Source organism: Anabrus simplex, chromosome 1 (genome assembly GCF_040414725.1).
Source record: "Anabrus simplex isolate iqAnaSimp1 chromosome 1, ASM4041472v1, whole genome shotgun sequence".
Lineage (NCBI taxonomy): Eukaryota > Metazoa > Arthropoda > Insecta > Orthoptera > Tettigoniidae > Anabrus > Anabrus simplex.
In genome coordinates, this window is record NC_090265.1 from 979,897,487 (window position 1) to 980,185,844 (window position 288,358).

At 38.8% G+C, this 288,358-nt stretch overlaps 2 protein-coding genes across 2 annotated transcripts; one reads left to right on the forward strand and one right to left on the reverse strand.

Annotated features, from left to right (window-relative positions):
* Window positions 1-50,836: 50,836 nt before the first annotated feature.
* On the reverse strand, window positions 50,837-173,037 carry sip1 (septin interacting protein 1). Its single transcript, XM_067148890.2, has 13 exons — window positions 172,824-173,037; window positions 163,083-163,356; window positions 139,410-139,605; window positions 118,222-118,315; window positions 108,674-108,878; window positions 107,960-108,149; window positions 106,255-106,476; window positions 74,967-75,220; window positions 72,836-73,032; window positions 64,679-64,900; window positions 61,839-62,045; window positions 59,404-59,564; window positions 50,837-51,471 (listed from the first exon to the last, which is right to left on the reverse strand). The coding sequence occupies exons 1-13, from the start codon at window positions 172,930-172,932 to the stop codon at window positions 51,226-51,228; spliced, it is 2,577 nt and encodes an 858-aa protein (XP_067004991.2). The 5' UTR covers window positions 172,933-173,037; the 3' UTR covers window positions 50,837-51,225.
* Window positions 173,038-173,318: 281 nt separating this feature from the next.
* On the forward strand, window positions 173,319-241,947 carry mRpL21 (mitochondrial ribosomal protein L21). The gene is made up of 5 exons (XM_067136509.2): window positions 173,319-173,474; window positions 196,336-196,488; window positions 221,215-221,378; window positions 229,407-229,563; window positions 241,754-241,947. Exons 1-5 carry the CDS (start codon window positions 173,372-173,374, stop codon window positions 241,855-241,857), a joined length of 681 nt encoding a protein of 226 aa, XP_066992610.2. The 5' UTR covers window positions 173,319-173,371; the 3' UTR covers window positions 241,858-241,947.
* Window positions 241,948-288,358: the final 46,411 nt, after the last annotated feature.

Genomic DNA, 288,358 nt, shown 5'->3' on the forward strand with positions numbered 1-288,358 from the left:
AATCCTTGAGAGAAAAAAATTATAAATGATTTATTATTGAATGTTTCAAACGCAGTCACATTGCATACTGTAGCGTTGATTGATTTCTCACAATATCGAAGAGTTGCTTCGGAGAAATTAGTACATTAGTGGACAGCGAAACTGAAAAACTGAAAAAGGAAAGACCTGAAAACCGGGCACCTATTACTCCAAACGAGAACTGAGAATTAATCCACACGATCCGCGGAAAATCTGACTTTCAACAAGTAGAACGCCTGATTTCCTCTCAATTAAGGTTATCCACCAGTCGAATACCCTTTACGGATACGGAACACCCGCCGAATGGACCCTTAATCGAACCAAATTGACTATCACTTGCTTTGGATAGGTTGCGAAATATTATGGGAAAGCATGGTGTTCACTACAAGTTAACAGCATCATTCACAATTGAAATAAAATTCCACCATGTATTTGTCATTCATGACACCCTTAAGTGATAAGGTAATCCCGATGCTAAATGTGCATCACCCAAACAGCTGTTCGGAAGGAACCAACAACAACATGATCCGCGAGGATCTTACGTTACGTCGTTCTAAAGGAACGAAACTGCGAAATGCAGGAAACACTTATTCATCAAGCATTTAGAAGAAATGCCAAACACTGAAGTTAATTAAAAAGTGGTAAATCACTTGAAAAGTATTATTACCAAACCGATTTTCAGGTTAGAAATGGTTATGTTACGCTTAATGAAATTACCAGTCCACATTGAAAAAATATTACAACTTTAAGGAATTCTTTCCTTAAAAAAAAAGACTACCTTTACAGATCCGTCTACTTATTGTCTGTCCCAACACACTACCTATAAATGATTACTTAATCGAATTCAACTACGAATAAAATGAAAGTACGACAAAGATTGAAAATAAAATTACTGGCTGACGAATCGAAACCGCATTCGCAACTCAAGTCTCACGCTAATACACTGAGTGTCAATATGCACACTATCAAAACGAAACGGACGTCAGAACGACAAAACAATTAAGTCCGTAAAATAAAATAACATATCGAAATCATTAAAACTCAACACGCATGGAGAATTACAGTAAAAATATTTAATCTCCATCAGGTCGATATCCAATATTTGGGCAACCCTCATTCACCGATAGCGGAACCGTTATCTCAAGGAACACCCTTCAAGTGTTGGAGCTACGCACTAGTTGGCCTCATTATCGTCGATCTAACCCTCTTCATATTTCATATTTTACTGTAGAGGCTACCTTCGCCCAAGTCACTTCGCAAAACAAAAGAAACATCTAATCTGAGACTTGAGTATGTACAGCTGACATCCCAGACCTATCGTCGGGCTCACTTAAAATCTTTACATCCTAACACTAATCTCTATGTACACGATACCTTCCAAATTCTATCGTCGGGTATGAACTAGGACATCTCATCATCAGTAACTCCAAGGAAAACATGTGACGTCTTAAATCTATGGTCGACCGTCAAAATGGATCGTACTACGTATCCCCTAGCATATCAGGCGAACTAACAATTTCAAACCAACTCTGACATTTCAATACACATGGGATCACGTCTCTTACTATTAAACGAATGCAAGTCGAAAAATGCAGTAAGTCTCCATCTCGTGACAATACGTGAACTCGAAAATAAATATACGTGACGAACAATTCTCCAACTCAAACACAATCTCAGCCTGTGCAATGAAGTTTTTAGGGAAGCAATGATAACTCCCAACACACGTCTACCATTTAGTGGATGTATTCAAAATAATAATCATCACTACCGCATTAGAAACTCTCAAATCGCCTACCGTCAATTCCAAATATTTATATCAATGACATATCCAGTGAAACGAAATTCAATACAACACCAACCATGTATTCGAAATGCTCTTTTATCCTTGAGGTCGCATTATCTTAATATTCATACGGACTTTACGTAACTAGTCACTTTACTTTTACTACCAAGATTTTTAACCTTTTACTAGAGTCGTTTTCACTTGGGATCTTACTAGAAATCTACGATGCCTCACACAGTAGTCGTCTCAAATTTCGGATTGGTAGCGGAATACTCTACAGCCTGTCACAATACAGTCTGTTTCACAAATACTTCCTCGGCAAACATAGCCTGTCTCAAACTCATTCTCCTCGCCTTATCCCAGCGGTATCACTTAAAATCCAGGCTTCATTTCATCTTCAATATTCCTATCCCTCTCATCTCCACATACATATAAATTCTTCGCTCTCAACCCATTTTTCTTATATTTCCACGACCCCTTTCATTTTTCAATACTCTAGTAAAAACAATAACCATTATGAAATACACCTCTTTATTTTACTATTACTACGACTTTCGGACCTCGAGAATCCAAGAACACACCGCGACTTTCCGTATCACTGATATACACGATGTCCCAAAATTTTTACTTCCCATGAATAAATATAACTCTATCGAATTTCACTGAAATATTCTAAGTGCCTGTGATCCTTGTAAAATATACAGGTTAAATGCACTTTTAACATAGACAAATTTCTTTATCCCGCGGTAGACATTATTATTATTATTATTATTATTATTATTATTATTATTATTATTATTATTATTATTATTATCGACAAACATTTCTGAATTCAACTGATATTTGAAATTAAGACACTCGCTACGACTATTTTACAATTATAGATTTCCTAAATTTTCTCGCTTTGGACAATATCTCATAGAACATTAACACCAGATTTAAACGTCGCATTTTTACAGTTTCTTGACGTGAAATTTTCAAACTAAAATTTTCACACGCTGACCAAAATTATAACACTTTTCGCCTGATAATTACAAATATCAACCCGACAATCATCTTGAAAAGTATGTTGGGACAGAACAAAAAATCTAACTACAACATAATACAAATATAGACAGACCTGCACATGGCGCCATTCCCAGTATTCTGGTTACATCGTCGCCAGCTGACCTCGTGCCTTCAGCCGTACATTTGCACAAATAACATCATCATTTCCAACATATCACTCTTACAAACACTGCCTTTTGGACACGATATAAAATTACAACATAAATCACGCACTTTCCCCGTTATAATGTGTACCACGAACCTCCCGTGTTCTGCAGTCAACCGCTACTGTCTGCTTTCGTCCCAGAGTTGTCTCTCTCTGTCACCCACAAACACACCAGGTGTTCAACAGATAACGAAATCAAAACTACTCTGACTAGCTTCCCAATTCTCTTGCCACTTTCAAACGCACATAAGGTGATACAGTAACATTTGCTGTGTACTTTAACAGACGCCTATACTTTCACAATTTGTCGGCAATAGTTCAGAAATTTTCTGTCACCTTCCCTTTCTAACCGACTGGGTGGACCTCAGCCACGAACATGTACTAAGTCGTTTGTAGATCAATCTGGTACAATTTTCGGCTGACGACGGGCGTAAGCTACCGCCGCTTCAAAAACCAGATCGACACTGAAAAATATGCAATGGGGGGTTCCTCTTATAGTCTATAGGAGGGACGCTACACACACTACTAAGCTTGATTGCGTAATCTGCTAATTTCGCGTCCAATAGACCGATTTTTATGAGACTTGTCCCAGACTTCCGGACAGACTTGTAATTATTTTAGATGTTAACCTCATAATTTTACCACACTCACAACAGGTGAAATAAATTATTTCTGCCCGGACGTTTCGCGCGTTTTCATCATCCCTTGACCTTGGCACGTGGAGCTAGTTCACTGATCTGACGCTGACTTGTACTTAGGCTTAACTGCATTTATCATTTACCCTGGGGCTCTGTCTTCACGTAGGGTATAAGAATAATTTAGATTATTTATTTCTTTATTTACTGTATTGCCAAAATCCCTCGTTACGCAGAATTCCGTGAATTTAAAGAATTATCGGGCACTCGAAGTCCACCGAGGTGTCACGGTATTTCACGAGCCTGCCGCGGGTGAGATCCTTCCCACGCGACATCGAGGCTCTTAGGAGCGCAACATGGCTGCCCTCAAAAATAAAAGTAGCTTGTTGATTTGAAATAAATATTGAGAAAATAAAAAAAATTCTCATCGTGGAATTATGGGTTCAACCTCTCGATGCTATTCGACAGGAGAAGGTTATGTGCAACCACCGGGTTTTACCATCTCCCTTCCTACTATCATATATCATGTCATTCATTTCATCTTATTATCTTCCCTGATGAGGCTGACGTCAGGAAGGGCATCTTAACAGATTCATCTCACCACAAACCCAACACCGTAGAGAAACGGGACACGGAATAGACACAGGTTAGGTTATAACGTCATGCACCCTTAACCAGCAGCCCGCATTTCAAATCACCCACGCTATGACGCCACAGCTCAGTCAGGAGAAGGCCTGTGCGTTCGTTTATATAAATATAAGCATGTATTTTAGATCACCCGCGCTTATTACGTCACAGCTCCATCACTACTCCAAGGAGGAGACAACAAAGAGCCTGTGTGTGAGGTTAGGTTACCGTTCGTGGCTAAGGATGGGATAACACACGTGTTAACCACATATACAAGCCACCTCACAAGTTCGGCTCCTCCAAAGGGAACCCGTCTGAGGTTAGGTTAACACGTCATAACTACTGAACTCCTCCAAGGGGAGTTAGGTTATCGTTCGTGTTCGCAAGGTTAGGTTAACACGTCATAATGACGCCTTAACCTCATTTGCAGGCCACCTAACCGATTTGTGGCTCATCCATGGGCCCCCGATCGATTCGGCTCCTCCTAAGGGGTCCGTGATCTTTCCGACTCGGCTATTCCAAGGGGGGGGCCGTCCGATTTGGCTCCTCCAAAGTGGTCCGTGAGGTTAGCATTGCCATCGTATGTAAGGGTATGACGTCAGAACCGCGCCTAGCGGTCAAAAACACTCATGGTTGGCCAGTGAGACCTTTCCGACTCGGCTCCTCCAAGGGGCGCCGTCCGATTCGGCTCCTTCAAAGTGGTCCGTGAGGTTAGCATTGCCTTCGTACGCAAGAGAATGACGTCATATCCTCACCTGGCGGTCAAAAACACTCCAAATTGGCCAGTGAGGTTAGCATTGCCCTCGTACGTACGCGTATGACATCATAACCTCACCTAGGTGTCAAAAACACTCCAGATCATTCCCTGACGAATTAGGTCCCTCCAATGGAGTCTGTGAGGCTAGGCTTGCTCTTGTACGCAAGGCTATGACGTTATTCCGTCTTTAATGGTCTAGAACCTACATAGCATTACTACTCAACGAGGGGTCAATGACATCGTGGGGAAATGCTGACTCAGCACCCATTGTTTTAGAACATACCTTGCCCTACTACTAACAATCCCGTTCCCGTTTTCCCCTGATCAGTTACCTTCAATTATTTGAATGGCCATAAATTATTATTGTTGTGGAAAACTAGTGCGTTGTTCAGAATTATGCTCTACTTTTCATTTTATAGGGGCTGCCTGGCCGAGGCGGTAAAGACGTCCTCGGTTCGCCCGGAAGGACGTGGGTTCGAATCCCCGTCGGGAAGTCATAAAATTTAAGAAACGAGATATCCACTTCCGAACGTGTATATGGCCCTGAGGTTCACTCAGCCTACACTAAAAATGAGTACCAGTTCATTCCTGGGGGCAAAGGCAGCTGGGCGTAGAGCTAACCACTACACTCCATCACGTGCCGAGGTTACGAATGGTGGAAGCCTTTACCTTTCACCCCTCCAAGGGCCTTCTGGCCTGTACGGAGATGACTTTGTTTTGCTTTGCTTTTCATTTTATACAAATACAATTATTTTCGAGTGCAAGAAGCGTCCGTTTTATTTATTTACTTTTTTCTTATAAAATACACTCCTTTGTTCTTTTAAGACATTTTACTATGATTTTATGAGAATATATATACTTTTTGTTTATTACAACTCACCTGTTATTATATTTAATTTTTGGGATTGTGAATAATATTCTGCATTTTATCAATTTGATTTATCTCCTATTTCTCATCGTTATAGGCCCTATGAAGAAAAAGCACTGTATGATATTTCAGTAAAAGAGTATGCCATTACCTGAAACACGAATCGCCTTGCTAAGTTCTTAGTGAAGGTATCCTTCCATTCATCTTAATTTCTTGCGCTCAAATTTGATAGCCGTGCATATCTTACTGCAGAAAATATCAATTCTTTTCACAGTGCTTGCAAAGTTATTAATGTAGAGTAATTTAATAGGCCCTATATTGACTAAAATAAGGGTCACCGGGTGAGTTGGCCGTGCGGTTAGGGGCGCGCGGCTGTGAGCTTGCATCCGGGAGATAGTGGGTTCGAATCCCACTGTCGGCTGCCCTGAAGATGGCTTTCCGTTGTTTCTCATTTTCACACCAGGCAAATGCTGGGGCTATACCTTAATTAAGGCTAAGGCCGCTTCCTTCCAACTCCTAGGTCTTTCCTATCCTATCGTCGCCAAAAGAGCTATCTGTGTCGGTGCGACGTAAAGCCATTAGCAAAAAAAGAAAGGTCATTCTTTCTTTCAATGGTCGGGTGCGATGCCAATTGACAATAAGGTCATGGTCGAGATTACTAACAATTCAGCCAGAATTACAAATAAATAGGAATAAGAAATGAATTGAGATACGAGTCCGTGTGGTTCCTCTCTTCATTCTCCTCTCTACCGCATAATCAAGGTCGAAATAGGGGGCGTGTGGGCAGGCGGGGAATAAGTACCTTCCCCTCTGCGGGTGTTCGGTTCATGTTAGATCTTCCGTCATTCACTCTTTCCATCTCCTCTCGCTCTTCAGGTGTGTCCATGTGTTATGCTTCCGCATAAATCTGACGAATGAAAGAGTGAATGTAAGCTGGTACTGGGAGGTTCTGAGGGCTGTACTGATTTCCTTGCCTGAAATGAATATTTCTGGCCCGTGATGTAAATGATCACCAGTGTACCTGGCCACAGAGGCAGATAGACAGAGCACCGGACGTAAACAAGCAGTTCATGTCATGACCGAGTGTAAGGGTATTTCAAACACCTAATATGAAAATACTTCAGTCATATTGTTAAAGCGAAAGCCTGGACTGAGACACGTGAAAGTAAGAACATATGCGTTACCACAAATGGATCTATCGAGCGAACTACCATGTGGTTAGGTTCACGCAGCCGTCAGTTTGTATCGGGAGATAGTGGGTCCGAACTCCATTATCCGCAGCCCTGATGTTAGCTTTCCATGATTTGCCATTTTTACACTAGGAAAATGCTGGGGCTGTACCGCAACTGAGGCTATGGTCACTTCCTTCCCACTCCTAGCCCTTTCCTAACCCATCGTCGCCATAGGATCTAACTGTGTCGGTGCGATGTAAAGAAAATTGTTAAAAAGAAATGAATCTGCTATTCTCACTTCTACTTATGTAGCGGTAAGAACGCACACGTGAACTATGTGTATGGTAATTAATCACGGCATGTATGCACGTTGCAGCGACAAGGCAGTTCACTTTACATTGACTTATTCTTCTTATTCTTCTTGGACTTTTCTCCAATTTATAGGCGTCGACACTTATGTGGACTAGGACCATATTTACATCCGGATGCTCTTCCTTACGTCAAACCTATGTGGAGGGATGTATTCACTATTGCGTGTTTCTGTATTGTGATGTGTTACACGTAGATGAAGAGAAATGTATTAAGACGAACAGAAACACGCAGACCGCCTCTGTGGTGTAGTCGTTAGTGTGATTAGGTGCCACCCACGGTGGCCCGGGTTCGATTCCGGGCTCGGCCACGAATTTCGAAAAGTGGTACGAGGGCTGGAACGAGGTCCACTCAGCCTCGGGAAGTCAACTGAGTAGAGATGGGAGAACCTTTTTATTACAATTGGCTTTACGTCGCACTGACACAGATAGGTCTTATGGTATCAATGGGATAGAAAAGGACTAAGAGTAGGAAAGATGCGGCCGTGGCTTTAATTAAGTTTTAGCCCCAATATTTGCCTGCTGTGAAAATAAATAAAAAACACGGAGAACCATTTTCAGGTCTACCGACGGTGGGGTTCGAACCCACTATCTCCCGAATGCAAGGTCACAGTTGCGCGCACCTAATCACACGGCCAGCTCACTCGATATAACAATTAAAAGTAAATCATCAATGTATGGTGTTAACAGCATGTAAATTAAATATTAGATATCCTAAATGTCACTCCATTCTGTAATTTTACCGAACATTGAACCCTTTGACCGACCATTCAAATGGGCTGTCAAAATGAAGTCATTTACAGTTGAGCTTTCTCAGGACTCGATTAAAGAAATGCAAACAAATTGGAGGTCCATAAGATTCTCTTTCACTACGTAAAGTTACGTCGATGTAGGATCAAATATTCAAACATTATTAACGATTCAGTAGCCCGATTGGTGTCAGCTAACCCATATAATGGAATACTGTACTTATAAGAGAGTCACTTACTAAGTCATGGCAACCACGTCTTATTGTATACAAATGTGTGTTACTCCGGAAGTAGGCCTATATCTAATTCTCTTCTAAAAATGAACGAAAAAGTATACTTTGTCGCAAGGCAGCCTTTGCACGAGAGGAAGTATTTAATAAAATACGAATAAGTAAGTCTGCCTCTATGGTGTAGTGGTTAGCACGATTAGATGCCAACCCCGGAGGTCCGGGTTCGATTCCCGGCTCTGCCACGAAGTTTGAAACGTGATACGAAGGCTGGAACTGGGTCCACTCAGCCTTGGGAGGTCAACTAATTAGAGGGGGGTTCGATTCCCACCTCAGCCATCCTGGAAATGGTTTTCCGTGGTTTCCCACTTCTCCTCCAGGCAAATACCGGGATGGTACCTAACTTAAGGCCACGGCCGCTTCTTTACCTCTTCTTTGTTCATTCCTTTCCAGTCTTCTAATCCCCCTACAAGCTCCCTGTTCAGCATAGCAGGTGAGGCTGCTTGGGCGAGGTACTGGTACTCTTCCCCAGTTGTATCCCCGACCAAAGTCTCACGCTCCTGGACACTGCCCTTGAGGTGGTATCCCTCGCTGAGTCCGAGGGAAAAACCGGCCCTGGATGGTAAACAGATCAAGAAAGGCCTTTCTTCATGACGGTCAAGGAAGAGAGCAAACCAAGGCTACTCGAACTTGTTGGTGGATAATTAATAGTAATAATGTTGACTACAATTGAATAACGTTACGTGTTGTGAACACAGTAGTCTTCTGTCCTCCCATGAACACTCACTATCACATTAGCAACCCTCAGAGTAATCATCCAGACAGTCCGCAATCAACGATGACGAAGGCGAAGAATATTACATGCTCAACCATTTCTCGTAAGTGTTGCAATATTGGTACTCACTGCATTGGCAATGTCTTCAAGTGTTCGTAAGCGTTTCCCACACAATGGAACTTTCAATTCGAGGATCGAATCATAATCACAAGAAGAACGATCCGATGAGTACGATATATGCTTGAGTACTTCCTACTTCCAGCATCATAAGTGGCCATTTGCTGTACGAGCCGTAGCGTGATCGTGCCGGGTCACCCCATTATGAAGCAATTCGTATTCCTTATCCCTCGAAGAAGTGGCCTATCAAGGCACGAGCTACACTAATGCGAACGGTCACCGAGCGTCTACGTGATATTCTCTCGCATTTCCGCCGTGGAGTACTGCTGCCATAGAGTTAGTAAGTGTATCATTTACTAACTCTATGACTGCTGCTTTTAAGTGTGAAGCTTGGAACGCTATTCTGGCTGACATCTATATTGTTACGAAGGCTGCAAACGTACTCACTATGCGTTCACCACTAGTCTATTTCTTGAGTGCCATTACCACCAAGAGGTCAAGAGGTACCAGGTACTGGGCTGAGTGACTCAAACGGTAGACCGCTGGCTTTCTGAATCAAAATTGGCGGGTTCGATCCCGGTTCAGTTCAGTAGTATTTGAAGGTGATCAAATACTCGTATGGTAGCTTCACTTGCACGTAAAAAACTCCCGCAGGACAAAATTTCGGTACCTTGACGTTTTTTTTTTGCTAGTGGCTTTACGTCGCACAGACACAGATAGGTCTTATAGCGACGATGGGATAGGAAAGGCCTAGGAGTTGGAAGGAAGCGGCCGTGGCCTTAATTTAGGTACAGCCCCCTTGACGTCTTCAGAAACTGCGAAAGTAGCTAGCAGAATATCAAATTATTATTATTATTATTATTATTATTATTATTATTATTATTATTATGTCGGCTCCATGACTAAATGGTTAGAGTGCTGGCCTTTGGTCACAGGAGTCCCGGGTTCGATTCCCGACTGGGTTAGGAATTTTAACCATAATTGTTTAATTTCGCTGGCACGGGGGCTGGGTGTATGTGTCGTCTTCATCATCATTTCTTCCTCATCACGACGCGCAGGTCGCGTATGGGCCTCATATCAAAAGACCTGCATCTGGCAAGCCGAACTTGTCCTCGGGCACTCCCGGCACTAAAAGCCATACGATATTTTATTATTATTATTATTATTATTATTATTATTATTATTATTATTATTATTATTATTATTATTATTATTATTATTATTATTACGTTCTAGAGGTTCCTCTGTCTCATCGACATGTCTTTAAATTCCAACAGGGTCTTGGTATTCGGCAGAAGATAAATATTACTAAGACTTAGAAAGTGACCCCTGTAGAATCGGATGTTCGGAGGAAGTGTTTCCATTATCCAAGTCTTGACTTTTTGTTTTGTTTTGAAGCGCCTTAATACACACTCGTCGCCGGGTCAAACTGCGCCTTAGTTGATACAGAGGCAACCGTTCATGTGTTAAGAGAGAACTCGGTAGAAATGTTATCAAAATATACTGTACTTTTTGGGTTTTCGCCTTTAGTTGTAAGTATAGTTTTCTTCACCATGGGAGAGGAAGAGCTTTCTTTCTTACTTGACGGTGAATATTTTTCACGGAGAATAAGGAAGAAATTATCTCTCTCTCTTTGTGAATTCGTAAATTTCGCTTCTTGGCGGATCTCTACGAAGTGTAAAATCTTCGTTCCAAGTATATGTATTTTCAACTTATAGAATGTGACAGTGATGTCAATATAAGATGCTTAAGCGATTAAATCTGAAAACTTAATCGAATTGTGAAGTAGCGTGAGGAAACTGTGCCAGAACTGGTAACTTATGTGGAGTAATTAAAAGGTACTCCAGTTGACTTGAGGCATAGGCTATTCGTGTTAGCAAAGACTAATTTTCATTCATTATACACCTACACGTCTATGACAAGCTACAAGTGAGTAATTTGATTTTTTGTAATAAATAAATTATTACCACTTATTCCTTTAAGTAGTCGGTTTCGCAACGATCTCGCTATGGGCAAAAGTAGCCAGTTGAAGAAGAAAGAAGCTGTGCGTGTCCTTGACCGAACTAGCCCACACACTGGGAGAGACCCGCAACTTTCTTTACGGCCGTTCAAATTACCATGGCAGTCCAGGTGGGGCATGTTCAGTTATCCACCTTATTTCTTTTTGTCAAACGATTATCTTGATCTGCAACTTATCAGTTCCTCTGACCGTTTACATTGAATCGGTCTGTACAGAAGGAATTAAGTCACCTTTTCTAACTTTTTAGGGTAAGAAAAATACATATTTCTGCGAAAGCACATCCCTCGTGTCTTATTTTTTCCACGTCAAATCAAGACGACCATCAGTTTTGCATGAAATATGGTGGAACTTCTGTTTACAAACAGCATTTTGGACTTTAAAAAAGACTTAATTCCTTTCTCCAGTCACGAAACGTTTTCAAGTAACAGTTCGTTGCCGTTACTTCTTAATTATAACTAGCAGTTTCCCGCTGGCTCCGCCCGCAATGTACAAAGTATGGTGTTGTTTGTTACTATCCTCACGGATGTATTTGCAAAAATTTCGAGATACTGAAATAAAGCACATGATCTGCTGTGGTAATAGAATGTAATATTATGTCAACAAAACACTTGAAAATACATCACACAAAGAAATTGAATTAAACGTTCCGTGGAACAACACTACGCGCCGAACTGTTAAAAATTCCTTCAAAGATCTTCGACATGGAGACAAATGTACTCATAACTTTTCTCAGAATCTACCAATTCAAGTAGTTATTACCTCAAAAGAAAGCGCTTGATCCACTGAGTGTTTTAAGACAAAAACGAACTGCATACCTCAATTAGAACGAAAGATATGATTGCTTGCATGAGAAAAAATTTGAAGAAACGAGACCTCAAATTGAATGTGCACTCATAACTTTCCTCAGAGTCAACCAATTTGAATAGTTAAGAGCTGAAATGAAAGAGCTTGATCCACTGAGTGTTCTTAGGCCAAAACGAACTCCGTACCTCAGTTAGAACCAAAGATATGATTGCTTCAAAATGACAAAAAATTGAAAAAATAAAATAATTTGAGGAAGGCGGAAGTTAAGTGATTTATAGTACCTGATGAGGGCTGATGACAGATCTGTGCATGAATACCTTTCAATTTAAAAAATGAAGGAAATCGACCGGATAGAATGGCCGGATTGACTGACTTTAGTTTTAATTTTTTTAAATATATTGATAATCATGTGTAAGCACGTTATTAGTTTTTAAAAGGATATTTTACTAATCAATTACTTAATCAAATAGGACGTAAATCACAAAGGTATTCTGTTTACTGAAGAAATGTTTCTTGAACTGCACATCTTAGCACATTAATAGCTCCACATCAATTAGCCAGAGGTGCAAAGTTCACTTTAGTAATCTATACCTGCAAGTACTAGAGTTCTCTGTCCACTTTGGTCCTTTCTCCTCAGTATGTAGTTATGTTACCTTATTAGCGGCGACCGGTGCAAGTGCGCGAATATATAAACATAATATTAATACGTAGACTTTCACGACCACTAAATGACATTATGATAATTATTTGGGGATATTAGGTCGTGTAATAATAAATAAATACCAGCTGACGCGTTTCAATCCTGCGACCAGGATCGTCTTCAGAGCAACAACAAAGCAAAATGGCTACGGTCAATCCACAGTAACCAGACTCAAGATAGAGAGACCCTGTTAGAAATATAGTTCATTCCAGGGCCTCCAGAGTCACGGAGAAAGATGTTGACGAGTTAACTATGGAGGGTAGCCATAATCTACTCAGTATATAGCCGTCACCTTTGTTGAAATTATTCGGGCGTTTAGCAATTTCTATCGCCTCACGAATGATTCTGGGAATAAAATGTTTCTCTTTACAAATGACAGAAGTTGCAGCAAACATTATTTGATGGTCATTATGTATGGCATGTTCTGCCTCAGCAGACTTCTCTGGCTGGCAAAGACGTAAGTGCCTGCGATGTTCTTTAACCCTTGTTGCTACTTTCCTACATGTTTGGCCAACATAAACCGATCCACAGGAGCAAGGAATCATATATATTCCAGCGCAGTTTAAACCAATAGGATCTTTGACAGATCGCAAACACTTGCCTATGGTGATATTAGGCTTAAAAATGGTCTTGATATTGTGCTTTCTGAGAATATTGCCAATCCTATCCGTGACAGATTGCACGTATGGCAAGAAGGCCAGACTCAAAGGGCTGCGTTCACAAAATACGACTCTGAGTAGAGTTGGAGTAGAGTATCGCGGAGTAACTGGTAAGGTTAACTCTGAGTAACGGTATTTTGTGAACGCTTGGAGTGAATACAGAGTAACAGAATATGGATAATCAATTAAGGAAGGTTACCGGTATTTGTTTTACCATAACCTCATTTGCGAGAAATAATGTCTTAATTTCCAGGCGAGTTTCTTCATAGCAGCGTGCTATATGAGTTATTACTACTTGCCTCACCAAGTTGTGCCTTAAAACAGTATCCGTTATTCTTTACCTCGTAGGAACAATCTGATTACATTGATGATGAATACCAATACATCGGCTCCGCACTGGTGCACGATAAGCCATTTAGGACAACTAACTGTAAAGATTATTTGTTAACAACTATGACGAAACTGAATTTAAACAACATTTCCGATTGCCGGATCAACATTCGAACATCTACTCAGAGTCATTGGCCCTAAACTTTCTAAATCCAAAATCGGGGAACGAGGAAGTCCATTACAAGACCCACGAAAAAACTTTCTGGTTGTAATTTGGCTCTTGGCACCTGATTCGTACAGATCCGTTTCGTGAGAGTTATAAATGCACTGTGTGGTATTTCTGATCATGTAATTAAATGGTCTTATTCAGAAGGTCATCTAAAATATTTTAAAAAGTTACGTATTATACATTTACAAAGGAAATCTCATAAAGTTGAGTTTAATAAATCAGCTGATCATTCATAACATGAGTATTCCTATAAAAATTCAATCATGTTATTTCCGCCGATTATTAACATTGGTACGGTACCTATTTTTCCTGTTTTAAACGAATATATCCCCTTCTTTATTCGATACATAACGCCCTTCTTTGTCAACAAATAGAAAATAATTTGAATGCATTGCCATGTCAATATACTCGCAGTTAATATTTTTCACCGCCACCAATGAATGCATTACTGCACATGTCGAGTTAAATCTACCCACCTATTTACGCAGAGTAAAAAGAGTATACTCTGAGTTAACTCGAATGCATTTTCTGAACGCCTTGTAGAGTTAACTCGTTACTTTTGTGAACGGATCGAGTTAATTCCGAGTTTACTCGGAGTTGGAGAGTAGTATTTTGTGAACGCAACCAAGGACGAAAATCACGTGACAGTCTGTTTTTTGTCTTAGGATGTAGCACTTTGTCAATCTGTTTCCTTGAATAGCCATTGCTCAGAAATGTTCTGGTTAGGAACTCAAGTTCACCGTTTAATTTATCCTCCTCACAAACCTCCCTTGCTCGGCTGATAAGAGTGTTAAGCATAGCACGCTTTTGGCAAGGATGGTGATGAGAGGACCCATGAAGGTATCTATTAGTATGGGTAGGTTTACGGTAAACCGAATGACCTAAAGTTCCATCTGATTTCTTAGAAACCAAAACGTCCAAAAACGGCAAACATCCTCCACGTTCAGTCTCCATGGTAAGTTTAATGTTTGGCTGTATGCTGTTCAAGTGATCCAAAAATATGGATAATTCGTGTTCACCATGGGGCCAGATAACAAATGTGTCATCGACATATCTCAACCAGATGGACGGCTTGAGCGTGCAAAATTGAAGACAACGCTCTTCAAAATCTTGCATATAGAAATTAGCGATGACTGGTGCCAATGGCGATCCCATGGTAACACCATCCATTTGTTCGTATATTGTACCATGAAAACTGAAATATGTGGTAGTGAGGACAAGGTGAAACAGATTAACAATGTCACCAGGAAAGATTTTATCCAAGAGAGACAAGGTGTCTATGATTGGAACCCTAGTGAACAGAGACACAACATCAAAACTGACTTGAATATCACCAGGAGAAACACGCAGATTGGATACAATGCCAATAAAATGCGATGAATTCCTGATGGATGCCTCATTACCTATGTACGGCTTGAGAACATTTCTGAGCAATGGCTATTCAAGGAAACAGATTGACAAAGTGCTACATCCTAAGACAAAAGACAGACTGTCACGTGATTCTCGTCCTTTGAGTCTGGCCTTCTTACCATACGTGCAATCTGTCACGGATAGGATTGGCAATATTCTCAGAAAGTACAATATCAAGACCATTTTTAAGCCTAATATCACCATAGGCAAGTGTTTGCGATCTATCAAAGATCCTATTGGTTTAAACTGCGCTGGAATATATATGATTTCTTGCTCCTGTGGATCGGTTTATGTTGGCCAAACATGTAGGAAAGTAGAAACAAGGATTAAAGAACATCGCAGGCACTTACGTCTTTGCCAGCCAGAGAAGTCTGCTGAGGCAGAACATGCCATACATAATGACCATCAAATAATGTTTGCTGCAACTTCTGTCATTTGTAAAGAGAAACATTTTATTCCCAGAATCATTCGTGAGGCGACAGAAATTGCTAAACGCCCGAATAATTTCAACAAAGGTGACGGCTATATACTGAGTAGATTATGGCTACCCTCCATAGTTAACTCGTCAACATCTTTCTCCGTGACTCTGGAGGCCCTGGAATGAATTATATTTCTAACAGGGTCTCTCTATCTTGAGTCTGGTTACTGTGGAGTGACCGTAGCCATTTTGCTTTGTTGTTGCTCTGAAGACGATCCTGGTCGCAGGATTGAAACGCGTCAGCTGGTATTTATTTATTATTACACGACCTAATATCCCCAAATAATTATCATAATGTTATAAACATAATACAGTAATGTTCATAAAAAAAAGAGAACACCCTTGAAAGTCTAGAAACAGGAAGTTCATATTCACAGGATATGTTCATTAGTATGTTCTGCAGAAACGATTAGCATTTCAGTCACCTAGGTTCAGCATGTATCCTGTTGACTAGTAGGCACTGTGTCCTCCACGGGCACTGATAACTTGTTCCATGTGTGATGGCATCGACGTGTACAAGGCGCGAATGACGTCCTGGGGTATAGCCATCCATACTGCATTCACCCGGTTCCACAGTTATTCTTAGGTGGTTGGCATTGGGTCACAGCGCCGCACCCACCGTTTCACCATACCCCACACATTTTCGATTGGCGACAAGTCTGGTGATTGGGCGGGCCAGTTCTGAAGTTTGTTGATGGCAGTCTGGGGAGATCGAAATTCAGGTGATGGGTTTAATAGGAGGAAGGAGTGTGTTCCAGTGGGAGTCGATTGTAGAGAACGGGGGTTATTGATTGAACGACGTGCACCTGAGATTGGTAGGGGTTCGCTGGTGGAGGTAGCGCTAACAGGGGGATTAAGAGACATTTCAGTTTCTACTACTTCTTCTTCTACCGGGCGAGTTGGCCGTGCGGTCAGTTCCATGGTTTCCATTTTCACACCATGCAAATGCTGGGGCTGTACCTTAATTAAGGCCACGGCCGCTTCTTTTCAACTCCTTTTCTATCTCATCGTAGCTATAAATCCTATCTGTGTCGGTGTGACGTAAAGCTACTAGCAAAAACACGTCTTATTCTTCTTATTCTAATTCTTCTTCTTCTTCTTCTTCTTCTTCTCCTTCTTCTTCTTCTAATGTTACTTGAGAAGAATTTGTTCTGAGGTGAGACCTTACTCGTCCACCAGTCTGTCCACCTGACCAAACACTTTTCAAGCGGCACTAAACCGACGTGTCAGATTGCGGTGTAAGGGTGACGATGTACTGCTGCGTAGACGGAGGTAGTACCTGATAAAGCCACAGGTAGCATACTGATCTTCGAAGAAGGATGAAGTTTTCCAAGAAAAAAAGGCTATTTGTTTCAAGGTGTGATGCATTTCAGTAGCAAGTGCTACAGACCTAAAATGATACAAATCTCTTACTTACTTCACTAAGCTTGACGTCACCGACTTAATTCACTGCATTTCGTTCACTACTTAAAATCATATTTTTGTTGTATTCAATAATTAGTATACAGTATGTGCCACACCTAGTTATATTGATTGATTGATTAATTGATTGATTGATTGATTGATTGATTGATTGATTGATTGATTGCGTGTGACCTCCGGTGAGGGTTGTTGTAGGTTTTTCTATGTGATTCCCATGGGCGACTTGCGCGTCTGGGTTTGTGATGATGATGATGATGATGATGATGATGATGATGATGATGAAGTGGGGGGAGGGTGTCGGCACATAGGCATTGTAATACACCACCTCTTCTACCCTGCCGACCAACATGCTGATGGTGATTTTTTTTTTAACCAACGGTACTCGAACCAGTTAACTCGGTGTCAGACCAAGGATTTGACGGCTTGTCGATTATGGGCAGTAAGCGAGCTGGGAATCCTACTGATTTTGAATAATAAAAATATTCCAGTCCGCCTCTGTGGTGTAGTGGTTAGTATGATTACCTGCCGCCCCCGGAGACCCGGGTTCGATTCCCGGCTCTGCCACGAAATTTGAAAAGTGGTACGAGAGCTGGAACGGGGTCCTCTCAGCCTCGGGAGGTCAACTGAGTAGTTGTGGGTTCGATTCCCACCACAGCCATCCTGGAAGTGGTTTTTTCCATGGTTTCCCACTTCTCCTCCAGGCAAATGGCGGGATGGTACCTAACTTAAGGCCACGGCCGCTTCCTTCCCTCTTCCTTGTCTATTCCTTCCAATCTTTCCATCCCCCAACAAGGTCCCTGTTCAGCATAGCAGGTGAGGCAGTCTGGGCGAGGTATTGGTCCTCCACCCCAGTTTTATCCCCCGACCCAAAGTGAAGCTCCAGGACACTACCCTTGAGGGGGTAGATGTGGATCCCTCGCTGAATTCGAGGGAAAAACCAACCCTGGAGAGTAAGCAGCAGAAGAAGAAGAAGACAAAAATATTCCAAATAGCCAAATCCTACCGTACAAACTTACGTACCGTGAGAATTGCAATCCCTTTGCTTCAAGAAATTCGACAAAATTGATAATTTTCTTGTGCACAGTATGAAGTCTGATATCAATTAAATATAGCTTCGGAGCCAAGCGATTAAATGGCGAGGTTCGATCGTTCGAGTCCGGCTGTGACCAGTAGCGGCGAAGTCGCAGAGAAAACATTACATTTTTATTACATTTTAGCCGCCTGAAATTAGGAACTATTGGAGTTATTAAAACAAGCGATTTGTACAAACCCTGTTGTCTTATCAGCTAATTCTTTCCTTTTAATTATTTTCTCTCCTTCTTTTTAATCTGTTTACCCTCAATAGTCGGTTTTTCCCTCGGACTCAGCGAGAGATCCCACCTCTACCGCCCCAAGAGCAGTGTCCTGGAGCGCGAGAATCTGGGTCGAGGATACAACTGGGGAGAAGGACCAGTACCTCGCCCAAGCTGCTTCATCTGCTATGCTGAACAGGGGCCTTGTAGAGGGATGGGAAGATTAAAAGGGATAGACAAGGAAGGGGGAAGGAAGCGGCCGTGGCCTGAAATTAGGTACCATCCCGGCATTTGCCTGGAGGAGAAGTGGGAAACCACGGAAAACCACTTCGAGGATGGCTGTGGTAGGAATCGAACCCACCTCTACTCAGTTGACCTCCCGAGGCTGAGTGGACCCATTCCAGCCCTCGTATCACTTTTTCAAATTTCGTGGCAGAGCCGGGAATCAAACCCGGGCCTCCGGGGGTGGCAGCTAATCACGCTAACCACTACACCACAGAGGTGGACTTTATTATATTATTTTAAAAAATATTTAGCGAAAATACGTTTTAAAATGTCGTACGTGGCGGTTAACCGATTTGTATAGCATCACAGCAAGTAGTGGAGATTTTGGATGTGCTGTAAGGAAGGGTAACAGTGGTAGATTTGTTTGCCAATGTCATGGAGACTGAGGTATGATTCACCCGCTTGCCGCGCGCATTCTTCAGTCTGGCAGTCTCTTTAACGTCTGTTAGTTTAATTGTATAATGGCTAAATGGTTAGCGTGTAGGACTTTGATCACAAGGGCCCCGGGTTCGATTCCCGGCAGGGTCAGGAATTGTAACCATAATTGGTTAATTTCGTCTTCATCATCATTTCATCCGCATCAGGACGCGCAGGTCCCCTGCAGCTGGTGAGCCGAACTTGCCCTCGGACACTCCCGGCACTAACAGCCATCACGCTGTACAGCTACTTAATATTGTAATACATGTGTCATGTTGTTCCTTTAGTGAAAGTTTTATTGTGTAATATTGAATCAGAATCTCAAACAGCTATTATTACCGCACTTAAGTTGATAAACTGTCAACCTTTACCTCTCTGTCGAAATGTTCTCCGAGAGCTTAAAAAATCTTACCATATTGGAGAGTTTTTCAGTTTTTTTTTTTTTTCTGTACATTTTGCCCCCCTCCACGCCTCTCACTTCTAATTCCCATTCGCCGCTACTTGCTCTGACAGTAGCTATTAGGCCTAAACTTAGCGAGTGTTCTTCATACATACTCTAGCACAAATACCAGGACAGAACCATATAAAGTCCCAAGTCCCCATCATTAGGCTACAATCGCCTATGCCTTCACTAACACAGCATAAATCCCATAACAAAATACGTTACGAGCTATGAGCTCACCCACACTCTCATGACCAAAGGTTATCCTAAGCCCCGTAATATGAATCGAAGTCAACAACAATAACCAGAGGAATTAAAATTAGTAACAAAAGTAGGCGCTTCCCAAAACGCATTCTCGTTATATGGATTGTGAGCTGGCACACTATCGCTCAGTCCGCTGTTATTCTGGGATATACGTTGAATATAAACAGAAATATGTGGGTCTAAATTTATACCATTTTCCGAGGTACACTCCACACTCTCATCTCAAATGAAATTGCCGTTCGGTATCGCGGGTGAGTGAAGAACATGTTGAATCTCAACAAGGACGGGAATATCTTTGGCTTTGGGCGGGCGAAACGCTGAACTTGCAAACTTGAAAACCACGATTTGCAATCTTCTACCCTTAACAGTATTCGTGAATTAAAGGCACAAGGTGTCTTTCATATTCCTACCATGGCCATTCTTTCTACACCAACAGTATTTGACGAGGAACTAGTGCTTTTCTTTTAATCTTCAATATGATATCTGGTTTCCATGTGAAGCCCTCGGAACTCTTTCTTTGAAGTTTATAGCCATTTTATTTTCTGAGTGTATCAGGAATTGTAGCATGGAAAGAACTAAATCCCTCTGTCTGTAGCTGATGAAGATAACACGTCCTCAGTATTCGACTATAAGCTTAAAGAGAAGCGCCTACCTATGGACATGGCAGAGAAAAAGTTTTTTTTCTGACCGAGACACAAAAGATTGGTAACTTTTTCCATCCTGATTCGTATGAATCAGATGGATAACTATAACTACCTACAGTGAGAAGAAACAGATTCCACTTCAATAAACCGCTACCAATATGTGCGTCTTTGGAGTACAAGGAGGCGAAATCAAATTGCAGAACATACCTAATTCACCCTTGACATTCTAATAATCCTGTAGTCTTGTTCCTGGCTTTAATGACAATGTACTGGGGTCGACAATTGATATGAATAAGTTCGACGGATGTTTCTACTATGTGGAGGAACGTATTCGCTATTGCATTTTTCTGTAGTGGTTAGTGGTATAATATGTTGTGTATATTTGAAGAAAAGTGTATTGAGACGAACACAAACACTCAGTCCTCCAACCAGAGGAATTAACCACACGCAGTTAAAATCCTTGGCCCAGCCGGAAATCAAACCCGACGCCGCCTGAACCGAAGAACATTCGTCTAAGGTCTGTAGTATATGTCAATACATTAACTTGCGGTTTATTTGTAATATGATAACTGATTTCTTGCCGCACTTCAACTAATCAGAAGTTCGTGGTCGTCCAACCATTCACTCTCCTCAGCCGATATACTCTTACGCTCCACGACAGCTGGGCCGTTTATATATCTTCCCATTCTTGCAAAACTGTTGCTTTTGCTAAAGGTTACCATATAACACGAATCCAGTCCGTTCTTATCCAGCGACTGACATCAGCATAGTTTCCTGAATAGGCCTACATCAGAGGTGGTTTCTCAAGTAACGTTTCCTACAGAAGGATCAAACAGTTTCTGTTCGACGGCCATATAGTCCCGAATCGGGATGCCCATCAGGCAAAATCACCGTAAGCATTGAGACACTCATCCCATCGACGCACCAGGTTGAAGATCCCAGTGTGGTAAAACACCGTGTCCTTCTGCGTGAAGAAGTCCATAACCGCCTGCTGCCCATCCTCGTCCGACAGCAAGCGTCGACAATTCAAGGCCTTTTTGAGGGAACCGAAGGCGTGATAATCGCATGCGGAAAAATCAGGGCTATAGGGCGGGTGCTCGACTGTCTCCCACTTGGACACTCCCAGATCGATCGGCGTCTTGTGTCGAAACGCGACCCGCACGCAACTTGGTGCACTATTCCACAACGGTGGTTTTCGACAGACATGCTGCGCCATACACAGCCTTTATTTCTCCTATATATGTCCACCAGTATTTGACCTTCGGCAGCCTGCAGCACATTGGTCCTGTTTGGACCCATTTGGTAATAACGTCGCCATAGTTCACGTGGCCGCATTTAACACACGCACCTCGGCACGACACGACTACCACACTAATCCCTTTGCCTATCTATCTATCTATCTATCTATCTATCTATCTATCTATCTATCTATCTATCTATCTATCTATAAATACTTTCATTCCCCACCCTGAAGGGGTTGGGCGGGCCACCTAGAGGGTTACGCCCTCCAGTAGCGTAGCCAGGATTTCAGTTTGGGGGGGCATTCATCCAGAATTTTATTTTGATAAGTGTCCAAACTTCCACAGTTTAGGTGGTGTAGAATACCGAAAAAGGAAATGAGTATCCTTGGATCCAAGTAAGAGTGGTGGATCGTGCGGATTACGGAAGCTAATAGTAATTTTCATAATCTTCTTCTTCTTCTTCTTCTTCTTCTTCTTCTACTTCCCCGCTTTTCCCACATCTGTGGGGTCGCGGGTGTGAACTGTGTCGCACATGTGGATTTGGCCCTGTTTTACGGCCGGATGTCCTTCCCGACGCCAACCCTATATAGAGGGATGTAATCAGTGTTGTGTGTTTCTTTGGTGGTTGGTAGGGTAGTATGTTGTCTGAATATGAATATGTTGGGATCGAACCCGGGATCGTCTGAACCGATGGCCTCAACACTGATCATTCAGCCAATGAGTCGGACTCCGAAAGCTAGTATTAATGTACATTATGTATAAAATGCTCAATAAAAGGACATTCGTTAAAACTCCTGAGGTGTCTGGACTCCTTGGGCGACAACCCCCCCCCCCCCCCCATTCCCCGGCTACCTCTGTTACTCCCATCCCAACATAACTGCAGCATTTCATATATTCCGAGTACAAATGAAATGAATGCAAGAATAAACAGTATGAGTAAGTATGCAATATTCTGGTTTAGAATAAATACGGTAATGTTATTATAATTGTTACCGTGGTTTGGTCGATTAGCAGAGCGGAAAGAAGGTGCCGGGGTGAATGGGTCTAACTACAAGGCCGAGATATGAATTAAAATTGCATTAAAGGTTATATTTTCGAAAATAGCAAAACTTAACAATTTTCACATAGAATTTCAAAATTTAACAAATTCTCACTTAGTGAGATAACAATAACATAGCAATTTAAAAAAAATACAAGATTCGGCAAAGAAAGGAATTCAAGATTTTAAATCTTTAACATATTTCGGTTACAAGACCTTAGTTTTACAATTTAGGGGTAGCTCAAAAACCAAAATTTGTTTCAAGAGCAGAAATACCATAATGGGCGGAGCCCTTGCTCCTCATTACACTATCCGGCCTCCCAGAGGCACGTTTACAATACATTAAAGAGCTGACCCGCTCTCACTTTTCTGAGCCTATTAAAGGCCATAAGAGACCTTAGCATTAATTGCCTTCAAGGCACAACTTACAAGGAAATGGGGGTATCTTGTACCCAACCTACTGGGCCTTAGCACAAAAAAAAAAGAACAGGTTAAGTAAATGGCCCGCAACACCAAGTAGAATGGAGCCCTGTACTTGCACTCCTACATGAAACTTTTTAAAACCTACGAGGCACTAGGTCGATGAAACAGGGGCTATTCCCAAACTATGGAGGTGACTCGTATAAGAAAATTTTAAGACATTACAGAAAGGAAGAAAACCAGTTACAAAACGTAGTCACCTCCAATCAATATGAAGGGGAGCTCGAGAGGGTAAAGCACTCTCTATCCCCGAATTGCAGTTTCAGATTTTAATGAAGTTTTTACATCAAACAGCAAAGAAAAATTACATGTCGGAAAGATAGTTTACATTGTAAAGGGGATTCGGACCTTTCCCGAGGGTTAAACTGCTGAGCTAGCAAGAAATAAAGATGTTAAATGGCCATTACCTTATTGAAGAGCTGCTGCCTGATGAAAGAGGCGCTTCCCACCTCCTGTTACATGTCCATACACTAGGTTATAAGTTGATGAAGTGGCCGAGAGACAAGAAAATCAGCAGTTTTTATACCCTCGGGGAAAATTCGAGACCTTTCATGAATAAAAGAGCCATACCCACTCAATTTTATTGGTCAGTGTAGACAGTACACTCAAAATCGAAGAAGAAAGACATGATTGGTCAAAAATTAATTATAGGAAATCTGGATTGGCTCAATTCAAAACTGGCTGAAAGAAAATATTAATATTGCCAACCCACAAATGAATGAACGAAATTTAGTAAAGAGCAAACTTATGAATACAAAATTTCTTCAAAAAGTTCCTTCACTTCGTACCAGGGTGCAAAATCATAGTTTTTTAGTAGAGACATCTATAAGAGAACGTCCACACTTCTTGATCAATGGAAAACAAAACAAGTTGAAGTCCACACAGTATTGACAACTTCGTAATCACAAAATTTACGGTAGTGACATCTTCTGAGAAATTTATGAGTTGATCCAGTTTTTAAAGTTCAGAGTTTCTCCTGTAGAGGAGGATTTATTGCCGCAAGATTTAAAACTGCGGCGTAGGGGTGTACCGCCCGGTACAATAATAATGGTCATGTGAAAAGCAATAAAGAAATGACATTTTATACAAATAATGCGGGGAAGATATATACACACACGCGTCGAATACAGGTTTCTCGTCCTTCTTGTCTATGGCTAGATGATGAAGGCAAGAGAATAATGGCCCACCGTGACTCGTTATTTCGACATTATAAACAAACCCTAGATGACACAGACTTCGAATCTAACCGCATCTTAAGAAATCGCACAAAGCAGTTAATCAAAAATTTTTTAAAAAAGTATACATTTTCTGAATTTAGCTTGAATACACGTTCTAGATTCATTCTTTCTATTCCACTGCACCGCACAAATAAAATTAATAGATCATTTGTGGTGACTGTCGCCAGATTATGGAATTCCCTGCCAGTTCAGGTCAGAGAAACTGGCTTTTTAAAATCACGATTTAAGGTCACCTGCCGAGACTACCTGGTGAGGACAGCTGACTAATTGGTTGAAGTATGAATGTGTGCGTTCCTGAGGATTAGCCATTGTTAAGAGTTTTTAATATTAATTAGTTCTAATATTAATTTAGTAAATAATTTATTTAAATTTATTTTCAATTATCTTAATTTATATAGTTTTAACTATTTTAAGTATCTCAGTATTTTATTTAAGATTCAGATTAGTATGTGGTAAAGTGTACGAGAGGGCCTGGAGCCCTAACTTCGCCACTGCACTGAAGGCACTAATAAATAAATAAATAAATAAATAAATAAATAAATAAATAAATAAATAAATAAATAAATAATATAAAGCGTATGGGTATAGATATTTTGAGTTACGTAACAGCCCCGAAGGGCCATCGCCTACCAAGCGACCGCTGTTCAGCCCGGAGGCCTGCAGGTTACGAGATGTGTAGTCAGCACAACGAATCCCCTCCGCCGTTTTTTCTGGCTTTCTAGACCGGGGCCGCCAACTCACCGTCAGATAGCTCCTCAATTATAAACACGTGGGCTGAGTGCACCTCGAACCAGCCCTCAGATCCAGGTAAAAGTCCCTTACCTGGCCGGGAATCGAACCCGGGGCCTCCGGTAAGAGGCAGGCACGCTAACCCTACACCGTGGGGCCGGCTGTATACTTTTAAGTATCCTTATTTTCGAATTTGACTTAAGGCATCCTGCATTCGATTCCCGGCACTGACAGAGTTAAGAAAGGCATGGGATGAGGAGGATACAGGCTTGTTTTTGGGTGCAGTAGAGTTTTCCTTGAGTCTCCCGTAATCGAAATATCTACGGGGTGTAGTACCAAAGTGGTTCCTTTTTTAAGACAAATTAAATGAAGATTCTACTTCCTCACAAACGAAGAACGATATTGTCAATTTTACGAACAGTTTCAATAATGCAGCAGGTTTATGTTAAGAGTACAGAAGCTATGATTGACAAGCGCCTAGTGACAGGATCGTACTATGAACCAAACACGAAACGCGCATGCGCGCTTCCATGCTGTACCTCTAGCTGAACGAGACCGCGCTAATGTAACTATTGGAGTTAACAAGTGCTATTATCGTAAGGTGGCTATCGTTATTCGGTGGTTTTATTTCGTTTTGATCTTTCCTTTTTCTTTTCCTTCGTTGTTCTGTTAATTTCTTTTTCTTTCCTTTCGTTGTTGTTATTGTTCTGTTTTCTTCATTTCGTGTGGTTTTGTGAATAAGCAGATAGGCAATACGCCTACTCCGCAAGTTCAGTATGTTTACTTGTTCTGAGTGGGTAGTGTGTACGAAGCAAGAACTACTTTGCAGAAGCATGTAAAACAGAAACATCCTCTGAAACTGGAAGAGATAGCGCCAAACTCACGGAAACCACAGAGTAGTGGAATTCATACGTGCAACGTATGTAATAAAACTTTTGCTCAGCAATCGTGTCTGAAGCGGCATCAGCGTAACCAGCACTCTGATACTGTTGGTGGCGAAAGTGAGAGGGGAAGATGTTAATTTAAGTGTACTATGTGTGATTATACTTCACCAGTAAGAAATGCTATACTTGATCATTTCCAATCGTTCCATGATATTCACATTCACCGTGAGAGGAAAGAATTTAATACATATTCTGACTTTGTGGCTTGGAAAGAAGAAAATGAACGAGGGACCAGTTCTTCTTACGTCAGAAATATGGGGGTTAAAAGATGCCGAGATGGAACGAAAATAATTAACTTCTCTTGTAACCACTCCGGTTATTATACCTACAAAGGGACTGGGCAGAGGCACTTGAAAACCCAAGGAACCTCAAAACTTAATGGCTTTTGTCCGGCCGGAATTAAGGTAGAGTTGTTCACGGATGGGAAGTGTCACGTTAGTTTTACATCTACGCACATTGGACACAAGTGTGAGCTGGGTCATTTTCGTATTCAACAGAAAGACAGAGAAATGTTAGCTTTCAAACTTGCTGCCAGCATACCGTCACACACTGTGCTTGATCAAATACGGTGTTCTATCAGCGAGGAAAAATTAGATCGAGTGCATCTTCTAACTCAGAAAGATATGCAGAACATTGGTCGGTCTTACAATTTATCCTCCGATATAATGAAGCATCAAGAGGACGGAACTAGCGTAAGCGCCTGGGTGAATGAAATGAAAGAAAGTGAAAATCCTTCTACCCTCTTCTCCAATCACTTATTTGTTTCGGTTACGGTAGGTTGTCTAGGCGTTTAGACCTCCAGTTTCATGTAATTGGTTGAAGAGGTTCGTAAGTAATTGTCGAGGTCGGTGACGTCTATTGGGATATCGTTCCGCGTGAACACATTCTTCCTACATTCTCCACACACCACTGACGTGTCTGCTTTTTCAGCATTGGTAAATACCACCTTCCACCATGTCCTCCTTGAACTATCACAGAGTAACTAACAAAGACGTCGCAATGCAATCAGTGTATGGTAGTGTAAAAGAACAAACACAAAAATATTATAGCTTCGTAACTAAGCAGTTGAGTGGGGCAGACTAATGTCCATATTTACGTACAATTTTCAAATTCAAACTACGATACTACTTCTATTTACCAGAATCGTTTTTAGAAAACAGCAACACCATTGATATTCTAATATAGGCTACTCTATTTTTATTTTGTTAATGTCAATATGCATTTTTCATTTGAAAAATGTAACTTTCTAAAATAAATAGGCCTACATATTCTAATTAAAATCTGTGTATGGGCTAATATTATGAGCCCTTGGTTACACTTCAGTTCTGTGAAAACAGCCCATCGAGATCACCTTTTAAGTTAATAATGTACCGGTATTCAAAATCTGTTTTTTGTTTCAAAACATCGTTATATGTGAAATAATAATGTTTAAATGGTTTAATGGTCAGCGTTGAGGCCTTTGGTTCAGAGGGCATCCGGGAGATAGTGGGTTCGATTCCCACTGTCGGCAGCCCTGAAGATGGTTTTCCGTGGTTTCCCATTTTTACACCAGGCAAATGCTGGGGCTGTACCTTGATTAAGGCCACGGCCGCTTCCTTCCAACTCCTAGGCCTTTCCTATCCCGTCGTCGCCATAAGACCTATCTGTGTCGGTGTGACGTAAAGCCACTAGCAAAAAAATGGTTCAGAGGGTCTCGGGTTCGATTACTGGCCGGGATTTTAATCGCGCTTGATTAATTCTCCTGGCTCGGGAACTGGGTGTTTGTGTTTGTCCCAACACTTTCGTCTTCATATTCAGATAACACACCTCACTACCAACCACCACAGAAGCATGCATTAGTGATTACATTCTTCTGTATAGGATTGGCGTCAGGAAGGCATCCGGCCAAAAACCAGGGTCAAATCAACTTGTGTTCGTACCCGCGACCCCACAGGTGTGGGAAAATCGGAAGAACGAGAAGAAGAAGAAGAAGACGACGAAGAAGAAGAGTCAAACATGAAATGTCACCGCCTCGAAAATGGGAAATCCCGTATAATATGAAACATCTGGTCAGTAGCGGCGATCAGGGGGAAGGGTCACCCCACCCCCCCCCCCCCCACATTGTGGAGAAAATATTACTTTTTTATTACTTTTTAGCCGGATGAAACTAGGAATTATTTTAAAAAAAGCAACTTGTACAAGCCATGTTGTCTTATCAGTTAATTCTGTCATTTTATTTTCTTTAATTATTATTAACAAAATGATTAGCGGAAAAACACACAAAATGTCGTTCGACCGGCTCACTGATTTGTATAGCGCCACAGCAAGTAGTGCAGACTTTGCATGTACTGTGATGAAGGGTAGCAGGGCTGTGTTTTTTTTTTTTTTGCCAAGGTCAGGGAATTGGAGGTATGATTCTCCCGCTTGCCGGGCGTATGCGTCGGTCTGGCAGTCCCTTTAGTGTCTGTTAGTTTCTTAGTCAAATGTTAAGTGATTTTAATTGTATAATCTCGCCATACGTCTTTTTAATTGTAATAAATGTGTAATATTGTTCCTTTGATGAGTTTTATTGTATAGCATTGAATCAAAATCTCAAAAAGCTATTATTACCGCACTTAAGTTGGTAAACTGTCAACCTTTACCTCTCTGTCAAAATTCACTCACAGCGCGTCAAATAAGTTACCATTTTGTAGCTGGTTTCTTTTAGGTGGGTATATAACCTTCTCCTCCCCGCCCCCCGACGTCCGCCCCCGGTACTGTTTGTTGTCTACATTCTTTTGCCCCCGCACTTTTTAATTCCCAATCCCCGCTACTGCGTTTGGTAAGTCTAATTATAACGCCCTTTGTTCAAAAATTGTAGACTCTAAAAACGCATACTGAACGATCACCCGAAAGTAGACTAATCAACATAAATCCTATATTATTGTAATGCCTGCACACTGGCATGTGTACGGGTACCTAAATAAAGGGTAAAAAGCAGACTTATCCCAAACTTTGGGTTATTATTCTCTCTTCCCCCAATAGTAATAATAATAATAATAATTTTTACAGGGAGTGTGATAAATCTTTCATGAGTCACTTGTGAAGGGTTCGCACTCCACAAGCGTGTGGGGTTCTTACCCACTAAAAACGACACACCCTTTTCCCACGATACGCATCTCCGCCCCGGAAACGCTCTCGCATTGCTTCGGGGCGGCATCGTGGTTTTACCCTACCAGGCTTATTCTTTCTTCGTTTCTCTTTTTTTTTTTTTTTTTTGCTTTACGTCGCACCGACACAGATATGTCTTATGGCGACGATGGGATAGGAAAGGCCTAGGAATGGGAAGGAAGCGGCCGTGGCCTTAATTAAGGTACAGCCCCAGCATTTTCCTGGTGTGAAAATGGGAAACCGCGGAAAACCATTTTCAGGGCTGCCAAATGTGGGATTCGAACCCACTATCTCCCGGATGCGAGCTCTCAGCTGCGCGCCCCTAACCGCACGGCCAACTCGCCCGGTCGTTTCTCCTTTACTGACGTTCGTGAGCATCCACATTTCTCTTTTTTCTGTTGTAGGATATTTTCTGCATACCGGTATGCAGTTATCTGATCCCAACATTCCTGGTTCCGTAACATCACTAGGACGATAGATTCTGGTGTCAGTTGTCCTTGTTCAACTTCTAAACATCTTGTTCGTGTTTGTAGACCAATGCTCACATACAAAAAAGGTGTGAAGAACATCGACAGTATCATTACAATAAATACTGGTTCACAATGGATCACTCGCTCTGCCTATTCTATGTACAACTTTTCTAAAGTATCCGTGGCCTGTCAAGAGCTGCGTAAGGTAATAATTAACTTCACCATGTGCCCGTGATACCCACTTCGTTAAACATGGTAAGTTTATCATCCGCTTAATTCATTTCCCTCGTGGATCTTTCTCCCATCTTTGCTGCCATTGTTCCATTCGTTTGCCGTAGGCCAGCTTCTTGGCGCATTTCTTTTCAAACTATCCTTGAGTACATCAGGCTTCCTGTCTCTCTATTACGCAGTGAAAGAATATGTTTCTGCCTTCGCGCCGTGTCTTCCTTCCGATAGGTGTGAGCGGGCCTTTTTTTTAGGCAAGTAAGTCAGTCGGTGGCACTGCTGCTACCGTAAGGATCGCAGGTTCGGACACCGTACGATATGCACTTGTAATTCTTAAAGCTGATCTCCGCTGTACTTCAGCTATCCTACGCCAGTATTTTTCATACTTCGAAGACTCAGCCCAAATTTCTGAGCTATATAGAAATATTGATTGAACTATCAACATCAAAAGTCGTCTCTTGTTGGATTTCGGACCTTAATAATAATAATAATAATAATAATAATAATAATAATAATAATAATAATAATAATTGAACATGTCTTGAAGTAGGACAATCTGAAAGGATTTCCTAAGATTTTCTTACACTAATTATAATTATTACAGTAATATTATAAATTCATCTATTGTTTATAGGAAACTGTGTGAATGTGATGGAGGCAGTTTTGTATGATTTGTGAGTTGCAGGAATGCTGTAGACAGCACAAACACCTAGTCCCCAAGCCAAGGGTACAGTATTACAGATCATGACTAAGATACCATGATCCAGTCAGGATCAAACCCAGGATCCCAAATTCTGAAGGTTAACATGCAGACCAGTTAGCTGCTGAGCCAGACTCCCTACAATAGTAGAAGTAGTAAGAAAAATGCTAGAATAGTCTGGTACCGTACCTTAGTTGTTAAGCAACTCCAAATTCTCAAAATCTATTTTTTGAGGGTATAATTAAGATAAACCCAATCATCTGAATGAATAAACAATAGCTATGGCATTTATTGGACATGTCTTGAAGTAGGACAATCTGAAAGGATTTCCTAAGACTTTCTTACACTAATTATAATGACTAGTCAAGTTGTTTCCAAGTCCAGTGTTTCAATATGACTGGTTGCTAAATTGATTGATTTTATTTTGGAGCAAGATACTTGTTTCTACTAGTGTGTGGGATTTACCTGTGAGTTGTAAGTTAACAGACTTGCCCATTTACAGTTTATCTTGTCCAGCCGACAGTTTAGGTAGGTAGTGAACTGACTGAGTGCTCCTTACAACTTTCCTTATGAAGCTGTTAAGGTGACTCCACCTTAATCTCAAAACCATTATGGGATGCTCTGCTTTTTACATCCACGCCCTGAAAACTCCTACCTTCACAGAGACATTACACACACTTGAGAAGGCAGTTAATCATTTTCAAATAACTATATTACATAGCTGAAGTAGGTACTAATAAAACTAGAAACTTAGTAATCGAGTTCCTATAAAATAGCAAATGACATCAAATTCTACTTCCAAGAACACTTTTCAAGAGAGTATTTTTTTAAAATTAATTTTTCACATATGTAATTCAATCATATGACTATGAAGGCACCCATAATAAACTGTTAAAATAAAATTGAATCTACCCTGAATAAGAAGGAAATTCATTTAAAAAATTCAAAGAAATCTAGTCTATTTTATAGTGAATTGCAAGAAATCATCAATGATCATTTCATGCTATGGAGGAAAGTTCTTCCACATCTAACTAGGATGCAATAAGTGACATTATAACTTTTATGTGTACAATTACATTGATTCCAGTCTTGTTTGGAATTGGCATTCTTCCATGTCCACGTTCTTATCCAGTCACTTAAACCAGTTTTATTATGCTAGGTTCATTATGTGAGCTTAGGAATTTAGGATTATTATTTGAAATATCAAGAAGTATAAATCTAATTTCTCAAGATATCATCTTTGTCTCTAATGCTATATATTAAATTGAAAAATAATTTCACTGATTTTTGAGGATGATTATATTATTATTCACCTTGAGACAGAGCAATACATTCAACTGAGAAGTACATAACATCTCTCATAGCAATACTTATTTGTATGTGTAGTTCTCAAAGAACTAGAGAGAGAGAGGGAGAATGGAGAGGAGGGAAGGGCAAAAGGAACCAGGCTTACTTGATCAACTCTCCTTTCTTTTCCAACCACTATGGTATTAGCTTTGCATAGCTAAGAAGTGTTTTCTTCCACCTTTGAAGAAACTTCACTTTCTCTAGCCAATATTTACAATCGTTCCTCTTTTGATAACTGTTACAAGGAGCTGATAATAGGGTTCCCCCCAAAACAATCATCTCCACACTCCAATTTATTCTGATGTGATATGGAAAATAATCTAGAAAATAACCTCATAACAATACTCATTCCAACATCAAAAAACATTTTACCAGTGGTTTTGAACTTTTCTAGTACAAATTTGAAACTTAATTTCAGGGTATCTATTAAAGAAAATTGTGAAAGACCAAGCGAGTGACTGCGTGGTTTGGGTCATGTAGCTGTCAGCTTGCATTCGGGTAATGGTGAGTTAAAACCTCTTTCAGTGGTTTCTCATTCTCACACCAGGCAAATCCTATCCCATCATCACCATAAGACCTATCTACGTCAGTAAAAAAATGAAACAAAAATTTTTCTAAAAAAATTGAAAGCAGCACAAGACAGCATACAAAGAGTGATTTGTACAAAGCCATGTTGGAATTTGGAATACTACTTGTTAATATTCACAAGCCGACAGACAATACTTCAGGTGCCAATCTGAAAACATTAAGGATATCAGCCCTGCCCTATGCAACTCAGCTTCAGAATATACAGCACCAGTCTAGGATGCATCTGCCCACACCAAGTTAGTCGACATTGCAGCAAATGATATGAGCCTAATCATAACTTGTTGACTAAAGACAACACATATCCAGAAGCTATATCCACTCATTGGTATAGCTCCACCATACAACCGGAGGGATGTAGCCACAGATGCAGACTGGACAAAGTAGCAGACTGATCCCGTCATCCCCTATTTAGTTATCACCCAGCTAGCCAGACAAAAGATTCAAGTCAAGGAAGAGCTTCCACTCAAGAACCAAAATCATGAAAGAGATGCCAACAGAAAACCACCTTGTATATAGAGGAATTTGCTGGACGATCCTTTCCTGAAAGTCAAGGAAGAATTGGCCCCTGGTGGAGAGCTTTCTTATCAAGAACGGAGAACTATGAATCGCCTGAGAGTGGGAGTATCAAAATGTAAGGAAAACGTAAGGTAATGACCTTGCACTCATATGGTTCTATTAAAGATCCAATCCATCTTCTAGTTATTTCCTTGCTCCATGGGCAATTTTTTCCAAACAAAAATGATAAGGCAGTATCAGCTGCTTGCTACCGGACACTTCAAGTTTGAGCCAGATACGAAAAGAAGAACTTATTAAAGCTACAGTGACAAACATGAAATGCAGATTTACAGTTCAAACGGCTAGTTCTCCTCATTCTGGACTTATCACGGCCTGCAAGGAGATGGGCTGGCATGTGTACTTTCAGTCTTGCATTGATGAGGTAATGAGAGAAACATCCTTGGAGATCAAAGGAACCATTCTAATTGAGAGAGTGCAGATTCAGGTCTATGCAAAATATGATAAAGATGACAACAAATACAGTAAAGAAAGCATTCATAGCTTTGCAGATAGCAGCACATAGAATAGATTATGTATACAGAAGGAAAAACCTAAATATATAGAAGCTGTGTACTGGTCTATAAATCAATCAAAAACTGATCCAATAATGTTATAAAAGCCATTCCAATCAAAACACAACCAGAAAATGGAAGTGATGAAAACATTTTAGTACTATGTTTCCCACATAAGTAATTAAAGAAAGGATTTGTGTGACTAACACTTGTTATTATGGACTCCAACAGCAATTACAAGCTCAAATAAAACCAAATGTAATCTATAAGATATTGTTGAGACCAGAACAATTTATGGGTCTAAGACATGGACGTTAACAAAGGGGTATGAAAAAACCTATGGATATTTGAGAGGAAATATAAAGGAAGATCTTTGGACCTTAAATTTGGAAGCCCCTACCTAACTGTAAATTGGAATAATTATTTCAAGTGCCTGATATGGTTTCTTTTATAAATATCCATGGGCTATGTTGGGCTGCACATGTTGTTAGAATGTAAATTGGAACAATAATTTTTTAAATATATATATATTTTTAAAATAAAAAATCCATGGGCTATGTTGGAGTGTGCATGTTGTTAGAATGCAAGAAAGCAATTATGTGAAGAAACTAACCTTCTAGAAAACTGAAGAATGTAAAGAAAAGAGAAGAACTTAACTATGCTAGTTAGATGATCAGCAGGCAGATATGAAATCTGTGTTTTTCCTTGGTTTTCTGAGCTAAATGATGTGGTTTTTAGTTAAAGTTCTGGAGGTGAAAGAGATGAAACAGAGAGGTATTCAGGAGGGATGAGTGGAAGAAGATCTTTGAGAAGTGCCACAGAAGATGTTTTAGAAAATATTTTACTTTTAATACCTATTATTGTACTTACAGCTCAGGGAAAGAAAATATGTTGCATTGTACAAATAAATTAAAAAGTAAAATACAACAAAAAAAAAAGGAGAGGAGAAAAGTGAACTTAAAAAATTGCTGAAGAGGCAGAAGATAAAACACAATACATAGATCTCTTCAGTACAAACTATAAACGAAAGATTCAATAGCCGAAGGCAAGAATAAATTTTATTGATAGACAACAAGGAAGTATCACTTGTACATACAAGGGCTATATAGTGGTAAGGATTTAGAATGAGAACGATTTTATTGAAAAACCTACTGCATGAGAGCCAGAAGAGTGAGGCTCTCCAAGCACAAAGTATCAATTTTGACATGTCCACAAAACTGTTGAACATGACATCCTTGTATAACTGCTAAAGTATTTATGAGAAGAAGAGAAAAATGTCTTCAACCAATATTATTCAAGATAATATGAGATTGTTATGAAAATTGAGGCATACCAGCTAATTTCATGAAAAGTTAGAAATGTCTAATAAAATCAATCCATCTTACAATGTTATTCAGGGTTGGAAAGAACCATCAGAATATACAGTATTTATATATAGTTTTATTTTGCCCACCCGGTGCTCAGTGAATTAATGTATGGTAGGCCATTAATTAAGTTAATTTTGCAATCTTGGCTAAGTTAATTAATAGGGGATCAAAGACAGATAGAAGATAGAAAACAATACATAGATCTCTTCAGCACAAACTATAAACAAAATCTCCAATAACCAAAGGCAAGATTAAATTTTATTGATAGACAACAAGGAAGTATCACTTGTACAATGAATTTTGAAAGTGAGCATCTGTTCACTATTACTAAGAGACAGTTGATGTTCACTGGGACGGGTACTGAAAGGTACAATACAATCATAATTTTCTAGTGAATGACAACCTTCATTAACATGCCCCAGTGAAGGCTGAATATTGTTATGTACATTCAAGTTGTTGAACCCTTCCTCTCCTTATACAAATTTTGCAACCAACAAATTCACCTAATGTTTTTGTTAGTTGTTTGAGACCTTCTTTGTGTCCGTTTGTGTGAGTTTACAAGTTGGCAGACTGAAAAATTTAATGAAAAGCTTAGAGATGGTTGTGGATCTTGCAATGTAAATAGTGTTAGTATGGGCAAATAAATATATATGAGGACAATAAACAAATAGTCTGTATCATCATTAATTAAAATATTTTGTTATATCTGGTTTTCAGAAACTTCATCAGCAGAATGTTTACATTTAAAATGTCTAAAATATCCGCACAGAATATATTATTGAATAAAACCACACTGGTGACTAGTTTGGTATCGTCTGGTAAAAAATAAAAGGGAAGAATGAATGAACGTTCCCTGTTACTGTAATGTCCTAGAATGTATTTTCTGGAACATGTTTCTGCCTTTTAGTAACCTTCTAATTTTTACTAAAATTCATGATTGCCAATTTTGCCATCGTGTTATCCTTAGCTGACTTTTTGCTAAATTCAATTTTCTGGGAAGTTCCTTCAGTTTCTCCTCACTTTTAACACCATTCCTGACTTTATTCTTTCCAACCTGAACCTCCTCCTTAATCTCTTTCTCTCTTATAATATAGTGGGTCTTTACCGTTCCTTACTACCTTTGAACATACATACCTATTTGTACACTCCTAAACAATTGCTCTGAACCCATCCCATAGACTGTTCACATTTTTATTTACCATTTTCCACCGATCACTATTACATTTTAAAAACTACCTCATGTCTGTCTTATCAACTGCAAACTTCCTTTCCATGGAATTCATTTTTAGTTGCAGAAAAAAACAGCTTCATGGTCACCTAAATCTCATCTGGTTTCATTAGCACCATGTCCAGAATATTCTTCCCTCTAGTTAGTTTCATTGCTTTCAGATTTAGCTGTCCTTCCCAGATTACCTTATTTACCATTTGTTGGTCATGCTTTCTGTAATTCACATTATCTTCCTATTTGGTAAATTAAGATCACCCTCTAGAACAGAGGTGCTCACGTTGGGCATTCCATCCTGCGGGCTGGCAGACGACAAGCGTATGCTATTCAACCACAGTGATGTTGTGGCTATGTCACAGGCCATGAAGGTTTGGTGAAGTTCTCCCACTCTCGATCACTTCTGCAATACCCGAGTTTGATATGGAGGCAGAAAATAATGAAAGAATGAGGGCAGAATACCACATCATTTTCAATTTATGTTGTAAGAAATAAGTTATTTATGTTCATTGCAGTTCATGTATTTTGACCGGATACAATAGTTAAGACTAAAACCTCAAATATTTTTATAATGTATGTAATGAATTACAATTTTCACTATTACATTTTAAGAGGTGCTTTAGAAAGAGTTCTAATATAATACAGAGTTAAGGTTGATAAGCTATGGCTTGTGGTTGTTTGGGTTTAAATTATCTGATAAACTGTCCGACTCGCTGGCTGAATGGTCAGCGTACTGGCCTTCGGGTCAGAGGGTCCCGGGTTCGATTCCCGGCCGGGTTGGGGATTTTAACCTTCATTGGTTATTTCCAATGGCTCGGGGGCTGGGTGTTTGTGCTGTCCCCAACATCCCTGTAACTCACACACCACACATAACACTGCCCTCCACCACAATAACACGCAGTTACTTACACATGGCAGATGCCGCCCACCCTCACCAGAGGGTCTGCCTTACAAGGGCTGCATTCGGCTAGAAATAATCACACGAAATTATTATCTGGTAAACTCACCAACAGTCCAATCATGCTTATCAGGAATAAAATCAGTGAGGTTATTTATTTGAAGGCATATTGTACCTGGTAAATACATTTATACATTGTTGTGCTTTAATATTGGATAGTAAATACTGATGTCCTCACTCATATGAAACTTCCTCTCGTCATTTAGAGGCTAGCTATTATCACCGTATGCCAGTTAAATTTTAAATACTATTTTCAGAAATTCAGTGAACAGGGAAAGTCACACAACACTACAACACTGTGCAAAATCATTGTTGCATTATGCAATTATATTACTTTTTGCTTAATGAATAACAGTAATTTTACTTTTTTAAATGGAAATACTGTCATTCCCATACAAAGAATTGTAAATTGTAGCTTGTACGCTTAAAACCTGTACCTTTGTAGATTGTAACACAAAAATTATAACGTATCCGTTTTCTTTGAACGAATAAATATAAGAAAACAAAACTGACTGTTTACATCGAGCGCAGTATAAATCAAACCGGAATATCCTGAAAAGTTCAGTTTTTTGTTGTTATTATAGAGTTATATTTTAAGTAATGTACCCTAATCAGCACTTCACTGAGTAGTGGAGAAGAACTTCGTAATCACAATCGAACGTCCGTCTTCCCTCGTTTCCCTGCAAAATGTGTTTGCTCTCTCGCGTCACTGTAATGTACTGTACGCTCATTACACAAGCTGCCCGCATTTATGTCAGGCCAGCCCGGCCGCACTGGGCTAGCCTCAACAGGCACCCAGTTCAGCACCTCTGCTCTAGAATCATGTTCCAAGTTGGCCTTGAAAGGCCAGTGCTCTACCGCCTGAGCTACTCAGCTTGACTATAACTGAATATATCTGCACATAGGTGATATTTGCAATTTGTTAGTATCTCGGATAAATCATTCATATATAATGAGAACAGAAGCAATAACAAAATACCACCATGAGCCACACGCATCTCAGTGGTTTGCCAAGAATATGTATTGTTGCCTACTGATTAACACTGCTGACATCCACTAAGACTCCATCTAGTTAATGTGCTGTCAGAAAATTTAATAATTTCAAGTGTACCGAATAATCTCTCTCTGTCTATGCAGTCGATGGCTTTACTTACAAGGGAAGTAACAGGTAGGACAGGTCAAAACCAACCCTGACTTTTTAAATATGTACCGCAAGAGGATAGCATGCGGAGAATTGGCTTCCAGATTTAACTGCATGGCTCCAAAATTGTATACCTGGAATCCTAGTACGCAAGCATGACGGGTGACGCAGCTGGAAATCCCTGAGCCAACACTGAGTTGTGGTGTGGCCAAGAATGTATATGACCGAGCTCGATAGCTGCAGTAGCTTAAGTGCGGCCAGTATCCAGTATTCGGGAGATAGTAGGTTCGAACCCCACTGTCGGCAGCCCTGAAAATTGTTTTCCGTGGTTTCCCATTTTCACACCAGGCAAATGCTGGGGCTGTACCTAAATTAAGGCCACGCCCGCTTCCTTCCTACTCCTAGCCCATCTCTGTCCCATCGTCGCCATAAGACCTATCTGTGTCGGTGCAACGTAAAGCAACTAGCAAAAAAAGAATGTATATGCATGCAGTCTCTCAACTCTCTCTGAAGCTGTATTGTTTCACTCACTTGTCAGTCACTCATAAATTTATAGCAGAAATGACTGGTATAAATTTTATGATGATAACAAAGGATTTTTACACCAAGCACAATGAATTAGAATTTCATTGTCGCTGTTCTTCACACGTTTCTTTCTTCTCCTCCAAACAATATTTAGCGGATACTACAAACTTGGGAGGGCGCTCTCTTGTGTAATTCATTTCAAACCATGAATATTTTATCATATCCTGAAATCGTGGAGATGAAAACTGGAAGGACTGCAGTTTAAGGATTGTGTCTCTGTGGTGAACCTCAATTTTAACATAATTGCGAGAAGTTATAATTTCTGTTAATCAGTGGTAAAAAGCTTTCCACTGCGTCAGTGGTAAAAAGCTTTCCACTGCCAGAAGGACAATTTGTCTAATGGTTGAATTATGCTTGTGGTACCTAGAGGAATCTGAAGCAGATCTATTGTTTTGTGTGGAGGGATGTCTTCAAGACAAGTTGTATCCCTGTCTGTGGTCCACAAATCAAAAAGCAGGGCACAGTTGTCTTCAGAGAATCATATTTTCAGTTCTATTTTCTCCATTTTTCCTGATTTTGTGGCAGTGACAATGATGTTACCTGTTTTAAACATATTTTTTGAAACCAGAGGACCAAAGGTTCCTGTTGTCTCCTGCACTACAATAAATAATTTAGGGAAAAAAAGAACCATCCATACTGATTGTTAGCATTATGGTGTATGAATGTGTGAGTGACTTAACAGATTGGGCTATCGTGTGTGTGTTTCTCACCTACACAATCACATTTCACGCTTGAGCCCGCTTTGATCAGTGTTGTAAATAGAGGACGGGGCACAATGGAGAAACTGCACTCGAGCCTTCTCCAGGAATTCTTCTGCAGACTTATTCTTTTGCTTTTTGTCCTGAATATATGAACCGGATACAAATTTTGCAATTTTCCTCCTCCCAATTTTATGTTGTTTCTTGAAACATCTGATCGAGGCATGAGAGGCGGAGAAATTACTTTTATCGATAGATAGTTCATATGCAATTTCCAAAGCCCACTGAAATCTTCATTACTTACAGTTTGCTATCCCCTTCTTGCCTCCTGGAAACGGGAATAGTTTTCATACATCACTTTTTTATGCTCAATTGGACTTGCCAACATGTCCATATTTGATTGAAATAATAACAGTAAGTTATTTATTAGACCACCTAATCAATAATAATCAATAATAACTTACTGTTATTATTTCAATCAAATATCATCAATACGGACCAAAAATGATATTTATTACATGTCCATATTTTCCAACTGCTTCTTCCACAAGTAAAGATATGGCTCCGACTTCACTAAAATAAAGTATTTGCAGACATGTAAAAGTGATCATCGCTTTTTACCACTTTCGTTAAGCCAGAATTTTACAGCCCTAATAATAAATTATAGAACAGATTAACTTACCGGTACTCTACTCATTTCTGACTCCTATCTCAAGCTGGATATTAGCGGATACTCTGCAATACAACAAAGTGGTTTTGTGCAGGAGAGCTGGTCATAGTAATAATATGACGTGTCTCATAAAGTGCCATGACAAATATTTTGGTATAGCTTGAATTATATTGTACTAGACATGTATAATTAGTAGAGCTGGGATTTCAAGTGGTAAAATATGTACATAAATATGTAATAAAGAACACCAAAATATGTAGTAAAATATATAGAATGGGTAAAATATGCAATATCACATATTTAATATAAACCTACCTTTCTGTCAGTTACAACACATAAACTTATATTTTATGTATATTTTAATGCTCTCTGGAATCATATTATATCAATTAATGGCATGTGGCCTCTGGAGACACCTGCACATCTGTGAGGATGGGCCCTATCTAAGATGAAACCTACTGTTGAAGAAGTCACAAACACCCGGACCCTGAGCCATAAGAATTAGGAAAAATTAAAATCCCCAACCCAATCAGGAATCAAAGTCGGAACCCCTTGGACCAAACGCCAGCACGCTAACCACTTAGCCACAGAACCGGACATATCAATATATCAGACACGAATATAAACTTGTCATTTTCTTAGTTACAACATCCAAAGCATGTTTATACATTAAATTTTGTAGCAAAGTGAACAATTAGTATTTTTCAATGTTCTCTGGCATCATTGAAAGATGTTTGTCACTCATGATGTTCTTATATGCATAGAAAGACCTTTCAACACCACATGATGTAAGTGGGGCAAATTTTAGGAGAGGAATTTATGCTGGAGAAATGTCCTTGGGTGGATCAACATCATCTCCATTTAGAATTCAGCACATGCTGTCAAATGCTGAATGACCAGGATTTCTCTCCAACTATTTTTGCAATGTACTCAATACTTTTGCACCAGTTTCCTCATGCACAGCACTTAGTTTTTAATAGCATCCTCTACAACAGCTATAGAATCTTGCAGTAGTGGTCCTGATGTTTCTAGATGTCTGATGCTCTCAGGAAGTCAGCTGAAGTTGCCGCTGATGTAGTCAATTGAGGAGACCACTTTGGAGTCACTAAAGGCAGTTAGTGATTCACAAATAGATACAGCACTTTCAGGATCAAAAGTATCTACAACAATCTTTATAGCATCTATATGCTCACTATAAAGTTGACTCCTTCTATCCATGTTCCCCACCTTGTTAACACTGGTTCCGGGGGCAATGGTATCTCTGACAATTGCTGTTTATAAGATAGCACTCTTGCCTGCTGCCATTTCTTGATGGATACAGTACTTTTGTATCCATCTCTTAGCACAGGCCAGAGTAAAGTGTAGCTTCCACCAAAGTCCCAGTCTCATCCATGGCTGTGACAATATGGAAGCTGCTGGGGTATGGGTGGTGCTGAGTAATGACATTCAGAGCACGTCTAGTGCATCTGAGTGTTATGAAAGGTGTTGCTCATAGGGTCAGTCGTGCTGCAATAGCACTTTCTGACCCAGTGAGGAAAGCAATGGCAAACTACCTCACTCCTCGTCTTGCCTAGTATGCCTCATTTTGGTGCTGCCATTGGTTTTTGCGGTTTCCTTATAACCTCATAACTTTTGGTGGTGCTATTTGAGGATCCAACCAGCCTCTGGGCTGATGACCTAACAGACACAGAAGATAGCACTCATTGTGGGGCTTTTAGAAAAAAAAGACAGAACAAAACGATTCACTTGTGGAAACTTAGCTCTTATACCTTCTCCTTTTACATCTCGGTTGGTCACAGAGCTTTTAACCCAACATTTTCAAATCTCGTAGCAGTTGAGTGATTTGTATGAGGGCAAGTCAATAAGTATCTGAAATCGATTTTTATAATTTATTACTAGGGCCTGGATTCATATGCACTAAAAACTCCAAAAATATGCATGCACATATGCACTAAAAATGTTGAAAATATGCACTAAAAATAAAACAAAATATACTTACCAAACACATTATTTAATTTTAACTCAGTGTTAAATTGACAAACATGTTTCATTCCTTGAAAAATGATGCATGGCAGTAGGTTATCAACAGTTTTTTAATGTTCTTAGGGGTCAATGACTTTCTGTTGTCGGATATAATTAATTTATACTCTGAAACTGATCGTTCTACGTCAATGGACGTAACTGGGCAATACTTGTACACTGGCACTGACTGCTTGGAACATTCTTCTGGCAAAGACTGCCTGATTCCACTTATGTAGTTGCTTATGGATTTAATCTTCTTCAGTCCTGGGTTTGAGTCCTACACCACAATGAGTTTCCTTTTTTAACTTTTTCTCCAGTGTCACCATGGACACCATTTAAAGAACTGATCAAGTGTTTTGAATTAACTGGAGGGATTTGTATAGGAGTACACCATGAGTTTCCAGGCCCTTAATCGCTTCGAAATTGATGAATAATGCACATGGATGAAACCGATATCTTTATATGCAGTTTCAGATTCAAATGCGCACTTTGCTTCACAAACACACGCAGTATAACTATCATCAAGACTTGTAACTACAGTACATCTTTCACTTGATTAAAGTTCTCCTGGGAGAACAATACAGCGGATAACCAAGTTCCCCTTCTTGTGAGAACAGGTTCCGGCGGAAGAGAAAACTGAGACAGACGAGTGCTGTACAATTGTACACAAGACGGTGCTCTTAGGAACAGTTGTTTTGCACTTGAAATTACTTTGTTGACAGATGGAAATAGGGTACGTATTTCTTCTGCAATATGATGCAATCCATGTGCCAAACATGTGACATGGATGAGATTTGGAAAAAAAAATACTTGGAAGAGACTGACCAGCTTTCAACATATACGAAGCTGCGTCTGTGACTAAAAGGTGCATTTTGTAACAATCACTCTCCAATTCACTAGGCCACAGAAGTTGCAGGGAATCGTTAACAAATCTTACAACTGTAGCGTGGTTGGTTTTTCTAACACTTTGCACGAAAGTAAATGAGGTTTGCCGGGTTCTTCCGGACATAATTTACCCACTGTGAAGTTCACAATGTATCGACCACACAAATTGATTGTTTCATCTACCGATATCCATACACAGTTCCCTCCTATATCAGATCGTATCGAATCAACGACAGAAGCGTGCAGTGACAGTAAAAAGTAGTTCTTCCTGAGGGTAGGTTCACCCGGTATGCTTTGATTAGCATAACACTTTTCAAGAAACGAGCGCAGATGTGGATTATTCAATTTATGTAGTGGAATGTTGCTGAATACAAAAGCTTTACAAATATCAGCGGAAAATGTATTAACTTCACACCGTGTTTTCATGTCAGTTAAAAGTAGCTGTTGCGTATTCTTACTCTGTTCTTTTAATCTGAGATGTGAAGTTGTTTTCGAATGCTGTTCAATTTGAAATTTTTTATTGCATTTTATACTCTAATAGGGATAAAAGATGTAAGGACCAGCACACGGTGCATAGTATTAAAGTAATTAATTGGCTAATTGGAACTTTTACCTGTACTTGTCATCCTTTCAAATATCTGTCACTCATAATTATCTTAATCCCCCCTGTTGTGGCAACTGACAACAGCCTTACATTAAGTGTAAAACTTCAACACAGCAATTTATATAATTTGAGAAAACAAAATCGCTAAAATATTTAATGTTATGTAAGAGGGAAAATTAAATGAAAACCACAAAAGTGCCATTAAAAATCTTTTTTCCCTTCAAGGCATTTGGAAATTTTCAGACACAGTCCTTTATGTCTTTCCGAGCTGGCAGTACGAAGCAGTGCTGGTAGGTGGGATTGGAGGTGGGTAACAGGTGATTCAAGGTGGTGACACCACTACACTGTTGCACCAAGCAGGAACAGCATGGGCTTATTTGATTTTTATGCAGTGAAGGTCTGAAACTGGTTGATATTCAATGGGGATTGCTGAGTACAGTGTTTTGCTTCAACATGATAACACCTGTCCTCATTCTGCTCGTGCAGCCACAAAAACCATCAATGACGTATGCTTCAAGTGCCTCCCACATCTGCCTACTCGCCAGATTTGGCACCATCTCATTTCCACATCTTTGGTCCATTAAAGGAGCACCTTGGAGGGAAGAAGTTCAAGTCTGATGAAGACATCCTATCGGCAGTGCACGAGTGGCTACAGAGTCAACCAAAATATTTTTTCTCACGCAGTATCAAACCACTACCTATCCGATGGCGTAAGTGCATTGAACTGGGAGGGGACTATGTAGAAATACAATGTACAATCAAACATCTCTGCATTAAAATAGTGAAAAAGAATAAATTGCTGTTTTCATTTGATTCTCCCTCGTAATATCACTAAAAATATGTAGAATACCTACAAATATTTTTAAAAATATGTAAAATGAAATTCAGTTATAATAACCCTAACATAGTGGTTTGTGAACATCATAACTTTTCCCAGCATCTAGATAGCAAGGAACAAAACATGTAATTGCAGTACATAGAAATCTCAGTTCTAATAATTATTAGTCACAGGGTAATTTCTTATTACCTTTTCAGTAAAAGCATGAACCAGATATCTTCAAATATTTTGAACATGCATGACATTCAAGTAGTGTTTCCTTCCGTGTAATCTTTAAAATTCATGTTGCCCAGTCGTTCTTAAACTGGAGTGTAGGTGTAAAGGCCAGTCTCCACTGATTAACATTTAACCACAACATGTTAAATATTAAAACTGTTAAATGTTAACACCATCAACATGTTAACTGTTAAATACAGTTTCATTTAATATTGTGTCCACATTTATAAACATGTTAAACTTGACTACGCCAGGCTGAGTGGCTCAGACGGTTGAGGCGCTGGCCTTCTGACCCCAACTGGCTCAGTCCGGTGGTATTTAAAGGTGCTCATATAGGCCTATGTCAGCCTCATGTCGGTAGATTTACTGACACATAAAAGAACTCCTGTGGGACAAAATTCTGGCATCTTGGTGTCTCCGAAAACTGTAATAGCAGTTGGTGGGACGTAAAGCAAATAACATTATTATTAAACTTGACTTCCTTTGTTTATATACAGGTGGTTCAGCATATCAGTTTCTGGCAATACATGCAGGTGGTGTCTTGTATTTTCAAACAAGGACAATGGACTCAGGTGAAGAGGATTTGGCATTTGTTATTGTTACTGTTGCTTCTTACAAGATCTTGAGAAAGAAGGAAAGGAAAATGTGGGTACGACAATATTTCAATAAAAGGCACAATGTGGATGACATTCTGAATGAGCTAAAAGTAGAAGACAGGTTTGAATTTAAAACCTTTCTGAGAATGAAATGGCGTATGGCTTTTAGTGCCGGGAGTGTCCGAGGACAAGTTTGGCTTGCGAGGTGCAGGTCTTTTGAATTGATGCCCCGTAGGCGACCTGTGCGTTGTGATGAGGATGAAATGATGATGAAGACGACACATACACCCAGCCCCCGTGCCAGTGAAATTAACCAATTATGGTTCAAATTCCCAAACCTGCCGGGAATCAAACCTGGGACTCCTGTGACCAAAGGCCAGCACGTAAACCATTTAGCTATGGAGCCGGACTTCTGAGAATGTCTGAGCATGATTTTAATGTAGTTTTGGAAAAAATACTTCCCACCATAAGAAAGGAGGACACACAGTTACGAGCAGCTATTCCACCTCACCTGCATCTTGGGATAACTCTGTGTTTCCACACAGTATAAACTTTGTCCGCTCCCGTCCCCGATTTCTGACTTTTCTGAACTTTTTGCATCTCGACTGTACTGGGAGCGGAGGGAGGCTAGTTATTTCTTTCATAAACTCCCGAGAGCAATTATAGATAATTTTGAGTTCATGGAAACTGTTGGCGTTCCTCGCTCTATCTCGGTATTCCTTTGATGAGACATCCCACAAAGAAGGCCATTCTATTATATCATTTAAGTCTAGAGTGATCTCCTTGCTCCACTCCATTTTTGACTATTAATTTTAGTATAGAGCAGAGAGAACGGCATATGTGCGCGTACTGTATTTGTAGCTTGTAACTATAATCCTAATTTTTCCATGGGAAGATGTCGTTTAAGGTATCCGTTGGTATGGAAACAGCATGGAAGTAGCTGAAGCTGTGCCAACATCTCACAAACAATGAAGTGACTTGACAAGTTTTCCACTTGGAGCAGAAAACACGCCAACATGTTAAAAATGTTAACCTCAACATTCTGACTTAATATGCAAAGTCAATTGGAAGATGCAATTACAACATACATGTCAATTCTAACATGTTCAATTTAACATGTTGGATGTTAAATGTTAATCAGTGGAGACCCGCCTTAAGATGGTTTCTGCTTCAACAGGTTTTTCCCCACGATGTATATTCAAACCCAAGTTTGAAATGTCTACTTAAATTATAGAATACTTTTTAAAGTATTTTATGTCTAATATACACAATTTACACTACTTTTTCAGGTGTTTTTTCACCATTATTAAAATGCCATAACTAGTTTTCATAACCCTGTCTTGCAGAAGGATGCCATCTGTAATGAAAATCATGCTTTAGGGCTTCTTTGGCTTTCTGTGGTAGAACACATTAAATTATTTGATATGTTCTCTGTCATTAGGGTGATGATCAATTCCTAACCAAATGACTAGATGACGTCTCGAGTTGTAGCAATGTGCAGTTTGACACTACCATTAAGAAACTAAATATTTGACATCAGCAATGTGTAAGAGAACACCCAAGTAAGCAAATTAGATCAAGACATTTTCAGTGAAACAAGTTCTTACCATGAGTTTCAATTATTCTGACATAGAACCACAAACCTTATACTATGTTCTACACAGTTACATAGTATACGTAATATTAATCCAAAAAAGTAACCAAGATGCAAAAGGAACTTTCCTCACAACCATTATTGAGATAATGCAATATATACCAGTAAAATTTAATTATCTTTTGAGAGGTTTTAAGAATGCGTAAGGCAGAATTCCCTCCCCTGTGACCTTCCTACGATGGGGAGGTTTGCGCGCCCCAATGAAGCAGACAGCCGAACCATAGGTGCAACCATACTGGAGCGGTATCTGTCGAGAGATCAGATTAACGAATGTTTCATCGAAAGGGTGACAGTCTGGATGATTGACTGATATGGCCTTGATACGGCCATACTGATATGGCTTAGCTGTGTTGATGGATGAAAGCAATGGGAAACTACAAATGTAACCAACTCTCTAGGACATGCAGCTCTCTTTGCATGAAAAAATTATGTACTGATGATGGCTTCCTCCCCAGTAAAATATTCCAGAGGTAAAAAAGTCCCCCATTCAGATCTCCGGGTGGGCACTACACAGAAGGGAGCGAACATCAGAAAGATGAATACTGACATTCTGCAAGTCGGAGCATGGAATGTTACGAGTTTGAATCGTTGTGGTAAGTTAGAGAATCTGAAGAGAGAACTGCATAGACTAAAATTAGATGTAGTTGGTATAAGTGAAGTACGTTGGTAGGAAGAGCAGGATTTTTGGCCAGGGAACTATACAATTATCAGAACAAAATTAAACCTGGAAAATGCAACAGTTGGTTTAATAAATGAATAAGAAAATGGGGCAGTGGTTAAGCTACTATGATCAGCATAGTGAACGAATTTTTGTTGTCAAGATAGACACCAAACCAATGCCCACCACAATAGTGAAGGTCTATATTCCTACTAGTTCAGCAGATGATGAAGAAATCAAAAGTATATATGAAGAGATACAAGACTTTAATATAATATGTAAAAGGAGACGAGAATCTAATTGTGATGGGAGACTGGAATTCAGTGGTAAGCCAAAGAAGAGAAGATATTGCCGTAGGAGAATTCGGACTGGGATGAAGGAATGAAAGAGGAAGTCGGCTGGTTGAATTCTGCACCAATAATAATTTAATCCTTGCTAATACTTGGTTCAAATACCACAAACAAAGGCTGTAAACGTGAACAAGACTGGAGACACAGGAAGGTATCAAATAGACTTAATTATGATTAGGCAGAGATTCAGAAACCAGTTGTTGGATTGCAAGACGTTCCCAGGAGCAGACATGGACTCTGACCACAACGTGGTGGTCATGAAATGTCATCTGAAGTTGAAGAAATTGAAGAAAGGATAGAATGCAAAAAGATGGGACCTGGATAAGTTGAAAGAAAAGAGTGTGGGGGTTTGTTTCAAGGAACATGTTGCACAAAGACTAAATGAAAAGCCTGAACGAAACATAATAGATGAAGAGTGGACAGTCGTAAAGAATGAGATCAGTATGGCTGCTGAAGAAAGTTAGAAAGAAAGGTAAGATCAAGTAAGAATCAGTGGATAATTCGGGAGATATTAGACCTAATTGATGAACAGCAAAAATACAAGAATTTAAAAAATGAGAAGGGGAGACAAGAATACAAGCTATTAGAGAATGAAGTAGATAGGAAAACCATCTTCAGGGCTGCCGACAGTGGGGTTCGATAGAAAGTGCAGGTCAGCTAAAGAAGAATAGCTAAAAGAGATGTGCAAGATGTTGAAGGTTGTATGACTGCATACAGGAAAAGAAGGAAACCTTTGGAGAAAGGAAAACTAGGTGTATAAGTATTAAGAGCTCAGATGGAAAACCACTTCTACAGAAAAAAGACAAGGCAGAACGATGGCAGGAACATATTCAACAATTGTATCAAGGAAAAGAACTAGATGATAACACTCTGGAACAAGAAGAATCTGTTCATGCTGATGAAATGGGAGACCTAATTTTGAGGTCAGAATTCGACAGAGCCTTGAGAGACCTAAATAGGAACAAGGCACATGGAATTGATGACATATCCTCAGAATTACTGACTGCCTTAGGAGACACCAGCATGGGGAGGTTATTCCATTTAGTGTGTAAGATGTATGATACAGGAGAAGTGCCATCCAATTTTAGACAGAATGTTGTTATATCCCAAGAAATCAGGTGCTGACTAGTGTGAAAACTATCGCACCATTAGTTTAGTACCTTAGTATTTTAACACAAATTATTTACAGAAGAATGGAAAGACAAGTTGAAAATGAGTTGGAAGAAGATCAGTTTGGCTTCAGAAGAAATGTAGGAACACGTGAAGCAATTCTGACTTCATGTCTGATCTTAGAGGATCAAAATAAGAAAGACAAGGCTACGTACATGACATTTGTAGATCAAGAAAAGGCATTCAATAATGCTGATTGGACCAAGCTAGTTGAGATTTTGAAGGTGATCAGGATTAGATAGCGAGAAAGAAGAATTATCTAAAATCTGTAGAAAAATCAGTCTGCAGTGATAAGAATCAAAGGCTATGAAAAAGCAGCAGCAATCCAGAAAGGAGTGAGGCAAGGCTACAGTTTGTCCCCTCTCCTTTTCAATGTTTACATAAAATAAGCGATATAGGAAATAAAATAGGAATTTGAAAAAGGAATCACAATCCAAGGAGAAAAAATCAAAATTCTGAGATTTGCCAATGATATTGTTATTCTATTTGAGTCTGCAGAAGATCTGGAGAAATTGCTCAATGGTATGGACACAGTCTTAGGTAAGGAGTACAAGATGAAAATACATATATTCAAAACAAAGGTAATGGAGTGCAGTTGAATGAAGTCTGGTTATGGAGGAAATATTAGTTTGGGAAATGAAGTCTTATAGGAAGTAAATTAATATTACTTGGGCAGTAGAATAACTAATATGGCAGAAGTAAGGAGGACATAAAATGCAGACTAGCACAAGTAAGAACGGCCTTTCTTAAGAAAATACATTTGTTCACCTCGAACATTGATATAGGAATTAGAAAGATGTTTTTGAAGACTTTCTTCTGGAGCGTGGCATTGTATGGAAGTGAAACATGGACGATAACGAGCTCAGAAAGGAAGAGAATAAAAGCTTCTGAATTGTGGTGTTAGAGAAGAATGCTGAAGGTGAGATGGGTAGATCAAATCACAAATGAAAAGATAGTGAATCGAATTGGTGAGAGGAGAACAATTTGGTGAAATTTGATCAGAAGAAGAGACAGAATGATAGGGCACATCTTAAGACACCCCGATCTTGTTCAGTTAGTTTTTGAGGGATGGGGTAAACCAAGGTATAAATATAACAAACTGAAGAGAGTAGATGTAGGTAATTATGTAGAAATGAAAAGGTTAACATAGGATAGCGGGGCATAGATAGCTGCATCAAACCAGTCTATGGACTGATGACCAAAGCAGCAGCAACAAGGCAGAATTCATAATACACCTATTCCTGAGAATTTTTTTGGGAAAAAGGTAAGTTTTACAATTAAATGTATGACAAACTAAAAATTGCAACTATGTATTTACATGAGAACACTTCTTCATACATGTGATACAACAGATTTGTACATTTATAAAACATACAATCAGTTTACAGTTATATGATATAAAAGTCAAGTGAATCCAATTAATTTTAAATCAAACTATTTTACAAATTTTACTCATTCAATATGAACTGCCTAAAGCTCCCCTGAGAGCTTAATTTTATTTGTATACTGTAGAGTAATTCAGACTTTTATCATCAATTCTTCCTCAAGTACCCTTTAATGTTACCAGAGGAAATGAACTAAATCCCTAGTGCATTTAAGACAGTCTATTAAAGAGAAACTACCTGTAGTATTGTCGAGTTGATGACAACTAGGATAACATTACGAGAATAACTACAAGCAGAATGGAATTTACACTGCCATGTCCAGCACAGCATTCAAAGACAAGGGATTCCAGACAGTACCATTTTCAGTCACAAATATCACACTTCTATCAATATAAATCTGTACTTTCCCACAGCGATATATCTGCTTCCCTTCACGATATCGATTTGGCAAGGGTACAAACACAATACCACGTTCTTCACAACGTTTCTGAATCAATTCCTTGAAGCCTTGGGGAATTTGTCGAGCAGTAAGCACAGCTTCAGCAAGGAGCTATAACCAGAAACACAAACATATTAAAAAACTACAAATACATCACAATAATAATGAGCAAAATATTACATGCACTGCACATTAAAATAAATTTTTAAAAAGATGTAAAAAATACCTAGCAACTGGTCACATTATTACAACTGCACAGTGAACATTCAGAAATTTTCAGTCACCATGCTGCAATGTCTTGCCAAGTAGAAGATGTAGAAGAACGGGGATAGATGAGAAAAGAGCCTATCTATTTGAAGAAGGCAATGTATGAAGATTTTGGGATTGTCCTTATCCTTTTCCTTTAGTGTTTCTTTTTCTATTGCTTTCTTTTCTGATTCTGATTTGTCATTGTGTCTATCAATTCGTGTGTTGCTATTCATGTCCTAACTCTCTATGTATCTTGATTTTTGACTTGTTAGTTCCTTTCCATTACTTATATTGACACAGTGGGTTCATTTTCTCCTTTTGTATTTTCCTATTCAATGTTATGATGGTGAAATAGAGAATAATACAGATATGATATTAGGAGAATTCCAAATATACTTTGATACCCCGCTCAACAAAAGTTATTTCACCAACAATTGAGTGGTAGGTGGAAGGAATGATTGCCAACTTACTAGGAATAAAGTGTAGGATGTTTCATGGTTGGAAGTAGAAAGAACAATCAATTAGCAGGTGTTGATAAGTTCAATGTGGACATAATTAAGCCTCTAGGCCCAATAGGTATGCAGTGGATGTGCAGATGTGGATGTGGAATTCGTTCCAAGTTTTGGCTGGGATTTTTTCCCATGTTTCCCTGAGATTTGATGTTTTTATTTGTGTTGTGTCCAATTTTTTGTTTGCCTTGGATTTCTGGTAGAAGCGTTTTGGGGTAAATTTCAATTTGATTCTCGTTAGATGATGGTCCGAGTCAATGTTGGCTCCTCTGCGGACTTGGACGTTGTGTACGTCTTTTTGTGCCGGGAAGGAGATGGCAACATGATTAATCTGTTGTTTGCCGCAGCAGGTGTTGGGTGATTCTCATGTGAAGAGCTTATTGGGGTTTTTCTGTAGGGATGTTGACATGATTTTCAGGTCGTGTTGTTGACAGAGCTCGATGAGGCGTTTGCCGTTTGTGTTGGTCTTTTCGTGTGCTGAGAATCTTCCTGCAGTTTTTCTGTAGCACTTTTCTTTAGGAGTTTTACCGTTGAAATCGCCGAGGAGAATGATTGTGTCTTTTTCAGGTATTTTGACGAGTGTGGTTTCAAGTTTGTTCCAGAAGTTTTCTGTTTGTTTCTGATCTTTGCAGTCGTTGGTGGGTGCGTGGGCATTTACAAAGGTGAAGTGGTGATTTGCACAGCGAAGTCGCAAGGTCATTAGTCTGTTGTTTATGGGTGTGACCTCTTCTACAGAGTTCACAATCTTTTTGTGTACGAAAAAGGCCATGCCTAACATTGGTGTGGCTTTTCCTACTGTTCGTGTAGTTTTGCTCTTGAAAATGCAGTAGTTACCATATTCTGATGTCTCCGACTCAGTGAGTCTGGTCTCTTGTACGGCGAGTAGCTGGATTTTTTGCTGATTTAATTCTGATGTTAATCTGAGAAGTTTGCCTACTTGCAGGAGTGTGTTTATGTTTAGCGTGCCGATGTAGAAGGGCGTTTTAGTGGGAAGTTTGCCAGAGAGCTCCGACTCTCTCTTTCGTGTCAGCCCGGCTCCTCCAGAATCCGAGTGGCTGGTTGCCGCCTTTGTTTTCAGTTGGCAGGTGGATTGGTTACCACCTGGAGTAATGTTGTTCTTACTTGCACGAATCATGGTGTGCTTGTTCTCAAGCGACTGGGTTGATCCCGAGGGATCTGAGTACAATCAGGTGGGTGAGTTTCTGAAGGTTTTCTGAGGCAGCTGCTCCGACTCGGAGTACAGACGCTGACTAGTTGTCGCACCAAATAGGTGAACAGACACTACTGGACTTATTATTATCCTATGCCGTTGGCCATCTAGTGGCTCTTCCGCCTTTAGGGGCAGTTTCCCACCCCAAGGACAAGAGAGTGCCCTGAACCTCTACCCGCTCATCCGCCCTCCGAAGAGGCCGTTGGCACTTGGTAGAGGAGGACTAATTATACCGGTGGTCACTCAGTTTGTGGACGCAGTTTAACGTCATGCCCGGCACATTATTATTATTATTATTATTATTATTATTATTATTATTATTATTAATCACATGGCACTGTTAGATGATACCACCTTGTGTTGAACAATGGAACAGCAGTGTTAAACTAAACTCAGGACTGGGAGAAAGTGTATGTAACATTTGAAATCCATGTAACTCGTATTTGAGACGGTGGAAAATGTGAAGTTCCAAGTTAATTTGGGTGTGGGATGGAAAATGTTAAGAAAACTCTGATTCAATTCTCCAGAAATTAAGACTGAACATTTTAAGTAACAAATATCTTGTGACTGTACTCATTGTTTGTGATGTCATGTTGTGGACTAGAGTGATCAACTTCTACTGTTGTCCCATGATCAAAGTCTTCTGCTGGCAGGATTTACTAATCATCATACTTCCCCACTTTGATATTTTAAAACAATTTTCCACAATGACAGAATCGTTACATTTTCTGAAACGCACATATCTTTTTTTTTTTGCTAGTGGCTTTACATCACACTAACACAGATAGAGATAGGTCTTATGGCGACGATGGGATAGGAAAGGCCTAGGAGTTGGAAGGAAGTGTCCGTGGCCTTAATTAACGTACAGTCCCAGCATTTGCCTGGTGTGAAAATGGGAAACCAAGGAAAACCATCTTCAGGGCTGCCGACAGCGGGATTCGAACCCACTATCTCCCGGATGCAAGCTCACAGCCGCGCGCCCCTAACTGCACGGCCAACTCGCCCGGTCGCAAATGACCTTACTTGATATTCTAGAATACTAAAATTACGTTGTAATGCTATGTGGTTCTGGACTGATATATAAAAATTCCATGAATCAACTTCTCTGGTACATTTACAGCACCATAAACACACTTAGAGGATACTATGAACCATGTAATGGCTGTCAAAGATGTAATTCATGATTTACGGAATCATAACAAATACTCGGCAGATGTAGAGAGTTGTGAAGAGTACACTGATACATGCACTCGCTGTTTCCAGAAGATATCATGAATGATTGACAGAAACTCTCAAGTACACTACAAAATATAACATGTCGCCTTCATCCAACTTGAACTCAAACTTCATCTCAAATATAACATCAACAATAAAACTCCCTACCAACAGATTAGACCCATTTATATGTGATATTGAACAGTAGTCCCAATTCTTGGTACAGTTTGTATCGTCGGTCAGCAAGAATCAATCAGTTTCTTACACATCGACAAGTATGTATTCCTCACGGGATATTTAGAAGGGGAACCAAAATGTTTAGTGGATGGTATTCCAATAACAAGTCAATAGTTTAGAGGAAACGAAGCATATTTTCATCTCCAAATACGGTGATAAAAACTGCATCATCCAGGCCCATCTAGATTATCTGTAAAACATAATCCCTATCCATACTCCCACTACCGAATCTCTTAACAAATCCCATGTCGAGTTCAACCATTGAATACAGGCTCTTCGTGCCAAAGGTGAAAATATTGACTGACAGTTATGGTTGCCTGCTTTTACCTATGGTCCTCTGTGCATTTCCTAGTGAATTGTGTTGTCAGTGAACTGTTTATGCCAAAAAAGAACACATCTGCAAGAGAGATTAATGCAGTTTTTAAATTATGAAGTTGAGGGAGCACTTACAGTCCAAAGAATTTGAGTTGGTGTTACACAGCCTGACTTGCATACTCCAACTACTGATACTTTCAGTATGTGCTAAAGCCGCTGTTCATATGCCCACCAAACCACCGAAAGAGAATCCTTTTCCTCATTGAGTTTTCTGTAGGAATGTTGGTCAATGGACACAGGACTGTGGTCAAGTCACAATGTCAGTGATTGTATTGAAAGGTTAAAGGCAGCATCTTGATGTTTTCTGTGCCTCAATCGAGGACATGATGTAAAAACTGTATATTCCTTTTATTATGACCTATGGTCATTATATAAGTCAAGATTGTTTAAAAACCTCATCTTTTATGACAAAGTCATTGTTGTTGCTCTACTGCATTCTAATTTTGACAGTATTCTATAATCAAATTAAAGGCATAATTAAAATACTTCAAATATTTAAAAATAAAATTATATACTGTAAATCGTAGAATATATTACATAATGTATTGTTGTAGCTAATTTCCTTCAATCAATACTGATCTGCATTTAGGGCAGTCACCCAGGTGGCAGATTCCCTATCTGTTGCTTTCCTAGCCTTTTCCTAAATGATTTCAAAGAAATTGGAAATTTATTGAATATCTCCCTTGGTAAGTTATTCCAATCCCTAACTCCCCTTCCTATAAATGAATATTTGCCCCAGTTTGTCCTCTTGAATTCCAACTTTATCTTCATACTGTGATCTTTCCTACTTTTATAAACGCCTTTCAAAATTCGTCTACTAATGTCATTCCACGCCATCTCTCCGCTGACAGCTCGGAACATACCACTTAGTTGAGCAGCTCTTCTTCTTTCTCTCAATTCTTCCCAACCCAAACATTGCAACATTTTTGTAACGCTACTCTTTTGTCGGAAATCACTCAGAACAAATCGAGCTGCTTTTCTTTGGATTTTTTCCAGTTCTTGAATCAGGTAATCCTGGTGAGGGTCCCATACACTGGAACCATACTCTAGTTGGGGTCTTACCAGAGACTTATATGCCCTCTCCTTTACATCCTTACTACAACCCCTAAACACCCTCATAACCATGTGCAGAGATTGGTACCCTTTATTTACAATCCCATTTATGTGATTACCCCAATGAAGATCTTTCCTTATATTAACACCTAGATACTTACAATGATCCCCAAAAGGAACTTTCACCCCATCAACGCAGTAATTAAAACTGAGAGGACTTTTCCTATTTGTGAAACTCACAACCTGACTTTTAACCCCGTTTATCAACATACCATTACCTGCTGTCCATCTCACAACATTTTCGAGATCACGTTGCCGTTGCTCACAATCTTGTAACTTATTTATCACTCTATAGAGAATAACATCATCCGCAAAAAGCCTTACCTCCGATTCCACTCCTTTACTCATATCATTTATATATATAAGAAAACATAAAGGTCCGATAACACTGCCCTGAGGAACTCCCCTCTCAACTATTACAGGGTCAGACAAAACTTCACCTACTCTAACTCTCTGAGATCTATTTTCTAGAAATATAGCAACCCATTCAGTCACTCTTTTGTCTAGTCCAATTGCACTCATTTTTGCCAGTAGTCTCCCATGATCCACCCTATCAAATGCTTTAGACAGGTCAATCGCGATACAGTCCATTTGACCTCCAGAATCCAAGATATCTGCTATATCTTGCTGGAATCCTACAAGTTGAGCTTCAGTGGAATAATCTTTCCTAAAACCGAATTGCCTTCTATCGAACCAGTTATTAATTTCACAAACATGTCTAATATAATCAGAAAGAATGCCTTCCCAAAGCTTACATACAATGCATGTCAAACTTACTGGCCTGTAATTTTCAGCTTTATGTCTATCACCCTTTCCTTTATACACAGGGGCTACTATAGCAACTCTCCATTCATCTGGTATAGCTCCTCCGACCAAACAATAATCAAATAAGTACTTCAGATATGGTACTATATCCCAACCCATTGTCTTTAGTATATCCCCAGAAATCTGATCAATTCCAGCCGCTTTTCTAGTTTTCAACTTTTGTCCTGTTGGCCTCATGCCCTGAAAATGAAATAAGTAAATGTTACTAAATAAAGTTAATACAGAATCTATCTTTAAACCTTGTTAAGTACCGTAATATAAATAGTAGGGTAACTTCTTTTTATAGTGATGCATAGAGTGTCACCAAGTCCTTGTCCATGTTTTTTATTGCGATGTTTTGGCGCTGATCTGATAAAATTTTCTTGTAGGCGGAGAAGGACCGTTCAACATTGCAGGAAGTCACCGGTGTTATTTTAAAAGATAAAACCACCTGAGTGAAATATCTTCCGGGGGCTCTTCTTGCTCGCCACTAATGATCTTGCAAACAGATAGAGAGCTTGAATAACCTATATTTAATTTCAAGACTGCATGGAGTTTGTTAGAAACTCTGACCAATGAAAGGCACCTAGCCATCTAAGATTCTGAGGAAGAATTAGTGTTTTACGCAGTTGAGGCACCCAGATCTTCTGCATTTCACAGACAAAGGATTAAAAATCCTAATTTTATAGGAACTTTAATGCCAAATTTATCAATTTTTATATATTCCATATGAGATGAAATTTGCCAGTTATTTTACTATAGTCAGAAAATAAAATGAGCTGACACAATTTTTTAATGTTTTTAAAAACTACGTAGATATATACAAAAATGTTACATTTTCATATAATATTGTATGCAAAGATATGTAATTTACTAAGAATGTGTAAAAATATGTAAAATGAAACACAGCAGTATCAGAACCACAATTCACCACCATTTTTCATTTTCAGTTGTCCACAAGTAAAGGAATGTAATATGTAATTACATCAGAATCCAGGCCCTAATGATGAGGTACAACAATAACTAAACTGGAGAAAAGAGGAACTCAACAAGTTTGGATTTAAAATCAATAAAATAAAAACAGTATGTCTGCAGAGGAAGCGAAGCAGTCTAACTGAGATTTGGACAACATAACAAAGAAATGGTTCAGAACTTCAAATACCCAGACATGGTCAGTCGGCCTACAACAGTGTTGCACATGAAATTAGCAGCAGGGTTAAAACAGCTGCAGCCTTCTAAAATTTCTGTTTCCCAACTATTATGGGATAAAAGCTTCCCAATATAGTTGAAGTGTCACTTTATGGGAAGAACAACAACTGCTACTACTACTTTTTCGGTTTTTGGTGAAGCCATATAAGAGCTACTTGCTATCCGTTCTGATCTGAGGACTGAAAGCTGTAATGCTGACCACTAGGGACAACAGCAGACTATAAGCAACAGAAATTGAAATTCCTTCGGAAAAGCATACAGCAGACCAGAGATGACAAAATTAGAAATGAATCAGTCTGCTTCCAACTAGAGCTACAACAACATGTGCTTACTTGATATTCTAGAATACTAAAATACTTTGGCCAAATTATGAGAATGGAATCAATGACTGCCCATGCCTTACTTTGAAAGATTACTGAAAAAAAAAAAAAAACGATTACTAGGCACATCTAGAGATGGACAGATGAAGCCGACAGAAAAAGATCTGGCCAAGTGCCTAAAATAGGAGAAGATACATGAAGATAAGTGGTGGCTCGATAGAAGATTATGCACGAGTCAACTTCATTCCCACACCGAGCCTAATGGAGTCATGTATCAATGATGATGATGTTGATGATGATCATGATGTTTGTCCTAGTCTTTTATCACCAGCATTCATCTTTATCTTTTAGTCTCTTCCCTTTTCCTGTGATTATCCAGCTTTCTTCTCCTTATCCTATGCTGCCCACATCAAAACTGAAGATCTGTCAAGATGCCCCTCCAAGAGTATTGAAGCCCATGGTCCTGATCAAGCTGGGAAGCAGAAACAAGCTTGTCGAAGCTGAGAAAAATTGGATGTAGAAGAACTGGGATTGATGAGGGGAGAGCTTATCTATTTGGAGACGACAGTATATGAAGATATGGAGATATCCTTGTCCTTTTGTGTTTTCATGTTTGTCCTCGTCTCCTTTTCTATAGCTGCCTCTTCTGATACTGACCTGTCTTGTCTGATTAGTATAAGGAAATTGGTTCCAAAATACTATACCCGATAAATCTTTTAATTCAAATGGAATGTTAGAAAGAAAAAAAAATCAAACACACAAAAATCTGCTTTTTATAACGTGTACATAAATATAAACTCACCTCAAAACGAGATTCTCGCTCTTTGTTTCTCTGAGCATGAGAAGCCTGTTCGATATTTGTCAGATATGATACAGACTCAACAGCTCCAGGCTGCTGGGATAAAGGTTGACCAGGCGTTGTTACAGCTCTGTTCATCACTTCTAAAGCTTTACGAAACTGTTCTGAAAATAAAATGGAGAGAGCATTCAAGGTTACAATGAGAGGATTTTAAAGTAAAGAGTTACAAAATATTACTGACATGACGTATTAGAACTATCCTGAAAAATCTGAAGCATGGTTATGTATGTTCAATCGACAACCCTAAGGCTGGTTGTATCCTCCACATCTCTGCCATCAGCTGTCATAGATGGCCTAGGCATCACTGAAGAGGCGTACCAGGGAAATGAGGAGTGAGATAGTTTCCCATTGCTTTCCTCGTGGTTAAAAGGTTAAAGTTAAGTAAACAGTCCATTAAGTTTTCGATGTGTTATTAATTTCTTAATTTTATTACATACACTTGTCTCAAATTCTTTGTTTGAATTTGTACTTTGTATCAAAATACAGCAGAAGTCCGTTATAGCAAGAATTCATACCGGAGAAAATTTACTCACTATAGCGGATTGTCATTATATCCGATTTTTCGTAAAAAGTCGGTAGAGTTCCCACATGCATTAAAATCGGTATGTAACGGCAGTCAGTTTGTTTAAAACTTGCGTTTTCACGGATTTCCATACGACGGCTTACTCGTTAGTTACTTTTCTAATTCTGAGACAACATGAACGTGTATGTTTAATTTCATTCCAAAAATTGGAGTAGTATCACTCCAGTGTCTTCTGTGGCAAACGTTTCAGTTTTCTTATTCAAACAGCTTCATCTAACCTAACTTAACCTTATTTGCATCATAAAAATATATTTCAAGCGCCAGTAGAGTAATGATAAACTTTTCACTATAAATTTACATGGGAATCGCCTTTCCTAAATTTAACCAGACGCAAGAAAATACAGTGAAACCTTGTTAGGGATTTCCTCATTAAAACGACTTCTTGCTTAGCACATCGTAAATTCAAAGTCCCGATTCACGTCGTATTAACTTAAATCTATACAAAAAAAACCTCACTCAGCGCGTCGCAGATCTTCACAATTACCACGTTGTACAATCACATTTTTCTTAGCTCTGAAAATGTTCTTTGCCATCCCTTGTGAAAGAAACAGATTTCCAACACAGATTAGAGCCCTCACCACAGGAGACTGGTTGGAGAAAGTTGTGTGAAAATGAGAATTCCTGAACTGAACAGGGTAAATTATACCTTCGGGAAGAAAGCCGTTAGCCTCAGGAAAGTTCAATTTTGCTGTCCGGTTTTCAATGATATTGCTGAATAATCTAGAAAGCCTGTTTGTGCTTATATTTCACATAATAGCCTATGTACGGATGAGGGACATAATCGTGTGAAGTTCACTAGCATGGTCATATTGTGCAGCCCAGTTATAGATACTGAAAAAGTTGTGATATCGCTTACTAATGAAGACAAAATTAAAAGCCAGGAAGTGGACAGGCATCCACATCTTTCAACATTGGCGTGTATGTTGAAACTCGCACCAAACACACCTTTGAGTTTCAACTCGAGTCGATCAAAGTGTTGTCGCATTCGAGATGATGGTCAAAGTAATCCTCTCGCACATGGCTGAGATTAACCTTCAAATAATTCATGGTCAAAGAGTGTGACCAGGAAACAATGTTTAATAACCTACTGGTCCAAAATATAAGGCTTCAGCTGACATTTATTATAGAAAGAGTGTGATCTGCAAATAATATGCTGATACTTTTATGGAACCCAGTGCAAATGTTTTATATTTGTTATCTGGTGTTTTACACACATGTTAATACATTGTTGATATTTAATATGTCCCAGTGGATGGATCACATTCTTACTTAAATTTGGTACATAACATTAAATTAATCGATCATTCACTTCAGCCTTTATTTCTAACGAGTTAACTACTACTATCGGCCACGTTACTTACGCATTTATTACGGATACACGCTCTCTTTTATTTTCAAATTGTGTTTACAGAACAACAGTCAATGAGTATTATTAATTGACTCTGACATTCCCCTTGAGTTTGAATGTCAGCAAGAGAGCTTGCTAGTGCACAGAGCGCCAAAACTATTCATTGTAATCGTTGGAGTGGATAAATATCGATAACGGAAATAATAACATACACTTAATTGCTCATAATAAAGGTTGCATCAGTGATAGGATTCTCATTGTAACTGAAGGATAATATACAGTTTGATATAGGAATTTTTCAAGGGACAGAAAAATCTGTCGTTACAACGGAGTTCTCGCTATATGCCATACTCGCTATAGTGGACTTCTACTGTGATGTATGAACCAATGACTGTACCAAAATTAGTGGGTGTAAGCCCAGTCTTGACACAGTTATGATAGATTTACCTTTAACAGCAGGCTGAGCCAATAAATTCTCAGAAACCATTCCTTTCCAGCCCACGTACCAATTGGTGATTTCATCATAATTTGGAGAATGGTTGAGCCACATGGTCAAAATCTGGAGCCACTTGGGGAAAAAGAATCGTTCTAAAAGGGAAGCCATTGAGTACACAGGGATAAGATCTTCCCAATCCATCACCCAGTGCCATTGTTCTGCAAGGAAAACAAATATAAAAATGAACATGAGTTGTTGGTGACTCATTAGTTCTGCAAATTTTCTTGATCTTCAGGCAAACAGCTAAAGAAAGTATGAAAGATATTGTGACTTCTAATATTTTACAATATCCTAAGGAAAAATCAGATCCAATGAAGAATATACCCTTTCTACATCTCATCCCACCATCTATGTGTGGAATGAGCAAAATCCTTAACCACTACCACCATCATCACAAAAATAGCCCATGCAAAAACTGTAAAAATAGTTAGTGGGACATAAAACCAATAATATTAGCACAACATTTACTTTGCTAGTTCCACGGTTTACAGCATTCTATTTTATCAGCTGACATCATGATTCTCCAGTCATTGATTGTTGGCCACATACTTCCAGTGCAATGGAAAATGTTATGAACAAACTGATTAAGTTTCAATGCGAAGCCCCTTAATTTCTGAACACTGCCAATTTCTCCACTGGAGATGACGGTACACAAGCCCAGCAAATGGTACCATAATGTGGATAAAATTTTCAACCTATGGCCTCATCATGAAGAAACACTCCTCAAGTTTCTCTGCATTTCAACACTACCTACGCAAAATTCAGTTACTTCACACCTGTGAGGAAGGGGAACTCCCATTCTTTGCATTGATTCTGAGGAGGGTCCAACATCTAGCCGGCAAAATGTACAGCACACCAGCAACACACTGACCTCTGTATCTAAAAGGACTCCAACCATGATCCTAAACAGAAATAGGTGATGACGAGGACTCTGTTTGAGTGAGCCAAGAATATGTGTCAACCAATCTGTACCAGAGTGAAGAGGAGCATCTCTTTTCAGCTATACAAGCCAATAGATAGAGCAAAAATGAGATCAAGAAGACTGTTAAGCATTGCCTGCAATCCAAGGGGAAACAGTACATGGCATATGAAAGAAAGGTATTCCTATCACACATCGCAACGATTACGAGTAGGATTGTTGTGAAGCATCACAACACCAAAGCCACCTTTAAAACTACAAGTAAAATATCCTAGTAGTTATGCTTCGCTAAGGACTCTTGGGATGCTCTCTTCAGTAGAGGTGTGTACCATTTTACCTGTTTATGAGGTATGGTTTATATCGAGACTAACAAATGCTGCATTAACACCAGGCTAAATGAACATAAGCATACTTGTCGTTTCCTCAATCAAGAAATAAAATTTGAGGAAACCTCGGTCTTAGCTGCCACCTGCCAGTATCATGTTTATCTCTATGACAAATGATTCAACAAGAAAGAAGAGGAGTTACAGTTTAGCAGAGTTTGGCAACTGTTATTCGCAAGGAGATGACAGAAGAATAGCCTACTAGGTCACACTGCCCATATCTTGATAACACCACCAATCTGAGAGAGAAGCATGCTACTACTAAAGCTACCATCTATTTTTCTTACTGTTATATGAACAAAGAAATATCTGAAAACTGGAATTTGTAAATTGCAGGGTCTTCTATGAACTATTCACTTTCCACTCCTGATACTTCAAATACATACCATCAGTGATTTGCTTTAGCAAACATGAACTGCGTACTTCAAATACGTACTGCACAGTAAGATGGGTCACCTAAAATAACAGGTGTTTCAGGGAAGTAGATTATGAGTCCAAACTCTCAGAATATTAGCAAGCTCTCTACTTTATTTCAGTACTGGGACGGTCTACTCGTACTAAAGGCGAATGCTGCAGGGTCATATTAGAAGCAAAAGAGTCTTTCTACAACTCACTAAGTGGTGCTTAGAGGATTGTGCGTTACGAGAGTATACGTTGGTGTTACAGCTTTGCTCATAGTGGAGCATTAATAAACGTTCCAGTTGCATGTTGCTTGTTACTGAATGGAAGAGGGGAGTTATAGTAATGTGAAGTTGGTGAATGTGCTGTAAGAGTGTGGAGAAAGTCGAAGAAATGGATTTCTTTTTGTGGGGCTATATATGCATGACATAATTTACACAACATTACACCTGATAAAAGGGATGATCTTGAGTGGAAAGAACACCCCTCATGCTGTCAAAGGTGCAAGAAAGAGTTATGAGGTGTATAGTGCTTTGTGCAAAACAAGAGGGTGGACATTTTGGACATATTTTTTAAATAAAATGGTACTACACCTTAACGAAATTGCACTGTTTATTTATGTTTTTCTCCATTCTATTATTTGAGGCTTTCACCTTTAGAGCAGATCAACCCGCTGCACAGGTAAATCAGAGAGGTTGCTGACTTATCAGAAGTTTGGACCGAAAATCTACTTCTCTGAAGCATTTTTTCCTTACTGAGCTATATATATCTGAAGCAAACAGTATAGGTGTTCCATTGATCTTTCCTGCAAGAGCTCTATTTTTTTAACCCTAAACACAATGGCCAGTTTCTAATTAAGTTCAGCCACTGCAAGATGAAAAAATCTTATACCAAATTCGAGAAAATCACAGCAGAACACACCTTCTTATGGCCAAGAAAGAATAAAATCTTAATATATTATGTATTCTACAGTAAATACATCTAGCACTTTCAATCCTTCACCATAAAATAATTTCAGTTCTAATATTAATTGCTATAATTCAATTATACCAACACAATCTGTCTTACACGTAGAGATAAAAATTCTTACCTAAATGCTGCTGATGAGGGTTGATGACAAGTTCTTGCATGGCCAGCTGTAGTTTGGGTAAAATATTCTTGACTAGGAATGCATCCATATCTCCTTTCGAGAAAACTTTGTGCCATGGCAGTAACATGAGACGAGCAGAGCGGTCTGATGGGTGCCAATTTACAAGGGCTTTGCTCAACTTATGCCTTATCACAGGATAAACAGTACTATCTAACCGATTGCCTACAAAGCAGAGAAACAGAACATGAGGTAAATATTGTTAAACAAAGAATTTTTATTCTACATATCTTAACAAGGAGGTACTTTAAGGCAAAAGCACGAGGTTCATCATGAGAAAGAAACAATAAGAGCAAGAGGAACTACAGCACAACTGATTAGTCTGTACAGCTCTGAGCAAAATAAAGATGATGATGAAGCTTGTTGTTTAAAGGGGCCTAACATCTAGGTCATCAGCCCCTAATGGTATAAAAAGAGACAAAATGTATTTGGAAATTTAAAAGTCCAAAATCATTCCCTGACCACCAGAATTCAGAACATTATAATGAAGAATGAATGGATGGATATGAATTTAAAACAATCAATGGATCCGACCTGCAATGCCCCACCTTCCCGGAAACTATCTTAAAACAATAGTATTACTGACCAAGGGACTGCTTCTAAAGCACAATCCTGAATCGATGCTGCTTGTTGTCTAGAGGGGTCCAAAATCCAGGTCAAAACGGCCCCTCATAATGGTACTTATTGCTAGTAAAGTAGAACCAAGATATTTCTTATGTTGCGGTACTAATCAAAAGTAGCGTGGACTCGCGGTGTTCCACACATTATGGTAGTACTCACAAGTACTTTAAGTCGCACAGGTAAAGCAGACCTATGGTGTTTCTCACATAATGGCGCCACTCAGATTCAACACAAACCCATGGTGTTCCTCACCTAGATGTACTAATCACAGGTGCCGGTATTTCCGTGGTGTTCCTCACATAGTGGGTACTAGTCACAGGCAATGAGAACGCACGGTCATATAATCACAGTCAACGCCCAGACCCATGGTGTTTCTCACATAAAGGTATTAATCACAGGCAATGTAAGCCCGTGGTGTTCCGCATGTAGTGGTACAAATCACAGGTACTGTAAACCCGCAGTGAACCCCTCTTTGCTGCTATTAATCACAAACCTATTGTGTACCTAACATAGTGGTACTACTTGCAAGTAAAGGTGACCCACGGTGTTCCCTGCGTGATGGTACTAATCACAAGTAGTTTCATGGTTCTAATACAATCATCCCTTGGTTGCCCCTTTTTGTTGCCTCTTAGGACAAGCAGGGGATACTGTGGGTGTATTTTTTGCCTGCGTCCCCCACCCACAGGGGGTAGCAAAATAAAGAGTGGAGATAAAAATGATGTACTAATTTATACCTTACTCTTTCTCATTTACATGATTCTGAATAATATACAAGTAACTAAATAGTTTTGACAATATATAGAGAGGATCTTTCTCATTTTGTATGATCCTGAATAATATATAAGTAAACAGTTTTGACAATATACAGAGTGGATATGAACTCTACAATAAATGGGACGTTTGCAGAGTGTTTTAATATACAGAACTATGGTCTCCATTGGCTTGTTACTGAGGATTTTGATGTGTTAGACATGTAATGTCTCTTGGACTGTTACAGATGGAATGGGATATTATAAATATATTACTCAACTGATTAATCAACCCTCTGACTACTGTCATATTACGTGCACAAGAACAGATAACCACAAATTATGAAACAAATTAGATGAGTAACACAACAACCCTCAGGCAAAATCCATATACGGTTATTGTTCCATATTAATTTTATACAAGTGTTTAACAAATTATTTATAGATCTTCAAGACAGTGATTTATATTTATTGAAGTATACTAACAGATCATAAGAATTTTCAAGTGTTGTGTTTGTACATCCTCAAGACAGTGACTTCTTTTAGTGTATGTTGAATACTGTATTAGATCAGAACTATTTTCAAGTATTATGCGATCTATTTTTGTTATATGTATGGCCAATTAGTTTTTTAAATGTTTTAAGACTTTATGGCTGATGATGGCCTAACATCAATAGACTGAAACTAGTACTATGATTAAAATAAATTGAAGTAATTTTACATTGTATTGATTAGGTGGATTACCTCATTATTCTAAAATAATCCATCATTGTCCCTAACATCATGTGAAAAACATGCCAGCGCCCTGCAATGTTGAAACCACATACACCTGCAAATTATCAGCAGTACATTTTCCAGCAACTGTGGGAGAACTGTTCAAGGAAAGTTTTGTAGAACACCCCATTCAGAGTTTCAGGAAATAAATTATGCCAAATCACACATTATTTACAATACCAGCTCATACATTCACAGTGAACGTCTGTTGATAGGTGCAATACACCAATGCATGCGAGTTTTTGTCGGCCTAGATATGGCTATTCTGACTCTGTGTATGATATCAAGGTAGGAAAATGGTGGTTGTCTGGACATTGCTGTAAGAACCAATTTGAAAATACCACTAGATGTGGAAAGTCCATTGGCTGCAATGTCAATGATTTAGGTGCAATTGCTGGTCGTGTAAGTTGTTAGAAATAGTTCCATGGCTTATATTCATATCTCGTGCAATCCAGCAACTCTAGTAGTAGGATTGTCATGAACTGAAGTTTTTTAAACATAACCATGTTTTAATGTTCTGATATACCGTGAATAGCTGGTATCTTGTATACTAACACATAAGGACCTAGTTTCTTGTAGGCACCAATTTACGGCTGAAAATGTGCTGTAAATGTGCTGTGATGAGGTTGGCCTCGCTATGGAAACAGCTCCTGATAGCGTTGTTGTGCAACTCTTTCATTGCGGCCTGTATAACTAGGGTATACACCAAGTGCATACTGGCGAACTCTGAAGTAAACTCTGTACCAAACCACTCACTACGTTTGACTAACACTGCAGGAAACAAAATCTGAGGCAGGACTGAATAGCTAAGGTGCAGTCTCAAGGCGAAGGGGAGGGAGGAGCATTTCACTGTGTGGTCACCAGCGAGTATCATGAGTCAATGGATGCATTCTGGTAACAAACACAACACACATTCCTTGTAAACAGCTAGAAAGGTTGTTTGGGCACTAAAACGGATGAAATGCACTTACACGGTAATGCTCCACTGGAGACCATTGGTTCATTATATCAAAACACTCAGCAAACATCCCTGAAAAATCCCTGAAAGTTTTTTAAACATAACCATGTTTTAATGTAAACTTTGTCTGTGACTGTGAATTCATTTGTTACAAAATAATTAATACTATTACCAGTCACAATTTTTATTAATTTGTATTTCAAACAATATTAAGCCTTAGCAGCAACTGTATATTTCTGAGACACCACGTATTTATAATTGATCCAACATAGATGTAAATATCCATAATGCACACAACCCTTATTCTTCAATGAAATACGTGTAGTATAATATTCTCTGAAAACAACTGTGTACCAAATAGAGCAACAAATCAATGTCACAAATACTAATATGTTTATTTTGATTAAATGGACATACCTTGTGGCAATAATGAGATATTTATATCTAAATCAGACCAATCCCCACCCCCTCCATGGTGCAACAGCTCCGAAGGGCCATGGCCTACCAAGTGACCGCCACTCAGCCCAAAGGCCTGCAGATTTTGAGGTGTCATGTGGTCAGCACGATGAATCCTCTCGCCCGTTATCTTGGCTTTCTAGACCAGGGCCGCCATCTCACTGTCAGATAGCTCCTCAATTGTAATCACATAGAGTGAGTGGACCTCAAACCAGCCCTCAGATGCAGGTAAAAATCCCTGACCTGGCTGAGAATCGAACCCGGGGCCTCAGGGAAAGAGGCAGGCACGCTACCCCTACACCGCGGGCCGGCCTAAATCAGACCAAACTTCCATGAGATGACTTAATTTATGTTCATAATTATCCATTTTACTTCTCTATTATTTGTATTTAGATTAGTTCAGGTTAAAGTAAATTTTCTTTAATTTCTTAGGAAAATTTGGACTTGTATATAACTTTACTGCAACTGATGTTAAGTATTAAGCCAGTTCAACATCCCTGCAGATAAGATGATCTCACTTTACCGACAGTCACAAGTTTATTACCAAAATCATCCCACGACTTCTTCTTGGATTCAACAACTATTTGTTTCACTCTGTTTCTTTCCTCTATGTACAATTCCCTATCTATCTGTCCTTGTTTGGAACCATCTCTGATATGCCTTCTTTTTATGTTTACAACCTATTCTCACTTTATCATTCCACCAAGATGTTTGATTTTTCCCATCTTTATACACAATTGTTCCTAGGTATTTCCTTGCTGTTTCTACTACAGCATTCCTGTATGCCACCTATTCTCTTTCTACATCCTGAACCTGCTTACTTTCCACTGTTTGGAACTTTTTACTAATCATATCCTTACTTCTGTCTAATTTCCTCATCCTGGAGATATTGTCCCCATATTCATCTGCTAACAGATTTCACTTTCTCTATGATAGACCTAGAGATAGATCAGATAGATGTGCATATCATAAGAAATTCCCCAGAATACCCACACATTCCTAACAGATTTCCTGAATTCAAAGTCGGTTATGATATGGTCTATTATACAGTAGATCTGGTGTCCCTACCCTTCCATGTGTAGCAGTGAATAGCCTTATGCTTGAAGAATGTATTTGTAACTGCTAATCCCATACTAGCACAGAAGTCCAGTAAACGCTTTCCATTCCTATTAGCTTCCATATCTTCCCCACATTGACAAATCACACTTTTGTATACTTTAGTTTGATTTTCAACCCTCACATTGAAATCGCCCATTTGCACTATCCTATTCTTGCTTTTGACCCTGACTATGATGTCACTCAATGCTTTATAAAACTTGTCAACTTCATCCTCATCTGCACCCTCACATGGCGAGTACACTGAGACAATTCTTGTCCTAATTCCTCCAACTGCCAAATCTACCGACATCATTCACTCATTTACATGCCTAACCAAAACTATGTTGCACGTATTCCTGATGAACAGTCCTACTCCACACTCTGCCCTTCCTTTTTTAACACCCGTCAAGTACACTTTATAATCTCCTATCTCTTCCTCGTTCTTCCCCTTACCCAAATATCATCAGCTCCTAACACATCCAGATGCATCCTATTTGCTGACTCAGCCAGTTCTAATTTCTTTCTTCCATAAGTCCCATTACTATTGATAGCTCCCTATCAAATTCCATTTAGTTTGCCAAGTTGTTTCCAAGGAGTCTCTTGCCTGTCAAATGGGAGTGGGACTCTGTTTGTGACTGGTAACAGTATTAATTATTTCTTAACCCTGAAAGTTTATTGGTAGAGTTTATATCCACCCTGTATATTTAACTTCATACTTCTCTTAAAAGACATCAGTTACAATTGTACAGACAAAACATTTCTTCACCGGTCATGAAAGTGACCATATGCTTCCTTTTTATAAACATGGCATCAACTTTCATCTTTTTATAGAACATTATTTGTTAAGCAAGAACTCTTACTACTACAATAAAAATTGATAAAGCAAGATTAAGGTCCAAATTAAGAGAATTAAAACAAGAGCCTTGTTACCAAGCGCAGTGGCCATGCATGTTAACAACCTGCGGCTATGGAGCCAAGCTCTGCATTCAGGGATACATGGGTTCGAACCCCACTGTCAGCTGACCTGAGAATGGTTTTCTGTGGTTTCCCATTTTCACTGCCAGGCAATGCCAGGGTAGTTCATATTCACAGGCCACAGCCGATTCCTTCCACTTCATTACCCAATTTCTTTCACTATCATTCATTTCATTTTCATGGTGTGGGTTACTGTCCTAGTTCGTGAATATTGGCAGAAAGTAGCTGGGGAGTTAGATAACTTTGCACATGCTATAAGATTGTCCCGTCAACAATGGGTACTACAGCTAGTCTGTACTAACATCACTCTAGATGGATCAAAGTTGGAACAAGTACATCACTTCTACGATCTTGGCAGTATAGTAACAACTGATAGCTAATCATTTTCAGAAATCACTAGTAGTGTACAGAATGGAACACAGTTTTATCATCTTGTGAGAAAACTTCTTTGAGACAAGCAAGTTCCATTAAAGTCAAAATTGCTCTACAGAAGCTTCTTTGTACCAGTTACCATACACAGTCTAGAAACCAGCATTCAAACCAATAGAAATATCAGCAAGCTACACACAGTGGAAATTAAGTTTTCAAGAACTACGATTCAGAAAACAAGAGGGGATAAAATAAGAAACGAGAAGATATGCAGTCTTTTCCAAGAGAAACAAAGTCTTAGTGAGATCTGTGTCAAAACCAGGCTGAAATAGCTTGGTCTTCTCAAAAGAACGGACCCACAAAGAACAGCTAGAGCGTAGTTTGAGAAGGAACTCAAAGGTAAAAGATCAAGAGGTCGGCCAAAGAAGAGAAGGATAGATCAGATTAGAAATGATCTAGCTGGGCAAGGTCTGAATTTGCAGCAGGTTAGGGAAGAAGACAACTACGTGGGCAGAATTAAGTGGAAAGTGCCCATTCACTGCATCCGAGAAACTGGACTTGATGATTCAAGATGATGAAGTTCTTTCCCATGATTTACACTTTCCCCCCATTTACACCAGTACTCCTTGGGTCCCTTGAAAAGTTTAAAAGAGGGGTGGTAATAATAATAACTTTTTTGCCCCAAAATCTCTCCCAAAATCTCTTCATCTTCCCGCTGTGGCTTTTCCTGCGATCTTTTGACCAGGTTTTGTTGGTGGTAGTGCTTAGATGATGTGTAAAGCGGTGACTGTCGACTAATTTTCTGGACTTAGATCTGTCTAATACAATGTTAGATGTGATGCCTCTTTGATGAATATCTTTTCAAACTTCAAGCAGCCAATTGTTTTTTTACTTTCATTGATAGGGCAAGGTTCAGAATTCTTTTGGTCAATTTCGGATTAGTCATTTTGAAAATATGTCCGTAAAATTTCAAATATCTTTTCCAAAATGTGTCTGAGATTTTATCTGAGTGTTGGGATAGGTCATGAAATTTCCTTATCAACCAGATTCTCCCTGTACATGCTGGTCCAAAAATTTTCCTTAAGACTTTTCTTTCTTGCTTTTCTACATCTCATCTTTAATCAATGATCTGCTCCCAGTGTTTCAGATGCACAGAGTGCTTCAGGCTTTATTACAGTGTTGTAATGCCTTAATTTTTCATTTTGGGATATTATTATTATTATTATTATTATTATTATTATTATTATTATTATTATTATTATTATTATTATTATTATTATTATTACTATTATTATTACGTGCCGCTATTGCTAACCTGGTGCAGCCCTTGTAAGGCAACCCTCATACGAGGCCGGGCGGCATCTGCTGTGTATGGTAAACTGCGTGGTGGAGGGTACTGTTGTATGTGGTGTACGAGTTGCAGGAATGTTACAGACGGCACAAACACCCACTCCCAAAACCAAAGGAATTAAGCGTTTAAGATTAAAATCCCTTGACCCAGATGGGAATCAAACCCAAGGTCCCGACGTCTGAAGGCTAGATGCTGACCACTCAGCCATGTAGCTGGACATGGAATAGAGCTGATGAGCATCTTATCTGGACAAGGACACAAAGAAAACAATGACAATTTATTGTTACTAATAAATTTCCTCCAAGGTTTTTAATTTTGTGTGGCTATTTCTAGCTGAGTGCAGCCCTTGTAAGGCTGATCCTCCGATGAGGGTGGGCGGCATCTGCCATATGTAGGTAACTGCGTGTTATTGTGGTGAAGGATCGTGTTATGTGTGGTGTGTGAGTTGCAGTGATGTTGGGGATGACACAAACACCCAGCTCCCGAGCCATTGGAATTAACCAATGAAGGTTAAAATCCCCGATCCGGCCAGGAATCAAACCTGGGACCCTCTGGACCAAAGGCCAGCACGCTAACCATTTAGCCATGGAGCTGGACCATTCAAGGTTGAAGAAAGAATCAATTACTCTATCAAGGTTGGAAAAAAGTTTCCCGAGTACTATTTTATAGATGCTAGTTTACAAACTTAGACTAATTTCTAAACATTTATGCAAGTTGAAAAAAGGTTTTGATATGTGTAGACAACTTACCCAGCAATGGTAACCATGGATGTATCCATGAATGAATTGGAACAGTATCAGTAAGTGGATTCCATTCTTCCACTTCATGTTGCATACGTGGTAAAACAAATTGCTCTCGGATGTTTTCCAGAATCCATGCTGGAATAACTGGAATCCAGTGCTCAATGAATTCAATGAGAGGCTCACACACACGGCAATTCCAATTGCTATGAGTAAAGATTTAAATTATAAAAACATTGCAAACATAGAAATATATTCTCACCAATCATTAGTAAAAATGTTTGCAGGTTAGAAAGGTTGAGAGGGAAATTAAATCACTGGGCAGTAAATATCTCTATCCTAACTTAGATGTATGTGGAAGCAGAGAAACCACACATTCAAGTCTAGTTCTATCAAAATGAAGGTATTGCTGGTGATTGGTGAGTTTTATGCAGGCAAAGATTTTGCAGAATCCATTGTGGAGAGAAGGGTCAAAGCCTAAGAAGGATATTTTTGTAACCATTCCAGGTTTCTTATTCCAAAGTCTGAATGAAGTATTCCTCCGAACAACAGATCCAGTTATTTGCACATTATTCAGAACAAACACTATACAACAAAGGCTGGAACGCAGAATTATCATGCGAGTTATGAACTTGGGAATGATTATCATAACGTTCCAAATCGATTAAACAAATAACAACAACTAGTCCCTGTGAACTATAAGACCGATTTAAATTCTCACAAACCAAATTTTGCTTTAGCACTAGAAGAGTGCAGACGAGCCAATACAATTAGACTCATGAAAAGGCTGTACTCTGTCTACCACTACTTTCTTCATACACTGTCTCTCTCCTAAATAATCCTAGCTATAGCTATGTTCCTTCTCACTTGTACAGTTCGTCTCTAATTCTCAGTTTTTTCACAAGGGCAGATATCAACATTCATTCAGGAGAGTGTCCTATAGAGATTTTCAGTCCTGATGTAGAATGTATGGAATAGGGAGAAAACTAAACATAAGGAAGGGGGAGAAAATTGCCAAAAGCTCTACTGCATTTAATCCTCAAAATCCATCCTTCCATGATTTTTAGAATGTATTCGACAGAGTGTTGTTATCCTTGCTTAATTTTCCATTTTTTACATTAAAAGTAGGTCAACATCCTTTTTTTCACTTGAACATTCATTCGGGCATCTTTGGTAATGATTCCACAAACAAAATATAGTCTACTGTACTTATATAATGTCTATAGAAAGAGTTGGAAAGAAGCGGCCGTGGCCATAACTAAGGGACAGCCCCAGCATTTGACTGGTGTGAAAATGGGAAACCACGGAAAACCATCTTCAGGGCTGCCGACAGTGGGATTCAAACCTACTATCTCCCGGATGCAAGCTCACAACCGCGCGCCCCTAACCACACGGCCAACTCGCCCGGTTTCTCGAGAGGAGTCCATGACTGAAGAGACTTTCAAAATTGGAGCTAAAGGAACTAGGGCTACAATGAAGTGTTCTTGACATTCTAGAGGAGTCATGGTTGAAATGGTTAGGTAAGCTAATGAGGATGGTATCAATTCAAACACCCAAAACCTACAGTATTTTGAAAGGCATCTGAAAAAGACCTAGAGGTAGACCAAGAGGCAGATGGATTAGATGCAAAATGGCAAAGCAAAAGGAGCCTAGAATGGAAGAAGTTACTGAAGACAAGTGGTGGCAGAACAGAAGATTATGAAAGAGACTTATTCATTCCCACACCCAACCGGCTGGAGTGAAAAACAGGTGATTATTACTATGATGACGATGATGATCTGTGATTCCATCCCTCATCCCTGTGATTATTTGCCTGTGAATACCGAGAGGTAAAAAGCGATAAATTACACAGATAAATAAAGTGAAAAGAAGTGTTTAAATGTGATAGATCTGTATCAGCATCTAGTATCCTTAGATCTATATCCTAACACTTTTGGTATTCCCTTTTTATTCAATATCCTCGTACAAACATATCATTAGAATAATTTACTAAAGAGGATATTTATGTCGGTATGTCTGTGGACAAATCTGTCAATTTTACTTCCTTCACAACAGAACAAAAATGTACAACTCCTAAGTCAACAACATGCCTTAATGATCAAAAGTAAAGATCTCAGGTTGCATAAACAATAAAGCTTACTTTATTGCTATTCTAACACTGGGCATCCAAGCTTCCCACACCAGCTTATGATAAGGATCTTGGGTAGAGGTTGTAGTCAAGGTTTGAGTTTGACCCATCTCCAATATATCCTTCCACTGTTTGAATAATGATATTGGTTCAAGTGGTTTCTCGAAGGGAGTCCATGACTGAAGTCTCTCTTTCAAAATTGGAGCTACAAGAACAGCTGCCAAGTCACCCAGTTCATACATGCGATACTCTTCATAATACTTTTCCTGGAAAGGAAAACATATCACTTGTGAATAACATAACACATAAATAACAGCACAGAGCCAATGTTACCATTTGAGGGTATTAAGAATGAATACCTCAAAACTGAGAGAAAACAGGTTTAAGTTTAATAAAACAAGTCAATGTCATCTTGGCAATTTGCATGAAAAAGACAATGGCTGCAAATGCTACAAGCTCTTATTATTACTCGTTTATGGCTAAAGAAAAGCTTTACATTATTGAAAATGCAGAGATTACTGGAAATCATACATTAGGAAGAAAGAACATCAGCAAAAGTTGCATTCACAACTGGCAAAAATGCAAAACTGGACTCCGAGAGACAATCACTAAGCACTGAGCATTTTGTGGTTTAAATGCAGAATCATGAATGAAAATAGGCAATACGAACGTGCAGTTACAAATGAAATGTGCTAATTAAAAGCTTTACCTATAGCCAGGGAACTAGGCACCACATACACAAAAACTCTTTTCACTGATACTTTTGGAAAGTGGGGTGGTTTTTTTTTAAACGTTATGTAAGGTGGTAGTTTTCATCCATCTCCAGTTATATACAATGTGAATACGCACCTTTGTTTTTCACTGCGAGCGAATCCAGAAGGCTGGATGGACAATGACCTTGTGACTGATTGGGTGAAGCATGTTTGGTAATATCATCCACGTATGATGCTAAATTTACTTAACATGTTGCTGTTGATCAGCTTTGGGACATACAGTATGACTCTAGAAGTACCACAAGTTGCAAATAGGGAAAATTGATTTAGTGATTATCCCTGGACACTTAACAACAGTTGTCCAACCACTGGATATATGTACAAATTGACTATTCAAAGTGGCACTGAACCAGCGATATAGGTTATGCAATGGATGGCCTATCTATGAGAGACACGAGTTCATGTTGAGTAGAAAAATCAAACAGCCGGATGTTACCTGGATTTGTGAGTGGATAAAATCTGCATAGGACTCCATTTCGTTACACTGGTGGAAAAATCCTTCAAGAAATGCAGGATCATGAATTTGAGTGATGGAACCGAAGACAACACTCTATGGGAAGATGGCGACAATAACAATGATTCTTCTGCCAGTGATGAAAGTGATGATGAATAGAGGTAAAAAGCTTGTAATTACTGACTGACAAATTTATTACACATTCTTACACTAAATTTTTAAAATATAACTCATATGTTTTTTGTGTGTTATTGTTGAATCCTCTTTGCTGTTACAACAGTCCAAAAATTATGACAAAGATGTAGACTGTGGTGCATTATTTTAAAACAAATTTATATTTTATGATTTTATGCAGGACTCATTTCTTGTAAACAGAACACACTTTTTAAAAATTTTAGAATTCTTTTAGAATTTGCATCTATTATTCAATGTTGTAGATTATTCACGTATATACAGAAATACTCTAGCCATTATACACCCTCTTATGTCAGATACACATCGAGTAATTTAACTACAGAGAGGAAGTTACCGAGGAGGATAGGAACACATGAAAGATTTAAACATAACGACAGATCAGTGTAGGTAGAAGGAGCAAGAAAGGAGAGAGAAAGAGAGAGAGAGAGAGAGAGACAGACACAGAGAGAAAGAAAGAAAAAAAAATAAAAGACAAGGATAAATAATGTACCTTTACAAAATACAGTCTCAAAATCTCAGTTCATCTCTTTCAGATTCTTTTCAGCCTCTAAAACCCACCTGGTGGCTGTGATTCTCAAGGCGTCATGTCATGTCTTTGCAATCTGATACCATGGCTAGCTGGTTCGAATCCTGTTGGTGGTAAAAAATATCACCAGTAGGGTAGGAGAGGTGGTGCTATACAATTTCTAATCAAAAAGAGCCTAGACTGCATACCTAAAGACTGGGTTCAATTCCAAACCTCTCCACAGTGTTAACATGGGAGTGAGGGCATATGACGCTGTTGATAGTAATTCGTCTACTGGATGGGGATATTATGTCTTCCCCTACTCCCCCCCACACCCCCCACTCAATCACGTACACCCACCCACACCCACACTTTCCACAGGCCACACAATGTCATCATCATCATCATCATCATTCTCTGAAGACCATTCTGGAGTCCCAGTTCCCTAGAAATTGAGAGGACTATGAGAGTGATATAAGAAGAGTGGGATAATAATAAAGCAGGACTAGTACAAGGAAGGGAGGTTCAACAGATGAAAGGTTTATTATACATAAGTAGAAGGCAAACATGTGCTAAAGTCACCAGGGTGTGGTTAACAAGCCTCCTCCACTCCTTTCTGTCCTTCCATCTTTCCTGCTCCTTTACTTCCACCAGCTTCTCTAATTTTCTTCCAAATCTGATCCATCCACCTTCTTCTTGGTCTTCCAACTGGTCTCTTTCTCTTTTCAATTCTCTTCTTGCTACCTGTTCTTTTCCCATTCTTTTTACATGTCCGAACCATCTCAGTCTTGCTTTCTGTATCTTCTGTACTAACGGTTCTATATTTAGCTCTTCTCTGATTTTCATATTTTGAATTCTATCTCTTCTTGTCTTTTAAACCGATGTTCTTAAAAATGTCATTTCTACTGCTTGGATCTTACTATCTTGTCTCTTATTAGTTACCAGCATTTCTAGTCCGTATGTTACAATTGGTTTGAAATACTGTTTATGTAATGTTAATTTTGTTCTCTTGGGTACTTTGTCATCCCATAAAAGCTCTCTGACATGATGATAAAATGTTGTACCCTTACTTAGTCTGTTATTAATTTCAGGGTTGATTTCATTACTTCCATTAATAATGCTACCCAGATATGTAAACTGTTCTACATTCTCCAACTGTTCTACATCTACATTATGTTCACTTGGCTTCTCTTTTTTCTCTTCAACAGTGCATGACTACAGTTTTTTTTTTACTAATTACCATTCCAAACTCCTTCAGATTTTCATTTCAAATGTCCAGTCTCCTTTGTACTTCCTTTTCTCCCTTTCCCCAAATCACAGCATCATTTGCAAATACCAAAGCATTCACTTCATCACTACTGAAAATCTGTTTTACAGGTTTTATGATTTAATCCATCAATATAATAAACAATAATGGTGACAGTGCTTGAGACCTTTGTTTATATAAAATGTTTCAGAGTCACCACTCCCCACTTGTACACTGCTTTTACTCTCATGATACAACATTTTTATCTTGTTAATTAATAATTTTGGTACATTCCTTTTCAGTAGGCATTCCCATACACGTTTTCTCGTAACTGTATCATAAGTTTTTTCCAAATCCCAAAATACGAATATGATTTCCTTGTTCCTTTCCAGATGTTTTTCCATTATCATTCGCACTATAAATATCAAGTCTATTGTTGATCTATTTGGTCTAAAACCATATTGTTCTTCCTCTGTGTTTCTATTATATCCCTCAGTCTTTTGTCTATGACTTTTTCCATTATTTTTAACCCATGTGATAATAGGGTTATACCTCTATAATCTTCACATTTCTTCCTATTTCCTTTTGTGAACAGTGGTGCAATGTTTCCTTGTTGCCAATCTTCAGGTATCCTTTCATCTTTCCATATGGCATTGAGGGCTCTGTATAGCCACTATAGTCAAATGCTTCCTGCTGCCTTAATCATATCAGCATTGAATTTGTCTTTTCCACTTGCTTTACCTTTGGTCATTGCTTTCAATGCCCTTTCAAGTTCCAACCATATTATCGGGTTCTCTTCTTTTTCTCCATCTATTATTTCCATTTTCTTATCTCCTCCTTCCTCCGAGCAGTCATTTTCATTATAAAGTTTTTCAAAATACTTTGCCATCACCTTCTGAAAACCCTTTTCATACTGTACTATGGATCCATCTTCCCTCTCTAATGCCTTGATTGTTTCTTGATTTATTCTTTTCGATTTTATTACTCTGTATAATAATTTCTGATTTCCTTGACTATCTTGCTCAATTTTGTTGGTAAACTCTCTCCAACATTTCTCCTTTTCTTCCTTGATACTCCACTTTACTTGTAGTTTCAATCTTTTGTATTCCACATGTATCCTTTCTACCTTATTCTCATCTCCCTGATACGTTTCTTACTTTTCCTTATCCATTTCTTTCTTCACCTTGTTCCTTTCTTTTCTTTTTTCTTTTTTTCATCTGTCACCACCGTGTCTCCTTTCCCTTAATCTTTGCTTCTGTTTTCCCGCATACCTCAATTGCTGCTTCCACAAATGTCTCTCTTAAACTGTCCCACTCTTCTTCTCCACTTCGCATTTCCAAGTTACGTAACTTCCTTTTTATACAATCTTGGAATGCAATTCTTTTATCCTCCTCCTCCAATCCCCAAATCCTGATCTTTGGTTTCTTCTTCAATACAATTTTAGGGATTTTCACTTGTTTTAATTCCACAATCAATAATCTATGATCAACTTCCATACTTTCACTGGGGATTATCTTCGTATTCATGACGTATCTTCCCCATTCTCGGTCTGTTGTTATACAATCGATGAGTGTTCCATACTGTCCATCTAAACTATATCGGCTGATCTTATGGCTATTCCTCTTCATAAACCATGTGTTCTTTATTATCAGGTTACCCGGGTGACTGGAGTGGGACATTGATGATGATGATGATGATGATGATAAGATAAACATCTAAGGATAAATAGAGGGTACAAGGAACCCAATGAATATTCTTCACCAATGTTTCTTGTATGAGGAATGAAGCTTTCTCTCATAGAAATAGCCTCAAATACTGATTCCCAGGGATTCTGGCCCCGAGGTTTAGGGGTAGTACAGTTATCTCTTACCAAGAGCACCAGGTTCAAGTCCCAGTCAGGTCAGGGTTTTTTACCTGCTTCTGAGGGCTGGTTTGAGGTTCTCTCAGACTATAAGAAGCTATCTGATGAGGTAGAGGTTTTGGCCTGGAAAGTCAAGAATAATGATCAAGAAGAATTGTCGCACTGACCTCACATCATCTAGTAATGTGCAGGCTTTCGGACTATGCAACAGTCTCTTGGTACGCCAAAGCCATCAGTGCTGTAATGCCATGGAAGTTTTGTTTGTTTGTTGATTTCTGGGCACTGATGAAACCAGGAACAAGCAAAAGGTTCATCAACAGTTTACAGTTTGTGCATTCTATGTTTTGACATTGTTTGAGTGCTGCAGACTGGTGGTTGAGAAAATGCAAATTAACGAGAGGCCAATCGCAGACAGCCATTCGTGAGTGCAGAGGAATTCCTCTACCCAGTGTTGCCACGCTGTTGTCAACTGTTGTTTTCAGTCACCACATGCTACCAGCTGTGCTTATTGTCTTCTGTTCTTTTGGTGGTCGGTGTGCTTTTATTTCACAGTGTTTTTATTATTGTTTAGTGATAACAACATGTGTAGTACATCTTAGTGTAGCATAAAATATATTAATTCTCAATTTAAATATATACTACATAGCTTTTGATCATTCCTCTTTTCATTGTCTTTGGGTTATCTTCAGCGCCCTTCATGTGAAATGATTTTATCCTGCCGACACCCAATCCTAGGAGCACAATTCCCAAGAAAAACAAGGCTTTTGGTCATGGGGATCCTCTCAGGAGTCAAACTCAAGGAATGTGCAATGTGAGGGAGTATTTTGAGAGGGAAAAAAGATAACGGGGTACTCTTAGTTGTTGCTCAAGCGGTTCAAAGAACAGCTGAAGCTAACAGGAGTACTGTAAACAAAAACACTTCACTGATGAAGAAGCATTGGGACCATACACACTTGAAATTCCAGGAAGAATAAAAATAGGTCTGAGTTCTCAATTTAAATATATAATACATAGCTTTCGATCAGTACTTATTTCATTGTCTTTGGGTTATCTTCAGCACCCTTCATGTGAAATGGTTTTATCCTGTCAACACCCAATCCTAGGAGCACAATTCCCAAGAAAAACAAGGCTTTCGGTACGCTTGATGAAAGGGGTCTCTTTCATGGATGTAAAATTTCACTGAAGAAGATAGTAAATACCATACAATCCCAAATACCAGCTGAACACTTTTTACAGAATTGGATTATTTTCAACAAGACGCTATCCATAGGCACATTTATTCCTATTACCACAGACCCTACTTGGAGAAGTTACTCCGGATGCTTGATGAAAGGGGTCTCTTTCATGGATGTAAAATTTCACTGAAGAAGATAGTAAATACCATATAATCCCAAATACCAGCTGAACACTTTATACAGAAATATTCCTCCTTAAATTCGGGTGCGGGTCATATTTAAGTCTTTCGTATCGTGATCTCATAATACATTGTTCTGAAGACGTGTCAATGTGGCAACAGCGGTTATGTGTCATGCGACTTGCCAACGGCTGAAATCTTGCTCCATCGCTCACTTCTACATTACAGGAACCACAGTGTGTGGCAATTGATTAATACTTCGTGTTCTGAGTGAAGAAGCATCAGTGGTAACAAATTATGAATTCAAAAAAGCGCTTGTGGTCATTTATTATGAGTGAGAAACTTAAAGTTGTATTGGAAGCTGAAACTATCGGAAATCATGCCGCCAGCAGAAAATATGATATTGATGAATCATGTATTCATGACTGGAGGAAGAAGGAAAAGTTATTAAAAAGTAACTGTGATCGTAGAACTTTCTGAGAGCAGATTGCACAGTTTCCTGAAATTAAAAATAGCTTTACAAACACGTGACAAAGACGTGAACTAGGTTATGGTGTATCAACTGAAATGTGTAAACTAAAATCATCAGAGATTGCAAGCCGTGGATGGATAAGGAACTTATACCAAAGAAAAGGATTGTGCATGCAAAGACGTACATCTATTTCACAACGTCTCCCTGCTGCCTACAAAGAAAAGTTGACAGCCTTTCAATGCCATGTTATTCATTTGCGGAATAAAAAATTCCTATTTGCTTTCTCAAATTAGAAATGCCGATCAGATGCCCGTTAATTTTCAAATGTCACTATACAATACGGTTCACAATAAGGATTCCAAAAGAGTTACTATTAGGGCAGGTGGTAATGTTTTGCATGTTAGCTGACGGAACCAAACTTCCTCCGTATGTGGTTCTGAAAAGAAAACATTTCCGAAAGGAAATTAGCCGTCTGGTATTTTCGGTCAAACACAAGAATCCGGCTGGATGGACAGTGAGCTAATTGAGGACTGGGTGAAGTGTGTTTGGCAATGTTGGCCGGGAGCTTTATTGCAGAAGAAGAGCCTGCTTGCACTCGAAAGTTATTAAGGGCATACTACAGACACCGCTGAGGAATTGATAAGTAAAGGAAAAAACTAATATGGCAATAATTCCAGGAGGGCTGGACTCTATGCTACAACTACTGGATGTTTGTGTGAACCGGCCTTTCAAAGCTGCATCGAAAAAGCTTGACAATACATCTCCAATGACTTGGTGAGAAAAGGTTTCAAGAAATGTGGAACTTCAAATTCTATGAATGGTAGTGAAGACGACTATGCATGGGAAGGCGACAGTGATCAAAGTTCCGATGGTGGTAGTTCTGATGACGTTGAATTGTAACTGATTTGTACTATCCACAAAAAAGCAGAGCATTATATAGGGCTAAATTATGGGGACTCAATAAAAAAAAAGGATACATTAAACCAAATCTATATATATAAAATAAGAGTTTTGTCTGTACATTGCTCAGAATTTAAAACAGATGGTATTTTTGTATCAGTCGTAGTGTTCTCCCCAGAAATTTTTGTCAGCCAGGTGGCAGGAATAAGTAGCCGGGTGGGGGAATACTACTTCAAAAATGATTGATAAAATTTCAACAAATAAATTGTTTATTCCCCTCTGGTTGATATAGGCAGGGCACATGCTTGGATTAACAATAATATTAGAGAGGTAAACATAAACTGCAAAAATGATTTCACTGTTATCACGAACAAGACAAGACAAAATAAAATATCTTTTTCTACCATTAAAAAATTGAAATTTACTTTTAGCATGCCTTTTAAAATGTTGATTCTTTTTTTCTTCTTTGAGGCCCAGTTGTCTGCAGCTCTTACATAATTGAATTCTGTTGAGTCTGGTCCCTCTAGTGAAATCAGCGTCAAATTGTTGAGTGTCCTCTGCTTCATACGATTCCTCAAACAGGTTTTAACTCTCTTCAAAGCTGAAAATCCCCTTTCACATTCAGCTGTGCTTACAGGTATGGACAGTCCAATAGCAGCAAGTCTTGCTAAATTTGGAAAAGATTTCATAATCTTGCATGTTGTTGCAAACTTCATCATTATTTGTTTAGGTCTTAATCCAATGTAGGACTCTCCTTGGAACATTTTTGATGCAACAGACCATTCCAGTTTAGTGCTATTGTAATTTATGACTGGAGGGCTTCCCATTTTAGAGTAGAAATGAAGCAACTCAGAAGCTTCTTGATCTTTTGCATTAAACACTCTTGAAAAGCAGGAAATGATGGGCATATCTGGAAATCTGTGTTCTAGATGTTGGATAACAGTATCTATGTACTTGTTATAAATTGTTGTCTTGAAGGTCACAACATCGACATCTGAATAAGTAATGTGAAAGTCTGACCATTCAACAGCAAGATGGTGATTGAGACTTTGAAAATGATTTCCTGGAGTGTCTTTCAATTGTAAGACGCTGAGTCTTGTGGCTTCTAAGATTGGCGCAATTTCTGTCAAGTCAATATCTTGAGTTTGCCAAGCTCTAGACAATGTGCACAGAAGAGGTAAGATATCTGAAAACATCATAATTGCAGCTAAGAAATTGTATGTCTTCACGCACTTGCTTAAGCCTTCAGCTGTAATATCATTCCTTTCAGTGGCCTCTCTTTTAAGTGCAGCAACAACACTCACCACAGATCTTCTTAGAGACTATACAGCAGAGTCATGACACAACCATCTAGTATCACTGGCCATTTTTAGTTTAATTTGAGGGCTGTCCATGATATTCTGGATTTCAGTTAAACCAGCCATCCTGACTGAGGAATTTTGAAAAAAAAAAAAAAAAAAAAGAGTTGTCTTAAAATGGCAATAAACTTCACTAGATAAGGCATTTCAGCTACTGCCTGGGCACTAGCAAGTGCCAATCTGTGGTTAATGCAGCGACAGTTTACCACGAGTCCTTTTGTTTTCTCTCTTAGCAGTGTTGCTACTCCCTTTTGCTTACCAATCATGACAGATGCCCCATCAGAACCTAGACCTATCAAATTACAAGTTTTTAACCCTAAATTTTCAAGGATTTCAGTTAGTTTATTTGTTATGGTGTCAGCTTTACCATCAATGATGTTGCAGGTTGACACAAAACTAACATTAAGCTCTTTTTCAAGTTGGTGGACATATTTTATGTACATAATGAGTTGCTTCAGTACAGAAATATCTGTAGTTTCATCACACAGAACACTGAAATAATCTGCTGAATGTATGTTCTTTAATATTTCACATCTAATTTCTGCAGCTATAACATCAAGTAACTCCTGCATTATATTTTCTGAAGTATAATTAGCATTATCACCAATATTAAGATGCTTTAGATATGTACAACCCATAGCCTCACAGTGTTTGAGCAATTTTCCCTATAATGTAGTGTGTGGTAGCTCATTTTTTGCCATCCAATACATTGATCTCAGGGCTCCAAGAAAAGCATCTCTCTGTAAATTGTTTAAAATAGAAACTCATTTTTCTATTTGCCCAAATCCAGTTTCTTCGAATGCACGTCTTTCACTTAAGTTTGAACAAGAATCGGTATGCAGTTTGCTTTGTTCATGGTCAACTAAACTCTCCTTTCGAAGTCTTGCACACGGTATAGTCACCCAAGTCACTTCCTTCTTTGTCGGTTTCTTCAATGAACATTTTATACATGTGGAACATAACATACAATTTTCTTTCACAACTAATCGCATAAATTGCTTAAACCAGTCATTGCTGATGTCGGATAAGCGGTGTTTAGAAGAATGTTTCACTTGTGGTTTTAAATTTTGAATACTTTCCACTTCACTAGATCAGCCGGCCTCAGCAATCAGTGTCTTTTTCGGAAATCTCTCCTGGTGTTGAATTACTTCTTTTACTAGGTTCTTTCTTTTAAAAAAACTTAGAAGAGTAGATGTTTGACTAGATTTCCTGTTCATTTTGAGAACACAAAATTTGGCGTTGAAAACACGAAGAAATGAAACGGGCAGTTCATTTAGGTAATTCCCGCCAAGAGATTGAAAATAATACCAATATTCGTGATGAATTAGAAATTAAAGCACAAATGGAAAACAATGGCATTAACAATAGTTAAAAATGTAATTAAATCGGAACTATAAGTCCATTGTTAGCAGTAGTAAATGTTAAAGAAACCAAAAGAACATCGAACAAATATATTTGCTTCGAAAACAATTAAGTTGGTGACACTGAACACTAACACATATTCTATAGATTCGTGTGTTTCATATTCGATTGCTGCCTAGCAAATGCGCAATACCAAATATTGTACTGAAGTAGTCGGTAAAAAGTTGTGATGAGCTAGCGATGGAGTGGACTCGAGAAAGTCATCTCGAGTTGAGTTATATGCTTAGAAATGGACACTGCCCCGGAATCAAGTCCATGGGAATACACGTCGGTATCTCTGACCGTTCGTAAAAATACTTGTAACAACAAAATTAGCAGGAATGAAATCGTGATATAACGAAGGAAGTGTGTTTAAAATAACACTTAATAATTCCAAGACAATGATATGGTTCAATACCGGTATATGTGAAGTACATACATTTCAAATCAAGAATAAAATAACGAACAAAACCCCAAACTTGGTTAAATCTTAACATACTATAATCTCAAATATTAGTGTGGTACTCGCCTTATCACTTCATGAAATTAAGTAATGAAGGACTGAATGTCAGTAATTTCTCTGTAGCTGCTAGTGATATTGTTGCCCGGCCGAGCGGCTCAGACTGTTGAGGAGCTGGCCTTCTGACCCCAACTTGGCAGGTTCGATCCTGGCTTAGTCCGGTAGTATTTGAATGAGCTCAAATATGTCAGCCTCGGTAGATTTACTGGCACGTAAAAGAACTCCTACCGGACACAATTCCGGCACCTAGGCGTCTCCGAAAACCGTCCAAAGTAGTTACTGGTATGTAAAGTCAACATTATTATTATTATTATCATCAGTATAACACAGTTAATGACTTCACCAAGGTGACTGGGAGGATGCCGGTACTAAGCATCACATTGGAATGCATGACTTTAACACGTTGAGTGCCGAGCCGATTGTTGCACACTATTCCATTGGTGCCAGGCATGTTTTTGAATTGCATTCCGCTGGTGCCAAAGCAATTGTACGCGTTGTAGTCTGTTTATATAATCTTGGGATGTATTTATATGATGTACTAAGTAAATTTTATCTCACCACACCATGGTCATGTGTGACGCCATATGGTGTCACATAAATTATTAGGAAAGATAAAATATAGCGTGACGCCATATGGTGTCACAGAATTTATTGACATGGAATGTGCAATACGAATTTCAAATACGGGATATTTATTTGCTAATTCAAATTAACGCAATATTTATGAAAACCTAGTAAAATGCAAAGCAAGTACTTATATTACATTACATATTGTTGATAACAGTTTTCTGATAACTCTAAACATTGAAAATATGCGTCTCGGCACGCCCGAGTTCTTGTTACTCGTCGTAATTTTTCAAACCTTATTGGGATCGTTGTTCAAACATCGTCCTTTGTACACTTGTTTCATGTGCTGTTTTCATATTTACGTTTTGCACATCTGATCGGGAAGTTAAGGGGAACGCGCTAACTATACGCTACCTGGCTGCTGGCGCAGCTCGACGCAGCCCGGTTGGTTCACGTCCGCTGCTTCGCTCCTCCCTACCTCTCCGCCACACCCCGATACTCCCGCGGCACTTCTAATTTTATGACTATTTATTTGTTCAATTTTGGCGTTTAAACTTGCGCAGGATACAGGCAGTTTTCACCTTAGCATTCTACTGTCTCCCACGAATATTCCTACCAAATTTCAACCGAATCCGAGTGTAACACATGTATGTGTTCCCTCGTAAAATTATTACCAATATCTTCCATTTTTTTATATTTTTGCACAACTATATAAATTGAGTGATAATACGTACGTAAACGAGGAATAAACAATGCCTGGCGCGCTTTCACCTGTGACAACGACCACAGGCCACTCAGTGGCTTCGGAAGAATACTATGGCGCCACATGGTGGCATACAGTAAAAATACATAGCTGGAATAGACCCTGAAGTTCGCCCTTCACGTAGTACCAATTTTACGCGCATAGATGTCACAGCTGATTATCTACGGCGCATCGCCTGAAACTCAACTGTGCCGCCATATGGCGTCACACCAACTCTGATTTCAAGAACGGTGTGCCGCCATATGGCGTCACGCCATCTCAAATTTGAAGACCACCGTGACGCCATATGGCGGCACGTGGCACCCAACGTGTTAATAATGCTGCTGCAACAGACAATCCTCTCCAATTGATTCGTAAATGTATTTCTATATTGAGAGAATGTAGTTAGATTTTTGTGTTTTAGAACGCTACTAATATATCACATCACTATCTCGTTCTTATAATGGCCATTCGACTGCAATAAAATTTCATAATGGTCTTTAACGATCCTAGCCAATATTATACGGTGTATCTTTTCCATTTGCATTGCATGGAATTTGTTATAATCGTTATTAATTCAAGTATTAACAGAGAATTTTGAACTTCTAGTGTTCTACTGCCGTTCATAATCGCGTATCATCGTGCTTGGCCTCTCCGTTGCTGTGGAGTGCCGTGCGGGTTTGTGACGTCATACAGAATCGAGACGAGAGCTCGCATGCTATTCCACAGTGATCCAAGAGCAGCTCACGCACAACGCTACGTGATAGTGAAGCAAAACACTTACACACCAATGTAATTATGCTGACAACAATTAATTTTTATCATTTAAATAAACAGTTTTACAGTATTTATATTTTAATTCGAAACAACCAATGACTCAACTGCGTGTTCATATTATGTAACTAGCACACATCTAGGTTATGTCAGCCGGGTGGTCTGTAAAAACAGCCGGGCGGTGCACCCATTAAAAAGGTCCTGGGGAGAACACTGAGTCGTGCCCACAGTAACAAGGAAATGCACTTTTTACTTTTCCGTAATTTCTGTCTGTCTGTATTGAACCGTTCTGTTCATGGCCCATTAGACATGATATGAAGGTAATTAGAGTATGCAGATGAGACCACATAGGATTGGTATAAGGTTATATAATAGGGTGCAAAATAACACAATAGTGCGCACTTTTGAAGGCATCATAGCGTCAGTTTTAGGGTGTAGTTCACAGCCAGACAAAGAGGGAGATGAAGCCAAGCCAACCACTTCACTTCAAGGGTTCTGATGCCAGCATCTCTGCAAGAAACAGCGAGAGAATTCAGGCTGGAGGGAAATAAAACTTGAGAGATATCTCCGTCCACAGAAGGAATATAGAGATTATAAAATGATAGAATTAATAAGGGCAATTTTCTGAGTAATTTGATATGCCTCATGAAGCTAATCATCATCTCTGTGAATTAATTGGCATTTGTCTCAAGTACCATCAGAAAAATTCCAGCCCGCGAGAGGAACTCAAGTGGCCAACGCGGGGAGAACTTCGCGTGGCATGGACTAGTCACTCAAATACATACTGCGCTGATGGGACGTGGAGATCATTCTCTGTACTCAATGCTGTCTGTGAGGTGTATCCCATGTGTCAAACGCTCTTTGGTAGAACAAAGCATTTATCTTTGTGATTTGAAGTTAGAGAACTTTCTTTGTCTGCGTGGCAAGCGAATAGCAAATATCATAAATGTACATTTTAAATTTGAACAGTGAGTTGAATAAGATGATTTCAGTTAGATACATTTTCTTTGCCATAATTATTCTAGGAATAATTAAGTACACAATAGTCTGACACTAACTTGTTCTAAGTTGGTGTAGGCTCGGAGTGAACAGATTAAATTCAATTGCCTCAGGATAATCTACTTCACATAGGCAGATAGTGGTTACAGAAACATTAGGCAATTAATTTTTATAAACGCCGTGAAAGTAAATAATGTTAATTTGTGTGATTTAAGTGTAAGAAGGTTGAAGCCAGAACTTTATTTGTACGTGGAGTCTGTGTGCGATGTTACACGAATACCAGTTTCCATTTTAGGCAAATAGCTACAAGGAGTGCATTAGAATGCGAGATAAGGACACGCACAATCTAACTAGTTACGTATAATAACACTGCATTTCCTTACAGTTGTCTAAAGTCACAAGTATTAGCCTGCCAGTGCTAATCTATCACGGCGCGTGCCTGGAGAAGGAGCAAGTTAACGTGGACATCAGTCGCAGAGGAGAGACGAAGATCCAGTACCGAGTGTCGGTGGTCATCACGTCCGGTCGAGGCGTCATTAGTAGCTAGGAGACGAAGATCCAGTACCGAGTGGCAGTAGTCATCACGTCCAATCGAGGCATCAGTACGAGGTTCCAGTACTATGGTACTATGGTGATGTCGCTGGGATCGAGTCAAGGACTGATGCTTTCTGCTACCAAGTAACATGGGTTACTAAAGTTGATGTCCGCCATGGAGTATCATTAAGTATAGCCACTAATGAAGGTCAGACAGATTTTAACTTATAAGCATGAGCTAGGGGTAGGATAGTTTCGCAAATATGTAGAAATAATTAAACGCCCTTCAGGTGAATGTGTTATGATCATTTTAATGCCCTTCAGGCAAATATGTAAATATAGTTTACACTCAGGACAGGCATGTAAGACTACTGTAGCTTATTTGTTTGCATGCTATATTCATTGATTATAGTTTCGTTTGTTTCTTTATTGCTGTACATAAAGTTGTCATTCAGTTGAAGAAGGGGTTGTTTATAAGATCGTCAATAGATGGACTTGCACAGTCTAGAAAATTTTATATAGGCAGACCTTGTGCCTTAGGCATTAGTTAGAAATGCATGGGCATGTTTAGAGATAAGATTTCTTGGGTTGCCAGCTGTAGAAGCTGTAAGATCATCACGATAGTTCCTTTAATGCATCTTCAGGCAATTAGCAGGAGTCGAACGGCCGTACATTCATGCAGAAAGTAAAGCACAGGTGAGATGAATATGTGTGATCAGCCCAGTGATAATAAGATAGAATGAGCCCTAATTTGTGCGAATAATGCAAGAATATGCGTATTAATATGGTATATAATTGCTTGTATTAAGCTTTGTTGTTGAGAATATGTGCATGCAGGAAAATGCACTAGAAATAAGAGTTATGAATGCTTTAAAGTTGAGCTCTACTGATGAATAGATTTGCATGCTGGGATGTGCACAATAAGTTATATGAATAAGAGTGACAGTTTCACATCAAATAATGTTAGTGAGAGGGCATAGTAATTAAGTCACTTTGGAAGGGCCTGTATTTGTAAGAATGGAGTCTTGCCGTTACCCCTCCTACTAACCCACCAGCTGGGTCGTAAATCACTTGTGGAATGCATGATGGCTGCAAGACGAACGTTGTCATCTGCCTGACCTTGCTAAGGGGAGTGTGTTCTGACGTCATTTTGTTTGGGGTAGCTCGTTCTTTCACCAAGCAGACAAGAAGGTCATCGTCTTCGCCACGAGTTTTAACCTGATTTCCACACGCTTTTAGAAGTGAAAAATGTATGCCGTTTTCTTTGTATTTTAAATTACAGGAATGTGGAGATCCCGTACTACTCTGAGCATTATTAATTGATTGTTTAGCATTGTGATTTAATTTGAGGTATTGCATGTCTTCCAGACGAGTCATGGGTTTATGTCTCGGACATAAAGCATCGAGATTTGCATGTCTGGTGTTAAGTTCTTGTTTATTGTTTAAAATGTCCTGCAGTGTAATGTAAATATTTATAACTACAGGGTAATTGTTAGGATAGTGTGTGCGAAGTAATCCCCCTCACATTTTCTTTTAATTTTGAGTTTAGAAACCAGACCTTTATAGAATCTGTCTGCACCTAGACAAAACAAGATGAAAACATAGTCAGCAAACCGATCTGATGATGAAGAGATAGGTTTTCCCTTGCTGGAGCGCTGGCAGTTATCGAGGATGCCACTTCATGGCTTTTCAATTTGTTGTATGTCAATGATGAATCAATGTAATGCCATCGCCAGTTTTAACACATGTGAAATTTCATCTCTCAATTTGTAAATAAAATTTGTTATTTGATTTTTGTATCTATGGGCAACTCACATTATTTAAATTAGGTGGAGGCAATTTAAACCTGAATTATCCTTTCCTCTTCAATTTAATTCATCAACGCCCTTATTTCACCCACGTTTTATGCCGGCTGAGTTGTCTGGAGCTGTAGAAGAGGAATTCAGGAGTTCAGGTAAGCTATTTGCCAGGGTTTACACACTGTTTAGGTGGGTAAGTTTCTCCACTATAGTAGATCTGGTTTGTTCTCAGCGTCAGTTTGATTGTAATCAGATCGCTATAGGGCACATAGTTAAAATGGCGCTGCCAATGTGGGCCCGATAATAAAGTAAAAGAGGGCCAGCCAACTTTATAGCCATTGCCGTGTATAGTTAAAATTGTTGAGGCCAAAGCGAGGCCCAATATTAACGTAAAAAGGGCTAGTTGAACTTCATTCCGCGGCCGTGTATAGTAAATCTGCGCCAGTAATGTGAGCTCCGAACGTGACCCGATATTCTTGTAAAAAGAGTAGACCGAGGAAACTTAGAAATTTTGCAAAACTGTGAGTTGCATAGCGAAATTATATATCTGAACAGAGCAACCAGTAATTGGTAAATGATCTGTACAGTTTATAGTCAGGCTTCGTTAAATATCAAGTGCATCGGATGGATGTCAGGAACAATGAAATGTTTCCTAAATAAAGAGGTAGTGGATATAATTTCCTTCAGAAATTAAATTCATGAACGAAGTTATGACGAAATAGGGTGTGGGTCATATTTATCGGATAAGTTGAGATAACCTCGATCTCAATAAGTAATGTATGGCAAGTATTACTGTCAATGTTGGTGATGCGTGGCCGGCTGGTTAATAGGTGAATCAGGTGGCACGGGTCAAGGATAGTGAGAGTAATATTTGACCAGGACTGGATCATGCAGTCTATTTTTCGAGCCCAAAATAAGACTTGTTTAGGAAAGTTTGGCAATAACATTGAGGGCTAATTGTATTCTTATTTTCAAAATTGTGTTTAGGGGTAGTTTCTGTATTAGGTAACAAAATGAGAGATGTTCTAAATTAAGCAGCTTTTAAATGGCTGATTTAAAAACCATGAATTTCATATATTGATCGAATAATGTAGGTGATAGAAGCTGCATAGGTAAATGAATTTAGTTATAAGCGTTTGCTGAAAATGTCTTTAGTGCTAACTTAGCGGTTCTCTGATAGGACCATATGAACAGAATTGAAAATATGTCTCTGAGTGTAGAAGAGTTGATAGTGCAGATAGAGCAGAGGATGGCAGAACATTTGGCAAGAATGTGGAGCAATTTAAAGGGTTCCGAGAACAAGTAGCTAACACCGAAGATAGAATGGCTGAACATATACACACTAGTGAACAACGCGTTTCAGAAAAATTGACAGAACAGTTATATAGTAGAGAAGACCGTATGTCAAATCAATTGACCAAGCTTAGGGAACATACCAGCGCACAATTAGAACAGTTAGCGTTAGAAAACAGGCTACACAGAAAACACTGGCAGAGTTGGACCACAAAATTGAAAATGTTTGTATCTGTTGTATCGCTAACACAGAAAAATTAAGAAAGCAATTTGAGAAATCGCGGAAGGTAACTGAAGACCAAATAATAGAAATTAAAGGAAATATGGGTCTGCTAGAGAAGAAGACGGAAGAAAGGGAGGCGAAAATAGCCAAGTCAGGAGTTCAGGTAAGCTATGTGCCAGGGTTTACGCACCGTTTAGGTGGGTAAGTTTTTCCACTATAGTAGATCTGGTTTGTTCTCAGCATCAGCTTGATTGGAATCAGATTGCTATAGGGCACAGTATGTACACGCATCATGAGAAAACGGATGAAGAGAATTTAATGAAAATCGGTATACAAAGTTGGGTAATAAGTCGCTGCAATCTAGGCCATAAATAATTTTATTCACGCTGACTGAAATGGTAGTTTAGGAGAAGGCCTAAAATTTAATTCTCAAAGATTTACATTATGAGTGGTCATATCTTAATGAAAATCGGTATACAAAGTCGGGGAATAAGTCGCTATAATCTAGGCCATAAATAATCTTACTCGCGCTGAGTGAAATGGTAGTTTAGGGGAAGGCCTAAAATTTAATTCACAAATATTTGTTATTAATGGTCGTATCTTAACGAAAATCGGTATGGGAAGTCGAACAATAAGTCGCTACAATCTAGGCCATAAATAATTGTATGCAGGCTGAGAAACATGATACCGGTAGTTTAGGGTAAGACCTACAATAGAAGTCTCAAATATTTATGTTGTTAGTGGTCCTATCTTAATGAAAATCGGTAAACAAAGTCGGGGAATAAGTCGCTATAATCTAGGCCATAAATAATTTTATTCACGCTGAATGAAATGGTAGTTTAGGGGTAGGCCTAAAATTAAATTCCCAAATAATTATGTTATTAGTGGCCGTATCGATAAATACTGCATAACTAAACAGTTATACAACAAAACTATTGTAACTCATTGATGAATACTAATAAATAAATAAAATCATGAATAAAAATATATAAATAAAATTACTCAAAAACTTAATGAAATTAATAAGCATAATTAACCGAAATGTCCGTAGTATGGGCGCCAGAGTTCACCAGAATGGATCCCTCGAATTTAGATAAGAGCATGGTAAACTTTATATCCCAGGGCGTGTACATAATGCTGCGTACTGGTACATCTGCTGCAGGCCTTACCTAACCTCCTGAAAACGACTAATTAGGTAGGAACTGCACCTAGGTTTATCAATAACACTGATTCTAAAATAGCTAACTATATTCTGAACAAATTCCGTGCATGAGCACCTCATCAACATACAACATTAGACATATAATACACACATAAAATATTGCTGGAAGACTCCATATTTACAACAACAACAACAACAATAATGAAAATCGTGGGAAAACGAAAGTGAGAACTAAGCTACCATTTGCAGATAGTCCGATGAACAATGTACATGTATGAAGATAAATGCCCTTCACTGTCTCTATATCAATTCGACTTACCGATTCTCATAATCGGCAGTTATCACTTCACACAGATACTGTACCTTGTACTACTGTGTTCACATATTTTAACACTTGTAAAGATATATACACACGTCTGTCGATCCTCAACATATAAATTTATGGAAAGTCTGAGATAGCTTTCACCAACATATAATGCTAGGCCGCCACAAGTGCTGCAATACTTAATGCGCAAGCACTCTCCACAAACATAACACGACTACGCTCCACGAACGTTTGAAGTCCAGTCCATTGCTGCCGTGTCACTCCCGTACCGTGTATCAGCACCACTTCCTTCCCGTACAGTGCGTCAGTTGTAGTTGTAGTTATCTTCCTTCTCTCGTTCCTTTACAATCACCTCTACAATCACCCTTACAATGTTTCTTACAATCTCCCATACAATCATCTGGTTGCCGCCGTATGACCAACCTTTATAGACATCAACATCCCCCTCCTCTCAGATGAGACGTCTGGATTGGTGCTTGCCAGCCAATCATGAGTGATCTCAAATCAAGACCAAGCCCTGAACTTCTCCTTTCTCCCAAGAGAATAACAAACTCTGGGGAGTTTTCATGAATCACCAAACTTTCCCTGGTACAACAACAAGCTCATCTCATCAGGCTGGGATATATACATGACAAATGGAATTTCCTGACACAAGTACATCACAACAGACACTGGGGTAGCCAGATGACTCATTCAAATTACCAGAGTTATTACAGCAATGTTTTCCCACTGGTGCAAAACAAATTACTCATACCTACATATGTGGATATCTTCCAGCTTACCAATATAAATGGCAAAATATACAAATGAAATAATAATAATAATAATAATAATAATAATAATAATACAAATCGAATACTGACAATAATATCTCTAACTTCTACATATAATTCGGGGGTGTGATATATGTACTATCACATAACGCCCCCTTGGTGAATCGATGATATCATATATTATGATTCACCATAAAACAGAACTTCATAAATTATATAACTGAACTCTTAATTTACTGTAATAATGATATATACATTGCGTCTACTGCATTGTATTCGCACACACGAAATACAATTTGTCCAAACAATAATAATAATAATAATATGGCTATATACACACAACTCCGATTGTTTCATATAGCATTGAACACAATCCCTTCTTACTATTGTACACATAACTCATAATTGATAATATATACATCCAAGGTGCAGATCCTATCTCATATCTGCGAAGGCTATAGATATTAAATGTCCCAAGAACCTTGTTGTCAGTGGTTAGGAGCCTATAAGCACACTTGCCTATTCTACTGTCCACAGTATACGGACCCTAACATAAATGAAAAAACTATACGTAAACTTAACATTGGCATCGATAGACGAGGAATGCGTACCGTAATAAAAACTAACTACGTCTAGAATACACTATCTTACACACAAACCTTCATCCCATCCAGTCACACAAGAATCATACAAGCTTTCATTCGGAACATTCATAACAAAGAAATCCCTATTTCTGAAATGCGCGGGAATCTCACAATGTTTACTCTTCCACAAGACCATAATTAATGCAAGCAAACAGATCACATACTTTTTCACACATTCCACATCGCTATCATTCAACACGTCATTCAAATCATTCTCACAACTCTCAGCCTTAAATAAAACATTACACACTCGCTTGGATAGACTTTCCTTCATCTCACGCACACTTCCATTCTCACACACGCTCACTCTATTACTGAAATTCTTACCATAATACACTTTGAAATTGCTGTCATTACTACTTAATGACCCAACAATTAATCCATCGTCACCACCTTCCATATCAGCTCCTACTTGCACCAGTTTCATGCCAACAACACTGCTACTTTCGACTCTCTTATCAGAAGTTTCATTAATCTCAAAGTCACCATTTTCACACATAATGGACCTAACTTTACTCTTCTCACGTACACTTAAATCAACAAAAACATCCTCATGATGTATACTCTGTAAAAACTCTTCACTCACAAAACAACCTTCATCAACTTCACAAAAAACTTCACTTTCAATTTCAGAAACTTCCACAAGATTATCGATCGCAACACCGCTATTACCATCACCACTAGCACAAAGTAAGATATCCGACACAGCTTTCTTACCTTCATCACGCCCCCTATTCTCAAAATCTCCCTGAACACAAAACACAGGGTCATACAATAATTCCTCTTTCACGTCTAAATCATAACTTACCTGTTTCATCACGTGAATAGGAATTTCGGTATCGGACTGCCTATCTGACCCAACTAAGAAGTCCGATTCCGGTTTAAATTACTTGACGTGGACTGTTCACTATTATCATGTCTCGGCACTTGATCTGAAGGTCTTTGATCCGTACGCCCCCTACTTTCTGATTCCCCTTGATTAGGTCTTCTGCCATAATATTCCTGGTGATTAACTCCCTGATTAGACTGTCTGTTTCCCCTTCCGGAATTACCACCCTGATTCCCGTGCCTAGAATGACTGAAATTCTGATTATTCCTATCTCCCGCTACCTGATTACCTTGTCTCCCATTATCTCCGTAATTCCTACATTCACTTTGCCTAGTCCTCCCCTGCCCTTCCAAAGCATCAAACCTCTCTAACAGCTGCTCTAATTTCTTGATCGTAACAATATTCTGCATACATGCAGCTAATCCGACCTTCTCAGGAAAATGCCTCAACATCTGGCGGACTGTATCTCTCTCCGATGCTAGACCTTCAATATTCTGGCTGATCAGAACATGCGCTAAGAAATATTCCGTCATAGACACACCTTCCTGAGGTCTATATTTGCCAAATAGCACGCGATCTCTTTCCCTTCCCTGAATAGCTTCACTCCAAAATTTAGAACTAAATTTCTCCCTAAATTCCTCCAAACTCGAAATACCCTGTCTGTAAACTTGAAACCAAGATCTCGCTTCTCCAACAAATGCAACATCCAACAGCTCATCAACCATACTCCAATCAATCAAACCATCGTCAAGATTCTTGGAAAACCGTTTCTCCACCGTTTTCAAGAATTCCATCGGATTAAACTGCCGACCATTAAACTTGGGTAATTCAGAGTCCTTCGTACAAGATACGTACCTATTACATATGCTGCTACCTACTTGTATTTGACTGATCTCCTGCCTTAATTTCACATGACATGATTTAATTCCTTCTTCCACTACCATTCTGGCATTTCCTTCTACTGACTTGAGGTCATCTTTTACCGACTTAAGGTCTTTCTCCAATTTCTCATTCTTCTCATCTATTCGCTTCACTAAAACATTCTGACTGGTTTTCATTCTGTCTATTTCTTCGACTTTATCTTCCACTATTTTTATTCTTTTATCACATTCCTTGCTGTTTTCAACAAATTCTTTCCTAACTACATTAAATCGGCATTCAATTTTCTCAGTCAATTCCAAGCGTTGAGCTTCTACCTTATTGTTGACTTCCTGAATTTCCCTGCTTTGATGGTCAAACTTCTGGTTTAATTTGTCTATCCTACCATTCACAGCAATACTTAAACTATCAATTTTACTAGACAATTCAACACTAGCTAAATTTAACTCTGCACTCTGCTTCTCAATCTTACTGGACAGCTCCGTACTAACTGAATTTAATTCACTATTAATACTGTATATTTCATTGCTTAAAAAACTCAATTCACTCTTCAACTCTTTACTCTGACCATCAATCTTACTGGACAATTCAACACTCACTGAATTTAACTCTTTACTCTGACCATCAATCTTACTGGACAATTCAACACTCACTGAATTTAACTCCTTACTTTGACTATCAATCTTACTGGACAATTCAACACTCACTGAATTTAATTCAACACTCTGATTATCGATTTTACTGTTAATCGAATTCAATTCACTCTTCAACTCTTTACTCTGACTATCAAGTAGCGATTTAAGCATACTGAGCATTGAAGCCTCCCCCTGATTCCCTACATTCTGAGTTTGAGACGGGGTACTAGATTCCTCACATATCGTTGCCGATGGATCTTTCCTACTATCAGCCATTTCGCTACTCTCACTTAAATTAGATAAACTCAATGTGGTGGAATTCTTTTGACTTCTCCTATCCTGATTCATGGTATCAACAACTTTAACAACCTCTCTACTTCTCAATTTTATAATACTGGACTCGCTACAACATTTCTTCATACTCCAAAATACACATGAAACATATAAAACACTTCACTGACATAGTTTGTAGAATTCCATCCACACCTGACAAGTGCACCTACGCTTATCAGCCTAACAGATGTACCAATCATTCAGCCACACGTTGGGAAGCCAATTGTAACTCATTGATGAATACTAATAAATAAATAAAATCATGAATAAAAATATATAAATAAAATTACTCAAAAACTTAATGAAATTAATAAGCATAATTAACCGAAATGTCCGTAGTATGGGCGCCAGAGTTCACCAGAATGGATCCCTCGAATTTAGATAAGAGCATGGTAAACTTTATATCCCAGGGCGTGTACATAATGCTGCGTACTGGTACATCTGCTGCAGGCCTTACCTAACCTCCTGAAAACGACTAATTAGGTAGGAACTGCACCTAGGTTTATCAATAACACTGATTCTAAAATAGCTAACTATATTCTGAACAAATTCCGTGCATGAGCACCTCATCAACATACAACATTAGACATATAATACACACATAAAATATTGCTGGAAGACTCCATATTTACAACAACAACAACAACAATAATGAAAATCGTGGGAAAACGAAAGTGAGAACTAAGCTACCATTTGCAGATAGTCCGATGAACAATGTACATGTATGAAGATAAATGCCCTTCACTGTCTCTATATCAATTCGACTTACCGATTCTCATAATCGGCAGTTATCACTTCACACAGATACTGTACCTTGTACTACTGTGTTCACATATTTTAACACTTGTAAAGATATATACACACGTCTGTCGATCCTCAACATATAAATTTATGGAAAGTCTGAGATAGCTTTCACCAACATATAATGCTAGGCCGCCACAAGTGCTGCAATACTTAATGCGCAAGCACTCTCCACAAACATAACACGACTACGCTCCACGAACGTTTGAAGTCCAGTCCATTGCTGCCGTGTCACTCCCGTACCGTGTATCAGCACCACTTCCTTCCCGTACAGTGCGTCAGTTGTAGTTGTAGTTGTAGTTATCTTCCTTCTCTCGTTCCTTTACAATCACCTCTACAATCACCCTTACAATGTTTCTTACAATCTCCCATACAATCATCTGGTTGCCGCCGTATGACCAACCTTTATAGACATCAACATCCCCCTCCTCTCAGATGAGACGTCTGGATTGGTGCTTGCCAGCCAATCATGAGTGATCTCAAATCAAGACCAAGCCCTGAACTTCTCCTTTCTCCCAAGAGAATAACAAACTCTGGGGAGTTTTCATGAATCACCAAACTTTCCCTGGTACAACAACAAGCTCATCTCATCAGGCTGGGATATATACATGACAAATGGAATTTCCTGACACAAGTACATCACAACAGACACTGGGGTAGCCAGATGACTCATTCAAATTACCAGAGTTATTACAGCAATGTTTTCCCACTGGTGCAAAACAAATTACTCATACCTACATATGTGGATATCTTCCAGCTTACCAATATAAATGGCAAAATATACAAATGAAATAATAATAATAATAATAATAATAATAATAATAATAATAATACAAATCGAATACTGACAATAATATCTCTAACTTCTACATATAATTCGGGGGTGTGATATATGTACTATCACACTATTTTACATAACTAAAGTTATGTAGTATTACATTTCCGATCATTTATGTCTTATACAGTGTTACCATACTGGCTATGATCAGAGATATTAATGAATTTGGATTTTTAAGTCCTTATCAGTGCTGAGTCAAGATAAAATGGGTAAACAGAATTTAATGAAAATCGGTATGTTAAGTCTGAGAATAAGGAACTACAGTCTACACTATAAATACTTTTATAAGATGCCCTAATATCACAGAGTCGAAAGAAAACTAAATGTGAAGGCCTACAATATAGAAAGCTCATAAAATTGATCAACAATATCATTCCATTGACCATTGTTTTTTTTGCTAGGGGCTTTACATCGCACCGACACAGATAGGTCTTATGGCGACGATGGGATAGGGAAGGCCTAGGAGTTGGAAGGAAGCGGCCGTGGCCTTAATTAAGGTACAGCCCCAGCATTTGCCTGGTGTGGAAATGGGAAACCACGGAAAACCATCTTCAGGGCTGCCGATAGTGGGATTCGAACCTACTATCTCCCGGATGCAAGCTCACAGCCGCGCGCCTCTACGCGCACGGCCAACTCGCCCGGTGACCATTGTTTGTTGTGATGTGCTTTGTCTTCAGTTGTTACTCATCTCTGATAGATAGGATTACTGCTGTGTACCCCGTATTTTTTTTTAATTTGCCTTGCGTCGCACCGACACAGTTAGGTCTTATGGCGACGATGGGATAGGAAAGGGCTATGAGTGTGAAGGAAGCGGCCTTGGCCTTAATTAAGGTACACCCCCAGCATTTGCCTGGTGTGAAAATGGGTTTCCACGGAATAGCATCTTCAGGGCTGCCGATAGTGGGGTTCGAATCCACTATCTCCCGGATGCAAGCTCACAGCTGCGCACCCCTAACCACACGGTCAACTCGCCCAAAATGTGCATTCTATGTGGGAACAGGTCGATGACTTACACTTAGTAGGAGAGTGTAGAGGCAGAGACGCTAAGGAAAAAGTTCCTAAGTGATAAACAACAAAAAATGTGTAGAATTGGTGATAAACAAAAAATTTTTGCGTGGATCTCCAAAGAATGGAGCGTCAAGGGCAATCTGAATTTTTTCCTAAGTGCCGTGAAGAAACTATGTGAAAGAAAAGTGAAATCAGCAAGTGGTGGTGAAGTAAGAAGTGATTATGTAAACACACAAGTGGAAAGGAATTCAAATGGTAACGAGGACGGTCCTGAGACAGGAGAAAAGTCAGTGCACTTAGCAGGAAATGTGATGTTGTCAGAGTTTGCTAGGAGTGATAACGTAATATCAGACTAGCCAACTCAGGCAATGAAAATGTGGGTCAGTGCCAGGTGTCGCTTGCAGTAGCAGTTCGCCTTAGTTAAGCTTTACCTCTGCATGTTAAGTAACCTACGCAGGATATGTAACATTTCTTAGTCTTCTGGTCAGGACCAGACTCCAATCAGGAGTTAGCAATACTGGTAGGAGCTATTATTATTACTCTTATTAGTTTAAAATCCTTATTGTCTTGTGAGTAGTCTCACGATTCCTGGCAATCACAGTACATCTGGTAATCACCAGATTCCTACACGCGGTGATCATTGCGGGGTGGGCCCACTATTATTGTCATGAGTAGCCTCGCAACAACAGGCTCCACCGGGCAGTAAGCACTGCGTGGGGGGGCCACTATACTTGTCATAGCTTGTCATTACTAATAACTGTAGTTTAGATTTATTCACAGGGATAGTGGCTCTCCGGAAGTGAATTGACGGTGAGCCATTTGTTTCCAATTACTAATCGAATTATTTTTTGTCATTGTGCTTAATCAGGGGAGTTTATACATTTTGTACTTGTTTAGGCTGTTATGGATTTGAACACTGTATTGGGCGAAGGCCTGTAAGGTTTAATCCCACTACTATCCACAAAACTTTTAGTGACACTTCAGCTCCCATAGTACTGAATCGGTAGACCTCGGTTATCTTCGAGATACGGATTGGCAACCTAAGACATAAGAAAGGAATCGATTGTGCATTGCCGTAAGACATCTGGCAGTGTAATCGCAAAACTTTGAATACTATTGTCATTTTTACAAGAAAGCAAATATCAGTGAAAAATGACTAAGGATAATCCAAGTACCTACATCACATGAATACCTTAGAACTCCTACTTGGAAAAGAACATCATGGTCTATACACAGTGAGGGCAGAAAAATAATAGCAGACGCAGAAGACTGCTGTGATGCAGATAAAAGAAAATAAACAGTTGCCCTTCCTCCACAGTAAGTCGACTGAATGATCTGCCGCATATACGAGAAAATCTGGTTCCACAATTAAAGGAATTAAAACATTTCCTGCCTCTCCATGCTCCCCTAGTAAAAAAAAGGTAGGCCACTCTAATAAAGAAAAGTGTCACAACAAGACACGATACATACACATGTGCGTATGTGATACAAATGTGGACTTTAGACAATAATAAAGGTTTAGAAAATTCATATTGATCACACTATTGATGCATTTCAGATTTCAATTCCATTCAGTCGGCACTTCTACTGGAAGAGTTGAATACCCTCCTTGCCTCTCACCCCCGTAAAACGAAGTGTCACTAAAAGTTTCGCGGATAGTACATTGAACTACTTTTATTTCTTATTGTAGTGTTTTTAGTGATTTTATTAATTGTAAAGTGTCTTAACTCTAGAACTAGCAACTGTCGAATATTCAACACTTTAGTCCCTGCTGTAGTGGAACTGTCGAATATTAAACATGTTCGTATTTCTTTTTGTAATTTCCTAATTTTTTTTTCTAGTTGCTTTACGTCACACCGACACAGACAGGTTTTATGGCGATGACGGGATAGGAAAGGGCTAGGAGTGGGAAGGAAGTGGCCGTGGCCTTAATTAAGGTACAGCCAAAGCATCTGCCTAGTGTGAAAATGGGAAATGATGGAAAACCATCTGTAGGGCTGCCAACAGTGGGGTTCGAACCCACTATCTCCCGGATGCAAGCTCACAGCTGCGCACTCCAAACTGCATGGCCAACTCGCCTGGTTTTCCTCATTTCTTCAACAGATGTCATGACAGTCTGTTTCTTGTTGATCTCGATGTGCACAGCAGCCATTAGTTCAGTTTCATTCATATTTACAAATTCTTTGGGCGCATTTTCACCGAAATAAATGAGTGCAGTTTTCCAACCATCTATTTGAGCGCCATTTCTGGAGTGTTTCTAAACAAACCTTCATGGGCTATGCTTTGCTAATTTAATTAATTATATTTCATAGGTTTTGTTCGGTACGAGTTATTTACTTCTGTGTATATATTGTTATTTGATTATGTACATTTTTAGCACAATGTGTGTCTAAATATGACATCTTCACTTCATTACAGAAAATTAGTAAAGAAGTAGCGCAAAATTTGTTGGAAAATGAAAATGACGAATCTGACTTTGAGGTTATTGAGAATGAACTAACAGATTCAGAGTCAGATTTTAATGGTTATCAGCTATTTCTTCACATCAAATATTGCAAAGTTAAAGTGATGACGAATCTCACAAAAAGCAACCTATCATAACATGGTTTAAGGGCAAGCCTCCAAATGATTGCATGCCAATACATTTTTCCTAATATTTTGAAGAATATACCTCTCAGAGTGATGAAACCTTTGCTAGTACATTACACATACATTACTGACAATTTGTATATCTCAGTTTGTTTGTATTATGTTCCAGCTTTGTGTACATATGATCAAAAATTTTATTATTATTATTACTACTATTATTTTGAATTTACTAATTACACGTTTTGAACAGACTGTACATCTTTCTAGTCAAAATTTTTTTATGCAATTTCATGTCACCGCAACAATCCTCAGTGTATTACCTTTAGGGTAGATATATATACAACTTGGTACATTTATTTTATATCTTGCAGATATTTTGTATTTTATTTAGCCAAGTAAAGACTGCCAAATATGGCTGCCACCACAGGATTTAACATTGCCAGTTCTAGAGTTAAAGCAGCAACTGTGACACATTTATAGAAATTTAAAAAATTGGTAAACATATGATGTATTTTTTTCCAAATCTTGTCATTAGAAATTCAGGTGTGCGGGCCTTATTCGGTGGGGGGATGGTATTCGAGATTATATGGTAATCTTGGATTTCAGTGCAAGAAATTTAACGGGCAAAGAATTTTGATGGAGGGGAGTGACAACAGGATGTGGCGGTGTAGATTTTTGCAGGAAGTCACCCAAGAATTTTGATAATAGTGTGTGACTAGATGAAAGATAGGTTAATGCCTCCTAATCCTGGGGGACGGGCTGGACTGATGACTCTGTACAGGGGACAATGGCAGTGTGTATTGTAAAGGGCAGAGGGGTGGGGGGAGGAAGAATAATAGTGCTACTTCACAAGGTTTTGTGTTATTACATGTTTAGGTCCAACAAGACTGGAGACTATCACGAGGAGATAAACACCAAATCTTTTGTTTTTGTACAGATTTGAATGTTCGATGCCAATTTTGACTCAATATGCCGAAGAAGGTGACGACATGTTGAGTCAGATCGTAATGAGAGACGAAACATGGGTTTTGCATATCATGCCCAAATCGAAGCAACAGAGCATGGAATGGAGACACACACATTCGCCTGTGAAGGCGAAGGCCAAACAGACTTTGTCCCAGCGCAAGATCAAAATCAAAAACTCTTGGTTATCAGATCAGGCGGCAAGTGTCTATGAAGAGGGGATTCAAACCTTAGTTATAAGGTATGATAAGTGTTTAAACAAACTTGGCAACTATGTTGAAAAATAAAGTATGTAAAATCTGCAAATAAATGCGGTGTTTGAAAATAGTCTTTCATTGTGTAGTTATTTTCAAACGGCCCTTACTAGCCAAAGATGTCCCAGATTAAGGGATGAAACATGTCCTACTTGACACAAATATATTTTGATTAGTGAACACACTGCTTAATAAAGAAAAAAGGTGGACTGCCCTCAAAAAATATACAATACAATATTCATCGTCAATACAGGCTTTCAACCATGAAATTTATTTCATGCTCTCAATGAGGGTCGTGAAAGTGTGATACACTTGGCTTGGCTGGGTCATCTTGGTGTCAGTAAAGAGGAAGTGCAAGCTCTTGCTGCGCTATTAGACACAGATCAACATTAGACAATTCGTGTGTTAAGTCATGAGATGGGATCATCACATATGACTGTGCTGCATATTCTAAAGAAGCACTTGATAATGCAGAAAATTGCAAATCAGTGGATTTCCCATGAGTTAACGGAAGCACAGCAATGGTTATGGTACGATGACTCTCAAACTCACTTGGAGCACTTACGCCATAGTACAGCGCTTGAAGGGAAATGGGTCACATTGTATGAACCTGAACTTAGTGCCACTTCAATGAGCAACGTCATTACAGATCACCACACAAAACAAAAGTTTGTTAGACCCCTACGAATGTCAAAGTTATGGTGATTCTTGTCTACGACTGCGATGATGTCATCCTAACACATACCGTACCGCAAGGACTGATTGTAAACACACTGTATTTCTGTAATTTTGTGGAGCATCATCTGAGACCAGCATTGCAAAAAGGCAGCAACACTTCCTGCGAAATCCTCGCATAGTGTTGCAGGATAACGCGCAGGAAGATCGATTTGTGCGGTCATTGGGGTTGGGAAGTGCTTTTACATCCATCTTATTCACTGGATTTAAGCTCTTGTGATTATGACTTGATCCCAAAGATGAAAGTACCAGTTCGTGGCATTCGCTTCCAGACTGTTCCCAAGATTCTACAGTTAGTAAATTGCTCCATCAGAAACATCAACAGAACAGGCACAGCTATAGGAATACTACAACTTCCACATCACTGGCAATGAGTTGTGATAATGCTGGTGACAACATTGAAGGACTTTAAATGTTTCACACAGTTATAACTTTTGTCTTTAGTAAATAAATAGTTACCACTATTAAAATTCAAACCCATATATGTACAGAATATTCTAACACTCCATTGGCTTCAAATCAGGTATACAGAATGAAATACAAAAAACTTGCTAAATGTTACCTGGATCTCTTTGAAATACTGAGCAGCCTTCTCAAGAGTAAGTGGATCAGTTTTGTTGTTACTTCCATCAACCATTTCTTGAATGATATTGAGTACTGATTCTAGTGTTTTGATTTGCTCCTCTTCTTGCTCTACAATTTTGCTAAGGTTTGCTTCTTCTTGTTCCAATGCTACCATCCGATCATTTGTGTATCGCAATTTACGGTCGTTCTCAATGATATCCTGCCACAAAATAACATAATTAAACAACAAAAATAACATTCCATTTTACTTTTATAATAAAAATACACATAATAAAAACAATGAATGGTGAAGTTTTCACCAAGTTTTCCCTACTAACACATGCATATTAATCCCAAATACTCTGTTCAACCAAACATACTTAAGATTAAAATTAAATAAAAACTAATAGAGAGAAGGAGATATTCAATGGGTTAGAGTATAAAAATATGCCAAACTGGATGAGGACGTTTACATGAGGGGAAACAAGGAACAAAAGCAGCAGTGTCTCATGAAATCTTCAATAAAAATTTAAGAAATTTAGAAGGAGAAAGGGAGCATTATAAATTAATTTAAAGCAAGTGAAGATTGGATTACTTCATTTATGGGCAGAAGGAAGCAAAATTTCAAATGCAATGTGTCTGTCCTGTGTTCCTAGTCTTTTACCACTTGTACTCATATTTATCTTTTTGTCTCTTCCTTTTTCATTTGTTTGTCTGGCTCTCTCCTTATCCTACACTTCCCATATAAAGAATGAAGATCTGCCAAATCAGCCCCTCCACGAGTATTGAAGCCTGCCCTCCTAATGAAGTTGTGAAGGAGAACTGGGTTTGATGAGGAGAGAACCAATAATAATAATGCTATTTGCTTTACGTCCCACTAACTACTTTTACGGTCTTCGGAGACGCCGAGGTGCCGGAATTTTGTCCCACAGGAGTTCTTTTACGTGCCAGTAAATCTACCGACACGAGGCTGACATATTTGAGACCTTCAAATATCACCGGACTGAGCCAGGATCGAACCTACCAAGTTGGGGTCAGAAGGCCAGCGCCTCAACCGTCTGAGCCACTCAGCCCGGCGAGGAGAGAACCAATCTATATAACAACAGTGAATGAATTGTCTTCCTCCTTTTGTTTTTTTTTCTTTCTATTTTTTCCCCTCTCCCCACACTTACCTGTCATTCTTGTTTTTCATGTTGTAACTTCCTTTCAATGTCCATATCTTTCTTTATATGACTCATAATAATCTGACTAATATAATAAGAATGTAGTGTCTGTCATTACAGTTTTTCTTTTTTCAATTTTGAGAGGGCTGATAGAACATGTGATGTGGAGACAATATCCATAATTTTTGTAAATTTTGTTTGTCTGTTACTCTGTTTGAATTAAATAAATGCAAAAAATGCTAATCTACAGTATTTTTATCTTAGGAAACATGCACATATTAAAGCAGACATGCAGAATTTCCCTGCACTTGGTTTAACTCAATTTGTTAATTAGAACCTCCAGAATACATCCTCACAGCCAGAGGGAAGCCAACAGAATTCAGTGACATCCTTCAGGGGCCACCCATACCACGTCCAAGTTCACTGCACGTCTCATCATTCGTACCTCACCATGTTACCAGAAAGTTCACCTCCTTATGTTCAAGCTAATAGGACCAGTTCTTTATTATAAGAATTAAAGAATAATAATATAACTCTCACCTGTTCACACATATCCATGAGCAAATTAAGGTTGTGTTGCAGTTCTGGAAGAGCAAAATTGGCAAACTTCTTATCTTTACGAACTTCCCATTCCTCTGATGGCCTCTGCTGACCAGCAATTGCATGATATCCACTGAGAACTCTCTGCTGTGGTCCTGTCATGTCTATTACTTTCACCTTGCTCAACTGGCTGCAATTAATACAGAATCTCAGTCAATTATCATGGTGAGAAATGGGAAAAGACTTTCTGTGGTGAGGATGTACCAATTTTGTACCATACTAATATCAAGAAGAACTACAATACTTTATGTAATTGTTATCCATATATTAAAATGTTATAGGCCCAACACAGTACCTCAATAAAGCGTATTCTCTACGTTGATACATATACAGGACATTTCTACTGAGATTGAGCACTTAGTCAACTGAATCTGTACAGATTTTTAACCATAAAATATATAAAACAAATTTATAATTTAAAAAAAAATTGTGATCATAGTTTTGAATTTTGGAACTTGGCAGAAAAATGGTACTATCATGTGGCTATGTGACTGATAAATATACCTGGAATAGGTAATTAAAGAAGAAAAATATTCTCTGTGACTTCTCAGTGCCTACGCACCCAAATTTTACAACCACTGTAATACACAGAAAAAGTAATTAAGCGTTATATGTCTTCCAAAGAAAATGGAACCATTTCTATCAGATGCTTACCTGTAATCCTTTCTGACTGGCTTGGATTTTCCTTGCTCCAGCACTTCATCAACACTCTTGTACACATACCGAACTTTCTTCTTTCTGGTACCAGCATCACCCCGTCTCCACTGAGATAATTTCTCTGCAAACTCGCGATCTTCCTCTTCTTCTGAATCAGGCTTTGCATCAATTATTTTCTGTGTTTTTTCTGGTCCATAAGCACCTATTAGAATGTTAAGAGGAAGAATGACACTCAGTCTCCTTAATCAAAACAAATGTTCCGTGAAGAAAAAATAAATGAATAGCAAATAACCAGTAATGTGATATAAAAAACAAATATTATTATTGGTTTTATGTCCTATTAACTACGTTTACAGTTTTTGGAGACATCAAGGTGCCTGAATTTTGTCCCGCATGAGTTCTTTAATGTACCAGTAAATCTACTAATACAAGGGTGATGTATTTGAGCACCTTCAAATACCACTGGTCTGAGCTAGGATCAAATCCACCAACTTGAGCTCAGAAGGCCAGTGCTCTACCACCCGAGCTACCCAGTCTGGCAATATAATGAAAGTAATGGAAAGGAATGAACAAGTGCAAATCAAGTCATACAAAGAAAGGCAGGGAGAAAATAGAAAGAAAACACTAAAGGGCAAGGACAGTCTCTATATAATGGAAGTGATTTTAAAGGCATTCTTGGGTGGTTCTTTCATAAACACTGAAGTGCTTTGTAAGCATTAATTTAGTCTCTTACCACCTGTATTAATCTTTATATTTTGTCTTTTCCTTTTTTTCTGTCTTTATTCAGCTTTTTTCACATACTACACTCTCTGCACCTAGACTGAAGATCTATCAAGATTGCCCCTCAATAAGTGTTGATGCCATCCTCCTGATGAAGCTCTTTTGTTCTCTCTTCCCAAACTGACCTTGTTTATCCTCTTATGCACTTCTTTTTATGTTCTTGACTTTCTATATATGACTTGATAATATCGATTGAGTTGCATGATTCTTCTATGGTTCTTTCATAAAAACTGAATTACTTTGCATGTGCTAATACATTCTAGGGGACCAAGTGAGTTTGCAGTATGGAGTGTGTAGTGCATTTAGGAGATGGTGGGTTCAAACTCCACCATAAGCAGCCCTAAACATTGTTTCACATTTTCATACCAGTCAAATATACAGCAGACTGCATCTTTATTCAGGCCACAGCCACTACTTTCCCAGACCAAGCCTTTTCCTATTCCAGTATAGCCAAAATCTACCTGTGTTAATGTGAATCAACCACCTAGCAAAAGATAATGTTTGGAGGAATTTTGAATGTACTGGTTGCTTGTCCAAACAAAATTTGTATTTGTAGAACTTAATACACCTACTTCAGCTTATTTCATTAAAAGCAGATGAAATTCATAATTATCTTCACTCAAGCACTTATTATTCAATAAAACATCCCATTGTACTGTTGACAGATTTACTGACTGATGACCACAGTGTTCTGAATTCTATTCTTAGCCCTGCCTGGGAATCTTTCATTGGTATAAAGGTTCAGAATGAAACAGATTCAGCATTTCAATGACAACTGAGGTGCTAACTGATACAAAAGACAGTAACAACAATCACCATCACTAAAACCTAGTACTGCTCTGTAGAAAGCAGAACATGGAGCCATTGTATTGTACCATAAATTTATCTTCTGTACAAAGTTTCTCGATCCAACTAGATATTTACAACAACAGCAAAATAAGGTTTTGATTAAATATCAATGAAGAATATTTCCAGTTCTTCCTTAAAACAAACAAACAAATACTAGAGTTTTGTCTGTATATTGCTCAAAATTAAAAAAGTAATGCTATTTCTGTATCGGTCGTGTCCACAGAAGAAGGAAATGCAGTTTTTATTTTTCCGTCATCTCTGTGTGTCTGTCTGTCTGTCTGTCTGTCTGTCTATCTATCTATCTGCCTGCCTGCCTGTACTCGCATCACAAGAAAATGGATGAACAGGATTTGTAGAGATGGGCAATGACTCGCTACATTTTTTAAGCTATACATAGTTTTATTCATGTTGAGTGAAATGGTAGTTCAGGGGAAGGCCTAAAATTTAATTCTCAAAAATATCTGTTATTATTTGTAGTCCTATTGATAAACACTACATTAAAAAAGTTATACAGAATACAATTTCCCGCGCATTTATGTTTTATATAGTTTTACCACACTAGCTATGATAAGAGATATTTATGAATTTATAATTTTGTTGTTAAGTTTATGTCAACACAGAGTTACAAGAAAATGGGGGAACAGAATTGAATGAAAATTGGTGTGTAAAGCCAGGGAATAAGTCACTATAGTCTAGCCTATAAATTATTTTATTCACGTAGGGAAATATGGTAGTTTAGGTGAAGGCCTAAAATGTAATTTATTCTCAAATACAGTATCTATGTTATTAGTGGCCCTATCGATAAATACTACATAACAAAAGTTATACAGAATAAATTTTCAGATAATTTATGTCCTGTACATTTTTAATATACAGACTATGATAACAGAATTCATGAATTCAGACTTTTGTTGATTAGTCCGTATCAACACCGAGCATTGCTAGGATGGAAATATTGTTCATTTGTATTAACTGGCAATGGTGGTGGTTTTTGTCGTGAATATCATAAGGTGAAAAACCGCGTGAACATCAGCCCATATCGACAACAAGGAATACTGTGAAGATGATTCATTAAAAGGAGCAAAACAATAGTAAAGGAATGATCCCTTGAAGAATACAACAAGCAGGAGTCATGAAAGGAGGACTCCCTTTACATCAGATGCTCTAATATCACAGAGTCGGAAAAAAACTAAATGTGAAGGCTACAATATCGAAAGCCCATAAAAGTGAACAACAATAACATTACATTGACTACTGTTTGTTGTGATATGTTTTGTCTCTTCTGCTGCCACACATCTTCAATAGATGGGATTACTGTTGCATTCCAAGTAAAACAGCCTGCCTGAATATTGGCGGAAAGTGGCTGAGGAGTTAGATATTTTTTTTTTTTTTTTTTTGGCATGACATTCCTCTGGTTCATACATGTTCTGATAACCACTTAAGTACCGGTACATGACATAATGGCTCATCATAGTATTCCAGCTAGTCGATTCCTGCTCTGATGCACTGATAAGAATGGGGAGTGTGCACATTTATGGAAAATGGCAGACCAGTCAGTGCTCACTGCTGTCTGTGGCCGGGTCATTCCACATCAGGAAATTGACATAGTTAGAGCACCAGCGTAGTACTGTTCGTGAAAGCAAAAAAACTGTGCCTTTTTCATCTGATTGAGCATTTCACATGATAGCATTGCTTTTAATCGCAATATGCAGTCAGTTAATATAGTATTCTGATAAGAATACAGACATCATTGACATTGTAATGACCTATGTCAAGTTCGGTTTAATATTTGTCTGTGTCTGTTACAGCATCACTGGAATATTGATGAGTAGATTTTAATGAAACATGGTATTTCAATTTTGAATAAGGTCAAGCAGGATCTTAGCTGTAAGTTGTCCAAAAAATTTTACCTGGAGGTGATGCTTCAGAAGGGGCCTAAAGCATACAACTTGATGTATCTCTCTTGCAGTTGGCTTTACACGAAATTAGCTCACGGCAAATTTTTCTCATATACTGTCATGTGAAAGTCGAAGTCCAAGAGCCGATAACTAGCTCTATGGACTGTAAAGAGAAATACAATGGAGAATGTTCCACCAATGTTTTAAAAGCTTTGTACACCTGTCAATATTTAAAAAAATATTAATGTGATATTTGGCTTTCTTTGATACTGGAAGGAAAAGAACAAATCAAGATCAGCAATAATGAAAAAAAAACCAGTTTGACATACAAAGTTGAAATTTCAGATGATGGTTCCTCCTATATGTCTTACATTTTAAATGTATAATATAACTATTTAAAATAGTTTATTTGAATCCGCCTTGATCAATAGCTACTACCGAAACATATTTGGTTTAATGAATAGTTTTTCTTTCATTTAATGAGTGTATTGATCAAGGCGGATTCAAATAAACTATTTTAAATACTTATATTATACATTCAGACTAGTCAATACGGACCAGACACAATATTAACCTATCATGGTTAAGTTTACATTTTAAATATGAAGTGGTCTTAAAACAATACACACCTAAGGGGTTTCTGATTGCAGGGTGAGGCCTGATGATATAAATATTCATTTCTCTCAAACCGCTTGACATACGAAATTGAAATTGCACATGATGATTGTATTAGATATTAAATAAAGAGTACGGTCTTAAAATAATACACCCGAAGAAGTTTTGCCTGGAAGGTGAGGCCTGAAAAGAATATTCATATCTCTGAAGCTGTTTGACATATGAGGTTGAAATTTCACATGATGGTTGCTCCTATATGGGATAGATTTTAAATAAGTGGTCTTAAAACAACGCACGCCTAAGGGTGTTTTACTGAGGAGTGGGGCCTGACGACATAAATATTAATTTCTCTGAAACCGTTTGACATATGAGCTTAACATTTCACATGATTTTAAATAAAAAGTGGTCTTAAAATAATACACACTTAAGGTGTTTTGATCAGGAGGGTAATGCCTGAAAATATAAATATTCATATCCCTGAAACCGTTTGACATAAGAGGTTGAAATTTTACATGATGGTTGCTCCTATACATAATAGATTTTAAATAAGAAGTGATTTTAAAACAATACACCCCTAATGAGTTTTGACTGGGGGAAGGGGTGAGGCCTGATGACAAAAACCATCTTGATTTTACTTGACCGTTGCTTTTATACGTTATAGACTTTAAATAAGAAGTGGTCTTGAAACAATACACCTCCTAAGGGATTTTGATGGGGGGTTAAGGGCTGATAACAAAATTATTCATTTCTCTGAAACCATTTGACACTAAAGGTTCATATTTCACATGCTGATTGCTCCTATGTGTCTTAGATTTTAGAGAAGTGGTGGTGGTGACTACTGTTTTAAGAGGAAGAACAACTGGCCAACCATCCTCTATTAACACTAATCAGAAGGAAAAGAATGAAATAGGTCTGCCACATCAAAAACTGATGATATCGGCGAATGAAAGGGAAGGGCGTAAAAATGAAAGACTCCCCAGGCTCGCAAATCTAACACCATCAAGGTTGGAAAAGAACAAAAGCCAGCCAAGGGAGGTCAGACAAGATAGATGAAAGTGAGGATCCTGGCACAAGGAAGTGGAAGCAATGCCAGGACTCAGCTAAGGGCCCTGTGGTTGCCAACACACGCTCCCAAGTTAAGAGCCCCTGGGGGTCCTTTTGGTTGCCTCTTACAACAGGCAGGGAAAATCATAGATGTTCTCCTACACCTCCCCCTCTGCACAGGGGGAAATAAAAAGCAAAATAAGAAGTAGTCTTAAAACAACACACCCTTCAACCTTTGGGGTACAATGAATTTCCAGCCTACATCTTGCAGAGGTCCAAAATGTGAACGGCACATTTCTTTATTATCCATCATGTTAACAAAATTATCAGCAATATCTTGTGAGAGTGTGGTACTTCCAGAGGTATTTGTTTGGGTACAGTCCTGGGTTCCCTGGACAGGTCTCACAATAAAATGGTGTCCCATTTCTGCCCTTGCTGCATCTTTTCACTTTCCTGTCCGATCACGCAGCACAATCCTTAGTTTTTTTGGCCTCACAAGCATCTATGATATGTAGTTTCCCATTCAGACAAAATTCTTCGGCACAGCCACTCCGTCGGCTGTGCTTGTGGGAATTTTGTTTTGTAACGTCCCCCATTAGCCCAATGATAACTAGATCACTGAAAGGCTTGTGACTGACTTCAGACTTACTTTCTGCATTTTGCTGCATATTATATACCTCAAAACTGTTCACTAAAGCTAACTGCTGTTTTCCTGTATTAGGAGGCGTGTATTCCTTAGCACTGTCGTGAGAATACTTCAAAAAATTGCAGTCACCTTCTTCATTCTTCACCCCCTACATCACTGTTTTTGCAACTGTCTTCCAACTCAATTTCCTCCTCACTCAAAAATTGTTCTCAGATTCAGGAACACTAATTTCACTTTCAGAATCAGTCAACAAATTAACGTCAATATAGTAACTGTCAAACAACTGTCTGCAAGTATCATCAGGTTCCATGCCACGACTGGAGGACGCCATGTTGATAATAAATATAAACACAACAGCAACAAACTATCTCCATGGAATAAGCAACGGAATAAAACAAATTAACAGTACATGGCCGCACAGAACAGAAAACTGACCAGGCTAAATACTGTGTAAACCTCGGCAACATTTTCGTTCCAACATACAAAATATATAACCTTAAAGCTGTGCCAGACTAGGACCAACATAGGACCGCAATGAAAAATTAACAATATCGAACTAAGTCCGACATTGTAGCCCATAGGGTAAAGGGGGTTTTGACTGGGGGTGAGACCTGATGACAAAAATGTAAATTTCTTTGACAAACGAGGTTAAAATTTCACCCGATGATTGCTCCTATTTTTAGATTTTAAATAAGAACTGGTCTTAAAACAAAATACAGCCCTAAGGGGTTTTGACGGGGGGATGAAGACTCATGACAAAATTATTCATCCCTCCAAACCGTTTGATGTACGAATTTGTACAAGAACTTTGGATATCGTAGATGTCAAATATGATGTAATTTAAAATATTTCACATATATAAGGATTGTGATCATTCAGAAGTTTTTGAAGTTCTAAAGCTAAGTCTTTACAACAGCCAAAATATTGGACCAAATTTTAAACTCTTCTTCATCATTGCTAACTAAATCTATTTGCAAACCACCACCAACCACCCAGATCTTTCATCGGTTTTGTGGCTGTGAATATTGTGGCCTGTCAACTGGTTCCAGTCTTGAGAGCCCTATCTTAGTAAATTATTCCCTGCCTTGATCTCCTTGCAGGTATTGGGTTAAACTGAAATGTGAGGCCATACCTGGCCAGTGTGTCACTCAAATTAATAATAAAATATTCACAAGCTTATATAATACATATTAAAGGAGGTTTCATCTTGATTTTTATCAGAATAATTGGGGCTGCCCTCTATACACACAAAATTACATGTCTTAGATTTTAAATAAGAAATGGTCTTAAAACATTACACCCCTAATGGGTTCTGACTGTGGGGGGGGGGGGGGGGGGGGGATGGCAAAACTAATAATTTCTCTGAAACCGTTTGACTTTTCAACTTAAAATTTCAAATGATACCCTAAGTGTAAAATAACAGAAGCTATGAAAAAAAAAAAAAAATCAATCCCACAGGGTTAAATGGGGGTCAATATCCAGAAACAAGTCGGAAACCGCTTCACATATGAACTTAAAATATTACATGAAGGTTGGTCTTCTATGTCCTAGACCGAGCTCGAGACCTGCAGTTGCTTAAGTGCGGCCAGTATCCAGTATTACAAGTAACAACTCTCATTATTGTTCCGTATTGAAGATGACGTTAGGCATAGATATCAAGGATAATTAAATAAAAAACCACCTATTCAATACTTTCCAATGTTTCACCCATTATTTTGGGCATCTTCAGCCTGTAAACAACCTTTAGGTCAAGGTTTGGGACCTTTTTAACTAATATAAACTTACTAATATATACACTATATACAACATATACATTATATACAATATATACAAACATAAGTCAATACAGTAAAGTTTTTTGGTCCTAATCTATTTAATATGGAAAATGTCCAAAACTAAAATGGATCTTCTTTTCGGTGAAGAGGATTGCAAATCGGGGTTTATGTGACCCTTATATCATATTAAGTACTTGACGTATCGTGTCTGGTGACAGGATGTGTCGTCAACAATAAGTGGAGATTTGAACTGATTGTAGGTTGGTCAAGATTGAAAATATAAATTTAAATTGAATGTGTTTTAACTTGGCAGTTCTGGTTAACCTAAAATGTTCAAAACTAAAATAAAATGAAACGGATCTTCTTTTTTCTTCTTGAGAAGGGGTGATATTAAAACTGGAGCTTGTTTGACCCACGATTTTCATTTTCATGTTCTTGACGTAACTAATATTTAAATGTGTTGTCGTGTACAAGTGGAGATTCAAAAGCCGATTGTTGTAGGTAGACTGGTCAAAAACGTTGTGAATGAAACTGTTAGCGTCTTGACTTTGGGTCTCATGTAACGTCAAGGAATTGACAAGAGTACAATATTTAGCTGTTTCATAGTTTTAGGCTGCTGCTTAATTGGGAAGAGACATCCTAGACACTTGATACAGTCTTGTGTGAAAATTGTTCCCGTTGATGTGTTACTTGGTCTTTGGGAGGGATCTTAAGAATATCTGTAATGAAGTAGAAAATAATTTTGAATTAAAAATTTTTTGAGCACGCGTTGTGATAAAATGTATTAAATTAACACCTCTTAACTGTAAAATGACTTACTTGTTCAGCCCTTCAAGGGCTTGGAAAGTATTGAATAGGTGGTTTTTTATTTAATTATCCTTGATATCTATGCCTAACAGTATCCAGTAATCGGGAGATAGTTGGTTCGAGCCCACTGTCGGCAGCCCTGAAGATGGTTTTCCGTGGTTTCCCATTTTCACACCAGGCAAATGCCAGGGCTGTACTTTGATTAAGGCCACGGCCACTTCCTTCCACTTCCTAGGCCTTACCTATCCCATCGTCGCTATAAGACCTATCTGTGTTGGTGCAACGTAAAGCAAATAGCAAACAAAAAATATGTTCTAGATGTTAAATAAGAACACCCCCCCCCCCCCCCCATGGCACTACAGCCCTTGAAGGGCCTTGGCCTACCAAGCGACCACTGCTCACCCCGAAGGCCTGCAGATTACGAGGTGTCGTGTGGTTAGCACGACGGATCCTCTCGGCCGTTATTCTTGGCTTTCTAGACTGGTAAATAAGAAATATTTTAAAAATATTTTCCCCTAAAACAAAACATTCATTCCTCCAATAATGTTCAACATATAAAGTCAAAATATCACAGGATGGTCGCTTCTACGTCCTAGATGTTAAATAAGATAGGGTTTTAAAACATTTCAATTCTACTGTATGCGGGTTTAAATGAATATTTGATTCAAATATACAATTTGCTTTATGTTGCATCGACACAGATAGGTCTTATGGCAACGATGGAATAGGAGTAGGAACGAAGCATCTGTGGCCTTGATTATGGAATAGTCCCAGCATTTGCTTAGTGTGAAAATAGGAAATGACAGAAAACCATCTTCAGGGCTGCCAACAGTGGGGTTTGAGCCCACTACCTCCCAAATGCAAGCTCAGAGCTACGTGACCCAAACCGCGCAGCCACTTGCTTTATCGAGAATAAATTATCATTCCCCCAAAACCATTTGACGTACAACTGAGGGTTTATTTTACAGGCTCAGCCAACACTGGACTCCAAAATTTAAAACTTTTAAAGATAGCTTCCAGTTTAAAACTGTAGCAAAGCATGGATATTTTGCTAGGGGTGAGAGAGAGAGAGAGAGAGAAAATGAATGAATGAATGAATGAATGAATGAATGAATGAACAAACAAACTTACCTATAGCCCCTCTTCCTTTACGAAGGTGAGCTTCAACAGGGGCAGAAATACCCTGTAAGTCTTTTCCAAGACCTTTTCCAGGTTGAAATCCCATCTAAAAAGAAACAAATATTATATCTGAAAGACACAATTTAAGCGGTTCAAGTAAAATGTACAAGTTACAGCAGTTCTGTAGGTCCAATATATGAATCTCGATACCAAAAGAGACTTCTTTTCTATAAAGAGAACTAACCTGACAAGACTACGGTAAGACATGTGTATGTTTAACTCTTGTTCTGTTTCTCTACAAGGTCGGGTAGGAAGTGAGATGAATCTTCGTAGCGAGATTTTATGACCGGATACCCTTTCTGATATCAACCTCATCAGAAGAGTTAACGAGACGAAATGAATGATGTGATATATGACAGTACGAAGGGAAAAGGTGAAACCCAGTTGTTTGGTTGCTTAGCACTGTTTAGTTCACCTAACGAAATGTGGAACAGTGGCAGCACTTGTCAAGGACTCTGAGTGAGAGTAGAGGGGCATAATGGGAAGTGTGTGAGAGAGGAAGAGCTCGGTCATGCCACGCGTGTTTTCGCACTATGTATTTGTTAGCTTTTAAATGGTGTGTAGTGTAAAATAAACCTGTGTTTTCATCCAGTGAGATTTAACTTATTTAGTGAGCTAGCAGAGAGGTGTTGTTTAGACCAGATTCAACACCGGCACCAGCACATAGCCTATTCCTGTCAAATAACATCATGGGGTGTGCTGAAGACTTTAACTCCCCACCTCGACAGATGAATCACCATCAACAGCATCATATGCCCTCATTCCATATGAGCACTGTGGAGAGGTTTGGCATGCACTCTAGTGATTATAAATTGTATATCAACACCTCCCCTAATCGGCTGGCCAACGTTCTCCTGGTGAACCACAGTGTCAGACCATTATAGACTTCAAGCCTTAATGATCATGGCCACCAGGTGGGCTTGCAGTGAGATATGCAACAATTTTATTATTTCTAACAAGGCTATGAAAATGTCCTTCTGCATGTTTACATGTTTCTACTGGCTATCTCACATTAACTTATCTCTGTCTCATCATGTTCTTATTCTTCTTTCTGACTTTCTGTCCTTAAATACACTAGCGTCAGAAAATTTAGCCTCGCCCATGAATTTTCACTTACCATGAAAGGGGCTATTTGTTGAAAATCAACATGGAAATACCTATGTTTTTAGAACTAACTAGTTTTATTACACATTTCACTAGATTTTCTTTTACACTGATCATTCACAGGGAGCTAGAAACACAATTACAACATCTTAAGCAATCACACTGCCTCTTCATCAATGTGTCCACCCTTTGCTTTGATTACTGCTTTATAGAGCGTGGCATTCTAGCTGTTAATTTTTCCAAAGTCTCGGTATTTATACATCCCCAGGTTTCTAACAGACATTGCCACAATCCATCCACACTGCTTGGTGCCTTTTCTTTCACTTTCCTGTCAAGTTCTTCCCACAAAAGTTCAATAGGTGACAGACTGGGTGATTGAGGAGCCCAGACCATTAAATCCAATTTTCCTTCAGCTTGTTTCCTTTCCAGATACTGCTTGCACAAATGAGAGGTGTGTTTAGGATCATTGTCCTGTTGTAGAACAAATCCTTCACCAATCAGCTTCATTCCAGATGGCACGACATTGCGCGAAAGGATACGGTTATATTGTTTCTTTTACAGTAATCCCTCTACTGTCACCAAATCACCAACCTGATTATTTCAAAAACATCCCCACACCATCACATTTCCTCCTCCTCGCTTCACTTTCAATAATGTTGTTTATCAACAAGAGGGATTGGCTATGGGATCACCGCCTCGGGTATCTTAGCTGAGATTTACTTGGATTTTTTGAAACACACCAAAATTGATGATGATGATGATGATAATAATAATAATAATAATAATAATAATAATAATAATAATAATAATAATAATAATAATAATAATAATAATAATAATAATAATAATAATAATAACTTTAACAACATCCTTTTCTGGGGCAAGATTTGTAGATGACACCATAGTAATCATGGATGAGAGCATTACAAACGTAGCTACCACTCTCATTTATCTATATAACATTGACCCACATATAAAATTCACACTTGAATTTGAAACTGAACAAAAAATAAATCTTTTAGACCTAACTATTATCAGACACCCAAGCTACTTAAGATATAAGATTTTCAGAAAACCCACCGAAACAGTCACCACAATCCGTCAAGATTCTTCACACCCCCAAATTCACAAACGAGCAGCATACAACAGCATGGTATACTGAGCCTTCAGTGTTCCAATGTCTAAAAGAGAACTCAAAAATGAGTTGAACACTATTCGTAATATAGCTAAATCCAATGGATACAACAGTTTCTTTATAGAAAAAAATAATCAATAAATATAAATACCGCCCTTCTACCACCTTGAAAAAAGATAAGAAAAACAACTCCTCTCCTTTTATCTTTACCTTCAACGAACAAATCTACCAAGTCACCAACATCTTTAAAAAGCACGATGTAAAAGTAGCTTTCAAAACAAACAATAGAAACGCACAAGTCTTACATAATGCCACATCCATAAACAAGTTAAATAGTTATTCAAAATCAGGAGTATACAGGATCATTTGCAACAGTTGTAATTCTTACGTCGGACAGACCGGGAGAAATTTTCATATAAGCTACTCAGAACATGCCATTGCCCTCAAATACAATAAATTTTCAGCTGCACGACAGCATATGCATGACTATAATCACAAATTCACAGACAAAAAACAAGATATGGAAATTCTCAAAATCATCAACAAAGGACCCCTCCTTAACATTACCGAAAGCTGCTTCATACATTTAGATCAATATTTCAACCCAACTCATAATGAAATTTCAGAAAAGCCAAATATCCTTTTTGCCCTTCTAATTCCCATTTTCAGTAACATCAAACCAACAAGTCATAATTCAGTTTTTCATAATATTCACAGCACCTTTCCTCAACAGCCATCCTTTTTCCCACATCCTTCAGCCCCGCCTTAATTCCCCTTCCCCCACCCCACCCCTTCCCCTCTCCTTCAGAACCTTTCCCATCCTCTCTCCTTCCTTTTCATTTGAATCTCACAACAGTTAGTCTGAAGCACACACAACAATAGGCCACACACCTCAAGCTATATTGAGAGGTAAGTCTCATAACCTATGCCATCTAACTAACACATTCTCTCATTCAATTCATTAATTTAATTTTATCTAATTTATTCAGGTTAACTTCATGGGCACCGCAATGAATTGCAAATTTTATACCAGACACAATGTATCTGTATTAACCACATCTTCATGTGCCATCCTGACAATGTCCAACAACATTTCAGCATGATTTAACAAGCACCACGAGAGCATCTCATTTTATTACCTTGACTGATGATGAAACAACATCTAACAGCTAATGGTTATTTACAGCGGTGTCCAATGGCTTGCATATGACTAACACCACTCAAATAGATTTGGTGATGAACTACGGGATCAACTTTTACCAGTTCCCATTTACTACTGAATTATTAATGATTAGATGTTCTGTGTATATAAATTAATACTCGAAATATTCTCAATGATTAGCATACTCAAGAAGTTAGAACCTAGTTTATTTTCAAATTTAATCATAATTTCATCCCAGTTTTTTAATGTCAATTTGTATATATTTGTTTCATTTGTTTAATGTCAATTGTGTGCATGTACATTTGTTTAGTTTTTAGATGTTTTACATTAAGGCTGAAGATGGCCATCCCCGGCCAAAACTAGTCCCTAATTAATTAATGTAATTTAGAATATTACATATTATAGTATAGAAAGGTGGACCATTATTACATTAATTTAATAATTATATTGTAAATCCTGATGTGATAAATGAAGAGAACAAGCATGAAATATATTTTAAAATAAGGGTCTGGCTTTCAACAGCTATAACTATCCAAAGAAAGCTTCCAGTCACTATATATTACATTCAGAAGTACAACTCGCAACATACGCTAGTTATCAGCTGGTGGTTTGTCATGATTTCTACAGCACGGCTTTATTAAGAAGGAGTGGCTCCTGCTACACATACACCAACTGGGAATATCAGAGACCATCTACAGAGACCATCTACAGAGACCATTTGGGAATAGATTCTCACTGTTTGGACTCTATAGTCGGGAACAAAACTATTTTTAAAAGTTTCAAGAAGACGGGACCTCGAGTGCTCTCGACTGCAGTCCATGGCTGACGAGATGGCAGTGACGATGATGTCATTTGGAATGACGACACGCCGGTAGCAGGGAACTTGGCGGCATAAGATGATAATTCAAATAAAAGCAGTGATCAGGTTAACTAAGGTTTACTGTGTGATAGGCCTACTGCTCAACTGACAGAGACAAATGACTGGCCATTAAGATCTTTTGTATCATAATACGATACCCTCATCCCTTTTCTCTAAGGGGTCGAGTATGAAGTGAGATGAATTTTTGTAGTGAGATTTTACGACCATATGCCCTTCCTGACTTCAACCTTATCAGAGGAATTAATGAGATGAAACGAATGACGTGATATGAGTAACTAAAACTGCCTATATTTACTTTATATGTAGGCCTAAAAGTTGTGTTCACCACTGATTGTCTTTTTACATTTAGAAATACTGCCTCCCAATGAAAATAGCCAGTATAACTCAAATACATTCATAAGTTTGTTAAAGAACAGTGTAGAATGTTTACATGTACAATTTGTAGCCTAGAAGTCATGTGTTCACTGCACAAAATTAGAGGTTTTCGCACAATGGATCCCCCTTTATCCTTTTCGGCTATAAAAGTGGGGAAAAGTGGAGTCTAATACGCGAGTAAATACGTAGTCTCTACCCTTTTCAGTAGTTCAATGGATTAGGTGTTTAACCCAATAGCTTCAGGTATAATGGTCTGCGTGCTCACTCATAAATTAGATTTAAATTGCCCTCAACGTGAGTAAGCCACCCGGTCAGAACTACTGTGCACCATTCTGAAATAAATGCCATAAATGGAACAGTAACCAGAATTTTCATGCACAGTTTTCAGTGAAGCATTCAAAATAATTGTACTCAACAACAATGACATTAGAACGATTATTTTATGCGGTAAAACATTTGGGTTTATGTAGAGAGACTTCACACTACTCTTTGTCTCTCAAAAAAAAAAAAAAAAAAAACATACATTTATCTTTGCTCCTATATAACCCACACCCAGTCACTATGTTTTGCTTTCGCACACGGGTCTTTAGGTACAATTTCACAGTCACTCGTATCAGATGAACAGTCACTTTCACTTAAAATCCCTTCTTCAATATTAACTGCCTCACTGTTCTCTGAATCACTATTTAAAACACATTCAATTAATTAAGCAATAGCATTTCTGTCACTTGCCTATACTACGCCCAAAACCATGGCTAGGAAAATCACGATACAAGTTCTTAGAAGGAGAGCTGTAAACAAGCCACATCATCATCATTGTACAGTTCCAGTTTCCTGGGCACTGTTAATGAGCCTCTTCCACTTCTTCCTGCCCATATACAGTAAAACCTCGATCATCCGCCCCTCGATTAACCGTTCTGCGGATTATCCATCGCCAAAAAAATCTTAATTTTTTTAAAAAGCAATGTACAGTCGCTCCAAAACTGAATAAGCGTACTCTTCATGTTAATAATAATAATAATAATAATAATAATAATAATAATAATAATAATAATAATAATAATAATAATAATAATAATAATAATAATATGCCTTTGCTGGCAGGAAATAGAATAGAAATATATTTATTTAAAGTTAATTACAAGTAGGACCAGAGCTCCCTTTGGCTGCAACTAACTGCCACTTTAACTTAAATGTATCAACTAATATACATAATCAAATAAAAAGAAAACATAAAAAGCGTAAGATACATTTCCCTACTGAGGATATAAGAATAAGATTAAAAACTAAACATCTAGGAGATTACAATAATACTTTTACCATTTCATAAACATACACTATACTAACAAGGAAGGGAAGACATAAGAGAAACTTAAGAATTTTAATGCCGAGGATGAATTAAGAATAAAACTGAGCATCTAAAATGTAACTAGGAGATCATGATATTTCGTACAATTTAATTAGTTTGGTGAAAATTCATTTACATGGCTTAATAAGTGAAAAGGTAGCAGTATTTAAGACATTTTCTCTGAGTTCCGACACTACTTTGCTGTATTTCATATAGTTTAAGATCATTATATAATTGGGAGGCAGTGACAATGAACGACTTACTGCACTTTACCGTACGATGCTGTGGAACCTGAAGGGTGTTAGCTGTAAACCTATTGTCCCTTGACTCATCTGAACAAAGGACTTGGTCAAATATGAGGGAGCATTAGATTTTAAAATTCTCAGGAGTCAAACAAGCAGCTGAGTATGATCGTCTATCCCCGAGTTTCAACCACTCTGCGATTTGTAGTAAGATGTTACGTGACAGTCTTTACGAATATTGAAGACGAATCGCACACAGGCATTCTGAACACACTGGAGTTTGCTATTATATTTCTCAGAGATATCGCTGTAAATTACAGCGCCGTAATCTAAAATAGGAAATACCATAGTTTGGATCAACATCTTTCTCACCGAGAAAGGAAGATACGGCAAGTTTCATCGAAACTGATGCATTATGCCAGACACTTTCTTGACCAAATGCTTGGCATGAAAGGTCCAGGACAGAGTGTTATCCGTTAGAATACCTAAATTCTTAACACATTCCTGATACTTGACTACAGATCCGTTTACAATTACTGGAGGAATGTCCCTGTTGAAAAGATTTGATAAATTTCTTCGATATCCTAGAAAAATAGCTAAGGTTTTGTTTTCATTTAATAGCAAATTATGACTTAATGTATGTAGTGTTTACAGTGCACTATGTCTTCTGGTATGGGCTAGAATAAATCTGTTACTTTCATTGACCTGTCTCAGTCTCATCTTTGGCTTTGACAATGTGAAAGTGACCGAGGTATAAGCGATTCTAGTAACACCGTTCTTATGCAGCCAGTCCCTGTTATGAATGATGTGAAAATATTGCTCATAGGGTCAGTTGGTGCATGCATTTCAGTGGGCTTGGCAGACTGATATGTAATAGCAACTTCTGTCTCAGTGAGGAAAGCAACGGGAAACTACCTCACTCCTCATTTCCCTAGTATGCCTCTTCAGTGACACCTAGGCTATCTATGGCAGCTGTTGGTGGAGCTGTAGAGGATCAAACCAGCCTTTGGGCTGAATACCCAACGTACATACAACAACAACAACAACAACAACAACAACAATAATAATAATAATAATAACAATAATAACAACAACAATAATAATGTTATTGGTTTTATGTTCCACTAACCACTTTGATGGTTTTCAGAGACGCCGAGGTGCCAATATTTTGTCTTGCAGGAGTTCTTTTACATGCCAGAAAATCTACCAACACGAGGCTGACATAGTTGAGCAGTTTCAAATACCACCGGACTGAGCTACAATCGAACCTGCCAAGTTGGGGTCACGAGGCCATCGCCGCAACCATCTGAGCCACTCAGCCCGGCTCTTAACGTCGAGGTATCTTGATACAGTATTCTGTTTTGAAGCAACTGTACACTGACTCTCCGACTCCTGAGTCTACGATCATAACATACAGTAACTACTGTACGTACACGCGCATAGACCAGCATTTGGCATTGGAGACATGACTTCATACATCTTTTTACTATGTAATTTTATGTTGTGTAAAATTATTTAACTTTTAACTGTTACAAAAGAAGAAGGATGCTATTTAAACACAACAGTCACAAACTTTATTATCCGTTCCATTGTTGACGAATAATGTACTGTAACGTGCCCTCTCCCAGCCCACGGAGCAGAGAGTACAGTATGCTGGTCATTTCTACTTCAGAATGATACCTACAACTTATTTGGTAGCGTGTAACATCTCTGAGTACCACACGTAGATCTTTCATATCGTTCTCTGTCAAGGTTAAATATTTTCAGCACAGGCTACTGCATCGTAAATATTTCACAATGAGCAGGAATCGGAAACCAGCCTAGCGGTCCATCATAATCAACCTCCGCTATTAGTAGACAGGTAGGCTACATTCTGTACTGTAGAGCAAAGTACGGAAATGTCAGAGTGACTGATAAAGTTGAACATTTATTTTACATTCTAACAGCCCGAGAAATGTTGAGAACGAAATCTGCAGTAAAAAAGAAAGAAACGAGTAGTTTTAACCATACAAGGTCTAAAGCTTGGAATAAATGGTGTACTAATCACAGGAATTTCGAATGCTTCAAGGAACAATGGAAACAAACAGCAAAAATTCTTTGGAATATGAAAAGAAAGTACGAGAAAGAACAGCTGCACAACATAGAAGATGATTTCAAGAGAAACAACACAAGAGATTTCTATAGAAGATTAAAAAACAAAATCAAAAAAATTCTCTCCTGGTAATGTATGTTTTAAAAGTGAACAAGGGAAACTCATTATTGGTGACAAGAATAATTGCAAGTATCTGGCTAACTATTTCCAGAATCTTCTGAACTGTGAACCTCCTGAAGATGGATTGCTGTTTGGAGAGCCTCAATTCAAGTTGAAGTATTCATTACCACCAAATAAGGAAAAAATTTGGGACATCAGCAACTAAAAAACAACAAAGCTCCTGGGAAAGATTCAATTACTGCAGTTATTCACATTTGCAGGAAAATACAGTGGAAAAACTAGAGGAATTATTCCCTTTTATCTGGGAAAAACAAGACATACCAAGTGATTGGAAGAATGCACTCATTCATCCCTTACATAAAGAAGGGACCAAACTAACGTCAACAACTACAGAGGTATCTCCCTTCTTTCTATAGCATACAAAATCCTATCCAAAGCATTGCAGCGGAGGCTTCAAACACATGTAGATAAACAAATTGGTGAATACCAGGCTGAGTTCAGGAAAGGGCGTTCATGTGCTGAGCATATTTATATTCTAAAATCACTTATAAAAATAAGGTCAATGAGAAATCAGAAGAAGACAATCATAACCTTCGTTGATTTCAAAAAGGCATATGATTCCATAGATCGTGGAGTGCTCATGAACGTTCTGCAGAGTTTGGAATGGATGAGAAATCTCTGGCCATAATTCAACAATCTCTTACAAACACTTTTTCTCAAGTAAAATTTATGGGCGAACTCTCAAATCTGAGATAAAAAGGCAAGGAGACAGCCTTTCTCCACTAATCTTTAATTGCATTTTAAAAAAGGTTATTAGGGAATGGAGGTTGAGAATGACTGAAAATGGAATGAAGAATGGAGTAAAGATAGGTTGTGGAAAAAATGCGATGATGTTAGACTGCCTTACCTTCGCAGACAACGTCGTTCTTATTACAGACAACCGTCAAACAGCCACGAAACAAGTTGAAGAAAAAATATTGCAATCAAAACAGGGTTAAGAATCTCCTTCGAAAAAACAGCATTCATGGATTCCATAAAAAAAGGCGACACGGACACACTTGTTAGACTGTATGATATCCAGCGTGTGCAAAAATTTAAAAAACTGGGAGAAATACTCACCCCCAATGGAGATGAGAAGGAGGGATTAAAGGGGAGGGTGAGAAGGCTGGAGTTGGCTTTCAGACTATGTCATGACACCTATAAATCCAAGTTCCTCTCAGCCAAGTTAAAACATTACTGCACAGTGGTTAGAATGGAGTGCTTTTATGGAGCAGAAACCTTGACGTGGATGGTAGACCCAGCCCTTAAAAAAAAGAGAAAGAAGATTCTTATGAAAAATCTTAGGCCCAAGACAGCCGACGAGTGACCCAAACACATTCCGGTTAAGATCGAATTTGGAGCTCTACAAGGCAGTAGAGAGAATCACGACTGTGATGAGGAAAACGAGACTGACGTTTTATGGGAATATCAAAAGAATGAACCCTGAGAGATTGGTCAACAGGACTTAATTAACGTACAGCCCCAACATTTGCCTGATGTGAAAATGGGAAACCAGTGAAAACCATCTTCAGGGCTGCCGACAGTGGGGTTCGAACCCACTATCTAACGAATACTGGATACTGGCCGCACTTAAGCGACTGCAGCTATCGAGCTCGGTAGAAAAGTGGAAAAAACAACCGGGCTGGCTTACACAGGTGCACAATGACTTGGCAGAAATATCAAGGAGGCGGATATAAAAGAAAGGACATCATTTAGGAAGAAGGTTGCGGGAATGAGGGATGCGTCTGAAGAGCAACGTGCAAAGCCACGGAATCTCTCTGTGGAAGAGCGAGCAAGAAGACAAAGACTCAAGAATATTTGGCGAGAGTGTAAAGAGAAGGGTATCAGTCTGCGTGACATAAGGAAGATTGTGTAAACGTGGCACACAGGTGGCCATATCAATAAATAATAATAACAAAATTAAGTAATATAACCAACCGGTTAAAGAAAGGTGAACTAGTCTCAAATTTAGCATCAGAGTTCGGTGTGGGTGTGACAACAGTGCGGGATCTAGTGAAGAATAAAGACAAAGTGTTGCAGTTTGCGGTGAGTTCCGACAGTTCGCATGGACTCGCTAAAAGAAAAATAATGAAAGCATCATCTTTAAAAGAACTGGATGTTGCGTTATTCATGTGGTTTTAGCAAAAGAGAGGTGAAGGTGTACTTATTAGTCGTCCTATGATAACAAGGCAGGCACAAATTTTTCATGAAAAGATGGGACTCTCAGGATCCTCACCTGCATCCCATGGATGGCTACAGAGATCTAAGGACAGACATGGCATTCGAGAATTAAAAAGCAAAGGAGAAAAACTAAGTGGTGACAACAGTGCAGCAGAAAACTTTAGATACAAGTTTAAGCAGATAATTGAGAGATACAATTTTGTTCTAAGTCAAGTGTACAATGCCGAAGAAACTGGACTTTATTGGAAGTGCTAACCCAGTAAAACACTAGCAGCTGCTGACGGGAAATCAGCTCCTGGTCACAAATCTAGTAAAAAGCGCGATACAATCTTGTGCTGTGCGAATGCTAGTCATCATCATCATCATCATCATCATCGGTTTGCCCTTCCAGCGAGCTGGGTAGGGTGTTTGAAAACGAGCGTCTTCCAAAGTTGCCTATTCAAAAACATTTCGTTGTCCAAGACAGATTCCCAATTCCATCCTCTTCTCTCCACGTCTTCCCTCAGTTGGTCCATCCATCTTCTTCTTGGTCTTCTACCTGTTATTCTCTTTTCCAACTAAGCACATGGTAACCTTGTGCTATTCATTCGTTTAACATGCCCAAACCATTTAAGTCTAGATGACCTAAGTCTTTCCTCCATCGATTCATTTAGACCTAGGTTAGATCGGATCTCATCATTTTTCACATGATCAAGTCGGGTCTTTTGGAGGGCAGTTCTAAGAAATTTCATTTCACAGGCTTGAATCCTACTATAATCCTTTGATGTTAGTGTGCAGGTTTCCAGAGAATATGTAAGGATAGGAATGAAATATGACTTGTACAGGGTCATTTTTGTTCTTTGTGGGACTTTCTGATCCCATAGTAGGTGTCTAACGATGCTGTAAAAGTTAGAGCCTTTGGTTACTCTGTTTTTTATTTCTCTCTCAGCTCTGTTATTACTAACGATTACGCTTCCTAAATAACTGAATTGGTGTACTACTTCAACTTGGTGGTCCTGTATTTTTATGTTGCATTCTGTATAATGTCTGCTGATTTTTAATGCTACTGTTTTTGATGGGTTCAATTTCATTCCATAGTCATCAAACTTCTTACACCATGCATTCAGATTATTTTGCACTCCCTCCTCTGTTTCATCCCATATTGCCACATCGTCTGCAAACACCAGAGCCTGAAGATCTTTATTACCTTTTCCTTTTAGTTCCTTTAAAATGGTATCCATAACTGCTATGAATAGAAGTGGTGACAAGGCACTTCCCTGTTGTACTCCTTTGGTTGTATTGAACCATTCAGAGTGACCATCTCCAATTCTGACACAGCTTTTACAATTACTATATAGCATTTGGATCTTCCTAATAAGGTACTCCGGTACACCAAGTTTTCTAAGACTTTTCCAAATAGTTGATCTAGGAACATTATCATACGCCTTTTCAAGGTCCATAAACACAATAATTAGGTCTCTTCCTCTTTCCCAGTGTTTCTCTGCCAACATCCTCAAAGCAAATATCAGATCTGTTGTGCTTCTTCCAGTCCTAAAACCATGTTGTTCCTCTTCTAAGATAGGCTCTAGTATATCCCTTACTCTGGCTTCAATGATCTTCTCCATAATTTTAAGGCCGGGTGATACTGTAGGAGGGTAATGCCTCTGTAATTTTCACTTTTCCTTCTACTCCCTTTCTTAAAGATAGGAACTATCACCCCTTTTGTCCAATCTTCAGGTATTTCATTATCCTTCCATATTGTTCTGAGAACAATATACAGCCACTGTATTCCTGGTGGACCAGCAGCTTTAATCATGTCAGCTGTAATTTCATCACCTCCTGCTGACTTACCACTTCTCATCCTGTGGAGAGCTTGCTCTACTTCTGTCCATGTAATTGGAATATCTTCCTCTATTGTTTTCTGTCCTACATCCTCAACAGAGATCTCTTTAGGGCCATTTAGGAGCTTGTCAAAATACTGCCCCATTGTATCCGTGATATCTTTCATACTGCGAACTATATTCCCATCTGCTGTCTCCAGGGCTGTAATTGCTTCTTTATCTGATCTTTTACTTTTAACTATTCCATATATCATTTTCATATTCCCTTTACTGTCTTCTTCCAGTTTAGTTGTAAATTCTTTCCAACTTTTCTCTTTTTCTTCCCGTACAATTCTCTTGACTTCCAACTTTCTGTATCTATATTCCTTTGCTATCTCTTCCAATTTATTGTTGTCTATTTGGTCACTGTTGATTCTTCTGTCAGACTTAGCCACATCAAGAAGTTTTTTGGCTTTATTCCTTTTCATTATGGCTTCTTTCACTTTATCATTCAACCAAGATGTTCTTTTCTCTCTCACTCTTCTGCTTGTTCTTCCACATATTTTATCTGCACTACCAACCAGACTTTCCTTAAAATCATTCCATTCTTCATTACCTTTCTTTGTGTCTGTTATTGGTATTTTAGCTCTGATTTCCTCTTGAAACTGCTGTTTGACTTCCACATCTTTCAATTTCCAGTCTTTAATTCGTGGTTTTTTCTTCTTGTCTACTTTAATAATAGGTTTGGTGACTTTTAGGTCTGCAATAAGGAGTCTATGGTCACTATCAAGGCTCTCACTAGGTATCACTTTTACATCGTGCACCTTTTCTCCACTTGACCTATCTGGATGATAAGGGCTATCACTGATCTATACTGACCGTCCCAACTGTATCTCGTTATCTTGTGGCTATCCCGTTTCTGAAACCACGAGTTCTTCACCAGAAGTTGGTACATAGATCAAGCAGAAGTTCACCCTCCTCATTTCTATTACCAAATCCATATGGACCAATAATGCCTTTATAACCTGACCTATCAGTTCCTACCTGGGCATTAAAATCCCCAATTATCATTATGTTCTCTTCATCAATTATGTCCTCTAGTTTTTCTAGGAAGCTTGCTTTTTAGTCATTGCTACAACCCTGCTGGGGAGTATAAACTTGGATTACAGTTTGAGTTTCTCCATTTAGGTATATTTTAGCTTTGATTAATCTCTCATTGATGAAGGAGACATCTGTTACACTATCAATGTCTTTATGGAGTATAAAACCAACTCCATTCCTCGCCACTGCAGGATTACCACTCCAGTATAATTTATATCCGTCCTCTAACATTCTTGTGTTGCAACCTTTCCATTTGGTTTCACTTAGTCCTAGGATGTGAATATGTCTACGGTTCATTAAATCCGTGATTTCGTTGCATTTTCCTGTTAGAGTCATAACGTTTAAGGTTCCAATCCGAAGCTTGTTTCTATGATCGGGTCTTCTCGTGCATCTTGAATGAACATCGGACATGACATCGTCATTAGTTCCAAGAGTACTTGAAGTATTGTCGACATTCAGAATATCTTTCTTTCCGAGGCTCGTTTTCATTTTGAAAGCAACTGCATTGTACTCCTGTACTGACTTGCTAGGGCTAACGTACTAGAGGATTTTCTTTCAGGGTGGTCTCCCTTAGCCTTTGGCAGTCCCCTGCCTCACTGCAAGGCAGCAGCTGATGAATTTATGTGTTATTTCCCACACAAAGGTCTCATCTTATCCAATCTTCTAAGGGAAAACCCCTCTGCTCGCAGCTATTAGTTTTCCCTTAGTTTGCCTGGTTTGGTATTGGCCACCAGACCCTCGACCAGACAGTCGCAGGTAGTACCGTCTACTGTCGCATACGATAGCAGAATATATTCTGACCTGACACCAACTATCCCAAAAAGCAAGGATGCCTCTTCCGCCAGTTCCGCCGTACCAATGATCTTCATCTCCGCCTTCACTGCCGTTGAGGTCTTCACCCGTAACCCTGAGCTGGGACCCTTACCAGATGGTACACACCGGGTCAGTGTGCTCTGGGACTCACATAGGCAGGGGCGCCACTCCCTGGGTAGGGCTGCCTCCGCAGAGGGTCCCTACCCGAATGCTAGTGACGACCATAAATTAAAATTAGCTGTTGTTGGTAAAGCAAAAAAATCCACGTTCTTTCAAAGGAACAGTGATAAAATATTTCCCAGTAGATTAGTCATAACAAATCTGCATGGATGACACGCAATATTTTCAGGACTTAGTTCCATCATAAGTTCGTTCCACGGGTTTGAGATTTCTTGGCGTCCAAAGGCTTGCCATTAAAGGCCGTCCTTTTTCTTGATAATGCATCCTCTCACCCTGTTGATACACAGTTGAAATCTGAGGATGGAAATGTTTTTGTTTCCTATTTGCCACCTAATGTAACTTCATTAATTCAGCCGATGGACCAAGGCATCACCACAACCTTTAAAGCGCATTATAAGCAGGAATTCCTAGGCCTCTTACTTTCCGGAGAAACGTCAAAGTTTGAGTTCTGGAAAAAACTCAATCTTAAAGAAGTGCTTTATCTTGCCCAGAAATCATTGGATTTAGTAACCGCTCAGAACATCACTCGATCATGGAGAAAATTGTATGTTGATGTCTAAATTTATTTATGGTCTGTTGGTAATTTAGGTGAATATTTAGTATGTATTGTTGTAGCTTTGACTATATTTTGGTTTTAAAGAGGGTTTAAGCACAGCATTTTAAGGTTATACGGTATGTATTTTATGTACTTTAAAGTCTATTAAAATTAGTAGTATGGATTATCCGTTTTTTTATTAACCGTTCACCCCTTCCCGGACAATAGAACGGATAATCGAGGTTTTACTGTAATAAATAAGTTACAAGATGTGAGCAACTGCAAAATGACCTTGATAATGTTGTGAAATGGACAGTTTTTTGCTATTTGCTTTACGTCGCACCGACACAGATAGGTCTTATGGCGGCGATGGGATAGGAAAGGCCTAGGAATTGGAAGGAAGCGGCCGTGGCCTTAATTCAGGTACAGCCCCAGCATTTGCCTGGTGTAAAAATGGGAAACCACGGAAAACCATCTTCAGGGCTGACGACAGTGACCCACTATCTCCCGATTACTGGATACTGGCTACACTTAAGTGACTGCAGCTATCGAACTCGGTGTGAGATGGACAGTAGGCAATGGTATGATGATAAACGGTGTTAAAAGTCAGGATGTGAGATTCACAAATAGTAAAAGTCCTCACGGTTTTAATTACTGTGTTGATGGAGTGGAAGATCCTTTTGGGGATCATTGTAAGGACCTAAGTGTTAATATAAGGAAAGATCTTCATTGGGGTAATCACATAAATATGATTGTAAATAAGCGGTACAGATCTCAGCACATGATTTTGAGGGTATTTAGGGATTGTAGTAAGGATGTAAAGGAGAGGGCATTTAAGTCTCTTGTAAGACCCCAACTAGAGTATGGTTCCAGTGTATGGGACCCTCATCAGGATTACTTGATTCAAAAACTGGAGAAAAAAAAAAAAAAAGAAGAGCAGCTAGATTTGTTCTGGGTGATTTCCGACAACGGAATAGTGCTACAAAAATGTTGCAAAGTTTGGGCTGGGAAGACTTGGGAGAAAGCAGACGAGCTGCTCGACTAAGTGGGATGTAATGCCAATATAGTTGGTCCGTTATTGACATTATAAATTTTCCAGCTAACTCATTCCTGGTTGCCGCATTTCGTCCCAGTGTGCTAAGTTGGGGTCATCAGATGGTAAATAGCACACCTACTAAGACACATGGCTAATGCATACCGTGTAGGCCACTGCATAGGCTACTTGGAGCCACCAGCAGTGCCAATGCACTATTTTTTTTTTTTTTTTTTTTTTTCTTTTCCTAGTGGCTTTACGTCGCACCGACACAGATGGATCTTATGGTGATGGTAGGATAGGAAAGGCCTACGAGTTGGAAGGAAACGACCACAGCCTTAATTAAGGAACAGTCCCAGCATTTGCCTTGTGTGAAAATAGGAAACCACAGAAAACCATCTTCACGGCTGCCGACAGTGGGATTCCAACCCACTATCTCCCGGATGCAAGCTCACATTACATGTAACTAATCTCATGATTAGACCCGTATTGAATTTGCTATAATATGCTTACAATATTGTGAATTTTTATTCCACCTTTTTAATACAATTGGTTTTATGTTGTTAGATCATAATGCTACAACACTATTTTATAGGGACATGTTTCGCTTGAAACAAGCTCACAGCCGCACACCCCTAACCGCACGGCCAACTCGCTCGGTGCCAATGCACTATTAGAGACTTTGTCTCTTTTTCAAAAATTGATGCCTACCTGGCCATCAGATAATGTAGATGTTACCTGAAATATTTGTTCCGAATTAGTAAATTTATAATACTCTGAGGTGTCAGTGGAGAGATCGCGCGGAATGACATCATTAGATGAATAAATTTGAGTGGTGTCTTTAAAAAAAGGAAAGATCACAATATGAAGATAAAGTTGGAATTCAAGAGGATAAATTGGGGCAAATATTCGTTTATAGGAAGGGGAGTTAGGGATTGGAATAACTTACCAAGGGAGATGAACAATAAATTTCCAATTTCTTTGCAATCATTTAAGAAAAGGCTAGGAAAACAACAGATACGGAATCGGCCACCTGGGCAACTGTCCTAAATGCAGATCAGTAGTGAATGATTGATATACGACTTGTCATGGAGAACATCATCCACTGTCCATCCTCTGGTAACTAGATCAACCTTGATCATGTCCATCCATCATGTTTTAGGTTTTCCTGCAGATCTTTTCTCCTCCATCTATCTTTCCAAATTTATTTTGTCTCTTCTTGTAGGCTCCATCCTCATCACATGCCCGTACCACCGTAGTCTGGATGTGCTGACTCAGTCTAATAGGAATGTCTTTATTCTGGCTTCTTTCCTTACCTCCTCATTTCTTAACTTGTCCATCTTGGTCTTCTGGATGGTGGATCTAAAAAATTTCATCTCTGATGCTTGCAGTCTTGATGAATCTCTTTGTGAGAGTGCACGCTTCAATACCATAGGTCAATATTGGTATGAAATAGCTGTTAAACATCATCAGTTTGGTTGGTTTTGGAATCATGTCATCCCATAAAAGTATTCTTACTTGTTGGTAGAATTCTGATCCCTTTTGCACTCTGTTTGTAATTTCCTTTCTGTCCAAATTATCACTGGAAATTACACTTCCAAGGTAAGGAAAACTATCCACACATTCTAGCTGGTGGTCTCCTAGTTTTACACCTGCTGGACACCCTTCTCTGTTGACTGCCATCACCACTGTCTTGGTCTCGCTGATGTTGAGATTATATTCCTGGAACTGGGATTTCCATATGTTGAGTGTGGTCTGTACTTCCTCTTCTGTTTCACCCCAAATCATGATATCATCAGCAAAGGCCACTGCATTCAGTTCACCTAACTTTTCCTTGACATTCTTCATTATAGAACTTTTCCTTGACATTCTTCATTATATTGTCCATAAGAGTGATGAACAGTAGTGGGGACAATGCACTTCCTTGCTGAACTCCACTCTTGGTCTCAAACCATGATGATTGACCTTCCCCAATTTGTACACAGCTAGTACAGTCTTTGTACAACATCTGAATTTTCCTTACCAGTCCTTCAGACACATTTCTTTTCCTCACGCAGTCCCAGATCTTATCTCATATAACACTATCATAGGCTTTTTCTATATCCAGGAATGCAATGACCAGGTTGTTGCCTTTCTCCCAATACTTTTCCATCAGCATGCAGGTGCTGAAAATTAGATCCATTGTTGATCTGTTACTTCTGAATCCATATTGCTCCTCCTCTAACTGTGGTTCAATGATGGTTCTCAATCTTCTTTCTATGATATTCTCTAGAATGTTTAGCCCATGAGACAGCAGTGTTATTCCTCTATAGTTGGTGGGTTTTCATCTGCTGCCTTTCTTAAACAGAGGAATTAAAATGCCCTTGCTTCAATCTGCAGGTATTTTGTTGTATGTCCATATGGCAATTAGTACTCTGTGCAACCAGTGTATACCCTGGATGGCTGCTGCCTTTATCATGCCTGCATTCACTTCATCTGCACCTGAAGATTTTCCTTCAGGCAAAGATTTTAAGGCTGTCTCAGTTTCTGTACAGGTGATGGGAGGTTCCCCATTGGAGGCTTGGATTTCTGGTTCTGTATTTTGTTCTTGAACTGGTCTATTCAGTAGGTGGTCAAAATGATTCTTCAGGGCTCCTCTCATGTCACTTTCTGTCCTAACCAGATTTCCATTTTCATTCGCAAGTGCCTTTATGGTATTCATTGGTTTCCTTTTACCTCTGATAACACTATACAGTAGTTTCTTATTGCCTCTGCTGTCTTCCTCCAGTTTCTGAGTGAAGATATTCCATGCCTTGGTCTTTTCTTCTGTAACTGTTCTTTTAACGTTCAGTTTCTTGTTTTGGTATAATTTTTCGAGGTTTCTGATCTTTACCTCGTCTCTAGTAAGATCCGGTTTATTTTTCTCCCGATCCCTTTCTTTCTGCAAGGGATTTCCTTCCCTGATTGCTGTTCTCACTCTTTCATTCCACCAAGGTGTTTCCTTCTCCCTTGTTTTCATACTTGTCTTTCCACAAACTTCAGTTGCCTCCTTAACCAATGTGTCCCTTAGTCTGGTCCATTCTGCCTTTCCATTTTTCCTTTCATCTCTTGGTAACAGGGTTTTTATCTGGTTCTGACAATCAGTTCTTTTATATGTTTTCTGGAGTTCCCATGCTTTGGCATTTTCCTGTTCTGTACTTCTGGCACATAGAAGTTTCTCAGATCTGCTACTAATAGACAGTGGTCATTGTCAAGACTCTCGCTGGGTATTACTCTGACATCTGTTACCAATCTGCTACTTTCTTCATCTGAGATGACATAATCAATTACAATCTTTTGTAGTCCATCCCAACTGTATTGTGTTATCTTATAGCACCATGCTGGTGGCTTCAAGTAGCCTATGAAGTGGCCTCCACGGTATGCACTAGCCTTGCGTCTTGGGTGGTGTGCTAAGTCCCAACTGACGAGACTAACTTAGCACACGAGGGCGAAACGCAGGCAACCAGGAATGTGTTAGCCGGAAAATTTGTAATGTTCAATAACGGACCATTATATTGGTATTATAAATTTACTCATTCAGGACAAATATTTTAAGTTCCCCATGGGAATCAACATCTGTATCATCTGATGGCCAGGCAGGCATCAATTTTTGGAAATGAGACATAGCTCTCATAGTGCATTGGCACTGTTGGTGGCTTCAAGTAGCCTATGAAGTGGCCTCCACGGTATGCACTAGCCTTGCATCTTGGGTGGTGTGCTAAGTCCCAACTGACGAGCCTAACTTAGCACACGAGGACGAAACGCAGGCAACCAGGAATGAGTTAGCCGGAAAATTTGTAATGTTCAATAACGGACCATTATATTGGTATTATAAATTTACTCATTCAGGACAAATATTTTAAGTTCCCCATGGGAATCAACATCTATATCATCTGATGGCCAGGCAGGCATCAATTTTTGGAAATGAGACATAGCTCTCATAGTGCATTGGCACTGCTGGTGGCTTCAAGTAGCCTATGAAGTGGCCTCCACGGTATGCACTAGCCTTGTGTCTTGGGTGGTGTGCTAAGTCCCAACTGACGAGACTAACTTAGCACACGAGGGCGAAACGCAGGCAACCAGGAATGAGTTAGCCGGAAAATTTGTAATGTTCAATAACGGACCATTATATTGGTATGAGTCAAGCAGGTTAAATATAATTACTCTATTTCAAGTGTCAAAACTTACACAGAAGGGAGGATGGTGATGGTAATAAGTAGGGTCTGAAAAGAAGGGAGGATGGTGATGGTAATAAGTAGGGTCTGAAAGACATAAATAGAAACCTCAACATATCAAATAGGTGAGCTAGGAGATAGGATGCATACAACCTACTCATATCATGCCCTGTGACCAATGTTAATGCAGTTTACTTCTAGTTTATGTAAAAACTAGCAAAACAAATGGATTTCCTGACCTGAATGTCAAACAAGGTCCAGCAACATTTTGGTAGACTCTCTGTCTTATCCCTTGGGTATAACTTAAGTGGTTTTCTTTTCTGGCAACTGTTTAACACTGTGTTAACAAAGATAATTGGTTTCCCATTTTCACATCAGGCAAATTAAGGCCAGGACTACTACCTTCCTAATCCCAGGCATTTCCCATTCTTGCATAGCTGAAAATCTTTGATGTGTTAGGCCGATGTTAAACCAGTAACAAAAAAGCAAAACACTGGTAAGTTATTATAAAGTTAGGGCAGGAAAGGGCTAAGACTGGAAGGTATTGGCTGAGACCTACATTACAGTACAAATCCAGCTTTTGCCAAGTGTGAAAATAGAAAACCACAGATAACCATCTTTAGAAGACGGTTGAGTTCGAACCCACAATTTGCCAAATGCAACTTTACTGCTACACAATCCATATCACATAGCCAAATTGCTAAGTGCTTGGGGAATTACCAAAGTCCCTGATATTTTAATGGTGCACGACATTTGTTTCATCAAAGTCTTTACTTAACACAACTTGACAGATGATAGCATTACTCACTTGCAACAGAAGCTTTGCTCCAATACCCTTTGTATGTCTTTCCCATTCTCCAACACCTTTCTGTATGAGAGCAGGATTGAGAGGAGTTTTCTTTTTCCGAAGACCAGCAATATCACCATCAATCTCCATACTTCTGTCAAACTGTTGTCGAAATTTGGAACTCTGTGGTCTCACTTCTTCATCATCTTCCTCCTCGCTAAGGAAGAAAAATTATAGGTTACAAATAGGGCCCCAAAGTTTATGACCTTAAAATGTTAGCGAAAAGCAAGTATTTATGGCCTCAAATACTGAGGAAATATGACCATTATATGACCTAAATAACAACAACAGATTTTGCTGACACATTTTGAATATTTTATTCTTTGAAAGTTGTAACCTTGTTCACATGCTGACCCTCATCTAAGATGAAATTTTACTGAAAGGGTTTTAAAGTCAATCTGCACATTAAATGCTATCTTTTATATAACACTCAATACATAAGATACAAATGTCACAGAGAATTGCAAAGGCAAATTAGAAACATTTAATGTTTTCAAATAAAAAAGATCTATTCTCGTTCAGCATAGCATTATAACGTTAAAAGCTTTACTTAATATCGCAGGATGTTATTGGGGCAAATTTGAGAAAAAGTCAAATCATTGCTGTTGAATTCAAGCTCTTCTGGATTGAACATTGCTAGCTTTCCACCAAAAATATCACCAAACCCTGTAGACTACTCTTCATTCTTGATCAACACATGCTGTAGTTTTGTATAAGCACATTCACCAACTTTACCATGAACAGCCTCTAACTCACTTTCCATGAGCTGAAGGCTATCATGTGTACCATTATGTACTTTGGTGTAAACTATTATTCTGTAACAGTCTTTGATCCTCGCACTACAATGGACAAGTTGAAAATAGAAGCCACAGCAACTTTGTCTTTTCTACAACCTTACCAGAAGTTCACTGTAATCTCCACATTTATCACCCTGTCACTTACTTACAGTTTTCAAACTGCCCCTTTGAAAAGAATACCTTCCAAATTTCTCTCCAATGCTGACATTTTAATGAAAACAACAACTAAGGAAATATTACGCCATCCCTGTGACACTCCAGACATGTTTTACACACCCAAAAAAATAAAAAGGTCTTGGAGTCTATAAAGCAAGCTGGGAAGCATTTCTACAGTTCATTAATGTATGTATATTTCTCATCAAAACCAATAACATACATGTGTGTAACACATGTGACTTGAAAAGTGACATTCAGAAAGGCACGGAAAAGCTCGAACAAACTACTGTTAACCCTCCTGATTGTGTAAGTTTGAAAAAAAAAAAAAGCATGGAAAAGCTTGGATAAACTACTGTTAACCCTCCTAATTGTGTAAATTTGAAAAAGAAAAAAAAAAAAAAATCAAATCATTGCTGTTGAATTCAGGCTCACCTTGGCTGAACACTGATAGCTTTCCACTAAAAATATCACCGAACTTGTAGACTACTCTTCATTCTTGATTAACACATGCTGTAGTTTTGCATAAACACATTCATCAACTTTACCATGAACAGCCTCTGATTCACTTTCCACGAGCTGAAGGCTATCACTGGTACCATTACGTACCTCGGTGTAAACTATCCTTACAAACGCAGCTTTGAGAAGAGTTTAACTCATGATGTTCTTTATCTCAGAAAGAAAAGGTTGTTAATTCTTTATAAAGAGCACACTCCAGGTAACACGTGGCTGGCAAAATCTGATGGCCTGACAAGCAGCGAACAGAAGGATGCTATTAAGATAACCACCAACCTTTGCCCTCTACATGGCAAATCTCAAAATAGAACGCACTTCTGGGATTGCCGGAGTGACAAAGAAACCCTTGCACACATTCTGGGAGCTTGCTGTTATGGAGAACTACTATGAAACACCTGTCACCACAGGATAAGATTAGCAATAGCGTCAGTCCTGTGTGGTCGAAACTACCAGGTGAAAGAGGAGGTTCATGGCTAGCACAGAACAGGTCTTCTATGTTAACTGACATGATTGCTATCCAGGAGGCTCAACTAATGGTTTCAGTATTGACCCTACCATCAGAATGGGAACAAAAGAAAATCAGCACACAAATAGACACTAGGAGAAGTGTGTCACTTACAATTAAACCATTCCTTATTACCAAGAGAAATAAAAACTATTATCCATTGAATTAATAGGTTTGATGATTGGTGCTAGAGGGACAATACCTTTGAGGTTTGTCAACTTTGTTTGGCCTGAGACACATTTCATATATGAAGTGTGTCTATATGCTGTCAGAGGTTCCCCGAGTATCTTTAGGAACCATCTAAACTGTATAGCCAAAGAGGAATGCCTAAAAATCATGGTCTACATATGGAAAATTCATAAGACTCAATTACAGTTATAATATTTACACATAACATATATTAATCCAAAACGATTATAGTAAGGAAATGTTATAGCAAGGAAATGCTCCATTTTTGTAAATACCAGATTATAAAATAATTTAATTATTTTGTACGCTTCGTCAGTTTAGGTAATCTCCAATTATGGGGAAAACAGAATAAAAAATTTTTTCAAAATAAATAACATCCATCTCTTCTAACTGTTTGACTGTAGCTGATCTTATGGTCAAATCTGACTCTATATAAGCAACTGAAAACAGCGCCTTGGCAGTTCTGACTAAGGAAGTTTCACCATCACTGAAACTATTAAAATCTTCTTCAATTAAACAATAGTTGGTGCAGTAGTACTTCAAAGGTTTCAGCCAAGTTCCCCAGTGTGTGTGAGGATAGGATCAGGAGGCAAAGGTATCACAGGGGCAATTTCTTACATTTTTTTAACTCATAGTAGAAGTTATGATATTATTTTTAACATTTTAACTGCAAAAGTATCTTACTGGGTTATAAATGAGTACTATCTGTAACTTTTATTAATTTTGAACATTAAATTCCAGCAGCAGGCTTTAATCGGTTAAAAAAAAGAAATCTGCACACATCGAACACAGATATGTACATTAGAAAGGTGTTTTTCAAGACTTAAATTGTGAAGAGCGTAGCACTGTATGAAAGTGAAACGTGGACAGTAACTCGTTCAGGAGAAAGGAGAGTAGAAGCTTTTGAAATGTGATGTTGCAATAATAGTATTGGTTTTATGCCCTTACTAACTACTTTTATGATTTTTGGAGATATTTAGGTGCCAGAATTTTGTCCTTCAGGAGTTCTTTTACATGCCAATAAATCTACTGACATGAGGCTATCAAACCCCCACTAACTTATGTCGAGATGGCCAGTACTCTACTATAGCTACTCAGCTTTGGTGAGGGCCGATGACCTTCGATGTTAGGCCCATTTAAACAACAGGCAAGCAAAGCAGCTTTGGGGAAGAATCCTGAGGGTGAGATGAGCAGATGTTATCACTAATGATATACTGAATAAAGTTGGTGAGAGACGAAAGATTTGGCAAAATTTGACCACAGGAAGAGACAGATTGTTAGGAGACATCTTGGGTCACCAGCACTTGTTGAGTTAGTTTTTGAGGGACGAGTAGGTGGTAAGAACAGAGGGGATGACCAAGACATGAATATGGCAAACAGATGAGAATAGATGTGGGATACGGTAATTACACAGAAATGCAAACTTTAGCACAGGATAGTGTAACATGGAGGGCTGCATCAATCCAGTCTATGTACCGATGACCCTAACAACAACAAAAACAACGACAAGTGCAAGGAAAGTGTCACATTACAGAACCCTTCTTCAATGTATCATATTGTGGCAGTCCAAATCTCTGTAGGTAGTGTGATAAAGTAGTTAATAGTTACATTTAGCAAATTTTGTGTGTGAGTTCCACAAATACTGGTGTTTAGCGTTTGTTTGTAGTAATTGAGATTAGTGGTATTTATTTACAACTTTACACTGAGTAGTTCCGTCGGCGTTCGGTAGATCACAAGCTATAATTTAGGACTGAGTGAAAGAATTTTTAAAAAATAAAAAATTATTATTATAATACCAGTAGGTTTTTAGATAAAATACTTACAAAGACGGGATATTAAAAACAGTCATAACTTCGGCAGCAGTTATATTAGTGCAGGCAACTGACAGGGTATTTCAAATAGCAGTTCAACTGTTCCACCTATCACAAAGGTAATAACTTCTCTAAATAACGCGATACTGTCGTAAATTTTGTTTAAAGAAAGGATTTCAACAGAATATGCAGTATTTCACTGACGAAATAGTTAATAGTCCATGTATTATTATTGATTATTGTCGCCCTTCATATTCATATATTGCATTGTTGGCTACAAACGTGAACAAAGGGTGTAGTGTAGTCAAGAAAATATAAATAAAAATCAGCTGATCCTTGTATTCCGATCATTTGTAGTTCTGAGTAAGTAGTAAGTATCCGTAATTTATATTTTGCACCCTCAATCTTTCAGTATTTATGAGCAGTTAGCTACTAATAAAGTTCCTATATCCCAATAATTGCAATTCAAGTCCCTGGCATAGTTTTGACAGAAGTATTTTTGAGAAATTATTGCAAACAACTTCGTAATTATCAGCATTTAAGGACACTTTCATTCTCCGTCCGGTGGAGTAGGGAAAATAATAGTAATCCACGAGCTGTAATAATCCACATAACCACATTTCAGTTGAGAATTGTTGTGTAGATATGGTTTATTAGATAGTCTCTTGCCTGTTATATTTGTGTGTATCTTTGTGTACGGTAACCCTTTTTAGCATTCAAGCAAACGGCAGGTTTCATTTCTATTAGAGCATTGTAGGACCTTTGTTGGTAATGAGTAGTTCTTGCAAATTTCAAACTTATGGCCTAATTGCAATTTTCATTTCTATTTGTTTAGTAATAACCTATTGTAATTAGGATACGTCTGAACGTAGTTTAAAAATTATTGTATTGTATTGTTCTTTGTCCAACCCTTGTCCCGTTTTCTCTACAGGGTCGGATATGAGGTGAGATTAACCTGTCATGGCGGGTTTTTATAACCGGATGCCCTTCCTGACGTCAAACTCATCAGAGGAGTTAAGGAAATGAAATGAATGACGTGATATATGATAGTAGGGTGAAACCCGGTGCTGGCACATAGCCTACTGCTGTCAAATAGAACCAATAGCTCAAGGCTTAACGTCTCCACCCGACAGACGAATCACCATCAACAGCGTCATATGCCCTCACTCCATATGAGCACTGCGGAGAGGTTTGGAATTTAATCCAGGCTTTTGGCACGCAATCTAGTGATTATAAATTGTATACCACCCCCTCACCTACCTTGCTGGCCAACATTCTGATGGTGAATTTTTTTTCGACCAACGGGACTCAAACCGGCTAACCTCGGTGTCACACCGTTTAGACTTCAGCGCCTTAACAATCATGGCCACCAGGCAGGCTATTGTATTGTAGTAACTTATTAGAAATTAGAGTGCTTATTCTATTACAGCAAAACCTTGATTGTCCGTCCCTCTATTAACCATTCTGCGGATTGTCGGTCGCCAAAAAAAAATTCAATTTTTAAAAAGCAATGTACAGTCACTCTAAAACTGAATGAGCGTACTTTTCATGTCAACAACAATAATAATAACAATAATAATAATGTTATAGATTTTACGTCCCACTAACCACTTTTGACGGTTTTCGGAGATGCCGAAGTGCCAAAATTTGGTCTTGCAGGAGTTCTTTTACATGCCAGTAAATCTACCGACACGATGCTGACGTATTTGAGCACCTACAAATATCACCGGACTGAGCTAGGATTGAACCTACCAAGTTGGGGTCACAAGGCCATCGCCTCAATCATTTGAGCCACTCAGCCCGGGTCTTGACATCAAAGTATCTTGATACAGTATTCTGTTTTGAAGCGACTGTACACTGACTCTCCGACTCCTGAGTCCATGATCATAACGTACAGTAACTACTGTACGTACAAGCGCATAGACCGGCAATTGGCATTGGAGACATGACTTCATGCATTTTTTACTACGGTACGTAATTTTATGTTGTGTAAAATTATTTAACTGTTAACTGTTCCGAAAGAAGAGGGATGCTATTCAATTTCAACAGTCACAAACTTTATTATCCATTCCTTTGTTGATGAATAATGTACTGTAATATGCCCTCTCCCAGCCCACGAGCGTAGAGTATGGTATGCTGGTCATTTCAACTTCAGAATGATACCTACAACTTATTTGGTAGCGTGTAACATCTCCGAGTACCGTATGTAGATCTTTCATATTGTTCTCTGTCAAGGTTAAATATTTTCACCACAGGCTACTGCATTGTAAATATTTCACAATTCACAGGAATTGGAAACCAGCCTAGCGGTCCGTCATAGTCAATCTCCGCTATAGTAGACAGGTAGGCTACATTCTGTACTGTAGTGCAAAGTAAGGAAATGTGAAAGTGACTGATAAAGTTGAACATTTATTTTCCGTTTAACAGCTGAGAAATGTTGAGATCGAAATCTGCAGTAAAAAGAAAACGTGTAGTTTTAACCATACAAAATAAAGTTAATATATTCGAACGGTGAAACAAAGGTGAACTAGTCTCAAATTTAGCATCAGTTCGGTGAGTGTGTGACAACAGTGTGGGATCTAATGAAGAATAAAGACAAAGTGTTGCAGTTTGCGGCGAGTTCTGACAGTTCGCATGGACTCGCTAAAAGAAAAACAATGAAAGCATTACCTTTAAAAGAAATGGATGCTGCGTTACTCACGTTGTTTTAGCAAAAGAGAGGCTAAGGTGTACCTATTAGTAGTCCTATGATAACAAGGCAGGCACAAATTTTTCATGAAAAGATGGGACTCTCAGGGTCCTTACCAGCAAATTTTACTGGGTAAGCACTTTCAATAAAGTTCAGTTTCATCGGCATTGTACACTTGACTTGGAACGAAATTGTATCTCTTAATTATCCGCTTAAACTCGTATTTAAAGTTTTCTGCTGCACTGCTGTCACCACTTAGTTTTTCTCCTTTGCTCTTTAATTCTCAAATGCCGTGTCTATCCTTCAATGTCTGTAGCCAACCATTGGAGCAAAGTACTCTTCGTTTCAATTACATCATTTAAATTTTTGTCTTTATTAAAATGTTGATCTAGATGGATTTAGATGTTTTCAAACTCTGTCATTAGTTTACTCTTTTCAACCCTTCTGATGATTTTTAAGTCTCCCTCTATTGATGTAAACTGTGGCTGGTTTCTTTCATGTGAGAGTTCATTGCAGAGTATTTGTTATGTTTTAAGTCATTAAAGTGTTCTAGGTATCTAGTGAGGAAACTGCAGCCAGTTTGGCCTACATACGAATAATTACACTGTGTACATGAAAGTCTATAGACCCTGGATCCCAAGTAGCATTTATTATTTGAGTTTACGATGTTTTGGTTGAAAAATATGTTCTTGTTAGTGTTATATGTCTTGAAAACAATACTGACATCATGTTTTTTCAGGGGATTTGCGATTTGGTAGATGGCAGGATTAGTATAAGTAAAAGTTGCATATTTAGGTTGCTTTTTTTTTTTTTCAGAGTAAGATTTGTTGCCAACTTAAGCTTTACTTTATGAATGATTTGGTTTACCATCTCTATTTTATACCCATTAACTAAGCCTAGTTCTTTTATAAAATGAAGTTCCTTAGTTAGATTACTGGGTGAATGGGGGATTTTGAATGCCCTATAAACTAGGCTACAAAAGGCTGCCTGTTTGTGTGATTTTGGGTGAAGTGAATGATTTTTTATTGTTACTGGGGTATATGATTGTTTTCTGTATATTCGAAAACCAAATTTAGTGTCTGTACGAGTTACACTGATGTCTAGGAAATTTAATGAACAGCTGTTATTTTCATCCTCCTTTGTAAAGTTTATATTACGGTCAAGACTGTTATAAAATCCAGAATTTTCTCACTATTGTTCTTCTGATTATCGATTATCACAAATTATAAATTTACTCATTCAGGACAAATATTTCAGATTCCCTATGGGAATCAACATCTATGTCCACAAATGTGTCGTCAACATACCTAAGCCAAAGGCAGAGTCTTTCTATATTTGTTTTTATTTATCCATGTAAATATCAACCAATACACCTGAGAAGGGATCACCCATAGGTAAACTCATTTGGTGATATATTTTGTTGTTGAAGGTGAAATAATTATTATTTAAAACAAATTTCAGTAAGTTAATAAACTCATCTATCTCGAATTTACTTAAGTTACTGTATTTGGAAAGGTTTAGTTTAATAATGTCGACAGTTTCGTTGATAGGAATGTTCAAATACATGTTTGCAATATCGAAGGAGCACATCTTATGGTGGGGCTGCAATTTGAATTTTTCTAATTTTTCACTAAATTCTATTGAACTTTTAATTGAAAATTCATTATTAAACTTATAGTGTCTTTTCAGAAAGTTATGTATAAATTTTGATGTTTTATATGTAGGAATGTTCATGCTGTTTATAATCGGCCGAATGGGTATGTTGTTCTTATGCATCTTGGGCAATGCCTTTGCTTTAGGAAGTTTTGGGTTCATATTAATATTTTTTGTTATTCTTGTTCTTTAAGTAGAAAAGTTGAATTTTTTTAGGATAGTTTTTAAACTCCGCTGAATTCTAGGTATAGAGTCTTTATTAACCACAGCGTAAGATTTATCTGAAGACAATTCTTTGGTCTTTTTTGATATAGTCACTTTTATTTACTAGAACTATAGTCTTGCCTTTATCTGCTTTAGTTACAATCATGTTATTTTCATTTATGTTAGCTCCTAAGTCCTTAATTTGTTTTAAAAGGGCACAATTAGTGTTGACTTTCATTTCTTTTACTAGGGTGGGAAGGTTTTTTTTTTTTTTTTTTTTAATCTGACGTCATTTTGTATTTCTAAAAGGCAATTTCCCTATATTTGATTCAGTTTTGGCTATTGTAGTTATTATGTCTTCCATTTTTTGTGGATTAGGCCAATTAAACTTTGCAGCTTTATTAAGCAGGCTCATTTCTTTTTCAGTAAAACTGGTATCAGACACATTGATTGTAGTGGGGATGTTTATCAATGACAAAACCGGTTTTGTTTCTCTTTTATCATGTGCTATTGACTTTTGTTTAGTTTCTTTTAAATAAGTAAGCTTATTTTCTAATGTTTTTTTGCTTTTTATCTAAAATGTCAGCAATCTTATCAAAGGCAGTTGAATAGATTTGAGACGATATTGCAATTTTAATCAAGACTCTATTTTAATATGTTATAGTACATATAGTTGTTCACTCACCATTAGAATGAAAGAAGAAATGTATGAAATTTTTTAGCCAGAATCTCACTGTGTCATGTTATCAGTATTAATAAGTCAAGCTTTTTACTCTAACTTTGGCACTGTTATTCTAATAACAACTGAACTGTCAATCTGTACATTATATATTACAGTACAACTGCAATTCAGCAAAATGTTTTACTAACTGAATCTGTTATTTGAGGAAGCACACATGTCCACTACTACTAGTTTTGAGAAAAGTGGAAAAACTGCGTACAGCTTCTAATGTTTGGAATTTGTGTCTAGTTTTTATACCGATTATTTATCACATCTTTTGTGATAATTCTGGTCATTTTTGAAAAAAAAAGTTTTCAACAAGAGTGATATGGGGACTGAAAGTCACTGGACATGTGTGATTTCTCAAATAAAAGAACTCTTGCTTGCAAAAACATAACAAAAGAGGTTATTTAATGCTTACAAACATTTAAGCACACTACATATCACACTTTTATTATATAATAAAGTTACATCTTTAAATTTCCCTTCATAAAACAACTTTACATTAAAAAATTCAGAACATTTTCTAACATTGTCCGTCTTAACAATATCATTTATTATACACTGCTGTTTGTAGAAAGTGAAACACCAATACCGAGAGCTGTGATCACAATGCAATTTATGCCACATATTAGGGACATAACAAGACACAAATGATTACAATTACAGAACTGTACATCCACGGTAACCGTGGAAATTCAGTACAGCATAGCGCCACCACGCGCTGCAATCAGAGCCGCTAGACGTCGTGGCATAGAATCAAAAAGCGCCTGAATATGCTGCTGGGGAATACTCTGCCACGCGGTTTGTAGGCATGTCCATAAATCATCAACAGTGGCTGCAGGAGGACCTGAACGAACAAGGTGCCGACCGACCATATCCCAGACATGTTCAATGGGTGACATATCCGGCGAACGGGCAGGCCAGGGAAGCAGTGGTATCCGTTGTTCTTCGAAGAAGGCTTGCACATTCCTCGCCACATGCGGCCGGGCATTGTCCTGCTGGAATATGGCGCCTGGAACGGCCTGCAGGTGGGACACTGCCTCGGGCTGTAAAACCCCCCTGATGTAGCGGTAGCTGTTCAGATTTCACTCAAGACGTAGGAGGCGAGATCGCATGTTATAGGCAATAGCGCCCCAAACCATCACACTTGGCGTTTGTCCACTATGCCGCTCAACAATACAGTCTGCCCGAGGGCGTTCACCACGGCGGCGTCTAACACGTATGCGGCCAAAACTGTAGGACAAGTTGAAGCGGGACTCATCCGAAAACACTACACTTTGCCACTCAGCCCGTCAGCGTTGGTGTTCATGTGCCCTTTGCAGTCTACGGCGTGGGTGGTTGCTGGTCAATGGAAGCCGGCATAATGGCATGCGTGCCTCCAGGCCGGCCCTCAGAAGACGGCGTCGAACCATCGATGCAGACATCCCCACACCCGTTGCAGTGCTCCAATGTCGAGCCAACACCGTGGACGAAGCTGTTCTGTCCGTTACGGCCAAGCGGACAAGATGGCGGTCATCTCGCGCCGTGATCACATTGTGTCGTCCAGTACCCTGTCGGCACTGTGTACGGCCCTCTTCTCTCCACTGGTTCCACATACGCCCTACCGTTGAAGCAGCGTACCCTGTACGAGCCGCAATGTCACGGAACAACAGACCCATCTCCCGGAGCCCTGTCATTCTGCCCCGTTCGAACGCACTCACATGCTGATATTCTCTCCTGTGATGTCGGCGAGGCATAGTGGCACTTAGGTACATATTTCCACTTCGTATGACGGCTCCGCACTGACTGAGCGTTGCGTAACACTGCCCTGGCCGGTCACATAGAGAAGGGCACTGCTGGGTCTACGTGCACGCCATCTCTCTGCGATTTAAATCACTTATTATGGTTCCACTGTTCTACATGTCCTCTGATTTTGGCGTGTTTCAGACCATCGCTTCTGAGTGTTTCACTTTCTATAAACAACAGTGTAGTTACTTAGGGACATCTTCCCTGTTAACAACAATGCCAAGAGAATGTCTTGTCGTGCCTTTTAGTCAAGGTCCTCAGATGCGTCCTGCCTATTTACAGTAGACCAGGAGAAAATTTTGTTGTAGAAGCTGTTGATTTCATCCTCACTGGGTAAATATCTATGTAACTTCTTCACATCTTCAATTTTTTGCTCACTGATTGGGAGATGACCTTCTGGGTATGCTTTCACAGTGGATAATGATGGCACTGAAGATGTTGCGGACAGCCGAAATGTATGACTTACCACACTGTCAATGTAGGGCCTTGCAATTACTGATCGATTCATGTCACTGTTGAAGGTAAAATGATTAAATTTGCTTATCTGGAAAGGTACTTTGTGTTCTCTATTTAAATGTTTACTACACGATTCTACAGAAATAGCATTTTTCTTGTAGAACTGGGGCCACCATGTTTTGAACTGCAGTATATTATCAGAGGTTTCCACCACAATGACTGTAAATTGATTTTTTTTGCTCGATGTTATTATTAGTTCAACATAATCCTTTAGCAAATAAATTCTGTCAGTCCTCCTCACCTTCCTTTTGATGACATTACAGGACATGAACGAGTGACCTCGTATAGGGAAATAGTGGTGTATGACATTGAACCGACCTTGGCCTGTCAGTGTTAGCCACATTTGTAGGACTGTGTGGTTTTTATTTTGTGCACCACAAGCATCGGAAAACACATGTAATTGCCTCACGTCATATGAAACACAATCAAGATATTGTATAATAAATTAACAAACCCCGTTTGGGCCTTTGGTCCCGACACCTTCATGGTACACGAAAAACGTTGCTTTCCCTGTTCTGTGATCATGTATACAAAAAACATTAAGTACGAGCTGTCAAAGGTAAAATGACTCCTGAACAGGAATGGTGGGTAGGTGGAGATTCTGCATGTAATCAATACTGATAGCTGCTATATCATTCCATGTCTGCATTAACACTTCTACATCTTTCACTTTCCCATAAAACTGTTTAGCTCTACACTTGTGAATCTGGAGCTCCGCTAGTGCCACACGCTTAGCATTTGCATTAAGACTTTTACTTTTAATCTTAATATTTAATCCTTCACAATCACCACAGACGTCAACTTGAGGTCGTCCGAACGACAGAGAGAACCGTTCTAGGAACACTTTGAGATAATAGTGATACTTAACTTTTGTATCGGGATACATATCCTTGAAAAGTTCAAACATCTGCTTGACATTAAGTTTCACATCTAGATATTTATAGTCTTTCCCGGATTAGTGGGCTTCCTTATACGGAAAAGAAGCTATATGGTCCATGACTGCACTTGTTATCTCTCCACTGATAGCATTACCAGGTACACATTTTCCGCATTTATCAATAGGAGATTTTAATGCAGCTAGTAGGTTAGCCAGTCTACGGACTCGATTTGGAGTGATACCGTGTATACCAATAAATGCAGACTTACATACTACATACTGTCCTGACGATGACGTTGATATCCTATTCTTGAATCTTTGACTTTTTGATTTATTTCCATCCATAACACGTGGCCTTCTTCTCTGTATTTGGACAACTTCCATCAGACTCTGTAAATATGCATCCTGCTCATTCTTGGTGTCAAAACTTCTGAATTTGTTGAACATTTCCCATTGTTGCTCCTCAGTAATCCTCCTGCAGCACTGATTTGCACATCTGTTGAATCACAGACCAAAATAAACGTCAATAAACACATCTAGAAGCTGAGACAGTCAAACATATAAGTTAATATTTTAGGTTATGTTCTGTATACTTACTTGCATGCTTCCTCACGATGTCTTTCTTGCACTATTTCCCCTTTCCAGTTTTCATATTGTAAGCCCTTAACGCGAGCTCTCTTTATAATCTCACACTTGTACTCTACTTGTTTACGTCCCTTTTTCCTTCCCTTATCGTCCATACTAACATTCGGAGTTGGAAAGTTCGAGGGAGATAGTTAGGATTCTCACAGAAGACACGAAGGAAGATAGGACTCCCTCAAACAATGTACAGGTTACAGTAGGCGTACAAGAGGGAGGGGAAGGAAAGGGGGGAGTTGTAGAAGACAGGTGGTCTAATGTTCTAAGGGGAAGGAGACTGCAGGCTAAGGGCTCTATTCAGGATCAGAATTCAGGACAGGTGTCTGTGCGAAATCGGTACGAGTCACTCCAGGTAGAACAACAGAGGGAAGATGAGGGACAGGGAACTGTTGCTGAGATGTGTGGAAGTAGGAGGAAGGGAAAAGGTAGGAAAGGGAAATGTAGAGTAGAGGATAGGAAAAGACAGGTGGAACAGGGTCTTGGGAAGGAGAAAAGAGAGGAGGAAGTAGCTTCTGCAGCTATCAGGAAAGACAGGGCTGACCAGGAGGGGAGGGGATCAAAGGAGGTGGGTAAGGTTGAGACTCTGGTCATGAGGGATTCCATCGTTAGACACGTGGGGAAAGTGTGTGGAGGAAAGGGAACCAGGGTAGAATGTTATCCAGGAATTAGGTTGAGGCAGATGTTGAGGAAAGTAGAAGAGAGGGAGGAGGGGAAGGAGAGGGTGGTAGTGTTTCACGTTGGTACCAACAACATAAGGCAAGCTGATATAAGTACCAACATAGTTGGAGATGTGTGGGATCTGGTAAATGCAGCACGGGTGAAGTTTAAGAAAGCGGAGATTGTTATTAGTGGAATACTGTGTAGGAGGGATACTGACTGGAGGGTGATTGGGGATTTAAATGAGACTATGGAGTGGGAATGTGGGAAAATGGGAGTGAAATTTCTAGATCCTAATGGGTGAGTAGGAGGTAGGGATCTGCGCTCAGATGGCCTTCATTTAAACCGCAGTGGTACGTATAAGTTAGGAAATTTGTTTGGAAGGGTAATAGGGAGGTACATTCAGGGAAACGGGATGGCCTAGGGAGCGGTGATAAGGGAACAGGGAACTGGAAATCAAGTAGGGATGACATAAAATTGTTAGTGTTGAACTGTAGAAGTATTGTAAAGAAAGGAATAGAATTAAGTAATTTATATATATTTACCAGATATTGTAATACGAGTTGAATCATGGCTGAGAAATGATATAATTGATGCAGAAATTTTCTCACGGCACTGGAGTGTGTATCATAGAGATAGGATAAGGAATGGTCGGAGGTGGAGTGTTCATTCTGGTGAAAGAAGAACTTGTAAGCTACAAAAAAGTTAAAGATGAGACACATGAAATTCTAGGTGTAAGGCTCATTTCTAAAGATAATAGGCAACTTGATATATTTGGAGTGTACAGATCGGGAAAGGGTAGCACTGACGCGGATTCAGAATTATTTGATAGGATAGTCAGCTATGTGGGAAACGACACGGGAAGAAATGTGATTGTAGCGGGAGATCTGAATTTGCCAGATATCAATTGGGAAGGAAATGCGAAGGACAGGAAGCATGACCAAAAATGGCAAATAAGTTAATATGGGAAGGACAGCTGATTCAGAAAGTGATGAAACCAACCAGAGGGAAAAATATCCTGGATGTGGTGCTGATAAAACCAGATGAGCTCTATAGGGAAACTGAAGTAATAGATGGTATTAGTGATCATGAAGCTGTTTTTGTGGTAGTTAAAAATAAATGTGATAGAAAGGAAGGTCTTAAAAGTAGGACTATTAGGCAGTACCATATGGCTGATTAAAGCAGGCATGAGGCAGTTTCTAAAAAGTAACTATGATCGGTGGAAAACGGTAAATAAAAATGTAAACAGACTCTGGGATGGGTTTAAAGAAATTGTTGAGGAATGCGAAAACAGGTTTGTACCTTTAAGGGTGGTAAGGAATGGTAAAGACCCACCTTTTATAATAGAGAAATAAAGAGACTAAGAAGGAGGTGCAGACTGGAAAGAATAGATTTGAAATGGCTGTGGAAGTAAGGAGAAATTGAAGGAACTTACTAGAAAATTGAATCTAGCAAAGAAGGCAGCTAAGGATAACATGATGGCAAGCATAATTGGCGGTCATACAAATTTTAGTGAAAAATGGAAGGGTATGTATAGGTATTTTAAAGCAGAAACTGGTCCCAAGAAGGACATTCCAGGAATAATTAATGAACAGGGGGAGTGTGTATGTGAGGATCTTCAAAAGGCAGAAGTATTGAGTCAGCAGTATGTAAAGATTGTTGATTACAAGGATAATGTCGAGATAGAGGAGGAGACTAAGGCCAAAGAAGTAATAAAATTTACATATGATAACAATGACATTTACAGTAAGATACAAAAGTTGAAAACTAGAAAAGCGGCTGGAATTGATCAGATTTCTGGGGATATACTACAATGGGTTGGGATACGGTACCATATCTGAAGTACTTATTTGATTATTGTTCTGTCGGAGGAGCTATACCAGATGAATGGAGAGTTGCTATTGTAGCCCACCGAGCTCGATAGCTGCAGTCGCTTAAGTGCGGCCAGTATCCAGTATTCGGGAGATAGTAGGTTCGAACCCCACTGTCGGCAGCCCTGAAGATGGTGTTCCGTGGTTTCCCATTTTCACACCAGGCAAATGCTGGGGCTGTACCTTAATTAAGGCCATGGCCGCTTCCTTCCCACTCCTAACCCTTCCCTGTCCCATCGTCGCCATAAGACCTATCTGTGTCAGTGCGACGTAAAACAAATAGCAAAAAAAAACTATTGTAGCCCCTGTGTATAAAGGAAAGGGTGATAGACATAAAGCTGAAAATTACAGGCCAGTAAGTTTGACATGCATTGTATGTAAGCTTTGTGAAGGCATTCTTTCTGATTATATTAGACATGTTTAAATCTAAGAATTTCATTTTTGTCCGTATTGAACTGAGAATGGAAGATAGGAAACTTAGAAGGGTCCACCTTTTCAATGCAAAAATGTTATAGTTTATTTACAACATATATTTACACTTGGAACTAGTTTCGACGCTGTTTGGCATCATCTTCAGCCAAAATGTGGGAAATAGGCTAGCATGTAGACATTTATATTACACAAGGCGTTACATTAAACAATACACATCTTACGAGGAGATAAAAACAGGGACGAATGTAGAAACAAAAGAATCGTTGAGAAAGCAAAAGTTATAAATATTAAAAATAACCTTAACCACACATCTTGCAGTGCGAAAATATTCGCCTTGAATGATTCCTGAATACAAAACGCACGCGCACACATTTCCGAAGAGCCAGCAGGCAGGAAAAAGTAAAGTGAAACCTTAAGAGTTCTTCTGAGAAGAGTTCATCATTTTTTCTATGTTCCGACTAACTAATGAAGTCTCCCTTGAGTTCCCCTCCTAATCCAACAATGGCCGCTCCCCAGACCTAAACTATCCAACACGCTCTGTTCCTCTTCATCTCGCGCCATAGCTTTACCGCCTTATGTCCCATAATAAACATCATAGAAACCTGCCCCCACATTACACGTAACGCTGCAACAATACACCACAAATACTGGCACAGTCAACCTCCAAACTCTCAGAAAACGTATTCCTTAATACCAATTTTATATTCTTGTTGAGCTGAATACCGGACCTGTGAAGATTACAAGATTATTTTGTGCATCTACAGAATGGTGGTGTTAATGAAGCTATGTAATATAGAGAGAGACTTTCAAAAGGTGGTTAAATGAAGAAGTTATATCATGTTCAAGATCATGCTTTCACGTCTCTGCACAGTATTTAAAATACAATTTACCGTTGGTCTTTATAGCTATTGTTGAGAGTGAAGGAGAATTTCCTGTTGTGTATGTTTATCAGGAACTCAAGGGAGACTTCATTAGTTAGTCGGAACATAAAAAAAATAAAAAAAATGATGAACTCTTCTCAGAAGAACTCTTAAGGTTTCACCTTACTTTTTCCTGCCTGCTGGCTCTTCAGAAGTGTGTGTGCGTGCATTTTGTATTCAGGAATCATTCAAGGCAAATATTTTCGCACTGCAAGATGTGTGGTTAAGGTTATTTTTAATATGTATAACTTTTGCTTTATCAACAATTCATTTGATTCTATATTTTTCCCTGTTTTTATCTCCTCGTAAGATGTGTATTGTTTAATGTAACACCTTGTGTAAAAAATTGGGTTAAATGAAGAAGTTATATCATGTTCAAGATCATGCTTTCACGTCTCTGCACAATATTTAAAATGCATTTTACCGTTGGTCTTTATAGCTATTGTTGAGAGTGAAGGAGAATTTCCTGTTGTGTATGTTTATCAGGAACTCAAGGGAGACTTCATTAGTTAGTCGGAACATAGAAAAAATGATGAACTCTTCTCAGAAGAACTCTTAAGGTTTCACTTTACTTTTTCCTGCCTGCTGGCTCTTCAGAAATGTGTGCGCGTGCGTTTTGTATTCAGGAATCATTCAAGGCGAATATTTTCGCGCTGCAAGATGTGTGGTTAAGGTTATTTTTAATATTTATAACTTTTGCTTTCTCAACGATTCTTTTGTTTCTACATTCGTCCCTGTTTTTATCTCCTCGTAAGATGTGTATTGTTTAATGTAACGCCTTGTGTAATATAAATGTCTACATGCTAGCCTATTTCCCACATTTTGGCTGAAGATGATGCCAAACAGCATCGAAACTAGTTCCAAGTGTAAATATATGTTGTAAATAAACTATAACATTTTTGTATTGAAAAGGTGGACCCTTCTAAGTTTCCTATCTTCCATTAGACATGTTTGTGAAATTAATAACTGGTTCGATAGAAGGTAGTTCGGTTTTAGGAAAGGTTATTCTACTTAAGCTCAACTTGTAGGATTCCAGCAAAGTATAGAATGGGTTGCTATATTTCTAGAAAATAGATCTCAGAGAATTAGAGCAGGTGAAGCTTTATCTGACCCTGTAATAATTAAGAGGGGAATTCCTCAAGGCAGTATTATTGGACCTTTATGTTTTCTTGTATATATAAATGATATATATAAAGGAGTGGAATCGGAGGTAAGGCTTTTTGCGGATGATGTTATTCTCTATAGAGTGATAAATAAGTTACAAGATTGTGAGCAACTGCAACGTGACCTCGAAAATGTTGTGAGATGGACAGCAGGTAATGGTATGATGATAAACGAGGTTAAAAGTCAGGTTGTGAGTTTCACAAATAGGAAAAGTCCTCTCAGTTTTAATTACTGCGTTGATAGGGTGAAAGTTCCTTTTGGGGATCATTGTAGGTATCTGGGTGTTAATATACGTAAAGATCTTCATTGGGGTAATCACATAAATGGGATTGTAAATAAAGGGTACCGATCTCTGCACATCGTTATGAGGGTGTTTAGGGGTTGTAGTACGGATGTAAAGGAGAGGGCATATAAATCTCTGGTAAGACCCCAACTAGAGTATGGTTCCAGTGTATGGGACCCTCACCAGGATTACCTGATTCAAGAACTGGAAAAAATCCAAAGAAAAGCAGCTCGATTTGTTCTGGGTGATTTCCGACAAAAGAGTAGCGTTACAAAAATGTTGCAAAGTTTGGGTTGGGAAGAATTGAGAGAAAGAAGAAGAGTTGCTCGACTAAGTGGTATGTTCCGAGCTGTCAGCGGAGAGATGGCGCGGAATGACATTAGTAGACGAATAAGTTTGAGTGGCGTTTATAAAAGTAGGAAAGATCACAATATAAAGATAAAGTTGGAATTCAAGAGGACAAACTGGGGCAAATATTCATTTATAGGAAGGGGAGTTAGGGATTGGAATAACTTACCAAGGGAGACGTTCAATAAATTTCCAATTTCTTTGAAATCATTTAGGAAAAGGCTAGGAAAGCAACAGATAGGGAATCTGCCACCTGGGCGACTGCCCTAAATGCAGATCAGCATCAGTATACATTCATTCATTCATTCATTCATTCCATGATGAACTACAACAACAGCTGTCTAACAGTGACAATTATAGAGACCAGTGTCGTTAGTTTATATGGTTGCCACCAGAAATGTTTAATTGAAAAACAACTTATGTCCTGGACATGTGTGCTTACTCAAATAAACACGATTTTCAAGGTCCCTTGAAATTAGGCGGACATGTATGATTTCTCTATGAAAGATGCGAATTCATATAATGTTCACATATATGCATTAAACCCATTTTGTCCAAAAATGGACATGTGTGATTTCTCAAATAACCGATTCAATTAGTGTTAAGACTATAATTAAGTACGATTTAATTGTAAGAACACCAAGATTATAACTTTACCTTGAGACATTATAATGGCTGAGGATGCTCGGTAGACGAGCGAAACATGTCCCAACTGTAGTATTATGTCAAGGATAAAATCCTAACAATAAAAACATTTTATTTATTGAGTAGGTGGAAAACAAATAAATATTTGTATTATTTTATAGCAAATTTCGATATGGGCCTAAATATGAGAACATTTACATGTAAGTGGTATGTTCCGAGCTGTCAGTGGAGAGATGGCGTGGAATGACATTAGTAGATGAATAAGTTTTGAGTGGTGTCTTTAAAAGTAGGAAAGATCACAATATGAAGATAAAGCTGGAATTCAAGAGGACAAACTGGGGCAAATAATCGTTTATAGGAAGGGGAGTTAGGGACTGGAATAACTTACCAAGGGAGATGTTCAATAAATTTCCAATTTCTTTGCAATCATTAAGGAAAAGGCTAGGATAACAACAGATAGACCGGGCGAGTTGGCTGTGCGTGTAGAGGCGCGCGGCTGTGAGCTTGCATCCGGGAGATAGTAGGTTCGAATCCCACTATCGGCAGCCCTGAAAATGGTTTTCCGTGGTTTCCCATTTTCACACCAGGCAAATGCTGGGGCTGTACCTTAATTAAGGCCACGGCCACTTCCTTCCAACTCCTAGGCCTTTCCTATCCCATCGTTGCCATAAGACCTATCTGTGTTGGTGCGATGTAAAGCCCCTAGCAAAAAAAAAAAAAAAAGAGAGGGAATAATCTGCCACCTGGGCAACTGCCCTCAATGCAGATCAGTAGTGATTGATTGGATAATGCAGTACCATGCAAATGAATCGGAATAAGGATTTTTCTTATTTTCACGATGGAAGACAATAGTGTGTTACACATTGCTTATTCTTAGATTCTGCACACACTATGCATGCCTGACTTCCTGGATGATGATGATGAGGATAATGATGACAACAGACTGATGTAGCCCTTGTAAGACAGACCCTCTGACAAGGGTAGGTGGCATCTACCGTGTATAGGAAACTGTGCGTTATTGTGGTGGAAGATAGTGTTTTGTGTGTGTGTTACAAACTGCAGGAATTTTGGGGGTAGTACTAACACCCAGTCCCCAAGCTAAGGAAATTAACCATTTAAGATCAAAATCCCTGAACTGACCAAGAATCAAACCCAGGGCATCTGAACAGAAAGCCACTATGCTGGCCATTCAGCGAAAGAGCTGGATGGCCCTAGTAGTGATGTTATGTCCAGCAGCCCTGAAGATGGTTTTCCGCGGTTTCCTATTTTCACACCGGGCAATTGCTGGGACTGTCCCTTAATTAAGACCACAACCACTTCCTTCTCACTCCTAGCCCTGTCTTATCGCCATAAGATTCATCTGTGTCAGTGCGACGTAAAGCCAATTGTAAAGGGGGGAAAAAAAAAGAAATGTTTAAATATGAACAAGTATGCATTTCTGAAGATTACGATTTGTCTCCCGACCATGTGAAGAAGTTAGCATAACAAGTATGTTGCAGGTGTGGTAGCAACTTTATTTATATTGATAAATATTGGTAGTTGCATAATTAAGTACATAAATTTATAAGTATGGCGATCTAAGCTGAGATCAGTGAGGAACAAAGGGTCACTTCTACCATTCAGAATTCCACATATCAAAAACAATTTGCTGAGAATTAAAGGCAATGAGAGTAGGCATTAATCCTGAGCATGAAGTATGTATGCTTTCAAAGATGAACCTATCAAAATAGAGAGAGATACCTTTCTAAAAGTATAGATATAGGTGCTAGGATAGAACAAATACTTGAAGATTTCTCTTACTATTGATCTGTATGAAATGCTATTGAATTGAGAGACATTTGCTTCCATTTTGCTCTCTTGGTATATTTCTTGCTTTATTATAGTTTCCCAATATTCTCCTCTAGTTTCCAGACCTTCTTTGATATGATCTAGCCACCTCTTAGTGGGCTGTCCATTTGGTCTTTTCCCCTGTACATTCCTATCCAAGTATTGTCCAAGTGTTGGGCTTTCCCTCATCCTCTTCACATGTCCAAACCACTTGAGATGTGCAGTACTCAGTCTCTCTGCCACCGACAGGCCCATCTGCATCTCTTCGCTGACATCTTCATTCCTAACTTCACCTCTTCTAGTCTTTTGCATGGCTGACTGCAGAAACCTTATCTCACACACTTGTAATTTGCTTAGTTCTCCTTTATTAATTATGCATTACTCCAGGCTGTGTGTCATGACAGGCAGGAGATATGTTTTAAACATGGTCTGTTTGGTTCTCACAGAACCTCCCTTGTCCCACACTAGCTGGAAGAACTTGCTTCTTACTCTATTCTGCATTTCTATTTTGGTACTTCCTAGATATTATACTTCCACATATTCAATTTTCTCTCCCTCTAGCATAAGGTGTACCGGGTAGTTGTCCTCCTCACACTCACTACTACTATTTTGCTATTTGTTTTACGTCGCACCGACACAGATATGTCTTATGGCGACGATGGGATGGGAAAGGCCTAGGAAGTGGAAGGAAGCGGCCGTGGCCTTAATTAAGGTACAGCCCCGGCATTATTCACTACTACAATCTTGCTCATACTTACTGTCAGCTGGTACTCTTTAAACTTGAAGTTCTATTCCTCTCTACCTCTCCCCATATCCCTTTCAGACCTGAAAGAAAACTGGCGGTGTGAATTTTTGTTTGTACGTCAAAAACTGACTAAAATGCTCTTAAATACATATATTTTTAGTTTATTCTACAAAATAAAAATTAACATCTGAAAAAAGCACCCGCACAATTGTGCGTGTCAGGACTTCATTCACTACTTGCAAAAAATTAAAATTAAAAAAATCATCTCAGTACATGTGAATATGCACAAGAACATGATCAAATGTTCTATTTTACAGTGTGGAATGATTTTAAACAGTTAAAATCTTATACATTACATTTCTCATGTAGAGTACGAGTTTTTCTTTCTCGGTCCTTTTTGCGACAGCACCCAGCACTCCTGCATGCATTGCCTGTAAGGAAACCTAGCCCGCACATTTGTGCGTATCAACATTCAAAACCTCATGGTATTATGTATGATGTTGAAAGTTCACAATTGACGTTTGCTACACAATCTACACACTTCATAGATTATATTCTGATATTCAGTAAAGCTTCGAGATTAATATGAATTCAATAAATAAATACTTACATTAGGCATTACTGCTTCCCGCCATATTGCTAATGAACTGTATTTTTAAACTCTTCTTCCTTCCCCCTGGTGGTCAAGTACTAAATAAAAACGGCTGAAGTACATGCTACGTGTCCCGCACAAGCACTGCAGTCCGGTCTAGTGCCAAGAAAACGTCAAATAAGCTCAGACATAAATAAAATACGAACCTGCACAATTGTGCATACACGGTCTGAAAGGGATATAGCTACATCATCAGTGAAGATCAAAACATTGAGATCCCCATTTCCTACCTCTTTGGTTTCCTTTATAATCATATCCAAAAGGCAAAAAGTAATGGGGAAATTATGCTACCCTGTTGCACTCCTCTCTCTGTCTTGAACCAATCTGATCTTCCAGTACCCACTTGTACACAGCTTTTACATCCTTCATATGTCATTTGGACCTTTCTTATGAAGGAATTCGAGACCAATAGTTTTTCTAAGCAATCCCAGATCCTACATCTTGGCACACTGCCATAGGCTTTTTCCAAGTCCAAGAATACAATTATGAGATCTTTCTCTATTTTTCAAATACTTTTCCATTAATTTTCTCAGGGCAAATATAAGGTCTGTTGTTCCTCTGCTGCTTCTGAACCTATGTTGTTCCTCTTCAAACTGGTTTTCTAACAGTGATCTTAATCTTTCTTCAATAATATGCTATATTTTATGACAATGTGATAGGGTGATTTTTCTATAATTGGAATACTTCAGCCTACTTCCTTTGTTTTTTGAACATGGTATTCTTCCAGTCATCTGGTACTTTGTCTTCTTTCAAATTACTACAAGTAATCAATGTAACCACTGTGTTCTTTGGATGCCAGCTACCAATAACCACACAAAATTAACTTATATTTTACTAATAAGGCCCATAAAATAGAGGTGAAGGGTTTAGAATGGCATTTTAAATGGTAAAATGGACTGCAAATCATTTTCAAAAAGGAGTTTGTATTATTTGAGCTGAATATAGCCTGTGTGCAATACATGGCAACTGACATTTGATGAACCACGGAAAGTAGATGCCAGACAAAAACAAACAATCTTCATACTGACTTACCTGGATGTATGAGCTATATCAGCATCAACCTTTCCTTTCCGACTTCCAAATCCAGCATACTGAGGCTCCTTGCCTTCCTCTTCTTCTTCCTCCTCCTTTTCTCCTTCCTTCTTTTTGTCATGTTTCTTTTTTTTACCTACTTGGTGCACTCCTCCAGAAACAAAATTAACAGGAGCAGTGTAATTGTGCTTCCCACTGCCTGCAGCACCTTTAAAAGTGGGCCGAGCCTTACCTCCTCCATCATCTTCATCACCACTATTATCAGCCCAAATTCCTGTAAGAAAGAACATATGCACATGAGTAGAAACATGTGTTAAGATTACCTACACTCTTGCAGAATTATATCATTAGGAACAATCAGCAGATATCTATATAGGTATATAAAAGTGAAACTGTGTGTGTGTTAGTCTCGAATGGACTCAATAACTACTGGACCGATTTCGCTGAAACTTTCACAATTTGTTCTTATTACTCCAGAGACGGTTTAGGAAGTGGTTTGAAAGAAATCCAATGGGTATTTCTGATGACGAGTAATTTGATATATTTAATTTAATTACAAAGCCGCACCAAGGTTGGATCAAAACTGATGGACAGATTGTCACTAGGGGACAGTAACTAACTCTGCATTATGATAGTCCAGTAAGTAATGCTATATACAGGAGGATGGGAACATGGTGCAATGTTTTATAAAGTACCTTTCTTGCTAGGAGGTTCATGACTGTAGCTCTAAATAGGAGGATGGGAACACACCGTCATGTTTTATGAAGTACCTTTCTTGACATAAGACCATGCAACTAGGCAATTCATTGACTATTTGGAAATAGCAGTCCAACATGCCGTAAAAATGAAATGGCGTATGGCTTTTAGTGCCGGGAGTGTCCGAGGAGAAGTTCGACTCGCCAGATGCACGTATTTTGATTTGACTCCCGTAGGCGACCTGCAGGTTGTGATGATGAAGACAACACATACACCTAGCCCCCGTGCCAACGAAATTAACCAATGATGGTTAAAATTCCCGACACTGCCGGGAATCGAACCCGGGACCCCTGTGGCCAAAGGCCAGCACGCTAACCATTTAGCCAATGAGCCGGACAACATGCCGTGATCGAGATGTACTTTTATGGAAGATTTCATGTAACTAGGCAACTCGTTGCCTGTTATTGTAAACAACATTAATAAATATGCCTTGCTTAAGAGGTTAAGTGGTGCACGAATACATGTAAATACTGGCATACATTTTCATTACAATTGTATTTGCTCTTTCCTTCGTCATTAGATTTTTTCAACAATAGAATTAGAATTCTTTCACCACGCTGTTCTACAGGGTCTCTTTTTTTTTTTTTAAGCTCTGGGCAAGTGCCCGGGGATCTAAACGGAAAGGTGGGGTAACTCATTTGCCGAGAGATATTTTGCTTCATGTTGGGCTAATATGATCTGATGCAGTAACAATTAAGTAATAGTTTAGTTTAGCATCTGTGGTATTGATACTGTGTTCAATGTGTTAGCTTTGAAATAGCGTAGTTTCCTTGTGAATACAGTACAAGAGTTAGTGAGTGACTTATACAGTAGAACTGCGTGTATTCACCGTGTTATGCTATGCAAAGCATTATTCTGTTACAGTGCCGTTTTCGATTCATTTGCAAATTTCCTGCCATCATCCCTCCCCTTAGGAATATGATAAGTAATTTAGTGAAGAAGTTCTGCACCTCTGGGTCCATTCTTTACAAGAAAACACGCAGGAGATGATCTGTTTTAACAGAGGAAAAGCGGAGCTCTTTTGGAAAGAGCTCCAATAAAATCCCTGTTGTGTCTCGCCGTACAAGCTAATGTGTCATTATCTTCTGCCTACAGAGTAATAAAACTGTTAACGGTCAAGCCTTACAAACCCACCGCTGCCCAAAATTTAAGTGCACCTGAGAATTTCGCTAGGGTTCGGTATTGTGACTGGATTAGCGTGGAATCGCTTGCGAGCACTGGATTCTGCCCGATGTCACAAACCCATATGGCATTCCACAGCAACCGAGTGACAAGTTCTGGTGTTACATGATTGTGAACGAGCAATAGAACAGAACACTAGAAATTGAAAATAATCCGCCATGTCTTGTTCGTGATAATAACACTATAATAGTTCAATTTCAACATTAATATTATTGTTATTGCCTGAGGGGACGAAATTGAAATTTTATCATTTTCACTTTCATGTAGTAGGCCTATTCCCCGTCGAGCTAGTCATTCCTGCCACCCAGCTGACGAAACTTCCTGGGGAGAACACTGAGACATACTGTATAATGTGGAAAAATGCTCCCAAATTCTGCAAACTAACATTCAGAAAAGGCACTATCATGCAATTAACATTATATATGCGCCAAAGTCAGAAGAAAAGTCATTATGCAATATTAAACATCCAAATATTCGCTATTAAATCCAAAATCTTCAGAATATGCATTATGCATGAATTTTCTCCTAAAAAGGCCAAAACATACAAACATGCACAGAAAAAGAATGATTATTTGGAATTGTTAAGCCATAAAATGAATATCTGCACAGTTTGAGAAGTGTAACTAGCTTATTTAAAAACATGCATTTGCATGGAAATCCGGGCTCTACTTATGAATCAGATAAACTGTGAGGTGGGATATGAGAACCCTTGCATCCCTAGCGGGGTGGGAGGGGGTGAGCTATAAAAATAATTGAAAATAGTATCAAATCCACAGTTTTTGGGGTCACTGAGATGAACGGTGACACTCCAGGTATCGTTTAAGTCCAAGTTGAGTCCCAATCAGCACGGGGTGAGAAGGGGTAAAGAAAAGAAAATGCCCAAAGTGACCGAGATTATGGATGTATGTGTGTGTATGTTCCAGCATTGCTGTTAACTAAATTTGGTACCAATATTACCTACTATCTGGAAAAAAATAATGAGGGGACAAGACACTTCTAGGACCTCGAGAGGTGGGGGTGAAATATAAATATAACTAAAAACGACTGATAATAGTGTCGAACCCATAGTTTTCAGGGTTGCTGAGATGAAATGTGACATTCCGGATGCCCTTTAAGTCAAAGTTCATCCCCAATCGGAATGGGAATTAGTAGGGGTGAAGAAGAATGACCGAGATTACGAGCATGTGTGTGTTCCAGCATACCTCTCAACCAAATTTGGTACACATGACTTACTATCTGGAAAAAATTACAATGGGGATAAGATACCCCAGCATCCCTAGGGGTGGGTATGAATGATAAAAATTACAGAAAAAGGGGTGAAATATAAAAATAATAGACAACAACCAATATTAATGTAGAATTCTAGTTTTCGGGGTCACTGAGATGAAGAGTGGCAATGCAGTTGTCGTTTATGTCCATGTTCAGTCCCCATTGGCATGAGAGTTGAGAAGGGCAAAAGAGAAAATGTCCAAAATCAAAGAGATTATGGATGTATGTGTGTATGTTCCAAAATAGCTTTCAACTAAAATTGGTACACATATGACTTACTATTTGACAAAATATTGTGAGGATAAAACATGCCTAGCACTCATAGGGGAGGGGGTGAAATATAAAAATAAACTGCTGCTGCTGCTGAGGATGATGATGCTGCTGCTTTTGTTCAAAGGGACCTAACATCCAGGTCATCAGCCCCTAAAAAATAACCTAAAACAACTGATGTTAATGTTGAATCCATTGTTTACAAGGTTGCTGAGTTGAACTGTGACACACTGAATGCTGATTAAGTCATACTACAGCCGAAGTCAGAATGGAGGTTGAGAAGGTGTGAAAATGAATGTAAAAAATAACCAAGATCATGAATGAATGTGGGTATGTTCCAGAATAGCTCTCAACAAAACCTGATGCTCATGACTTACCATCTGGCAGAAAAAAAAAAAAAAAAAAAAGAAACCACTATGAAAATGAAACATCCCAACCACTGCTAAGGGTGGGGAATGGAAGGGAATGACATGTAGAAACAATGGAAAATAATGTCGAATCCTTTGTTTATCTGTCGCTGAGATGTATTGTGACGATCTGGATACCATTTAAGTACATGTTCAGCCTCCATTGGAACGGGGGGGGTGTTAAAAGTAAATGGTCTTAAATGACTAAGATTAGTGATGAATCCATCTGTAGCATGACGGGTAAATACATATAGTTATCACTCATATTTTTGAAAGGATCAAATACTTCACAGGCAATATGTGCTTCCAAAAGGACAAAGCTTTACTTGAACATTAAATCAAACACACCTAAATAACTCTTAAAACTACATAATAGGTTGTAAAATATAAATCAACATCTAAATAAGGAATTCTATAAAATTCACTTTACTCCTAATTAACAGGTAATACAAATCTTAAAAGTAAACTTTCAAAAACTATCCAGACAATGCCAGGTACAACAGCTAGTATCAAACAGAATACTCCCATCCCCCAGTTCTGGATCACCTGAAACTGGGGGGAGAGTAATCATTTATAGTAATCCAAACTGTTTTTTGTACACATCAAATAAAGGTTCAATTTCAGAGATGGGTAAGGTGGATGGGGGAGAAATATCTCTTCAACTAAGTTACAGTCACAATCAATCAATCAGTCACTACTGATCTGCATTTAGGGCAGTTGCCCAGGTGGCAGATTCCCTATCTGTTGCTTTCCTAGCCTTTTCTTAAATGATTGCAAAGAAATTGGAAATTTATTGTACATCTCCTTTGGTAAGTTATTCCAATCCCCAACTCCCCTTCCTATAAACGAATATTTGCCCCAATTTGTCCTCTTGAATTCCAGCTTTATCTTCATTTTGTGATCTTTCCTACTTTTAAAGACACTACTTAAACTTATTCGTCTACACCATTTCTCCACAGACAGCTCGGAACATACCACTTACAAGTTACAAGTAACTATTCTCATTTTGGTTGAGACATACATACCACTTAGTCGAGCAGCTTGTCTCCTTTCTCCCAAGTCTTCCCAGCCCAAACATTGCAACATTTTTGTGAGATGGACAGCAGTCTCAGTTTTCATTATTGTGTTAATGGGATGAAAGTACCTCATAGGGAACACTTTAAGTACCTAAGTGTTAATACAAGGAATGATCTTCATTGGGGAAATCATATTAATGAGGTTGTTAAGAAAGGTTAGAGATCTCTTCACATGGTTGAGAGTATTTAGGGGTTGCAGTAAGGATGTAAAGGAGAGGACGTGTAAATCTCTGGAAGGACCGCAGTTAGAATATGGCTCCAGTGTATGGGACCTTCATCAGGACTACCTTATACATGAACTGGAAAAAATTCAAAAGAAAGCAGTACGGTTTGTTCTGGGTGATTTCCAACAAAGGAGTAGTGTTATGAGAATGTTGCAAACTTTGGGCTGGGAAGACTTTGGAGTACAGAGAAGAGATTCTCGACTATGTGGTATATTTCAAGCTGTCAGTAGTGAGTTGGAGTGGACTGACATAAGTAGACGAATAAGCTTCAGTGGAGCTTTTAAAAGTAGGAAAGATCATAGTATGAAGATAAAAATTAAAGCAACATTACTTCAGCTCGGTAAGATCTGTGATATAAGGACAAGTAAAGGGGATCTGGGGGCATAAGCCCCCAGGTTAGAAGCCGCAAAGCAGCCCTAGACCTCTAGTTTTGTGTGGAAACATGATTGGTCCTGACTGGTTCTTGCCGTGCGGATGGTTAGGATAGGACCTGCACAAGACCACTGGTCTGGAGTGGTTCTTGCCGTGCGGACGTTTAGGATAGGATCTGGACAAGACCTGTGATATAGGTACAAGCAACGTTACAGTTTCTTGCGCTTTTATTGTGCTGGGGTTGGTAACGGATTATGATTAACATAATCGACGGGAACGACATCACATGCCACTTTACATTGGCCAATAGGAATGGAAGTAGCTACTTCAGAAATGAAAATGGCATGTCATACTCTTCATTAGGTTATAAAAGTAAATGTACTATTTGGGGTAGGATGGTAGGTTCCTGGTCATCGCATCAACACCTCTCTCCTCTGAGACGCTCTGCAAGTAAGATTTCATTAATTTTCACTTACTTATAACATTAGAAATATGATGCCGACCGGGCTGAATTAATACCATTATCAAGAGAAATGTTCGATAAATTTCCAAGTTCTTGAAAAAGCTAGGTAAATTCTTGATAGGGAACTTCCCACCCGGGCAAGAGCCCTAAATGCAGATCATTAGGGAGAAGTAATGCATTCAAGGTGGGAATACCTTTTCACCACCGCACCAAGATGCATGAAGAATAATTTTGGCCCCAAAGATTGATCATAAGACGGTTTAGTTTTTGGAGGACAAGACGAGAATCCAAAGCAGTTGACCTCCGAAACTATTGAATGCACGAATACGAAATAGATTCAAACCTACAGCTACTACTATGGAATATCGAAGGCCTAAAAAATGTGATAAATCTCATACCTGGAAATATGTTTGAATGTTTTGACGTTATAAGTTTAACTGAAACTTTTCTTACTACAGACGAACCCAATCGGTTTCTACTGCACTTACTCTTACACAGATCAGGGTCCACTTGGTAGGTCTAAAGGAGGTATCACTTGTATGCTCAAACCACAATTATCTCCTTTAGAAGTACTTCATAGAACTAAAATCATGCTCACTGTACAAACAAAGAATTGTTCTCTCGTAGGCGTTTACCAGATTATACTGCTGAAGAAATCATGGATGAAATCTGTGAAGGTCTCATCAAAATTCCTCGCAATATCTTAGTTATCCTTGTAGGGGATCTTAATTGCCGCATTGAATACCCAAACCAAAAATCAACATTGGTCATTGAATACCTGGAGATTGAAGGCCTCACCTTAATAAACAAAAGCCACATGAAAACATACACAAGCTTCAACGGATCTAGCTCCATTGACTTAGCCTTCTCGAATCTGAAAAATGCAACTCCAGTTTCACAACGAACATTAAATGTTATTGCTAGGAAACACCTCCCAGTTGTAACATCATTTTCTCTGAATGAATTCCAAAGGCCGTCCATTCCAGCAATTAAAAGACCATCAAGGAAATTGAATAAAACATTAATAGACGCAGATCACATGAAGGCCTTATCGAAATCACACGACGCGGATGACATAAACGTAGCAACACAGACATTGGAACAGCTTATAAATATGGCCACAGTTCCTATACGATTAACAGGGAGAATATCCAAATCGTGGTTCAATAAAGACTGTTACGCCACTCGGAAAGTAGCCTTAGCGGCCCTTCATAACATGAAAAACGTCCCTACGGATAAAAACTGACAGATCTACGTCACAGAAGCAAGAGCATATAAAGAGCTGGTTAATAAAGCTAAAAAAAAACTTCCAAGAAGAGAGAAAAAAAAAAGATTGAAGACATTGAACAAAACCCTTACAGAGTCTTTAACCAGATAAATCCATCTTTTCCTAGGCATAGCCCCATGAATATCTGGGAGGAACACCTAACATCAATATTACAATCAAGAAACACATGTCCCACAGTTGAATCTGAGGAACCTCATACAGTTCTCGTAGAAAGTTACTTATTCTCGATAGAAGAGGTAAAGGCTGCAATCATGAGCATCAAAGATAGGAAAGCATGTGTCCCAGATGAAATTTACAATGACCACATCAAAGAATTGGGATATGACTTCTGGGATAAAATCACAACCTTATTTAACAGAGGGGGTCGAAGGGTTAGTATGTGGTATGGGATACACTTCTTGCTGATGGAAGTGCACTAGAAAAACACAGGAAATACCATGTATTCCTACCAAGTCTGATACATGCACGTCCACGCCGTGGCCTCTGGGCAACAGATATATTCTTTAAGGTACACGGCTAAGTCATGTAAGGGCGGAAAGCGAGCTCCCAACACTTAAATGGGAACCAATCACCTAAGGAAGACAACCCCAACAGAAAACATTGGTCCTCCAGGATTGCTGGGGGTTGGAGCAAGGCTAACAACCTCACTCTGGAAAACAAACTGTTGCAAAGCCCCAGAAAATGCTTCGGAATTGCGGAGAGCAACTGGGGAGGCCATGACCCGAAAACGGGCCATCGTGCCATAGTTACAGGTTATTTAACAAATGCTTTCTCCAGGGAGCAATCCCAAACAACTGGAGAAAATCGACTATAAAAATGCTGTATAAAGGAAAGGGCGATTCAACGAACCCCAACAATTGCAGAGGATTAGCACTTGAATGTTCGCTATTTAAGATATTTACATGTCTACTTACCAGAAGACTCACGGATCTAGTAGATACCTACCTGAAGAGCAATTTGGTTTCCGGAGAGGAAGAAACACTACGCAAGCTGGTCAGTATCTTCAAAGGGACATTGAAGATGGGTTATCAAAACCGAAAGGGAAACTACATGCCATTTTCGCTGATTTCTCAAAAGCCTTCGACAATATCAGTAGAGACATCATCATAACTAAACTGCAAAATTTACTTGGCCAAGATAATCCCATATATTCCATTATAAGAAGCATACAAAGCAAAAACTATATAGTGATAGATGATGGAATCTCCCGATCAAGAACCATAAAGCAAACAGTAGGGGCAGTAGGGGTGTTACAAAGTGACCCACTTAGTCCCCTTTTAAATACAATGGCCACAGCGGACGTAATAAAGGCGATACATTTAGAGAAAGTTAAAATATATCTTTATGCAGATGACATTGAGATAGCCTCAACAGCGATTGAGGATTTGCAAACCTCTTTCGATCAGTTGGCAGACTGGGCAGAGAACAACGAGCTATGTAGGCCTATTAATAAAGAAAAGACAGTGACTATGACATTTAGAGGTGGGAAACATGCGACATTCTTCCATAGAACAGTTCCTCTAGCAGCAGTATCACAAGCGAAATATCTGGGAGTAATCATGCAAACAGGTGGAAACAAATTTTCTTATCACATTAAGGACAGAGTCAGTGCAGCCTTTAGAAGCACAAATAGCATAAAACACTTGAGAAAATTGTCATTAAAAACAGCAGTAAAATTGTTTAACATCAAGGTTTCACCTGTCATCACCTACGGAATAGAAAATATCTGGCCTTACCTAACAAAAGATCAACTGTCAAGCATAGAAAAAGTTAAAGCATCATTTCCAAAGAAAGCTTTATGTGTCTCCGGGTACACTCCATCTCGCTTGGTGTACTTATTGGCAAGGAAACCATTTTACTTACAGGAAATAAGGTTAAAATTTCTACTTCCAACCACACCCACCTACAAATCTATCATGATGGAACTTGCAAAAACAGAGAAGAAATCTGGGAGGAGTTCTATGCCACCAATGTCATGATCATACAGGATTGGAAACAATCAAACTACGACCTCAGATATCAAATGCTGTGGTGGGTTATGTGACAGATACCATGCGATGTTTTGTAAGCAAAGGACCGAATCACTATGTTCTGTGCTAGAGTCAATTAACCATGTATGCACATTGTGCGAATTTCTCGAATTAATTAATAATAAAGTTTTATTGCAGCCAATGGCCATATGTAAATTTTCTACTCTTTACTATATTCATGTAAGGACTTTTCTCTTTTGCTACGCTTACTGAAGTGGTATCGTTCACATATTTTCTCCCACAGTTTGCACACGCATTCGTCGCTTGGATCGTGATTAAATGCAGATCATTAATGACTGATTGATTTAGGAAAGGTTATTCCAGTAAGGCTCAACTTGTAATATTCCAGCATAATAGCAGATATTTTACCGTCTGAGAGTTTTACCTAAAATTTCGATACATACCATATATTTGTTGATTTTTAGTAATACGTCGACCGGGCCTGTTGATATTAAATTCATTTTCAAGATCATAATCTGTTATTTCGAACTTCTCAACTTCATCCTCCGACATAATTTAATTTATAAATGAAAATGAATTCAAAACTGGAAAATAGCAAATCGTAATTTTCCTTGTTAACCAATTTCTGCCATATGACACTTCGCCTTGGTCTTATGTTTACACCACTAGAAAACAATTCGATATGGAAAAGTTAACGAGACGTAACTATGCAAGGTTCGCCAACATGAAAATGTTAATGAGTGGTATTCTGGCCTACTGCACAGCGTAAAGAAAGACACCTCTCCATATACTCCTGAGATTAAATAAAGTTCTTGATAAAAATTTTAATCATTGGTGTTCAAAGCTATAGATGTTTCATAATTCAAACATAACTTTTGGAGTTCATTACGAACTGTATTGGTGCTTCTGAAATTATGGCATAGTAAGACGACTGTGCGACTACAAACTATTTACAAATCTTGGTAATGGTAACACTTGGGTCATTGGAAACATGGCGCTCTCTATAGTGATCAGAAGAGTGTTTCAAGTCTCTACAACTTTTGTTTGTCATCGTTGTTCTAGTCATACGACTAGTCAGATATCAAAGTTGTTAGGTTTGTTAGAAAATTTACCTTTTTTAATAAAATGTATAATAGTGGTGATGAACATTATTTTGAGGTTATGTTTCGTGTTGTTTACTTCGTAAGAAGCTTTGCATGTGTTAAAACATGAATATTAGTTTGCACAGTGATGAAAGTAATACCAGTAACTTATATAATTCAGTTCAACTAATATTTTGTTCCCTTTGAGAACTTACTGAAAGAGTAATGCTCACAGGGTGCATCGCGAGTGAGAGCTGCATGCACTCCTAACAATTTATGGTGGAAGCATTGTCGGAGTACTGTGGATGTTGGTTGGGTCTTTTTCCAACGCATGATAAGTAAAATTTCATAGGTAGTAGATGGTTATAGTGACTGCTGATGTAAAAGCCAAAACGACAAGGGGAGCTGGTTCAGATTTTGGAATCATAGGAAAATAATGTTTCCGATAGGGGCCTACCTGAAGTAGCTGAGAAGAGAGATCCTTCGGTTACGGTACACAAGCCGGCTATCGCCAGTTCACTCGTAGGCGCCGACATATGCTGTTAAATATGTCCATTAGGGTACAAGGAAGGAGTAGAGGTGCGAAAATACTAGGTTTTTGTATTATTACCTGCCATATAGAACACTGAAGGAGACACTATATAGGACTGATAGAGCTCGCATGATGTGTGGCCTCAAGGGTACTTCATTGGGTTAAAATAGGGAAAGAGCAGCATTTCAACCAGACATGACGTTGATCATTAAAGCATGTGCCAGATAACTTTACTTTTTTGGTTTGTCACTTTGTCATTCATTGTTACATTATAGCTGGATGCCAGTGGATGCTAGAGGCCCATTGATTCCTTTGCCCGTTGGTCTTGTCACTAGCTGGACCTAACCTATCCAAACCAAGGTTATTATTATGTATACAGAATAGCACACAATGTGCAGGGATATAAACTTAATCAGTACAAAGTTTTGTCAGAGAACATGGTCTCTTCAGGCACTCCAGTGCATGGCAACAACCGCAGAACTTCTCACACCATCGACACACACAGTCATGGTTCGAATCATGAAATCTGGGTATAACACATGCCTTATGATGAAAATCACGGACAGCTGCACAAGCCACTGTATGTCTGAGTTCGAAGCAACTTTGACACCAATTGTCTGTTGTCATTGCATCTGTTATATAAAAGTCACTCCAAATTTTTGTTTTCTTTAATTTCAATTCATGTAAGAGCTCTTGATATGCCTTTGTTGATTGTAGAATCATTGTATGTCGCAGGTCCTCAATGAAGAAAGATTCTCGGGTCAGTTCATACACAAGTCTAGAGGGTGTGTGTTTAGGTACGCATAGGGCTCTTTAAAGGAAAGTTGCTTTCACCCTTTCTATCTCTTTTAGGTCATTCTTTTTTCAGGAAGGTCCAAATTGTTTCAATGCCGTAGGTGACAATTGGGGTAACTTTAAGGCGGAAGAGTTTCAAGGCCGTTTTGATTGACATTTGACTAAGGTGATATAATTAAGCAAACGTTAGTACCATGAGATAACAAAGAAAGGAAGTCTAAACCATGGTTCAACCATATCTGCTACAAAACCAGGAAAGAAGCATTAGATGCCCTTCATAAGGCCCTGGAATTCCAAACACCAGAAACACTTGCAGAATATTCCAAAAGAAGGAAACACTATAAAGCAATAATTAAAGATGCAAAGAAAAAATTCCAGAAAATGTCAGAAGAAAATATAATCAAGAAAGCTGAAGAAGAACCATTTTCAATCCTGAAGCAGAGACAACCAAAATATATGAGGCAGATCCCACTAGAAATTTGGGAAGATCATTTCACTAAACTGCTACAAGCAAAGGAAGCAGAGACAACCAAAATATACGAGGCAGATCCCACTAGAAATCTGGGAAGATCATTTCACTAAACTGCTACAAGCAAAGGAAACCTGAGACTTGACTGAAGATAGCGACTGGGATACAGTACCAATTGGAATCTTCACAGTTAACGAATTAAAAGAAGTCGTCCATGAGAGTAAGACTAGGAGAGCAGGAGGTCTAGATAACATACTTTACGAACATATCAAATACAGTTGGGTAACACTAAAAGAACCTATCACGGAACTTACGAATCAATGTCTCAAAGAAGGAAAAATACCAGACAAATGGCGGGAATCAACTTTAAAAATGATGTACAAGGGTCAAGGAGATGTGAGTGACCCGAACGCCTACCGGGGAATCGCTCTTGAGTGCGTATTACTGAAGCTTCTTACGAAAACACTGACAAATCGGTTGAGGGATATAGTAGATGACAAAATACCGGAAGAACAATTCGGATTTAGAAGAGGCAGATCAATAGTCCAAGTGATCAGTTGTTTGCTTGAAGATATACAAGAAGCACTCAGGTCGCAGAAAGGAAAGCTCTATGCAGTGTTTATAGACTTCTGCAAGGCCTTCAATTCCACAAGCAGGAGCCTGATCCTTCGGAAACTGGAAGAGATAACAGGAAAAAAATGTTACACAAAGCTTATTAAAAATATATTATCAGAAAACTATGCGAGAATATGCGATGATTTAGCACAGACAAGGTTATTATTGATTGTCCAAGAGAGATGAGCTACATTACTGTAGCTCAAAGATGAGTGTAAACAGGAAAGGAAGAAACACAAAGGGCATGAGATAAAATTCTTCTTAACCTTAACAAACCTAATAGGCCTGCCACCAGGATCAGAGTTGCACACAAGTTATCAAAGCAAGGTTGAACATGAAAGCAGGGGGGTTTTTCAGTCCTTTTATTTTTTTTCCTTTAAGAAAATCTCCCCCCATCCTCTCTGTGAACCATCCGTCCTTGCTGTGGTGGGAAGGCTTGTGCTTCCAAATGAAGCAGGTAGCCCAACCATAGGTGCAACCATATCAGATGGTCTCTCTGTATGAATGAATGAATGATGTAGTGATGATAGTTTGCTTCCGGGTAAAATATTCAGATCTTCACGTGGGGACTATATGACAGAGGGTAATCATCAGCAAGATGAACAGTGACATTCTGCCAGTTGGAGCGTGGAATGTTAAAAGTAAATCGTTATGACAGGTTAGAGAATCTGGAAAGGCTAATGAATAGACTGAAGTTAGATGGAGTTGCTGTAAATGAAGTACGTAGGCAGAAGGAGAAGGATTTTTGGTCTGGTGAGTACAGAATTATCAACACAAAATCAAACAGGGAAAATGCAGCAGATGGTTTATTAGTGAATAACAAAATAGGGCAGCGGGTAATCTACTATGGCCAGCATAGTGATACTGTTACCAAGATAGATACCAAACCAATGTCACAATAGTACAGGTCTATATGCTAACTTCAGTAGTTCAGCGGACGATGAAGAAAATTAAAGGAATATATGAAGATTTAATACAATATGTATAAGGGGGATTAGAATCTAATTGTGATTGGAGACTGGAATATAGTGGTCAGCCAAAGCTGAGAAGGTAATGGAGCAGGAGAATTTGGACTGGATAAAAGGAATGAAAGCGGAAGTCTGTTGGTTGAATTCTGCGCCGATAATAATGTAGTCCTTGCTAATACTTGGTTCAAACACCACAAACAACTGCTGTATAACGTGGACGAGACCAGGAGACACTGGAAGGTATAAAATGGACTTAATTGTGATTAAGCAGAGATTCAGAAACCAGGTGTTAGATTGCAAGACACTCCCATGAGCAGATGTGGATTCTGACCACAACTTGAATTCTGAAGTTAAAGAAATTTAGGAAAGGACGGAATGCAAGAAGATGGGATGTACTGTAGACAAGTTGAAGGAAAAGAGTTTGATCAAATGCTGGGGCTGTACCTTAATTAAGGCCACGGCCGCTTCCTTCCAACTCCTAGGCCTTTCCTATCCCATCGTCGCCATAAGACCTATCTGTCGGTGCGACGTAAAGCCCCTAGCAAAAAAAAAAAAAGAGTTTGAGGGTTTGTTTCTAGGAACATGTTACACAAAGACTAAATGAATTGGCTGAAGGAAACGTAATAAATGATGAGTGGACAGTTGTGAAGAATAAGATCAGTAGGGCCACTGAAGCAGAGATGGGCAAAGTGACACTGCTGACTGTTTCAAAACATTCGGTACCGTGCAGCAAATTGTGCACTTGCATCTCGGACTGCAAGAGAAACAGTGTTCCTATACACAGTACCTGGACAGTGTTTCGCGATGGTGTGATGAGGCAGTGTGTCGACACACGGCGCACTTCCGTCTTGGACTACAACCGAAGCAGTGTTTCGCGATGGGGCTAGCATGGTGAAACATAAACCACACTTTATGAAGTTCACTTCAATGAATAAAGTATTCCACATTCTGATAATGATAACATATGCGGTTCATGAAGTAATTAATGAGCAAATATACAAAATACAGTATGATAAATAGATGATGTACAGTATAATAAATATCAGTATATAGTAATAAACTGTGTTTGCTTCTTCACTATGCGCTTACAGTGATACTAAAAGGGATGAGCTTTACAGTTAAAAGCACACTAAACCAGTAACTTATATTAATATTAATAATTATAAAATGAATGAAATTTAAGAATAATTCAAAATAGGTATTCTGTGCACAATAACAAGCTTAATATTATCCAGTTACAAAAACATAGTAAAATAATAGTCTAACTTGAATAATTATAAAATGAGTAATGAAATCTAAGAAGGGTCCAACACTAGAATTTTACAAGCAGTACGGTAACAAACAACCTAAACTAGTTACAAAAGCATAGTAAGATAGTTTCTTTCTTTCTTTCTTTCTTTCTTTCTTTCTTAGTCCGTTTACCCTCCAGGGTTGGTTTTTCCCTCGGACTCAGCGCGGGATCCCACCTCTACCGCCTCAAGGGCAGTGTCCTGGAGCTTCAGACATTGGGTCGTGGGATACAACTGGGGTGGATGACCAGTACCTCGCCCAGGCGGCCTCACCTGCTATGCTGAACAGGGGCCTTGCGGGGGAGGGGAAGATAGGAAGGGATAGACAAGGAAGAGGTATGGAAGCGGCCGTGGCCTTAAGTTAGGTACCATCCCAGCATTTGCCTGGAGGAGAAGTGGGAAACCACGGAAAACCACTTTCAGGATGGCTGAGGTAGGAATCGAACCCCCTCTACTCAGTTGACCTCCCGAGGCTGAGTGGACCCTGTTCCAGCCCTCGTACCACTTTTCAAATTTCGTGGCAGAGCCGGGAATCGAACCCGGGCCTCCAGGGGTGGCAGCAACCACTACACCACAGAGGCGGACTAGTAAGATAGTTCACAAACTAAATGAACTAATTTGAATGATTTTAATATGAATAATTACATCTAAGAAGAGGCTTAGGTCAGTATTATATGTGCAGTAACAGACTTGTCCTAATCCAGTTTAAAAATCTACTTCAAATTGAAGTTTAAAAACATAATGTTCGAAACATTTGCAGTTGACAAACGGGAATGTCTTTCTGTTATAGTATGACCAAGACGAATTTAAGAACAAGTGTGAGGATCTCTTGAGTTCAAGCATGCCACGCAAGGCAGCGCTAGAGTGGGCAAGCTTCACAGTACCAATCAGCTGGTCTTAGGAATGATGCCAGAGGAAACGTATTACTCTGTAACTGATGAGTAGGCCCTATACACTGTCTTTAAAAAAAAAAACAATGGGAGATTTCAATTAAAATATCACAGCAGGGTACAATGGAAAAAATCATACATGGAAATAAGAGTTATGGCCTTCATCACATGTTGCCAAAAGCACAGGTTACTGGAGTGTACATATATAAATAAATAGCACGTAAGTCCCAGCATATTTTACAAACACCCATGAACTCTTTAAAGGTAATACTCTACTTACCAACTCAATTTGTCAGTGACTGGACTTTCGAAAGCTTGAGTGAAGATTTGGCAGATTTTCAAGATTGTAAATCTCGCCGGATTTCCTTTGTTTTGAAGAAAAATCGGCACTTCAGATAATGATAAACAAGTCTGGGAGTTATGTCCAATACACGTTGAAGACCACAGCCAGCTCCTGAAGGATCAACTGAATTTTTTTCTATAGAATCCATACAATCAAAAAATATTTTGCCTCACATTGATTTTGAGTTCAGTTTTCCATTAATTACTTTCTCAGCCTGGAAAAGAATGTCACATACACTTTTTGAAGGACGTGTTAAAACACTTCATTGTTGCTTGAACCATAGTCTTTAATTTTGGTGAGAACTGAAAATTTACTTTGATTATTCTCACGAAGAGAATGGACACAGGGTGAACACTTAATAAATTTAGAAGAGTGATTAACAACGTACCCAACCAAACGGTACACTAAAACATTTCTTAATCAAAGAGTTTCGAATTGCACTATCAAATTCAGGTACAGAGCTTTCCCAGTCTTCAATATTTACTGCATCTTGAACCACAATTTTTTGGTCAGTGGAAGTTTCCACTGATAGTTTCACTGTCTTGTTATGCATTTCCACATTCCGGGCTAACATATATATCTGATTAACATCTGATCTGAGGTCAAGATCAGCTCCCGCTTAGGTTCGCAATTTCCTCCAACATTTAAAGCCTGCTTTATAGGGGCTTAGACTCATTGAAGTAGATTCAAATGAAGGAAATCTATTTTCGATGGATGATCATCTGAACTGAAAGAACAAATTCACCATTCACTATAAAATTATCTGATTTTACTATCATATCATCAGAGAAATGAACATGACAAATTCTGCTACTACATGTTAACTCAGTATCCTTCTGTGTAATAGCTCTGACCCATTTTTCAAATTGATTTCTATCCTTCGGTGGTGAAAAAATCTCATATCATCAACTACAACTACAAAGAGATACATGCTTAAAGTACATAACACACAATAAACTGAGTTTAGGAACTGAAAGCAAAGAAAATTCAACTTATTCACTGAAATCTCCCACAGTAACGTCTCCTGCACTTTTTTATACCTAGCTGATTACACCAGCTCAGTGGTTTTTTCTTCTTTACGTCGCACTGACACAGATATGTCTTATGGTGATGATTGGATAGGAAAGGCCTAGACGTGGAAGGAAGCGGCCGTGGCCTTAATTAAGGTACAGCCCCGGCATTTGCCTGGTGTGAAAATGGGAAACCATGGAAAACCATCTTCGGGACTGCCGACAGTGGGGCTCGAATCCACAATCTCCCGATTACTGGATACTGGCCACACTTAAGAGACTGCAGCTATCGAGCTTGGTAGCTCAGTGTTTTAATGCATACACATATACTAGCCAACTCTACACTGAAGAAAACGTCACTGACTTGTCACTTTTTTGTGATGTTTGTTTTTGGGATAAAAATTCAGTTATGGTTTCATGAGATGTTGATGTGGTCAGTTTGGATAACTCAAGAGAAACCAGACCTGATTGACTATTAGCAAATACAAGAAATAGAAAAAAAGAAAGGGCAGAAAGAATACAGGTAATTAAAGAATGAAGTAGATAGAAAGTGCAGGAGAGCTAAGGAAGAATGGTTGAAAGAGAAGTGCAAGGATGTTGAAGATTGTATGGTAGATAAGGTAGATGCTGCATGTAGGAAAATCAAGAAAACTTTTCGAGAAAGAACAACTAGGTGTATGAATAATAAAACAAACTAGGCATATGAATATTAAGGGCACAGATGGAAAACTACTACTTGCAAAAGAAGACGAGACAGAAAGATGGCAGGAACATATTAATCAAGGGAAAGAAGTAGATAATAAGGTTCTGGAACGAGAAGAGGCTGTTGATGCTGATGAAATGGGAGACCCAATTTTGAAGTCAGAATTCAACGGCTAGATTTAAGAGATCTAAATAGGAAAGTTCATTATGGGGATCGCTGTAAGTACCAAGGTGTTAATATCAGGAAAGACCTTCATTGGCGTAATTACATAAATGGGATTATAAATAAAGGGTTCTGATCTCTGCACATGGTTATGAGGGTATTTAGGGGTTGCAGTAAAGATGTAAAGGAGAGGGCATATAAGTCTCTGGTAAGACCCCAACTAGAGTATGGGACCATCACCAGGATTACTTGACTCAAGAACTGGATAAGTCCAAAGAAAAGCAGCTTGATTTGCTTTGGGTGATTTCTGACAAAAGAGTAGGGTTACAAAAATGTTGCAGTCCACCACTCTCACCCTTTTGATGAGCAATAAGGTCCACAACAACAGAAAGAACAATCTTGAGAAGTCCCCTCTTACGATCCACATAACAGCAGGCAGCCCTGTTTTAATTTTAATCATCACAAGGCAATGAAGAAGAAAAACAGTCAGACAAATGACCACATCAACATCTCATGAAACCACAACTGAAAAAACAAACATCACAAAAAAGTGACAATCAAGTCAGTGAATTTTTCATAGGTTACACACACGTTGGACATTATAGACTGAGCAATTCATGCCAGCCCAACATCGACATAAGTACTAGTTTGAACTAGTGTATAATTGGATTTTTAAAGTGTAACATTCATGTCAAGGATGTTTTTATAAGATGTATAATATGTGTAGGCCTAAGCATAACTTTTTAGACGGAGCAATTCATGTTAGCCTAACTATTTTAAGCATTTTATCATAGACAAGCCTAGGATCCTAGCAGTTTTGGAGTAGGAATAGTGGCTGAAGATGCCTAAAAGATATGCGAAACATGTTCCGCTTAAGACATAGTAATGATTTAACATTACAGTATTTACGTAAATTAATAAAAAACATAATTTATTGAAAAGGTGGACCTTCAAGAAACATTCTTTCAGAAAGGTAAGTGGTATGTTCCAAGCTGTCAGTGGAGAGATGGCGTGGAATTACCTTAGTAGACGAATAAGTTTGAGTGGTGTTTTTAAAAGTTAAGAAGATCACAGTATGAAGATAAAGTTGGAATTCATGATAACATTTTAGGGCAAATATTAGTTTATAGGAAGAGCAGTTAGGTATTGGAATAATTTACCCGCAGATGTTCAGTTTATTTCTAAATTCTTTGGAATTATTTAAGAAAAGACTGGGTAAACAACAGATAAGGAATTAAATGCAGATCAGTATTGATTGATGATGGAACAAGGTACTTGGAAGAGATGATGTACCCTCAGAATTGCTGACTGCCTTAAAAGAAATCGGCATGCCAAGGTTACTCCATTTAGTGTGTAAGATGTATGATACAGGAAAAGTACCATCTGATTTTAGACAGAATATTATTATAGGCCTACCTTTTCCCAAGAATGCAGGTTCTGACAAATGCGAAAACTACTAGTGAAGTGTATCATGCTTGCAACATTGTAACGTGTATTATTTACAGAAGAATGGGAAGACAAGTTGAATCGAAGTTTGGAGAAGATCAGCTTGGCTTCTGAAGAAATCTACGAAAACTGAAGCAGTCCTGACTTCATGTCTGATCTAGGAAAAAAGCATTTGGTAATGTTGATTGGACCAAGCCATTTGAGATTCTGAAGGTGATTGGAATCAGATACAGAGAAAGAAGGATCATTTACAATCTGTACAAAAATCAGCCTGCAGTGATGCAAATCGAGGGCTATGAGAAACGTGGCATTATATGGAAGTGAAACATGGGCAATAACTAGCTCAAAAAGAAAGAAGCAACAATCCAGAAAGCAGTGAGACAAGGCTAAAATTTGTCCCCTCTCCTTTTCATTTTTTATATAGAACAGGCAGAAAAAGAAATTAAAAGATGAATTTGGAAAGGGAATCTCAAGCCAAGGAGAGGAAGTCAAAATGCTGAGATTTGCTGATGATATTGTTATTTTATGTGAGTCTGTAGAAGATTTGGAGAAATTGCTGAATGGTATGGACAGATACTTGGAGGAGTACAGAATAAAAATAGATAAGTCCAAAATGAAAGTAATAGAGTGCAGTTGAATGAAGTCGGGTGATGCAGGAAATATTAGATTAGGAAATGAAGTCTTAAAGGAATTAGATGAATATTGCTACTTAGATAGTAAAATAACTAACAAAGGCAGAAGTAAGGAGGACATAAAAGTGCAGACCAGCACAAGCAAGGAAGGCATTTCTTTAGAAAAGAAATTTACTCACTTAGAACATTGATATAGGAATTAGAAAGATATTTTTGACAACTTTTATCTGAAATGTGGCATTATATGGAAGTGAAATATGGGCAATAACTAGCTCAAAAAGAAAGATAATAGAGGCTTTTGAAATCTGGTGCAACAGAAGTGTGCTGAAGATGAGGTGGGTAGATTGAATCACTAATGAAGAGGTACTGAATGGTATTGGAGAGAGAACAATTTGAGGAAATTTGACCAGAAGAAATAGAATGTTTGGACACATCTTGAGGCACCCATGTCTCGATCAGTTAGTTTTTGAGTGCAGTGTAAATGGTAAAGGCTTTAATGACAAACATATTAGAGTAGGCTAGATGTAGGATGTAGTAGTTAGGTAGAAAGAAATAGGTTAGCACAGTATAAAATGGCATGGAGATATTCATCAAACTAGTCTTTGGAGTGATGACCCAAACACCCCGACCACAAGATGACAGAATGATCAAGATGCAAGAAGGTATAAAAACGCTGGATTTAGCGGGGTTTGTAAGATATCATTCACATCTTGCAAGATACAAACCTCTGGCTTAGAGAAATTTCTATTTTTTTTTTTTTTCAATAGGCCTGGTTCAGTTGACTGATATTTTGATGGCAGACATTCTGTTAATGTTCATTCAAGAATAATTCTCTTGGCTGCTTATATTTTTCTTTACATTTTTTACAATTTTGCTTTATGTCGCACTGACACAGATAGGTGTTATGGTGACAGTGGGAAGGATGCGACAGTGGTGTTAATCGAGGTAGAGCCCCAGCATTTACATAGTGTGAATATGGGAAACTATGGAAAATCGTCTTCAGGGCTGCCGACAATAGGGTTGAAACCCACTATCTTCTGAATGCAAGCTGATAGCTATGTGACCCAAACTGCGCAACCACTTGCTCGGTGCTTATAAATTCATCATAATGGAGTCAAATTTGTGACCTTCCCCAGTGGCTTTCAATTTGGGAGTATGGAGTTGCAAGTAGCTGAATCTGGCATAGTTTCCACTTACTTGTGCCAGGGTCTTTGCTTTCATCTTACAGTATTTATCAGATCCTCCATTGTCAGTTCCTGTTTTCCACTGATCCACAGGTTGTCAAGATCTGGAGACTGGGTCTTCCATTTCCATGTCTCTCATGACCTTTCTATTTCTGTTGCCAATTATTATTCATTTTTCAAAAGAATGTAGCTCTTTCCTTTTCTCGTACTAGCGGGAGTGAAAAAGAGAAATTAGGAATCCAGTATGGCATGGCTGGCATGATGTCTTAACATGCTACACAAGGCTGCCAACTTAACATTCAGCTTGTGACAAGAGAAGACCATTAGTCTGGTTTTGTTAGATTGTTGCTCTTGACAAGACCATTGATCTGGATTTGTTAGACCAGGGGTTTCCAAATGGTAGTCCGCAAAGCCATTTTCGCGGGCCGCGAGAGCACTGTAAAAAATAATGCAAAGGAAAGTCACAAAAATATTTATTAGCGCGTTCAAAAATGTATTCATTTTTATACACCTTATAGGCCCAAGTCAGAACTAACTATTCTTTAATACTAGTTTCTCTTTTCAAGTATTAACTTGTTCTCAACAGATTATTTAGGCTTTTAAAACATTTAAAATCAAAATTTCAAGTAATAATATTATTATTCTTGTGTTCCACCGACTACTTTTACAGTTTTCTTGGAAGACGCCGAGGCGCCGGAATTCACTCATGCAGGAGTTCTTTTACGTACCAGTAAATCTACTGACATGAGGCTGACGTATTTGAGCACCTTCAAATACCAAAGGACTGAGCCAGGATCGGACCTGCCAAGTTGGGGCCAGAAGGCCAGCACCTCAACCGTCTGAGCCACTCAGCCCGGCTCTAAATTTCATTCTTTTATGCATTTTAAAATAATGTTTTAAGCGATTAAAATGATCAATCCCTCATTTCAATTGAACTATGCATATTATTTCATAATGGAGCTTCTGTTCTATATACAGAATTTTACGAAAATTGGCCTATTTAGGCGTGGCCTGTGAACATGACTAAGGTTTTCAAAATGATCCTCAAGCTCTTACAATTGGAAACCCCTGTGTTAGACCATTGGCCTGGGGCAAACTAAGGGAATCAGGGGGTGTAAAGCCCCAAGTTAGAACTGTGAAGCTGCCCACATGCCCACTAGTATTCCTTGCGACAGTATTCGTTAGTTGGTCTCTATAGGTTAGACCAGTTTCAGGGGGAACATGGGGATACGTGTACCCCTTAAACATTTGAAGACTGTTTAAGAAAAATATTGGTACATTTCTGTCGAGTCCGGCAGATGTAACTTCTGACTTGAAACTTCATCAATCAGCTGGCGTCAGCGCATTGTTCACAGCAGCTGGAGATTATTTTGTGTAATCTTCGATTTAAAAATGAACCTATCGAATCAGTTTCTCTTGGTCGGCAACTCGGCACTAAGCAGCCGAACAAAACATTAGGCCATATTATTATCTGCTCGACTAATTGTAATTGCTGCCGTATTGGGAAAATTTTACTTGTTTAGGCAAAAATAAGCATTTTAGTGCTATATGTTGGTTGTACAGTTAATGTACAGTAGGTACTTATGATCACTGCCTTTTGTCTGATGTGATACTGGTGCTGTGCAGTCTTCTTGAATATGTGATAAGTTGTGTGATTTGCATTGAAAAGTGGCCTGTCTTTCATGATTAGATTTTGACTTTCCTATCGGTGTTTGTAACTTTAAAGAAGGCAAATAAAGTATTAGACTGTGCTGGTAATCTGAATACCCGAACAGAAACAATTTGTCAGTACATACACACAACAGCGACATTTCCGCAACATCCTGTCCTGTGCATCCTCAGCGATGAGCTGGAGTTGTGCCATATCTATTTTGATCTTCTGATTGAAGGTCAGTTTCAGTTTGGATTTTTCTGTGGCCTTTTCTTCCTCCCCTACCCCCTGCGGGTGGGAGACCCACATGTAGAATACACCCGCAGTATCCCCTGCCTGTCGTAAGATGCAACTAAAAGGGCATCGTAGGCGCAGACATGGATTGCCATTTGGTACAATGTGTTGGACCCCCTGTGGATGGGATGGGCTGAATACATTCACAGGTAATCCCTGCCTGTCGTAGAAGGCGACTAAAAGGGTCATGTGGCCATGGTCCCCTCTTTATTTATTATTGTTTTTTGAGGGTTAGTTGTAGACAGATTCCAAATTCTTGATATGCATGCTGCTCGGAGATGGGCTCTTATGTGTGCGATTATGCCTGAAAGCCCGCTTGTGACCACCCAGGGATTGGCAGGTAGGAGCGTCATGTACCCTTGCAGTAGTATCCACCTGACAACACAGGTTCCCGCACAGCCGAATGCTGGAAGGACATATTATTATTGTTTTTTTTATTTTTCTCTATATTTAGTGCTCTGTACATGCTGTGGGGTACATGCTATTGCGGGTGACTGGAGGAAGGGAGTCCAAGTGCTCATTGCCTCAGTCATCCTGTATTACACATCGTCCAACATTGGATCCCGGGCATTGCCGGCTACGACCAGATGGGTATTGCCCTGGCTGCTTGGTTCGGCTACAGAGACCCCTGATCAGAGTGGGTGGCATTCAGAGAGGATGATTTTAGGCATGGCTTCGAAACGTCGTCGACCTGCCCAAGGTGGTCCCCCACCGAACTCTTTAACTTGTGGTTCTTTGAGGGGTTCGACCCCCTGGGAACAAGGGCAGCGTGAAGGAATGGGATCCAGCTTCCCTAGGTTTCTGGTTGCTTTCAGAACTGATGGGAGTGACTTCAAGCTGTTAAAGTCTATTTTGTTTTAACGGGCACATAGAAGGTGTCTGACGAATTGGAAGACCAAAAGAAAATGTGCAACGGTAGTTTGTTGCTAAAGATGCACACTGCCATGCAAGCTGATCTGTTGCTCAAGTGTGATCACTTTGGCAATATTCTTGTCAAAGTGGAAGAGCACAAAACCTTAATCTGGTTTATAGAGTTATCTTCCACCATGATCTCATCTTGAACACTGACGATGAGTTGATGGAAGACATGAAGCACCGTGGCATGACACACGTCCGGTGCATTACACGCAAAGTCAATGGCGTGGACATTGCCACGGGTGCATTCATTGTCTCCTTCAGATTGTCAATGTTATCAGAAAATGTCAAGCTAACAACCTATTACTGCGATGTGAGGCCGGACATCCTGCCTCCCATGCGCTGCTATCAATGCCAGAGGTTTGGGCACATAGTGTCTCATTGCTCAAATCAGTCTGTATGTGGTACATGTAGCAGAGGAGCTCACAACAAGGGGGATTGCTCAACTCCTTACAGGTGCACTAACTGCCCTGGTCTTCACTCGCCCCGAGATAAGAACTGTCCGGTATATTTCGGTGAGAACAAGATCCAGGAGATCAAGACCCTGGATGGTCTTTCCTACCAGGAAGCACGCCATACGTTCAATGCTATAAATGCACCCTCCAAGACAGACTATACAAAGATAGCAAAAGTCTTCCAGGTTCATCGTTTATGTTGTCTAAACCTGTTGCGATCGCTGCGCCTAAAGCGGCTGTTGCTCTTGCAAGCACAGCTGCAAAGAGTAAAAGCTTGAAGGGGGGACCACCCCACCTTCTACCACAAAGAAGTCTGTGCCTGCTGGGACTCCTAAGCCGGCGCAGCAAGTGGGGATGTCCAAATCTCCCCCTGTCAGAGGTCGGCAAAAGCCGTATCTAACCTGGCGGAGGCGGCATCGTCGACCAGGGCTGGAAAACTATCCCCCTGCCCGTCTAAACATGAAAAAAAAGGTGGAGAAGAGGAACGCCCTTACTAGGCGCTTCCGCACTTCTCCTGTGAAGGGGAAATCATGCCCTCCAACTGGAGGGGGTGAGTCTGCGCCAGTAGGTACGTCTGCTCCAAAACCTGCGTGCTCCCTTCGTAGGGGGACATGCCGCCCCCGAAAAGCTTCAAAGTTCTGGGCATCAGTCCCACCATCTCTCGATGGCGGAATGGATGTTGAGATTTCATCTACATCTACGGATGTATATGTTGATATTGATAGTGTTTAGGTTGAAGAGCAGCTTTTCGCTCATAACCTAACACTCTCTCTTTTAGTCCACACTATGGCACTGTTACAGTGGAACTGTAACAGTTATGACAGGCATCTTGCCGAGTTACGCCAACTCATTAGCGAGTTCGCGGCGAGTATAGTCTGTATTCAGGAGACAAACCTCAGACCAGGTCATCATACGGTCCTGAGAAATTTCAGACTATACTCGACAGAATGATATTGTGCTCACTAGACGTCCAGTGGCGTGGGTATTTTTATTCGTTCCGATGCTTGTAGCAAAGAGGTTCCTCTAAGAACCCCACTGGAAGCAGTTGCGGTGCGAGTACTGCTGCCTGTCATAGCAACAGTGTGTAATGTTTATTTTCCACCAGGCCAGCCTCTTAACATACATGATGTCACTGATCTCATAGATCAGCTTCCATCTCCCTTCCTCTTATCGTGCGATTTTAACGTCCATTACCCCATATGGGGCTCTGAAACGCCTTGACCCAGGGGAAGGGAGTTGGAAACATTAGTAACAGAGCTGGATTTATATATTTTGAACACAGGTGAACCAACTCATTTCAGTGTACGTTGTGGCACATATTCTCGCATGGACATTCGCATTGACGTAAGTCTATGCAGCCGAACATTGGTTCTGCTGTTTCGGTGGAATACACATGATGATCTCTGTGATAGTGACCATTTTCCCATTATTCTTACTTTGTTGAAACAAAAATCCTTCAAGGTTCCTCCTCTTCCTCCTCTTAAACATGCTGATTGGCCAAAGTTCACATCACTAGCTGTTTGTAACGACGAGACCAGACGGGCTGTAGATGGCAAAATAACTTACATAACACATGTTATTCTTGCTGCTGCTGAGAAGTCTGTTCCCTCCTTTTTCAGGGACTCCTTGCCAAAAACTCGTTTCTTGGTGAAAGGAAGAAATTGCTACAGCTATCAAAGAACGCCGTCGAGCCCATAAACGTTATCGTAGGCAGCCTACTTAGGCCAGCTTGGTAACATTGAAAAAACTCTGTGCTAAGGCGCGAGTTTTTATTCGCCAAAGTAAGAAAGCTTCGTGGGAGAGATATGCGTCATCTATGGCATCACATGTTCCATCATCTCAAGTGTGGACTAAACTTTGATGTAGTTTGGTATCCAAGGATCATCTTCTGTACCGGGAATTTCCATTGCAGGCAGTGTCATCACTGAACCATCTAGCCAGTCATTTTGTGGATGTGTCTGGCTCCGGGAATTACCATTGTGATTTCCTTGCTCTGACGTGGGAGGCAGAACGTCATCACCTTAGTTTCGCCACTCAAGCTTCAGAGGACTATAACGACCAGATGTTGAAACACCTTAGTGAGGATAGTCTATTATATCTCCTTCGTGTGTTCAACCAAATCTGGATAGAGGGTGAGTTTCCATCTCAGTGGCGAGAGAGCATAGTCCTCATGCCTGACAAAAATCTTAAGTATGCAGGAAGTTACAGACCTATTTGTCTTACTAACTGTTTGTGTAAGCTATTTGAGAGGATGGCAAATCGCCGACTTGTGTGGTGTCTGGAGAAACAAGGACTTTTGTCCGAGTACCAATGTAGTTTTCGAACCGCTCGCTCGAACACTGACCACTTGGAACGCCTAGAGAGTTCTATCCAGGATGCATTTCTCTGCAAACAGCATTCGGTGGCTGTTGTCTTTGACTAAGAAAAGGTCTATGACACCGCATGGCAATATGGTATCCTTTCAGTCCTGCATCAGTGGAGATTCCAAGGTAACTTGCCGGTATTTATTGCAAATTTTTTGTCCCTCTGTCTATTCCATGTCTGAGTAGGGAGGACATATTTGCATTACCATGTTCAAGAAAATGGAGTCCCACAGAGATCGGTTCTTAGTGTCACTCTGTTCGCTATTGCCATAAACGGTATTGTTGCTGCTGCTGGTTCAACAGTAATACCGTCGCTATATGTGGACGATTTTGCTCTGCATTATAGCTTTTTTTAAATATATATTAAAATTCTATTTGTTTGGGGATCAACTTAGAAAGATCTTTTGCCCCTACTTGCACCATGTGTGAGGAACCTGCGCGTATTTTTGTAAATGGTGGAAGTGTAAAGTGTTGAATGTGAGGAAAGGAATGTTAAGGACGACACAAACACCCAGTCTCCAGGCCAGGGATATTAATCATTTACAATTAAAAACCCCTGACCCAGCCGGGAATCGAACCCGGGGCTTCCGGGTTACAGACGGACGCATTGCCCCCTACGCCGCGGGGCCGAACTGCATTATAGCTTGCTTTGCGACAATTACAACAAGCTATTAGGAGAGTGGAACAGTGGACTTTAGAACATGGTTTTCGGTTTTCAACCACAAAGACTTCTGTTGTTCACTTTTGCTGGTAGTGCACTCTTCTCTCGCATCCTGAGCTTTATTTAGGAAATGTTGCTCTTCCCGTAGTTGACACTTACCGATTTCTTGGGTTCCTTTTCGATAGCAAATTATCGTGGGAGCCACATGTGCGGCAGTTAAAAGTGCAATGCACCAAGAAGTTAAATATCTTGAAGTTTCTTAGCACCACTAATAGGGGGGCTGACTGCACAGTGCTCCTATGATTTTATAGGGCACATATCTTATCCAGGTTAGACTACAGCAGTGCAGCATATGGATCAGCAAGGCAAAGCGTCCTTGCGAAACTGAATAGCATCCACTACAGCGGGGTTAGCTTGGCGACGGGAGCTTTTCATACAAGCCGCATTGCTAGCCTGCTCACTGAATCTGGTGTGCCACCTTTACACCTGAGGCACCAGCAAATGCTTCTGTCCTATGCTGCAAATTTGCGACAGATGCCACTTCACCCAAGCTATCCTTGCGTATTCTACAATGAAAACCGTCGGCTGTACGCTGCTTATCCTTGAGCAACGCGGTCGGCTGGAATACGCTTGGACAGCTATCACAGATTGTTTGATGTACCTTTGGTTCCCTGCCTTGTCAGATAACCAAGTGGGGTACAGTGTTCTCCTCAGAAATGTTCGTTGGCCAGGTGGCAGGTATTAGTAGCCGGGAGGGGAATACTACGTAAAAAATGGATATGATAAAATTTCAATATATTTCCCTCAGGACATTAACATTAATACCAAACAGGTAAAAGTTCACTGCGAAATAGAACTGTTTTAATGTTATCACGAAAAGACATATCGGAATATTTTTGTGTTCTACTGCTTGTTTATCGTGTAACACTGTCTGGCTCCATGGCTGAATGGCTAGCGTGCTGGCCCTTGGTCACAGGGGTCCCGGGTTCGATTCCCGGCAGGGTCGGGGAATTTTAACCTTAATTGGTTAATTTCACTGGCACGGGGGCTGGGTGTATGTGTCGTCTTCATCATCACATCATCCTCATCACGACGCGCAGGTCGCCTACGGGAGTCAAGTCAAAAGACCTGCATCTGGTGAGCCAAATTTGTCCTCGGACACTCTCGGCACTAAAAGCCATACGCCATTTCATTTCATGTAACAACAGGGCTTACCACTCGGTTGCTGTGGAGTGCCATACGGGTTTGTGAGGTCCAGCGGAATCGAGCTTTCTCATACAATTCCACGCTAGTACAGACACCGTTCGTTCACAACACTACTTTTATTTTTACCAGTTGCTTTACGACACAGATAGGTCTTATGGCAATGGGACAGGAAAGGTCTAGGAGGGGGAAGGAAGTTGCCGTGGCCTTCATTATGGTACAGACTCAGCAATTGCCTAGTGTGAAAATGGGAAATCACGGAAAACAATCTTCAGGGCTGCTGACGGGGGTTCAAAGCACAACACTATGTGATAGCCAAGCTAAACATTTAAACTCCTGTGTAACTGATGCAATTATGCTCACAATACCAGTGCATATACTGAGGGCTACCAAGGCTATAAGTGAAGCTCAAACCTCAAATGAGAATGATGGAAATCTAAAGCACATTATAATGTAAGCAATTGCCACATTGTTCCGTTTACAGAACTTGAAAGTAATGAGAAAAAACGCCACGCGTATTTCTGAGAACAAGGCTTCGGAGACTGATATTGCAGCCCAGACTCTCGTCCCTCTCCCCTCAACTCACCGCACATGGCTTCCTGCTGTATGCCTGATAGGTGCGGGGACCGGGAAGGATAGGTGTACTAGGCTTCGGTCCCTCAGATCGCCACTGCTAACTATCAACCCTGTGTTACTCATCGTATATACCTCCTCACCTAATCCTTCTGACTTAATTATATAGATAAGAGTGCTGGTATTTCACTCCCGTTTACTTCTACATCCTTGTAGGAAGACATTGCAGGGCTGCTTTTATAGGAGTAATATAGTTTTATTTTTATTGGTAGACCTGCTAAAATGAAATGCAATCTTTCAGGTTTAGTGTTCTCTTTTGTTGGTTGGAATCGAACCCATGATCGTGGATTCACAATCATTGTATCAACTAGGTGGAAAATAAATAAATACTTAGTTGTGAATCTATTGAAGTGCGATACGGACCATGAAGCTAATTTTATGTAAACCATGATCATGGGTCGGACACCATCACTGATCTCCAGAGGAAGCCAGTTAACCAGTGAACAATGGGTGCAACTGCTGTGAAATTCAACATTTTAGTTTAACGATATTATATAATAATAATAATAATAATAATAATAATAATAATAATAATAATAATAATAATAATAATGGTGCATGGCATCTGTATAGGCTTGGTGGTGACCTAATGAGGATAAAATGAATGACGAAGATGTCATAAACCCGGAGTCCCCAAGCGAGGGAAATTAACAGTATGAGGGCGTTGATTCTGAAAATTGAACCGGGGCTATCGGACCAAAGGCAAGCATTCTATCCATTTAGTCACAAAGCCGGCCTTCAATTTGCTAAACATTAGGCTGCCATCTCGACTGATCAGGTGTTGAGTACTGACAACACAGCAGGCTTCTCCGTTAGCTATTTGCTGCAGCTCAAAATGCTTAAGGCTTGACGTTCACTAAATTAACTATCGAAAAGGGGTAACCTAAGTCTTAGTGGTAGCCCACGTCTTGATCCCAGCATACGCCACTGCACAATACTAACGATTTATCATTTAAATAAACAGATTTACAGTATTTGCATTTTAATTTAGAGCACTCAATGACTCAAGTATGGATTAATATTATGAAACTAGCACAGATGTAGGTTATGTTAGCTGGGCGGTCTATAAAAATGGCAGGGTGGTGCGCCCATTAAAAAGGTCCTAGGAAGAACACTGGGGGTACCTCTGTGGATAATATGACAACTTGAAATAATACTGGATCTGCACACTGCCCCAAAGGATAACACGGACCCTTCCATTTATCGGCTCTTCCTGTCCGTTGTTGGCCAGTATCCAGGGTCAGTCGTCGTTTACACAGATGGTTCGAGGACAGAAACGAAGGTGGGCTGTGCGTTTGTTGTTGACACTGATAGGTTTCTTTTTGCTCTCCCAGAAACCTGTAGTGTGTACACAACAGAGCTCTATGCTATCTATGAAGCTCTGCAGTACGCACTGTCCGATGAGCGCTGACATTTTCTTCTGTGTAATGACTCGTTGAGCTCACTACAGTCTATTAATACCTGTTTCTCTCGGTACCCTCTGGTGCAGCGGATCCAGGACCTGCTGGCCGTGTCTTGGATGCCGGCACCAGAATCATGTTTATGTGGCTCCCAAGCCACATACATGGGTATAGAGGGAAATGAGTTAACAGATAAGGCTGCCAGGGAGGCAGTTATTCTGCCCTCATTGCCTTACAAGGTTCCAGCAAGTGATATTTGCTCTCAGCTGGTTATGTCTCATTGGGCAGGCCACTCCACTTCCAAATAAGCTGAGAGCGATAAAGGTACAACGAAGGTTTGGAGGACTTCCCTTCGGGCTTCTTGGACGGAAGCAGCAGTAGTATTATATCGTCTTTGGATCGGCCACGGTATAGTAACGCACTCCTATTTACTGAAAAGGGAACCCCCTCCGGTGGTGTGTACCTGCGGCGATCATCTTACCGTGGTACACATACTTACGGAGTGTGTAGACCTGTTTGATCTGCGCCGTTGGCTAAAACTCCCGAGTACCATCTCCCTCATCCTGCGAGATGACTAGCAGTCAGCAGACCTCGTCATCCGTTTTATAAGGGATAGTGGTCTTTTTTTATTGTGTGTAATAATGTCCCTTGTCTTAGTGTATTTGTGTTAACTGCGCTTTTATACCATTGACTCTATTTTAGTTTGTGTTTTCGTATTTTAATGCATTATTTTAACTTCTTACATGAATTGAATATATATATATATATCTGTACTTCCAGCGATGCCTTATTTCATTGTCACCTGTATTTTCTATAATATTATTAGAAAATACGGCATTGCAAATTAGATCCGCTAATTTTTTAAAATCTCATAATCATTTTTCATAACCATTTATTTTACTCTCTAGTCAGTGGATACATTTTAAAATTTGAATGATCAAATCATGTTGTCCATCACGTACCATTAGGGGCCGATGACCTTAGATGTTAGGCTCCTTTAAACAACAAGCATCATCATCATCATCATCATCATCATCATCATCATCGTCGTCGTCGTCTTCCTCCCCTGTACTCCTCTGGTACTCTCCTGAGAAAGTGCTGTCTTCCTTTATATGCACATGGCCATACCAGAAGAGTCTCCCCTCTCTTACCTTGTTATTAATGCTTACAGATTTCATTTCTGTCTGAATGTCTTCATTGCTTAATTACGATCGGCAAGGGTGCCACCTACCATCCTCCTAAGCATTCTCATTGCTGTTTGCTCATTAGTTTCTTTGGCATTTTTCTGGCAAAATATAGTCCAACCTGCCCAAACATTATGCACACTCCCAGAGTATTTATATTTCTCAGTATTAACTAGGTCAGTGCCACTAATACAAACTGTGCCATCCTCCTACCTGCTGCATTCCATGTACCCAATTTTTCTTTCATTAAATTTTAGACCTTCACATTCCAATGCGTCCACCCACTAGAGTTTCTCCTCAGGTCTTTGATGTCAGCATGATGTCATCTCCAAAGAGTAAACTTACTGGAGCTTCATTCTTGATTGGAGAATACTGTAGAACCTTAAACAATGAAGAATTGAGTGGTGTATTAGAGTTTCTGTTGACTGTATCAAATTTTAACTCATACATCTGGGAGATAGTAGGTTCGAACACCACTGTCAGCAACCCTGAAGATGGTTTTCTGTGGTTTCTCATTTTCACACTAGGCAAATGCTAGGTCTGTACCTTAATTAAGGCCACGGTCGCTCCCTTCCTACTCCTAGACCTTTCCTATCCCTCCGTCGCCATAAGACCTATCTGTGTCGGTGCAACGTAAAGCAACTTGCAAAAAAAGAAAAAACAGTAATTCAGGAAGATGAAGATATTCTGAATAAGATTACTTATTTTATGGACACTCAACCACACAAAAATTGGCCGGCAAAGAAATATTTAATTTTATTTGAAACGTGAGAAAATTTGTGGTGGTTGAAGAGGTGATATTTGGATTCCTACCACCTGTACAATATGTTCATCCTATTTCAAACAAGATGATTTTGAAAGAAATTCATCTTTTACGATGGTACATTTTTGTGTGGTTGAGTGTACATGAATTGTTGAGAAGGCTTCATAGATCAGTAACTAGCTATCTGACAAACTGAAGCAACTAAGTAGGAAATATGTGATATACTTAATGATCTCCTTATTGAGTGGTATGTTCACAATATTTGTTCTTTTATTAGAAGTTTTAATTCTTTCCATTTTTATGTGTTTCTTAGGAAGAAACTTGACTACATGGCAGAGACCATTCAGTTCTGCTCTTCTCCAAGCTGCCTTCTTGCACACTCCAACTAAACCAGCTGAACAACTACAGTTTGAAGGCCAAGAAGTTATAACAGACAGTGGAGAAAAAGATAAGAAAATTTCGGCAGGTAATTTGTAATAACAGCCTACTGATGTGAAAATTATGTGCACTTTATATTTCTCTTGATTACTTTTCTGGCTTTGCACATTTACCATTGTTGCATTGTTGGATGCGCTTGAGAACAGTTGGCTGTTGAGAGAGCTCTTGCATTATTGTAGTGATAAAGTAGTGAAAACCTATTGAAATAGCTTAATTTTGTGTATATCTGATTCATTTAGTGCTGTTTATATAGTGGTGTTTAGTGCTTGTTGGTAGAAATTGGGAGTAGTAATAATTATTTAAATTTTGTAACAAGTAATTCAGTTGGTCTTCAGTAAATTACGTTTTCTAGGTTAAGTAGGCTAGCTAGGTGCACCTTGTTTCGAATTTAGGTTTAGGTAATACTTTAGGTAACAATATTAACTTTAAAAATATTTGTAAATACCGGTATCTGTAGGTTCGTTGGTTGTACTTACAAAGGCAGATAATCATAAGGAATAGTAGGTACCGTAACTTCTGCAGCAACTTCTCCGGTATTTCGTATAGATATATGTTCAAACTATCGCGAAGGTAATAATTTACTACATTAAAAAACACGATACGCCTGTAAACTTCCATTTAAAAAGAAATTAAAGAGATTACACGGTAATAGTTAAGTCGTATTGTTACTGATTATTGTCGCTCCTCATATTCAAATATTGCATTGTTGGCTACAGTCGTGAACAAAGGGTGTAGTGTAGTCAAGTAAATATAAATAAAAATCAGCTGACCTTGTATTCCATTCATTTGTACTTCTGAGTAGGTAGTTAGTATCCGTAATTTATATTTCGCTCCCTCGATCTTTCAGTATTTATGAGCGGTTAGCTAATAATAATAAAGTTCATATATCCCAGTAATTGCAGTTCAAGTCCCTGGAGTAATAGTAGTAGTAGTTTTGACAGAAATATTTGAGAAATTATTGTAGACAACCTTGTATTTTTCAGTAGGCCTAATTAAGGACACTTTTTTTTTTCTCCGTCCCGTGGAGTAGGGAAAATAATAGTAATCCACCAGCTGTAATAATCACATAACCACATTTCAGTAGAATTGTAGTGAAGATAAGGTATAATATATTAGATAGTATCTTGCCAGTTATATTCGTGTTTTTCTTCGTGTACGGCAATCCTTTTGATACTTAAGCATTTAACCAAACGCAGTATAGTGTAGTGTAGATACATTGTAGTATAGATACAGTACGGTACATTTAGATAGTGCCGTATCTTGCCTGCTATATTCGTGTGTTATCTTTCGTGTGTATCTATTAGACCCTAATACTAATAATAATTTGTCTAAGCATTTAGCTTCGTTGGTAATCTTTGAGTACAGTAGTTCTTGCAAATTTCATTTCTGTTGGGCTTAGTAGTGACATACGGTACAGTACCGGTATCGTAATTAGGATACGTCTGAAAGTAGTTTAAAAATTAGTGTACTGTACAGTAGTATATGAGTAATATCCTATTAGAATTTAGTGTGCTTATTTTATTATTGTAAAATATTTGTGTAGTACTGGTGTAGTAGAGGTATCCGTAGAAACTCTTACTAAAATATTGTTGAAATTAGGATAGGCTTAATTGCAGTTTGGAATTGTGTAGTTCTTGTGTATTACTTTTGACATTCAGTAATTAACAGCAGTTTTTATCCTGTTAGGGGTTGTAGGATTAAAAAAAATAGAGCACGACTAAGTAGTATTGTAGTGTAGTCCTATATTAATTACCTTATTGTTGTGTACTATCCCAGACAATATATCCCTCCGTTCATTTATTTTTTTGCAAATAAGTTACTTTATTTTTTTTTAATTTATAATTTTCCCCCCGTAAGAATGGCTAAGGAGCGCGAGTGTACTTATTGTGGGTGTGGTGAGGCATTGAGGGGTGTGAGGGAGGAGTTGGAAAGTTTGAGGGAGATAATTAGGATTCTCACAGAAGACAGGAAGGAAGATAGGACTCCCTCAAACAATGTACAGGTTACAGTAGGTGTACAAGAGGGAGGGGAAGGAAAGGGAGGAGTTGTAGAAGACAGGTGGTCTAATGTTCTAAGGGGAAGGAGATTGCAGGCCAAGGGCTCTTTTCAGGATCAGAATTCAGGACAGGTGTCTGTGCGAAATCGGTACGAGTCACTCCAGGTAGAACAATAGAGGGAAGATGAGGGACAGGGAACTGTTGCTGAGGCATGGAAGTAGGAGGAAGGGAAGAGGTAGGAAAGGGAAATGTAGAGTAGAGGATAGGAAAAGACAGGTGGAACAGGGTCATGGGAAGGAGAAAAGGGAGGAGGAAGTAGCTTCTGCAGCTATCAGGAAAGATAGGGCTGACCAGGAGGGGAGGGGATCAAATGAGGTGGGTAGGGTTGAGGCTCTGGTCATGGGGGATTCCATCGTTAGACACGTGGGGAAAGTGTGTGGAGGAAAGGGAACCAGGGTAGAATGTTATCCAGGAATTAGGTTGAGGCAGATGTTGAGGAAAGTAGAAGAGAGGGAGGAGGGGAAGGAGAAGGTGGTAGTGTTTCACGTTGGTACCAACAACGTAAGGCAAGCTGATATAAGTACCAACATAGTTGGAGATGTGTGGGATCTGGTAAATGCAGCACGGGTGAAGTTTAAGAAAGCGGAGATTGTTATTAGTGGAATACTGTGTAGGAGGGATACTGACTGGAGGGTGATTGGGGATTTAAATGAGACTATGGAGTGGGTATGTGGAAAACTGGGAGTGAAATTTCTAGATCCTAATGGGTGGGTAGGAGATAGGGATCTGCGCTCGGATGGCCTTCATTTAAACCGCAGTGGTACGTATAAGTTAGGAAATTTGTTTGGAAGGGTAATAGGGAGGTACATTCAGGGAAACGGGATGGCCTAGGGAGCGGTGATAAGGGAACAGGGAACTGGAAATCAAGTAGGGATGACATAAAATTGTTAGTGCTGAACTGTAGAAGTATTGTAAAGAAAGGAATAGAATTAAGTAATTTAATAGATATATATTTACCAGATATTGTAATAGGAGTTGAATCATGGCTGAGAAATGATATAATGGATGCAGAAATTTTCTCACGGCACTGGAGTGTGTATCGTAGAGATAGGATAGGAAAGGTGGGAGGGGGAGTTTTCATTCTGGTGAAAGAAGAATTTGTAAGCTACGAAAAAGTTAAAGATGAGACACATGAAATTCTAGGTGTAAGGCTCATTTCTAAAGATAATAGGCAACTTGATATATTTGGAGTGTACAGATCGGGAAAGGGTAGCACTGATGCGGATTCGGAATTATTTGATAGGATAGTCAGCTATGTGGGAAACGACATGGAAAGAAATGTGATTGTAGCGGGAGATCTGAATTTGCCAGATGTAAATTGGGAAGGAAATGCGAACGACAGGAAGCATGACCAACAAATGGCAAATAAGTTAATATGGGAAGGACAGCTGATTCAGAAAGTGATGGAACCAACCAGAGGGAAAAATATCCTGGATGTGGTGCTGATAAAACCAGATGAGCTCTATAGGGAAACTGAAGTAATAGATGGTATTAGTGATCATGAAGCTGTTTTTGTGGTAGTTAAAAATAAATGCGATAGAAAGGAAGGTCTTAAAAGTAGGACTGTTTGGCAGTACCATATGGCTGATAAAGCAGGTATGAGGCAGTTTCTAAAAAGTAACTATGATCGGTGGAAAACTGTAAATAAAAATGTAAACAGACTCTGGGATGGGTTTAAAGAAATTGTTGAGGAATGCAAAAACAGGTTTGTACCTTTAAGGGTGGTAAGGAATGGTAAAGACCCACCTTATTATAATAGAGAAATAAAGAGACTAAGAAGGAGGTGCAGACTGGAAAGAAATAGAGTTAGAAATGGCTGTGGAAGTAAGGAGAAATTGAAGGAACTTACTAGAAAATTGAATCTAGCAAAGAAGGCAGCTAAGGATAATATGATGGCAAGCATAATTGGCAGTCATACAAATTTTAGTGAAAAATGGAAGGGTATGTATAGGTATTTTAAGGCAGAAACAGGTTCCAAGAAGGACATTCCAGGAATAATTAATGAACAAGGGGAGTGTGTATGTGAGGATCTTCAAAAGGCAGAAGTATTCAGTCAGCAGTATGTAAAGATTGTTGGTTACAAGGATAATGTCGAGATAGAGGAAGAGACTAAGGCCAAAGAAGTAATAAAATTTACATATGATAACAATGACATTTACAATAAGATACAAAAGTTGAAAACTAGAAAAGCGGCTGGAATTGATCAGATTTCTGGGGATATACTAAAGACAATGGGTTGGAATGTAGTACCATATCTGAAGTACTTATTTGATTATTGTTTGGTCGAAGGAGCTATACCAGATGAATGGAGAGTTGCTATAGTAGCCCCTGTGTATAAAGGAAAGGGTGATAGACATAAAGCTGAAAATTACAGGCCAGTAAGTTTGACATGCATTGTATGTAAGCTTTGGGAAGGCATTCTTTCTGATTATATTACATGTTTGTGAAATTAATAACTGGTTCGATAGAAGGCAATTCGGTTTTAGGAAAGTTTATTCCACTGAAGCTCAACTTGTAGGATTCCAGCAAGATATAGCAGATATCTTGGATTCTGGAGGTCAAATGGACTGTATCGCGATTGACATGTCTAAAGCATTTGATAGGGTAGATCATGGGAGACTACTGGCAAAAATGAGTGCAATTGGACTAGACAAAAGAGTGACTGAATGGGTTGCTATATTTCTAGAAAATAGATCTCAGAGAGTTAGAGTAGGTGAAGCTTTGTCTGACCCTGTAATAGTTGAGAGGGGAGTTCCTCAGGGCAGTGTTATCGGACCTTTATGTTTTCTTATATATATAAATGATATGAGTAAAGGAGTGGAATCGGAGGTAAGGCTTTTTGCGGATGATGTTATTCTCTATAGAGTGATAAATAAGTTACAAGATTGTGAGCAACTGCAACGTGACCTCGAAAATGTTGTGAGATGGACAGCAGGCAATGGTATGTTGATACACGTGGCTAAAAGTCAAGTTGTGAGTTTCACAAATAGGAAAAGTCCTCTCAGTTTTAATTACTGCGTTGATGGGGTGAAAGTTCCTTTTGGGGATCATTGTAAGTATCTAGGTGTTAATATAAGGAAAGATCTTCACTGGGGTAATCACATAAATGGGATTGTAAATAAAGGGTACCGATCTCTACACATGGTTATGAGGGTGTTTAGGGGTTGTAGTAAGGATGTAAAGGAGAGTGCATATAAGTCTCTGGTAAGACCCCCAACTAGAGTATGGTTCCAGTGTATGGGGCCCTCACCAGGATTACCTGATTCAAGAACTGGAAAAAATCCAAAGAAAAGCAGCTCGATTTGTTCTGGGTGATTTCCGACAAAAGAGTAGCGTTACAAAAATGTTGCAATGTTTGGGTTGGGAAGAATTGAGAGAAAGAAGAAGAGCTGCTCGACTAAGTGGTATGTTCCGAGCTGTCAGCGGAGAGATGGCGTGGAATGACATTAGTAGACGAATAGGTTTGAATGGCGTTTATAAAAGTAGGAAAGATCACGATATGAAGATAAAGTTGGAATTTAAGAGGACAAACTGGGGCAAATATTCATTTATAGGAAGGGGAGTTAGGGATTGGAATAACTTACCAAGGGAGATGTTCAATAAATTTCCAGTTTCTTTGAAATCATTTCGGAAAAGGGTAGGAAAGCAACAGATAGGGAATCTGCCACCTGGGCGACTGCCCTAAATGCAGATCAGTATTGATTGATTGATTGATTACCATGTTCTCAAAAGAGTATTATTTTGATGCTTTCTTCAAGAAGCTGCCTTAACTTGGTTATTATGAATTTCCTGTCCTCTTTGGTATGAATCTTTTATTCAACTGTCTGTCAAGACCGTGGAATTAAGCTGTAGTTTTTGTTATTAATTATGGTACCTATGACTAATATCCTGTTGAACTAGTTTAATTCCATATACTGTCACAAAATATGTTGAGTATCTGAAGCTTTGTTACCTCCATTAATATCATTATTGTTTTATTTTGTGGCTATACAGTAGGTAACAGGAGATGTTTGAAATATTTTCTTGATATAATTATTTGTTGAAAGTTCCCTTGGAATCGTGTGCCGTGAGCTCGCCGTTCCTGTGAATCAATTTATTCGGACACTTAAATGAATTGAAACACTGCTTTGAATCACACACTCAGTAGCCAACACTACAGTGATGGCCTTCCTACTTGTGAGCTTCTCATTCCATTTGTTGCTTCTCCAAGATTCTCTTCACCTATCTGTTTCACCCAGCTCAGTTGTCAGTTCCTCCATTTTTCTTGAACAAATTATTAGAATTGAAACAAACAGTGTTTAGCGAATGCATGAAAAGTTTGAAGTAGTACTTCTTTACTCTTTCTCGTGCAGTAGGATATGCCTCTATTTGCCTTTTGCTCTTATTTACTTCACCCATATTCTTATTGTAGTCCACTGCTGGGTTGGGTTTATGTTCACCTTTGTTCCATTTCTCTATGTCTATGAAGGTATCATTGTGAATTGTACTATTCATAGTAACTTCCCTCATCTCTTTCCAGCACAGGACCAAAATCTTATCCTTTTATCAGGCAATATACCGGTACTCACCTTTCTTCAAGTGTTTACTCTTGAGAACATCAGGTACCCCAAGGCGATTTATACATATTGTTCCCACCATATCAGTGTTCATGCTACACAGTTTAACTGGACACTGGAATACCAGCTATCTAGATAAAATGTGTATTCTTTGTTTATTAGTTCATCTGACAATTCCAGGGCTAATCTATTTCATTTAGGGGTATTGGGATACCAAGTTCCCAATGTATATTATAAAATTATAAATGTACTCTGAACCACTCTCACAAAACACAAACAATTTAAAACCAAAGTGACTCCTCTTCGATGGTATGAATTGCTTCCACTGCAGCATTCCTTTTCACAGCACTAGGAATTCATCCACACAAATGTTTTCCTGTGGTGTGTACAATTCTTGGCACTTCTTGCGAATTGGATTCAAAACTCATCACTTTGTTGAAGAATGGTGTCGAGGCAGAATCCCTGTTAGTAAAGTACAGATCATAAGGTAGGCTTCTTTATTATTCCTTGAAAAATGGGAAGGTATAAAAATAACTTTATCTCTCATGTGGTAGTTGGGGTCCAGTTCCAAGCTCGTGATCTGAGTTTCAGTACTGTATGAACTTCGAAAAATTGTTATGCATATTTACTTTTCTGTACTATCTGCGTCTCATGAGAAGTCACGGCAGCTTGTAGGTACGGCACAAGTAACAGATACTACACTAAGCTACAAACAGTAGTCGTGATAAACAGTGCAAGCTCTCTGAATGAGATGCGTGTTCATTATTAAACTTCATTATTCAATACTTACAGTAAATGTGTACCTAAAGCACAATATTGCACTACCAGTTTGAAACTTCACAGCAGCACTTTAGTTCACAAGAAACACCACGGATGGAACCGATGTTTATTATCAGGCCTTGAGACTTGAGATTGGCACTTGTGCAGCAGCCGTGCTTACCCTCTGCACCCCTTACCCTGCATGCACGCGAATTCCTGTCAGACGACCACAGTATCATATGATATGAATTTCATGGTGATCCATATTGACAAATATACAACATATAATGGGGTAGAATTGGGTTCACCTATTCAATACAAAATGTTAATGATATACCGTAATCTGTATTTTCATTAAAAGCCCATTATACGTCATTTACTTGTCTGCTCACATATTAGCTTGATGAGATCCTCCTCCATAAACCGGCTGAAGTAAAACAATGGGCTCACTTTGTTGGAATCACTTATATCAGTATTTATTTTATTTTCCGATACAAATGTGATTCAGATATTTGGGAAGTTTGTTGACATGGAATGGAAACTGTACAGAAGAAATAAGAAGCAGAATATCTATGGGAAAAGAAGCTTTCGGAAAGGTGAGAGGGCTTTTGACATCTAAAGCAGTCCCTATTGATTTAAGAAAGAAGTTCACAAAGTGTTTTGTGTGGAGTGTAGTGTCATATGGAGCTGAAACATGGACATTAAGAAAGAAAGAAGCAAAGTATTTGGAAAGTTTTGAAATATGGTTGTGGAGAAGAATAGAAAAAGTGAAGTGGACGGATAAAGTGAGGAATGATGAAGTGCTAAGAAAAATAGGAGAGAAGAGACCCCTGATGAAAAGGAATGAGGAAGAGGAAAATATCCTGGTTGGGTCACATACTACATAGAAATTGTCTTCAACAAAGGGTGATGGAGGGAAAAATAGATGGAAGAAAAAGAAGAGGAAGAAGAAGGTTTGGAATGTTACAAGGGAGAAGCTAAGAACAACTGAAGCAAGATGCTCAGGACAGAGAATCATGGAGGCAGTCCAGTTGATACCTGTCTCAAGATAGATTCACAGAAGAAGAAGAAGAAGAAGACAAATGTAAAAGGAGCACGAGGATTACCTTCGCTATGCCAGTGTGAAGTGGCTGCATCACTCATTGGCAAGCTTATATCTTCTTCTTCCTCCTCTTCATTCTCAGAAGCTACCTCACTGTCATTTTCACCACTTGTGTTGTACTCTCTATCCAAAGAGTTGTAATTGAATTTGTCATCTGAATCAGTGAGATGAAGAATAGTTTCATCATCCAGATGGGCAAATCAGTGAGATGAAGAATAGTTTCATCATCCATATGGGCGAATCAGTGAGATGAAGGATGGTTTCATCATCCAGATGGGTACATTTAGCTATTATGTATGGAAGAAAATGCAGATGTGTCAGAAAATAATGGCGTGCAGTGTGGCAGAGCAAATCTGGAACCTACTGACGTCTACAAAGCGATCATAGAATTAAACTGAACAACATAAAGAAATGAGAACACATGTCCCACCCAGCAGATAATAGTTTTCGAAGGCTCTAGATGAGTTACCTTGTTATTACCTGATTAACTAACAACTATTGGTAGACGAATTAACTCATCAGACCCGGTTAAGAGGTTTATAAATGTGGATTGTCATTCAGTGAATGTAGTCATATATATAAAGATAGTAACTAGGAGGAAGCACATAATAGGATTAATACAATGGCAGGTGGGCATAGAAAAACAAAAAGACACCTGGACTGAGTAGCTCAGATGGTAAAGCACTGGCTTTCTGTGCTCAAGTTTGCAGGTTTGATTTTGGCTCAGCCCAGTGGTATTTGAATGTACTCAAGTACGTCACCCTCATGTTGTTTGATTTATTGGCGCGTAAAAACTCCTGCAAGACAAAATTCCGACATTTTCCGTGGCTCTGAAAACCATAAAAGTAGTTAGTGGGATGTAAAACCATTATTATTATTATTATTATTATTATTATTATTATTATTATTATTATTATTATTATTATTATTTACAAAAAACAAGGACACCCTCCACCTCTATATACACTGCTGTCTTCAGAGTGATTGGCTCTTCCTTCATCAGTCTCAGTTCTTCTACATTCATTTCTTCTCATTCTCCAACAAGCTTGTTTCTGCTTTCCATCTTCATTAGGAGGGTTGACTGCATCACTAATTAAGGGGCCATCTTGATAGCTGTGTGGGGGAACAATGCAGAAAGGAACCTTATTGTAGTGGGTGATCTCAATTTACCAAATGTTAACCGGGAAAGTAATGCAGATGACCAAAGCATGGACAGCAAATGATAAATAAGTTAATCAGGAAGGACAACTGAATCAGAAAGTAACAGAACCATCTAGAGGTAAAAATATTGTAGATTGGTGCTGATGAAACCACATGAGCTCTGTAGAGAAAATCATGTGATTGATGGTACAAGTGATCACAAAACTGTTTTTGTCATAATTAAAAATAAATGTGTTTGAAACGAATGATGTAAAAGTAGGACTATTAGGGATGGGGGAGTTTAAAAAAAAAAAGTAATTATGATCAGTGGAAAATGGTAAATAAAATGTAAACAACCTATGGAGTGGGTGTAAAGCAGTTGTTGAGGAGTGTGAAAATATGTATGTTTATTTAAAGGTGGTAAGGATTGGGAAAGAGCCAGTTTATTGTAACAGAGAACAGAGAAATAAAGAGATTAACCCCTCAGCGCAGTGGACTTGAGTGCCCGATCATCTCTGTGCTGCGGGAGGAGTTCTGAGTGTGGTGTTTAAAAACTTTCTCACATTCATGCAACGCTTTAATCAAAGCAACATAACTGTGGGTTTTTTTTGTAACGGATTTCAATAATACTGGAATTTATATTTTAGATAGGACATAATCAGATAAATATTGAATAGTTTGGAGGGTCGCTGATATGTATCAACTGCCTCATTGTTGATATGCATAAAGTACGAATTGATTCAAGTCTATCTATTGAGATGACAGGACCAAGAACTGGCATAGACAGAATAGAGTTTTTAGAAAAATAACTTCGTAGCGTAGGCTTTTGTATTATACCCATTAGCATATAAAGAGCAATCACAACGTATATCTCGTCCCTTCGTGACCTTTTCCAATCCTGCATTTTGGAATGAAGGTAATAAGCCCCTAAATAGGATTCTTTGCTCAGCATATAAGTTACATTTGTTTCATGAACTATTAGTGTCACTGACTCGTCTGTAAAAACATTTTGTAAACCTTCACACAACCACATTCCCCAACTGCTTCATTCTGAGGTCCTGGGTTCCCTATAAACTGTTCTTTTGACCCACATTTTCCCATAGAAATGTATTAGCTGTGACATGCACATTATCATTCTGCGCACTATCACTCGTATCGGATTCTGAACCGCGAACTTTGCGTACAGCGATGTCATCCAGATCACTCAAATCACCATCTGAATCTAACAAACTTTCATCAAAACCACACAACTGTTCTAAAACATCCTCTATTTCCACACTCGATAACCCACACTTGCTTGTAGAAGCCATCTTTACTCATGACCGATGGGATCCAAGATAGTGTGTGATAAGGTGAGCAGTGCTCGTCACTCCACTGCGTGCGATGTTCACTCCATGACGAGCTGTGCTCAGCACTCCACGCTGACGGGTTAAGGAGGGGGAGCAGGTTAAAAAGAAATAGAATTAGGAATAGATGTGGAAGTAAGGAGAAATTGAAGGAACTTATTACGAGATTGGATTTAGCAAAAAGCTGCTGAAGAATAACATGATGGCAAACATAGTTGGCAGTTATATGAATTTTAGGGAAAAGTGGAAGGGTATGTATTGGTACTTTAAAGCAGAAATGGGTTCTAGGAAGGACATTCCAGGGATCATTAATGTGGCTGGGTGTAGAAGTATTCAGTCATCAGTATGTAAAGTTGGTGGATATAAGGAAAATATCCAAGTATAGGAGGTTACAAATACTGGCAAAGTACTGAAATTTACCTATATGATGATAAACTTATTTACAAAAAGATACAAAAGCTGGAAAGCTAGAAAAGCAGCTGGGATTAATAAGATGTACTTAAGGCAAGGGGCTGGGATGTATTGACGTATCTGAAATATTTTATTACTGTTTCCATGAAGGAGCTATAACAAATGAATGGTTAGTTGCTTTAGCAGCCTCAGTGTATAAAGGAAAGGCTGATAACATAAAGTGGATATTTATAGGCCAGTCAGATTGATATGTGTTGCATTTAAGCTCTGGGAAAGCATTTTTCTGATTTCTGTATATTAGACACATTTGCAAAGTTACTAATTGGTTTGATAGAAGGCCGTTCAGGTTTCGGAAAGGTTATTCTAGTGTAGGATTCCAGCAAATTATAGCAGATATTTCAGATTCAGGAGGTCAAATGGACTGTATCACTATTGACCTGTCCAAGGCTTTTGATAAGGTAAAGTATGGGAAACTACTGACAATAATGAGGGTTATTGGAATAGACAAACGAGTGTTTAAACGGGTGGCTAAATTTCCTGAAAATAGAACTTTCAGAATTATCTGATGCTGTAACAAATAAGAGGGGGCTCCTGCAGGGCAGTATTTTTGGACCTGTATGTTTTCTTATTTATATAAATGATATGAGGAAAGAACTGGAATCACAGAAAAGGCTGTTTTCAGATGATGTTATACTGTATAGAGTAGGAGATAAGTTAGGGGATTTTGAGGAACAGAAAAAACACCTTGACATTATTGCGAGATGGACAGACAATTGTACGGTGGTAAACGGGATTAAAAGTCATTGTGTGTTTCACCAAGAGATAAAGTCCTCTCAGTTTGAATTTTTTTTTTTTTTTTTTTTTTGCTAGTGGCTTTACGTCGCACTGACACAGATAGATCTTATGGCGGCGATGGTATAGGAAAGGCCTAGGAGTTGGAAGGAAGCGGTTGTGGCCTTAATTAAGATACAGCCCCAGTATTTGTCTAGTGTGAAAATGGAAAACCACAGAAAACCATCTTCAGGGCTGCCGACAGTGGAATTCGAACCCACTATCTCCTGGATGCAAGCTCACAGTCCTGCGCTCCTAACCGCACGGCCAACTCGCCCGGTTCGGTTTTAATTACTGTGTTGATTGGGTGAAAGTACCTCGTGGGAATCACTGTAAGTACTTAGGTGCTAATATAAGGAAAGATCTTTATCAGGATAATCACATTAATGATGTCATAAATAAAGGTTGCAGATCTCTTCCTAGGTTACAAGAGTATTTTCTGGGTTGTAGTAAGTGTAAAGTAGAGGGTGTATGAATCTGTGGTAAGATCCCAATTAGAGTATGATTGCAGTGTGTGTAACCCACAACACTATTACCTGGTACAAGATTTGGAAAAGATCCATAGGAAAGCAGCATGATTTCTTCTTCGTCAACTCCGGAAAAAAAGAGTAGTGTTGGAAAAATATTGCAAACTTTGGGCTAGGAAGACTTGGGAGTAAGGAGACCAGCTGCTCGACTAAACAGGATGTTATAAGTTATAAATTTCATTTTGGTTCGTGGTGGATATGTAGTATGTGTAATCACAGCTTAGCAAATAAAAAAATCCATCTTTCCATCACAATAATAATTCTTTGATTATTTATTTTACATTAAGTTATACATTAATACGGGACATGCTTCATCCTGTTTTAGGAAATCCTTAGCCATGTTTTCTTGTTATAAATTAAAATTGAGACAGATAACAAGGATCCATAAAACACTACATAATCAACAACATTTAAATTAAAATGTTGTCCTTGACAAGGAGTGTAGTAAAAATTCCAATAGGTCTTGTGAATCTTATCTTCTAATTATGTATAACATATATTGTTTGTTAGAACTCATTATTTATACAGTGTCATACTTTTGCTCTTGTTTTAAAAAGCTTTAACAGTCTTAGTATATTAAAAATCTTTTTTTGACCAGAATTGTAACATAATTGAGCACCATTAAAACAAGGAAAATATCTGTAGCCTACTTGTTACAAGGTGGAAAGGGAATTTCATATGGTTGTACAAAATCGGACCATTTTTTACTTGATGAAGATGAAACTAATCTGTAAAATCTGTTAAGTCCAAATCTGGGAAGAGGAGAAATAAAAATTTAATTGTATGAGAATGTGAAAGGGACCAACTGATGTGTATGTTAGACCTTAAGGATACTCACCCCACAACTTCCCACAGCTGACTCACTCACAGCCATCTTTTGTGCTGGCTAACAGCTGCTCTCCATCTAGTATTGTAACTGTGACTGACCGCAGGACCTGCATGTGCAGCAGGCGAAGGAGGGGAAGCAGTGGTGCTCGAAGGGGGCGGAAGGGAAGTGTCCTGTCCGCCAAGAAAGGGAGGTATCTTTTTTCTACGAAGATTTTCGTTATTGTAGCCTAATAACATTAACAAGGAGGAGGTTTCATCATAAAGAGGATTCCTATTCTAAACTTTCATTGAGATTGTATTTATTATTGAAAAACCAGTCTAGATAGATAAACAAGTTTTCTGCCACATTCATGAGGCTCTCTTTACCAATTCTTTTGATAACCCTCAAATCTTGCTCTATGGATGTAAAATTGTGTCTTGTTTCCTCCCTGTGAGTGCTCATTGCAGAAAAATTTTTGATGCCTAGCGGCATTAACATGTTCCATGTATCTAGTTGTGAAGCTTTGTCCCATCTGCCCAACGTACGAAGCCCCGCAACCAGCGCAATTAAGTTTATAGGTGCCTGAGTCTGTGTAATGGCCAAGCTTGGAATTAATGCTGCTGTGGTTGAAGAATAATTTAGAGTTTGTATTCTGGGGGGAAAATACAACATGAATATTTCTTTTCTTCAACAGTTTTGATATCTGAGTAATTGCTGGACTGCTATAAGTGAAGACTGCAAATTCCAATTTTTTTAATCTATATCAGGGGATCATTAAAAAAAAGGTTCCTTTTGACTTTGTTTATGATTTTATTAAAAAGCTCTGTACCAAAACCATTGAATTCTGCTATACTACTTATGTATTGTAATTCTTTGGATCGTTCATCACGAGATAGAGGCAGTTTAAAACCTCGATAAACTAGGTTGTAATATGCCGCTTTTTTGTGACTGGCTGTATGCATTGAATTACGTTTGATAGTGATCGTATTATTGTATAACTTAATGTAGAATAAATAATCAAAAGATTATTATTGTGGTGTGAAGGTGGATTTTTTTATTTAGTAAGCTGCAATTATACATAAATGGGATGTTTCGAACTGTCAGTGGAGAAATTGTTGTATACAAGAAGCACTATATACGAAACACAACTTAAAAGTTTATTTTCTTGCAATTTTTCGTACAATATACACAAATTAAAGGGAATTGGAACTTGCTTCTTATCATGGTGAACACGCTAAATAATATCATAAGTAAGTTGACTGTTTGCAGAAGACGTATTTACATATATACAACTTAGATACTATATGTACAATTAGGTCTATTCTGACGGGATAGAGTGCCCCACTAATATGTGAAAGTTTATGGTAGCTGATGGTTATCTAATGTTTGGAAGTCTGGATTGAACTTGATGCAAAGTTCTTGCTAGCAGAATGCTAGGCAGTTGTAGGCAAGTTATAAGGAAGGCAGGAATCTTGAGGCAGTAGTTAGTCCTGAGGTGAGACCTCTCGATCAGAATTCAGTCTGCCTGTTCAGTCCACATTTTCAAGAGGGATACCTCCGTGTCTGACATATGGTGTAGAGCTGATCGCTGGACACAGTTGACTGCCTACAGCAGCGGAATCGTCGCTCCAATTTATACTCGCTGGCTGACATCACACGTCATGAGTCGGCGCTCAGCTGGACACACTCGTATATTCCAGGTGGTTCGATGCAGGAGCGGGTTACGTAGCTGCAAGGCAGAGGACACTACAACAGAAATGATGTGGAATGACATTAGTAGATGAATTTGAGTGGAACTTTTAAAGGTAGGGAAGATCATAATATGAAAATAAAGTTGGAATTCTAGAGGACAAGTGAGACCCAAAAAAAAAAAAAAACTGGGACATTAACAGATGGAAAACTGATAGGGAAGATATTGTGTGGTGGACAGATTGCTCAAGGACTGAGAAGGGAACGGGAGGAGGGATCAACGGGGAAAGACCTGAGAGATCAATCCAAATGAGCCTAGGCAAACACACTACAGTTTTCCAAGCTAAAGGGATAGCCACCATTACATGCCTTGAGGAAAACGTGAAAATGAACTACAGAGATAAGAACATTTTCGTATTTACAGATAGCCATGCAGCCATTAAGCACTTGAAGCTGTCCAGGTTACATCCAAAATTGTTTGGTATTGTCATATACTTCTCCTGAAGCTCTCAGAATTTAATGTTGTTAAAATACTCTTAATATGGGCACGTGGGTAATGAAAAAGCAGATAAACTGGCAAGAAAAGGGTCAGAAACACCTTTTGTGGGCCTAGAACCATTATGTGGGATCTTTTGTAGACAAGCCCGCCTCTACGTAGGTAAATGGGTACAAAAGAAACAAATGGAAAACTGGAAAAATGCTCCGGGATGCAGGCTTGCAAAAGAACTAATAAAGAGCCCAAACAAGAAGCATACAAAGGAACTGCTGGAACTCAGCAGAGAAAATATAAGATGGGTAGTAGGACTGCTGACTGGACACTGCCATCTTAAAAAGCACCTACATAAAATTGGAGTAATAAGAAACAATGTATGTAGGAAATGCAACAATGCAGAATAATCAGCTGAACACATACTCTTTAAATGTGAGGCGCTGGGTAGAATTAGAATCTCCACACTGGGATTACCTGGTGAAGAGAGAAGAAACATCTGAAAAGACCCCAATAAGGAGGACCTGCAACTTTTTGAAGGGAGCAGGTATAACTTGGTGTAGATGAAGGAAAACACATTGTAGCAAAAGATCTTCGAGGTCGATGCTAGAAAGGAACTTTTAAAGAGACCCCATGAATAAGAGAAGAGGAGGAGGAGGAAGAAGAAGAAGACACATTGGATCAAATATTTATTTATATGAAGAAGAATTAGGAAATGGAGTAATTCATCAAGGGAAATGTTCAATAACTTTCCAAGTTCTTTGAAATTACTTAAGAAAAGACTAGGTAAGCAGTTGATCAGGAATCTGCCACCTGGGCATCAGACATAACTGCAAACCAATTATGATTGATTGATTGATTGATTGATTGATTGATTGATTGATTGATTGATTGATTGATTGATTGATTGATTGATTGATTGATTGATCGATCGATCGATCGATCGTCTGTCATGCAGGAAGTGTAGGGTAATAAAAAAAGCTAAGTATTGAAACTGCTTGGCGAAATTGAAGCACTAAATTTGGGTAATGAAATAAATATCAATTTGAAATAAATATAAATACTGAGATTGGGCACCACATGCAAAAAATTTACAGGAATAAATGACTGTAGAGCATGAATAAACTCAAGGCGACGGTCATCAGGCTGACAAGGTTCCAAACTGAAAATAAATTTGGGTAGCATGCCAGGTTTTTCCTTACTCCACTAAAAGATTTGCTATCAGTTTCACTACTAGAATTTATTCCCACAACAAAGTAAAACAAAACAAACACCAGCAATAATCACCACATGATATGAACATCCACAAACAACATCTACAAGCTATGCACCACAACTATACATAGTTCTGAAGGTCACGCTTCAAATTGATGATTTGCTATGGATAAGACAACTGTCCATATCTTACATTGTCTGTCCATATCATACCTTATCTTACACTAGCACAATAGCATCATCACCGTGGAATCTATTTACAACGTGTTATAACTGTACAAAAAACAATCCCGGTCACCTTACAATACTCGGTTGATAAAGCCATACACCTTCACAATGTAAAATGGCTACTGTGGAATTGATAACGACAACCATTTTGTATAATTCAAAGAATGAACCAGTAATAAACACTTTGCCTACAGTTTAATCTAGCCATAATCAGTTCTGTGCACAACACCACATTACCACGAGATTACATATGTAAACCACCTCACACACTGTGCATTATCTCGGAGAGGAATAAACCAGAGTACGACTCACAAATGTAGTGTCTTTCGCAGAATACAAACCGGAAATGACTTGTCATAACCTCGTAAAACACTCGTAATGACTCCATAATGACTTCGTAGTCTGCTCCGTAATGGTACCGTGATAACTCCACAATCAAGGTTCTTCCACACTACTCACTCTGTCACGGCTCCGTAAATAATAGTCAACTTGTCACACACGCGTATGTATATATATGCTAGCTCCATATGGCGTAGCATCTGCCAAATTTGATAGCAGCGCTACCACTGAAACTTCTTCAAGCGTCACTCGGTCAATGCAAGCTCGTTCAAACTTGGAGCTTCCGGATTGGTTACTGAGTGGCTAGTATGCAAATAAGCGAACACTTGTGTTCATCCACATGGATGAATAACAATCTTCAGCCTATACTTCCCAGCTGTACCCCCGGTTTCCAGACCACTTGTTGCAACAGTTTCAACCGACTTCAACCATCTTTCCCGATATAGTGACTGTTTCCCAGGTTGCACAGTCTTCACTGCTAGGCCATGTGTGCAGACTCATACGCAAATTAAAAGTTATACAAATATAAGGATATACATATTCATTTTTCCCTAATTTCAAATCCTTCTTATAACACTATGTTCTTACATCTTAATTTAACAAATTCACATGATATTCACTATTTTGTATTTAAATTATTTAAGAAAATTTCCTAACCTAAAATCGGGGTTCGTACTTATGTACGGTTACAGTATATACTCAGTGTGGTAACAGGAAGAAATGAGAAAGAAAATACAAGAGGTTAAGGACAATCTCCATATCTCCATACACTGCCATCTTCAAATAGATTGGCTTTCTCTTCATCAATTCCAGTTCTTCTCAGCCCTCAGTGGGTTCATTTCTGCTTTCTGGCTTTGTCAGAAGAGTGAGCTTTAAGCTCATTGAGGGGCCATCTTGACAGATGTTCAGGAATTAGTCAACGATTAAGATGATTTATGTGATGATGTAATTATAGTGGAACTTTCTAATAAAATAAGACCCGTTCATATGTAATTGACAGTGACATTTCTTACTCCAGCTGTAAATTTTTTCACATAGTTTTTCTGTTTGGGTAAATTTTCTCTACTAATTCTTCTATAGTTCTTGCTATCCTTGCCCACTGCAAGCAAACCGTTCTGGTAGGGTTTTTTACCATTTCCAACATGTAGTAACTGGGTGAAAAAACTGGTATCACCACTTCTTACATAGGCTTCTTCTTATTCTAATCCAAAGAGTTCCTGGGTTGGGGGCTGTGGATTGTTGACCTCCATCTACTTCTAGCACTCCCCGCCTGGAGACACAAGAGATGTGCATCACTTCTGGGATACTCCTTAGATCTTTGTTTTGATCCACTTTGACGTTTCATATAGGCTATTATTATGTGCTTGCAACACCCAAAGACATTTTATACCCAACTGCCAGGTTTCAATGAGGCCAGCACAAACCTGGAGGACAGATAACTCTGGCAGCTGCCCCTAACCTGGAAAACAGGTGCAGCATGTTGAGTTTCAGTGGCATTTCCTCCACTGGGAGACAAGCATCTAAAGGAGTTCCTCCACCCAAAGCTGTTGGCCACTTCAGAGAGTCGGTGTTGAGTCGCAGTCTGTACAGTCTACACCATCCCATAGCACAGGTAACCTTGGCCAAACAATATAAACCCTCATGTTAGTTCTTAAATGCAGCATGTCAAAGCAGCTCTGCATGGCAGGGGAGGCTTTAAACATGCCCACTATCGGCAGCCCTGAAGATGGTTTTCCGTGGTTTCCCATTTTCACACCAGGCGAATGCTGGGGCTGTACCTGAATTAAGGCCACGGCCGCTTCCTTCCCACTCCTAGCCCTTTCCTGTCCCATCGTCGCCATAAGACCTATCTGTGTCGGTGCGACGTAAAGCAACTAGCAAAAAAAAAAAAACATGCCTGAGCAATATTAACTCGTGTTCCTTTCACTATTACTGTCAAAGCTTGACGAAAATCAACACTGAAAACAAATGGATTGCACCCATTGTCATGTCTGAATTTCTAAGATCTTTCAGTGTTTTGTTGATGGCTTCAGTATGCGATTGATGGCTCATTGTGCATTCAACCCCTACAGTGAGATCATCCTCTTTGTAGTACTCTGTTCAGTGGTTTATTCTCTCATACAGAGCACACCTATTCATATTGTAGACATATAATAAATGGCAAACTGAAAGTAGAATGTGCTGTTCTGTTGCCACGAGGCAATGTAGCTGCTGTGTCCATTGAAGCTAGAGCTGAAGCCATTTTCCCAGAGTATCCAACTTTTCCTAATAATAATTTAATTAAGAACGTTTTTCTTGTTCCTTCATGTGCATTGAGGAAAACTTTTTTTCCTTCATTGTTTTTAACACTATCCATTATTGACATCAAAGGCATGTCATTGATCAGATACAAAATTTGGTGTACTTCTTGAGATGAAGTCACAAGGTTCATCGCTGTCAAATGGCTGTCTTAGTGCCACCTGTAATGGGTCTTATGAAGTGTTTTTGCAATTTGTTGAGGGAAGATGAAGTTAGTCAATGTCATGGTTGTGCCTACAGTTCAGCTATCTGCTTCATTGGGACACACAAGCTTCGTCACTGCGGCAAGGTTACATGGTTCACAAGGGGAGGATCCTACAGAGTCATAAAATTGAAAGAAAGATCTGTAATATATTGATTAATCTATAATTTACTGTAAAAGCCCTCAAAGAGAGTGAAACATGCATGAATACCGTTATAAATAAAACAGCGTCTATTTTATTACTCTAATTTATTTCAGGATGAACCAATAAATGTGAACACACATATACACACACAAGCCTATTCAGCTATGCATGGCCACACTTACTAATTGTTGTCTGTTTACAAGTCTCTCGTCCTTATGACATAGCAGATGGTCTGGCCCGTTATTATTACCTGGGTAAGCCTAATCCTTACTTTCACTTCCCCAAGTCCGGTTACCTCATACAGCAGCTGTGGGTAAGCCATTGGATTTGAACACAGGGCTACGGATTATGCAACACACGATGTCTGTTGCTTGGTTTGACTCCAGAGACAGCCCAGTAATCCACAGAGTCATATGCAGTGAACAACTAAACAGCAGTAGGATGATACAACAACAAATATTACTACAGGTCCATTTACCCTCACACTCACGATAGCAGCTTTCCTTGCTGACTCACAGCGATCCTCATTTCATAGAAATACACAAGTACACAATACTGTCTTTCGTTTTGCATGTCTTCAGTCCAGCCACTCTCCGGACACTCCGATACCAACAACCACAGCTCCTTGTTCAGATATTGGTGGGACGCTATTGACAGCAAACACCTCTGTTGCCCACAGCCCAGCCACCGAATCCCAAAACAACTGAATCTGAGTCCAGCGCCAACACTGACTCCACCATGGAGCCCAACACTGACTGTCTGTCCGCAGCTAGCATCCCTTTTTATAGCTTGGGTGATATGAACCAGAATATTCGTGAGGTGGCTAGAGGTGGAACATTCCCATTGAATCTCCAAGAAACTTCCTGGTAAGCCAGCTGATGAGAACAATACACAGAAATGCCAGCCATCCCCTCCAAGCCAGCTGGCAGCTTCCCGGTTGGCTGACTCACTGGTCCCTTCCAAGAAGTACCGAAAGGGACTACGACAGGGTTGGCACATAACAGTCTATATATATAAAATAGCTTGTCCTGACTGACTGACTGATTCATCATCGCCGAGCCAAAACTACTGGGCATTATAAAATGAAATTTTGGGGATACATTCATGTTAAGATGTAGGTGCTCGCTAAGAGAGGATTTTTGGATATTCCGTCGCTAAGGGGGTGAAAAAGAGGGGGGGGGGGGGGGTGAAATTTTAAAATGAGTGTATCTATATCTCAAAACTTTAAAAGTTTACAAATGTGAAAATTGGTATTTAGAATCATCTTTAAAAATAAGGAAACACGTATTTTTTTGTTTTCAGAAAATCCCAATAGGACGGGTGAAAAAGGGCGAAAAAGGGGTTGAATGCCTTTAATCAGGATACCAGTACTTATATCTCAAAAACTGAAGACATTACAGACTTGAAAATTGGTGCTTTTGATCTCTTTTAAAAATAAAGAAACACATATTTTTTTGTTTTTGGAAAATCCAACTAGTGGGAGGGTGAAAAGGGGGGTGAATTTTTAAAATGGGTGTATCTATATCTCAAAACTTTGAAAGTTTACAGATGTAAAAATTGGTATTTAGAATCTTTATTAAAAATAAACACGTATTTTTTGTTTTCGGAAAATCCCAATAGGAGGTGTGGAAAGGGGTGAGAAATGGGTTCAGTGCATTTAATAAGGATACTTATATCTCAGAAACTGAAGATATTATAGACCTGAAAATTGGTGTTTGGGATCTCCTTTAAAAATAAAGAAACATGTATTTTTTTTGTTTTTGGAAACTCCAATTAATGGGGGGTGAAAAGGGGGTGAATTTTTAAAATGAGTGTGTCTACATCTTAAAACTTTGAAAGTTTACAGATGTAAAAATTGGTATTTAGAATCTCCTTTAAAAATAAAGGAACACGTATTTTTTTGTTTTCTGTAAATCCCAGTAGGAGGGGTGTAAAAGGGTGAATAATGGGTTGAATGCCTTTAATGAGGATACATATACCTGTATCTCAGAAACTGAAGATATTACAGAACTGAAAATTTGTGTATGGTATCTTCTTTAAAAATAAGAAACACGTATTTTTTTTGTTTTTGGAAAATCCAATTAATTGCGGTTAAACAGGAGTGACAAATTGGGGTGAATTTTTTGAAAGACTGTATCTACAGAATATCTGAGAAACGTAGCATGTTACAGATGTAAAAAGTGGTATTTGGAATCTCCTGTAAATGTAAAGAAACATAGGTGATTTGTTTTTGGAAATTCCTCTTAAGGGGAATTAAAAAGCAGGTGACATTTTAAAATGAGAATTTCTTCAGTATATCTAAAAAACTTAACATGTTACAGAAGTGAAAAATTGTATTTTTAAAACGTGTATTTTTAGTTTCCGGAAATACCACTTGGGTGGAAGGGGGGGGGGTAAAAATGACTGAAAATGCTGTTGAATTCTTTTAATTAGGCTACTGTTATCTCAAAAATGAAGATGTTACAAGTGTGAAATTTTATATTTGGAATCTACTTTAAAAGTAAAGAAACACGTATTCTCGGAAAATCCAAAGAATGGGAGGGGGGGGGGGGGAGTTGAAAGAATTGAAAAATTAATTGACTTAATTGTATGAGAATACTTACATCTAATAAAAACTAAAGTTGTTAGGGCCTACAGACGTGAAAATGGGTATTTGGATCTCCTTTAAAAACAAAGAAAAGCCCGTTTAGGGGGCGGGAGTGAAAAGGAGTTGAATTCCTTTCATGAGGACACATAAATCAAAAACTGAAGAAGTTACAGTTGTGATGATTGGTATTTAGATGATCCTTTACTATTAAAGTTCCGGTAACAAGTATTTTTTCCGGAAAATTCACTTGGGGGGGGGGGAGTGTGAAAGTGAAAAAAAGTGAATTATTTTAATCTCAAAACTGAAGGTAATAGACGTGAACATCGGTGTTTGGAATCTCCTTTAAACATAAAGAAACACGCCTTATTTTAGTTTTTTTGGGAGGGGGGTGAATAAACTTAACGGCGGTGGGGTGTAAAAGGAGGTGAGACCAATTGATTTTACTGTTCATTATGTATTTATAAGGAGCCTCCGTTGCTCAGGCGGCAGCGCGCCGGCCTCTCACAGCTGGGTTCCGTGGTTCAAATCCTGGTCTCTCCATGTGACATTCGTGCTGGATAAAACGGAGGCGGGACAGGTTTTTCTCTGGATACTCCGGTTTTCCCTGTTATCATTCATTCCAGCAACACTGTCCAAACTAATTTCATTTCATTTGTCATCCATTAATCATTGCCCCAGAGGAGTGCGACAGGTTTTGGCTGGCGGCACAATTCCTATTGTCGCCGCTAGATGGGGGCTTTATTCATTCCATTCCTGACCCTGTCGAATGCCTGGAAATCGATGCACTTATTCTGATCATGAACCAATCATTTTTAATCTTTCCTGGGTTCGTTTTCAACAGCCATCTTTTCCTTCGGAGAACATTCTTAGATTACAGTAGATTCCCCTGGCATATAACTAACAATTTAAACACATTTGAAATAAACGATAGGAATGAGATTGAATGTTCAATTTTTCACCTCTATAATAAGGTCAATAATGCACGGAAGTATGTCATTCGTATGGCCAGAAATCCCGCACACTTGCCTACGCGCGACAATGGTGCTGGTCACATTCTCAACAATGACCATGGCAGCAGATGTAATTTACCACCAAGTAGCGGTCTTGCATCTTGCTGTGGGGTCTAGAACATTGATAATAATAATAGGGTCTAATAATAATAATAATAATAATAATCATGTTCTGGACCGTCGTCAAAATGTGCGGACCAAGATGGAAACGGGTCCTGGACGGGTAATGACTGCGATTTCTGTCCGGCCGCGGGTTCAGTACCGCTAAGGCACCCAAGACGGCACCACGCCGTATTTCCTCAAGGATTTGATCCATATTAAAAATGCTTATAGGAAAAGATGGCAAAGATTTAGGGAGCCAACTGACCGGTTGGAATACCTGGACCTAGCCCGAGAAGTACGAAATCGATTACTGGAAAGAAAGATTGAAAAATGGGAGGAAACTTGCCATAATCTATTAGAAAACGAGTCAGATCACGAATTTTGGCGGATTCTCTCAGAAAATGAGTCAGATCGTGAATTTTGGCGGATTATATAGAAAACAATAAGCATTCCATTCTAAATTTCAGTGTAATACCGTAGCGAAGCATGGGTATCTTGCTAGTAATTAATAAATTCATTTGGTAAAATATTGACTGGCATATTTAGCCTTCTTGAATGAAAATATTTTTCTGGCAGTTGTTTCAATCAAGCAACATCCTTCTCCTTTGTTAAATTTTGACATCTTGGATTTATTTGTTTGATACTGATTCTGTATTGTTGAATTTGATGATCTATGAACTATACACTTCCTAGATGGAACAAATCCTGGAAGCAAGAAGATGCTACAGTATTTTTTGCCATTATTCCTATGAACATTCTAATCATGCTCGTATGATGAGACACCATTTTACAGCAGTTGAATTTGACATTGAAACAATGCAATTTTCTTTCCAGTTGTATAATAGCATGAATACAAGGGCATGACTTGATTGACACTTGCTTGATCCTTGCCAATAGTTAAAATTTTCTTTCCAGCTGTAATATCAAAGGTCAATCAGCAAATAGAGCAGAAAAAGCATGGTCGATTATTTGCTGTAGTCCATGTTTGTGGCAAGCAGTTTAAAATCACAAATGAAGACCTCATTGTATTAGAAGGATACTGGGCTCCTACGGTCGGTGATAAGATCAAACTTGATAAGGTATGCATTATTAATTTGTGTAATAATTTTATCTGTAGTATCCTTTCCATCTTGATATCATGTTTAGTAGTTTTGTATAACTATGAAAATGTATCTGTGCTTATTAGTAAGTTCCCTTTCTTATCTAATTCAGTATTTGACATCTTGGATTTATTTGTTTGATACTGATTCTGTATTGTTGAATTTGATGATCTATGAACTATACACTTCCTAGGTGGAACAACTCCTGGAAGCAAGAAGATGCTACAGTATTTTCTGCCATTATTCCTGTGAACATTCTAATCATGCTCGTATGATGAAACACTGTTTTACAGCAGATGATGCTACAGTATTTTCTGTCATTATTCCTATGAAAAATTTAATGGAATTTTTGAAGATATTTATGAAAATACAATCCTCCAATTTTTTTTATGGAGTATTAACAGGATAAATATGGTGAGCATGGAATGTTTATGTACTGAAAGCTTGTTTTTAAAGCACGAAAATCCCAAATTGAGATGGATTGAGTCACAATGGAGTTCTGTCTTCTCTGCTGTGTAGTAAGTGAACAAGATCATTGTATTAGAAGTTTACTGAGCTCTTGGGATCCGATAGCAATTTTTTCCCCTCTGAAGATGTTATGCAGGGGCAAGTCAGGAGAGTTATTCCAGTGGCCTTTCCACACCTCCAAAGCATTGAAGTTGGTAGGCATCTTCAGAGCAGCATCACAGAGGGGTGGACATCATGATTTCAGTCTTTGGAGACTAAGAGCTGGTATGTCGTTTAGAACAGGTAGCAGAGGATTCTTGCAGATCTTATTGTACTCGCAAACAAGAGCATTGGATCTTCGTAAGTCAGGTGGCATTATTCCAGATAACAGTAGGAGCAGTGAACTGGAGTTGATCTGATGGTGCCAGATATAAGACGCATGCTGGTATTCAATTGTGGGCCATTATACTTTATAGGCCTATATGGGCTATTAAGCCACACTGTAGCACTACAGTCGGCAGTAGAGAAGACCAGTGCTAAGGCTGAAGAGCGCTGGATGTTTGCAGTAGATCCCCAAATAGTACCAGTTAGCTTCTGAATAATGTTGTTTCAGTTTGTCAGTTTCTTCAACAAGTTCAAAAGATGTTCCTTGAATGATAAAGTCCGGTCCAAGGTAACACCAAGATATTTTGGATACCTTTTGTGATTAAATACTTGATTTAGTTTTAAGTTAGCAAGCCGGTTACTCAAATGGAAGCAAGAAACCTCTGTCTTGGCTGTACTCCATTTTCTGAAATATTCTGCCAATGTGAATAAGTTCTGAGTCAAAATGTCTTCAGTTTTCTGAAAGATCTTGTGTTGTGTGGCCAGGGTTAAGTCATCAGCATAGCAGAATTTTCAGAGATGCACAGATTAAACAGTAGTGGCAGCAAAACTGATCCTTGGGCAAACCATTATGCAGTTTTCTCACTGAGCTTTTCTTTTTACCTAAACAGACCTGGAATTTCCTGCTGCTGATCATGTAGTTGATAATCTGTGCAATCGTTCTGCAGGGTATAGTTCTGAGTAATTTATAAATCAAACCTACCTTCCATACGGTATCAAAGGCAGCAGTGAGATCCACAAAGACAGCAGATGTTTTAAGCTTTTGCTGGTATCCGACCTCAGTGTAAGATGTTAATGAAAGTACTTGATCGCAGCAGTTTCGTTTAGGTCTGAAGCCTGCCTGATCCACAGGAATGAGTTCTAAAATGGTTGATCCAGTTCTGTTGTAGATAAGCCTTTCAAAGTGTTTGTAGCAACAGCTATAAGGAGGGCTATTGGTCTGTAACTTTCAGGTCTATTTGCTGGTTTTCCAAGCTTCAGTATGGAAATAATTTTTTCTTGAAGTCAAGTGGGATTTGTCCAGTCTGGAGAATGTCCTTGTAGAACTGTGCCATCCATCTCTTAGCATTGTCTCCCACATGTATGAGGAATTCTGGATGAATTCCATCGAATCCAGGTGCCTTACCAGGTTATAGTTCCTTGAGGGCCTCTTGAACATCAAGGGCTGTAAGTGGACGTGAATAGCTAGATATGTGAGGTGCTGATGATTTCAGAGCACAAAGCTGGCATCTGACATACTTTGTATGCTTCTTATCAGCTCTTACATTTGGTGATAAGATCAAACTTGATAAGGTATGGATTATTCATTTGTCAAGCAAATTTTATGGAATCTTTGAAGATATTTATGAAAACTCAATCCTCCAATTTTTTTTAATGGAGTATAAACAGGATACATTATGGTGAGCATGGAATGTTTATGTACTGAGAGCTTGTTTTTAAAGCACTGCCATTGAAAATATTCTGAGATCTATTCTCTACTTGTAATATACAGAGTGAGTTTCTCCTCTACGGCACAATGCCAGGTAGGGCATGACTGGGACGATGATAAGGAGGATAATAAGCCAAGAAGTTTGATCCAATACACTCATCATCATCATCATCATCATCATCATCATTTCCCTTTATCCAGCTGTAGCCGGGTAGGGGCAAATATGGTTCCTCTCCACTTTCTTCGGTCTTTCTACCACTCCTCCTCCAACACTGTGTCCCAGTCCAGGTTTCTTTCTATAATGCTGCGTTGGATGGTATCCTTCCATCTCAATCGTGGTCGTCCACGGCCTCTCCTTCCTTGGATTTGCATTTCCATCACCTTTTTTGGCATTCTTTCGTCGCTCATTCGCTTTATGTGCCCAAACCATCTTAGTCGGCTCTTCTCTATTCTATCATTCATTTTTTCCACTCCAATTTCTTCCCGGATTTTCTCATTCCTTATTTTGTCTCGTCTACTCTTCTGTATCATACTCCTCAAGAATTTCATTTCGGCTGCCTGTATTCGACTCTCATCCTTCTTTGTCATTGTCCAAGTTTCTGCTCCGTAAGTTGTTATGGGTACGTAATACATCTTGTACATAGTATCCTTTGCTTCCATTGGCACATCTTTGTCCCATAACATATTTCTTACACTATGATAGAATACACTATTCATGTTTATTAATTACAGTTTATCAAAGTTGGAGGAGAACGTGCATCTTATGTTGCCTCTAACATGAAAAACAGGCAAGCAAAATGCTGACAACCAAGAATGAGTTAAGTTACTGGTAGCTGGAAAATTTATAATGACCAATTATATTGGAATTGGACAAATATTTCCAAATTTTCTATGGGACTCGAAATCTATATCATCTGATGGCCTAGCAAGCATCAGCTTTTGTAAAAGAGACTAAGTCTCTCATCGTGCATTGGCACTGCCTGAGGCTCCAAAGTAGCCTGTGCAGTGGCCCCCACTACATGCACTAGCCATACGTCTTCAAAGGTGTGCTAGTTATCAGCTGATGAACCAAAATTGGCACACTGGGGTAAAACACTGGCAACCTAGAATGAGTTAGTTTGAAAATTTATAATGACCTATTGCGACTATATTGGAATTAAAAACAGATCTTCTCAGCATTGACTACTGCAGAAGTTACTGCCACACTGCTTGACCTTTACTCATAGTAGAACGCATATACTGCTAGGCCAGGCGTTCATAGAAAAGGTAAACATAAACACAACAACATCGCTGTGCTGTGCACCAGCCCAGTCCATGTCACGCACATGGTGTAATGGAACAGCGTTCCATTCCCCTTCTCTTTCCTGTGCTGTGAGTCAGACAGTTCCAACTCAGAGAACAGCGGAGAGGTTCACTAATGAGGAATAGCCTGATGTGTGCGATTTGTGTCATAAAAGTACCCTAGCAGCTGTAAGGGAATATCAGCGTCTATTTCCAAATAGACTGCAACCTCATAGATGTGTGTTTGGAACAGTGCACCGCACCATACAAGAAAACAGTATGGTGCAAGGAAGATTAGTACTGGGTACATAGGTCGGGATGTTGAAACAGAAGACGTTATCGACTTAGTGCATGCCAGTTCTTTGATCAGCACTCACCAAACCGCATCTAGAATCGGCATATCACGAAATACAGCATGGCATATTTTACTTGAGAATAGGCTATATAAGACTACAAGATAGAATAACATCACAGCAGCTGAGATGGTAAGGATTTATGCATCGCATGGATGCTAACAGATTACTGAAACAAATGTATGATCTAAAACTTGGAGACAAAAGACCAAGAGGGCGACCAAGACTCAGGTACAAGGACATGGAACGGCATACCTTGGAAAGCATCAGAGATGGAATGATATGGGATATGTATGTAATTGGCTATATCCATTTCATTTAGAACTTGTGCAAGCACTCCACCTTGAGGATGAAGAAAAGCGACTACATTTTCTCGTTGGCTGCTGCATAGACTTAGTAATGAGCCTGACTTTTCTCCAATCAGGAAATATTTTTGGTTAATGTCTGGACGGGAATGCTGGGGAAAAACTTTGATTGGGCTGAACATACTGGAAGGGCATCTCAATGGTAATCACTATTTTCACTTCTTGAAGAGCTATTGCTGCATTTGTTGGAAGAGGTTCCTGTTATTGCAGGCATTTTGGTTTCAATACATGATGTACCCCCCCATCCCAAATTACTCTCGCCATGTTCATCAATGGCTGAACACAAACTATCCCAAATGGTGGATTGGTTGTGGTAGACCAGTGGCCTAACTCTGCTGCCCCATCCCCCAAAGCCCTGAGTTAACCCTTTGGATTTCTTTCTGTGGGGCTCTCTGAAGGAAACAATTTACGCCACAGACATTCGTTTCTGTGAAGGTCTCCTTTGCATATGGAATGCTGCAGATAACATCAGACTTTGCTGGAATGCAATGTTGTCCACTCCATCACACGGCCTGTGAAACTTGCTCATGTGCGTGGTGACAGAATTCACTTGGAGCAACAGGTGTGATATTTCTTGCCCAGCCCAATGTAGGCCCCATTATACAAGGCACGCTCATCAACAGACTGCCCACAAATTACTGTATGAATAGATCTCGTACAAATCCACCATTCACACTTGCGCTTAAATTGCATATGTTATAAGAAAAGCACTCAAAGTTGTAAAAATAGGCAAGCAAAAGGGCACATAAATATGTAAAATAGGCACATGAGAGTGTTGGAAAGGCATTTTAAAACAATGTTAATATTTATATATATATACTTACGTAAGAACATAACAGTGTACAAGTTTATGCTTGGCTGTAGAAGTATGTTGTGCTAAAAAGTATTTTCTTTTTTTCTGTGTTTTATTGTTTATTTTTTCATGAATAAAACTGCTCCATCTTTGTTTAAAATACATCACCACTGAACTCTGTAACATACCCATGGAGTTTGCTGCTCAGTGGTTTACTAAACTTCAGCATACTGCTTCCTTTTCCAGTCAGCATTTGCTGGGAATTCATGTCTACAGAAAATCAAACTCTAAAGGAGTCTCTAACAGAAAGTCTGTTTTAGAGCAGATACATAGGGGAAAAGGCAATTTTGAAACAGGATAAGTGACAGCCACCATGCATTATTTACCAGTCCATTAGGCTGCTCAGGTAGCCTTGGGTATTCTGGGAATGTCTTTGTATTTACAACAGTTGGAAAATTTGCAGTCTACTGATCTCTCACCATCACCATTACTGGCAGTCATTTTTAATTCATTCTGAGATGAGGCAATATTAGAACATTCATTTATGATCTGGAAAGTGTATACTACCAAAATAACTGCAAAAAGTGAATAAATATATCAATTTAGATCTTTAAAAGAAAAAAGAAAAATAGGCAAAATAAAAATAGGCCCAGCCATTCCAGCTATTACAGTATCACTGTGAATTTAAGCCTCGTACACGGGTGGTAGACGACAAGAATGGCAACCCAATCGGAGATGAGGAAGATGCGGTTGCGTGGTGGAAATAATACTTTGAAGAGTTGTATTCTGGAGATAACAATGGTGCAGATCATCCAGCAGTTGAGCAACTTACATTGGAACCTCCCATCTTATGCAGCAAAATGGAGAATGTGATTGAACATCTGAAGAACTACAAGTCTCCTGGTGTAGACGGTATATCCTGGGAGTTGATCAAAGAAATAGAATCGGAAGGCATTGATGTACTGCATTCGCTGTGTAAAAGAGTATGGGAAACTGGGGAGTGGCCAGAAGGTAGGTCTTAAAACTCTCTTCATTCCCTTGCACAAGGAAGGGTCAATCAGGATCAGCTCTAAGTACCGAACTTGCACTCGTATCCCATGCAAGCAAAACCATCCTGTACATCTGGAACCAGCATTTGAAGCCGTACATCCTCCCTCACATATCGGCAGAACAAGCAGGTTTATTTGAAGAAAAGGTACTTAACATAAGACAAATAATTAAGAAATCATGTGAATTCTGTGCCCCTGTTTTTATCTTCTTTCTTGACTATAGGAAAGCCTTTGACGGTGTTGTCTGGGAAAAGTTGTGGCAGGTGCTTATAGAGTCTGGTGTCCTACCACACTTGATAGCACTGATCGGAGGTTTGTACAACAATTACATAGCAGCAGTGAAGACAAGTGCCAGCACTTCCAAATTCTTCAATGTGTCTAAAGGTGTTAGACAAGGTTGTGTCCTATCCCCTCAACTATACAACATCAATGCTGAATATGTCATTAAGATGGGTTAAAGGCTTATCAATTGGTGGAAGTCCAAACTTATGATAATTGATCGTGGAGCGCAGATCCAACTCATAGGCCAATTAAAGGACTTGGGAAGTGGTGCTTTCTTTCAACCATCTTGGATCAACCGTTTGTGACACGGGAAGTTATGCTAGGATGAGTGGCTTTGAAGAAGCTCACTAAGATCTGGCAGAGTAGGGCGATCACAAACAGTACAAAGATCTGCCTTGCTGAAACACTCATGTTTTCCGTTTTCTTATATGGTTGCAAAACATGGTCTCTCAAGGCCAGAGACGAGCTGCGTATTAATGCGTTCGAGCTGTGGTGCTGGCGCAGAATACTGTGCATAAAATGGACTGAAGAAAGAACAAATGAGTCCATTATCAAAGAACTTAATGTCTCCTTGCACCTCCAGTTCTTTGGACATATTGTGAAAAGAGATTGAGAAAATGTATAAAAATTAATCATGGAAGGGAAGGTTGAGGGCACGAGACCGAGGAGGAGAACAGCGAGCATGTGGATAGATCAAGTCAAGAAGATAACAGTTTATCTCTTCAGCAGGCTTTAAGATAATCTGGTAACCATTCAGAATGTTGACGCTTAGTTTATGGGGTCATGGCGCTCAGCAATGAGTCCAGCGACTTGTGATGATGATTCCCAAATATCCCAAAACATGCTTATCATGCATATATCAACTCAACAAAAAGAGCCATTTTGCCAAACGTCCGAGCTCTAGTTATACAGACTAACAGTTACTCTGCTAGAAACGTTCAAACACACTAGGCCTTTTCAATTGTAAAATTATCAGCAATTCACCCCAGTGTGGCAGTAGGCTCATCGGTTGGATTGCCACACCTTTCCAACAAGCTAGCAGCTAGTGCACCATTGAGAAACCACTCCAACCCTCCTTTGTAGGACAATGCAGTGACAGTGCACTAGGAGAAGTATGTACCTCCACTTGTTGCTCTACTGTCATCAGATGCATGCCTGGATGTGCAATTGCTGTCTTAGCAGCATGTAGCTGTAGTACAAAAATGGTAGTGTATTGAACTATACATCTTGGCTGTGTTATCTTCCTTATCACCTCACTTGCTTTTTGCCATAGAGAAGAGACTTGCCCTGTATAGAGTAACCATTTTACTCTTGTTGGTTGTTTACTCATAATGTAGTTAATTATGCAAATAGCTAATGAGGACAGTAATACAGTTTAGGAAGACTAAGCTTAATCATAATGCTATTAAAATAATTTTTCATGTAATTGTGGATATTTTCATTTCAAATCATCTTGCTGATGAGATAATTTATTCCCAGAATGATCAGTATTTTCCTCTGTGTGTACATTTGCTATGGTTATACCATAACTATGTTTACTTTTGGGTTTGTTGACTGTTATACTTTGACATAATGTTGCATTTTAATGTCAAATGTGTATTATAATTTGAATTTTGTTTTGCAGGTGTTGGTTGTTGGCAGTACTGACTTCACATTATTTGGAAGACCAATTCTTCCTCGTGGTCTTGTTTCAGTTGAAGCCACTGTAGTAGAAAAGTCATTATCACATACAAAGACTCATTTCAGGAAGAAGCGAAGAAAGCAATACATGAGGATCAATTGTAAGCATGTTTTTAATACCTTCTCAGCAATAACTTTGTTCAGTAAAACCTTGTTAAACCACATATTCTACCCAGGCACTTGAAAGTTCTACTATGTGAGACCGTGACGGAAGTACTAACTGCAGTGTAACATATAGATCACAGACAGTCTTTTCCAGTCTTAGCCCCACTTAATTACAAATATACAAAAATATACAGACATCACAGCCACATAGGTAATTCATACAAGATGCTACAAGTCCCTTACATGAAGTAACATCAACAATGATTACAACCACTATCACTTCAGTCTTCCAAGTATCATACCATGTTTTTTAATACATCTTAATACATACATAAAACTTCATTGTAGTATGATGTGTCGTAGAGTGTTTAGTCTGCAAGCTTCTGTGAATTTACTAAACATTTCCACAGTTTTCTATCTGTGGCCTCGTTTAGTTACATACCTCTTATCTTTAAATCGTTAGAAATTGACCCTGACCATCATTGTTAATCATTGTTTCGGTCACCTTCTATTTCTCTTACCCACCACGGCAGAGTCGATTATTCTCCTAGCTAACCCATCATCCTTCATTCACCTCACATGACCTCACCACCGAAGCCAGTGTATGCATACAGCTTTATCAATTGAGTTCATTCTTAACTAAACTTTTATCTCCTCATTCTGAGTACCCTCCTACCATTCTTCCCACCTGTTTGTACCAGCGACCATTGTCGCTACTTTAATGTCTGGTTCTAACTTATAAATAAATATCCTGAGTCCACCCAGCTTTCATTTCCCTGAAGCAATGTCGATCTGAAAACAGACCGGTGTAAAGGTAGTTTTGTCCAGAAATTGACTTCTTTATTACATAATACTGCAACTGCCAGTTCACTGCGTTAGCTTTGCTGAACCCTGATTCAATCTCACATACTATATTACTATTTTCAAGTTCCAAGATATTAGACTGCAGGCTTTCAGCACAATCTGCCAGTAAGACAAGTAGTCAGCATAGGCCAACTGCTTACTACAATTCTGCCTAACTGAATCCTTCCCTACCACTTAATATCCATGCAAACTAGGAACAGCAAAGATGAAAGATTACAACCTCTTCTAACCCCTGTAAGAAATCTTTTACCGTCATTTCTCACTGCAACCCAACTGTCATCATAAATGTCTGTGATTGCTTTTGATATTGTACCTTTAATCCCATAATCCCCCAGTACAGCTAACATCTTCTATCTCAGTACTCTGTCTTATGCCTTCTAGATCTACGAAGTACATAAACGTCTATTCCTCTCATAGCATTTTTCAGTTACCTGGCTTATACTGAAAATGTGATCCTAAATCCACTTTGATTTTCATCCAACTTACTCGACCACTGATCACACCCTCCTTTCCAGAATGCCAGTGAGCACCTTGCTTGGTATACTGATCAATGAAATACCTTGACAGTTGTTTCAATCCTTTGTGTTACTTGCTTATTGATAGGTGCAAGTACTGCTTTTTTCCAATCGGAAGTTAGCTTACTAACATTCAGTGCTAATCGTAGTACTCTATGAAGCCATTTTATCCTTGCCTTCCCAATATATTTCACCATTTTATGTCTAATTTCATCTGTTCCTGCTGCTTTATGACAGTGGAGTTTATTTACCATCACTTCCTCAAGCATATCAAAATTAAATTAAATTTCACATTCATAGTTTCTTCTGAAGAAAACAACATATTTTTTGTATCATGTGAACAAATACATGTTCATACATATTCAAAAAGCAAGGTTTAAAAATAGGCTTCAGAAACAGCAGTATATATTACAAAAGCACATTAGCAAATGCAACTAAAAAAAAAAGGACCACTTCTTCAGATCAGGAATATACAAACTCAAATACCAAGAACCAAACTGTGATTCCAAGCAAAATATAATTTACACACCCAGTACAAAGAACACAAAAATGCAGTTAGCTACAATCTACATTCAGGCTTCGGTGATCACATATAAAACAATTCCCACCTTTTCACAAATATCAGTATAGATCCTAAAATTTTACACATCAAAAAGAAAAGCAAATTGTTAAATGTAAAGGAGGCACATCACAAAAGAAGCCAATGATAACTACCTCAGTGATCAAATGTACCTGAAAAATTCCCACTGTATGCTGTACTAAATTAATTAAAAATATTGTTGAAGCCCAACATTTCACTCTTATTACAAGCTTTAGCTTTTTAATTAATCCCATAGGATGTTACTCTGAGGCAAAGTATGTAGGGTTTACCTATCACATATTCAATTCTCTGAATTTAGGCAAAGGCCTCATATCCAGCCCATTGCAGTTACTTGCTACTGGTGGTCCCTGCTATGTTGGCATCTTGACACAATTCTTCTTACAGTTGTGTCTGATCATCCATTCACCCGTGTTTGTATCCATCAATGGACCAAATAACTTTGCAAAACTTTTCTCTCAAAAACGAGGAGTTTATGAAAGTTCTGCTTTCAGATACTCTGCATCTCACAGCCATGTAGTACAGTGGGCCAGGTCAGGGTTTTGTACAGCCGAATCTTGAACTGTCTCAAGAAACTTTTGGAGCAGTGTAGATGTGTTAAGCTGTAGAAAAATCGGTTTCCTGCCTGGATCCTGGCATTCACTTTTACCTCACATGACGAGTCCTTCGTGAAAAGCGCTCCTAGTTATTTGAAGTCACAGGCTCTCCTGTAGGACCAATCTCCCACCCACAGTGACTGTAGCTGTCGAGGAACTTGGCGTTGCCCTCAAGTCACAATGAGGTAAACCGTCTCAGCTTCATTTACGAGAGCTCGAATCTGCTGGTGGCTATCTCCAGTCTCTGGTCATTTGTATCAACTCCTCCTCAGAGAGTGAGTAAACAGATGTAAGCTGAAGAGGTTAAGTGCATCAGGTTCTTCCCTTTGACTTTGATCCCTTGGAAATTTTCTCTGTCATTCTCATGCACAATTTTTCCAAGGGTAAAATTGAACAGGGTAGGAGATTACCCATCAACCTCGTCTAAGACCCATTACAGTTTCTCAAAGTCCTCTGTTTTCTATCTTCACCTTATCAGATGTTTTGCTCAGCCAGATCCTTACCAGGTTGATGAGTTTTCTAGCCATTCCAAACTCTCTCAGGCAGTTGAACAGGCTGTCATGGTGTACACAATTGTGAGCCTTCTTGAAATTTACAAATAGCATCTGCAGTTCTTTACCATATTCTCTCAATATTTCAGTGAGCTGTTGGAGATGTGATGTATTGTCGACTGCCCTGGTGGAAACCCTTGTCAGAATCAGTAATAGGTTGAATTCTATCTATGAGGCTGTTGTACAGGATTTGTAATGGACAGGGCAATTCATCGATAGTTATCACATTTCAGTTTGCCACCCTTCTTATAGATCGGATAGATCAGTGCCATTTTCCATTCTGTTGGTAGTTCTTCATTGGTCCACGTTGTTTGTATCGGACGGTGCATTCTTTCTTGAAGTTTCTCTCCTCCCACCCGGATCAGTATTCAGTCTTCACATGAGCTCTTACTCTTCATAAGCTGTTTGATTTGGGTCTAGATCTCGTCCAGCTGGCCTTCTGACCCCAACTTGGCAGGTTCGATCCTGGTTCAGTCTGGTGGTATTTGAAGGTGCTCCAATACGTCAGCCTTGTGTCGGTAGATTTACTGACACGTAAAAGAACTCCTGTGGGACTAAATTCCGGCACCTCGGCGTCTCTGAAGACCGAAAAAGTAGTTGGTGGGACGTAAAACAAATAGCATTATTATTAGATCTCGTCCAAGGTTGGGTGGGGATAATCTGAATCAGCTATTGTTGGGAACTGGAACTCAAACATTATTTCATATTCATCACAATTGAGAAGCTGATCAAAGTAGCCCTTCCATCTCTTGGCGGTGTCAGTATTGTTGGTCAAGATTGGGTAACCAGAGTCTTTGACAAATTTCTCTATCCTTTGCTAAAGCACTTTACCTTTTGGAACATTTCCCTGGTCTTATTCTGCCTGAAATCTGCTTCTGCCTCAACAGTGATGTCATTAAGAAACTTCCCCTTTGTTCTTCTCAGCATTGCTTGGGTTGCTCTTCAAACGTCCTCAAATTACTCAAAAATCATTCTCCTGTAAAATATTTTCAACCACACACAAAAACAGAGAGAATAAAACCACACTGCATTGCAACAAAACCATTTTATGTCAACCACAAGCTATGTACTGGCGAGACCAATGACCTGGGTCAGTCCAAGCATAGCTGCTCAGCAAAGCGGATGTACAATAGGGGGCTGCACTTAGATAAGTTCAGAAAGCAGTTTCACATTTGTTAAGGTGTTGTACACAGAATAATAAAATTAAAATAGTTTTTGGTATGTGTTCATATCATCCACTCATAATCAGTGACGAGTTTATGCAACATAAACAATTGTGTACATATATATTAGGGTGTCCCTTATTTTCCAACCTTGAAATTTTTGAACGCTCACTCTCTAATTTTGTTCGAATGACACTAAAACATTCCTATACAAAACTGTGTTGCGATTGGAGCATTCTAACCCGTGCTGACTTGAGAGCGAAGTCGCTTGAAGAACAAGTCCGGACTTGCCATCCAACGCTGAGTCAGGCGTGAGCCTATCAGTACGTGCATTGCTACCCGTCGTGCCACACGTACTTTCGGGTAGCTAATCTAACATTGTCACACCAATTGCGCAGTGCCAGGGATTATGTGTTTTTGATAGGAGATATAAAACACCAAATAACGGACACAAATTACCACCAAATAGAAAAGTTCTTGAAGTTTTATTTTATAACATATGTGATATAAAATTAACTTTCAATGCTAATCTTGTGGTTTATGAGTGAGAGCTAATCAGCATTGTTCACAAAAACTTATTAACTTGCATTCGGAGTGGAGAAAATTGAAAAAAAAAATGCAAACGAGAAGATATTTTTAAGCATCGTGAAGAGGAATTTAGAAACAGTTTAGACAATTTATATGATATCGTTCATGCGAATGCTCTACAAATGAGAAGTTGGAAGAAGAAGAAAGGATGTTTTTACTTTGGCAGGGAGAGCCAGGACGTGTAAAAGGCTATCTTGCAGGAGTAGACCAAAACTCGCGGATAAAGAAAAAAGGGCAGAGCAAAGAAAATTACAGTCCGGCCCCGTGGTGTAGGGGGCAACACAACTGCCTGTCACTCGGCGGTGGGTCAGGGGTTTTCAGTTGTAAATGATTAATAACCCTGGCCTGGGGACTGGGTGTTTGTGTCATCCTTAACATTTCTTCCATCACATTCAACACTCTACACTTCCACAATTACACTTACACGCAGGTTCCTATCATATGGTGAAAGTAGTGGCAAAAGATTTGCAGAGGTCAATGCCACGAACAAATATAATTTTTTTTTTAATTACAAGAAGAGAAAAGATGCAGCGTCTCCATCTTCCGCTGTACCTCCTTCTTCGTCATCTGAAGATTCAGATAATGCACTTCCAAGTTCAGATGAAATCAACGTTGATGAAGTTTTAGGAGAGACTTCTGAGAGTACATCAATGCAGAATGCTGCAAGGCGTGGTATGAAAAATTTTACTACTCCTAAATTAGTGGCTTCTTGGATAGATGCCAGCTGAATGTAAGAGATTCTGTATACCGAGTGGTACAGCTGCCCCTATTCACTCAGTTTTATACAACCCGCAGATTATAGCCTAACCTGAAAACATTGACCTTTGTCAACAAAATCAGCATTAACAGTAAAATACCGAATGATTGTAAAGAATCGTGAAAATTCTGTATCACAGAAACTTCATGTACAGAGAATATGATGGCTGAATGACTAGAAGTAGTGTTGATATACGCTAGCAATCGACAGCTCGTGATAGCCGAGTGTGCTTGACATTAGAGGAGGAAAGCAGTGCTCGTTAGTCGGAGGTTCGATTCCTATTATAGGACGATTTTTTAAATTTCGTTGTTAAATGTTCGTGTGAGTCGCATTGTTGACGACAAATCTAAATCATGATCAGTTCTCATGTTACAGGTAGTCTGTTATGTTAATTTCTAAGTAGCTCTTAAAAAAGCTATTTGCAGTAAAATAAGCTATTACCAACAGAGGTACAATGGATTTGTGCATGGCCATTCGATTAATGAAGGAAATGTTCAAAATGACCACCTCCTTCGTTAATTCATATCTGAGTATGGTAGAGGTGAGTGGTGGAACCTGTCTGCACTTTGCTGTAAAAGATTACTATGTGCCGTTTCATGTGCCCTACGTATGAAGTCCAGTTGTTCTTTGAGTCGAACGTGCGCAATTGTTTGGTTGAACGGGTGTGTAATAATGCTGACAGTAAGTGCAGTGTGCTTCATTCCTTGTAGCTATTTTCCATATAAAAGTCGCATGTTATTATTCCTTTCTGATGTATGCTTTCTTTCTAAAGGTGAAAAGTGACTTTTGAGACTTAAGGAAGTTAAACCTTAACTATGAATGCCTTCAGAGTATAAAAATATAAAGCTCGTAGCTAGATTCAAACTCTGAACACATCAGAAAAATCACATGCTGGCTGCGATTAGTACCATGTAGCCACTCCAGGCGATAAAGAATAGGTCTCGTATCTCTGTACTAATGGAAAGTACTCTATCGCTTCGAAACTGATCTTGTATGTTACACATTCTGAACTTGAATGTGCAGACTGGTTTACTTTGCTGCAAACACCACAGCGTGCTAAAGAACCATCTCTCTTAAGCCGAGATAGTTGCAACCGTTCCCTACGAGTAGAGTATGTACTATTACTTGGTTAAATGAGTCCTGTGTTATTTTTCAGGTGGTATTCACGATGAATTTGTCCGTGGTCGGTGCTTACGTGGCGATAATTATTATGTCTGTTTATTATAACTTCCTTAGAAGAATATCTGAGACTTCAGAAAAGTCAAGTCTTCGTAAAGGATGCCTACAAGAGTACGAAATTAAAATTAAAAAAAGGAATGACTCAGTAAGGTTTCAAACCCTCATTGCTCCCTGTAGCTTATCCACGTACATCTAACATGCCTAATTTCATGCAGCTACTTCCTGCTGGAACGTCTCACTCTTACAACTCTGTATTCACGATGAGAGCGAAAGTTCTCGCTTCGTAAAGTTACTGATGTGTTACAGCCTTATGGTCCAGTTTCATGACTTTATTGAACACTGTAACAGTAGTAACTACATGGTGTAAGCTATCACATCTGCTGTACAGCATTTGCATGCCATAGATGATAAAATGCTGTGAAAAACATGTTTCTATCAATTTTGATGTGATGAGACTATACAAAATGGCGGTGAATTGACATGTCTGTAATTGGTCCTAACCTATCACATTTTCCATGATACCATGACCACCCTTTTCTGTCAAAAGAAAATGGCCTCTTGAACCCATCAGGTGCGCAATTCTCTACCGAAAGCTAAAGGAGTGGCTATGATTTGTACAGTACAGTAACATTTGTAAAAATGACTGGAGTATTGGACTCTGCTCTACGAAAAGACTTCCAGTTGTTAAATTTGAGGACAATGAGCAGTTCATTGGTATTCCAAAATTCTTCTGGTAAAGAGCAATCGAATGCTGTTCGGAATGCATTAACGTATTGGGGTATAGAAGACATTGTACAGATTCTCTGCTGTGACACAACTGAATCAAACACTGGACATTTTAATGGAGCATGTGTCTTACTTGAACAAAAATTGGATAGGGATTTTTTTTTGTACTGTTATCACATATATGAAATGATTTTGATGATGATGATGATGATGCTTGTTGTTTTAAGGGGCCTAACATCGAAGGTCATCGGCCCCTGAAATTATTTTACGATGTGTATTTGAATGTAAAGTACGTGATTTAACAAGCAGTCCTGACATACCACTTTTTAGATATTTTAGGGAAATCTGGGAAAGTGTTAATGCCAGTTATTTTCAAAGTGGCAAAGAGAATGAATTTATTTATTTATTTTTTAGTGAGTTGAAAATTAAAGAAATATTGTACTTTTATGAAAGTGAATTACATAAACCAACTCTGAGAGGTGATTAGCGTGAACTCATAGAGCTCTCTTTAATATGTTTTTGAGAGGACACTCTGGGGGGAAAAAAAAAAAACCCTAAAAATACACCCACCTGGGGCGATGCATCAAGCTTGGTGGATGACAAGAGCTATTGAGATGAAATTTTCTTTTTGAGTAAATATGAACCAATGGAAAATATTTAGGGGGTGAGCCCCAAAAAATTAGCATAAGTTTATTTAATTGCAAAATAAGGGACACCCTAATATATATGCATGATATGTAAGTGATTTGATAGGATCTGAGGATGTTCTTGTAGAGCAAAACATGTAATTCTGTAGCAATTCTACACAGTCATTTGTGTGCCATTCATGATACGTGAATCTAGAAAAAGAACATTTTTTTATCTTGAGATATTGTTTATGATATTGTGTATCATTATGGCAAATTTGAATGTTTTCTTTTCTTTTTGTTTGACAGACTGAAAAACAAAAGGTTGTATCTTGGGAAGAAGCGAGGTAAAAAGTATTTGTAAAAATGAAAATATTTGGGCAATTTGCTCATTTTACATGGTATGAAACCAAAAAGATATGTATTATTCTTATAAATTCCCTATACATGATATGAGGAGACTCGGCAACAAGATAGCAAAATAGGAATTAGATACAACCGACTGGAGGGCCATTTTACTTCTTTTTTAAATTTTTTTTTTAATACAGTTTACATCGCACTGACACAGATATGACTTATGGCGACGATCGAATAGGAAAGGGCTAGGAGTGGGAAGAAAGCGGCCGTGGCCTTAATGAGGGTACAGCCCCAGCATTTGCCTGGTGTGAAAATGGGAAACCACAAAAAAATCATCTTCAGGGCTTCTGACAGTGGGATTCGAACCCACTGTCTCCTGAATGCAAGCTCACAGCTGCATGCCCCTAACCACACGGCCAACTCACTCAGTTCAAATATAAATAACAGTATAATAATAATATCAAGTATCAGCAGTAATGTTAACAACAATAATTAAGTAACAAGAATGGCAACGATAACTGGCAAGGGTCAGTTAACGAGTTAGCAAGAGGAAAGTTCATGGTTTGGAAGGACAGGAGAAAATGGAAACCTGGAGAGAACTTCAGAGGATACTTTTAATTTTGTGTCTGAAAGTTGCATAGGTTGTGAATATGTCAATATCAGGTAGTTGAGGCTTATACCATAGTTTTATTGTTGAAAGGGTATCAATTTACTGTAACAGTCCACTTCTCTTTTGCTAAGTTATACTTTTACCTGAGTTGAGTGGCTTAGATGACAAAAGTACTGACCTTATAGCCCATGTTACCAGGTTCGATCCCAGCGCAGTCTGGTGATTTTTTAAGGGGTTCAAAGATACCAACTTCATGTTATTAAATTTACCAGCACGTTAAAGAACTCCCGCGGGGAAAAATTCCAGCAGCATCTTGGTGGCTTCAACAGTTGTAAATGTAGACAGTGGGATGTAAAACCAATAATTATTATTCATCAAAGGTGTGAAACAGGGCTAAGGTATGGTCCTCCTTTCATTGTCGTCATTGTCATAGCCTGGTGAATTCCCCTTTAGAGCAGAGGCCTTCCCAATTATCTTCCGGTCTTAGGCAGTTTTCATCCACTGTGGCCCCACGGATTGTTTCACAATAAAAGACTGTCTAGATCATGGATGTCCTCTTCTCCACTCTCCATCTCTGGATATCACTCCATTACTGGCTTATTCCTCTACTGGGCATCAGATTTTGCTACATGTGCTGCCCTGCTCCTTTTGTCCAGTTTTTTTTATAACTTTGTTGCAGGGACGATTCCTCATAGAAACATCCTGTAAACTGCTTTTCATTCTTTGCTGACAGACTAGAAGTTCAGTGACCGGTGTTTTTTAGTTGGAAACCATTTCTTAGCTGTATATATAACAGGCACAACACAAGCATCCTTTACTTCTCTCTTGATGTTGTGGAAAATCATTCTTCAGAATGATGCTAAGTGACCAGTATTTCTTCCTGACCAAGCAAGTTGGCTACGTGGTTTGGGTCATGTAGCTGTGAGCTTGCATTCTGGAGATAGTGGATTCAAACCCCACTTTTGGCAGCCTTGAAGAAGATTTTCTGCCGTTTCCCATTTTCACACCAGGCAGATGCTGAGGTTCTGCCTTAATTAAGGCCATGGTCGCTTCCTTCACAGTGCTAACACTGTCCTATTCCATCGTCACTGTAAGACGTGTTGTGAGTCGTGTGACTTAAAACAAATAGCAATATTGCTGGAGACAATTGCTATAAACTGAAGCGCTGAATAAATCTTTGAAAACTGGACATCATCATCTGATCTCAAGTTGGAAATTTTACTGCCCGAGATATTATCATATTCTTTATCCCAGTTGAAGTCTCGAAACACATCCTCCAGTAGACTAATGAATAGCCTAGACAATGTGAGATAATCTTGGCAGACTCCTCTCCCAGTTCTAAGAGTCCTTTCAACTGACTCGAGTTTGACTTTTGCTTTTCTTTGATGGTAGATATGTTCAGAAATTTTTGTGTAAGGCTTTGGCACTCCTTGCTTGCATAAAGCCCTCAAGATATGAATGTTCAACAATCTCAAAAGCTTTGGTAAAAATCATCTAAGACTACATACAGTCCTAGTTGTGTTCCTTCTGTTTTTCAAGTGACCTTATTGAAATTGTCAGTTGTAGAAAATGCAGATCAAGAACCTGCCTGTTCAACTGGTTGATTAGTACGAGGGCCATCCGGAAAGTAGTACCTGTTAGCACCGCATGAAGTGATGACGACTCGGGTAGCCGTTGGGCAAGGTCAGACCACGTCAGTGGCTTGTCTGCCTGCTCTGTGAGAGGTTGCGTGACACTAGCATTGCCTGTCCTGTGTCTGTGATCGTTTAAAATGTTTAAACAAATTGAGAACCCCGCCAGTTGTGAGGTGAGGGCCATGATTAAATTTCTTAATGCACGAAACTTTCGACCTTGTGATATTCATCGCCAATTAACAGAGGTGTATGGAGACAATGTGATGGACAAGTCGTCTGTTCGGCGCTGGTGTCGCAACTTCAACCTGGGGAGGGGGAATACACCCGACAAGGAGCCTTCAGGGAGACCATCTGTCATTACAGTCCAACTGCTGAGCGCAGTAGACGAATGCGTGAGGAACGTTCGGCGCGTCACAATTGATGAACTCTGTGAACATTTTCCTAATGTGTCTCGAACAATTGTTCATGAAATTGTCAAAGACCATCTGCATTATTCAAAAATCTGTGCAAGGTGGGTCCCTCGCATGCTTACAGAGGAGCACAAAACCAAGCGTATGGCTGCAGCACTGACGTTTCTGGGACGTTATTCCGATGAAGGAGACTCTTTCCTGACTCGCATCATTACTGGGTACTAAATATGGGTTTGTTATGCATCACCTGAGATTAAACGACAGTCAATGGAGTGGCATCATGCTCATTCACCAACCAAACCAAACAAATTCAAGACAGTTCTGTCCACCAGGAAACTTATGGCAACCGTTTTCTGGAATCGCCGAGGTGTACTGCTCATTGATTTTATGGCCCGTGGAGACACAATTAATGCTAATGCGATTTGTGAAACATTAAAGAAATTACGAGGGGCAATACAAAATCGACGGCGAGGTCTATTGTCTACAGGCGTCATTCTCCTTCATGACAATGCCAGGCCTCATTCAGCTGCGATAACACACCTTTTGCAGCAGTTCAAGTGGGAAACCTTCGACCATCCCCCGTATAGCCCGGACTTGGCCCCTTTGGATTTCCATCTCTTTACGAAGCTTAAAGACTTTCTGGTGAGAAAAAGATTTGACAGCGATGAAGAACTTGAACGAGCCGTGACTACATATCTCAGTACGCTGGCGGCAGAGGACTATGACGCTGGAATACAAAGATTCGTCCCATGTTATAACAAATGCCTAAATTTGCTTGGAGATTATGTGGAGAAATAGTGTAAAGTATGCTCTTTCCAATAAAAATGTGTATATTTGGTAATATTTACTCCTGTGTCTTTATTGCGAAAACGAGTACCACTTTCCGGATGGCCTTCGTATCTACGCAGGGTATTTGCTATTCTCTTCCACAGTAAGTAAAAAGTTGCTTTAAGCTGGTGGGAAATTGTAACTACATTCTTACTAAATGTGAATTTCTTCTTTTTTATTGCAGTTTACCGAATTCATCTGACAATGCTGAGAATCACCAACATTTCATTCACAGGAAAAGTAAATGAAAGGAAGGAAGTGGAAGGATTAGAACACAGAATTTTCTAAACCAGTGTGACTTGCAGTGTATTATTCTTAAATATTCAGAATGTTTGTATATAATTAGTTATCATTGTTTGAATAAATACCATTTAAATAAGAAAAATATTCCATTTCACTTCCTTTTGTTAGTTCAAGTAATGTTCTGTTGTTATTAAAAGAGATTGCAGGGTGAGAAATATTGACAAAGATGCATAATAGATTCTGAAGACGTTCAAAGTGGGAAAGGGGATTTAGAAAATGTGGAAGAATTATAGAGAATGCTTAGGATGTGTGCGTGGGATGCAGATGAGAGGAATGTTTGGATGAAGATTGAGCAGTGGCGCGCACTGAACCCCATCTACCCCAGCACTGTTTGGGTAAATAACTTTGTATTTATATTTTCTTATTAATCCTTAGAACGCTTTTTATAAAGTTAAAAAAACTGCTAATATCTAACCCAAGTATAGCTGTCTCGACGATCTGCTCGCACTACCACAGTTCAGCTTCTCCAACGAGCTGGGTTTCCTTGCCTGCACGAAAGAGAGCTACCCAAGCAAAATTTAAGGTCGCTTGGGTGACACATGCACTTGAAGCTTCCTTGTCCTGGGAGCGGGGCAGAATTGTAGACCCTCCCCCCCTCCCCGACTGCAATGTACAGCGACAGACCAACTAGCTTAGGTAAGGTAATGTTAGTTTTAATACTTGACACTCAAAGTCTTCAGCGCTACACACTAGAGACTGCAAGAAAAATATCAACATCTTAACAGTATAGCCACTTGCACATTATCTTGCTAATAAAAATAGAGCCAGTATATGAAATATATTTTAGTCTTGGGTTTCGGCATGTATACAGTTTTTTCAAGCAATTCATTGATGGCACATGTAGAGTATGTGTTCCGATAGCTGCAGAAAAATATTTAGGTTGCCCAGCATGAGCACAGAGTTAAGCGTGAAGTAAAAGAATTTTGTATTTGTTTGTGTGTGATGGTGGTATATAGTGAATTCTTGTAGTGTTCTTGGATTATAGGTGAAGGTTTCGCGAGCTCTGTTGCATTCTTTATGAATATAACGTGTGTTATATGTCGTGACAAATATTTTCCCTCGTTTGTAAGTGAAACTATAAAACTTCAGCGACGGTAAAATACCTGTTAAATTTTTTCTGATTTGTTTAGATTAGGCTTTTTAAGTAAAAAACAAATAGTCCCGGTGTATTTTTGTGAAAACCATGACTGTACTATCACGAAGCATCACCAGATGAAACTGCAAGTACATTGTTTAAAATCTGCTATAGATTAAGTTATGATGGCCGTCACTGGCGTGAATATCAATTTGAAAGTATGTGCGAGCGTGTAGTTGAAAATATTCTTGAAAGATCTCTCTCAGGTAGATCTTTCCACGAAAAATGCAGTCTTATGAAATGGTAATGTTGACTTTAGTGAGTGTATTGGGGCTAAGATTGTTTATATTTAAGAAACTTTCTTGCAGCTGGGGTAATGAATATGTTCATCGCATGACACTGCCATTTCTTTCCAATCTACACCGCCTTCCTAGTCTCTTTACTTCTGTGTTATTATATAGTGGGTCTTTACCATTCCTTACCACCTTTAAAGATACAAACCTGTTTTCACATTCCTCACTAATTACTTTAAACCCATCCGAGGGTCTATTTACATTTTTATTTACTGTTTTCACTGATCATAGTTACTTTTTTTAAACTCCCTCATGCTTGTTTTATCAGCCATATGGTACTGCCTAATAGTCCTACTTTTAAGACCTTCCTTTCTATCACATTTATTTTTAACTATGGCAAAAACAGCTTCGTGATCACTAATAACATCTATTACTTCAGTTTCTCTATAGGCACATCTGGTTTTACCAGCACCACGTCCAGAATATTCTTCCCTCTAGTTGGTTCCATCACTTTCTGAATCAGCTGTCCTTCCCATATTAACTTACCAGCAAGATACCCGTGCTTTGCTACGATATTACCTATACTGAAATGTATAATTGAATGCTTAACATTTTATATATAATCCACCAAAATTCACAATCTGACGGCCAAGTTCCTCCCATTTTTCAATCTTTCTTTCCAGCAATCAATTTCGTACTTCCCGGGCTAGCTCCAGGTATTCCGCCCAGTCAGTTGGGTCCCTAAATCTTTGCCATCTTTTCCTATAAGCATTTGTAATATGGATCAAATCCTTAGGAATTCCAGCATGGTGTCGTCTTGGGTGCCGTGGCGGTACTGAACCTGCGGCCGGACTGCATTCGTAGTCATTACCCAGCCAGGACCCATTTCCAGCGCAGTCCGTACATTTTGACGACGGTCCAGAACGTTATTATTATTAGGGTGGGTGATATTAGTTGAATTTAGATTATTATTATTATTATTATTATTATTATTATTATTATTATTATTATTATTATTATTATTATTATTATTATTATTATTATTATTATTATTATTGGTGTTCTGGACCCCGCAGCAAGATGCAGACCGCTACTTGGTGGTAAATTACATCTGCTGACATTGTCATTGCTATGTGACCAGCACCATTGTCGCACGTAAGCAAGTACACAGGATTTCTGGCGATATGAATTATTGACCTTATTATAGAGATGAACAATTGCACAGTCAATATAATTCCTATCGCTTATTTCAAATGTGTTTAAATTTATATTTATATGCCAGGAGAATCTACTGCATACCTGCCAACTTATCCGATTTAGGCGGGAGGCTCCCGATTTTTGACAGTTTTTCCCGCCTCCTGATTATTCTATTATTTCTCCCGATTTTAGCTTCTTGTTTCGTGAACTCCAAACATTTGTTTTCAAATCCCACCATTTCAGCTTTGTACACCAGTGGCCGAAGGTCCTTCGTTCATTGGCCACTTTCAAATGAAATATCATCATTTCTTAATACGAGAAATGCACACGAATGTGCGATGTTTATTGAAAACTGTACATCGCGACGCATTAATTGATTGTATATCTCTCGTTCTTGCGTGCTATGTTCATGGTCATTCACATCAGTCTAGTCGACTCTAGAGGCTAGTTGCTAGATTTGGAGTCTTTTTTAGTAATTTAGTGACAAAATTTCAAAGATAGCAACTAGTAACTTTTCTAGATATTTTAGGAGTCATTTGGAGACAATTCTGGCAAATTTTCATTTAGTACTTGATAAAAATAGCATTGCGTTTCACATAAATGCGCGGGAGTGTGATGCAATATATTAATCTATGCATTTGCTAAGTGCATAACTAATTCACACGTGTGGAGCATGAGCTTACACTATTTTCAGAAAGCTTATCAGAGACCGATCCTCTCATTCACGTACTTCCTGTGAGGGAATAGAGAGGTGTAATTTTTAGCCTTGTAGCCTCGTATAGCAACAGTCGGGTTTTGAGACAATAAGTGTTATAAAATATACCATAGTACTCCTGTATTATGCAAGACATGTAAAATAAGCTGTTTTGACCAATTTTATTTCCTGATTTTTCCTAATTTTCATATCAAAATCTCCTGATTTTTGGTTTTATAAAGTTGGCAGGTATGCTACTGTAATCTAACTAAGTTCTCCAAAGGAAAAGATGGTTTCTGAAAACGAACCCAGGAAAGATTAATTAACACGGCCACTTCCTTCCAACTCCTAGCCCTTTCCTATCCCATCGTCGCCATAAGACCTATCTGTGTTGGTGCGATGTAAAGCCACTAGCAAAAAAAAAAAAAAAAAAAAAAAAAAAAGATTGGTTTATGATCAGAATCGAGTACATTATGAACAGTAAAATAAGTTAGTCTCAACTCCTTTTTCACCCCACCGCTGTTAAGTTGATTTTCCCCTCCCTCCCAAAAAAGAAGGCGTTTCTTTATGTTTAAAGGAGATTCCAAATACCAATGTTCACGTCTGTTACCTTCAGTTTTGAGATATAAGTATCCCCATAAAAAGAAATAACTTTTTATCACTTCCTTCCACGCTCCCCCTTAAGAAAATTTTCCGGAAAAAAAATACTTGTTTCTTTATTAGTAAAGGATCTTCTAAATACCAATTTTCACGTCTGCAACATCTTTCGTTTTTGAGATAATAGTATCTTCATACAAATAATTCAACTAATTTTTTAGTTCTCCTCCCCCTCCCCCTAAGTGGGTTTCCGAAAACAAAAAATACGTACAGAGCTTGGAACTTTAATAGTGGCAACTATTTATTTACAACAGATACAAAAGAGTTAGAGCCTCCGTGGCTCAGACGGCAGCGCGTCGGCCTCTCACCGCTGGATACCGTGGTTCAAATCGCGGTCACTCCATGTGAGATTTGCACTGGACAAAGCGGAGGCGGGACAGGTTTTTCTCTGGGTACTCCGGTTTTCCCTGTCATCTTTCATTCCAGCAACACTCTCCATTCTCATTTCATGGCATCTATCATTCATTAATAAATCACTTTGAGAGTGGCGACCCCATCGTACCAATAGCCTATATATGATTCATTCATCACATCTCTGACCCGGTCAAAGACTGGAAAACAGGTTGTAGGTTTTCATTTTCACAAAAGAGTTACATGTTAGCAACCTTTACTGCCCTTCGATGTAGTCACCAGCGTTGTGTATAACCCATTGCCAGCGATGTGGAAGTCGTAGTATACCTTTAGCAGAGCCTGTTCTGTTGATGGTGCGAATGGAGCAGTCTAATGCCTGTCGAATCTCTGCAACCGTTCTGAGCTCATGAATCGTCTTCTTCACTAACGCTCATAGGACGACCTGGCCGATGAATGTCCGCCACAGTTTGCCGACCATCGTTGAAGGCTTTTACCCAATGCAAGCCTCTTGAAGACCTTGATGACACTGTCATGCTGTACTACCTCTGACACATTCAATCTTGATCCAACTCCGTTGTTCCTGTTTGGAAAACATAGTGATAACGTTACATTAGACCGCTAGTTCACAAGTGACTGTGTTTCTCTTGCTTGTGCGCATGCAGGTGATGTGGGAAGGGCGAGTCCATTTGCTCTGAGGTAAGGTAGGTATGTAACCAACGTGTGCTATCAACGACAATACTAGATTCCGTTGCGTAGCGTCTCCATAGCAGTGTTGCTACTATTTAAGTTCCAACCCTCATATTTCTTTATTTTTAAAGGAGATTCCAAATACCAAATTTCATGTCTGTAACATCTTCAGTTTTTGAGATATCAAGTATCCTAACAAAAAGAATTCAACCCCATTTTCAGTCATTTTACCCCCACCTGCGTGGTTTTTCCGAAAAAATACATGTTCCTTTATTTTTAATAAAGATAAAAAATACCATTTTTCACATCTGCAAAACGTGTTTCTTTATTTTTAAAGGGGATTCTAAATACCAATTTTTACATTTGTAAACTTTTAAAGTTTTGAGATATAGATACACTCATTTTTTAAAATTCACTCCCCTTTTCACCCTCTTAGCGACGGAATATCCAAAAATTCTCCCTTAGCGATCACCTACATTGTAATATAAATGTATCCTCAAAATTTCATTTCTTTATATCCAGTAGTTTGGCTCAGCGATGATGAATGAGTCAGTTTTGAGATATAAGTTTCTCCAGAAACAGAATTCAATTTTTTTATTTCCTTTCACACTCCCCACTCAAGTGAATTTTCTAAAAACAAACAGTATCCGTTTCTTTAAAAGAGCTTCCAAATACCAACTATCAAGACTGTAACATCTTCAGTTTTTGAGATATATGTATCCTCGTAAAAGGAATTCATCTCTGTTTTCATCCCCCCTACCAAATTCATCCCCCCCCCCCCCCCCATGTGTGTTTCTTTATTTTTAAAGGAGATTCCAAATACCAGTTTTCACATTTGTTACATCTTTAGATTTTTTGGTATATCACTATCAGCCATATTCAATCGTTTTTATGATGTGACCTCTTTAAGTCCGAAGCAAGGTATGTTTTCATGAGGTCTCTCCATCTGGGACGGTCTTGAGCGATGTTCTGTCCATTGATCCCAGTAATCTTAAGGATGTCTTTATCCCATCTGTCCGGTGGTCTTTCCCTAGGTCTCAGATGATCTTATGGACTCCACTCAAGTACAAGCTTTGTCCACCTACCATCAGCTCTTCGAGCAACATGGCCTGCCCACTGCCATTTTAGGGTAAACACCCTTTCTAAAATGTCACTGACCTTTGTGACTGACCTGATGTAATCTGCTCTCTTCCTGTCTTTCTTCGTGAAGCCTAGCATGAACCGTTCCATAGCTCTTTGGATTGTTCTGAGTTTTTGCTTAACAAACTCACTCAATGTCCAGGTTTCATAACCGTAAGTCAGTACAGGGAGAACACTCTGGTCAAAGACTAGCTTCTTCAGGTGGGTTGGCATGTTGGATTTGAAGATTGAAGAATTTCTTACGTAAGCTTGCCATCCTAGTTTGATACATCGGAAGATTTCCGGTCTTAAGTCCCCTTTCATGTTTACAAGCTGCCCAAGATAGACAAACTCATTGACCTGTTGTAATGTGGAGTTTCCCACATGCAGCTTTCCTGCTGGGGCCCATTTGTTGAGCATTACTTTGGTTTAAAAAAGGTTCATGGATAGTCCCACTTTTTGACAGGCTGAGACAAGATCTTGTATTATACTTTGTAGTTCATCGATGTCGTTGGCCAAAAGTGTAATGTCGTCTGCAAACCTTAAATTATTCAGCCTTTTCCCATTGATTTTGATTCCTGTATTTTGCCAGTTGATTTTTGACATGGCCAATTCTAATACTGCTGAGAACAGCTTGGGAGATATGGGGTCGCCTTGCTTTACACCTCTTTGAATGGGAAAATCCGTGGTTGGCACCTTGACGTTCACGAAGGCTGAAGAGGTTTCATAGATATGCTGGAGTACTCTTATGTAGGCAGCATCGACGCCGTGTTCGCCTAAGGCTTGCATAACAGCAGCGTGGCTCACCAAGTCAAAAGCCTTTTCAAAGTCCACAAAGGCTAGACAGAGCGGCATTTGATATTAATTACTTCTGCTGATAACTTCATGAAGGGTGAGTATGTAGTCGATAGTTCCAAAACCTCGGCGGAAAGCTGCTTGGTCAATTGGCTGGGCAAAATCAAGTGTTGAACTGATTCTATTTGTCAGTACCTTGGTGAAAACCTTGTAAAGGACAGAAAGCAAGCTGGAGAATTATCATTGCTCTGTTCCAAGATGGAGGGATGAATGCATTGCGTAGACAAGACGTGAATATTTTTGCCAAGTGGCTTAACGTTTCATCACCAGCAAGTTTGAGAACGCTAACAAGGGTTATCACTACCTGCGACTGATTCTTTTTTCATACTGTTTATAGCATGTCTGATCTCATATGGGAGAACTTCCGGGACTTGGGAAATGTTGGATAAGTCAGGCAAAGACAGGTTATCATAAGCCTTCTCGTACAACTTGCTATAAATGTTCCTGATGAACTCAAGAAGTTCTTCCCTATCAGTAATTCGTCCATTGTCCCCATCTAATGTAATTAATTGCTTCTTACCGATCTGTAGCTTCCTTTTAGCAGACTTCAAATAATTCAACTAATTTTTCAATTTTTCACCCTCCCCGTTAAGGGTTTTTTTCCAAAAACCAAAGGATACGGGTTTCCTTATTTTTAATGGAGATTCCAAATACCAATTTTCATGTCTGCAACATGTTAAGTTTTTGAGATGTACTGTAGATATGCTAATTTTAAAAATTCAGCCCCTTAAGTGGTTTTTCTGAAAAAAATATTTGTTTCTTTACTTTTACAGGAAATTTCAAATACCAGTTTTCAAATCTGTAATATGTTACATATCTGAGATATTTTTCAGATATAGTCTTTTTTTAAATTCACCCCATCTGTCACTGTTCACCCCCTATTCATCGGATTATCCAAAAGCACAAAAATGTGTTATTTTCTAAGGAGATTCCAAATACCAATTTTCATGTCTAACATCTTCAGTTTTTGAGATATAAGTCTCCTCATAATAGGTGTTCAACCCCTTTTCCCCCTTTTTTCATCCGCCCCCCCCCCCAATGGGAATTTCCGAAAGAAAAAAAAAGTGTTTATTTTTAAAGGAGATTCCAAATACCAATTTTTTCATCTGTAAACCTTTAAGTTTTTGAGATATAGATATCCTGATTTTTAAAATTCACCCCACTTTTCACCCCCTTAGCAATGAAATATCCAAAAATCCTCCCGTAGTGAGCACCTACAACCTAATATAAATGTACCCCCAAAATTTCATTTCTTTATGTCCAGTAGTTTTGGCTCGGCGATGATGAATCAGTCAGTCAGTCAGTCAGAGCATGTTATTTTATATATAGAGTTTGCCATTCGTTGGTCATGCCTCCTGTCGTTTGCATTACCTTCCCAATTGACATTTAGTAAATTGAGATCTCCTGCTACAATCACATTCCTTTCCATATTGATTCCCACCTAGCTTATTATCTTATCAAACAATTCTGAATGAGCATCAGCGTTACCCTTTCCCGGTCTGTAAACTTACACGTAGAATTTCATGTTTGTCATCTTTAACTTTTTCTTAGCTTAAAAATTCTTCTTTCACCAAAATGGATCCTCTTCCTACCATTCTTATCCTGTCTCTACGATACACACTCCAGTTCCATGAGAAAAATTCTGCATCGATTATATCGTTTCTAAGCTATGATTCAACTCCTGTTACAATATCTGATAAGTATATATCTATTAAATAACTTAATTCTCTTCCTTTCTTTACAATACTTCTACAGTTCAACAAATGTTAATGTCATCCCTACTTGACTTCCAGATCTCTGTACCCTTATCATCGTTCCCTAGATCACCCATTTCTCTGAATGTACCTCCCTCTAACCCTTCTAAACAAATTGCCTAACTTACACGTATCACTGCGGTTTAAGTGAAGGCCATCTGAGCGCAGATCTCTATCGCCTTAGTGATCTAGAAATCTCACTCCCAGTTTCCCACACACCCACTCCATTCTCATTTAAATCCCCAATCACCTTCCAGTCAGTATCCCTCCTACACAGTATTCCACTGATAACATCCGCTTCATAAAATAACTCGTGAACTGTTTAAGATACTGACATTCTGTTTTTACTTCCATTAATGATATTAAGCTCATAGTTTAACATGCAGTGCTTTCCTAGGCTTTTGAAAAAAAAATATCGCCACAAATGTTTCCATATGAGGACTGCTGATGATATACTATCAAGCTTCAATTTAAAGTAAGAAACTTCATAATTGTTCCGTATTGAACTGAGAATCACAATACTAAAAAGAAAGTATAGAGGTTCCACCTTTTCAATACACTGTTATTAAGTTGTACCAATATTTATGTCCGACTCGTTGGCTGAATGGTCAGTGTACTGGCCTTCGGTTTAGAGGGTCCCGGGTTTGATTCCCGGCCGGGTCGGGGATTTTAACCTTAATTGATTAATTTCAATGCCCCGGGGGCTGGGTGTTTGTGCTGTCCTCAACATCCCTGCAATTCACACACCGCACATAACACTATACTCCACCACAGTAACACGCAGTTACCTACAAATGGCAGATGCCGCCCACCCTCATCAGAGGGTCTGCCTTACAAGGCCACACAAAATTATATTACACTAATATTTACCATCTTTTTACGTGATTACAGCACAGTAGGAATACACAAGACTGTCACGTTACAAATGAACTTCAACTGAATTAACTTCATAAAAAGTGTTGATATTTCTATGTACACCCTTTTGACTGTGAATAATTGTTTATGGTTTAGTCCTTTTGCCCTGTTCTCTTGATCGACTGATGATGACACTTTAAATGTGTCGAAACTGGTCCAAAGTTAACATGTTAGAACTTAATATTGGTACAACTTAACAGTGTATTGAAAAGGTGGAACCTCTGTACTTTCTTTTTAGTATTGTGATATCATGCTTACACTCATAGTTACTGGAATATTGCTCAACTCGTAGCACAGGAGAATCTCTCTCGAGAGCATTGCCCATCATCCCTGTCGAAAGAATTGGAGCAGACTCAGGCATTGTAGATTACACGCTCCACTCGTTTAATGGTGGCTGCATATATAGCAAAGCGCATCCTTCCCCGTCTCAAGTTCGAAGAATTCACGTCTCTAGTATTCAAGTAGGTGTACATCCTATATTGTACACAGCAGTTGCAGAGAAAAATATAAGTTCTCCCAATAAATGTTGAAGAGACCATAGTTTGGCTTCTTCTCGCATTTGTATTGCAATCGCATTGAGAAGCAAAATACCAACTACAGATGAGCCATTGGAGTTGAGGAAAAATGAATTATTTCTGTGAGGTAAGTTGTCATGCATGATCAGTATTCTTAACCTCTTCATTCCCAACCATTTCATGAGCAACTTCCATGCATGTTTTCTAGTGTGGTGTGCCTTTTGTGGAGTGTGCACAGTCAACCAAACACAGCAACACCTTTTTTCTTTTTCTTTTTTTAACCACCGTTTATTATCTGTGGGCCCTCCCCATGCAGTTTTCACAGGCTTCCAGTATCTCTGACTCAACCTCAAAGACATTACCGATCTACGGTCATGCAGGTATACTTGTGCTTTGCAATACATACTCAGCCAGTAAGCAGTAATGATCGATTTTGAAATCAGCAATGAAAAATACATGGAAATAGTTTAATAAAGTCAAAACAATTGTAAAAAATATATTTGTACAAGGCCTGTGTTTTTAACTTGCACTTATTTTGTTTCAGAGAATTTTGTTGATGATGATGATATTGATAATGATTGTTGTTTAAAGGGGCCTAACAGCTAGGTCATCAGCCCCTAATGGTATGAGATACAACAAAATGAAAATTAAAACTTCAAAATGTATGATTAGAATCTAAAACGAATGATAAAAAAATTATAGTGAAACCACCAAAACAATCAGTGAATCCAATTCACAGTGCTTTAATTACTGCAATGATGCTTATTATTTTCTTCTTCTTCTACTCCTCCACCTCCTCAACCGTTAGGTTGGTGGGTGACATGCATGTCTTCCAAGAGTCTTCTTTCTTTAGCCAATAGTTTCAAGTGGCAATATGTGTATTTGCCTTTAATGCCGTCTGTAAATTGAGTTCTTAGTCTTCCTTTACTCCTCCTTCCTTCCAGTTTTCCTTCAACAAGGGGCCCAAAATCCAGATCACCGGCCTCTCATTAATGGTATTAAGGCGACACTCCGGAGATAAACGTCGATCTTTTGGTGAAATTTTTTTTAATGACTGAAATTGAAAGGGTTGAGTTTCTTTTTTCTTATCACGGAGTTATTTTGCCGAATCAAACAATTTATCACTGTAAAAGTGCTTTGTATGCCAATTGTAATTTTTTATTTAAATCCCATTTTTTCCCATAATATTCTGCCAAATGTAACAAAATTTGTATGGTGTATGTATCACAGCTATATTAAGAAACCTGCATATGGAATTCTTGTTTGCAGAATTTTTTCAAGTAGTAGGAATATTTAAGTAAAAACATAAAAATTACACAAACTTTAGTACGATATATCTCCTTATATGAATTATGTACAGAAAAGTCGATACGTAGTGCTTTTAAAAGAAGTTTTACTTACCTAATTACGAATTTACATTAACACGTTAATTACATTTCATGGAAAAAATGCAATTACAAATTTCAAAAACAAAAAATTATTTTGGAAAAGCTATTAATTGTATATGAAAGAAATGTTCATGATATCTCTACTTTTATGTAGGTGACATTCCCACAAAATTTCGTGAAAATCCATGCATTAGGTAAAAATAGCCTTTTATCTCCGGAGTGTTGCCTTAATCACACTGGGAAAGCAGAACCATGGTGCTTTCTTCTACAATGGTACTAATCGCAGGTAATGCAGACTCATGGTGTTCCTTGCATGGTGGTACTAATCATAGGTAATGCAGACCCATGGTATGTCACACATAATGACACCACTCAGAGATAATGCAGACCCATGGTGTTCCTCACATAAGGGTACTACTCACAAACAATGTAGGCCCATGGTGTTCCTCACATTGTGGGATTAATCACGGGAGCTGGGTATATCCGTAGTGTTCCTCACATAGTGGTAATAAGCACAGGCCAAGTATACTCATGGTGTTCCTCGCATAGTGGTACTTGTTGTGTATGTCCTCCACGCCTACAAGCTCCGCAACCCGCCGCATCACCGATGTTTCCAGAGACTATGAGGTGACTGCACTGCGCCTGGCATGCTCGTCTGTGACGTCAGCCAGCGCTATATAAGGAGCAACATTCCTCGACTCTCCAGGACTACCCCAGTGTCCAACGACCAGACCACACCGCAAGTCAGACACGGAGGCATCCTATTTAAAATGTGTTTGAACAGGTGGACTGATTTCTGGCCGTGAGGTCTCACCTCTGGACATTGCCTCACTTTCCCTGATCCCCGTAGCCACGTCGAGCCCCGAGTCAAGCGTTCTGCTACTCCCTCAAGTCCTCACCAGTGCTCTGACGTCAGTCTTAGCATTCTGCTAATTAAGAATATTAATGCAGGTTCCTTGCAAGTCTAAGCCTAATACTAGCTTCCTGTTAATACGAACTCTCGCTACGAGTTACCCTTGTTATTACTCAGCAGATAGTTTTCGGCTATCCAAGGGCATTCTCATTGGAACAGACTATCTCATCAGGATAGGATTGAATGTGTATATAGGACTCTCACTTAGCATAAATGTATATATGCCACAGACCTTCAGTCTACCTTTTAATATCAGCATTAACTGCGTGCCATTAATTATGCTTCAAGAAAAGTTTAGTTATATTTCTTGTAAATACTGTATAAAACTATTGAAGCAATAAACTTTATGTTGTGTTACTGTATACTAAGTTCCTTGTATACAACAGTACTGATCATAGGCAACATAGACCCATGATTCAGATCTCCGGGTGGGGACTACATGAGAGAAAGATGGATACTGACATTCTGCGAGTCAGAGCGTGGAATGTTAGAAGATTGAATTGTTGTGGTAGGTTAGAAAATCTGAAAAGGGAGATGGATAGACTAAAGTTAGATGTAGTTGGTATAAGTGGAGTACATTGGCAGGAAGAACAGGATTTTTGGTCAGGCGACTGCAGAATTATCAGCACAAAATCAAACAGGGGAAATGCAGGAGTTTTTTTTTTCTTTTTCCTTTTTGCTAGTGGTTTTACGTCGCACCGACACAGATACGTCTTATGGCAACGATGGAATAGGAAAGGGCTAGGAGTTGGAAGGAAGCAGCCATGGCCTTAGTTAAGGTACAGCCCCAGCATTTGCCTGGTGTGAAAATGGAAAATCTTCAGGGCTGCCGACAGTGGGATTCGAACCCACTATCTCCCTGATGCAAGCACACAGCTGCGTGCCCCTAAGCGCATGGCTAACTCGCCCAGTAAATGCAGAAGTTGGTTTAATAATGAATAAGAAAATAGGGCATCAGGTAAGCTACTATGACCAGTATAGTGAAAGAATTATTGTCATCAAGATAGACACCAAACCAATGCCCACCACAATAGTGCAGGACTATATGCCTACTAGTTCAGCGGATGACGAGGAAATCAAAAGAATACATAAAGAGATAGAAGACTTAATATAACATGTAAAAGGTGACGAGAATCTAATTGTGATGGGAGACTGGAATGCAGTGGTAGGCCAAGGAAGAGAAGGTAATACAGTAGGAGAATTCGGATTAGGATGAAGGAACGAAAGAGGAAGTCAGACGGTTGAATTCTGCATTGATCATAATTTAGTCCTTGCCAATACTTGGTTCAAACACCACACAAACGATGGCTGTATACGTGGACAAGACCTGGAGATACTGGAAGGTATCAAATAGATTTCATTATGATTAGGCAGAGATTCAGAAACAGGTGTTGGATTGCAAAACTTTCCCAGGAGCAGACGTGGGCTCTGAACACAACTTGTTGGTCATGAAATGCCATCTGAAGTTGAAGAAATTGAAGAAAGGAAGGAATGCAAGGATATGGGATATAGACAAGTTAAAAGAAAAAGTGTGAGAGATTGTTTCAAAGAACATGTTGCACAAGGACTAAATGAAAAGGCTGAAGGAAACACAATAGAGGAAGACTGGATAGTCATGAAAAAATGAAGTCAGTAGGGCTGCTGAAGAAATGTTAGGAAGGAAGAAAAGATCTGCTAAGAATCAGTGGATAACTCAGGAATACTAGACCTGATTGATGAACGACGAACATACAAGAATGCTAGAAATGAAGAGGGCAGAAAGGAATACAGGCGATTAAAGAATGAAGTGGATAGAAAATGGAAGGAAGAATGGCTGAAGGAGAAGCGCAAAGATGTCAAAAGTTGTATTGTCCTAGAAAAGGTAGATGCTGCATACAGGAAAATCAAGGAAACCTTTGGAGAAAGGAAACCTAGGTGTATGAATATTAAGAGCTCAAATGGAAAGCCACTTCTAGGGAAATAAGACAAAGCAGAAAAAAATGGCAGGAACAGTTGTATCAAGGTAAAGATGTAGATGATTTGGTTCTGGAACAAGAAGAGGCTGTTGATGCTGATTAAATGGGAGACCCAATTTTGAGGTCAGAGTTTGACAGAGCTGTGAGACCCAAACAGGAACAAGACACCTGGAATTGATGACATTCCCTCTGAATTAATGACTGACTTAGGAGAAACCAGCATGGCAAGGATATTCCATTTAGTATGCAAGATGTATGAGACAGAAATGCCATCCGATTTTCAGCAGAATGTTGTTATAACTATTCCCAAGAAAGCAGGTGCTGACAAGTATGAAAATTACCGTGCCATTAGTTTAGTATCTCGTGCCTGCAAAATTTTAACACGTATTATTTACAGAAAAATGGAAAGACAAGTTGAAGCTCAGTTGGGAGAAGATCAATTTGGCTTCAGAAGAAATGTAGGAACTCGTGAAGCAATCCTGATTTTACGTCTGATCCTAGAGGATCGAATTAAGAAGGACAAGCCCACGTACATGGCATTCATAGATCTATAAAAGGCATTCGATAAGGTTGATTTGACCAAGCTATTTAAGATTCTGAAGGTGCTTGGGATCAGATACCAAGAACAAAGAATTATCTACAATCTGTATAAAAATCAGTCTGCAGTGATAAGAATCGAGGGCTTTGAAAAAGAAGCAGGAATCCAGAAAGTAGTGAGGCAAGGCTGCAGTTTGTCCCCCCTCCCCCCTCCTTTTTAATATTTACATAGAACAGGTAGTAAAGGAAATCAAAGAAGAATTTGGAAAGGGAATCACAATCCAAGGAAAGGAAATCAAAACCTTGAGATTTGCCGATGATATTTTATATGAGATTGCAGAAGATCTTGAGAAGTTGCTGAATGGTATGGACAAAGTCTTTGGTACGGAGTACAAGATTAAAATAAATAAGTCCAAATCAAAAGCAATGGAGTGCAGTTGAATGAAGGCAGGTGATGCAGGAAATATTAGATTAGGAAATGAAGTCTTAAAGGAAGTAAACAAATATTGTTACTTGGGTAGTAAAATAACTAACAATGACAGAAGTAAGGAGGACTTAAAATGCAGACTAGCACAAGCAAGGAAGAGCTTTCTTAAGAAAAGAAATTTGCTCACTACAAACATTGATATAGGAATTAGAAAGTTGTTTCAGAAGACTTTCGTCTGGAGTGTGGCATTGTATGGAAGTGAAACATAGACGATAACTAGCTCAGAAAGAAAGAGAATAGAAGCTTTTGAAATGTGGTGTTACAGAAGAATGCTGAAGGTGAGATGGATAGATTGAATTACGAATGACCAGATACTGAATCAAATTGGTGAGAGGAGATCCATTTGGCCAAATTTGACAAGAAGAAGAGATAGAATGATAGGACACATCTTAAGACTCCCAGGACTTGTACAGTTGATTTTTGAAGGAGGTGTAGGCAGTAAGAACGGTAGGGGTAGACCAAGGTATGAATATGACAAGCAGATGTAGGATGCAGTTGTTACGTAGAAATGGACTGATGACTCAAACACACAAATAGTTTGTAATAGCTTTAAACAAATCAGTACAGGAACAAATAGCTATTATGGCGTATCTCAGAAGGAATGCCTTCGTATAAAAAATATTTTTAGAAACGTTCTCATTGTTTTCAACACACATCTAATAAACCACCATTTGTGGAAAATTTAACTTGTATAAAATGCTTTTGATTCATGAATTATTAGAGATATTTTTGCTGGCGGGACCTAGTGTTTACAGTGCATTATGTCTTCTGGTATGGGCTAGAGCAATTTTGTTACTTTCATTGATCTGTCTCAGCTTTATTCTTGGCTTTGACAAAATGAAAGTGACTGAGGTATGAGTGATGCTAGTAATGCCATTCCTTCTGCAGCCAGTCCCTGCTATGAATGATGTGAAAATATTGCTCATAGGGTCAATTGGTTCATGCATTTCAGTGGGCTTGGCAGACTGATGTGTAATAGCAACTTCTGGCTCGGTGAGGAAAGCAACGGGAAACTACCTCACTCCTCATTACGCCTCTTCAGTGATGCCTAGGCCATCTATGACAGCTGATGGCGGAACTGTTGAGGATCCAACCAGCCTTCGGGCTGAGGACTAAACATATATACATACCCCATTAAAAACTCTAACAGGCACTTTCCTTAAAACTTTAGTCCAGAGATACTAATGCTAAAATGAAATATAGTCAAACCTCAATAGAACAATATCCAAGGGACCTTAAAATTAAGATTGTTATAGCAGGGTTATTGTTATAATGAGGTTTTGTTAATTATTGACTTCTACAGTACTGTACCTACTGCACCGGAAAGTGCAGTATATACAGTACACTTCTGAAGAAAAAGAACATTAAAACACAATTAGTGAAACACATTTTGTTCACTCCATTTATTAGTAGACTATCTTACTCTCTTGTTCAGAAGAGTTCACTTATTTTCCTTTGTTTCTTTTTCCTTAACGACTCTCTTGTAAATATTGTTTTTATCAATTGTTCCGCTGAACACTGGGGGATTGAAGATGCTGCTTGCTGGATGGTTTCCAACAGTCTGATTAGTTCCATCAGAGTAGGAGGAGGATCATTCACACTTACCACGTGACTGTCATCATCAGAATGTCCGCCTCGTTGGCTGAATGGTCAGCGTACTGGCCTTCGGTTCAGAGGGTCCCGGGTTCGATTCCCGGCCGGGTCGGGGATTTTAACCTTCATTGGTTAATTCCAATGGCCCGGGGGCTGGGTGTTTGTGCTGTCCCCAACATCCCTGCAACTCACACACCACACATAACACTATCCTCCACCACAATAACACGCAGTTACCTACACATGGCAGATACCGCCCACCCTCATCGGAGGGTCTGCCTTACAAGGGCTGCATTCGGCTAGAAATAGCCATACGAAATTATTATTATTATCATCAGAATCGTTAACAGGCAAATCTCCCGTTAACTCTTCGATGATAGATTCATTGGTGTATGCTTCAAACACAAACGCCTCATCATCCACTCACACATATTCAACCACTGATACATCTATGGTTTTTCCAGTTACTGCTGAATACACCTCAAGATCACTTTGAACATCATCCTGTATTTCTTTACCCACCACAATATTCTCACCAACATCTTCACTTTTGGAAATCCTGGCTTTTTCTTCCAGCAGTTCGCAATCACATTCGGCTCTACACTGTTCCAGGAACTAGCAATCATGTCACAAGCCTGCTTCACGTTGAAACTGTATGGGTTGTCCACCTTTCTTTCAATGTTTGCAATCACATGTTGAACTAGACGTGAACGGTATTTTGTCTTGAAGTTCTTAATTATTCCCATGTCTTGTGGCTGAAGGATCGAAGTACAGTTCGGTGGGGAAGTAGCATACTTCTACATTCTTCAACTGCAATCACCAATGGTGTCAACTTATGTGTCCCCGTCGCGTTGCTGCAGAGAAGAACCGTTAGAACCATTTAGATTGTTTCCCTCCTTTACATTTTTCTCCTCTAAAGGCCATCATCTTCTCTGGCATCAGGTGGTAAAACAATCCCGTCTCATCTGCATTGTACAAGTTTTCAGGACCGTACTTTTCCAGCAGTTTACAAATGGTATTTTTCCACCAACATTCTGCAACACCTAAAGGTGCCGATATTTCTTCGCCTGAAATCACTTTAAAAATGATCCCATGCCACTCCTTAAACCTCTGCAGCCACCCATTACTTGCCTTAAAATTAGAATCGCCAGCAACTTAGCGAAATCTAAGGCTATTTGACATATCAAGGGGCCATTAATTGGAATGTTCTGCGCACTCATCTCGTTAAACCACCGCAGTGTAGCACTGTCCACATTGTTAGCAGCAGCCCGGTCTTCAATCTTTATCTTGAAGGGTTAAACTTGCCACCTAGAAAACTTCCTTCAATTTCTTTCCGTTTTTTTTTTTTAAGGATTGTAGCCAACGTCGATTGTGCGAGTCCATACTTCCTCGCCATGTCTGCCTGTTTTATCCCGTTATCAATGTCTTTGAAAACTTCCAGTTTAGTCTCTAAGCTTATCTGTTTCCGAGTTCCAGCCATTGTCCAAATCTCATTAGCCAAGTTCAAAACGTATTTATCAGCTTAAAACATTTACAGATTGCACATGGGTAATACGTAAACAAACTTCGTACAAGCTCAATATAACACTTATGCAACTCAAGCTCAGTAATGTACAGGCTACAACAGTTAACACTGTTTCAAACACGGGAGAACTTTGACTCTTGCTACTTGCCGCTGAACACAGATTGCCGTGGCTATTCGCTACCTGCTTACTGCCAGCAAAGTATGTAGGGAAGCTTCTAAGAATACAACGCTGAAGGTCGAAACGTTTAACAAACAATATGTACTGTTATGGTCAGATTCTTAGAAGCAAAAAATAGTAAGATCCTCAAAACTTTGTCTTCGTTATAACAGGGTGTTACTAAAATTACTTCATTGTTTTAATGAGGGGTAATTAATATAACAAATATAGGAAATCTGCCGGGACCATATAAAATGATCATTTTACCCGGGTTTATCGTATCGGTAATCGTTCTATGGAGGTTTGACTGTATGATAAATTCCCATACATGATGATGATGATTGTTGTTTAAAGGAGTCTAACATCTAGGTCATCAGCCCCTATGCTACGAGATGAGATGAACTGTAATGACAATTAAAATTTCAAAAGAATTCAAAACATGATGAATAAATGCATGAAAATTTAAATAATTAGCAGATCCAACTCACAATATTGAAAGTTAACATAATTACAAAATCCATTCACTGACTGGAATAAAAAAAATAAAAAAAGAGGACGACGATGAACAATGATTATGAACTTAAACCAATCAGTGGATCTGACCTGCAATGCCCCACCTTCCCATAAAATAACTTAAAACATTGGTATGAACTGAACAAGGGACTGCTTCCAAAGCAAAATCGATGACTTTTCTAAGAATTTGAAGGGTCGCATGTTTTGATGCCATTCTGCAGATTTGAGAAACACTCAGGCACTGTACAACCGGTTGTCGTGGCTAGCGATGCATAGTAAAGAGGCGGTTGTTTATTGTCAACGAGTTCTGTGCGCGTGTGAAAAGAAGCAGCATGGATACCGCGGTAGTTGTCAGTGGTATCCATTAACTTACTGTTAGACCGCGAATGCAACAACCCTTGAGTTTTCGCATGAGATTCTGAGGAAGAAAGTCTTGGATTCGGAAAAATATGGTATCACTCCAGAGATTTCTGTAGCAAACACCTCAGCTTTCTTCTTCAAACAGCGTCACCTTACCTAACCGTATATGTATCATGAAAACATATTTGAAACGCATGTAGAGAAATAACCTCCTCGCGAAAAATGTACATGGAAATAGCCGTTACTAGACGCGAGAGATATGAAATATCCTCTGAAATCAGTGATGTACTCTGCCATATGTTGAGGTATATCACATTCTTACTTAATTTCCGTAATAACATTAAAATTAAGATATCGTTTACTTCAGTCTTTACTTTTAACGAGTTAACAGCTGCTATCGGCCACGTTATTCACGCATTTATTACGAAAACGTGTTATCCTCTTTCATTTCAAATTTTCTTTAGAGAACAGCAGTCTATGGGTATTATTAATCAACTCTAACATCACCTTTGAATGTCAATGAGAGAGCTCGCAAATGCACAAAGTGAGAAAACTATACCGTACCGAAGATTATCGATCGCATTTTGTTGCAAACGTTTCAGTTTTCTTATTCAAACAGCGTCACGTATCCTAACTTAACCGTACTATACGTATGATGAAAACACACTTCAAGCGCTAGTAGAGAAATGATAACTTTCTCGCTATAAATTTTCATAATAGCCTTTCCGTAATTTAACCAGACGCGACAAAATATAAACTAACCTCTGAAATCAATTAAGCACTCTGCCATATCTCAAGGTGTATCCCATTCTTACTTAATTGCAATATTTGGCCTCAAAAGTAAGCGGCCGTTCAGTCAGCCCTGATTTTTAACGAGTTAACAATCGTTATCGGACACGTTATTTACGCATTTATTACGAAAATATGTTCTCTTTCATTTCGAATTTTCTTTACGGAACAGCTGTCGATGGGAATTACTAATCGACTAATAGAGCAAACGCCGGAAAAGCCATACATCCTATTTTTGATCTGATCGCTTTTGAATGTCGACGAGAGAAATCACTAGTGCACTTAGTGAGGAAACGATGCCGAAGGTAATCGATCGCATGCAATATCATCGCTGGGGTGCATAAATATCGGTAACGGAAAAATCGCGTGCGCTTTATCGCTCGTAATAACGGATGCGTCACTGACAATGTTCTCGCTGTAACCGAAGGACGATACACAGTTTAATATAGGAATTTCGAAGGGACAGAAAAAAGTCGTCGTTATAACGGAGTTCTCGTTATATGCCGTACTCGCTATAACGGACTTCTACTGTATATAAAAAGCAATGTCTAAAACTAATGACCATCACACGAGGGTCGACTTTAATTGCGATTAGTACCACTACGTGAGGAACACCATGGGTCTGTGATAAGTATCATGGTTGGATCACTGTAGGTTTACAAGACCTGCGATTAATACCACTACATGCAGAACACCATGGGTTTACCGGTACTTGGCCTGTAATTAGTACCACTGTGTTTCTGGGCGTTGCCTGTGATTAGTACCACTATGTGGGGAACACCATGGGCCTGCATTATCTGTGATTACTGTAGTACCATTATGTGAGAGACACTACAGGTTTGGGCCTTGCCTGTGATTAGTACCACAATGGGAGGAACACTGTGAGTCCACATTACTTGTGATTAGTACCGCTACATGAGAAACACCATGGTTCTAGTTCATCAGCGATTAATACCATTATGAAGGGCCAGTGACCTGGAGTGGCAGAGTTATAACGTGTCTATTGTACTCAACGCATAGTAAAATTAATGTTTATAGACAGCAGGAATATTTTTGTGATGGATAGTCGTATTGTAAAGATACGTGAAAAAGGTATTGCCGGCAAATTTTCACAGGGTTCTAGTCGATATTATGATGCCAATTTTAAGTTAATGATTATTAAACATTCGGAAATGTAGAATAATTGTGCAGCCGCAAGAAAATACGGCATAGGCCTAACTAAAGCCAATATTTGATGTTAGTGTGAATACAAAGAGCTAAAAAAATGTGTACTGTACAAAAAATGCATTCAGTGGTCCGAAACAAGGACGCTTTAAATAAGTCGAACATGAAATTGTGAGGTGTGTGCATGAAAAACGTAAGGGCGAAATGGCCATACCGTGGCGATATAAACTCGTTCGTTGACTTTCAACATCCGCGATTACGCCTATATATCGCTAGCTGCTGAATTTGGCCGAACCCGGCAAGCGAGACGAGCGTGTAGCGGTAGCCGGTTATATCTGACGCTGCGTAAAAGTAACAGTTTTATAGACAGCAAGAATAATTTCCTGATGGATCATTGTATTGTAGAGATGCATGGAATAGGTACTGCCGGAAAATTTTCAGCGGGTTCTCTTCGGTATTATGATGCCAATGTTAAGTTAATGGTCCTTAAACCCGCGGAAATGAAGAATAATTGTGCATCCACAAAAAAAAAAAAAAGATACGGCATGACGAAAGTCAATGCTCGGCGTCTAAAAATGCATAGGCCTACTGTACAACAAGGCATTCATATGATTTTACAAAGTTCTTTTTGAGCCTGATTTAAATTTCTTGAAGGAAAAAGTGGGGTTCATCTTGGATTCGGAGAAATACGGTACTATATTTTTTCAGAATGAAATTAAACATACTTTCACGTAGTATCGGATTACGAAAAATAACTAACAAGTAAGCCGTAGTGTGGACATCATCTGCCGAAACGCAAGTTTTGAACAAACTGATTGCCGTTTCATACCGATTTTAATGTGCATGGGGGTTTTCCGACTTTAATACAAAAATCGGATATAACGACAATCCGTTACAGCGAGTAAATTTTTCGCTATTATGAAGTATCGCTATAACGGACTTCTACTGTATTTCTTTTCTTCTTACTTCTACTTTGGATAGTTTTGTAGCAAAATCCAGCCAACACCAGAAGAATATGACAAATTTGTGGATGCAGTGAAGGACTCAACTCTGTTATCTATGCTCCGAGGATGCAGGACAATATTTTCATGGCTTAACACCTAACACAGCTGATCTTATGTGTAATTATCTTTCACTTTTTGAAGACAATCCATTTCATGACAAAACTATTTCAGTAGGCAAAGAGCTAATATCAATTATTATTATTATGATTATTAGTGTATGGTAACGTACACAAAACAACACAAAGATTAAATATACTTGAACAGTAAGCACAAAATATTATATACATAATTACAAGATATACACATTATAACATTGAAAACAATCATGCAAGCAAAAGTGTTCAAAGAGTTAGATCTAAATTCTCTAGCCATTGTATGGTCTTAGCAGAAGCCACCACAATGTCCTGGATGGATCCAGCGAATGCCCTTCAAATGCATTCGGTGACAATATGGTCGATAGTCTGCTTAACTGCACCACAGTCACAGGCTGGAGAAGATCTCATACCCCATTTAAAATTTATTGATCCACATCTCCCGTGTTTAGTACGGTCTCTGCTGAGGGTTACCCATGTCTTGCGGGGCAAATCCATTGAGTCGGAGCTACGCTGTTCCACTCTTGTTGCCAATCAGTTTTTGGATTGAAATCCTTCCTAACAAGTTCCTGTACTGTTTGAATAGGAGGAGACCTTGATTTGAGGCGGCTGAATCTGGCGTTAACATCTTCATGGATGGGGAGATCAGGATTGGTTAATATCTTGTATTCTCTAACCAAGTTATTCAATCTTCTAATTCTAGGAGGTTCTATGTGGCTGACAACTGGCAACCAGAAAAGAGGAGTAGATTTTACTGTGCCACTTATGACACGCATTGTTTCATTCAGGGCCGTGTCCACCTTTTTAGCATGAGAGCTGTTGATCCAAACTGAAGAACAGTACTCAGCTGTGGAAAGCACCAGCGCCATACCTGAAGTACCGGTACACGAAGTAGATGCAGAAGCTCCTCCATGTGGAGCCAGCAAGTTTGTTGATGATGATGTTGCGTGACCTTAATTTGGCTGCTAGGTTGGTTAGATGTTTCCTGTATGATAGCATTCGGTCAAGAGCAACTCCAAGATATTTGGGGTTGGCATTGTGAGGGAGAAGACTTCCATTAAGTGACACTTTCAAGGTGATATTCACTTGCCAGTTATTTATATGGGAGAAGCAGGTTTCTGTTTTACTACGGCTTGGTTTCAAGCATCACGTTTAGAAGTATGTGCACATAACATCCAAGTCTGCATTTAAAGTTCTCTCTATCACATTAGCAGTAGGGATGGGACAAATGGTTACTTTCCTGTATCATGTTCCACTGTATCCGTTACAGTGTAGTATTAGGTTTCAGTATTAGGATATAAATGTAACCTAATACAAGGTACAGGGCAGCTTTTGGGATGAATAATCGTTAACCCCCTGCTGCTTCTTGCAGCCCTTAACCAGTAGGTAAATAGCGGTACTCTATCTCCCTCTCGCTTTCTCCACTACCTCCATCCCTATTACCTGGTCGTCACTTACTATTCCAAGAAATGTTTGCAGTGACCCATTTATATTCCTAGAACTACTACTACGTAGTCAAAACAGGAACCAGTTAAATGACTTTTTAACATCATACACATTATTACATATATACAGCATAGTGATAGACAAGCAAAGAATACCCGAGTAATTTATATTAATTCATGATTATTATTTCATTTATAAAACTATACAAATTAAAACCCAACATGAGCTGCAATACTTTAGGAGAAGATTAGTCTATACTCTACATAATAGGTAGGAATTCATGTTTAAAAACAAAATCCTGCTCAAGTTCTTTGAGCTTAAGCGTGTTCGGCGATCGTTTATCACTTGTCCTGCTTTAGAGAATAATCTTTCGCAGGGCACAGAGGTAGCAAGAATGTTGAAGTTCAGCCTGACCAAGTTCGATAAAGTTGGATAGAGGTAACAGTTTTCCTTCCACCATTGTAGTGGGTCCCGATTTCGGTGCAGCAATTCGTCATCCAAGTAGCGGTTAATTTCAATGGCAGCAGCTGACAATGGTGTACCTAACAAAGAAAACGATTTTAATAATATGTCTCATAGGTGTTCATTGTTATTATTTTATTATTTATCACCATCATATCAACCTACCTGTGGGTTTTCTCGAAGATGTCACCTTTTCAAAATCAGTCCAAATAGAGAATTCACTCCTGTTGTCATCTCTTTCCAGAACTTGTTTACCATCATCTGCGTTAGCTATAAACTGCTCTTGTTTGTTTAATTTTGATAGCAGTTCGATTGCACGCTTCTTTGCTAGTTCTCCTGCAGTCTTGTCTGTGAATGCCAGTAACTTGAACCTTGGATCCAGAAACGTACATAAGGCAATCGCTTCGTTGTACTCTAGATTTTTGAATCTTGTAGCGAGTCCCTCATATAATTTGTTTACAACGCCGATTACTGTTTCACTGAAGGGCTCAATTAACAGTTTTTGTTAAACATTTGTGAGGCCATTTGTCAAAATAAGTACTTGGCTGCCTGTTACATACTTATGGCCACTCATTATGAGTGTAACCTCTTCAAATGGCTTGAGAACAGTACAAAGTTCCTTACAAAATGTCCATTCCTCTTGCGAAAGGAGTAGGATACCTCTATTTATGAGAGCTATTAACGTTTTTACTGCATCCTCTAGTTCACAAAACCTTTGTAACATATGGTAGGTGGAATTCCACCTCGTGGGGACTTCCTGAATAAGTTTCTTGGGATGAAAAGAACCCATGTTCTTTTGTGCTGTCAGTAGTTTCTCCATGCCCATCGTGTTTCTCTTAAAATACGCCGCTACATGTTTTACTTTCTCCAGTAATAACTGTATCTGTTTCAATGCATCCTGGACGATTAAATTTAAAGTGTGCGCATAACAGAGAAAGTGCTTCCTTTGAAGTTCATTTACAACAGCATTTTTCATATTAGATGCGTTGTCCGTTACAACGGCTACAATTTTTTTGGACAAATGAAATTTGTCTGAAATACACCTAATTTCAGCAGCTAAATTAACACTTGTGTCGCTATGAGGCAAAATTGAGCATTCCAGCAAAACTGACTCTAGTTCGAAATCTTCATTTATGAAGTGTGCAGTGACAGCTAGATAGCTCTCTGAATTCCTAGACATCCAGGAGTCTGTAGTTAAACAGATGCTGGAAGCCGACATTAAATGTTCACGAACTGTCATACACTGTTCATATGCTGCTGGAACAAGTGACGATGAAATAGTCTTCCTATCAGGCAAAATGTAGGCAGGGTTTAATCCAGTACAAAACGCTACAAAACCTTCATCTTCCACTATAGAAAAAAGCTGAAAATCCACAGTAAACAACTGTAATAGTAGCTTGTCCAGCTTCTTTTTCTGTACAACACTCATTTTTCTTTGCACTGGCAAAAATGATGACAGCGACTGTTGCTTCACTGCCCCACAGGCTGCAGATGATGAAGAAGATTCAGGAGGAGGGATAGGTACACGAGGTGGCACTTGCGATGGCTGTCCAGGACCTGATATTTGAGTACTATGAACATTATCAGACCCACATGCACTGGTAGAGTTTTGAGAGTTTAACACGAAAATATTTATTGTTGGGTGCCTTCTTTCAATATGTTTCTTCAAGTTAGAAACCGTTCCCCTGTAACTAAATTTTTGCCCACATAAATCACATCAGGCAGATTTATTTACATCGTCTGTGTCAGTGGAATAAGACCACAGAGGACTCTCGTCTTCTGTCGTTTACTCATCTCGTACAGCACAGCGTAAAACACGAAATATTAACTGGAAAGACCATGCGGAACTGTTTCGAGAAACTACACAACTGTATGTATTACCTCTTGTAAACCTAATACAACGCTCTTGAGACAACTAATGAATATCTGTAATTCTGTAACCGGCTGATAAGTAACAGTGTAGGAATGTCAGTACTGCCTCTAAGTGGTTACAAATGTATCACTCACGCCTGCACAGGAGTGCGCGCTTAAGTCTAGCTGCCATGCTTGCTTGCAGTCTAACATCCGTTAACCAATCAGGAGCTCCCTTGGTTTCACTGAGACAGTTACTTTTGTATTAGGGTCTCGGATGGAACATAATATTTATGGAACAGCTTACTGCGATGGAACAGAATACAGTATCATAATACGATATGTAACTCCCATCTCTAATTAGCAGCCACATGCTGAGTAATTATTGCCAGATCGTCGGCATAAGCAAAAAGACAAGAGCTCGTGACAGGTATGTCTGCAATATATAGGTTAAACAGTAATGGAGAGAGAACAGATCCTTGAGGTAGACCATTGTCAAGTACCTTTATTTTGCTGTGATTCGTATGCATGGCTACTTGGATAATTCTATTTTAGAGCTAATATCAATGATAGCACAGAACAAGAGAGAAAAATGGTTGAAACTAATGGAGGAAACTGACTTTTCTGTTAATAGTCAGAAGACTTGGAGACTGCTGAAGAAACTAAATAATGATCCTACTAAATATCACCACCAATAAAATTGCATCACAACTAATAAATAACAGTTCACCAAGATCTTCATTTAGAAAATCACACTTCAAACTTGAAGATAAGGTACACAATCAGAACAGTGTACTCACTAGACCACTTGGCCTTCGTAAATTAGAAGCAGCCTCCATATATATAAGAATGGCAAGGCAGCAGGATTGGATGACATCTGTGTTGAAAAAATTAAAAAATTAAATTCATCAAGATCCCAGAATTATGGCACAAGACTCGAGTAACTACTATTTTGAAGCCTGGTAAAGAACCAAATGACCCCAAAAGTTTTAGACCAATATCACTTATTTGCCACCTCTATAAGAACCTATATGGAGAGATCTTGAATCATTTAACCGTTAATAGTTGATCCTCTTATATTCCTCAGCAAGCTGGATTCAGACAAGGGAATTGTGAGACCTGTCCAGGGAACCCAGGACTGCACCCAAACAAATACCTCTGGAAGTATCACACTCTCACAAGATATTGCTGATAATTTTGTTAACATGATGGATAATAAAGAAATGTGCCGTTCACATTTTGGACCTCTGCAAGATGCAGGCTGGAAATTCATTGTACCCCAAAGGTTTAAGGGTGTGTTGTTTTAAGACTACTTCTTATTTTGCTTTTTATTTCCCCCTGTGCAGAGGGGGAGGTGTAGAAAAACATCTATGATTTTCCCTGCCTGTTGTAAGAGGCAACTAAAAGGACCCCCAGGGGCTCTTAACTTGGGAGCGTGTGTTGGCAACCACAGGGCCCTTAGCTCTGAGTCCTGGCATTGCTTCCACTTCCTTGTGCCAGGATCCTCACTTTCATCTATCTTGTCTGACCTCCCTTGGCTGGCTTTTGTTCTTTTCCAATCTTGATGGTATTAGATTTGCAAGCCTGGGGAGTCTTTCATTTTTACGCCCTTCCCTTTCATTCGCCGATATCATCAGTTTTGATGTGGCAGACTATTTCATTCTTTTCCTTCTGATTAGTGTTAATAGAGGATGGTTGGCCAGTTGTTCTTCCTCTTAAAACAGTAGTCACCGCCACCACTTCTCTAAAATCTAAGACACATAGGAGCAATCAGCATGTGAAATATCAACCTTTAGTGTCAAACGGTTTCGGAGAAATGAATAATTTTGTTATCAGCCCTTAACCCCCCATCAAAATCCCTTAGGGGGTGTATTGTTTCAAGACCACTTCTTATTTAAAGTTTATAACGTATAAAAGCAACAGTCAAGTAAAATCAAGATGGTTTTTGTCATCAGGCCTCACCCCTTCCCCCAGTCAAAACTCATTAGGGGTGTATTGTTTTAAAATCACTTCTTATTTAAAATCTATTATGTATAGGAGCAACCATCATGTAAAATTTCAACCTCTTATGTCAAACGGTTTCAGGGATATGAATATTTATATTTTCAGGCATTACCCTCCTGATCAAAACACCTTAGGTGTGTATTATTTTAAGACCACTTTTTATTTAAAATCATGTGAAATGTTAAGCACATATGTCAAACGGTTTGAGAGAAATTAATATTTATGTCGTCAGGCCCCACTCCTCAGTAAAACACCCTTAGGCGTGCGTTGATAAGGGAACAGGGAACTGGAAATCAAGTAGGGATGACATAAAATTGTTAGTGTTGAACTGTAGAAGTATTGTAAAGAAAGGAATAGAATTAAGTAATTTAATAGATATATATTTACCAGATATTGTAATAGGAGTTGAATCATGGCTGAGAAATGATATAATGGATGCAGAAATTTTCTCACGGCACTGGAGTGTGTATCGTAGAGATAGGATAGGATAGGTGGGAGGGGGAGTTTTCATTCTGGTGAAAGAAGAATTTGTAAGCTTCGAAAAAGTTAAAGATGAGACACATGAAATTCTAGGTGTAAGGCTCATTTCTAAAGATAATAGGCAACTTGATATATTTGGAGTGTACAGATCGGGAAAGGGTAGCACTGATGCGGATTCGGAATTATTTGATAGGATAGTCAGCTATGTGGGAAACGACATGGAAAGAAATGTGATTGTAGCGGGAGATCTGAATTTGCCAGATGTAAATTGGGAAGGAAATGCGAACGACAGGAAGCATGACCAACAAATGGCAAATAAGTTAATATGGGAAGGACAGCTGATTCAGAAAGTGATGGAACCAACCAGAGGGAAAAATATCCTGAATGTGGTGCTGATAAAACCAGATGAGCTCTATAGGGAAACTGAAGTAATAGATGGTATTAGTGATCATGAAGCTGTTTTTGTGGTAGTTAAAAATAAATGCGATAGAAAGAAAGGTCTTAAAAGTAGGACTGTTAGGCAGTACCATATGGCTGATAAAGCAAGTATGAGGCAGTTTCTAAAAAGTAACTATGATCGGTGGAAAACGGTAAATAAAAATGTAAACAGACTCTGGAATGGGTTTAAAGAAATTGTTGAGGAATGCGAAAACAGGTTTGTACCTTTAAGGGTGGTAAGGAATGGTAAAGACCCACCTTATTATAATAGAGAAATAAAGAGACTAAGAAGGAGGTGCAGACTGGAAAGAAATAGAGTTAGAAATGGCTGTGGAAGTAAGGAGAAATTGAAGGAACTTACTAGAAAATTGAATCTAGCAAAGAAGGCAGCTAAGGATAACATGATGGCAAGCATAATTGGCAGTCATACAAATTTTAGTGAAAAATGGAAGGGTATGTATAGGTATTTTAAGGCAGAAACAGGTTCCAAGAAGGACATTCCAGGAATAATTAATGAACAAGGGGAGTGTGTATGTAAGGATCTTCAAAAGGCAGAAGTATTCAGTCAGCAGTATGTAAAGATTGTTGGTTACAAGGATAATGTCGAGATAGAGGAAGAGACTAAGGCCAAAGAAGTAATAAAATTTACATATGATAACAATGACATTTACAATAAGATACAAAAGTTGAAAACTAGAAAAGCGGCTGGAATTGATCAGATTTCTGGGGATATACTAAAGACAATGGGTTGGAATATAGTACCATATCTGAAGTACTTATTTGATTATTGTTTGGTCGAAGGAGCTATACCAGATGAATGGAGAGTTGCTATAGTAGCCCTTGTGTATAAAGGAAAGGGTGATAGACATAAAGCTGAAAATTACAGGCCAGTAAGTTTGACATGCATTGTATGTAAGCTTTGGGAAGGCATTCTTTCTGATTATATTAGACATGTTTGTGAAATTAATAACTGGTTCGATAGAAGGCAATTCTGTTTTAGGAAAGTTTATTCCACTGAAGCTCAACTTGTAGGATTCCAGCAAGATATAGCAGATATCTTGGATTCTGGAGGTCAAATGGACTGTATCGCAATTGACATGTCTAAAGCATTTGATAGGGTGGATCATGGGAGACTACTGGCAAAAATGAGTGCAATTGGACTAGACAAAAGAGGGTTGCTATATTTCTAGAAAATAGATCTCAGAGAGTTAGAGTAGGTGAAGCTTTGTCTGACCCTGTAATAGTTGAGAGGGGAGTTCCTCAGGGCAGTGTTATCGGACTTTTATGTTTTCTTATATATATAAATGATATGAGTAAAGGAGTGGAATCGGAGGTAAGGCTTTTTGCGGATGATGTTATTCTCTATAGAGTGATAAATAAGTTACAAGATTGTGAGCAACTGCAACGTGACCTCGAAAATGTTGTGAGATGGACAGCAGGCAATGGTATGTTGATAAACGTGGCTAAAAGTCAGGTTGTGAGTTTCACAAATAGGAAAAGTCCTCTCAGTTTTAATTAGTGCGTTGATGGGGTGAAAGTTCCTTTTGGGGATCATTGTAAGTATCTAGGTGTTAATATAAGGAAAGATCTTCACTGGGGTAATCACATAAATGGGATTGTAAATAAAGGGTACCGATCTCTGCACATGGTTATGAGGGTGTTTAGGGGTTGTAATAAGGATGTAAAGGAGAGTGCATATAAGTTGCTGGTAAGACCCCAACTAGAGTATGGTTCCAGTGTATGGGACCCTCACCAGGATTACCTCATTCAAGAACTGGAAAAAATCCAAAGAAAAGCAGCTCGATTTGTTCTGGGTGATTTCCGACAAGAGAGTAGCGTTACAAAAATGTTGCAATGTTTGGGTTGGGAAGAATTGAGAGAAAGAAGAAGAGCTGCTCGACTAAGTGGTATGTTCCGAGCTGTCAGCGGAGAGATGGCGTGGAATGACATTAGTAGACGAATAGGTTTGGATGGCGTTTATAAAAGTAGGAAAGATCACAATATGAAGATAAAGTTGGAATTCAAGAGGACAAACTGGGGCAAATATTCATTTATAGGAAGGGGAGTTAGGGATTGGAATAACTTACCAAGGGAGATGTTCAATAAATTTCCAATTTCTTTGAAATCATTTCGGAAAAGACTAGGAAAGCAACAGATAGGGAATCTGCCACCTGGGCAACTGCCCTAAATGCAGATCAGTATTGATTGATTGATTGGAAAAACTGTACTTCTCAAGTCCTACACCTTACACAGTTCACCCAAGATGGTTTTGAAAGGAAAGAGATCACAGGTGTAGCTTTTGTTGATCTCTCTGCTGCATACAACACCGTAAAACAAAAATGCTGTTACATAAACTCTATAATCTTACTAATAATTATGGATTCGCTATGATGATAGCTACACTTTTACAGGATCATTGGTTCTTCATAAACTTCCAACGGCATTGTAGTCGATAGAGAACTCATAAGAATGGATTGCCCCAGGAAAGTGTCTTCTCTCCCATTTTATTTAATGTGTATACCAATGATCAACCGCAGCCTGAAGAGTGCAAAAGCTTCATTTATGCAGATGACCTTGCTCTTGTTGCTCAGTCAGAACAGTTTGAGGACGTAGAACATACGTTCAGTCGTGCTCTAGAACGGGTTGGTACTTACTATTGAAAGGAACCGACTCATATCCAACCCTAGCAGGACTCAGGTATGTGCCTTCCACCTAAACATATGCAAGCTAATTGGAAACTAAGTATTCTGGAATAGTACGTTATTAGTTCACTGCTTCCATCCTAGATATCTAGGGGTAACCTTGGACTGTACACTTACATACAAGGAGCAGTGCCTTAAGCTGAAGCAGAAGATCTCTTCGAGAAACTGCTTCCTCCATAAACTGGCAGGGACTAACTAGGGCACTCATCCCCAAATGTTAAGAAGAGCACTGGCCTTATGCTATTCAGCAGAAGAATATGCCTGTCCTGTGTGGTGTAAGTCAGCCCATGCAAAACAGGTTGATGTTGCCTTAAACAAGAGTTGCAGGATTATTTCAGGTTGTTTGAGGCCAACTCCCATCAATAAAGTGAACTATCTGGCTGGGATTGCTCCATCTGATATCAGGAGAGAACAGGCTGCCAACAATGAAAGGAGAAAATCATCTACTATGAACTCACACTCACTTTACAGATGTCAACTTGCTGAAAGGAAATGAAAATTGAGAAAGAGCTTCGTAACAACTACTCGGCCATTACAAGGAACAGTTGCAAAAGCATGAGATGCCATGTGAAATGAGAGAACTAGTAATTTGTCTGAATGGATGGAACCAAAGGAATCTCTACCTCCTGGCCAATTTGGAAGTCCCTAAACAGACTGCGAGCTGAAGTTGCAAGAACAAGGGACAACTTATATAAATTACATTTTCCAACCAAGACCGTTCTATGTGATTGTGGTGAATTTCAAACAACACAACATCTCTTATGTTGTCTGTTGTGCCCATCCAGATGTACAAGGAGTCATTTGACTCCATTCAAGTGCTCTCGAAGTGGCTAAGTTTTGGGCAGGAACCGTTTGAAGTCACTTGATGAAAACACATTTGTGTACTTGTGTCTATTTCGTGCTTCCTTTTTTTATTTTATGTTTTCATATTTTGTACTCTTGACACAAATAAATAAATAAATAAAAAAATAAAATTCTCATCCTCAAAATCTTCGCCTACAATGAATTTTTTCATCTTCTTCTGTCTTCCTACTACATTTCTATTATCATATTGGTATACAGTAGAACTTTGTTATAATGAGATTGCTTTCAGCAACACCTCGTCTATAGTATCAATATATTTCTCATAAGGAAAGTGTATTTCAGCCTAGTTTAATACAACAAACACATCTACCTTCTATATAACACCATTTTAAACCTCAGTTTGAATTAGGATTTTCTAAGAACCAAAGTATGTTAAGATCTCTATTATCACTTGAACATTCATAAGTTGGAGTTAGCATCCAGACAAATCCCTTACTCTTCTCTTCCATCACGGACGTCTGGAAATTGCTACGATCATGCCATCTGTTTGGGCAATTCACTCCAGGTATTCACTTTTTGTTAAGTTGAGCTATAGTCCAAATTTGTTCAGTTGTGTTACTCTCTGGTTGACCTGTCTTGTTATTCCTGCCATGTGGCAGGGTTCATCTTTCTAGATCCTGCCTCTAGTATCAAATGGGTAGATGCCTGCATGTCGCATATCATCTCACAGACAATCCATCCCCTGCTAAGTTCAAGTACATATTTTGCAACTGATTCACCATCAGCTTTGGCTATGTGCCCATACCAACACAATCTTGCTCAGTATTAGAGTGATTTTGTGGGTATTCCTAAGTTTTTCATTCTGTAGGTGCTCCAGTCATGTAATACCCAGCAACCATCTGAACATCCACATCACATGAAGAATCTGATCATACCTCTTCGCTATAGGCCGACTTTACTACTGGGCAAACAGCTGTGCTATACACCTCAGATTTTGGTCACAAAGTACACCTGTGACCTGACACTACCTGAACCATTCAGCATTAACTCTTGTTCAGGCATCCAGTAACGTGTCGTCGTCAGTTGTCTTTCTTTTTTTTTTTTTTTTTTTTTCAGGTTGCATTACATCGCACCAACACATGTCTTATGATGACGATGGTTGAGGAAAGGACTAGGAGTGGGAAGGGAGCGGCCGTGGCCTTAATTAAGGTACAGCCCTAGCATTTGCCTGGTGTGAAAATGGGAAACCACGGAAAACCATCTTCAGGGCTGCCGACAGTGGGGTTCGAACCCGCTATCTTTCGAATACTGGCCGCACTTAAGCGACTGCAGCTATCGAGTTCAGTCGTCAATTGTCTTGTGGCAACCAAGAGACTTAAAATTGGAAGAGTTTACCAGAGAGATACCATCAACTACAATTGTGCCATCTGTCTGGGCCTGTACTACAGGTATTCAGTTTTTGTTAGGTTGAGGTATAATTCAAATTTGTTCAGTTGTTTTCCACTGGTTGACCAGCTGTTCAAGTCTATTTTACAGATCACTTGCCATCATATCATTAGCATACAGCAAGGTTTATGGCTGAGGCATCTGCAGATTGAAGTCACCAAGTTCCAGATGAATAACCACAGGGACAAGGAGGATCCTTGATGGACGCTCATTGGAATGCTCAATAGTTCACTGACACCATCAGCTCAGTAGACATAGCTCATGGTGTTGCTATAGAAAAGCTGTACGCAGAGAAGGTAAGCCTCTGCTAAGCAATGTGAATGGGCCAAATACCAAACAAGTTCATGTGCTATCCTGCAGAACGCCTTTTCGAAGTTTACAGAGGTTATAAGGACTGTCCTCTTCTCCAAATGCCTCTACCAGCAAACGGGCAGTGAAGATTACATCATTAATTCTGTGTTCCCTCATGTAGCCCCACTGGTCTGATGAAATGGTGACAGTACTGTGCTTGTCAATTACGTGCTCATACTTCATCATGACATAGGAGGTGGATAGGATGGTAGTTTGAGCAATTGGTGGAATTATCTTTCCGAGCATTAGAACATCAGCTGATCACATACATCACTGGTATTTTCACAACATAATTCTGCTCAAATTGCGAAAAACCTTGTCTGCAAGTAAACCTTTTTGCAACTTTACCAGTAACATCTTCCCTACAGCATCAGTTTCTCCAGATAGAATAAGGGCTCATTCAGCAAGAACAACAATCAAATCTTACCTGCAAGATGCCCGATCAAGTGTAACTCTGCATGAACCTAAATGACATGTGCTACAGACATTTCTGATTATGATTATTTACCAATTAATAGTTTCAGGTTTTGGAAAAGGGTTCCAAAATACAATGCTTCACGTCTTCATTCTTAGTTCACAGCCGTAAAATATCATGCATTTGAAAGTTGCCACCTTCGCAATTCGCATTTATTATGGACATTACAGAATGTATTTGTATACTGTGATATAATATGTGGAACATGACTAGTTAAACAGAGTACAGTATCTCAGGTAAATGTATCCTCAATGCTTAATGGCAACTACTCAAATTTCTCTTACCCTCAGTACATATATATTTGTGCCAGTGGTTTAACATATCACTAGTGTAATACTTCCTTCCTTGTCCTAGCACTTCCAAACTTTGTTGCCTAAAACCTGTAGATAAAATAATGAAAGGTTTTACATATCATTATTTTATCTACAGGTTTTAGGCAACAAAGTTTGGAAGTGCTAGGACAAGGAAGGAAGGAAGGAAGGAAGGAAGGAAGGAAGGAAGGAAGGAAGGAAGTTACTGTGGTATTTTTACACACCAGCATTTGACTGAGTGAAAATGAGAAATCAGATAGTAATCTTCAGGGCTGCTGAAAGTAGGACTTGAACCCGCCATTCACTGAATGTAAGCCTGAATATGATCCCACCACATAGCCAACTCACCTGGTTAGTAAAAGGTAATACAATGAAAGGAACAGGATCTAATATTTTAAAATGAGATAAATGATACTCTTACAAAAATGGTGAATCCATTTAATATCTTCTATATAATTATGAATCAATATGACAACAATATACCACTTCACCATATACTGTATATATATTTATATGTATACATAAATATTTCTTTCTCACAACACACATACCCCCATAATATATTAAAAAAAAGCTATTTATCTTGGAATAAAAACCATCTAACAGAACTTTGTCAATAGTCCCCACAGCTATCATCACCTTTTAGTCCCACTACATTTAAGCCAGTCTTACACTAAAAGAACATTTTAAAAAAATCTGATACATTTATATTGATAAATATATCTCTAGGAAAGGAAGGGATATATAACTATGTTAGTATTATCATCATCTCCTTGCTGACAGTTAAAAAAGTAACTAAGACGACAACATAGTTTTTTCAACATTCACCTTATTGAAATAAGCAAAAGAGCAAATTAACTAACCTTCACAACCACTCAATAGTCATCTGAAGGAAAAAGATTAGGAATTTTATACATGAGAATTTTGGGATCTGTAATCAGAAGAATAAAATAAAATGGATACCTATTCAAAAGATACAAAGACTAAAAATTAATGTTTTCATTTTAATGGTGTATTATTTTTTGTACTATAATATAAATAACGCAAATATTTAGAGTTTACAACCTATTAATTACGTTAATTCCACCAAATGCTATTACTGCACTATGGATAAAGCAGTTGACTGCTTTGTAATTAAATAACAAAGTAAATTATGTAAGAAATGACAAATTAAAGAACAACCAATAGTACAAACATTTATGCACTACTACATATACATATATTTATTAAACTGAATATAAACCTAGAAAACCCATAGAAAGGGGGATTAGGACAATGTCATTTCAGAATTAAAATGGGTATCTCTGTATATCCCCACTACTCTTCATTACTGTGACAGATAAGGTAACAGAGATTGTTAAAAAGATAAGACGACGAATGCTTTAGTCTTTACCGATGACGTCAAGTTGTGGGGTGAGACTGAAGCTGAAGTACAGGCAAAATTAGAACTTTAGTTTGATAAGATGAAATAAATATCAGCATAAATAAAACAGTTGGCTTGGATGTGAACAGGAAACCTGAAAAGATTCATCTTTAAATTGCCACTGAAGACAAAGACATCACCCCAACAATTTCATATACTTCCAACACCACTACTAGGAATGAAATTGGCAATAGAATACAAGAAGTATCACAATTCTACTACTCTGTCACCTCCTGTGAGATGGCTCTTTTCTTCTGGCCTCCAGAGTTACACTGTATACAGCTTATCTAGTAACAATCTTGACCTATAGACTTGTGTCAGCTAACATGACAGCATCACACAACTGAAATGAAGCAACTGAAATGAAGTCCCTACATTGTTGTTTATAGAAAACCAGAATATGGAACAAGGAAATTAGCCAACAACCTGGATTTTGGCAGGAGAATGTTTGACACATTTGAAATGGAAAAACTGAAATGGTAGTCATATGAAGAGAATGGCCCATAATCGGACAGTACAGTATTTTGATCAGAATGTCTCAGGCAAAAGACCACAAGGATGGCTTAAGAGACATTTGGGGGTGGGGGGGGAATCTGGAGATACTTAGCCAAGAGAGATAAAGGATGGCAATAAAAATCAGAACAACAAATGCTCTTGTATCTAACAAACTGAATAATGAGCGCAGTTTTATGAGTGAGGAAGGTAAACTGGGAGCTAGAATTAAGTCATGAGAATTTTTTTTTAAAATATTTGATTTTAATGACAGGTCTAACAGTACCAGAAATGAACTGGCAAAGCAAAAATTCTGAGCTCAGGGCTCCATTGCACAAACATAAACAGACAACAAACAACCAGAAAGATTAGTGTTTAGCTATCCGAGCTCAAAGTTCTAAAGAATCAAACATTAGATGATTATTCACATAATCAATTGTGCAGAATTTAGGAAAATCGGTACGATTTTATGAGGTCATCTACTAAAAAATGTATGATTGACAAAGGACTAACAAAGGACTATGCAAACAGTGAATTTCAATAGCATGATGCTGCCAGAAGTGATGAGAGTGGAATGGATCATGAGGCACGAGCTGAGAAACAACCTACGAGCTGATCCATGATCCAAAGTAGTTGTCCTCTTTCAGCAGCATCAGGCGGAAGAGACGATACAACTGTCAACTTCGTGTCCTCTCGGATTGCACCCTACTGTGAGATCTGATCACCTGTAGTCAACACAGAATAAAGTATGAAAATATTTCAGCTATGCGAAGCAGCGAGTGGTTATGCCAGCAACATGGGTGTGTATTCTGGTGCTCATGTCTAACTCGAGGATTGAAACTCTTCCCGGCATACCGTGGACATACCGAGCAAAGTACTGAAAAAACCAGGGGAATACAGACAGATGGTTCTTCAAATCCTACTTTCTAGGACCATTTGTTAAACTAAAGCAGTTAGCACTGTGATAGCAAACCAATCAGAAATGACTAATCAGAGTTTTAGAGAAAAAGAAAAACAGAACGTGAAATCACCTACATTTACAATTGGTCAATAGGTCTAGTATATTCGAGTTCACATGGAAATTGGCAAGATTGTGGAGAAATCTTTTCATCTGTTAGATCTTCCCAGAATGAATGCCTAAATATTGCATCTTCAGATGTACTCATAGGAACTTTTCCTTTCAAAATCCGGTAAAAGTTTAGCAGTAGTTTTGGTGAGTATTATCGGGAATTAAAAGCAGTGATGAAGTAACAGCAACAACTATACACAGGCTTGTTGGTAAGAATCAACTTTCAAACAGAATACTTGCAGTTAGTGCAAAGAAAGGACACAAGAAGTGTTTATGCAAAGCCTGCTACGACAAGTTGAAACATCCCACTGGTCTCGCTCTGAAGAAACTGACAGCCGTATGCTGCAGTAAATGTGATGTCAGTCTTCGCAATGGTGATGTGTAATTCTAATGCTGAATGGGTGAAAACTGTATGATTAAACATGTCCATTTGGAATATGAGATGCAAGAGAGCATATAATTTGTCAAACTTGCAGCAAGAATATCTGATTATTCTAGGTCTGCATTTTGATATTGAGTTCATGTGATGTCAACGAATTAATCTAAAAAGCCACCTAATTGATACTTTATTTCTTTTGCCTTTGGCAAACTTAAAAATACATTAACAAACACAGTACATGTTTCGACCACTTAGTGGTCATCTTCAGCTGTATATAAAAAATCTTAGATGATAACATTTAAAAGCAAGCACATTGGATCTTAAAACTATATCCCATGGGAATCTAAAAACTATTGTTCTAGATGCTTTAAATGAAATGGAAGATGAAATGAAATGGAAGATGGTCGAAACATGTACTGTGTTTGTTAATGTATTTTTAAGTTTGCCAAAGGCAAAAGAAATAAAGTATCGATTAGGTGGCTTTTTAGATTAATTCGTTGATTATACTTATCGATACAGCCATGAAGTGGACAGCTTGCAATATTCATGTGATGTGTTCTTACTAGAACTTGGGTATACAACTGTATCATTCTTAAAATCAGAAAGGAATAAGATTTTTTCCTAGAAGCCTACACCAATCTGGCACAGAATAGTACCATGTTCTTAAATTATGTTCTGATCTTGAAATAATAAAATAAAAACACAATTTTAAACAAAGGGAAATGAGTGGCTTTTGTCAACCTCGCAAGCACTTACGACACATGAATAAAAGGAAGTTAATGGAGAAAGTGCACAGAACAGATAAAGGATCACCAATATCATCACTGATTGGCACCTTTCTGTGCAAGAGAAAGTTTCACTTCTGTCTCCAGGGTAAGTACACGGAGGATCCAGAAGAACCATCAATCATAATACACCCTGATTCCATACCTACTCAACATCTATGCAAATCAACAGTCAATATTAATTAACACCAAACAGTTGAGATCTATACTAATGACACAATGGTTACTGCCCAAGATTGTCAAGGTAGAATTGAAACTGTTCAAGGCACTAGAGGGTTGTACTTTTACCTCCAAATATCTCAATCTGTATTGTAGGAAGAGACAAGTTTGTTTATTCCACTTCAAGAAGAGTGAAACATGGCAAGAACTCACCAACATGTGGTGAAGAAATAAGATTCCCGCAATGCCCATTGTTAAAATACTGGTTGCCACTGCTGTGTCACACTTAGATCTTGCTTACACCAGGGAAAAAGTCTGCATTCAGAACATTATACAAGCTAACTTACGAACACCAACAAAAGCCCTGACAGTGACCATATCTGGTCACACAAAGCAAATAACCACATGAATAGCGACTAGATATCTAAAACCAACCTCTGCAGATATCATACCTACTTATCAGAATAGTACAACCTCACACCCAAAAGAATGTAGCTGTACATGTAGACAGAATGAAGCACGTAACAGATCCCCCATCATCCACTGCATCGATGCTATAAGGTGACATCGTAAGTCCAGGGGTCCTAGGGGGATTATATGAAGAAACTATCATCAAGGAGAGAAGTGAACTAAATAATCAGATGAGACAGAACTGTTCCTTGGCAGTGATATGCCCTGTACTGTGTGAAGGACATAGAAATTGAAGAGAATGGAAATGCTATGCTGCAAAACCAATTTAGAGAAATGGAACTTCCTTCTTAATGAGGCAGACATCCTGTATGAGTGTGGTGCTGTCTGGAAAGCAAGTCAATTGCAGTTCTGTCTCCAACTTTTTTAATCATGCACAATGGAGGACATTCTTCAGGCTAGTGACAAGGCCATTGCAGCTGCTAATTTTTTTGAAGTTAATGATGGCAGGGGAAAAAAGAAAGGTAGAAATGAAGATTACTTGTGTCTTACCAAACAGTTGCAAACTGAAGAAGAAAATTTAATAAGAAGCCAATAAAACAGTGTTACCAACAGAACAGATTATAGAAATATTTAAATTTATTATACACCTGCATATGAAGGTCTAATAAACAATTGTCACCATTTTGAACTAGGTTATGCAGTATGATTTTATTACTCTCTTCTAAACACATGTAAAAAGTCCTTATTCAAAATTTTTATCAATTGACAAAAGAAACTCTATAGTTAGTTTCCTAATCTTTTTCCATTCATCAATAACTCTGAAATACAATATCGTGAAATCTCCATCGGTAACTGTGGCGATTTACAGTATGGAATTGTTGTGGCCCATGGAAAATACTAAACAAGATCATATGGACAGGAATGTATTTGATTTTTCACAATCAATGTTCTTAGAGATTATAATAAATTTACACTAACTTCTCTACTGTCTTGTAACAGTGAATGAATTGCTCCATTTGATAGCAGTAAAGTCTGTATGATTCCATAAATGAATTTGATGTTACTCCTGATAATAGCAAGTTTTCTCACCATAGCAGGGTAGTTAAAAAACTTAAATGATGACCATGTAGTCTGCTACAACAAACTGTAAATTCAAATATGCCCAGGAATTAAAATCACAACTTGATTCATTGCTCCACAAATGGAGATTTCACCGTAAATAGTATAATAACAAGAAAGTCACTAGAGTAAGCAAGGCAATAGATTATTTGCTAAGACAGCCACATTGTGTTATGATTTTAAGGTACATCAAGGCCATATCCCTTTTTCATAAAAAAGTGAATGAAGAAGCACAGTAAATAAAATAACCTCCTTTACACATGCAGTATTATAATGGACTAGAAATGTATGTTTTTTTAATATTACCACTGGTAAAAACACTTATACACACAAAGATACTTTTAACAAATAAAGAGATCTTTTAAAAATGTACAAGCAATTTTGCACTAATAGGAATGTTGTTTTAAATACAACTACATTTAGAACACCTTTTCTTATATATTGGCACAGTTACAGTACAATAACAAATAAATACTGGATGTTCCAGAAACAACTTAATTGCGTAAAAATGTGAAAAACAATTTTCCTCATAGGACGGACAAGACTGTAATTAAACTTTTGTTATATGGCACCACAAATTACATCAATATGGAAACCAAACACAAGGATACAAACACAGAAAATGAGATCGTTCTCTTTCAAACGGTTTTAAAACTAACATTATTACTGTTAAATATGCCTTCATTAGATACACAATGGATGGAGGTTTTTAAAGATGGAACTCTTAAGTAGCAATACTCCTATTCTTTAGGTGAACTTCCTGAAAACAAATAATTTTCTATATTTCATCTTAAGTGTATGCAGACCATTTTAAGTGGGGATGGCTTTTTTAATGAAGATGTGTTTGAAACATTGTGAGTACAATACATTGCTAGCAGTTCATTAACAATAGATTACATCCCCCAACAAAAAACACCAGAATTCCCAAAATTCAAATTTTGAGTATCCCTAAGTTCAACATCAATATCTGTAAGATTTGTGAAACAGTTTTGACTTCTTACGATTTAAACTTCACATATACAACTCCCACATGTCTCCACATTTCACTCTTATGTCTTGTTTCATACATTATAGTCATTTCACCTTAATGTTATGCCTTTACAGTACACATTTACCTACTGGAATTCAGGAGAACAAATTAGGGCAAGAGGAAGATGAATTAGGGATTGGAATAATTTACCAAAGGAGATGTTTAATAAATTTTCAACTTCTTTGAAATAATTTAAGAAAAGCCTAGGCAAACAACTCATAGGGAATCTGCCACAAGAGTGACAGCCCTAAATGTTGATCAATGGTGACAAATTGAATTTGTTTCACTCCCCCCGACTAGCATAGTTTTTCAGCCTGTGCATTTAAGCACCGTTCAGTATTTTAAAATTATTGTCTACCTGTAAACCACAACTGTGAAAACTTTGTGTAAAACCTATGAAGCAGAGGTTGCTATTGAGTCATACTGACATTGAAAAATGTTTTATTAATGCTTTAATACACAAAATGGGCCTCACAGGCTGAACACCACAAACTGACTTCAATATTTCTGTTGTTTTCCATCATCTGAATTCATGGCTATGCAATATCTTCACACACATTAACTTTCTACACTGTTTGCTGAAAATTAATCATTACTAACCCATTAATACAGTTGTGCATTAGAGGGTTAATACAGTGTTCAGATAACGATGATATACCAGATACCAAACAACAGCCTTTGATTTAGCTACAAGAATGATCTAAGACTTAGGCAAAGTCATTGCACCATAACAGACACAAGCACAGTTTTATGTAATGATTCAACCAGACTGATGTTGCATTATTGATCATGTGGCTTCAATGAAGATTATTCATGGCTTGGCAGTGCATATGATTATTTACAACATTTGATACCTATCAACTCTATGTACGCTTCCAACGTTCTGAGTGAGGAAACAAACGCCAGAGTAGATGCTGCATTCATTGATCTGTTGTGTAATCAGGAGAGAAAAAACACATTTGTGCACTGCATAGCTGCCACCAGTGAAACCTGACAATACCATTACATAACTCAAAAGACAATGCTAAAGCCTCTAAACAAAGCATTCAAGTTTGAAACATCTAAGGAAGGTAAAGACTGCCACCTCTGCAGGAAAGGTCCTAATGATTTTTAGCTTTATAGAGTGATATTAATTCATTTAATTCAACAAACATGGATGAACTATCAACTCTAAATATTATCATTCAATATTATCTTTGCACCTAGAACAAGTACTGCATTGTGATCAATAATTAAAAAATCAATCAATACTGATCTGCATTTAGGACAGTCGCTCAGGTGGCAGATTCCCTATCTGTTGTTTTCCTAGCCTTTTCTTAAATGATTTCAAAGAATTTGGAAATTTATTGAACATCTCCCTTGGTAAGTTATTCCAATCCCTAACTCCTCTTCCTATAAATGAATATTTGCCCCAGTTTGTCCTCTTGAATTCCAACTTTATCTTCATATTGTGATCTTTCCTACTTTTAAAGACGCCACTCAAACTTGTTTGAATCTTCCTCTGCAAGGTTTTCACATGTTTGGTGAACAAGAGAAAAACTGAATAATTTTAATGAATCAAGTAATTGGAAGTCGATTTTGGACATAAGGGATCTGTTTTATACTGGTTAGTATAGTTATAGTTAATGCCTCACAATTAAATGTTGCAAGTGATATGAATAAATAATGTTGGTTTTTAGAATAACCTCTGGAGAAGATAACTGTCGGAACTACCATTACTTGTAGAGTTTTAATTTACAGGTCGACCTAAGAAAAATAAATACAAATCAATGTGAAAGATCTAAAATACACATATTAATTAAAAGAAATTTATATTTTCTAATCTATATTACCCTTCTTTCGGTGCCTAGCATTGTGTGAGGATGATTACCTATCAACATGGTTTATGTCCTTTTCTCAATAATGTGCAGACCAACTTTATTTGCTTTGGTGTCCAGATTGTGCATCATGTCCTGAAGAGAACATTTGGTTTCACATAACAAGTTGTCATCAACAAATTCAAAATCGGTCAGCTGTATAATATGGTCTTTCCAGGGAAGTCATCGCCTTCCTCATAACAGAGTCATTTACTGTCATTTTACTCAAATGCCTAAAAGGAGAGGTTGATAAGGTGTTGTGAGAGGCGCAGGCTGGTTTTCATCATGCTCACACATGTTCTGAACAGATCTTAACACTCAGAAATATTATTGAGCCATGTATAAAATTCCAAAAAATCACTAGCCATACACTTCATAGACTTCCAAGAAGACTTTATATAGAGCATATTGAGAGTCACTCAGGAATATCTGCAGAAGTTATGGAATTCCTGACCAATTCATCTGTGTTTTTCAAGCCATATATCACAACAGTAGCTGCTGTGTGAAAACTGAAAGTGGAATCACAGACTTCTTCCATATTGAAATAGGTGTCAGGCAGGGCTGGATTGTCACCCAACCTATTTCTCCAGTCACTGACTCTGTTATGAGGAAGGCAATGAATGGATCAAACAATGGGGCTTCCCTGGAAAGACCATATTATACAGCTGACCGATTTTGAGTTTGTTGATGACAACTTATTGTGTGAAACCAAATGCTCTCTTCAGGACATGATGCACAATCTGGACACCAAAGCAAATGAAGTTGGTCTGCACATTATTGAGAAAAGGACATAAACCATGTTGATAGGTAATCATTCTCACACAATGCATAATTACAGTTAGGCAGCAGGAAGGTGACCAAGTGCAACAGTTTATATACCTTGGAAGCATTCCTTACAAGATGGTAGTGTGGAAGCAGGTGCCACCTACAGAACTGGAAAAGCCACAGCATCATTTCAACAGTTAAAATCTATGTGGTCAACAACAGTAATAAGCAAAACCAAACTGCAGTTTTATAAGGCAATTGTTATTCCAACTGCGATTTATGCCAGTGAAACATGGCCAGTTTCAGTACAGACAGCACAGAAACTAAATGTATTCCACCAGCACTGCCATTACAGACTATAAATTTCATTGCAAGTGATAAAAATCATTGTTATCCGTATTGAAGATACTGAATGTAGGATGCTAAAAGGTTTGTTTTTTCACCTATTCAATACATATAAATTTTATAAATTAGAAATTTATTATTGATTCCACTTGAGACATGTTTCGCCCTTCATTGAGGGCATCATCAGTCAAATTATCACCTCAAGGTAAAAAATCAGGTACCTGGTTAGTTGTTGACATGCACAAATAAATACATAATATTAATACACATACAAAAATTAGTTGTAAAAAAGTGATGGTTGAACATATAGGTTTATAGATGAAAAGTCAGCACCAATGCGTAAAATTAACATAGTAGAGTTCGGCAGTGGTGCTCTGGAGAAACAATTGACGCAATCATAGGAAAATAAAAAGTTTAAAAATATTTACATTATAACAATTAAGGGAGAAAAGGTGTAGTGTTCGGCGTCAATGTTTGTAACCAAAAATTAATGTCAAAGGTTGGTAACTATACAGTATTTACATTGTTCAATTGAACAGTTGAGATAAAGTTTTAAAATTTACATTATAACATTCAGCGTAAATGTTTGTAATAAAAACTAATGTCAATGGTTGGTAACTATATAGTAATTACATTATCTAATTGGTAACTATATAGTAATTACATTATCTAATTGAACCATTGACATTAGTTTTTATTACAAACATTTATGCTGAATGTTATAATGTAAATTTTAAAACTTTATCTCAACTGTTCAATTGAACAATGTAAATACTGTATAGTTACCAACCTTTGACATTAATTTTTGGTTACAAACATTGGCGCCGAACACTACACCTTTTCTCCCTTAACTGTTATAATGTAAATATTTTTAAACTTTTTATTTTCCTATGATTGCGTCAATTGTTTCTCCAGAGCACCACTGCCGAACTCTACTATGTTAATTTTACGCATTGGTGCTGACTTTTCATCTATAAACCTATATGTTCAACCATCACTTTTTTACAACTAATTTTTGTATGTGTATTAATATTATGTATTTATTTGTGCATGTCAACAACTAACCAGGTACCTGATTTTTTACTTGAGGTGATAATTTGACTGATGATGCCCTCAATGAAGGGCGAAACATGTCTCAAGTGGAATCAATAATAAATTCCTAATTTATAAAATTTATATGTATTGAATAGGTGAAAAAACAAACCTTTTAGCATCCTATGAATTTCATGTTAGATCCGTACTGACGGTTTAACTTCTTACAATTTTGTACAATTTGTAACAAGACGCGCATTGC

Coding starts and splice junctions, on each gene's coding strand:
- sip1 (XM_067148890.2), bottom strand. CDS start 172,932: ATGTCGGAGGATGAAGTTGAGAAGTTCGAAATAACAGATTATGATCTT. Junction 64,901..72,835: donor TCCATGGTTACCATTGCTGG/GTAAGTTGTCTA, acceptor TCTGCTTTGTAG/GCAATCGGTTAGATAGTACT. Junction 51,472..59,403: donor AGCGAGAATCTCGTTTTGAG/GTGAGTTTATAT, acceptor TTCTGGTTATAG/CTCCTTGCTGAAGCTGTGCT.
- mRpL21 (XM_067136509.2), top strand. CDS start 173,372: ATGGCGCTCTCTATAGTGATCAGAAGAGTGTTTCAAGTCTCTACAACT. Junction 173,475..196,335: donor TCAGATATCAAAGTTGTTAG/GTTTGTTAGAAA, acceptor TGTGTTTCTTAG/GAAGAAACTTGACTACATGG. Junction 221,379..229,406: donor ATAAGATCAAACTTGATAAG/GTATGCATTATT, acceptor TTTGTTTTGCAG/GTGTTGGTTGTTGGCAGTAC.